The sequence below is a fragment of the Sphaerodactylus townsendi genome, linkage group LG08 (genome assembly GCF_021028975.2).
Source record: "Sphaerodactylus townsendi isolate TG3544 linkage group LG08, MPM_Stown_v2.3, whole genome shotgun sequence".
NCBI lineage: Eukaryota > Metazoa > Chordata > Lepidosauria > Squamata > Sphaerodactylidae > Sphaerodactylus > Sphaerodactylus townsendi.
The window spans coordinates 54,080,259-54,368,616 of record NC_059432.1 but is presented as its reverse complement, the minus strand read 5'-3'; the positions used below and the strand labels follow the sequence as shown (position 1 = coordinate 54,368,616).

The 288,358-nt window shown below is 41.6% G+C and overlaps 4 protein-coding genes across 7 annotated transcripts; 2 read left to right on the top strand and 2 right to left on the bottom strand.

Annotated features, from left to right (window-relative positions):
* Positions 1-32,356: 32,356 nt before the first annotated feature.
* On the bottom strand, positions 32,357-76,557 carry CCDC186 (coiled-coil domain containing 186). The gene is made up of 16 exons (XM_048505858.1): positions 76,380-76,557; positions 63,797-64,428; positions 58,285-58,411; positions 56,893-57,021; positions 54,324-54,536; positions 52,470-52,589; positions 49,965-50,069; positions 47,170-47,268; positions 46,181-46,267; positions 44,813-44,955; positions 41,917-42,172; positions 40,492-40,681; positions 40,320-40,400; positions 39,606-39,816; positions 37,291-37,510; positions 32,357-35,325 (listed from the first exon to the last, which is right to left on the bottom strand). The coding sequence occupies exons 2-16, from the start codon at positions 64,411-64,413 to the stop codon at positions 35,242-35,244; spliced, it is 2,682 nt and encodes an 893-aa protein (XP_048361815.1). The 5' UTR covers positions 64,414-64,428; positions 76,380-76,557; the 3' UTR covers positions 32,357-35,241.
* A 2,733-nt stretch (positions 76,558-79,290) lies between these two features.
* TDRD1 (tudor domain containing 1) lies at positions 79,291-130,420 on the top strand. Its single transcript, XM_048504886.1, has 25 exons — positions 79,291-79,372; positions 82,490-82,783; positions 84,816-84,877; positions 87,388-87,532; positions 89,421-89,526; positions 96,072-96,123; positions 98,335-98,439; positions 100,200-100,376; positions 101,691-101,834; positions 102,619-102,790; positions 103,735-103,812; positions 106,102-106,278; positions 106,734-106,841; positions 107,581-107,751; positions 110,554-110,808; positions 112,024-112,146; positions 114,223-114,333; positions 116,187-116,357; positions 117,049-117,306; positions 118,860-118,979; positions 122,151-122,264; positions 124,127-124,294; positions 125,318-125,527; positions 125,706-125,752; positions 128,918-130,420. Exons 2-25 carry the CDS (start codon positions 82,537-82,539, stop codon positions 129,005-129,007), a joined length of 3,411 nt encoding a protein of 1,136 aa, XP_048360843.1. The 5' UTR covers positions 79,291-79,372; positions 82,490-82,536; the 3' UTR covers positions 129,008-130,420.
* Positions 130,421-134,794: 4,374 nt separating this feature from the next.
* Positions 134,795-173,195, top strand: VWA2 (von Willebrand factor A domain containing 2). Of its 4 annotated transcripts, XM_048506649.1 has the most exons (15): positions 134,795-134,932; positions 135,331-135,369; positions 141,471-141,533; positions 142,513-142,587; positions 147,334-147,467; positions 150,462-150,571; positions 159,454-159,648; positions 160,114-160,247; positions 161,566-161,698; positions 164,506-164,561; positions 165,048-165,155; positions 166,898-167,476; positions 167,911-168,462; positions 169,077-169,199; positions 170,136-173,195. In XM_048506649.1, exons 3-15 carry the CDS (start codon positions 141,482-141,484, stop codon positions 170,303-170,305), a joined length of 2,421 nt encoding a protein of 806 aa, XP_048362606.1. In that variant the 5' UTR covers positions 134,795-134,932; positions 135,331-135,369; positions 141,471-141,481; the 3' UTR covers positions 170,306-173,195. The 4 variants fall into 4 exon arrangements, with proteins under 4 accessions (XP_048362606.1, XP_048362607.1, XP_048362608.1 ...); XM_048506650.1 differs by lacking the exon at positions 147,334-147,467 and adding an exon at positions 147,545-147,674 and having other exon boundaries at positions 134,795-135,369; XM_048506651.1 differs by lacking the exons at positions 134,795-134,932; positions 135,331-135,369; positions 141,471-141,533 and adding an exon at positions 147,545-147,674 and having other exon boundaries at positions 142,517-142,587.
* Positions 173,196-181,523: 8,328 nt separating this feature from the next.
* On the bottom strand, positions 181,524-279,233 carry AFAP1L2 (actin filament associated protein 1 like 2). Its single transcript, XM_048505820.1, has 20 exons — positions 279,021-279,233; positions 221,798-221,926; positions 220,309-220,386; positions 217,751-217,845; positions 208,167-208,257; positions 205,207-205,412; positions 203,735-203,914; positions 201,799-201,888; positions 199,490-199,574; positions 197,783-197,887; positions 196,045-196,256; positions 194,037-194,182; positions 191,996-192,107; positions 190,551-190,790; positions 190,290-190,458; positions 189,743-189,907; positions 188,366-188,559; positions 187,713-187,835; positions 183,523-185,902; positions 181,524-183,395 (listed from the first exon to the last, which is right to left on the bottom strand). The coding sequence occupies exons 1-19, from the start codon at positions 279,034-279,036 to the stop codon at positions 185,876-185,878; spliced, it is 2,463 nt and encodes an 820-aa protein (XP_048361777.1). The 5' UTR covers positions 279,037-279,233; the 3' UTR covers positions 181,524-183,395; positions 183,523-185,875.
* Positions 279,234-288,358: the final 9,125 nt, after the last annotated feature.

The following is a 288,358-nucleotide window of genomic DNA, read 5'->3' as shown; positions in this document are numbered from 1 at the left end:
ATTACAAACTAACTACAGTACAAACTAAGAGTTACACCACTAGCATTTTGCTTAGTAACCTCACCCCTCCCCAAATTGTGCCCAAGGAAAGCATTTAAGTCATGATTTAAACTGTGTTCATGTATGAGGTGGCCTGACCTGAATGGCCCGGGCAAACCTGATCTCATTTGATCTTGGAAATTAAGCAGGGTTGTTCTTGGTTAGTACTTGGATTGGACACCAACAAGGAAGTCTAGATTTTCTATGCAGAAACAGGCAGTGGTAAACCACCTTTGTTCATCTCTTGCATTGAAAACCCCATGGATTGCCATACGACAGCTGTGAGTTGTATGAGTTGTAGTTCTGTGATCTTAAGGCAGAGGAACTTCCTTTCTTTATACTGCAAGACTGATAAAATGGGCTCCTTGGTTTGTCACGGGGAGGGTTGACAACTGCCCTTTTAATAGAGATTTAGTCTATGGAAATGGGAAGTTGACGCTTTTATCATGGCTTGGAGATAAATCCCATTCCATTGAGTCTTTATTACAGGGACATGACATTTTTCTCCACTTGGTAACCTCCAAGAAAGGTGGAATTTACTTAGCTGGCACAAGTCTCTAACTGCTATACTTTAATAAAAAGTATATTATAGCTTTTTTCCTCCTACCCCACCTTATATAAGGGATTTATTTGCACTGTATAAGAGGTAAATATAACACTTTTAAGGGGTCCAGACTTCATGTTTAGGCTCTCTTCAGGTTCTGTTCACCTTTCTCTGCAACTTTGTTTCTGATCATGCGCTCTGACCTATGCCTGTATATCTGTGTATATAAACAGCAGTCTGCTCCCCTGCTACCTAACAGGAAATCACCTGCTAAGAAAAACCTAGAATATTCCTGTTACCTCCCCCCCCCCCCCGGGGCCAAATGTAGGTGCATTTTTTTCCTGGCTCCATCAGCATATGAACTGACAACCTTCCACCTTTGCAGACAAAATTTGGAAGGGGGGGAAACCTTATTTAGTCTTTTGATTACCAGAAAAGATAGTTTTAGCTTAACCTCTGAGCTTTAACAGAATGCAAATTCATCATTCACCTGTCAAAATTCTCCACTTTTACCCAGATTCTGAGCGAAGTATATATTCCTACATGAGGGCAAAGAACATTCCATTATGCTGCTTAAAACATCTTTAAATGACAGTAAGTGAATTTCTTTCTGCTGCTAATGGCATTAGAAATTTCCTGCTCTTTTTAAGGCATGACTGCCAGTTTTCCCCCCTAGAAGCTGTCATATGCAATTAAACTGGTATTACAATTCCAAAAGCCCCTAAGAAACATTAATTTTGGGCAGATAGTGTAATAGATCCCCTTTTCAGAAATATGTTTCCAGTGTTCCTTGGGAAAAGCCATGGCTAATTAACACGTTTGGGCTTGCCTGTAGAGATACTAACCATCTCTTATTTATGTTGAGGGAGTGGTGAGAAGAAGCCTACCTGTGTGGCTTAGTCACTGCAATGCCATCTGCTACTGGCTCAGGCTGAAAACTAGATGGGAGGAACAGTATAATTCCCCCAACGCTTACTCTTCAAGAAGTATATCCTAATAAATATATCAGTGGTTATCTTAGTAAGTTCAAAATGACCCTTGTCAGTACGTAAAGTGTGTACCTCATCTCACTTTAATGTTCATCTGCAGGGAATTACTTGCATACCTATTAGTGATAAGATGTTGTCACGTCTCTGGGCAGCTTAACCATTGCAGTGAAGGGGTCGAACAGATTGGGCACCTCCTTGGGCATTCCAAACCTGTGGCAGAAGGGGGGGAGCAGGGGTGCAGCCCTAAGGAAGGCAGTATGCCACTCACAGAGCACAGGGAAGGACAAATGGAGAAGCAGACGAGGCGAACAAAATTGCTTCTGAGACAGGGACTGCTTAAGAATAAGAACAGGGATGCAGGAACTGGGGGTGGCCAAAAGGTGGAAGATAAATGGCCCCAGCAAAAGGAAGTAAGGGAGAAGCCACACAGCTGGTACCTATAGGAAGATTGAAAGGAGAACAGCTACCAGCCAGACTGGCCCATGCCTCTTGGGATGAAGAAGGAAATATTTCCAGTTGGGGTGTGTGTCAATTAAGCATAATCTCAATCCAGACCTTGATAGGTTAACTGTCTCATGTCTTAACCCTGTCTGAAGAGCAGGAGCAGTAACTAAAGGTACACCTGGAGCCTGGGTTGACTGATAAGGGCACCTGAAGCAAGGCCTCGGAAGATGACCTGAGTGGATATATAGATTGATTTGGGAGAAGATGATCATTCAAGTATGCTGGTCCCAAGTTGTAGAGGGCTTTAAAGGTCAATACCAGTTCCTTGAATTGAGTCTGGAAGTAAGTGTGGATGGAACAGGACTGGAGTGATATGGCCCTGTTACTTACTTCAGTAACAATTCTGGCTGTAGCAGTCTGTACCAAGTGTACCAAGGGCAGCTCCATCTAGAGGGCATTGAAGAAATCTGATCTAGATGTTCCCAGGGCATGCACCACAGTGGCAAGATATTTTCTTCCCAGGATATACTATAGCGGGCTCACCAGCTAAAGCTGTTGAAAGCCACCCCTGGCCACCACTGCCACTTCTTTATCCAACACAAGGCTGGGTTTATGAACATTCTCAGCCTATGAACAGCAACTTACACTAACAATGTTTTCATAAAATGTCCCTCAAAGGCAAAAATCAGAACAAAACTTGGGCAGAACTTTATTGGAGGTAGATTTCAGAAAATGCAAACAGGTTCTAGTAAGTAGGGATGATTGCATAGTTTGTCTGAAGTAGATTCAAGGGACTCTGCAGTTTTACATGAAAAAAGAAAGGAGGAGGGAGGGAAGAGCTGTTTCAGCATTTTGTTTCCCCACAGATATTTTGCTTGGATTCCCCACCACCTGCTGTTGCCTTTCTAGCAGCGGGAGGATAAAGATACAGATATTTGTACTCCTATGCTCTTCCCCCCACAGGTAGAAAAGAGGTTTGGAATCAACTTTGAAAAACATGGCCAGAAAGGCAAAAGGTTATGTGTGTACACACACCTTCCACTTAAGCTTACCTGATGCTGAATATTTTTTGTTCTTAAAAGTGAAGTGAAAGATACATCTCAAAGCTATCTTGGACATTAAGAAAAAATGATAGCTCTCCCAAGTTAGGGAAGGGGTAAAGGTTACTTTTGACAAGGAAAAAGGACTCCAATTCCTTCAAAAGTTTGTGAAGAACTTTCTCAGCAGACATCATCCCTTTCCATCTGCATGAAAAGTTACACTTGCCAGAGTTTCTTTTTATACAAGCCCAAGAGTCCTTATCTTGTTAAGTTCTGATCATCTTATTACACGAGATATCCTACAAATGAGCAATGAAAATAAGCTAAAAAGGCTAGTGACCCTCTTTGTCTCATTAGTTTTTGAATAACAACCACCTTTAGGAAAGATTGAATATTGTGGTTTGTGCCAACTTTAAATCATGTTGAATGGGCGTGTTGCATTCCAGACAGCCCAGATCTCTTGTTGGCATGAAAGGTAACCAGGTGAGTTTTTACATTTGGAGGAATGAAAAACAAAGAATGGAATCTCCATTGTCTTTTTGGAGTCACATACATATGATATTAAAATGCAACCTTCAAATAAGTCTGCTCCTTACTGAACTTTTTACATTCAGGTACAGAGTGGTATGGTAGTTAAGAGCAGCGGATTCTAATCTGGTGAACTGGATTTGTTTCCCCATTCCTCCACATTAAGTTTGCTGGATGACTTTAACAGTCACAGTTCTTTCAGACCTCTCTCAGCCTGAATGTCTCTTCTTGAAAATCCTTCGGGTTTGCTAAAAGTCAGTTGTGCCCTTTCCACCATCTCCACAGATACCATAATATAAAACACACAACTCATCAACCCATATGATTTACTCTACAATTTTATGGACAAATTAAGACTTTTTATGATACTTCTAGTTCTCAGATGCAAAATATGCATAGCTTAGGGTATATATTTTTCCTGAAGAGTAAGTTAAATGTATCTTCACTTTCACAACTGGTATAAACTCTCTCTGTGCATCACATTTTATAGCATTTCTGTGTTTATTATTATATGAACTGGTGCCCATGTGCAACCTTTGTCATAACCACCTCTTAGTCTTTGTTAGTCCCTATGATTTTAAGCCAGCATGGTGTAGTGGTTAACAGCACGTGGACTCTAATCTGGATAATCAGGTTTGATTCCCCACTCCTCCACATTAGTGGCAGACTCTTATCTGGTGAACTGGATTTGTTTCCCTACTCCTGTATTCCTGCTGGGTGACCTTGGGCTACTCACAGTTCTTTCTCTCAGCCCCACCCACCTCACAAGCTATCTGTTGTGGGGAGAAGAAGGGAAAGGAGTTTGTGAGCCCCTTTGAGTCTCTTTATAGGAGAGAAAGGTGGGGTATAAATCCAAACTCCTCCTCCTCTTCTTCTTAATAACCCTAGAGTGAATAATTCTTGCTGAGCCTGTGAACACATTTGGAATTCTAAGAACAGGTAAACATCACCACAAAATGGTTGCCATGGGAGAGGCATGAAGCTGGCCACAAAATATTAGGAGGTTCCAAACCAACACCTTCTTATGAGGCAGCTATTTCTCAAGCAATTTCTTTGGATAAACACAAAGGCAATGTCCCCATAGCTATTGTGAAGCTGCTCCTGCAACTATGAGATGGAGGGAAGTCAGGATTTGCTATTTAGGGAAGAGATGCTTTACAGAAGAAGTGGATACCATTAAATGTATCTTGTTAACTGAGTGACATTGTACAGTGGGGATTATTACAATAACTAGAATAGCTGACAAAATTAATGTGTACCTTAATTTATTTTTCTCCAGATCTGGCAAAATAGTGCCACATTGGCAGTCAGAAATATTTCCCAGAGTAGTCAGTATCTGGAAGATTAGGCAATATCATCACACCATAGGTCACATGGACACCATGCTTGTGGTTTTCTGTCACTGGTAAAACATGGATGAGGAGAGGATTTTCTTAAAGGGAATTAGTGGTGTTTGAGTGTACTAAATAGGTGCGTGTGAGCCCTCATGCTCCCAAATCACTCAAGTGCGATGTATCAGTGCCTTTTCCAGTGGACTCATTTAATAATAGGGTGCCAACAGCATCCTTGGTATCATGCAGAGCCTCTTTTTAAACAGTTTCACAATTGGCATTCCATTAAAAGTAATCTCCAGACTAGCCTGATCTCATCAGAAACTATGTAGGGTTGGTTCTGGCTAGTACTTGGATGGGAGACCACCAAGAAATACCAGAGTCACTAAGTAGAGGAAGGCAATGGCAAAGCACCTCTGCTAGTCTCTTGCCTTGAAAACCTTGTGGGTTGCCGTAAATCAGCTGAGGCTTAATGGCACTTTACACACAGAGAAAGGAGAAGCAAAGCATTTGTGGATTGAGATTGTGTGCCATCTAGTTTTTTGTTTGTTTGTTCTCAACATATAACGTCTCCGCAATAACTCTGTAATTGCAAGCATTTCCATATCACTTTATATCTGCATATCTGTAATTGCGAGCATTTCCGTATCTTAAATTCAAATGCAGAATTCAGACAAAAAATGCAAAGTAAGATTAACAATTAGATGTGACCTTTATATAACTAAGGAAACATTGCTTGCTAAAGCAGTAATGAAGTATGATTAAAAATAGGATTACACAAGGGGGAACCCTCAAGGACTTTCAGGGGTTATCTCATTCTTCTCTCTCCCAATATTTCCCCCACTAATTCCTTTTCCTCTTCCCTTAATCCCCCCCATAGCTTTTTATCTTTTCGTGCTTTCTTCTTTCCTTTCCCACCCACCAGCAAATCTATCCCCCACTCCCTCGGTGGTCTTCAGTTTTCCTACTGCCCTCTACAGGCAGCCTCTATGTGGGAAAACTATAGACCAGTTGCACATTGCTGGTGACCAGTCCAAGCATAATTGCATAGTGGAGAACCTGCAAGAATTTGCAAGTTGAACTTAATTTTTTCCTGTACCTCCTTCTCCACACTGTACTGCTTACTTTCTTACTTAGGTGAGGCATGCAAGGAGCATGCTATCAAGTTACCAGTGATTCTTATCACACCTAGCCCTGATGAGCCTTCTAGCAAAGGCTAGAAGCCATGGAAAGGGCTCTGTTCCCCCACACCTTCTTTTCTTGACAGACTCCCAGGCTGCTGTGATTGCCTAGCAACAGCCATTGACAGCATCCAGTTCTTAAAGCGACATGTGCTCGTTTATCATTTTTTAAAATTTTCACAGGACACAGGAGATAGGTCTGGTGTATGCATGTGTGTAAAAACTATTTTTTGTTTTAGAGGACTCAAAAACCCACAATGTAGTTTTTTTTAGGTTTTCAGATTTGTAGAACTATCTATTTTATGTCAATGTGTCCCCAATCTGCAGATTTAAGTATCCGCAGATAGGTTTACAATTGACTATTAGATATAAGATAATATGTAATGTGACAGCAGGTAGGTATCATAGTGGAAGACAAGACCTACTTTGAGCATTACAATAGAGAGGTCCCAATCCAACAAACATTAAGCACTTTTAAATTACATTGACTTCAACTGGAACATTTTAAATATTTGGTTGTTTGCCCTACTAAATCAGTGTGATTTATACATCCTTATATTTTGTTGGATCATGGCATTGCTACATCTTTTCTTTTATGATGAACACTAACACCTGAGAAGGATGTATGTGAAGCCTTGTTTGTGCAGATTTATAAATCACAAATATGGGTCTGGAAGTTCAGTTAAGTGGAAAGCACTTTAAGAAGCTGACACATGGTTTTTCCAAGGCAATAGGTGATTGTACAAGAGGGATATTTATTTTTATTTGAAGCATTTGAGCTATGTCTCATTTGAGGTAGCTTCCAACATAATACATTAACAATAACAGAAAAACAATAACAAGAAAACACAGTTAAAATATGTCAGCATTGTAGATAGCCCCCAGTTTAATAAAGTGGCAGAACTGCAGGGGGTGGGCACATGGAACAGAGGCTTTTCTGCAGAAAATAGACAGCATTTGGGCTCATTTTGGGAAAGCAGGCTCTGGAAATGCCCAAGCCTCTGGGTGTAGTACACAAATGCTAGTGTGTAATGTGCAGGTGGGGCAGGGGCATTGTGCAGTGGTAGAGCATTTGCTTGGCATGCAGAAAGTCCCAGGTTCAATTTCCAGCTTTTCTAACTAAAAAGATTGTGTAGTTGGTGATGTTAAAGATCTCAGCTTGAGAACCTGGACAGCCACTGCCAATTCTAGTAGACAATACTGACTTTGTATTGTCGAAGGCTTTCATGGCCGGATTCAACTGGTTCTGGTGGGTGTAACAGACTTCCCTCTGTGATACACCTCTGAAGATGCCAGTCACAGATGCAGGTGAAACGTTAGGAACAAGAGCCACCAGACCACGGCCACACAGCCCGGAAAACCCACCAGAACCAATACTGACTTTGATGGCATGAGGGTCTGATTCAGGGCAGCTGAATAATATCTGAAAACACAACCACCTGAAAAGGATGGATCTAGAAATGGTAATACATCTGAACCACTTATAGCCATAATGTGGGCTACAATGACACCAGTGAAACAAACATCTCAAGAAACACAACTAACACAACCTACAAAAGCGCATCAGTCAATTATAATTCCAATTTTGCAGACATCCATTTGTGGATTTGTCTTTATTATGCAAACAGAAACAAGTTGGGAGAGTGAGAAATCTATGCTTTCATTGCCACAGATTACTTTGTTTTTAAGAAGATGGGATGGCCTCTCCCTGCTTGATTTTGCTCTGTCAAGTTTCATATTCAACTAATGGACAGGGGATGTTTGCGTGAGGTGTAGTCGACCCACGTGGTCAGCGCAAGAACGAGACGAGACGCGGAGATAACATCTGGTGGAGATCGCCAGCAGCGGAGACCTGAGGTCTCAGAACCCTAGCGAAGTCTCCCGCATGCCGGGTTCCCTGGCACCTTTTATTGTTATCCATCGGGGTGTAGGAGGGAGGACCGGGGAGTTCCGAGAGCTGGAGGCGGAGGTCGGAGATCATCATGTGATGCATGATCTCACCTGGCTACGGCGGAGAGGGAGCGTGGCGTCTGAGCCTAATCCTCACCTGGGGCAGACCATTGTCCCCGCTCGCGATTGAGCCAGACAGTTCATGAAATCCGTGACTCATGGGGATGAGGGAGGGTGCGTGATGCGACCGGCAAGGCCGTGCGAGGTCCGCGATGCCCAACGCTCTACCACGGTGCTGTTGGAGTGCGGCAGCGCATTACTACATCTCCTCCTTTTTTATATTTTAGAAAAGAGGGGTACGAGGATCTGTCGCTAAGGGCTTTATTTAAAGGGCGGCTTGTCTCCTCCGCCGCCATTGCTCAAGCTGATCAAGCTGCTTGTGTAACATTAGAACTTTGGTTGCGGGGTAAGGGAAATTGAGGGGCTTCTACAATAACGCGTTACAGGCAATATTCGACACATTGAACGTAAACAAGATCCGGATAACGGTGCATACATTGAACCAATGGGAGCAAAATAATGGTATCTAACCATCCCGGCAGCCAACCAGCTCCAGAGGGCTGATGACCACCAATGGGGCAGAACATAATATTTCAGATTAGATAATAACTTCCTGCAGGCCCACGTAATCAATTGGGAATCATCAGGAAGATTAAACAACACATATTATGTACATTCTCACCGCTTTGGTGATGATGCAATCAATGGCGTGCACGATTATCTAAAAATCGCGTAACGAAGTTCTTGTTGCTTTCGGAGGCCAGGGCATCCAGGGCAATGAAAGGTGGAGTTGGTGGACTTCATGCGAAGGGCACAGGCCAGCTGGCCAATAGTACAGGAAATAAGTCCGGGGGCTCCTACAGGGAAGTCAGCGAAGAGGAGGCAGACTCCGCTTTGGAGAGGGCGACCGTGACGTCCCGACAGGAGTGGGATTGAAAGGCAGAGCCGGAGCGAAGGGCGGCGTCCGGAGTTCTGGGTGGAGCCTGGGGTAGGATGATGGCGAGAAGCGGGTAGCAGAAGGAGTCCCGAAGCAGATAGACGATTGCATGGAAATTCGGCAATAACTTAATAACATAACTTCAAAATTTGGAGCATGCAATAGAAATTTAAACAATAAAACATGGCTAAATCGATACATAGGCTGGGTGGATGTAATGGAAAGAAGGGCTAATCGATGGTTGCATAATTGTCCAATGCATGTATTCTTTGCTGTTTGACTACCAAAACTATAGAGGTGATGGCATCTTCGATAATGTTCCAAGTGGGCTGGAAAACAGCGAGGAGAGTTCCAAGGGTTAACCTATCAGGGATGTTCCCGCTGTAGGTTCAAATTCCAGCCGGAGAGCGGCGGGGAGGAAAGGGAGGATGGCGGTTTGTAGATGAAAGATCCTGCAGGGGTGACCGATTGTCACCGCGGGGGGTAGTTGTATGAGTAGCTGCTGATGGCTGTAAAATCCGGTGAGTGATAGCCGCAGAGGCTGCAGCTGGGACTTTGGGCGTCTAGAGGCGAGGTCGGCTGCCGCGGAGTCTTCGCTGAAATGGATCTTCTGGATCTTGGCGGATCGCCCTCGCATGCCATTGTAAGTCTGCTGAGGCTATGGGGCCGAGGTAACTCGGAGGACCTGTTCCATCTTCGTGGTGCGTGGCCTGGTTTCGCTTTGGCATTGTTCCTCGAAGCCGGGTCCCGGACATGTGCGGGCTGGAAATCCATAGAGGACCTGTAGGGGAGAAGGACTGAAGCCATACCCCTTCCCAGGTTATGAGGGGGGCCGGGTCCCCGCCAGGATTCGATCTGGGAGCTTCGGCGGATAGCAGACCTTGGCGCGGGGAGAAGTCTGACTGCCTGGAAGTGTCTTTCTATCGGGTGTGATCTGTTGCTTGCCCTGATGGTAGAGGCGCAGCAGATTTAAATGATTGATGGTGAAGAGTACTTTTGAAACTGTTTGCTGTATGTGTGGCCTAAATGGGGCTACCTCCCCTTTCTGGCTCTTGTCTGGCTCAAAAAATTTCTTTGAAGCCGCGATTTGCTCTCTCAACCATTGCTTCGTCTGGTGCTGGGTTGTGGTGGAATTCCGTGCAGGTTAACCACGATTCCCCAGCGCTGGTGCAGAACTGGAGCATGTCATTGGAAGGAAATATCTTGAGCGTATGTCCGCTTTGCCGAGGCGACCCATGACGGTTATGCTCTACGCAAAGAGGTGCTGATGATGGCGTGATTGGTTGTTTAAGCCGGCCGGAGTGGTGGCTCAGACGCACTCGGCAGGTATCTATAGTTACATGTAGAGTGCTTCCAGGGGCTAGAGGTAAATTCCAGAGGTTACGCCCATTTGCCACAAGTCATTTGCCCAGGTCTCCCCGGCTTTACCCTTCTGGTCTGACGAGGCCATAGGCGTGAGCATTGAGCACAAAGATTTTAACGCTGATGGATTGTACCTGGTTGAGGGGATGCTACAGGATGCGGGTTTAGTGCTTTGCCCCTGGTGGAAAGAAATCGTGGGTGACTGGAAGGGGTCGGAGAAGAGGGTGGAGATGTGTAGGTAGCGCTTTGTTCTAGCGTGCTGGTTCCCCGGGCTGAGGGGCCTGGGAGCGGGCGGTATTGCTGCGCATATGGCCTACCGGCAATTACTGAGAGGTTCTGGATGCTAGTAGGTTCCGTAACGCCAGGAAGAGACTCATGAGGTTTTCAGTGAGTCATCTGGGGCCAATGTAGGGTTCCTCGGGTAGGTGGGCTGCACGTCACGCGCCACGATTGGGAATCGCACCAAAAGGCTGAAGAGAGGTTGGGGAAAGCCGAAAGGCCAGAATGGTCAAGGGCGAAATTCAAGCCTCGCTGGAGGCGTGAGGCTTGGGGCGGCGCGGTGTTGCGGCCCGCCATTGACCATTTTGTTGAAATGCAATGGCGCCAACATCAGCTGGGTTCCCGTCGGCCGGCTAAGGCATGGTGGGGGCTTTGGAGTGGGGGGCAGAGGCCGCCAAAAGGCTTAACGCAGCAGGGGGTAGAGGTGGAGGAGAGTGAGGGCGAGGGTCTGGGGGAGGGGTGAAGAGGATCTCCCCACCAAATCTCTAGGGCCAGCAGGTGAGTGAAGCTGCTCAAGAGATGCTGGAATTCTGTTCTGTTTAGAGGTATGACGATTTTTTCAGTCCCACTCCCACCATTGCCAGAGCGCTGACTTTGGTTGACAGCCGAGATCTACGTAAAGCTGGGTCTGGGTGGAGATTTTATGGCACATGAGGTGTAGAGCCATTCGACCAAGAAGGTTTGTGGCGGCCGTGGTGTACCCCAGGACTCGGTTGGGAGAGGGGGGGTGTCTAAGAGGAAGAGGGAGAGAGGTTGATCCCCCTGAGGGGGGACCCGATCCACCCATCAGCGGCTAGGACCTCCCTTACTGCCCGAAAAGCGTCCTTGTGCTTTTGGTGGAGTTGGATCCTGTCCCCTGATTTTTACAGCCGGGAGAAGCGAGAACAGGGCTGGGAGCATGAGGTGGTGAGGGCAAGAAGGGCCGGACCCAGTTGAGGGTTCCAGCAGCTGCTGCAGCTGGAGGAGTGGGCGTGTCTGGGATTTGTATCTTCTGGTATGACAGGGCGAGTAGAGTGGAGGAGTTTATGCCCCAGATACAAGAATGGCCTCACCGTTCTTCTGCACCTTTCGGGATGCATGTATAGGCCTGACTGTTTTAATCGCAAGCCGGGCCAGCAGCAAGTTACTCCACAAGGGGGGGATGGTCGGTAAGGGCATAGGATATCATCTATGTAATGGATGACTATAGCTCTGCCTTGGCTAAACGCTAGTGATGGACGTAAGAACTGACACAAGGTGGGGCTGTTGAGCATTCTGAAGTACACTTTCCATTGGTATCTGGTCAGGTTGATGATGATTAAGCACCGCACCGTGAGTTAAATGCACTCGGTCTCGAGAGAGGGAATACAAAAGAAACAATCCTTCAGGTCAACAACCAGGACCTGGTAGTCCGAGGGATAAGGTTGGGGTTGGGTAAACCGTGACTGAAGAGGGCCCATGGGTTGGATGGCATTTACTGCTCTGAGATCCCAGGCACCGCCATCGGCCACTCTTTTTTATTACAAGACAGGTGTGTCTCCATGGTGATGTTGAGGTCTCAATGTGGCTCAAGGCCAGCTGGGCAAGGTTCTCCACGCAGCTGGTGCATGGCAGTCAATTTCTCTCTGGGCAGTGGCCACTGTTCTGCCACACTGGGCCTCGTGGTCCACGTGAGGGGAGGGCAGGGCGGGCTTACTCGCTCGAAGCTCTCCCATGGCAATGGGGAGGGCTGCATGAGCTGTCACCGATTTCTGGGGGCTTCCGGCCTGCTCCCTTCCTCCCTCCCAGGTGCCCAAATGTGTCCCAGCCGCCACTGATCAGGCCGCCTCGTCACTTCGCTGATGGTCGTGTCAGCCCCCCCACCCTGGGGTTCACCTGGGCCTCTGAGCGTGTGGGAGTGGGCGGGCGGGATGCTCTTGGGCGTGGAGCCCGCACGGGCGGCTGCCCTCGGGTGAGGTCGTTCCTGCAGGGATGCCCCACAAGTGCACGCGGCCCGAGGCGAGCGAGGCCATGGCCCTGCAATAAGGGGATAGTTCTTGTTTAGGGGTGGAGAAGGCTCGGGACGGGCCTCCCCGAGGGTCCTCCCCTTGGGGAGACCCTCGTAAAGCGGGCTGTAGGCCCCCCCACTGGGCAGCCTGCAATCTACGGAAGTGTCGGACTGCGGCAATTGAAACATCTCGCCCCCGGGCTGTTCCTAGCAATGGAGAGGGCCGGTCCAGGAGGTCCGCTGGCGGGCTTAAGGACCGATATCCTGGCAAGCCTTAAGCATGCCCGCCAGTTCAGGGTTCCTACCTAAGCCTGTGATTGCCGGCGGCACTCCGGAGGCGCGCTCTCTTTGGCAAGGCAGCTTTAAGGAGTTAGCCTGGGCCCTCGTTATCAACCTGCCCTCTTGAGAGCTTCCTGGAGCCTGCTCACAAACTTCGGCATAGGGTTCTGGGTTTCACGGATGCATGGAGAAGCTCTGTATTGCCAGAATTGGGACCCTGACAAGCGCCTTGTAAAGCGACTCAGAGGCTTAATCGTGAAGGGCGGGTTTGCGGCAGGACAATCTGGATTGTTGGGGTTACTGAAGGCATCGAAGCCGTGAAAAGTTGTGCGAAGTGGCGCTACCGGAGGCGCTGCCCTGCTAAGGCATTGCTACGGAACTTGCTCTCCCAGATCACAAATTGTGCAGGGCTCAGGTTACGCGGAAGGTGGTCTTCAGTCAGTCCGAACCATTAGGGTGACTCCCCTCGCGACTGCCTCGGCGCATGCTTCTCACATAGGGGCTGGTGACTTCATTCCGCGACCGGCCATGGAGCTTCGGTGAGATACGTAGCCTGCTGGCGGTAATTTAACAACCCTGCCAACTATGCCATCCCTCCCCGCGGTATTCGTGAAGTGGATGGGCACAATGCAAGGATATCGGCATCGCCCGGCCAGGTTTCTTTCTTCTGCAGATCGTATTACCTATCGCCTAAGCGCAGAGTTTGAAACCAGCTACATTCACGTGGCTGAAGCGGATGCAGCGGCTTCGGAAAAAATGAAGGCGGAGCAGAGGGGCGGCTGACAAAGGAGAGCTTGGGATGCATGGCGAGCAAGGGCAGAAGGAGGACGAGGCCCAATTTAGTGGATAGAGAAATTTCGGGGTTGAAATTGAAGGTGAAAGATCTAAAGCGAGCGACCTACAGCAAAGGAGAGCCATAGGGTCTGGCAGGCTGATGGCGACAAAACATTGTCTCCATCGCCAGTAGCAGCGACATCGGCGGGCTTGTACCTTGCTAAAAGTCGCCCGATGTTTTCCCAGTCCTTAAGATTCAATGTCCCCTCTGGGTACCATGGACACTGAGCTTCAATCTCCTCAACCAATTTGGCGCAGCTCCCTTCTTTACCGGGACCCTGCCCATTTCACACGCTTTCAGTCACAGCGTGGCTTGTCATAAGCTCCTGCTTTTGCAAGCTCCCATACTTCACCGGTGTTCCAGACGAAGAGTGTCCTAGGACGCTATGGTTCTGAATGCTACCGGGATCCAGAGGATGGGCGATACATCAAATGTCCCTCGGATGTTTTGATCCAGCTGACCCTGCACGGCCCTTTCCCAGCGACGGTGAGCAGGGTGGAGGTTCGAGGATTCCCGGTTTTCGCACCAGCTAGGTCGCACTCCGCGTGGTCAGCGCAAGAACCCAGACGAGACGCCGGAGATAACATCTGGTGGAGATGCGCCAGCACCGAGTCCGTGTTCCTAGCGAGTCTCCGCATGCCGGTTCCTGCATCTTTATTGTTATCCCATCGGGGCGCAGGAGGGAGGACCGGGGAGCCCCGGGAGATGGGAGGCGGGAGGTCGGGAGATCATCATGTGATGCATGATCTCACCTGGCTACGTCTTGGAGAGGAGCGTAAGCGTCTGAGCCTAATCCTCACCCAGCACCATTGTCCCTGCTCGGGTGATTGAGCCAGACAGTTCATGACCTTTAACGGGGATGAGGAGCAAAGGTGCGACTGCAAGGTCATAGGTCCGTTGGCGTCCCAACGTTCTACCACGGTGCTGCTGGGTCGGCAGTGCATTACTACAGTGAGGAAAGGTGGTGCAATCCATACTGCTTTCCTTGATCTGCTCCCTTTGTGCTTTCCTCATATTAATAATTGTACCTCATTGAACAAGTACAAGCTTTCATGTGATTAACCTGGGCAGATAGGCTATCTTTCCCTGTTGCCATTTGTCTGACCTCCCTTAATTATCAGGACTTTTGGTAATGTTTTCAGTCAGGCAGATTCATCCTCAATTTCTTTCCTCTTCCTCCTTAACTTGCTTCAGCAATTAAGACAAAGGTGATCAAAAGAGGCAGATCATGCAGCAACAAGATGGCTGCCACAAAATGATTGCCACAGCTTAACATCAGTAACACAGTGTAGAATCTTGTGCTGTGGTGGCAGCTGCTGCCAAGCAACATTTTAAAAAATCTGGACAACCAATCAAATCTCCAGTAATCAATCAGAAGCCTTGTTGGACAAAAATCCTATCTGGCCCCACCCATCTCCTAAAATCACTTAGCAGGTACTACACTCTGTCCCACTGAAAGATATAATGATGAGCTCATCCACTTCCTCCCCCTCCCCCCGGAGTCCCAAACACCAAGCTGGACCTGGCGGGGCAGCAGTGGCCAAGCCAGGCCTGGCACCAGCCCCCCCCCCAAGCCCCCTCCAATCCTCTTCCCATTCCAAACACCAAGGGACCATTTTCTACTGTGGAAGCATGGTACTCTCTCTCTTCTACCAAAGCGTTACTGACCACACTTAGATATTTCGGTGGGAAAGGCTATAGAAGAGTTTGAATTTATATCCTGCTTTCCTGTCCTGTAAGACGTCTCAAAGCAGCTCACAAATTCCTTCCCTTCCTCTCCCCACAACAGACACCTTGTGCGATAGGTGGGGCTAAAAGAGTTCACAGAGAACTGCTACTGGCCCAAGGCTTCATGTGTAGGAGCAGGGAAACAAATGCATTTCATCAGATAGGAGTCCACCGCTCATGCGGAGGAGTGGGGAATCAAACCCGGCTCTCCAGATTACAGTCCACTGCTCTTAACTGCTACACCATACTGGCTCTCAAAAGGTGTCAGCTGGTGCCACAGCACCCACCGGCACCATGTTTGGGGGCCCTGTTCTGTGCTGTAAGCATTATGGCTTCCTGAGCTATGTGTCCCAAACTTGATGTTTCTGAATACAACACATTGTCTAGGAATAAAGATATATGGCTCCCAAGATGGAAAGCACTCCCCACCCCACCCCCACCCCACCCTGCTGCTTTGCTGCACAGCAGAGAAACCCTATAAAACCAATTAAAAATCCCTTCTAGTCTCAATTCTAGGCTGGAAATCTAAATTCTGGTGCTTGTTCAGTGAAGTTTTTGTTTGGCAAGTGAACGCTGCTGCTGTTGTGAATATGTATTCAGGGGAGTTTTTATCTCATTGGTATCTGATTCATGCAGGAGGGCTGTGGTCCTGAGCACAAGGCATATTTACACATAGCTCAGCACTGGTTTAGCAGTAAAAGAAGAAGTTAATTTTATCTTCCCAGCAATTGGCAGTGCAATACCTGTCTGTCAAACATCCCAAGGCATGACAAATTATTTGTTTGGTATATACAAGTCATAGTGTTTGATGAGCCAAGGACAGGTTAATTGACAGCATATTAGAATAATCTTCATTAATTCAAAATGCTTAAGGCTTAGATCCTTCAGACATTTCTGTGGATGGAATGATTTCTGCCTATGGACTATGACTTTCTCTCTTCCCTATTCCTACTGCAGCCTCCCTGAAATGCTGCTCGTAGGAAATGTGGGAGGGCTTATTCTATGAATGGAAATGCTCTGGTGGATCCAAGTCCATACATATTTCTGCACCCTCCCCTCCCTGCAACTAGCAGTGTGCATTTCTTAAATTTAGGTGTAGTACTTGTGAAAATGTATTTGTGGTGCCAGTCCAAAGCATCCCCTCCTTAAATTTCCCCTTTTCAGTGTAAACTAAGTTAATAGCTTATCTGTGTACCCTGCTAAGAGTAAAGTACCATAGTGTAGGGGTGGATATTATATCATGAAGAGTTTGCTAAGTCTGTCCGCCTCTGTTTCCAGACCATTTAGCTATACAACCTATGAACAGCTCTCCTCACACCTATACCAAGGCTAACAACCACTCATGAACTCCAAATTTCCCATTGAAAATGGTCCACAGTGAGGGATCACTACACCAGGTTTCTTTTTTCTACATGAAGAGCCCACACACAATTTATTCTTTATTCTGCTTCTGATCATCGAAGATGGAGCACAGGGGACAAATTCCTGGTTGGCTGTGGGTTTTTCTGGGCTGTGTGGCTGTGGTCCAGTAGTTTTTGCTCCTAACATTTCACTCGCATCTGTGGCTGACTTCTTCAGAGGCATGCCACAGTGAGGTGTGCTTCTCTCTGTGGCACAGTGTTTTTCTCTGAAACGCATCTCAGCATGACATGCCTCTGAAGATCATAATAAAAAAGACAACAGGTAACAGCAAATCAAAATATTACAGCTACAAAGTCTCCAGTACTCATGAGTAACACTTACTGAGTCATGTATGTGGAATTGCAGAATATTAGTTCATGCAACAATACAAATACATCAAAGAAGGCAACAATCCTGGAAAAATATATTCAAAACATCAACATAAATAGTCCAAATATTCTAAGGATATCATTGAACTCTTAGCTATGCACAGAGATACACACTGTAAGAAGGAATGGAGTTTTAACAGAAACTTATTGAGTGTTGTGCTCCCAAGAGATTGTGGGCATGTTATAAACATCAGTGCTGCAGAAATGGATTCATTATATAACCTTCATGAAGTGGGCACAAAATCGAGGGCTTCTTCTTGGACTAACTGGACTATTTAGGTTGATGTTTAGAGTATATTTTTGAAGGATTGTTGCTTCTTTGTTGTATTTGTATTGTTGCATGTACTAATACACTGCAGTTTCTCACACATGGCTCTGTGAGTGTTACTCATGAGTATTGGCGTCTTTGTGGCCTCAATATTTTTATTTAATGCTCAGAACCTTACATATGGGTGAAAACTATCAGACCACTGCCACACAGCTCAGAAAACCCATTAACAGCCAGTTGATTCTGGCCATGAAAACCTTCAGCAATAAAGTCTTGGTTGTTTCACCAGAAATATTCTTAGATGTATAGCTAATGGTTATGCTTCTCTGTTCACCGTCTTGCCTTGGAGATTAGATTTGAGGTTGCTGACTCTTCCATCTACACTTATTCCAAAACCCATACTTTGTATGTAATAGTCACATGAGTGCACTCAGTAAAGTAAGTTGCCTTATCCTGGTGTATGCTGCATGCAGGGGCATAACGAGGCAGCCCTGGGCAAACTGTAGCCCTGGGCAAAACCTGAGTTGGATGCCCCCCCCCCCCCATGGGCGGCCACTCCAGCACGACCAAATTTTTTTTTGCACCAGGACATTGGTGCCTGCAGGGGGTGCATTTTTAGACATATCAGCACCTAAATTTCAGCATATCATCAGGAGACTGTCCTTATGCTACTCCCCAAGTTTGGTGAGGTTTGGTTCAAGGAGTGCAAAGTTATGGACTCCCAAAAGGGGTGCCCCATCCCCCATTGTTTCCAATGGGAGCTAATAGGAGATGGGGGCTACAGTTTTGAGGGTCCATAACTTTGGCCCCCCTGAACCAAACTGTACCAAACCTGGGGGGTATCATGTATTTTTTGATGTATCGGCACCAAAATTTCAGGGTATCATCTGGAAACTGTCCTTACAGTACCCCCCAAGTTTGGTGCAGTTTGGTTTAGGGGGTCCAAAGGTTATGGACCCTCAAAAGGGGTGCCCCATCCCCCATTCTTTGCTAAGGACATAGTGGCTACCCTTTTGAGGATCCATAACTTTGGACCCCCTGAACCAAACTGCACCAAACTTGGAGGGTGCCATCATCTCTTGATGATACCCGGAAATTTTTGTGCCGATACATCCAAAAATGCACCCCCTGCAGGAACATCCTAGAAATTTGCCCAAGAATCTTTGTTCTGCATTGAGTTTTCTGCATTGCTGTCAATGGGAGTTGCATGCTGGGGAGGCACATTTCTGAAGGCACAGTCTCAAAACTTTCATGGTCTCATCAAGAGACTTCCCTAATAATACCCCCCAGGTTTGGTGCAGTTTGGTTCAGGGGGGCCAAAGTTATGGACCCTCAAAACTGTAGCCCCCATTTCCTATTAGCTCCCATTGGAAACAATGGGGGATGGGGCACCCCCTTTGGGAGTCCATAACTTTGGACTCCTTGAACCAAACCTCACCAAACTTGGGGGGTAAGGACAGCCTCCTGATGATACGCTGAAAATTTGGTGCCGCTAGCCTAAAAACTGTGCCCCCTGCAGGCCAAAAATGGAAAACCACTAAAAATACCCAAAAACGAACCCTGCATTTTGATGCCCCCCACAAGGTGATGCCCTGGGCAGCTGCCCACCCTGCCCAATGGGCATTACGCCCCTGGCTGCATGAAGTTAGAGCAGTCAGGTACTCTCTGCAGCAGGTACTTCTGTAGTGACCTGGGATTAATCCTTCTCTCCAGACAGGATAAAGGGTAAAAAGTACAGGAAACTCTCAAAATGAGGGGAAAGAGAGTCTATCAGCTACTATCAGGTACAGAAAGAGTTAATAGAGTCAGTTGTCTGTACTGTCATCTGCTAACCCATTCTAGAACAAAGACTCTTCAAAATAAGGTATTTATTTATTTTTATTTACATTATTTATATCTTTACTTTTTTCACAAGGCCGGAAGATTGATTGCCCTTTTTCTACTGGTTAGCTTTCTGACATGGCTTTCAGGATGAGTGTTAGGGCTGAAAACAGCGATAGCATATTTAACCCAAGGTTTTTTAAAAAGCAAGACTGTCTATTAAGATGCTAGGAAAAGAGATAAGATTAAAAGTAAGATTAAAAGTGAGAACAAAGATGGCCACAGACAGGTCACGTTTTTTACTCTGGACCTCTAAACTTCCGTTTTCCCTACTTAAAATGAGGATGTAAAAACATGCTGTTGAGAGAATGAATGTCATATGGATGTCAGAAAACACTTATAACATAACAGCACCTTTGTACTATTGTTAAGGATAGAAAATAGCTTGAATTTTTTTTTTTAAGAATGACTTTATGAGCAACTTGAAGCAAAGTGGAAGAAAAACAGGTTTTGGGGATAACCTAGATTTGCTTTTGGTCATTAATTCCAAGTTACAAAATGAAATTACAGTCCTATATTTCTGTCTGGTTTTGCTCGTGAGGGATTGTGAATGGTTTTTAGGAATGATGCAGTAATGTGAAACGCGATGTGCTTAAGTAACATTAACTAATATTGTTTCCTTTATTCTCACAAAGGGGAAACTGCTTCTGGGTGTGATCATTTTACATCACTTTTTTCTCTTGCTTTCTTTTTTTCTTGCCTTGTATTATCTAAAGTTCCTTCTCAAGTTTGGGAGTTGGCAGTGACTAGTCAGAAATTACCATCTTGCCATCTTCTCCCCCACCCCACCCCATCCCAGCAATTAGATTTTGTTCTCCCTATGCTAAGTTTTTCCTGTGTTTCTGAAGGGCAGGGGGAAATGGGGAGAGTGGGAAGGAATCAATCAGCTGGGTGTTTACCTGTTAAGTATACATTAACGTTGAGGAGAGGGAATGCCTAAGTCCAGAGCCTAAATGTACCTAACTGCACTAGCAGTGGTGTCATTCAAGGCACCAGCTTTTGCTGAAACCCCAGCCATACAGCAGCCTTTCTTCTGCTACAGTGCAGATTCAGGTGGTATCTAGACACCACTAGAATGCAGCCTTATAAAGAGAGACCACAACTCAAATAGCCAGGGCTGGATCAGAATTGTCTCAGGAATGCTAACTTTAAATGTACAACAGGTAACAGCCTTCGACAATACTTTAAATGTACACATTCTTAGAAAAACAACATGTTGAATCCAGCAGTGACACAGCTATTTTTTCCAGCTCCAAACAAACTGGTGCAAAAGATAAGACTGCACTCACTAGTCTATTACGAACTGTTTTCTTCAGCACACAAGCTGATACTGCTGGTTATGAGGCTCTAGCACGTACACACATGTTCTTTCATGCAAGGATGGGGAAATACATCACGAAGAAGCATTTCTGTATGAAGGTTGTTGCGCTAGTAGTGGTGTCTTTCTTCAGGAACAAACCACCAACGATTGTTCTGTGTGTTTTCTTTGGTTCCTGGTACAGCTTTATATTTTTGCTGGGGAAAGGAAGTGGTTTGACACATTCAAAGAAATTAAGCACACTGGTCTTCCACCACCATATGTCTTTGCATTTAAAATGAAAGCGTGGGGCTGCTAATGTTCAAAAGGATTGTGGCATCAGGCAACGAGAAGGGAACATTCATAGGGCTGGAAGCTGTGCTGGAAGACCTCCACAGATCAATATGGAGTTCAGAACGAGCTTGAAATTCCAGACCTGATGACAGTGATGATGTACATATTAAATATAAACTACTATCATTGCTGTTTTGATCAGCTGTCTTTGAGAGGGAGCCATATATTTTCCAGCACTGTATGACAAAAACAGTTGTCACTCTCGTCATCACAAGAAAGAATATTACTTGAGCCCTTCTTCCATTATTACATAGTGCTGAAGGCTCTATTCTGCCTGCTGCAACCTGTGCAGGGATGCCAGCCTCCAGATGGGACCTGGGAATCCCTTGGAATCACAGCTCACTTCCAGATTACAGTTCCCCTGGAGAAAATGGCAGCTTTGGAGGGTGGACTCTATTCCACTGTACCCCACTGAGGTTCCTGTCCTCCCTAGGCTCCCTCCCCCCAAAATCTCCAGGACTTTCCCACCCTGAACTCTACCCCCCCCCCATCCCCAATTGGAGGTCTAAGGGGCGGGGGGAACCTGGCATCTCTAATTGAGTGTAACTTTACTTTGAAGTACTCTGTCCTTCATGGATTTCAAAGTCAGATTAGTGTGTGAGGGTGTTTTTTTTTTCTTGCTTCATTACCTGACTCTATGCTATTAATAATCCACCCCCACCCCAAGAGTAAAGTTCCAAATGCTCTGGGAGTACAGCTAAAGAACAGTAACCATAGCTTTAAAACTAACTTGTAACAAGACATCGCCCACAGGCAAAAGAGGAACAGCAATTTATCATAGCAGGTGCCAGAAAATAGAGTGATTGTTCCTGGTAAATTGGGTAAATTGGAGAATATGCCACCAGCATTGTAATAACAAATTGTCCACAAGCCATTGGGCAGTCTCCTGGTCAGAGGTAAGTAAAGGAAAATAGACATATGTATTTAACCAAGAGAATATTTGTACCCTTAATTTCTTTTTCAAATGTCCAATCAAGCTGATAAGAGCTTTTCTCAGGAAATTCAACCTTAGGATGGCTGAGAGAGAAAGAGACAGTAATTGGAGTTACCACACTGAGGCTAGGAATATTCATGTTCAAATCCCCATTCTGCCATGAAGGTTACTGGGGGATCTTGGAAATTTTTCCTCTTAGCTTAATTTACTTCAATGGATAGTTGTGATGGTAAAACAGAGAAGAAAATTATGTATGTCATTCTCTTTGTAGGCAAGTTGGATAATGTAATTAATGATGTCGTTAAGGGCATAACCATGTTCAAAGGCTGTGTGTCACTGAACGCTATTTGATAGCAGGGAAGGATATGAGGAATCCAAGGATCCAGTTCTCCACTGACTGATCAGCCAGAAAAGCCAACACAGGTTCTTTCCCCCCTGTGCAGTTAATCAGTGCAATCTCAGTTGAGGAAGTAGTGAGATCAAATAAGAGTTAAAAAGTCCTCTCCAGTTCTTTAGTTCTAATTTTAAATCTCTTTCACATTCACTTGCTCCCACCCCCATCTTCACATGAAATTTTTAATCTTAACGACCCAGTTCACGGATCTCCCATCTGAAATGTAGTTTGATTCGAGCTGTGATACTGCTCATGAAAATGACTATTGACATGTTGCTGCATACTGGTAGGAGAGGAGAGAGCGAAATATATTTCAGGCGGGGTGACTGCAGTGCTCTTTAGAGATCTGGCACAACTTGCATAGCTTTGGAATCGAAACTAGCAGAGAACACATTGTTTTCCAGAGAAAGAGTCAATGTCCACAAAAGATCAGTCAGGACACGGCCATGTACCTGCCCGTTCTTAATACTTTCTAATTTTAGATGAATGATTGTCAGACTTATGATTCAGGCCTGCAATTCGGATGACAGCAGTGCTTTGGCATTCAGCTGAAACACCACCCAGATGCTTAGTCGATCTCTGAGTTTTTGACTCACATTTTGCAATTTCCCCTTCCGTCTAAACAACGTGTGCTGCTTTATTTTGTTTGCCACTTTATGATATTCAATGCCAATTAAAAAAAATAATTCCAGAGAGCATTTTCTGTCCCTGATATTTTAGTCTTCTTTTTCCATTAAAAACTTTTCTTCATAAATATAGACCATGCTACAGAAAAGGTTGTTTGGCGTTCACTGACAATTGTATCATTTAATCTGCAAGCAGTTGCTTCCATACACGTTTGACTGTTGACACATGGAAAATTTTAAACTTAGTTTTAGATTATAAATTGGTGATGATAACACTTAAAATTTATTCAGGCTTACTTTGGAGTATGTAAAACACTTCTAATTATCTTGTAATCCTTACAATGACTGCGTAAAACAGGTCACTGCTTTCCTCTAACTACAGATGAGAGGATGAGGCCCAAAGAGTGGCTTGATCTAACCTAACCTAGTGTAGATCAAGGTGAGATTCCTGATGAACAACCTTTTCGCTGATATCAGCTCTTAAGTAATAGAGAAACTCCATGTCCTCTGATGAGGCTCAGTTTTCACCTAAGCTGGCAATTTCCATTTATGCCAGAAAAGATGCCATCTGTGCATTCATAATGAATGTATGCTTCTTTAGTACAGACAGCTTATAGGTTCATAGATATAAACTCAGTGTGGACATGGACTGAAGACTGTCTAGAATAGAAAGCTTTTCAGCTGAAGCTGGAAAGCTTACAACAACAGAAAGAGACACTCATCTTCTGGAAGAGGTACTTGTTTTAGTACTTGGCATTTGTATACAGAGAAACCAGTCTACCATTTGGACTCCTCCAAGCTCCGGATCAAAAAAAATCAAACTCAGATTTTCATTTCTATCAATCTGTATAAAGGAACCCTTTGGAATAGCCATTTAACATTATCTGTGTTATTTAAGCACATGTCCCTAAAAACAGAGTTCCAATTTACATAAACCTCTGACAAAATATAAACTTCTGTCAAAGCTGGTATTACCTATTACAGTATTGCCTCTCCAGAGTATCAAGCAGAGGTCTTTTCACATCACGTTACCTACTCTCTTTTAAATGGAGCACCCCATGCATGCAAAGTAGGTTCTGTAACAGTTAACCATGCCCAGTCAGTTTGCCTTATTCCCACCTTTCCCCTGGTGGGTCTCTAGTTATTAATGATTCTTTCTCACAGAAGTGCTATTCCCTGTAGGATGCAATTGAATCAGGGGAGGGTGGGATATAAATGTGAAATAATAAAATAAATAAATAAATAATAAAATAAATATGTCCTGGCAATGGGACTTACTGCCAAATAAACACAGTATAGAATTGCAGTTTTAAATAGTTCCAAGAGAGCTAATCACACCTGTCCTACTGAATTAACAGAGCAACTTAGTTGTGGTTGACTTTTTCAACTGATTTCAATAGCATTTAAAACATGAGTAAGTTTATCTGGGTGAGAGGGAGATCATGAATGGATTGCAGTTTAAGTCAAGTCTTCATCCTTATTTTAATACTTATATTTCTTGGTGCCCAGAATTTCAGCTGAATTAGAAGAAAAAGCATCCATGACATAAAAGGTGGGAATTGTACATTACCGGCAGTGAAGATTGGATAGTTCATATCAACAGGTGTAGTTCATATCTCCAGAAAATGGTGCCCAGGGCAAGCAGTGAAACTGCGCCCCCCTCCCACAATATCTGACACCCATTTTTTAGATGGTTGATTGTACCCACCATGTGTAATCTGCCTTTAGGCTCTGTGAGAAAGGCAGACTATAAACAGCACAAACAAACAAAATTGCCAGCAGCATCACTAAGAGTTTCATTCCCCTTTTGACCCTCCAAAAACTTCATGGAGATGTTCAAGAGCAGTGATCCCAGGATTGTCCTTTTTAGGAATGGATTTTAGAAATGGATTTGTCCTTTTTAGAAATGGATTTTGGAAAGGATTGTCTTTTTTAGAAATGCTGGTTTCTTTTGGTCTCAAGATGGACAGCTGGGGCGGGAATCTTTTGGGTCAACCTTTTTCATCTAAATTGTACCCTCAAGCCCAAGATCTCTTGTTGGCCTCTTCTACTTTGAAGGGAAGGTACACATGGCATCCCTGAATGAGTTTGTAGGCTGAATGTGCAGTTTACATCCCGTGGGCAGCAGAGACAGAGAAGAGTTTGTGTTGCTTGTCTGGAGACTAAACAAAATGCCCACTCAGAGCTCCCAAAGGGTCCCACAATAGATCTGCCTGGCTCAGGCCCCACTGCAAGAGGCAGCAAGAGGGGTAACAGGCAGTCTCCTCTGGGATGCCCTGTATAAAGCAAGTTGCAGTAGCCTGGAGACCAGATTCACATCACAAGTCAGTGGGTTCTAGATCAAATCAAACCTGAACTCTCCCTAGAAGCTAAAATGACTAAACTGATGCTATAGTAATGTGGCCACATTAGGAGAAGACAGGAGTCACTAGAAAAGACAATAACACAAGGAAAAGTTGAAAAGAAAGTGGAACAGCAGTAATATATGCTATAAAGCTTGACTTAATTTGACTCAGGAAATCAGATCCATGTAGTAGCATCTTTGGAGATTTAAATGGGCTCCTGTATGAAAACAAAGCTGCTGCTTCCAAGGTGACCAGTACTCCATCTTGCTGATACATACACAATGCTGATATGCTACTTTGAGACAAACAACTGTTCCTTAGTTGCAACCAAGCACATGACCTACCTCCATGATGGTCTGTCTCCCCAGAAGTCGCCTTCCCAATTCTTGGATGTATGAATTACAAACTTAGCATGAAAGGAACATGGCAATCATAGGAGTTCCTGTTTAGCTTTGAAAAATCACACCAAAAACAGACTGAATATGGGATATTAAGTATTGAGAATTCAAACAACCTATTCACTTGGCAGCTGAACTCCTGACAAGAGTGGCCTCCAGTAATTAAGCTATAATGGCATTTAAATGATACCTGCCTGTCAACCACAGCATCTCAATCTGACAAGTCCATCCATCTCCCCCAGATAAATTGGGCTTCACCCAGAAGGGGCAAGCCTGGAGAAGATACCGCTGGAGCGCCTCAGAGACAGAAATTGTTTAACCTCATTCCCCTCTTAAAATGCAATTGTGTCATTCTGTTCTTGCCACTGACTTACTGGCATATTCATCACCCTTCACTGCTATAGCCTTCAACTGCTCCAGTGGAAGCTGTTTTTGTACAAGCTGAATAACTAAAGGTTGGTTTTAGAAGGTGAACTTAAAGGGACATCTCCATTATTCAAAATCCCAAACTGACAGCATTATTTTTATCTACTCCTGCATCATTTCAACCTGTTGGACACTGGATGTTGAGAGGATACCATAGGAGTGGCCTCATGGTATCAGGGAAGAACTTCTTTCCTAGTGAATTAAAGATGTTTGTGTGCTTTCCTCAGCAGAAAAGTGGGGCTAGGAAAGATGTATATAAGTTTTTTTCTCTCTTGTAAACCATAACCAAAATGACACTCTTCCATAAAACACTGAACTACATGTTGTATATCTGCAGCCTGGCAGATGGTCACTCAGTGGAAAAGTAACAGTTTTGGAGGGAAAGCTGAAAGAGTTTCATCCAGCTCAGCAGAGGCAGGAGCTAACTGTTCTGCTATCTCACCCACTGAGAATAAAAAAATCACCACAAGATGAGAGACTGCCAAGCCGCACGAAAATAGAGGCCTGACTTGCCTTCACTGACAGCAGATGTGTTTGGAAATCAGGCCAAATTAAATTTGTTGGAGTAGTATTTAGAGCGAGCCTTTTATTGTGCACTAGGAGACCAATTTCCACTTTGTGCAGTAGAGAAATGCCTCTGTTTTCCTTCCTCGCTTCCACAGAGAATCAGGGCAATGGTCCTCAAGAATTTCATTCCACTCGTAAGGGAGGTAAATAGACCGAGAGACAAGGCTTGTATTGCCTCTTTTAATGTGGATAAACTTTTGCCTACCTGCTTGAAACTGGGGAGGGAGAACAATCCCTGAGAAATTAGTCTTAGTTGGGAGAGGGTGAAAGAGTTATGGGCATGCAATTTTTTCACATTGACATTAATAGAAATGACTACTAAATTGACGAGTGGCCCCCAAAAATGGGACATTAAAGATTCCTAACAAATATGATGAACTACATTCAAATAAAACTGCTGTATGCATCCATAATGTCTGATGTGTTACAATAAAACTTGCTTGAGTAATATAATCCAAATATAGCACAGGATAACATTAATAAGAGACACACACCCTCCCCACCTTTAAAAAACAGTTCCACTGAAATATGCTACTGCACTGTGAGGAAATGCCACTGTAGAAAATTAAGTTTTAAAACGGAGTGTCAAATTTTCTCAGCTGCCTCAGGCAGCATTAAATTAACCTATTTCACTGTTTCAGGATGCTGCACATAAATTCTGACCAAATGGTTCATTTCCCCCTCCCTCAAACCAATTTAGTGCTGTGTGAATTGATAAGCGGTGAATGCCAGTTTCAAGCAGTAAATGAAAGGACACTCAACTGTTTCTTTTGTACAGTGTATAAACCAGAGGAACCTAAAGAGTGTGTTACTGCAAAGTCTCAGAAATTTATAGGAGATACTTTCCCCAGCTGGCTTCTTCCCAGTATGCTTTAGTTACGCTAGGAACTGACTTTGCAAGTCTGCAACAATGTTGAAATGCTTCTTGTGATGGCTAAGCACCTTGCTTGTTCAGACTGGGATAGAAAGATGCTATGATTACTCAATCAAACCAAGATATTTTCACAGATTGCTAATCTGTGTTTGAGGCAACTGAAGCATTAAGCACATGTCAGAAGTCGGAATGAGAGCTAGCAATGGTATAGTAGAACTTTTTAAAAGGGCAGTTCTGTGGAATATACAATCATGGCACGCTGCATTCCAGAAGTTAACTATGCACCCTTGTGGAAGTTACTAATTCATCAGTAATATGTATAATTTATCCAATATGCATCTATTAAAAGGGCATCATTCTGCAAACATTATGCAAAACTGAATTATTCAGGAGGACGTTTTACACTGATAATAGGGTTATTCCATAATGGAATAGTTCAGAAAAATGCTTTAATGAACGCAAAGGGATAGTGGACAATGTATTATTGTGTATAGCACATACTATCTCTTGCTGAATGCATTATTCTATGTAATTTCTACATCTTTTAACTTGTTATGTTAATGTGCTTCGCATAACGTTGAAACAACCACAGTCCTATACCTTAGTTACTGAATGTCCCATCCTGTGGATTTCACACTGAGATGGATGATAAATAATGTAATTTTTTTAAATCCAAATTTTGCTTTGTTTTGCATGTAGTAATTGTGGCTCAACACCACAATGATTGGTGCACAATTATTGATGCACATCCCGACCATGTCCATGAGCCTTATTCATTCACTGAAGATTGTCACTGAAGATTGGATTCATTTTGCAATGCATATCAACATCAGGTGCATGCGTGGCTTCTCACTGCAAATCATGACATAAAATAAGAATTGCCTTTAAACTGAAATATTAAACAGGATAATTTGTACTTTATTCGTGTTGTTTATTTAAAAGTCCAATATATACATCATGTATACCCATGTACTGGAGAAAAAAACTTCATTTATACAGCAATATCTACAGAATATAATTGACACAAGTATAGTTTTTGTCTTAATCCATGTGCATACAATGGAAGATTGGATATGGTGAATGTATTGTTACACAACAGATAAATAAGGGTCCTTCCATTATGAAAAACTGCAAGATTTATCATTAACCAAGAGATCCACATAGATATGGCCAAAAAATTGAATTGATTACACCTTTTTTTGCTAGAAGACATGAAAAGTGTTTTCTAGCACCACCTACTGTTGTTAATGATATATTGAGCTATCTTGTATGTGAAAAAAAAATTATGGGTACAATACAGCATGATAACATTCATAGTGGTTTGTGAATTCTAAATTATGTTATGGAACCACAACAGGAGGAAAAAACACCTGGTCCCTTTGCTTCAGAAACACTTCCAAAGCAAACACAAGCCTGATTCCGTGAACAACCACTTCTCAGCCTAAGCCCTGGCCTTCACAGCATTTTTACACATTAAACTGGAAAGAATGAGTGGCCAGCAAAAACTGCAAGCGATAGCAGAGCACTTTTTGAAGAGTCAGTATCATGAGAAGATTAAGGTGAGTCAAGATTAAGAGAACAGCCGCCTTTCAGACAATATAATTAAATAACAATTATTTCAAGATGAGTGGATTCAGAGGTTCACTTTAAAATTTCCCCTTATTTCTTTTGCACCTGAGCAACCAAAAGAATTTGTTAATTGGACTAACTACTTCGGGGGCAACTTCAACTGATTATCTACATAAATTATTGAGCCACTGCAAATTGAACATTGACAGAACCATCACTGAACTTTATCACAAATGTAATTTGTTTCATTGGGATCAGTTCACACATTCAGCCAGACATCTAGTATAATACGAAGAAATCAAGTGACATACATGCATGTGCGAATCAGTTTTCATTCTTAGACTAAGTGGTATTTCATAGCTATTCATGCACTGTAAATCTGCTAACCTTCTCATCTTCTCACCCCTCACTCCAAGATAACACCAAACATAATGAGGTTCTGGCAAGAAATTCATGGCTAACCTTCCAACAATTTAGATGCGGACGGGACATTAGGACTGACTGGCCAGCTAACATATACCTGGAGACTCAGTGCAAATTCACTTAAAGAGGCTTTTAAAATAATTTCCCTCACAAGAAAACATGATGGAACAAGAGCTAACTGAAAATGCATTTCTCTAGTTTCCTCATGACCTCTTTGGTCCAGAACTGAAAAGCATCCACATTTGTATTATTTCCTGGAGATTGCAGCACATTCATTTCAAATTTATTTTAAGAGGCTCCAAGGCACTCCTCCTTTTGAGGTTAGGATGCTCTAGAAACTTCCAAGGCCTAGTGTGTTGTGACTAAGTACCGTCTTTGGCGGGTTTTGAAATGGAAAAATAACATTTCTCAGTAAACGGGACAAGACAAGATTTCTTGGGCTTGAAACTTGCACTGTTTTCTGGAGCAGATTTCAATGGGCTTGTACTACTGGGTTAAATCAAATCAAACTACCAAAATTCTACAAATACTCCTTGTCCAAAATTTCCTTTTGCTTAGGACGTTGATATCTGCCCCCGCTCCCAGACACTGCATATTTGTTTAATTTCAATGCATTAGACAGTATGGTGGTGTAAACTGGCTAGAAGCCTTCCTTACCTGAAGTAATCTCCAATGCCCATATTAACTCAGACTGTTCTAGCAAGCTCTGTTCATCCAATCAGGAATTAACACTTTAATAATAATGCTAGTTCACTACATAAGACTATTGCAAAGCATTATAAACAATTCTAGACTAGCAATCCCCAATATGATGTCTGTGCATGTCACAGCACCAACACCCGCCTAATTCTTCAATCTTGTGAATTAAAAGGAGCTTCAGGAATTCCAGCCAGGTGATTAGCAACACACTGACCTCTTTCTGGGTAGTGTTTAGAATTAGACTTTCCTGTCTCTGTAAACTGAAGCCATAAATCCATCCCTGTGACGAAATAAGAAAACAGATGCCTCCACCATACTATAACCATTTTGTGGTGATATCCACCACTTCAAAGTGCTTGCAGGTACAATAAAGCTGATGATCCTAGATGAACCTCAAACAGCCCCATCCAAAGAGGAGGGTTAATCTGCTTCTGGGAGTGGTGAGCCAACTGTGCTGGTGGATTTGCCCTCTCTGTGAAACTTACCCCAGCGGAGGGGTGATTTTGCTGCTGCTGCTGCTGCTGCTGCTGCTGCTCCCCCTCCTGGCCCTGGAATGCAGCACTGAACATGGCACCACCATCCCAGTGCCCCCAGGTAGGATGGGACTGGAGAGGAACCGACATAAGTTGGCTCCCTCCTGATCTTTGCCAGCGTTGTGTCTGTGGCCCACAGTCAGACTTAACTCTGCCTTTTTGTTGGCATTGAGTCCACTGTGGCCCATTGGGGCTTCTTAGCAGTGGGAATGTTGCACTTTGTGAGACTTTTCAATCTTTGGGAATGGTGGCCATGGCCATGACACTGTGGCCAGGTGGCCAGTTCGTGGATGGGGCTGTGTGTCTTAAATTTTCTGCATGTAACTAACCATGATCAGTCAAAGGATGGATGCCCATTACCTGAGCTAAGTATCTCCAATGGCAAGGAAATGGTATTAGAAATTCTCATTTCATTTTGGCTGTAATCACATGTGGCTAAGCCATTTCTAAGACAGAAGCATTTATGCACAAATCCTGTTATTGCAAGAAGTCAGTAATAGTGATGTATATTGATGTAACACAAAGATACTGGCAAGTACTGTGCACTCCACTATTTGTACAAGCACAGCCAAAGTACCTAATTTGGTAGCAGGCACAAAACTCAGTGTACTGAAAAGCCTGGCTGTCTATAGAGTTTGTTTAGAGCTGCATGTATGAAATGGTATGTATGTATGTATGAAATGGTGTTTAATGTCGTTCTGTGATATTTTAATAGAATGCAGTTGTTTGGGTTGCAATTTTCAGTGGGAGGCTGATGGGGTAGGGGTACCTTTGAGGTGCAAACTTTTCAAGAGAAAATGATATGGGTCCCCAGCATCCACCCAATGGCTACAATCAGTAAAAAAAACCCTAAAAACTTTAAAATGATGACAGGACTGATAAAAAACCTATTTCGCAAAAATATAGATAAGCCGAACAACTCATTTTTCAAAGCGTTCTCAAGTGCATGGTGGCTACATGAATAAATACTGTGACAGACCTATCAGAAATACCATGAGGTGCATATTCCATACAAACACAAACAAACCCAAACTCTGTTCTCTAATACAGAAAAGGCCAGAACAGAAAGATGCCCCCTAATTAAAGGAGAAGCTGCTGCAAACAATAAAAACACAGAACAATGCCATTGCACATTTCCCCAGTTCCATCAGGCTGCTCGTCACTCCACTGACAATCTGCCTCAGAAGAACAATGCAAGTGTTCAAATTACATAACCATTTCACCTATTTGTCTGCGTTTATACAAAGCAAAACCTACTGGTGGAAGACATCCACTGGAAACATTCAATTTTGCTGTATTTGCAGTGCCTGAGGCCAAGCAGTTACTAGCACACAAGGACACACACAGAGGTGGATGCTGCATTCCTAAGGCTGTTTTCATACGAACAAAGGCAAGCAGCATTAGGTATTTCTGTAGAAGCAATGGAAGATATGCCTTCCTTTTACCATGTGCGTGCACGCTCTCTCTCTCTCTCTCTCTCTCTCTCTCTCTCTCTCTCTCTCACACACACACACACACACACACACACACTATATATATATATATATATAGGAATAGAATTCTTAAAAAGAGCTCACCATGGTCAATGCAAGTCTTTCTAAGCCTTCTCCTCTGCGTCTCTGTCTTTCTATGGAGTTTAGGCAGCAAAAGACTATATCCTGGTATGGTCTCATGAAGTTTTTAGATGTACTTTTAGCTCTAAGGCATGCACCACTTGGCACGCCTTTGCAATGGTGGTTTTGTGACACTATATCACAAGTCAAAACAGATGAGACCCTGGAAGACCTGCAACAGGATCTCAAAAGCGTTTTATTTTTTGTTTTTGGCCTTGGATCCAAACCATGCAACTGAAATGTACTTCTAAAGGACGCCAGGAGATCCAATGTCTCCCGCCTACCTAGTGTGGCCCTACCATTCCACATTTGGGTGCAGCAGCTACTTCACATAAATTGCTCTTCAAAGATCAGACCCCATTCTGAACAGAAGACAAGCCCTGTAAATGCTTCTTAAGTAATGTTCTCAGTAAACATAGCCCAGGGCTCTGCTTTTCTCTAGCACTCTTTTCTCCATCCTTAATATTCTAGTGCAGAAACACAACGCACACTGAACTAGTTCTCTCAGGTGAAAAGGAAGTCCTTTCCCCAAGGTCTATACAGCACAAGAATGGAGGGAAGTTTCACACAAGCTTCAGTGCAACCACAACTTTTGAAGCATGCAGCTAGGATTCAATTACAGATGCTCAATGATACGGAAAATAAATACAAAATAAATACAATGATCCTAAAAATACAAAATAAATACAATCCTATCATACAACTTGACAGACAGGCGTCAAGGTGGGGTCACCTCTGAAGTCCCAGTCCTTTGATTAAATAGAGCTACCCACTTGAATCAAAAGTGGCTCCTTTTTACAGGTTTTTAGAGTTTCAGTAACTCTAGCCCTAATTTATACATGATGAATTAAAACAAAATTTAGGAAAATTTCTAAGCTTATTATATACCACAGGAGGGTTTTTTTAAAAAGAAAATAATATGCACAGGGTGATATTATGCATTGAAAAGTAAATATGCTCTGCTACTGTAATGTTGCTACTGTACACACGTATCACTTCCAGAAAAATATGAAATGAGTGGCTTTTTAAAAAAATACAAACTCTAGCACTATATACATGTTTATACAATGACTGTTTCATTTTGGAGTGCAATTAAAACCATATACATCCAAGGTGCGATGGAATAATCACAGGCAACAATGTAAACTATTCAACTGGCATTTTTGTACCTGGAATAATAAATCAAAAAGAATATCGCAATTGGTAGGAAGGTTGTTGGTTTTTGCAATAGGAGCAGGAAAAGTTAAAGAAAACTGAAACACGCCCCCCCCCCCCCAATCAAAAATTAATCGACAATTGAAATGCAATTTTAAAGCAGTCACATTTGTTTTTGGATTTTTTTTTGCTGCAGAGTGCTTTGGGACAGTTTTTACGTTTTAACAAAGCAAAACACAGAAAAGTTCTTAATGTTTTCATTCACATTCACACTAACCACAGAGTCTTTGAAAAACAGCACTGGGTTTTGTGTGGATGTGAGAGAGTTTGCTCAACCAGCCAGGACAAGCATGAACCTAAATATGCAGGATTTGTGTAGGTAAGTCATACGAATCAACTCGCCACCGAGAAGGAGAGGAACCCTTTTCCTTGGAAACACAGACACATGGTAGTGATTGCCAAGCAAGAGAGAGCAGGCAGTAAGGCTAAGCCAGCAGCACCTCATCTTCTCTCTTCCTAACAGATTAGAGCCTCTCATTAGTTCAGTGCGTTATGTCCACATGCCAGAGTACTCCTATGCTTAACTGCAGCTAATGTTTTAGATATGCACTTTTGAGATTGGGAACATCACATTCAGCATGGATGTTGTGTTCTCATTGTAGTCAATAGTAAAAGAAAACACATGTGCTCACCGCTGCAACAATTGACAGTGAATGACTTTTCTGCCCACTCCATGAAAAGCCTGGACACAGTCATTTGTAGTGTCAGACACACCATGGCGCTCTCTTTTGCAAAAGATTGCCAGCGCCACCCTCCCTTTCCTTCCTCTGCTCCCCCCACCCCCAGAATACAACAATGTCATGTGTTAGTACTTTATCATCCATATTTGTTCCGTAATGATATGTTTGGTCACTGTTTTCATATCAGGTTACAAGCATGCTCCCAAAGTTCAGAGTTATTGTTAGATCTCCAGTTTCACACTTTGTTACAGATTCATGCAGCTGTCCACTTGGAGTCAGCAACCTATTGTGCCCATTAACTGCAGCATTCAATATACTCTATTTTTAAAAAGTCATAAAAGAAGAGTCAAAAGAGATCTCACAAATGCTCCCTTCTCAGCCTGATAAAGTATTTAAGATCATGTTCTAGGAGTCTATGATGAAGCCCTTTCCCTGCATGTTATACATTTTTTAAAAAATTAACAACCAACTTAAACAAGCCTGTGTTTGTGAGAACACATATGCCCTAATAGGCAATAAGTTCAGTACATCCAAGTCCCACCCACCCCAGCAAAAAGACCAACCCCTCCTCACATGTATATTCTTTTCAAACTTCTTTACAGAGTATTTTAATTGCACATAAAAAAAGAAGGGTCTGAAATATTAGGATGATTCTTAGCACAAGGCTGTAAATGCTGATATCTAATTGCAGCCAAAAGTGAAATAGGTGAATATATTGTTCGCAAGTAAGTTTATCAAAGTCTCCACCACTTCGCGCAATGCAGGCCGTTTGGGCCTAGATCTTGCAAACCTGGCTCATGCACATGTGTCCAACTGCATCATTACAGCTACAGCACTCACAGAGGACACTGGCAGACAAACAATTCCGACACCAAGAGGGTCCGGTGCACCTGCTTCTTCTGCCTTCTTGGTCTTGCTCTCAGCTATGTCGCCTTCAGCCTCTGTTCCAGTTCGTGCTGCTGCTTAATTAGTCGCTCTATTTCTGTTCCCAGTGTTTGCAGATTTTCCTTTGAAGAAAGAAAGAAAGAATCAGTGTACTATGCAGTATTAAATATAAAATCACTTACCATGGTAAATCGGTAGAAAAGAAGAAGCCCAGCAGCACCTTAATTAGAGAGGCTGTTGAAATTACTGTTAATAATGAAGCTCAAGGCAATGCATTCTCCTGGACTGTAGAAGAAGAAGAGTTTGGATTTATACCCCACCTTTGTCTCCAGTAACGAGACTCAAGGTGGCCTACAAACTCCTTTCCCTTCCTCTCCTCATAACAGACACCTTGTCAGGGTGGAACTGAGAGTTCTGAAGAACTGTGACTAGCTCAAGGGCATCCAGCAGGAATGTAGGAGTGTGGAAACACATCTGGTTCACCAGATAAGCCTCCACCACTCAGATGGAGGAGTGGGGAATCAAACCCGGTTCTCCATATTAGAATCCACCAGCTGCTAACCACTACACCACGCTGGTTCTGTAGAGACCTAGGATTCCTGTCTCATTACCATTCCTGGCTCCTTGCATATCACACCTAATTTAATCATGCCAGCTTGTTATTGTCATTGGGTGTCTGAATTCACTCTTCTGTACTTAAGAACAGCTGGATTTACATTCTAGCTGTGTCTGAATTTCTGTGTCTGTGTCTGTGTCTAATTAAATTAGGTGTAATATGAAAGCAGTAGTAGGCATGAGGCAACTGGCAATGAGAGAGGAATCCTAGGTCTCTATTCAGTCCAGCAGAATGCATTATCTTGAGCATTACTATCAGTTGTAATTCAGTAGACTCTAATTGTTATTGGATTCTTGCTCTTTTCTACTCCTACAGATAGACTACTCATTGTGACCTGGCTACCCATCGTGAACCATGTCCATGGTAAATCAATTTATGTCTATTTCCAACTAAAGGTAGCATTTATCTATTTTGATTTGTGACCACATTTGCAGACACACGCATTTGTAAGAGAAAAACAACAGATTGAAAAATATTTTATTTTCAGATAATGCAGTTTTGCTCCAAGTATACCTAAAACATTTTATTGTCCATCTGGCATGTTCAGGTATGTAGTCATATGCTGTTACTTGTAAAAAGCCCTTTCAGTAATTATCTGAAATGTTCTATTAGGTTCTTTTGAGGTGGGGAAACCTGAAGAAACCCTTTAAAACCCCCAGAAACAAATACTAATAAGGCAGGGTTATGTGTCGCTTAAGCCAAGGTTGGGGAATTATGTACATTTCAAGAGCATTTCAGTTTCAAATTCTGAAAAACTTTTCCACATATAGGTTTTCTAAGAAGTTCCATGGTACCATAATTTACTTTCCTGGTGTTTCATCAATTAGTTTCAGAACCAAATTTAAAGTCCTTGGCATCGCACATAGGTGATTTTATAGTGCAGCATCTCGGCTGGATTACCTGTCCACTTTAAATTATTTTCCTTTTGAGATTATCGAGCAAGACCATGATCCACACTCTATCTATCCTGGAGATAAGTAGAGGATCAATATCTGGAATGCTCTTCCAAGAATATGTCATACAAAGTTTCAGATGTAGTGGAAAAAACCCCCACAACTTTATATATTTGGATACTGAAAGTTAATTCTTCTATGTCCCACAGAAAGCTACTGGATAAATTAGTCACAATTATTAAGTTAGTCACCACCTGTATATTCTTGGTTATTTATTACTGGTTTCAGTGATAGCAACAGCCAGCCAATTCTATATGGTTACTCAAAGGTAGCAAAATATTCCAGTTATCCGGGTATCTAGTTATGACTAACTTCAAAAAATTTGAGGAATGTGATTTTAGGAAAATCTCAGCTCAATATTTTCATTACTACCTGTATGCATTATGTGCTTTGTTAACTCCTTTTTCACCCTGGAACTGGATGACATAATTATGATAGAAAATATTACAAAGTGAAATAAAATACATCAGGAGATTGTCTCCTGCTGTGAATCCTCCTGTGGGAATAAAGATGCTCACCTTCAGAGTTATGTTCTTCAGTAGCGTATCTTCAAGAACGGCCTGAAGCTTCCTGTTTATCTCCAGAGAGAGTTCTAATGTGAGCCCACTGTCCGCTGGGTGAGATGTGTACAGGGAAGCCATGATCCCACCACGTCTGCTTAAATGCACTTTGTTGAAGTCAGAGGCCTCGGAGGACAAGGTGCCAGCTTCTTCCCTTAATATGTAACTCTGTATTATTCTGTATAAAATAGCATAAAACAGTGGTTTCCTAATTCAGAAAGGATTGAATTACAGAACAGCTTCAACCTTTCAAAAACCTTTTTAGATGGGAGATTCATTGCACCATCTTGTGAAGGAAAAAGCTGTGCTATTTCCCTGACATCGTTATAGCAGGTACAGTGCTACATCAAAACATGGTATTTTGGATTTTAAAATCTCCTCCTCCCATAGGCAGGGGGGGGGGGTGCGGAGGGGCAGGAGCCCTGGGCGCCATTCCCACAGGTCATGTGGAGTGTATTCGGCTGCCTAGGAGTGAGGAGTTGGAGAAGCACTGTACTGCTTGCCACCTTCTCCTCCTGTGATCCATGTCAGTACTCCCCACTTCCCCTCACTGTCCTCCCCACCCTGACTCTGCCATCCCAACATGGCTTCCCCACTGAGAAAGAGCTGCAGAGATCATGCCAGGAAGCAGAGTCCAGGTGAGGGAATCCTCAGACTGAGGATTTCCCGGCCCCCCCTCCACCTCCAATTCCTTGAGGAAGCCACACAGGGGTGGCAGAGTCCATTCAGAGGAATCTACTGACCCTGTGTGGCCTCTGCAACCCTTCCTAAGTGAGGTCACTCTGGGAAGGCAGAGGGTTGCTCGGTTCGGCATCCCACCCCCGTGGACTCTGACACACCACCCTAGGGAAGTGGTGGAGAACCTATGGCACTCCAGATGTTCATGAACTACAATTCCCATCAGCCCCTGCCAGCATGGCCATGCTGGCAATTGGCCATGCTGGCAATGGCTGCTGGGAATCGTAGTCCATGAACATCTGGAGTGCCATAGGTTCGCCACCACGGTCCTAGGGCAACTTCCACAGCCATTCCTCTCTTTCCCTTCCTCCCTGCAGCTATGTAGGTGCAGCCGATCATATTGTGGGATGATCAGCATGGCCGTGAGGGTTCATTTCTGTTCATAGCCTGCGCAGCTACATGTGTTGCAGGAATTTTTTTTAAAGCTTCTCTGTGCAAAGGCACAAAAGCAACCCTGATGGTTTCCATGGGCTCTAATTGCTGCCTGCACGGCACGCACGTGAACAAGAAAAAGAAAAATAGTTTCTTTATAATGACTACATCCTGTTATACATTTGCTGTTCGGAAAAGACCACTGACCGTTTTTGAAAACTGAAAACAGATGCTTGTATTAAACTTGATAAGGCTACAGAAATATCTTCAGATTCTAATGCTTCTTTTTGGTATACACAAAAATATTTTCAAAATAGATAATACAAAACTGTATCAGGTACAAGTCACATCTAGTTAGGGAAAGAATAAGCAACAGCTAGCCACCATCAATTAAACACTAAATTATAAACCAAATGTTTTAATCTGGCATCTGCAGTTTGAAACAGAAAGGGCCAGGGGCATAGTGGAGGGGAAGGAACTTTCATAACTGCAAGGCTACCATAGACCATGCCCTGCCCTTCAGACACCCTTTTCAACTCGTATGTGGCTGTCTATAATAATCATGCGCAAAGGCGTTGTACACACTGACACAGTTAATGCAAACAACTGTTTTTAGGAGTGGAAAAAGGTGAAGACCTTAAACACCTGCCAGCAAAAGCACTGGGAAGAAGTACTTTCAAATTTTCCCAGTAGATAATTTGCTAAGATTCAATTTTCATGAAAGGTAGCAATTAGTAAGAGCTGAAAATTACCATGGAAGTATTTTCAGCAATCACTTCATAGCAGGGGGATGGATTTTTTTGGATTCTTTTAAAAACACCGCAGCCTATTTCACACACACAATCAGATTTGAAATACTGAAGTTTATTAACATCTCTATTTTAGCTTAATTCTACAGTTAAGTTCTATTTACTTGTTGGAGACTTTTTAACAAATTAGTGCTTATGGCTAAGAGACGGCTTTTTCTCATCACAGAATCAACCTTCCCAGCCTCACCACACTAGATAAAGAAACATTTTGGCCTTCCCAAAATGCACAGAATGATTAGGCCTTGAATAAACTTGTTTAGTGCCTCAATATTGCTACTTTTTGTATTGTTTAGTTTATCATTCTTATTACTGTCTATACAGCTGATTAAGACATGAATCAAACTTTACACATACTTAGTTTTTTTCCTGATTTCTTCCACCAGCTGTTTGATATGATCCTCCATGAATTCCATCTTTTCATTTTTACGAGCGTGAGCTTTCTGTAGCCTTACTATTCTCTCAATCAAGATGGTCTTGTCCACTTCTGGGAAGTTATCCACTGCTACTGAAGAGCCAGTGTTTTCTGGCGACCGGTCTTCATTGCTACTTCGAGCATTCAGAGATCCTGTCAAAACCAAGAACATTTTACCGGCAATGCTCAGTTGTACATCTAAATGGTTGGACTTTACAGAGAAACTCACAGAGGGGTTGGTGGAGTGAACTGATCTGGAGAGGCAGCGTATAAATAAAATATGTAAATGTAAAGCTTTTCACAAATCGAGCAGATGAGATAATTTCAGAATTAGTACAACGTAGAGAAGCTAGATTAGAACAAAGGAGGATCAGCAATGAATTTATGGGAAATTCTGGATCAGTCACACTCTCTTGGACAAATCTACGATCACAGAGTTATTGTGAGATAAAATAGAGAAGAAAATAACTATGGATGTTCCCTGAACTCCTGGTTAAATATGTAACAGATTAGCTAACTGGGATGGGGTTCACAAGAAACCTCCACCAAATGTAGATTCAAGGACATTTCCCCACAGGAAATTAACAGCTATTGAAAAACAAAACAAAAACAATACAATATACTTTAGCAATTAAATCAGCAACAAAAGTGCCTACCAGATGAGCTGGAACGACTTCCCATACTGCTGACTTCTTTGTCATAGGTGCCATTTTCAAGCTGATCCAATTTTCTTCGGGCTAAAAAAAAGAACAAAACATCTTTGATGAAACACTAATGTTTAAATCCCATGTTAAAATCCACAACATTTAACATATGAGAAGGTTTAACCTTGCTGAAGTTGCTTGGTAAGGTCTTTAAGATTTGCTGCATGTTTTCGTTTCTGAGTTGTTAATTCGTCTTTCAGCTCATCTGCCAGAGTATTCACTCCTGCTAAGGCTTTCTGTTGAGAACTCAGTTCCATCTGCAGCTTCTCAACATCGTCTTTGTGACGCTGCTCCTCCTCCTGCAATTTATTTGCCTGGATTTATAAAACAAAACACCCCATTACATGTATTTTAAACATACTTAACGGTGCACATTTTGAAAATGCAATTAGTGCAATACATTTAAGACACATTTTAAATTCCTTTTTTTCTAGCAAATTATTATTACTGGTGTGGACTTTGAACGGTCAGAGAATACAGAGGATTAACTGCGAGTCTACTGCAAGTCAGGTGGAAGACTAGCTTAGCTGCTAGCCAAGTCTTAGAGACATAAGCAGCGCCCAACATCATAATCTGCACAAGACAGGCATTTCCTTACAACCAAGGAGACACTTGGGGCTCAGCTTTGAAGTTATGCCATGCTAGACATCCATGCTCTGTTGTGAAATCTCATTTCTAGAATTCCTTCCTGTACCCATTTGCTTGATGCCTCTGTGGCAAAACTTCAGGCATCAGGTGATTTTAAAAAAACAATCTATCCAGGCTTTTATGTGTTCTAAAACCAACTAACTTCTGGCTTGTTGCTGCAGTAGTACTGCACGTCTTAGCTGTGAAATCTTTATTTTAATGTTAACAGTTGCTCCTTTTCATATTGTTTTGTATCTTTTAATTGATGATCTTGGATATTTTTATATATTTTCACAGTCAGGTCAGGAGCAGATCTGTAATCACTGTGCAACTGTATGAACTAAGAGGAAGTTAAACCAGCCTAAAGCAATATCTGAAGCTCAGGTAGCACACAACCATGGTTAACACTGGGTTGCATGTCCCCGTGGGAACAGACCATTTTTGGAATGGGTGTATGGTTATGGCTCATCTCTTGCCATAATCCTTAACTGTTTTGTTTCAGGCAGACTAAAGAGTCAAATCACATGAAGATCATGCAAGTGGCAGATATGGCTGTTCTACACAGTTCACACTACGTTTGTCCTATCTGGATATTTGAAACTCTGTCACAAGAAAACATCTTCCAAGGTTAGGTGAAGCCCTGGACTGAAAAAAAAAGGTTGTGTCAACATGGTGGCAATCCAACACCTGGTTGACCACATGTGGTAAGACTAAGCAAACTGGTCCAAAGACAAAAACAAACTGGTCCAAAGACAAATCACACTTTGCCGTTTCTCCTCAGAGAGAAGGAAACCTTACAAAAATCTGGTCTGGTTGTATCACTTCTGTTAATTTCTGTCCTTTAAGTGCTGATGTATACAAGTCTGCAACCTGAACAAAAATACGCACGCCATCATTAACAATCATCCACATTTCCATTTACCAGCTCATCTCTCGCTTGCCTCACAAGTTCCAGCTGATTTTGTGACTCTCTCTCACTGTAGGTAAGTTTGTCAAGCTGCAGCTGTAAGGAATTGGTCTCTGACTGTAGCTGAGCATTCTTACTGGTCAGTTTCTCAGTGAAGACCAACAACTCAGACTCTCTTTTCCGGCTGCCATTGATATCCTTCTGGAAGTCGATAATCAGAGAGTTGAGACTGTCCACTTCTTCCTTCAAGGAAGTAATATCTTCGCCGTCTCTGTGGAATCATATATAAACATTCAAGATGTGATAAGAGTTTAAATTTGCCATTCAAATGCTCGTTTCTGGTTGTTCTATATTCCAGACAAGCAAACCTTGTAAACCACCAAGCTGAACACAACTTACTTGCTCTGCGTATTGTGGCCTGATAGCTGCTCGACACTTTCCTCTCTACACTTCTGCAGTTCCAGGTAGGCAGAAAAAAAGGTTTAATGAGTGCCTGCTGGGACTACCCTAAATGGTTGATGAGCTGTGTCCAGCCTAGCAGGGCAAAATCTGCAGAAGGCTGCTGTACTACTGTGGGAGATCCACTATTTTCTTAGGAAATCATTACTGCAAAAAACAATGAAGTTTTGTATTTCACTGTCTTGACGGCATACATTTAACTCTAACTTTATCATGAGGATATGTCTCATTTCAGGATTCATTGATTGTTAAAGATGTTACCCATAAATTTCACACTGCAGTCATTGTTATTTCACACTTCCTGGAAAAGGCTAAAGGTGCAGTGATTATTGGCACCAAGTGATATTTAAGGAAATGCAAATTGTGAATCCTGCAAATGCTGGGGGAATTAGACGACTGTTGAAACATTGCTACATCCCAGATAATGATCACTTACAAGTGCCATGGGCTGTGTGGGTGGTTCTCTGTTTATATGACGCTCGCCTATAGTCCATGTGCAACACATAAAATACTGAGAAAGCAGAGAATAGTCCTTAAATGCCAGGTTGCACCCTTTGGGAACAAGACTACACTCAGATATTTGTATTCCTGTTCCCCAGAAGTTAAGACTGTCTTTTAAAATACAAAACAATGTTCATAAAATAAGCTCGCTATAATTCGGTGGGATCAAACTTGGAATGCAATTGCATTTTCTTTCCCTTTCTTTCCTTAAAGGAAAAGCCAACAGAACCAGTCAAGATGTAAATAGAGGCCTGTATCATATGCAGCACAAGCAGAGCACTACATAAATGGCAAATTTCCTGCCTCCTCTATCCCACCAATCATCTGTAACCTGCCCCCCGCCCATCTGATTCTGTTTGGGGCAGTGGACCCACTGGAAACATGACAGAGGGATTGGGGAGGGGGTTGTGGTGAGAGGGAAGCAGCAAAACATGTCCCCTCCTTCTTCCACAAGCAGGAGTGACTACAATGAACATCAAGGCAGCTTAAGTGCTAAGTAAGTGGTATGTATCCACTGAAGTATCCTATCATTCCACTGAGCAAAGCTTGAAGCCTTCCTCCAACTTAAGTGGCTCTTCATCCAATTGAAGAGACACAAGCTGGAGAAGTTCTTCCTACCTAAAGCAGGATACATGGAAGAGTACAATGGTGACAAGGCAGTGGACTTAATATGAGATCAGGGCAATAAGCAATGGCAAATTGTTAGCGAATAACTGACAGGGCAGGAGAAAAAGAACGTACTAAATAAGGTCCTATTTGTTATATTAATTTTTTGTGTAATTGCTCCAAGTAGCTACAGCAGGGTAAATAAAATCATCCCAATTTAATACATGAAAGTTATGATAGGTCAAACTAAAGAAACAGCATATTATTTAAAACTACCACATCAAAGGACCAATACTATAGTTGGCATTTCGCCGTGGTTTTGCTGAACCCTTGCTTTCTTTATGCACAACCTCCTAGATCATCAAAGCAACTTCAAAGTGTGAGCATGTAGCTTTAAATGCTAACATCTTAATTAGCCAGACCAGGAGTCCCCAACCTTTTTCAGCCTGAGAGAATCCTCGTAATTCTGACACAAAGCAGTGGGTGCAACCACAAAACAAGAGCTGCAGGAGTTGAAGCTAACTACACAGATGACACCAAAGTACAGAGGAGAAGGAGGGTAGTTCGAAAAAAATTACAAAGTGAAAGAGGAATGAGAAAGAATAAAAGAAATGCGATGGTGGTAGTTGCTGCTAAAATAACGCTATTTCAATCTGCACAGCCAATCAGATCCTCAATAGGCAACCAGAAGCACTTCTGTGTAACAGCTCTATCTGGCCTTACCCACTGTCTAAAAACATCTGTTGTCTGTGGACACCATGTTGGGGGCTCCTGAGTCAGACTGTACCTTCCCCCTCTCAACTTTCGCACCCTCAGTTTGTCATTACCCTGATATTCAACAACAAATGTTTCCATTGGGTCAAAGTTGGTGCTAATCCTAGAAACACCAACTGGCTAAATATTCTTTACCTCTAAAGTTAAACCATTTTTTTGTTTGCTGTCAAGTCACTGCTGACTTATGGTGACCCTGTGGGGGTTTTCTGGACAAGAAACACTCAGATGTGGTTTGCCGTTGCCTGCTTCTACATCATGACCCTGGTATTCCATGAAGATCTCCCATCCAAATACTTGCCAGGATCAAGGTTGAGAGTCTGTGGTTGGACTAAGGTCACCCAGCAAATTTCTGTGGGAGAGTGGGGATTCTAATCTGTATTTCCCAGATCCTAGTTTAGTATCTTAATCACTATGCTCTGCTGCCTCTCAGTTAGTTACCTCTACAACACATACATCAGTGGTTGGATTGCACCCAGATTCTTTGGCTGCATCAAGGCAAATTATATATGAAAAGAAGGACAAGACATTTTATAGATCCAGTCAGTAAGGCCAACAGAATTTAACTACCCACTTCATATTCTGCTCCTGAAGCTGATCTATGATTTTCACTCTGTCCAGAAGGTTCTGAATCTCAGCCTTCTGGCGATTAATAATTTCTCTATATTTTGATAATTCATCTTCTGTTCTCAATCGTTCATCCTCCAGACACTTGACCTAATAAAGAAAAGAACATATTACAGTAAACATTTATTTTTTCTGGTAGGTTTTGAGAGTGGTTTGCATCAAAGAAATATTATTGGGACAATAAGATCACTGCCAGGTGGCCTATTTTGTGTCTCAGCTTGTTTTGTCAGCTTGTTCTTTATTTTGGTTCGTCCTGTTATAATGTCTTCGGCACAAGAAGACATTCTAGATATCTGAGGAAGTGCTGAGACAAAAGCATAGCTGGTTACATCTTTTACAGCAGTGGGTCCCAAACTTTTCCAGGCTGCCGTCCCCTTGGCTCCCAGGTCATATCCCTAGTGTCCCCTGACACACACTTACAAACACAAACCTTTTTCTTGGAATTAGATCTACTGCAAATTTAAAGTAACTTCTAGCATTGTAAACACACATATATCTTTCACAAATAAAAGATGACCTAGTCAAAGGAAACCAATTTATTGAGCTGATTTAGCAATATGAAAGGGTATGTCTGCATGTCACCTGTTATGTCTTCACAGTTTTGATGGGATGGACGTGCTGGGAGCAGAGATACCAGCTTCTCAAAATCAGGCATTAAGAAGAACTCTTATATTGCTACATTCAATAATTTTCAGCCAGGGTGCTGTGTGGTTTCCGGGCTATATGGCCGTGTTCTAGCAGCATTCTCTCCGGACGTTTCGCCTGCATCTGTGGCTGGCATCTTCAGAGGATCTTCTTCTGAAGATGCCAGCCACAGATGCAGGCGAAACGTCCGGAGAGAATGCTGCTAGAACACGGCCATACAGCCCGGAAACCACACAGCACCCAAGTGATTCCAGCCGTGAAAGCCTTCGACAATACAATTTTCAGCCTGTTTCTCTGCTTGGATAGAAGCTGGGTGACTGCACTGAAGCCCCTCTCTACTAAACATGATGTTGGGAAGAGAATAAAGTACATCTCAATTTTGTCCCACAGTGCAGGATCATTTCAAAAGAACTATGTAAATGGCCACAGAAATTGCTGGCTCTCTGCCTTAGCTCTCCTCTCCCTCCTCCCAGGCAAGTAGCTTCTCAAAACAGTGTCTGGAGATCACTCTTGGTGCCTCACCACCCCCAGCTATGCCCCTATTAGGAGCCTTACAAGTCAATTTTGCAGATGTACAAATAAACTATTCAGATGCATGAATACATGTTACCAGATTAGCTATCCTTGTATTTGATTTTTTTTGTGCCTATCAGGAACATTCCTCCCTCACCTTTGTTCTTAGTGTTCGCAGCTCATCCATACCCTCTTTAAATGTTCGCTTCACATCTTCAAGTTCTTTTATTTTTGCATGATGTACCTTTAAAGGAGACAAAGCAAAACACAGAATTTGGTTTTGAGGAACATTAATCCTGTCCTTTTTTTCGAGACACAGTACCTGTCACCTGAGTCACTCACCAGTGCAGTGGGTAAATGCTTTGTTAACCAGAATATTTTTAATGGGTGATTCTCTATAGATTTTACTTAGAACAGCAGCTTTTAGTTTATTAGTGACTGGACTGTGCTCACTGTTGCAATGATATTTAATCCTTGTTAAAGTACAACCTTGAAGTAATTAACAGTGGAGGACAGTGACAGGTTTCCAACTGGACTGGCCTTGCTTTCCCTATCCCTTTAATTTTCTTTGTATTGGCTGTGTTCATTATTTTGTTTACTCCTCCCCAACTAATTCCCACCTATTAGTTACGGTCAGAGGTGGGAGCCAGCAGGTTCTCACGGGTTCCCGAGAGGAGGTTACTAATTATTTGTGTGTGCTGAGAGGGGGTTACTAATTGGTGATTTTGCTACGTGATTTTTGCATTAGCTATGCCCCTCCTCTCAGCAGTAGCACGCAGCAGTCTAGCAGGAAGTGCACCGGCGTGCGTGGCAAAATCGTTTCCCACCCAAGTACCAGCGCAGCGGCTGCGTCCATGCCACAGCCTTGCCCAGGAATGCCCTGCCCCCAGAATGCCCGACCACGCCCCCGTCGTGCCCTGCCCAGCCCCATTGGCACTACGCCACAGTTTGAATCCCACCACCATGGGAACCTGTTACGAAAATTTTTGGACCCCACCATTGGTTATGGTGCACAAGTACTGGGACGAATGGTATGGAATGTTATGGTTGATTTTGTTATATTTTATAATGTCGTGAGTCACACCAAGCTCGCTGACAGGGAAGGGCAGCATATAAATCAAATCAATCAAATCAAACGGGTTTTACCTCCAAGTGGTCAGACCTTTCCTGCAAATGTTTTTCCAGTTCTCCTTTTGTAAATCGAAGTTTTACATCTAATTCATTTGATTTAATTTCTTCAGCTTCCTAAAAGCATTGGGGTTAAAAAGAAAAAAATAGATCCACTGAATGAACAAGTAACTTAAATAATACACACCAAACTCCTACATAATAATTCAATTTACCTTCTTAAAATAATTTATACATCCAAAGACACACATAACAGACCAACTGGGTGATTTGTTGCAGGCTTAGGAAGCTTTGGCAGGAGAAAGGTCTTGGCAGGGTCCTTGCTCTTTGGTGGCTTGCGCATGGGAACTGATCCTTTGGTGGGGGAAGAACCTGCATGCTCCCTCTCCCCATTTTTGGGGCCTCCATAAGAGGCCTTGGGGGATGGGCTTGTTGCCACATGCCTAGGTGGGCTTGCCAGAAGGCCTAGGTGGCACCCCCAGCAGTTGGGGGGGGGGGGGGTTAGTGGCCAGCACCCTTTTGGCGCCTACTAACCTGCTGCTCCAGGTTCCTCCAGCACTCAGGCTGGGGAAAGGCATGCGCTGGGTTCAGCAAGCGTGCTGCCAAGGGATCAGGATCCCTCCCCTCTGCTACACCTCTGCTTCCTTTACCTGTAATCAATACACAAGTTCTGGCTGATTTTATCACCAAAACAAGTGTCCTGCATCTTCATTGGCGAGCCGGTGGCTGTTCTCCCCTCCTCAGTCAGCGAAAGACAGATATGCATTTTGTGCCTGTCTTTTTCCCCCTGCACTGCTGACAGCAGCTTTTTTTTGGGGGGGGGAGGAGGGAGGGAGGGGAGAGTGACACATTCCACTGAACAAATTAGATGGGAGGAAGAAAGATTAAATCTTCCCGAGTGCTTCAGCCCCAATCTAGATCAGGGAGGGGCACTCCTGTGGCTGTTTTTTGAAAAAGGAAAATATCCAGAAATCTGATTACCCACAACCCACAAAACACATAGTTTGACCCTCAATCAGACCAAAATCTTCTTCCTTGCATAACATCTGACACTGAGGAAACATCCTGGGGATGTCAACCTTCAATGTTATCAGTCGTTCAGCACCTGTACATACACAACCTCACTCTGCCTAAAAGTTAAAATCTGTGGAATTTGCACCATTATATTCATGGATATACAAGAAAAAAAAGTTGCAGCCTTTTCAGATGTCACATTTGTTATGCTGAAGATTACAGACTGTCTGAAAATGGCTCACATGGAAGCAGCCATCTGGGCTAAGAGAGGGGCGGATGGGTAAGTGTTATGGCATAACACACATGTTCAGAAATACACGTGTCTGCGTGTTTGGCCCTATCATCACTATCTGCATGTTTGGCCGTATCAGTGACAGCACACACGCATCCAACATTCAATTTAATTAATTAACTTAAAAGATTTATTAGCTGCTTTTCTATTTTGTTGAATTTTACACAGCTTTCAATACACATAAAACAATTCTAAAACACATATAAAGGAACAAAATTTAAAACCTCCAATTAGGAACATCAATAAGTATAAGCCAAATTAGTCAGGTGTGATCCTAAATAAAATTATCGTCAATGCCTTTTGAAGTCCAGAATTGAGGGGGCCAGATGTATTCCGGGGGTGGGGGTGGGGGTGTTGTTTCATAATCATTGGCCTGCTAGTGAAAAGGCCCTCTGTTGTGTACCCACCAGATGACCTTCACTGATGGGTGGGACTCTCCTTGTGATCTTAATTTGCAGGTAGGAATGTATGGGAGAAGGTGGACCTTCAGATGCCCTCGTCCCAAGCCATGCAGGGCTTTCAAGTACAAAAGCAACAACTTGATTGGGCTTGGGAACAGGGAACAGCTCAGTAGCCCATATAATTACTGTAGCATCAGGGTCAAATACCCTCAGTAGCTGGCATTGACTAATACGCTAGCTGCAGCTCTTCAACGGTAAGCCCTAGCAGAATGAATTGCAATAGTCCAGTTCAAACTACACTAAGGCATGGATCACTGTAGCTAGATCCGACTAAACCACAAACAGTCAGAGCTGACATAGACACTCAAGCTAGGCAAAAGCAAGCCACTTGGTTTTCTATAGTGACTGTCATGTCAAGTGGCGCTCCTAAGCTGTGAACCTGGCTTTTCAACCACATCCAAGACAGGAGAGGTCTCAAGTCCCTGGTCTGATTTTCTATTAACCCAGGGAACCTCAGTCTTGTCAGCATTAAGTTTCAGTTTGTTTACCTTTGCACAGCCCATTACTGACTCCAAACACCAGTTCAGAACATAAACAGCATCACTGAATTAGTTGGAAATGAAAGGTACAGCTGAATGTCATCTACATATTAGTGACACTGTAGCCCAAACCTGATGATCTCTGCCAGTGGTTTCATATAAAAATTAAACATATTGAACCAAGTGAAACTCACAGGCCAATGGCGATGAGACAGAGCAGGAACCCCCAACTCCGCCTTCTGAGACTTGTCTCCCCGGATAAGACCTGAAACACTGTAACAGTGTCACTGTTACACTGGCGCTATCAAGAAATCCTGCCCCTAATGATGGGGGGGAGGGCACAAGGTCTGAATATTTGGACATAGCCTAAGCAGTTGCCAGTCTGAGACCAAATTTGTTCTCATGCCAGAAGAACTGGGATTTTTTATGTTTTTGTTATCTCAATAACTTTTTTGGAAAGTGTGAAGCCATCTCAAATGTACAGCCACACGATAGGTTAGGGTGCAGCTTGCAAGGAAAAAAGAAAACAAAACCAGTCATATTAAGCTCCCAAGATTTTATGCCTACTTGGTACGTTTTAATCATTTCTTGGCAGTTCTTTCGTATCTGCTCAGCTTCTTCTTTTGCTTGAGACAACGCTGTTGTTGCCTCTTTAAGCCGATCTTTGGTTTCCTAGAAGGAAAATAACAGTAGTTAACCATTAGTTAAGTCATCTTAAAAATAAGCTAAGCTCTATTTTTTCTTAAATAATGAAAGACTCACTGGCCAAGACTTCCTTCAGAAGGGAGATGTGAAAGTCCGCTGTCGAATGCATGTGTAATTGGGAGTAAATTGTATTGAATTGGGTGGGTGGGGGATTATTCCTGAGTAAATGTGACAAGACATTCACTACTTTCCTTTCAAGGGACTGAAGGCCAAACTACAAGAGCGGGTAGCCACAGGTCCATCCCATGGCTGCCTAAACCATTTTTAAAAGAGTTATAGTCCTTTAAAAATGATGCAAAGCCCCAATCTGGACAAAGTTTGTGACAATCACAGGAGCTCTTCTCTCCCCTTCCAATGACTTTATAGCTGCAGAACCTGAAAAGGTGAGGAGCACATCCATATAGTCCCCTGCTGAATATCTTATTTGTTGCCATTTTTCTCATGTATAGGACAGTCTGGCTAAGAACAATGCAGTTAGGAACTTCACTGCAGAAAGCACTGCCTACATTTTCATTCCACTAAATGCATTTATGCCTAATTTTTCATCAGCATAAGCTCTGATGCGGTAGGGTACTACTTTTAAAGAGTAGTACTGTCAAGGACCGCTAACAAGAAATTCCTGGGATGCGCCAGGAACACACAAAATTACAAACCGCTGGGGTGAGGCTTCACACCTCAGTCTGAGTAGCTGCCACCAGTCCCTTTTCGCTACCCAAACAGCCAGAAGTCAAGAAAGTCATCCCTGCCAGGTAGACCACTTGCAGTATAAGTTTCACGAAATAATTAACCTGGCAGGCAAAGCCATGTAGGCTATGAAAATTGAGCAACGATAGTTCTAAAAGGACAGTGAGCAGTTAGCATTAAAATAGAAAACTAGATCAAAGAAGGAGAAGAAGAGTTTGGATTTATATCCCCCCTTTCTCTCCCATAGGAGACTCAAAGGGGCTTACAATCTCCTTGCCCTTCCCCACTCACAACAAACACCCTGTGAGGTGGGTAGGGCTGAGAGAGTTCTGAGAAGCTGTGACTAGCTCAAGGTTACCCAGCTGGTGTGTGTGGGAGTGCACAGGCTAATCTGAATTCCCCAGATAAGCCTCCACAGCTCAGGCAGCAGAGCGGGGAATCAAACCTGGTTCCTCCAGATTAGAATGCACCTGCTCTTAATCACAGCGCCACTGTAACTAACTACACAGTAATAATAGTGGTTCAGTGATACCAGATGTTAGCCTTCTAGCTAACAGCATTTAAAGTCCACTCTTACCTAAGAGTCAGCATGGACAGACAGCATGTCTGACTCATAAAGCAAGAACAAAATCCAAAGGTCCAAAGTGCATCAAGGAGCCATGAACAAGGCACCCAACAGCAAAACTAGACTGAAAATGCTAAACTTTATGGCTAAGGGCCTGAGTTAAACTGACCAATCTGATCCATGACTGATGTCTACTAACTACATAACTCTGTTACTAGTCGTCTGATCCACGGGGGTGGGGTGGTCGAGAGTGAGATAGTGCAGTTGAACTTATCTGCAGCTAAGTCTGCCCATTTCACACAGGTTTCAACTTTCATGATCTCGTCTGGGTTAACTGGAAGAAATGTGTCTCCGCTGTTCTTGACCATGGGGACTGGAAGGAGTGTGGGAAGAAGCTAGTCAACTCTCTGCACTTGGACTCTTATCTGGGTTGCAAAAGGTCACAGCTGGCTTGATCTCAAGCAACAGCACATTATTTGCCAACTGGAACTTTCTGTTGGGAGCCTTGAAAGCCTGAATCAATCTTTGAGAGGACAAGAAACTGCACTGGGGACTCACATATAGTTACCAATAATGGCCAGTATTGATGCAAATTCTAATAATCCAAAATAAGTAACAAAGCACTGATGAATGGTTACTGTTTATACTTCTAGAATTTTCTTCACAAAATAAAGCGGAATTGGCATATTATTATAATCTTTCATAGTGTGATTAATCGTGAATCCAATTCCCTTTAAGCCAGTTTATACACATATACAAACAGCATCGATTGCAAAAAAAAATTTTAAATTGGAATTTTTGCATAAATTACTTTTATTTTTAAAATTTTCCACATATCCGCCATATATGGTAAAATGAACCATCTACTTCTTTGCATTTCCAAATTTTAATGTGCAGAATTATACACAGAGAGAAAAAAATAAAGTTAAAACTGCACAGAGAGAACAGTAGAGCTGTCGTGCTTCTGGTCCTATTGTGCTAATCAACTTGACCTACTTTCACCGATTACTTTGAAATCTTGACGAACACCCAACTGAAAAGAGCCAACTGAGTGTATGTCATTTTTTTTAAGGTGACACTGATATGAATTAAGATTGCCAAAACATCAACATACCAACCTTGTGTAAATCCATTTCAACCTTCAATTTGTTCTGGGCCCACTTCACTTTAATCACATGAGAATTGATTTCTTCCTTTAATTTTTCTATTTCTCTTGACATTCTGGTGGCTTCAGCTTCCTTAAAAAGGACAGTCATAGATGATTAGACAGGAAGTTAAGCCTGTTAATGTGACATGGCTAGCGGAACAGAAGCCTTGATCTGAATGGCCAGGCTACCCCCATTTTACCAGATCTTGGCAGCTCATATCTGGATAGGAGACCATAAGGGAGTCCAGGGTCAATATGCAGAGGGAGGCAACAGCTAACCAACCCTGAATACCTCTCGCACTTTCTACCACTAGAGCGACAGAAGCATGTGGCAGATTCTACCTTCCTGTATCTGATATACTACAGAGAAGAAGAAGAAGAAGAAGAAGAAGAAGAAGAAGAAGAAGAAGAGGAGGAGGAGGAGGAGGAGGAGGAGGAGTTTGGATTTATATCCCCCCTTTCTCTCCTGTAGGAGACTCAAAGGGGCTTACAATCTCCTTGCCCTTCCCCCCTCACAACAAACACTCTGTGAGGTAAGTGGGGCTGAGAGAGCTCTGGAAAGCTGTGACTAGCCCAAGGTCACCCAGCTGGCATGTGTGGGAGTGCATAGGCTAATCTGAATTCCCCAGATAAGCCTCCACAACCCAGGCAGCAGAGCTGGGAATCAAACCCGGTTCCTCCAGATCAGAGTGCACCTGCTGTTAGCCACTACGCCACTGCTGCTCTCCTTTGGAAAGTCTTTCTATTGGGCTGACCTGATCATTGTTCATGCAAAAGTAGATGTGATGAAAAAAGGCATTTGGAATACAAGCTGGCATTGCTTTCCATTGTGAAGAAAGCTCTCTCTCTCTCTCTTTCTCTCGCTCTCTCTCCCTCCCTCTCCCCCCTCTTTATTTATTTATTTATTTGTGGGATTTTTATACCGCCCAACCCCCAAAGGGCTCTGGGCGGTGTACAACACAAATTTCACACACAACATATACAGATAAACCCCATTAAATAATTAATTTAAATATAAATCTAAAAGATTTTAAACTACAATTGTTTAAATAGAATACAACTACCAGTTAATCCCATTGTACAAACAAACACAACGGGCTCTAGAAAATTTTTGGTAGGCTAACGGTGCTCACTGAGAGGGCCAACCCCTCCTATCTGTTCTCCCCCTTTGTCCCCACATCACAAGCACCCTCCTCATCTTCCTCCTCTTTCCAGAAGGCTGTATTGGCATGCAAGGGTTAACAGCGCCCACCGAAGAGGGCGGCCTCTCCTGCGTTTCCTCCCCCCCCAACCCTGCATCACCAGCTGCCTCCAGTTCTCAGATACGTGCTCCTCATTCACAAGAACATTCTGGGCCAAACAATATGATGACTACTACAAGTTGGTTCCCTGACCTCACTTTCAGACTGACATGATGCCAGAGAATGGCTTCTCCCATGGGTGCCAGGTTCCAATGTGGTGGGAGAAAAGGACAGTGGGATAAACAGGGGCACCCCATGGCTGCTTCATCTTGGGAAAACAATATGGGAAGAAGTCTAAATCCCCTCCCCTCCTCTATCCCATGTTCCGGAGTCAAATCAGGTCTCAGTGTTCTGGGGAATGTTAGTTTTCCAAAGACACATCTGTCACAAGGTTGGGGTGGGGAGCCACAACATGGCTCATAGCAGAAGTTATCTAAAAGTTTCCACCATCAAGGCTACTACATTTTATATTATATTCCATTTCCTGTTCAAATTTTAAAAAGCAGAACAGTCATTTAAGCACTTAACCATGTTTAGAATTCAAAGTAAAAGACAGGAATACACAGGTACCAAAAGCGCCATACCTTATTTTCAAAGAGCTGATGCAGCCGTCCTTTTTCCTGAGAAATCTGCTTAATTTTATTATTGTGCTTTTCTATTTCTTTATTTGCATCTCTCAGTTTCCTTTCAAGTACTTCCTTCTCCTTTCGGAGGTCCAGGGATTCCTTTTCTCCTCTAACATACTTCATTACCATGGCTTCTTTTTCTTGGCGGGCTTCTTCACATTTCTTGTTTGCCTTTAAACATCAAGCGTTACAAGTTCACTTCTGGCATCAAGAGAGAATGTATACTTTCCCCCCACCAGTGATAAAGCCTAAATATTTGCCTACAGTATACACGACTTCTTAAAAGAAGACTGAAGGAATCTGAAACTACGACTAAGGTGAGTTCACCCATAACATTTTCCTTATCTGACATACTCTGGTGACCTCCCTGCATAAAAGGAAAATTACATCTTAACTGGCAAACTACAGCAATTCTGTTTTAGAAGAAAAGAATGAACAATACTTGGATAGCCTGGGAGTAATGAAGAGCTATGTTCTGCTTACAGAACGTTTCAGTTAACTATCAAACAGATTCAAATATTCGTCTCGAACAAAGCAGTGGCTGGACAACTTCAAGAATTCTTGGATGAAAACTGCATTCTTTCCAGTTCTGGTTTCAGGCCTGTTCATGGGACTGAAACAGCCTTGAGTGCTCAGTTGGTGACCTGCACTGGGACAGGAAGAAAGGGAATGCGAACCTCTTGATTCTACTGGGACCTCTCAGCAGTTTTCAGCGTCATCAGTCATGGAACCTTCTAGACTGCCTTTCTGGGCTGGGATTGACAGGCATGATTTTGTGTGCCTGAACAGCAGATTTCAGAAGGTGGTGACTGGGGACTGCTGCTCAGCTGATTGGTCTTTAGGATCCCCTAAGGCTCCATTTTATCCCTATTCAATATCTAAATGAAACTGTTGGGTGATGTCATCCAGAGATTTGGGCAGGGCTGTCATCAATATGCGGATGTCATTAAGTTCTAACTGACATTTCTGGCTGATTCCAGAGAGGGTGTAAAAACCCCAAACAAGTGCCTGAAGCCAGTAGGGCTAACAAACTGAAGCTTATATCTGGTATCGGTGAAGGTCTGACTTGGAACTTAAGGGGTCACTGATTCAGGATCAGGTTTTGACTTGTTCAATTTTACTGTCCTCAATTTTCCATTTAAAACTTTTCCATCTCTTTGAGAAAACCATTACCTTCGGATTGTCAAAATTAACTGTAAGGTTATGATGACATAATTAGTGAATGCCTGAAGATATCGTTTAAAACCCACTCGTGTGCAAGAAAGAACGGCCACATCATCGGCACAGAGAAGCAGAGGGATGTGACGTTCCCTCATCTTTGGAGGGCGACCAACTATTTTTGTCAGATGTAGAACCGAATCGTTAAGATTGAATAAATGTGGAGCTAAAACACATCCTTGCTTGATTCCATTATTAGTTGTGATCTTAGAAGAAGATCACTTGGGGAATATTTTACTTGGTAAGATGTTCCTAGATGTAGATTACCCAGAATTGTTAGTAGGCAAGGATTCATATCCGTTTTGGCAAGTTTGTTCCATAAAGCTTCTGTAGGAGTCACACTGAATGCACCTTTAAGATCTAAAAAGTCAACATACATTTTTTCTGACCTATATTAAGGTATTTTTTGGCACCGAAAGTCAAAGTAAGACAGTGATCAGTTGTAGATATTCCGCAACAAAAACCAATGTATTTGGCCCCCAGAATCCTTGCTTTTTACACCCAGTTGACCAGTTTCATCTGGAGGTATTTTGCATAAAGTTTACTAAATGTGGAAAGCAGATTTACTAAAAGTTTACTAAATGTGGGAAGTAGAGTTTTGAGGATTGTTAATTGCTCCTTTCTTGAAAATAGAAATGACATGAGAATTGAGACAGCTGTCTGGAACATAACCTGAATGGATCAATATGGTAAATAGATTAGCCAGGGATCAATTTAGGTTGAATTAGGTTGGGGATCAATTTTAATGAATTAACTTGGTAAACTGTCTGGGCCTGAAGCTCTGTTAGGTTTTATACTATTTGGACTTCAACAAGTGGCCAAGGTAGAATATCCTTAAGCAATCTGAAAGAATTATTACCTATTGGTAAACTGGTGTCTGTATACAAAGCTGTATAATGATGAACCCAACGGGGGGCTGAAATCTTGTTTTCTGGCAGACTGTGTTTATTTTGATAGGTGTTAACAAAGTCTCCCTGACTTTCTAGCTTTTGTGGGACACAGAGGAAGAGATCCATTCAATGAACTGGCTCTGTTCATGATTTTTTGGGATCCTACCAACTGTTTTCAAAAACATGGTATAAATACAATGTGTGAAAATGTTTACATCACATTTTCATCCCATTTCATTTTTGTAAAAATGATCTGGAAGGAGTGCAAAATCATTTACCAACATCTGTTCAAGCCGAAACATACTCAGTGTACAGTTAAATAACTGTCCCAATTTCATTTGTATGGTAGCTACGCGTTGCTTCTGCTTTTCCACATATAGCACACTGCAAACAAGGCTGCTACAGCTATATAAAGGTACCTGATCAGAACGAAAGGCCATCTCTTTGTGCAGTTGCTGGATAGCATTTTTTGCAGCAGTATCTTGAGATACAAGTTTATCTTTAGCACCTTTAACTTCTTTTTGGAGGTCCTCTATTCTGGCCTCTAACTAAAAAAAAAGGCAGTTAATAAGAGAAATGTCAGCATATACAAGCCAAAACACCTATTTGCAGTTTGAGCAGGTTTCAGAGCTGTGATATATATTTGACAGTATCACATGTAGTTAGGGAGAAATGAAGCATAAGCTCTCTAAAACTGCAATCCAATGCAGCAGTATTAACATGGAAGACAAACGCATAATGCTATTTCTTCTCCAGCAGCTAAATGTCAAACCTTTATAAATGAACATATGTATAATATAGTTATGTGACTTCCTGTTCTCATAGTACATGAGGATGGAATATTTTTAAGCCAAAAACAGAGTATGCAGGGGAGAGGAAGAACAAGTCTGTCCTCCTTCACCTCACCTTGTGGGGCTCCAATAGTGCTCCTACTTCATCTATGAAAGGTAAGGCACATAAACAAGCATATTTCCCAGCACACCTAATTTGATCTCAGCAGTTCAGGCCAACAAAATTTCAATAAATGGCAGCCCCATCTAGGTGGCCAGATGGCTAGCCTTGGTGACCACACCACTCCCATGAAGGATTCCTGGCAGTGTGGGGAGGCTTGCAAAGCAAAAAAAGTCTTCCCACCGCCGAGAAGTCCCCATGGGTCTTAGTAGACTTCTGCCACCTTTTTGTTAGCCTAAGTCCAAAGTATGGACCAGTGAAAGGTGGCAAATGGCCAGGAGGAAGCTGACTAATAGCAGCTCTTTTCCTGGCCACGTCCCCACTATGCCAGGGATGGCAGAGGTCCGGTCTCCTAAAGCCAGGGAGAGCTATGGTGGTTGTACGGCGGTGAGCTCTCCCCTCCCCCCCAGGCAGATTTGGTCCCCCCCTTTGAATGGAGCCATAACACACTTTCAGTCTCAAATTATGTGTACAAATGTATGTGTCTCAGTCTCAATTTATGTGTAAAAATGTAAATATTCACATGATGTTTGGAAAATGGACCCTCTAGCAGAACATAAAAAAATCATCTGAGGAATTTTCCTGTCTATATATGCAAATAAGGTATGCACTTTCCTCCTCAGATATATTATATTTTTTTTCTGTAAGACAGTACCGCAATTGCTAACGGAAGAAATTCAGCACAATATTATGACTTGGATACCAATGCTTATAACCACAGAAAAAAATTATTGGTCTTCACGGAAAAACAACATAAAATATAATGAAACAAATCCATGATCACCTTAAAAACTTGAACAGGAAATACACATTTTATTTGAATGAATACCAATGAGAAGTTAGTAGACATAATTGCGTACCTGTTTAATAATTCCAAGATGTTGCTTTTCAGTTTCGGTTCTTTTTTTCAATTCATCTTTTAAGTTGTCCTTTTCCGAACAAATGTCCAAAATTAGTTCCTGGTGCTTTTTGTTTTCCTTAATTAATCTGACCATTAAAATAATGAAAAATTTGATCAGTCAAAGCCAAGGATGTGAGATAGCCAAATTCTAGATTCTAACACAACCAAAGAGCTCACCGTTTGGGGAAGTCACCCTTTTAACATTCAGCTGTATTTGTTTTAAAAGTACAGATTCAGTGAAACATCATAATGAACCGTGCCAGTGTTTTCTGGTGAATGAACTGTGCCATAATGAACCGTGCCAGTGTTTTCTGGTGTGGTTTGGCTAGGAGCCTAACTTGCTGAATTGCTTGTCAGTTGCAATCTCATTATAAAAAGTTACTTACATATTGGGAGCAAGGGGTTGTGCTGAGTGATGACCAGAACACTGTGAAGCATAAACTTTCCTCAGCTCAGATGGGTATTTGGGTCTCAGCATCTCAAACCATGAGACTCAAGATGTGAGGCCTGGTAATGTCATATTGAACAGTAGCACTAATGGTACTACTGCCAACATGGTTAGGGTCAGGCAGGCAGACATACACATATTTAGTTATCAAGTATGTGGATTAGATGACAGCCCTGAGAATGAGTCCTGAGTTCCAGAGCCAAAGCCTTTGGTCTGGTCAGAGTAGTTACTACTGCAATCTTTTAGACCGGTAGGTAACACCAGTACAGCACCAGAGGTTGTGACAGAGTTCTGACATTAAACCCCAACTCTCATAAAACAACAACTGAAAAGAGGTTGCATGATAGGAATACCACTCAGTTTTAGAACTGAACATTTGTAAAATGAAAAAAGAGGAACATTTTGAGGCTCAGCTCAAGATTCCCATGAAACAGACAAGCCTCATGAAGTCAAGGAACCTACCAACTAGCTCACCATTTCCCCCACTGTTGGGGCAACTATCAATGCTGCTAGTGGGGCCCTGGTGGAATAGGAAGGCATGTAATGCCCCTGAGTGGCTGGAAGTGTGCAGTGTAGCCCGGGATCCTCCACATGGGCTGTGGGTACAGTTTAATCCAGGGCCAGTTCTGGACCATTCTCTATTGGTGGGAAACCAGACCTCAAGACTGTGAAGGTTTGATTTAAGACCCATAGGAAATAATAGGTGGTAGACCTGGCCTCTAACTTACACTGGAGCGCTGGACCTCATCCCTTTAAATTTTAAATGAGCATTACTTTCTTTCTGACTAGACCTGGCCTCCTTAGTCTGGAGGCCAGGTCCAATCAAGAATGTAACTTCCCTTCAAAATCCAAAGGGAAAAGGCTAGAGTTTCAGCTAGGAAGCAGTCCCTAGACACTGTGGTCTTCCTAAGTGACTTGTGATTCAATACGTTATTGGGAACAACAACATCGGAATCAGGAGTCATATCAAGGAGAGCAGAATTGCTGGATATTTCTGACTTGTCACCTCATCGGGTCAGCAATACCTCACTGCACACCCTAATCCCAAGATCCTGCTACCAACAGTGATGAGCCAAACGCTTCACGGAATCTTTTCAGTAGGGCAGGAAGGCCTTTCCGCATTGCTTATAATCAGCAACTGGTATCACACAATTTCTAGATGTGATGGTAACAGTTTCTTATCGTGGCTAGTAACTAGTGTATCTTCCCTGTGGTGATGCTTACATACTGGGGGAGCTTGGAAGGCACAGCTGCTCACAAACTACATTATAAAAAGCCCCAGGCATATTAAAATGCACATCTCTCACTTGTTTAACCAAAAAACCACACACACTTCCTGCAATACCGTTCTCTGAAACCTAGAATTAAAGTAATGGGCACCATCTTAAGACAAATTAGACTTTTAACCTGAATAAAGCTCTTTGTTTTTGTTCAGGCAATAAGCTAAAAAGATAGAGAATAATTATATATTTAACTTGTTAGCAGTACAAGTGAGTAAAAAGCTCAGAAAATTCAGAAACCCCAGCTGTTTTAATGAAGGTCTTATTCGAAGCTGCCCAAACGTCTTTAACAGTCAAGAGTGCCAGTTGGCTAAACAGAACTAAGGTTAATGTCACAGGCGAATAACCTTCCAAGTTAAACACATGAAAAAGGCCCAAATCGATGCAGAAGACAAAGAGAAAGGCCAATATGCATTCCACATATAAATAAGAGTGAATTGACACAACACATCGGCTTCCACAAGTGAAACTCAAATAACTTGTCCCTAATACAATAGTTCTAAATTTAAGCCAACTCCTACATATCTTGCATTTTCCACAACAATTATAGCCGTTTCACACCTAAAGAACATACAAGTCCTAATTTGTACATGCTGGCAAGGAATGACTCTTCAGAACCTCCAGAGTATCTTCTGGCCAAGTGTATCCACTGGGAATGCGCAGATGTAATAGGAGTGATTCTCAAAACTTGGTGAAGAAACCAGAACCTGATTATGGGATGAGAAGCTCCCTCCTGCCATCCTGCACTGTTGCCCTTAACCATGGCCCACTGTTATATGCTCATCAACATCAATGCAATGGCCCTAATGATAGACTAAAAACAGCACGTTTGTAACAGGTGAGGAGAAAGGGGAAGGGAACTCATAAGCAACAGCAGAGCACACAATCCTGTTCTCCATAGGAAGACTCATTATGCTTTGGCTAAGTCAAAATTAGAAGCCACAGGACAATTACCCTCACTTTCCACATCAAATGTATCCCTCCTTGGAAACTGAAGTTTACCACAGTTACAGTAGTTTAATTACCCAAGACTAACCAACAGTAATCCAAGGCAACCCAAATGTTTTGTAAGATGTGGGGGTTGTTAAGTAGCAGGGTTTTAACTGTTTTACCTTAAAATCACAGCAGACAACACTTCCTGAAACGGTAAGATCCAGCTTTGTTTGAAAATAGCACTTTAAAACCTTAAACAAAGCTGCCTGAGAATTCTCACAGCCCAGCCTGATGATAAACCCTGCTGCAGCTGTAAAGCGTCTGTTATCACAAGGATGCCCTGGGATGAGAAACAGTTCATGGACTTGAATACAAATCACCCCAGGAAACCAATATTTGACTTCTCCTGTCTCAAGAAGGAGGAAAAGAGTTTGGTTTATACCCAGCTTTTCTCAACCGTAAAGACTCTCTAAGCAGCTTACAAACTCCTTCCCATCCTTTCCCCACTACAGACACCCTGTGAGGCAGGGAGAGCTAAGAGAGCTCTTTGAGAGAACTAGGACTAGCCTAAGGTTACCCAGCAGATTTCATGCGTAGAAGCAGGGAAACAAATCCAGTTCACTGACTGAGAGTCCACCGGTCATGTGGAAGAGTGGAGAAACAAACCCGGTTCTTCAGATCAGAGTCCACCATTCTTAACCACTACACCACACTGGCTACTCCAGAGTTCGGCTATTGTTCTGCTGTGAGGGACTTGAGTCTATGTCTCCTGCATTTGTGAATGAAGAAAGGTATATTTTATAACTCGAGAAAGGCCACATCAAGGAGCATCTGTGTTGCAAGGAAGATGAAGAGGTAAAAGAGGGACACAGATACAGGTGGTAGGAAATGAGTGTAATAGCCAGTCTTGCAGTACAAAACTCATGCATCCAAAGAGACCTCCTCACTTGTCAGTGTCTCTGGGAAATAGGGTGAGGCTGGGGCTCAAAGAACTTTACACACAGGAAGCCTCAGGTTCAATCCCTGGCATAATCAGTTAAGACGATGAGATAGCAGGTGATAAGAACAACCTTGGACCTTGGATAGCTGCGCCAGTCAGTGTAGATAACACTGGCCTTCATAAATGATCTGATTCAGTATAAGGCAACTGCATATGCCATCTGTCAGGTTTCTGAGGGGAGAGGGGAGAAACAGATGCTGCAGTGGCAGCTGGGAAGTATCTGCAAAGCAAGTCCAGAAAGCCACCAGAAATACCAAGTGAATATCCACCTTTAAGCCTTTATACCATCTACCTCTTGCTCCAGCTACTTTAGTGACTGATTTCTACAGGTTATTCAACAACCTTTTGCATTTAGTTTTGTGATGCTAAGAGAGAGATTAGCTGCTTTGCTCCTTTGCTTCAATTGCATTACGGTGTATTTTTAAAAGGAATATGAAGGAGAGGAGTTCGGATTTATAACCTGGTTTTTTCAACCACAAGGAATCTCAAAGCAGCTTACAATCTCCTTCCCTTCCTCTCCCCATAATAGACAACCTTGTTAAATAGGTAGGGCTGAGATAGTTCTGAGCGAACTGTGACTGGTCCAAGCAGGTTTCATGTGTAGGAGTGGGGAAACAAAACTGGTTCACCAGATTAAGAGTTTACCGCTCCTACAGAGGAGTGGGGAATCAAACCCAGTTCTCCAGATTAGAGTCCCCATGCTCTTAACCACTGTACCATGCTGACAAAAAAACCACTTATAGCTTCTGGTAAATATTCCAAGTTCTCAGAATTCCTGGTTCTACATCACATTATCTTCAAAGGCAAACAGATGGGCTCAAACCATGGTAATATTTGTGGTACAAGTAGAACCAATATCTTAATTTGAATCTCTTCAGTGGCTCATGATGTACACACTAGTCAGAACCACAATATCCACATTACAGCTGTAACAGATAATCAATTGGCAAAAATTTTACTAGCCTGTATACTTATTATGAATTATCTTTTTGCTTGTTATGTCAAGAAATAAATGGCTATGTTTACTGTATAGTTACTGCAATTCCAGTTTTAAATTGCGGGCTCCACCTTCAAACCTTACAGTTTACAGCTGGACCCAGCCAGAGTTTGGGAATGGGGGCAACAGTTCAGTGGTGGGAGGCAGCGGTTCTGGGATGGGGGGCTCTGGCCTGTCTGGTGCTCTCCCCTCAAACAGTGCTTGGGACATGAGCCGTGGCCTGCCCCATCCTAGATAAGCCTTTAGCCTTGAATGCCTGATGTGTGTGTGTGTGTGTGTGTGTGTGTGTGTGTGTGTGTGTGTGTAAAGTGCCATCCAGTCACAGCTGACTTAAAGCGACGCCAGAAGGACCTTTCACGACAAATGAGAAAACTGAGGTGATTTGCCATTGCCTTCCTCTGCAAAGTCATCCTCGTTGGTCTCACTTCCAAGTACTGACTCTGCTTAGCTGCTGAGATCTGACCAGACTATATCATGCTGCACTTTCCCCTCCCCCAGCCCTGCATGGAGTGCCTGGTACTACCTGTGAAATACTTCAGATCCAGATTTTTGAATGTATAACTTAACATGAACTTGGAAAACAACACACCCATCTGTGTGTTAAACTTGTAACGCTTGCATTGCATGTAAAAATGATCTCCCAGATTTTTAAACTGGAAAGCTTTCAAAAGCCAACAATGCTTTGTCTAAGCTAACAGTTCAGCCACAACATATTACTACAGTTACCCAGCGTACAGAGCTAATACTGTAACACACACAAAAAGAAACGCCCATGTTCAAAGATTTCCACATTGACGGAAACTCAGTACTCACTCCTTTATTGTGTGCTCTTGCTGTAGATATTTATCTTGAATGCATTTTTCAAACACAGCCAATGCAGTCTCGCTCTTGCAGACTCCGTTTGGAGGCTTATGATCTCTCAATAAACCTGTTGATAGCAGTTCAGACTCTATCTCTTCTAGCAAAGCCTCCTGGGAGGAAGCACTTTGTATGGTGGAAATAAGGTGCTTGGTACAGTCTGTGTCATAAGGGCTTTCCGAACAGACCCTGTCAGACCCCTTCATATGATCATGCTCTCTGAGCTCACGTAGTATGTCTTTCAGGGACTGACTTTTGCTATCCATCTTAGAAACCTCTTGCTCACAGTCTGCACCAGGGAAGCAGTCTACTGTCTTGGATCCTTCCATTTGTATTTCACAGGATTCACCATGACAATCTCCTTTTCCACTGGCTTCTGGTGTAACATTTGTTCCAACAGTGCTTCCGTTTCCACTCGCATCAGTAGCTCCTGAAATGGGATTCAATATCTTCTGTTCGTCATCTGTTCTCAAAGTGCTTTGATCAGTTCCAGTGTATTGACAGTCATCAATTCCAACGGCTTTGTCGGCTTCCTCGACGCCTAATGCACCGTCTGGTATGTCCTCTTCCATCTTTCCGCCCAAAATCTGGAAAAGAAAGTGTTAACTTATTTAGTATAAATTGTTAAAAAACCGAGTTACATATATACACCTACCTTTAATAGGCATCAATAAATACAAAATATGGGATCCAAGAACAATATAAAACATCTGAAATCCAAAAAGGATCAACAATCCTAAACCTTTCCCAGGAATTCAGTGACCAACTCCAAGATCTCAGTTGAGCTGTTATTTAACAAAAAGCAAGTCCATCTGTTAGGCGTAGAATTCCTTAGTAGAGGAGGAATGATACCATGGAAATCAGGTCTAAAATCAAAATCCCGGTATTTAGGACCATCAAATAAAATATGCAATATCGTCTCAGGGGTATTGATACAACAAGAGCACACCCTGTCTTGTATAGGAATCCTTGAAAAACGCCCTTGAAGAAGGGTTGATGGAAAGGCGTTGCACCTGGCTCTGGTAAAAGCCCATCTTTGAAAAACAGAGTTCACACTAACCTTTATAAGTTTCTGCAAGTTTGAATGATACGTAATTTTAGCGAGGAGTTAGGTCAGGAAATTCCTGACTCTCAGGGTTTAAGTCCTTAACAATGAGATCCTATAAACAATACTCAAGTGCATCGTCATGCACTGATCCTTTATGTTACTTCCATAGCTTAGAATTAGGTCATACCTCTCACTCTCATACGCTATGGCTTCCTCATGGGCCTATGAATACCCAGTTTAAGGAATGTAAGGTATGAATAACGACAGCTAAAGAATTTTTGGGAACGGAGTAGGTCTCTCAATGTGCATATTACAAGCAAAATGAAAGCTTTAATGGATTAATCAACAAAAGGATTAATTGCAGATTAAAGTTTAGAGTCTGCCCCTCCCATCTGTCCTGATTACACAGTGAGACTGAGATCAAGCAGTCTGACTTGGGATTCTTAAATAACCTGCCTCTGTGCACCTACGATCAGATATGATGAAAATAAAGATACCATTCCCTACAATTTCTAGCTAAAGCAAGTGATCAGTTTGCCTTTCAAGGCATAAATACTACATCTTTTCTTCTAGTTATGAATCACAGGAAATTGGAGCAGACTGTTCTGAACCTGAGATAACTTAATCTTTTGCAGAACTGATGGAAATTGAACTTATTTTTAAAACCATTGAGTTGGACTTCATGTATAGCATGGAACTCTTTTAAAGCACCTCCCTCCTGTCTTCTTCAAACCCCAGATCAAAGAAATGTTTCAGATTTCATCTTAAACTGAAACAAAACTTAAGCAGGGTTAGTGGATTTATTCATATTAATCCCTTTCTCTTTGACCCTCTTTCTATTGGCATATTGGTGCACACCAGCATTGTGATGCGATCCTATGAAGATACTACAAGTTGGAAACATGGCTGAATGTTCCCGCAGCGTGATCAAGGTTGAAGTCTCCACCTGACAAACTTCAGTGACACATGGGAAGTGATAGATTAAGGCAGGGGTAGGGAACCTGCGGCTCGAGAGCCGCATGCGGCTCTTCTGCCCTTGCACTGCGGCTCCACGAGCAGAGCCGCCAGCCCCATCCTTGCCCGCCCTGCAGGCAGCAGGGCGGGCGCACCAACTGCCCACAGTTGGCTGGGCCACACCACGGGCTTCCCCTCTCACCTGCCCTGTTGGAGCGGGGTGGGTGCTTTCCTGGCGGCCGGCGAGGCCGAGCCACCGGCTTCATCCTTGCCCGCCCTGCAGGCAGCAGGGCGGATGCATCCATGCGCTTCTCAGAATGAGCGGAGTAAAAGGTAGACAAAACCCCAATATATACAGTGTTATCTTTATTTTAAATGTCAAAAATTATTTGCGGCTCAAGGGTTTTCTTTTCCCGTGGAAAACGGGTCCAAATGGCTCTTTGAGTGTTAAAGGTTCCCTACCCCTGGATTAAGGAGTTCGGAAAAACAAACAAAAATCCCTGTTTATATATCTCCTGCCACTGTTTGTGGCCTACTTCCCTTTTTAAAAGACCTGCACAGTAAATGACACACTCCTTTGATTTTAAACATTAAATGCTAATCCATGGAGGACAAGGGGGAAACAGAGGGAAGAAGAAGCCAGGTGAAGAGCAAGAATTACTTCTTCCTTTTGACAGTCTATTTTACCATTCACCTATATTTCTTAGCCCCTATTCAAAAAGGAGATCCACCTGCAAAAGCAGCCTCCTGATTCAGGAAATTCTGAGATCTAGGGGAGCTCATCAAAATACATATCCCCCAGATTGTAATGGAGCCAAGAGAGATCACATCCACTCTCATACACAGACCTATCCCCTGTTCCTGATGCAGCAAGCAGTCTGCAGAGGACGACGTTCTTCCTTGTATCAGGCTGTCTTGCTCCATGGAGCTAGTGGTGAAAACAGCTCACATAGCTAAGCAGCTGTGGCAGATTTTCTCAGGGAGAGGGCTTAAGGTTCAGCTGCTACTTCAAGGGCTCCTTTGTTGCAGGAAGTTCCTGACTAGCTCTAGAAGAGAGCAAAGGTGTCAGAGGACAGGGGAAAGGGACTTGAGCCCTCTCTTTCAGCTCTGAAGTCATAACAAACAAGTGTTTTGATCTCAGCCAAAGATCCACTTATCCCTGAGCTAAGGATGCTTAAACCCCTGTAGTAGGCAGGGGCGCAGCTACAGAAAATGGCACCTGGGGCAAGCACTGAAATTGCATCCCCCTCGCCCGGACTCTGCTGTAGTGGGGCAGTAGATGGGGGGGGGGGGGGCACTGAGCAACCCTAGATGTGTTACCTAGAAGGAAGGAAGGCAAAAACACGCACGCACAGTGTGGGAAGAATGGAAAGAAGGAAGACGGAAAGAAAGCAAGGAAGAGGAAAAAAGAGAAAAGGAGGGTGGCAGAGGTGGGGTGGGTTAGGGCAGGGAGAAACGTCACCCATGTTCCCCGTTCCTGCCACCTCGGCAAAAGCCTTTGTGGTTACTGGGGTGGCAATTCCAGGCAGTGGATTATGGTTGGGGGAATTCTCAGGAGCCTGAGGATTCCCCTGGCCAGAATCCAACACCCCAGCATGTCTTCTATGGTCCTTCCTCACTGAGGAACAGGCATGGAGGCCACACTGAGGCTACAATTTCAGATTTTGAGAAGGGGAATCCTCAGTAGCCTGCACACCAGCAAGGTCTCTACAGCCTTTCTTAACTGAGTGAAGAAGGACTATGGAAGCATTGCTAAGGAGGCAGAGTCAGGGTGTGTGTTGGGGGGGGGGAGTGCTAAGGGGAAGACTGGTAGGGGGCACAGGAGAAGAAGGCACAGACAGCACAATGCTCCTCCGGCTCCTTGGTCCTGGGGGGGGAGGGATGGAACAGCCAGGCGGGCAGCTGAATGCACCTCCACATGACCTGAAGAAGTGGCACCCAGGGCTCCTACTCCCACCCCTCACTACACCTATTGCAATAGGGCCAGCCTATACTCTTAAAACTATGGCGGTATCACCCAGCTCACACTTCAAAGGACTCTTTGTGAAGCGTATGAACTGGGCCACAAGCTTCCCCTACAGCATAACACCCAGTCCTCACTGGAGGAGAACAGGTTAACATGCCCTAGAAGTAGGAGCAGCTACCATTCCCTGGCTACTTTTGGAACAGGAGTCTTTTTTTCAAATCTAGATATCAACAAAGAAGTGGGTTCAACTTCTGTCTTCTCCCTTGGCCCTTTCTGGCACTTAACACATCCTTTCCTTTGAAGGTTTTTACCCTGCCCTTCTGCCAAACAGTTCAGAACTGTTCTCACTGCTTCCATTTTAACCTCACCACAAGCCTGGGTGATAGGTTAGACAGCATAAATAACCCCAAAGCTCACTAAGACAGATGTGAATCTATAGTCCTAACCCATCTTTCCAACAACTGTACTGTAAAGGAGTATTAAATAGAAGAAAGTAACATTTTCCTCCTAGATGTTAGGGATACTGCTTTAAAACGAATTTCTGACCTGCTGCTATTTAACTAACATAAAAATATATACCAACATAAGTTAATTCCACTGACTACAATTAGTAGAACGAAGTTTATTTCTTTATTTTTACTGATGCTCACTGATGGAGATTTTCTCAGGTTTGTACAGTATTTTAAAGATCCATCGCATTGCACAAAAAAAGGAAGATTTATTTTGCCTCCTCAAAAAAGCTTGTAGGTGAGTGATCATATTTTCACAGAGAAAAATTCCCCTATAAAGTCAGCATGTGATTATTATGAATTCCGACAGTAGAATGATGGAAAGTGTTGTCATCTCATTATGAAGCTCTTTTGCATGGCAAACAATACCTTAGTGAGATCAAAGCTCGTTTAAACCAAAACTTTCAGGGACACTCAGCACCCAACAAAGAGATCCTCTCTGCTGGGGTGGCTTGAGGTCTAGACAGAAAACAGGATGTTCCACAGCCAGCCCAACTTTTTTATAAGGCAAAAAGAGAATCGTTGCATTCTTGACTAAGGACAACACTGTCTGGCTTTCCTGGAAGCAAATAAAAGTATATACATAAAATGCTCTGTATTACATTTAAACAGCAGGAAATTAATCCTTTTTCAATAGCAAACCAGTGCTTCACAATAGATCACAGTTATATAGCACTAAAACAGAGTACAAGGCAGTTAAAGAAGCCACGCTATATGACGTAGCAGTATCCTTAATTATAAGCCAAATGTGGAAGATTCCTACTTTTGGTAGATGCAGGAGCCACACTGTGTCATTAGTGGGACAAACTTGTATTGTTCAATAAAGTTCAACATAGTAATCACATATAGTGGTTGAAAACACAGAAGCTGCACTGGAAGGCCTGTATTGCACGTTTAAGCCTTACGACCTTTAAAGACAAATATTTCCTTTCAAATTAGACAGCAATAGACAATATTCCGAAGCTGATTGTTAAAACTATTACGATACAAATACTGCTTCCTTTTAAATTCACTGGGAATGTTTCCTTAAAATTTACTGTAGATTTTTAATAGTACTGCTCACTCTGAGTGTTTATTAGATTAAGTTTTTAAAAAGCATGAATAAGATCTAAAGCACAGATGGAAGAAAGAAGTTACGGAGTAATGTATTAACAAAAGGAGAAACTTCAAACTGTGAAGTTGGGACATCACTGCATCATTCTGCTGATGTTTCATCAGGTATTAAATAAGGTTAGACACAGTTTTCAAACATCTACAACATCTGAGCAAGATGTCTTGAGATTTCATATTCCTAGGAATCTCAGCACATTATCTGTCTATGGCGGGAAGGTTCGGAAGAAGTTAAAAGAAAAACCAAGACTATACTTCTCAGAAAAAGGACCCCTTGTCTCCACAAATGAACACGTTATTGTCGGATTGTTAAGTTAATGCTAAGGTAACCTGAACTGGTGAAAAGCTGTAAAGGTTATCCTAGGCTTTCAGGGTAAGAGAATAAAGCTGGCAGAAAAGCAAACATAAACTATCTTCCAAGAGAGAACATCATGTTAATACACGACAGGATCCCTATTTGCAGGCTTACTATTGCCCCCTTTCATTGCTAAGGAATTGCTCTGCCTTTTTTAAAAAAAAGTAATTCCCAGCTTATTTGCTAGTTTTGAAGGTCTTTTCTTGTGGCTCCACTTTTCCTGCAGAGATGTTACATTTCTCAAACACTTGGTTCTCAATATTTTGACAAGAAAATGGATTATTCTCTCCTCTCCCATAACAACGGCACAATAACAAAGAGTTGCAGAGCCTGGCTGTGGGACACAACCAGCATTTTATTGGCTGAATGCCTGCAACATTAATAATATAATTTACATTCTCAGAGATCCTATATCTCCTTCCCAAACCTATGACAAGAGTATCCTAGGATTAAGGGAAATGAAGGGGTTCAAGTTCCTTCTCTGCCAGAAAGCCTTTGGTCAGCCACTGTCCCTCCACCTAGCAGACTTTACAAGGTGGTTGTGAGAATAAGATGGGGAGGAAAGAACCACATCTGCCACCCAGAACTCTTAATATTTATGACAAGATAAAAATGCATGGTACAAAATCCTAACAAGTTTGCCCTGCTGTGTTCTTGCCACTGAGATGTATGCCCTGGTAACATGACCTTAGATGTCTCTACCCTAATGTAGAGCATGGAAAATAAACAAGACGAACTTGAACTCTTAACACAGCAAAGCTAATATGCTATAATAGACTTCACTGAAACCTGGCAGGATGAGTCTCATGCTTGGAATGTAATAATTGAGGGGTATAATATATTACACAGAAATAAGCCGACTAGGAAAGGTGAAGTAGCATTATATATCAGGGATGATTACACTTGTGAGTAGGTACATGACTTAAATCCTGGAAGCTACGTTGAGAGCATCTGGGTAAAAATTAAGGGGGAGAGAAACAACAGTGGTCTCATCGTAGGAGTCTATCACAGATTCCCAAGCCAGACTGAGGAGTTACATGATGCCTTCCTGAAAAAGATGACCAAACTTTCAGAATGGAAAGAAATAGTAGTAATGGTAGATTTCAATTATCCTGATATTTGTTGCAAGACAAACTCTACCAAAAGTATAAGGTCCAACAAATTTCATGGTCCAGAAGATGGAAGACAGAATGACAAGCTTGGTAAATGAAGGAAATGCTGTGGACATAGCATATCTTGAATTTAGTAAGGCCTCTGACAAGGAGCCCCATGATATACTTGCAAAAAAAGAGATAAATGTACAATACTACACTTAGACAGAAAAAATGAAATATGCAGATATAGGATGGGTGACACTTGGCTTGACAACAGTACATGTGAAAGGGATCTGGGACTACAAAACTAAACAAGAGGGACTACAAACATGAATCAGCAGTGTGATGCGGGAGCCAAGGAAGCTAATGCAATTCTGGGCTGCATCAATAGGAGTATAGTGTCTAGATTGAGGGATGTAATAGTACCTCTTTATTCTGCACTGGTCAGACCTCACCTGGAATACTGTGTCCAGTTCAGGGCACCGCAATTCAAGAAGGATACTGACAAGCTGGAATGGGTCCAGAGGAGGGCGACCAAAATGCTAAAAGGTCTGGAATCCATGCCCTATGAGCAGAGACTTAGGGAGCTGGATATGTTTAGTCTGGAGAAGAGAAGGTCAAGGGGTGACATGACAGCCATGTTTAAATATTTGAAGGGACGTCATGATGACGGGGGAGCAAGCTTGTTTTCTGCTGCTTCAGAGACTAGGACAGGATGTCATGGATTCAAGGTACAGGAAAACAGATTCCACCTAAACATTGGGAAGAACTTTCTTGACAGTAAGGGCTATTTGACAGTGGAATACACTCTTGAAATGTGACAGAGTCTCCTTCTTTAGAGGGTTTTAAACAGAGGCTGGATGGCCAACTGTCAGGAGTGCTTTGATTGTGTATTTCTGCGTGGCATGGGGTTGGTTTTGATGGGTTTTGTGGTCTCTTCCAACTCTTCTAAAATATATAGAACCATGATCATTAATAACCGAAATAGAACCCTTAGAAAATGTCCTCGCTCCGTTAACAGAAATCCTTCAAGACAACTTGTGAACAGGTTCATTTATGGTTTAAGATGAAAAACTTGAAACTACATGTTACAAAGATTGAATAATTTATAACAAATGGTATGGCAGTTTCATGATTCCAATACCCTTTCCACTTTTTCATGACAGAATTCCTTATTTGTCTTTCCTTTTACCAGAGACTCATAAAGAACTGCCTTGACCTGCACTTTGGTCAGGATTCAACTACAGATCACCTCCAAGGTAAAGTTCAGCACAGTATGCTGCTTAATTACCTTTCTGAGTCTAACAGAAGGTAATGGTTAACAAAAGAGATTAACACCACGAGCAAGCTAGTCGAGAGTATTGTGACAAATGGCTTATTTTTAAAGGGGAGGGGGAATTTCACGCAACCAAGCACAAATGCAAATATTTAGCAAAAATGCCAAAAAAATGCAAAAAAGTTTCCTATTGAAAAACTCATTAAAAAATTAAATACAAAACATTCAAGTCATAACAGTCCTAAAGAAGAAGTACTAAGAAGCCCCAGGGACACGCAATTGGCTACAACCAGAACAAGGGCTTTCTGTCAGCTGACACCAGGACCCTGCAGTTATTCTGCATTGTCCCTTCTTGGACTTGGCCCATGCTCAGATAGTTTTAAGAAGAGTTACATCTGAGCTGGGCCAGATGGTTTTCATAGGCTTAAATTGTTTCCATCTTGTGTTTTAGTATGCTTTAATTATGGGTATAGTCTATTAGTAAGATTGTTTTAATTGCTTACACACCGCCCGGAGCCCAACTTCGGTCAGCGAGGGTGGGATCTAAATTTAAATTTTAAAAAAGAGAATAGAAGTACTGCTGAGTTGGCACTCTGAACATCCTCACAGTCAATTTTAGTACTGGAAACCAGGACAAATCACTTCTCCACAGCATCTTATAGAGATCTGAAAGGACAACACAGAACAGGGCCCTCTCCTACTAGAGCAGGGGTCCCCAAACTACGGCCTGGGGGCCAAATGTGGCCCCCTGAAGGCATTTATCCGGCCCGCCAGGCATGGCGGCGATGGCTCCATTCATGTGCAGTGGGGGCTCGAGGGAGAGGAGGAACCGGCCCCAACGGCTGTTGATTGCAATTACATGATGGCACCCCCAAATCTCCATGAATTTTCTGACCCAGAGTTGGAAACCTTACACGTGGCAACTCCTGCTCCGCCCTTCCCTCTTGGCTACTCCATGTGTTGCTCTCAGGCTTTCTGTTCCGCCTCACTCCCACTGGCATCAGCCAGGCTGGTGAATCGCTCGCTGGCTGCTAGGGAGGAAGAACCCAGGAAGATACCTAATCCTGGGTTAGATGGAATGCTTTATTGGGAAAGTTCTGCTTTCTTTTTTACAGGGGAAGGTATTCCACAGCCTCCCCAACAATATTTGGAGCCCACCCTGTACTTGACATACTTTGGTCACTGTTCTAAAAATAGACCATGACAGAAAGGCTGAAAGGTGAAATCAAACATTTTACAATCATTTGTGCATAGGAATTTGTTCATAGTTTTTTTTAGTCCGGCCCTCCAACAGTCTGAGGGACAGTGTACTGGCCCCCTGTTTAAAAAGTTTGGGGACCCCTGTACTAGAGGGTGATGACAACACATCACTATTCAGAAGAACTAAGCATTTTTTGCAGGTTACTGTAAATAGAAGGGGTTCTCAGTGTGTCACCTGCTGATATCTTTCTTGGCACCCACCAGCTATATTTAGAAAGTGGGTAGGTTCAGGTGAGAGCTTTCACCCAACAGTGCTTCTGATTGACTGCAGATTTTTTTTAAAAGGCATTTCAATAGCAGCTCCCACCATGGCACAAGGATCTTGATTGTGTGAGTTGCAAAAATGCAAGAAAATATTTCAAAATAATATGCTCATTTTAAAAGACATCCAGTTAAATAGCACTTCTGCCTGAAATGTTGATGTTACTATTAGAGTTAAGACCTTTCTAAGCACATGTAGAATATTTAAAGAGCTCTCCACTGGAAAAGAATTACTTTGGGCAAGCCACCTTGAATAGTCTGTAGACATAATAAACAGCTGTTCTTAGGTGAAGTAATTTCTTCCCTAACAAGCACAGAAAACGAGATTCTCCCTTTTTCACATAATACATTATAGTACAAACAATGGGTGCTATCAACTGATATGTTAATGACTGTTAACTCTGATGATGTCACAGCCATGACTACAGTCATCTAATAATGACAGGAATGGAACATATGAGAGAAAACAATAGCAAACTACCTACTCCCTCCCCTCACCAAAAAAAGAAAAAGAAAAAAAGGGAATTTAATTATCCCAGACTTTTCAACCAATCTCACTTGAAATGGTTTGGAATAAGAAATCATTTGTATACATTTACTGTATATACCGATCATCACAATCTGAATACATCTGTATCATGATCATCACAATTTCAGCCATTATTATCAATGTACTTGGTTTTCTCTACAATTTGGCACTGTCTGCGAAGGTCTCCACAAGTCCAGTCCTATATAGAGTTATTTCAGTCCAAACCCATTGAAATGAATGAGTAATCCGTCACAGGACTGTACTGTAATGAATTGTCACCTCCTGTGATATAAATCAACACAAGAATATCTACATCTTCATGGAATGTATCCGATTCTTCATTTCACTTCCACTTTCAAAAGGAAAACTTCTAAGGAAAGTTAACTTTGAATACATCGAAGTTAAAACAGTAATTGATCAGAAAAAACAGTATTAGAAGAAGAAGAGTTTGGATTTCCTCTCCCCACAACAGATGCCACTTTGTGAGGTAGGTGGGGCTGAGAGAGTTCTGAAGAATTGTGACTAGCCAAGGTCACCCAGCAGGAATGTAGGAGTGCAGACACACATCTGTTTCACCAGATAAGCCTCTGCCACTCAGGGGCAACCAGATCCAAAGCCCAAGGTGCCCAGGGATGGTGCCACTATGATGCTGCCACTTCCAGAGGGCTTTCACCTTTTGGGTTACGTAAGTCTGGGGCCTGGGCCACCACATTCCTGGCCCTAAATCCTGGGTAGAAGCCGACTAATGTCTGCTCCATCCCCAGCCTGGCTCTGCCCCCCCCCCCCGCAACAGTGGTCACTTCCTGGTAGTTTCTCCACAACAGTGGTCACTTCCTGGTTTTGCCGCCTTCTCCGTTGGCAGTGTTGCCCAGCACCCATCCTTATGTTTCATCATGACCTTCAGGTCTTACGTTCTTATTTATACCATCTATGCAGTAAGTCAGAACTGCATAGATATATCAAAGGTGGTTACTGTCGCTACCCCTCATTTGTGGAATTTTCTCTCCTAAGAAATTTGTTATAAGTTTAGTCTCAGCATCTTCCATAAGCTGTATGTTATTTTTGTTCATTCACTTTTGGTGGTCAGGGATAGGGGTGAGATATGGATTTATTAACTGCAATGAGGTTTTTATGATGAACCAAGATGGGTCAAAATCAATAATTTTCTTAAAATAAAAATATCAGATTTTTTTATTTAAATTGTTTTTTAATTCAAATCAGTTTTTTTAAAACCAAAAACATTTTTGAGGAAAAATCTATCTAAAGATAGTTCAAATAGTTTTCTGTAGATCTTGGCAGGGTATACAAAAACTATTTGCTGTGCAGTATCCTATTGGTAATACTATTTGCTGTGCAGCTACCTATTGGTAATACAGTAATGCCCCTTTACAGAGCAGGAAAAGCATTTCCACTCTGTATGCTTTTGAGGCATTACACATTGTAATTAACATTTTCCATTCAGAAAAAAAACCCATCAGAAGAGAAAATAGAACATGGAGAACAGGAGCAGCACATAAGACATCTAGCTGAGCCAGAAAAGGGGTAGAAAACCGCTCAGTTAGGCCTTTAACCTTGGCAGGAAATCATTACTAACAACGCAAGATTTGCAATAACACTGATAACTACACACCTTTACAAAGGCATTCCTAAAATGCTAACCAGCAGGAGAGGTGAGATTATATTGAGTCATTTTGCATATGACCTTGAGTGCAAGGCACTCACTGCTGTTCGTTGTACCTGTTTTACCAGGAAGTAAATTATACTCACCTAAATTTTCACAGAGACCTCACTTTTTTGTGACAATCGGGTGGGGAGAGTTGTGTGTCAGGGTGGATTAAGACATCTCACCATTTAGGCACAGCGCACCTTACAAAATAATAAACTTGACAGCGAGAGGTGAAAGAAATTTGGAAGAGGAGCAGAAACCCGTTTAGAACTTACCGCATCTGGCATTCGAAATATAGCAAGACTTTTAACAATGTATGGATAACAAGAGATGTAGCAAAAAAAGAGAGAAGAGAAGCCATTAAAACAAAATGCGCTGAGCACAATCAGCATTTTCTGCCTAGTAACAGGTTCCCCTCACGTCTCTTTCAGCCCACTCTATATCTGAATCAACATTCCTCGAGGTTAAAATCACCCGACCGGCACCTTTCCCCAGTCAGGAAGCTCTTACCAGTTTATTAGGAAGCTGGAAACCAGAGTATCAGTTGCGGTACTAGCTAGTCCCCATAGCTTACAGTGGGAAGAGCGAGCAAGAGACATCGCTCTCTTTCTCTCTCTCTCTCTCTCTCCTGCTCCTGCAGCAATCCCCTAAGAGGAACTGAAAGCTGACACATCAACAAAGATGGCTGCCGTAGACACCACAGCAATTTCGACTCGAAGGAGGAGCAGAGGCGGAGCTAGACCTTACTATCAGCCTACAAGAAAGTGGCAAGAGTAGGCTGGGAGAGTCGCCAATGCGTGAGGAAGGTCGCTCCCTCGCTCACCTTAACAGCGCCTTACCCAATAGTTCGAGGCATCTGCCCAAATCGTGTGACTCATAAAAGCCGCAGTAAACCAGAAGTAGGGAATGCCTCCTTCGGGTACTGACTTGGTATGGAAACTCAGGATTTTTATTACCCAGATTTCAGGAGATTAGAGCCTCTGGTCAGGAGTTCAGTGGCAAGCTTTCACCTCACCTTCACAAGCAACGAGAGTTTTGTTTCAAAGCGAAAATGAAGTGAAAGTGCGATTTAAAAAAATTGCTGCCCCTCTCCGCGGCATAGCCCACAAAGTGCACAATATAATACGGGGAGGATTAGGGTGGTTAAACAACAGGTATGCGGTGGCTTTCTGTCTAAAGGCATTAAATATGTTCCATCGGTTTTTTCCATCCTAAGTCACTTGAAACAGCTATTGGTAAAAGCCAGAACTGGCACTAAACAAATAATTGTATCACCAAAAATAGTGTGTGTGTGTGTTAAAGACACCCCAGAACAATATTTTGGAAACCAGAGCGTAGAAATAGTGCATATTTATTAACCCTTTCCAGGCCAAAGAGACTTTTGGCGTTGCTGTGGGCTTGGACTGGCCCATTAGACCAGTTGGGGTCCGCAGTTAGATGAAATTGTGGGGTTTGGAAGAGGGGTGGGGCCTTTCGGGGGTGGGGAGGAACCTTTCCCCATGGCTATTTTGGCCATTCTGTCTACCCTTGTTTCTAAGACACTGAGTGTTTTACAGGTCCCAAAAGTTTATGGCTTGGGAACTAATGCCCTAGGAATAAGATGGCAAACATGGCTGGGAACCACAGGATGAAAGGCATCGAATGTTGTTAGAGAGAAATGAATTATGTGGGCAGTGCAGTTGTCAAGTGTGGGCACCACCATGATGCATGATGTGCATCTGTTAAACTAGCAAGTTCACCAACTTTAGTGATGCAGGACACAGTGCTAAAAGACATTCCTGGAAGTAAGACCCACTGAATAAAATGGGACTTATTCTGAGTAGATCTGCTTAGTATTTCTCCCAGACATGTCTAAACAGTAAACTAATACAGAAGTGATAAAAGCAGGGGAAACAGATCTGCTTTTGTTATCAGAGCAGCCAAAATCACACATGCCTTGTAAACCACAGGAAGGCACAGATTCTAACCTAAACCAAGTATTCTGTATTGCCATTGGTTGATTATGAAAGCACATTTCCAATTGTTGTTTGTTTTTTCACAGGTTTCTATTACTCTTTTGAAAACAAATCAGCGAAGTGTTCTCTGCTTTGCACTGTTTTTTTTTGGGGGGGGGGGATAGTCTTGGAATAATCTCACCTTAATATTTCAGTGTTGTTGTAATGACCAGCTGCTGCTCTAAACTGTGTAGAGGATACAAGCTAAGGAGACCAAATAAGAACATAAGAAAATAAGAACAAGCCAGCTGGATCAAACCAGAGTCCATCTAGTCCATCTCTCTGCTACTCGCAGTGGCCCACCAGGTGCCTTTGGGATCTCACATGCAGGATGTGAAAGCAATGGCCTTCTGTGGCTGTTGCTCCTGAGCACTGGTCTGTTAAGGCATTTGCAATCTCAGATAATCTTCCATATTTCATCCACTATCTCAAAACGCTTCCATGTTTTGAAAGGAATACATTGGCATGGTCTCAAACTAAATAAAGCATGGGCGAAAAACAGCAAATTACATCTGAGGCCCCGCACAAGCAGAATAATGCACTTTCATTCCACTTTCACAATTGTTTGCAAGCAGATTTTGCTATTCCGCACAGCTGCAAAGTGAATTGGAAGTGGATTAAAAGTGAAAGGGGCCTGTTACATCTGGTGGTGAAAATGTTGCGACTGGGATCTGGGAGGCCCGGATTAAAAACCCCACTGTTTGAGTCAAGAAGTTAACTGTGTGATTTTAGGGCAGTCCTTCCCATTTAAAAATCCTAACCTACTTCACAAGATTGTAGTGATGGTAAAATGGAGGGAAACGCGATCCCTGAGAAAGAATGGGATCAAAAAGGACTTAAAAATTGCAATGAAATGCATTAGGGATTTCCAGGTTTTCCTGCGTATCTCGATGCTTTTGCATTCTATGCGAACGTGCTACGGCTAACATGCTTTCAACGCAGCACGTTTTGGCTATTACAATACGCTGAAAGTGTAGACTCTGCCACAACGCATTACAAGCTTGTCTATGCAGTTGTAGTATATTCCGTTCATTCACTTGAAAGCAGCATCTATTGCAATATAGCGTCGGGCGTTCAGGAATGCTGTGCCGGAGCCTACAACGCACATATCAGCGTCCACTCAGTCGGATAACCGACCACCGCAGACCTATCAGGAAATTAGAATAGGCTACTAAGAGGGTGTGCGGGCCCATATGTATGTGTGGGTGTAGGTGGCAACAAGCCACATGCCATCCTCGCTGCAGGGCACTGCCAGTACCGTATGCCGCTAATTATTTCTACTCGTCCAGCATATCAGAACAGCCCACGCGGACATGAACACCAGCGGGCTCGTTCACGCTTGCAGATACGCGGCGGCGGCGGCGGCGGCGGGGGGGGGGCGGAAGGGAGGAGGGAATAAATGAGCCACAGGGAGCGCCTGCGCAGGACGCGGAGATGGCGCGGGAGGCGCGCGGACAGAGTCGGTGAAGGCAGTCGCGTGGCTTTCGTTCTTTGAGGGAAGTGGAGAAAGTGAGTTTTCGGTTAAACCGCCGGAGGGTGAGAAGTGCAGTTATAAAGTGCCCGGCACTCATTACGTTTTCCTTTGGTGCACCCGTGCTCTTGATTCTCTTTCTGATATCTCCCCGCATGAGGTATTTAGGTTGCGTATGTAGGAAATGGGGGGGGGGGGCTAGTCAAGCGCTCTCCCGCGAGGAAGTGGGATGGGTTGGTCTACTATACCCTAGGTTACCAGGGTATGTACGGGGCTGGGCCTTCGGGTCTATGTAAACCTGTGTTTGTTTACTTGAAAGGAAGTCCCATGCTGGATCTGGTAAACTGCTCTTCGGATCAGGCTGAAGCATCTTTTAGAGTAGTTTTTCGTAGCATAGAAGGGAAAGGTCAGTTTAAACTGGATTTTCTAACTGGCCGGAAAGGTTTTGTGGCTTCTACAATAACTTGATGTGGCAGGTAAATAATGTGGAGCCAGAGACGAAAGGGGGGGGGGGGGGGGGCGCGTTGCACCGTCCGCCCCCTTGTGGCGGGTTCAAAAATTGCAGGTTCGTTTGTGTTTTTTAGTGTTTTTTCAGTTTTTGGCCTACAGGGGGCACAGTTTTTAGCACCAAATTTTCAGAGATTTTTCGGGAGACTCTCTTAATGATACCACCAAAGTTAGGTGAGGTTTGATTCAGGGAGTTCAAAGTTATGGACTCCCAAAGGGGGTGTCCCCATCCTCCATTGTTTCCAATAGGAGCTAATAGAAGATGGGGGCTTCACCTTTCAGGGTCCATAACTTTGGACCCCCTGAACCAAACGTCACCAAATCTGGGTGGTATCATCAGGAGAGTCTCCTAAAGATACCCTGAAATTTTGGTGCTGCTGGCTTAACAATTGCATGCCTGACATCAGGCACCCTCCAAATTTCCCCAGATTCTCCTTTTAAATCCACCCTTTTCAGCATGGATTTAAAGGGAGAATCTGAGGTCTCCAGTTTAAACATTGAAAGTGATGCTGTTTCAGGGTGGGGGATAATCCACCCCCAAACAGCAGCATTTTCAATGTTGTTTTAATTGGGGACCCCAGATTCTCTCTTTAAGGTGGATTTAAAAGGAGAATCTGGGCTCCCATTGAAAGTGATGCTGTTTGGGGGTGGATTCCAGCATCACAGCAGCTGTCGGGGTGGGGGCAAAACTCAGATTTTGCACCGGGCTTCATTTTCTTTACCCACGCCTCTCTGTGGAGTAAACCATTATTACCCATTGATTGTTACATGTAACAAGAACTAGTTAAATTTATGGAGGGGAGATGTATCAATAACCAGCAGCTACCAGAACAAAATTAAATCATCCGGTTGGTGGTTTGGTAGTTACCTTGTGGTCTTCTGGGTCGACTGGTTGGTTGCTGTGGGAACAAGAATGCTGAACTGGATACACTGTTGGGCAGATCCAGTAGGATTTTTCTTTGACTTTTTAAGGTGTTGCTGTAGGGACTATGTCAAGGTTGGTAGTTTTAGTTTCTACTCAGCTGATCAATTTCAAACCAGACTAATTCGCCTGTTTGCTGAAGAGCTATCTGTTGTGTTTCCACTTGTCATGCAATTGTTTCAAGAAAAACAAGTGGCTCCTGTCAGGTCTTTAATATATTGAATCAGTGCAACCCACCTCCTGGAATCTACACAGCTATCTTATTGGCCCCTCCTTAGTCCATGTGGTAAGATAAAATCCAAAGTGTTTTCGTAGGTGAGATAGTGTTAACACACTTAAGTACCCTCTGTTCAGATTTTGTTTCTTGTGCTTAGCTGAGCTAATAGAATTGTAAACTTGGAAGAGACCACAGGGACCATCAAGTCCAATGCCATCCTTGCAGGAATACACAATCAAAGCAGTTCTGGCGGATGGCCATCCAGTCTATATTTAAAAACCTCCACTGTCGACAACCCTTATTGTCAGGAAGTTCTCCCTAATATTTAGATGGAATCTGTTTTCCTGTACCTTGAATCCATGTCACTTGTCATAGCCTCTGAAGCAGCAGAAAACCAGCTTGCTCCCTCTTCAACATGACATCCCTTCATATATTTAAATATGGCTGTCATGTCACCCCTTAACCTTCTCTTCTCCAGACTAAACATATCCAGCTCCCTAAATCTCTGCTCTTGGGCACGGATTCCAGACTTTGTACCATTTTGGTCTCCCTCCTCTGGACCCATTCCAGCTTGTCAATATCCTTTTGGAACTGTGGTGCCCTGAATTAGACACGGTATTCCAGGTGAGGTCTGACCAGTGCAGAATGAAGAGGTACTATTACATCCCTCAATCTAGACACTATACTCCTATTGATGCAGCCCAGAATTGCATTAGCTTCTTTGGCTCCCGCATCACGCTGCTGATTCATGTTTGTAGAGTGTTGCTGTCTTATAATAATGATATTCTTGTGTACTATATAATTTGTCTTTTAGCTTCAGTTTTAATTTTTCAATCCCTCAAATGGCAAAAATCAAGGTACGTGCTGAGTTAACATACTCTGCAACTTTATCCAACTCTTGAAATTTCTCTTACAGAAAATGAAAATATTTATACTCTTAAATTCCATAAATATCCTAGATAGTATAATTTTATAATCTAACCAAGTTATTAGAGATCCACTGTATGTTGTTAAAGAAGTTTAGGTTTGATGGGATAGTAAATATTACATATATTTCAGTCTCTCCCCCCCCCCCTTTCCATTTTTAAAAAGCTGTGGGGCGAAAATGGCCTTTTCCATGGCTTCAGAATTTTAGGAAATGTTACAGCTTTGACTAAAACTGGTGTGCTGTAGTTTTTCTGGGTTGTATGGCTGTGTTCCAGTAGCATTTTCAGAGAATGAAGATGCTAGCCATTCAACCCGGAAAATCCACAACACCCTAGTGATTCCAGCCTTGAAAGCCTTCGACAATACTTTGACTAAAACTGTCCAAATTCTTTGTTTGCTTAACGAACAATTAAAATGAAACTGTTACAACTATAAAAAATGGTTGTATTAATAAAATCTTATGTGAAATAATAGTAATGTATAGAGTCTAGTTAGTTCACTGATGTTTTGTGGTCTGACACTGAATAAGTTTTTTTCCAGTCTTTTTTAACTTGCTTTTTTCTTTTTATACTTGGGGAACAGTAGCCTTAAAAGTGGAAGGAAATGATTCTGATGTGAATATTTACAAGATGGCACAAAAATTTCATGTAAAGTTTAATGAATCATTGAGAAGCCCATGCACAATTCCCAAGTTAAGAAGCTCTTTACTTGAAAATAAGACATCAGCACCATCCAGGAACTTCTTATTTTGTGACCAGACTAAAGAATTCTTTGGAGGTCTTGAAAGTGATTCAAATGGAAGTATCCACGTTGGGAACTGTGATGCCTTTACCAAGCAAGTGATTGGATTAAATGTGAATACACAGGAGTTGACAGGTGAGGAAAGGGCATCTCATTTTAAAATACTTTGTATTATTGTAATGTGGCTGTGTCAGAAATACAGATATGTGGGTTTTAGATCAAATCAAGCCTGAACTGTTCCTTGAAGCTACAATGACAAAACAAGGAGGCTGTCACTGAAAAAGGCAATGCTAGGAAAGGTTGAATGCAGCAGGAAAAGAGGAAAACCCAGCATGAGATGAATTGTTTCTATAGAGGAAGTCACAGCCCTCAGTTTGCAAGACCTGAGGAAGGTGTTAATGATAGGACGTTTTGATACCACAACCAAGAATGCCCTTTCTGTGAATACTACCCATCTAGTCTCAGATTGCGGATAAACCTGAACACCTCTGATAACTGGGAAGTTGGTAGGTTCACATAGGAGTAGGTACTCCTTAAGGTATGCTGTCCCTAGGTTGTATATGGCTTTAAAGCAGCGCAAATTGTGGTCTAGTGTGAACAGAACAAGACTGGAGCGATATAGTTCCTACAACTCACTCTAGTTCAGGGGTAGGGAACCTGTGGCTCGAGAGCCGCATGCGGCTCTTCTGCCCTTGCACTGTGGCTCCACGAGCCGAGCCACCGGCCCCATCCTTGCCCGCCCTGCAGGCAGCAGGGCAGGCTCACCAACTGCCCATGGTCGGCTGGGCCGCGCTGCGGGCTTCCCCTCTCGCCTGCCCCGTTGGAGCGGGGCGGGCACTTTCCCGGCGGCTGGCAAGACCGAGCCGCCGGCTTCATCCTTGCCTGCCCTGCAGGCAGCAGGGTGGGCGCATTCATGCGCTTCTCAGAATGAGCGGAGTAAAAGGTAACAAAACCCCCAAATATATAGTGTTATCTTTATTTTAAATGTCAAACATTATTTGCGGCTCCAAGTGTTTTCTTTTCCCGTGGAAAACGGGTCCAAATGGCTCTTTGAGTGTTAAAGGTTCCCTACCCCTGCTCTAGTTAGAGTTCTAGCTGCATCATTCTTTACTGTCCACAGCCTCTGGACAACCTTCAAGAGCAATTATACATTGCTATAATCCAGTCTAGAAGTTAGTATGACATACAGCACAGTGGCAAGATGTTTCCTGCCTAGAAAGGGTGCAGCTTCCTCACCAGCTGAAGTTGGTAAAAGGCACCCTGGTCACTGTTTCCATCTGTTTATCAAGCAGGAGATCTGGACCCACAAGCGTTGATTTTAGAGGTGCAGTCCCATTTAGAACAGGAAACAATTCCAGTTCCTAGCTCAGATCTTCCCCCAACCTCCATCTTGTCAGGATTAAGTTCAGCTTATTAGCTTTCATCCATCCCAAAAATGCCTGTAAGCATCTTCCCCAGCCTCCCTAGATTCTGCTAGCAGCACAACATAGAGCTAAGTGTTGTCTGCAGTGTCATTTATGGCAGTTCAGTGCAGATCTCCAGATGTTTTCTGGTAACTTCACATAGTTTTAAAACTCACGTTGAAAGAATAGGAAAGCGTAGTTTTTGGAAAGTACATCGTTATGTATGACTGAGCGCTACTGTAGGAGAATGACACATTGGACTTATCATGAAGGCACCTTCTCTTCCAGAGGGGCGAAGTCATCCACTTCCCACCCTGCAAAAGATAATATTGATTGAATGTTGTAGGGATGGAGCCAACTAACTTATAAAGCCAGACAAAAGGGCTTTTGTATGTCTGGAAGAGGACAGCCCCCTACAGTCAAGGAGAGCTTGCAGAAAATTTGCATAGCCCTGCCTGAATGGTTGGAGGCTTGACTTAACCAGCCTGGATGACTTTGCCTCGCTGGAAGAGAAGATGCTTCACAGTAAGTCCAGTGTGTCGTTCTGTGTTTTACAAACAATTTGTTTAGAATCTTAGATTTATATTTTAATTCTAAACAAACCCCTTTGATTTCAGTGGTATTTACTCACAAGTAAGTGCACGTAAGGTTTTAGCTTTAGTTTGTTATCCAGAGCCAAAGATAATAAATTGTGTTCATGATTAGAAACATATTACAGTTTTTTAATAAATTAGATATTTAAATATTTCTGTTTTGTGTTCTAGGGAATTTGGAGCATTTGAAAGGAACATGCAACTTATCACCCTCAGTAAAGGAAACCAAAACTGTGAGTTACAGAGATCCCTCCTCCCCTTCCCTAATAAAAACAATGGTGATTTTTCCCCACTTTCTGTTAGTGGCTTTACTTAATAACTTGCTTTAAAAATAAAATTAGAGTTTAGAAGTTTAACATGGAAATTTTTCATTTTTTAGCTCCTTATTTATTATATGAAATTGCCATACAGTTATCTCTTAAAACTACAATAAAGAACTCTTCTAATATTCATTGGGCAGAATTTAATAAAGCACTCTGAATACCACTAGTTTAAGGGCAAGAAGCTTAAGCATATTGCTGATGCCTGGTCTTAATTCAGCACTAGAACCTTAAGCACACTAATTCCTACACTGAATTCAGTGGGATTTAAAGTGCTCTATTTTGACTAGATTGTACTCATAGTATTCCCCATGGTTCTTTCTTGAGATCAAGCCTTAAAAGATTTCAATATATCATTAGTTATATGTATTATGGGCAAATATTTAATCTTACAAGGGGGATAGGGAGCATTGAATATTGACAAATTATCGTGCAACTCTTTCCCATGATTCTGGGAAATTTTATTGTGTGCTCTACCTAGAGATGCGTGGAACTGCCCAGTTCTGTTCTGTGAGATATTGGTGGAGTGGGACAGCAGGAGCTAAAATGGCTTTTGCAATTCACGCGAACATGTGCAAAGTTGCTTTCTTTTGCCTGTTACAGTGAAGGCTAGTTAGAAAATGCTCTCCTCTCTGCATCAGAGTGTCATCAGGATGTGTGGAGAGGAGGGATCCAGCTTTACCTGGAGACTACCCCAGAATGGGGCAGGTTTCCTGTTCATCAAAGGGACACTAAAGCTTCTGTGGTAGAGGGAAGGCAAAGCTATTTTCCCCTGTCTTTCTGTATAGAATGCCTTTATTTTTGAAGCAGCCCAAGAATCCAGTGGAAAACTGGATGTCCTGGCCTGTTGTGGAAATGGCCTCATTGGAAACTTTGCTTCCATTGTAGGGAAGATGCCATCTTGTTTTCAAGTGTTGTCAGGATCATTCACAGTCTATCAAAGTGGTCCTTTCCCCCCATATTTTATGTCTTATTAATATTGGACCTCTAGACGTGTTCATTTTTAGATTAGTATTTATCTCTATTCAATGAATTGGTTGTTAGTTACATCCATCTAATATGAACCTACATTTAGAAGATTTGGCCCACAAATGTGGGAAAAATTAAATTAACTCAGTCTTATTGTATATTGAGTGTTTTTGCACCAGTTGTTTCTTCAAGGGTATGATGCAGTGTACATGACACTGAACGTGTTGATGTCCCTAGTTAAGATACCACTTTTGTAACTCGTTGCTAGGAAGTGAGTTCTTTAATGTGTGAGTTCTTTAAGTAGTGATTATCTCTGCAGTGTTCACGTTTTGAACAAACATTGCCTTCAGTAACTTTCTCTTTAAAGTGTGCACTGGGGGAGTAATAAGAAATCTCTTTGATCTGTAGTCTGGCCCCTTCTGCACATGCAGAATAATGCATTCAATCCACTTGCAAATAATTGTGAAAGTGGATTGACCATGCATTATACTGCATGTGTGGAAGACTCTGTTTCATGGCTGGAGCTCCTTTAAGAGTGGATTTTCTGGCGCATGTATTCTTGATTACTGTATGTTGGAATTATGAAATCAAAATCAGTCACAGCTTTCATTAGAGTTTGATGGAATTGGCTCCCAGTGGAATTCCAAATCATCCACAAGGTATGGGTGTTAACCTTTAAGGCCTTGCGCGGCCTGGGGCCCTCGTACCTTCGGGACCGCCTTACCCCATATGTCCCTACACGGCCTCTGCGTTCGGCAGAGGCCAATTTACTGGTGGTTCCCGGCCCCTCAATGACACGGCTGGCCTCCACCCGGGCCAGGGGTTTTACGGCCCTGGCCCCTGCCTGGTGCAACACTCTTCCTCCAACTGTCCGGGCCCTGCGGGATCTTGGAGAGTTCCGCAGGGCCTGTAAGACCGAGTTGTTCCACCAGGCTTTTGGGAAGGCCAGCTGTTGAGGGTGAGCGCCCTCTTTGTCACTCCCTTTTTAACATCTTGGGAGTTGTGACACCTAGACCTGCCGTCTCCTTTTTGGGAGGGGTTTTATTTATAGTTTAATATTGGACGCCAAGTGGAATGTTATAATTTTATGTTTTATGTTTTAATGATGCCTGTATTTTTATATTACTTACTTATTGTTACGATTATTTATGTAACACTATTCTGTTGTTCACCGCCCAGAGCCCTCAGGGGATGGGGCGGTATATAAATACTATAATTAATTAATTGATAGATAGATAGATAGATAGATAGATAGATAGATAGATAGATAGATAGATAGATAGATAGATAGATAGATAGATAGATAGATAGATAGATAGATAGATAGATAGATAGATAGATAGATAGATTGGCAGTGTTCTAAGCTGTTCCCCCTTCCCCTCACTATTGTCCAATCTATAGTATGTATTTTAAGATACACAAATGTTTAAACCTGTTAAAATAATGTATTGTAGGTGTCCGATGCAGCCTTGGTCCATGTAAAGGAAAAAAAGTTCCAGAGTTCTCTTGAACATGCTTTACCTATGGGTTGTGATCCACAATTGTTGAATTCAGTAAATACTTTACATCAGCCCACATGCCATTTCTGTGGATCATTTGGTAAGCTTCTTTTACCCCTTCCATGGCGTGTGTATGTGTTACGTGCTGTCAATTGACTTCTGACTCATGGTGACCATATGAACCAGTGTCTTCCAAAATGTCCTATAGGTGACAGTCTTGCTCAGGTCTTGCAAACTGAGGGGTGTGGCTTCTGTCATAGAGTCCATCCATTTCATATCCATCCATTGGGTCTTCCTTTTTCCCTGCTGCTTTCAACTTTTCCTAGCATTTTGTTTTTTCCAGTGACTCTTGACTTCTCATAATGTCACCAATGACAGCCTCAGTTAGCATCTAAGGACAGTTCAAGCTTGATTTTATCTAGAACCCACTTATTGGTCTTTTTGGTGCTTCAAAGTATCTGTAACATTGGTTCTGGAGAGTTTTCCGGGGTGTGTGGCCGTGGTCTGGTGGATTTTGTTCCTAACGTTTCGCCTGCATCTGTGGCTGGCATCTTCAGAGGTGTATCACAGAGAAAAGTCTGTTTCTCATTGTTTCCCTTTCCCTTCTCCCTTTCCCTTCTCATAGACACAGTGAGGAACAGACTTTTCTCTGTGATATACCTCTGAAGATGCCAGCCACAGATGCAGGCGAAACGTTAGGAACAAAATCCACCAGACCACGGCCACACACCCCGGAAAACCCTCCAGAACCAGTTGAATCTGGCCGCAAAAGCCTTTGACAATATCTGTAACATTCTCCTCCAACACAATATTTCAAAGGAATCTACTTTCTTCCTGCCAGCTTCTTTATTTTCCAGCTTTCACAGGGAATACCATGGCCTGAATTAACTTAATCTTGGCTGTCAGTAACACATCCTTACACAGACAAATCCAAGTAATGGAAAGTCTTGAACAATTCCAGTTTCTTCACTGACCACCTTTAAATTGAGTCATTTCCCAGTGACTACTTTCTGTGCTAGAACAACATAAATCTTAAATTGTAGCTGAAGAAAATCAGTTCACATGCGTTGTACAGTGGAACCTTGGTAATCGTTTCCTTTGGTTTTCGTCCATTTCAGTTTTCGCCGGTTGCCCCTGGCCGTTTTTTTGCCTTGGTTTTTTCTGGGTGACTCAGTTTTCGGCTACGCCATTTGCGTAAATTTACGCTTTTTGCGTAAATTTGCTACTCCATTTGCGTAGCACATGCGCAAACGGCGTAGCTTTGGTTTTCGCCGGTTTCAGTTTTTGCAAGCGTCGCCAGATGGATTACTGGCGAAAACCGAGGTTCCACTGTATTGTTGATCTGTTAAGGTTGATATCATCTGCTCTGACTAGCAGCATCTTTTCAGGATCTTAGGTGGAGATTTTTCACATCCCCTGCAACCTGATCCTAATCAGAAGTGACCGGGATCACACTTGAGACCTTTTTTATGGAAAGTTGGTACTCTACTTCTGAACTATGATCCATCCTCAAAAGATCAAAGTATTTCTTGCCTCACTTTCTGAAGGAAATTATTACAGTGAGAGCCAGGAAGCTTCTGAAACATATCTTACCTGGATTAAGAATTGAAGGTCTCAGGCAAGAGACTTTTGACTTCCACCTCATCACAACATGAAGAGAAGGAACTACTGGTGTATCTGTTTGAGTGCTTTCATCTTGAGCCACAGGAATGCTTAGGTTACTTACATTTGCTTTCCGATAAAACATTTTATCATGTACAAGCATGTCTTTATAGACAGGCCTCAATGTAAGGCTGCCTCCATTTTGAATAAATGTTTGTGAATGACAAAGGTTTTCAGGTCTTTTGAATCTTGCTATAGGATTATAAGAGGTATTTAAAACTGGAGGTTCTAGGTAATGTTAAAAGGTGGCAATATATGATTCTTATAGTCAGAAAATAAAATGCTGAGCAATACTGTACATTAATAATACTTTTTAAAATCTTCAGGGTTCTTGAGATGTACACAGTGTAAGCATGTATATTATTGTTCTGTGGACTGTCAGAAGAAACAATGGGAAGAACATAGTTTTGAGTGCAAACCATTTAAATGCAAGTAAGTTAATACAGTTAATTTTTTGAATCCACATTCAGAAAAGGTCTTTTGAATTTAGTCTCTTTGCCTTAATTAATGATTAATTGATGTGCTGGAATATATCATGGAGATACTTTTTGGTTTGGCAGTTCCTAGGCCTTTGTAGAATGTGTATAATACCTAATGATCATTAAGGGATCTATGTAATCCATCTGAAGAGCCTTCCATTAGTTAGATGCACATCTAACTGTAACTTGATGTGGTTGAGCATGCACATAAATTCTGAGCAGAAAGAGATGGTTATTATTTTTGAAGATTAAGGACTGTAAAAATAAGAACCTGCAGCGAAAAGTGAGACTTTTATCAATAATTATGCAAAATATTTAATTTGATCTATCTGGTTAATGACCAAATGTAAAAAAAACTTGTTTTTAGGGTTAGTATTTGGTGCAGAAGAAACTAGAGACCTTATGGAAAGTACTTTATAATTTGGTGATTTTTTTTCCCCTTCATGTGTGTGTTTTTTGTGTTGGAAAGATTTTGAAGTACTAATAAAAATGTAATCCAAAAAATTACAAGCAGAAAGGTACCAACTGGATATTAGGATTTTTCTTTTTATATTAAAAGTTAGTTCACCATTGGAATTGGCTACCTAGGGAGATTGTGAGCTCCCCCTCACTAGCAGTCTTCAAGAAGCTTTTGAACAAACAATTGTCAGAGATTGTTTAGACTGATTCTACACTGAGCAGACCTGTTTAGTACCTTCCAACTCTGATTCTATATATCAAGCAGTATGATCAGTTGTCTATGACCACAAGACCAGTCTGTGTGATAGGTTAGTGTGTAAGGGGGAAAACAAGAATTCTTGTTTATACCATCTTTATTTATTTAAAAAATTTCTATGCTGCCTCTAATAAGGTCCCGAAACAACACCACAACCATGAAAGAGGGTTAATAACAGTTGTTTGGGGTATCTCAAATAAAACAAAACAAAAGTCTTAATCAGCTGGAAGACTACAGTAGAGGTAGTTTCTTGTGGAGGCAGTTGCAAAGTTGTTGGCACCAAAACCAAGAACACCCTTTCTTGGGTTGCCACCTGCATAGCATCAAATAGCAGGGGAATCCAAAGCAGGACCTTCAAAGATGACCAGAGTGGACAAGTAGGTCCATATGAGAGAAGGCGACCCTTCGGGTATATTGGCTGCAATGCCTATAGTGCTTTAAAGGTCAGTCCCTGCACCTTGAATTAGGCTTCAAAGCAAATTAGGAGCCAGTATCAATGGAACAAGACCGGAGTGACATGCTCAGGATGACCAATTCTAGTCTACAGTCTGGATGTAGCATTCTGTATCAACTGTAGTTTTTGGACAGTCTTCAACAGCAGTTCCCTGTAGAAAGCATTTCTCTTTTATCTTTGTAAAACTAATGTTTCCTTTATTGCAACCAACTCCATTCTAGACTGGACAAGGTACAAATATGTCTCTAAGCTGGATATGACCCAGCATGTGCCTTAGTGGAAAGATCTCTCTCTCCTGCCTGCCCAGGAAGGCCAAAGCTTGTGAAAGCACTGCTGCCACCTATTTGTCCACTGTTGCCTGGATTCATCAGCACCCTTGAGCTACAGACCTACTTGTTTAGGAGGATTGCAGATCCATCCAGAACAAGAGGCATCACACCCCCCCCCCCCCCCCGGCCACCAGTAGTACCTCCATTTTGTTGAGATTAATTTTTCGTTTGCTAGCACTCATCCATTCCTAAATTGCCTCCAAGTGTATGTTGATGGCCATTCAGCCCAGATCTCTAAATGCTCACTTCCGGCAGCTTTATATAGATGTTGAAAAGCATTGGGACAAGATAGAGACTTTCTTGATTCTCTAGCTGAGAATCAAAGGGGCAGAGCAGCAGTCTTCAGTACCACACTTTGAAGCCTGGGTTCAAGATAGGACTGAAACCACTGCAGAACAGTGCCTTCTAGTCCCAACCCCAAAAGATTGTTCAGAAGGATACAATCATTGATGGTATCAAAAGCCATCAGAAGACAAATTACCAGGGTTGCACACACTCTGCCCATTACCAAGTTTTCCAATAGAGTAAGCAAGACTTTTTAAGTCTCATAATCAAGGCTAAAACAAGACTAGGACAGATCTGAACAACTTGGTTCATTTTGGAATCCCTGAAGTTGTCCAGCTACCACTTGTTCAGTCAGCTTGCTCAAGAATGGTTCATTTAACATTAGATAGTAGTTACCCAACTCTCCTGGGTTCTGAAGAGGCTTCTTTGGGAATGGACACACAGCTGCTTGCTTCAAGGCAAGTGTGACTACCCCCTGTCCCTGGAAGGCATTTACAGTCTCCTGAATGCAATTCACCACCTGTTTGAGCAGATTTAAGTAGCCATGAGGGCAAGGATTGTACAAACAAGTGGTAGGTCTCAAACTTCCACACATCCAGTCCATATCCTTAATTAGGACAAGCTGAAAGGGTCTCCACAGCAGTAGACAGATCAACAGCTTGGGACTATTCAGCTCTGTCACTGCTAATGTAGAGTTAAGTCAGAACAGATGTAAAAGATTTTATCCACAGATTGCTTAACAGAATTATTGTAGAGAGCTGTAGGCAGGAACCCAATAGACTCATGACCAATTAGGAAAGTACTATAGGTCAATCCTGTGTAGATGCAATGGTGATAGAGAAATGTTGTTTCTTCACACCATAGAGTATGCTTTCAAATAAGCTCTAATCCCTGTCTTGCTGGATTCATCCTGAAACTTTCTTCACAATTGCTGTAGGCGTCTCCCTTGTTTTTTCATAATCTACACAGACACCTCAATAAACCAAGGGGCTGTATAGGTTCTTAAAGCTGAGGTAGAGCACCTAGGTGCAATTGTGTCAATTTCCTGGATAGTTTTTGCATTTTAGAGGCCAACCAGAGCATCAACAGGAATACTAACCATGTGAACAGAAAGATCCCCTCATGCCATCTGAAAATGTTGAATCCATTAGGCTATGGGGGTGTTCATGCCCCTGTGGAGTTTTGGTATCCATGAAAGTCTAAACCCTTAAAAGTAGGGACCGTTTTCTGTCCCCCTAACTTCAGACCGCCTTCTTTCTGCCCAGAGCCGAATACCAGATCAGGAGAGTGACCTGAGCAGCGTGTGAGTCCTGTTATTTATTGAGACAGACCCAAGTTAGTCATGAAGACCGTGAAATCCTGAGCCTCTCCCAACAAGGTGGCCTTGGCATGAATGTTGAAGACTCCTAGGCTGGCTGGTATGGGGCACTGCAACCCCATCTCCAAGAACCAGTAGAAGCATGGAGAAAGGGTCTGCAGCAGGCTGGATGGTACACTAGTTGAATCCCAATCTTATTTTTGTACTTCCAACATTAGATACCCTCAAAACCAGTAGCGTCTTATACAGGGACAATTTTGTAAGCTTTTTAGAAGAAGGGTGGAATACATGCAAGAAGTCAAATGAAATGGATATTTTAATGGTATACAAACTAGAATATTATCTATATCTAATAGCAGCTCCATCTGCAGGTATCTACATCCAGAGATCAGGGCCTCACTCAAACTAAACAGATTTTCTGCAAACTTGGGGGATCCACAAGTGCACTGAAAAATCTGAAATTACAAAATTACACAAGGGGGGTTTAAATTACACAAGGGGGGTTTAAATTACACAAGGGGGGGGCGTTACATAGTAATTTTTGTGCATGCTCAGAAAACACACTTATCTGTAGAACTAGCAGCAGTGCCAACCAGGAGCTGCTCCCAGGTGCCATAGCCTTGGCCAGGCTCAAAGGCATCTGGTGGGGTCTGGAGATATGCCATACTTGGCAGTTGGGGAAATGGGATTCCTCCCCACATGTCTTGTGAATCTACCATGGGAAATAGGATTGCCAACCTGCAGGTGTGATCTGACTATCTCCTAAGAGGAAGATGGGAGGCAGATAAAAAATTAGTGGGTGAATAGCTGAGGAGAGAATGAGGCAGTGAAAGGTAAGAGTGAGTGTGGCTATCAGTGTTGGGTTTGTTATCCCTTATAATAGCAGAGAGCTCACACATGCAGCAAAGCATTTTCTGGTTTGTGTACTGCTACTAAACCAAGTTACACACAGAGCCTCTTTATCTTTGCAAAACTAATATGCTTCCTTTATTGTAATGAACTCACTGGACTGGATGGGGTAGAAATAGGTTTCTACGCTAGTACAACTAACTATGATGGCGAGAGATGCAGGAGGCATCTCCTGCCCTCATGATGCCAAGATGGAAGAAAGTGGTGGAGAGAGAAGGTGTGAAAAGAGAAGGAAGTTTTCCCTGAGAATCAAAGGACTGGCATCAGAGCAGTAGAAAAGAGGATGTTCTGTGTCCTGATCTGTATCTCTTACTCTCTTATAGTCCCCACACCTTGAAGTCTGGGTTAAGATCCAGTTCAAAGTCATTCACTTCCAACAGCCAGAAGGAGGGAAAGGGAAAATAATGTGGGGAAGGGAATAGAGAACTTCAGGGTTCCCTACCATGTAAGTGAGGCTAGCCCAGTAACCAGCAGCTGCCCATAGATTTCCTAGGTAGAGTCTGCTGAAGATGGGGCTGAAAACAGATAAAGGTAAGTTGCGTGGAAAGGAGAGAAGAAAGCAGGAAGAGAGGCTTTGCGGGCTTTCAGGGAGGGAAATTGGAAATTTCGGAGAATAGGAAATAAGATGCCCCTCTGCAAATCCTTGCACATTCCCACATATCAATATCTAGTTGTGAACATGATCCCTCACTACAATTTGAAATATCTGCAGATGATACAACAGTGATTGGTCTCATTCGAGACAACGATGAAACCGCATACAGACGGGAGGTTGAACAACTAACCTCGTGGTGCCACTGGAACAATCTAGAACTGAACACACTTAAAACCGTAGAAATGGTGGTAGATTTCAGGAGAAACCCTCCCATCCTACCTCCTCTCACAATACTAGACAACACAGTATCAATAGTAGAGACCTTTAAATTTCTAGGCTCCATCATATCTCATGACCTAAAATGGTCACCTAATATCAAAAATGTCATCAAAAAAGCACAACAAAGAATGTTCTTTCTGCGCCAACTCAGGAAGCTCAAACTGCCCAAGGAGCTGCTGATACAGTTCTACAGAGGAATCATTGAGTCTGTCGTCTGCACCTCTATAACTGTGTGGTTTGGTTCTGCAACCCAACAAGATCGACACAGACTTCAGAGAATAATCAGAACTGCAGAAAAAACAATTGCTGCTAACCTGCCTTCCATTGAGGACCTGTATACTGCACGGGTCAAAAAAAGGGCTGTGAAAATATTTACTGACCCCTCGCATCCTGGACATAAACTGTTTCAACTCTTACCCTCTAAACGTCGCTACAGAGCACTGCACACCAAGACAACTAGACATAAGAACAGTTTTTCCCCGAATGCCATCACTCTGTTAAACAAATAATTCCCTCGATAATGTTAAACTATTTATTATATACTTATTATATAATTACTGCACTACTTTTTTCATCATTCCTATTACCCATCTCCTCCCACTTATGACTGTATGACTATAGCCTGTGCTGACATTTTATTTTATTTTATTTTATGATTTTACATTTTATGTTTTCATTACTACTGATTGTTTCCTGATTGCTTACTAGACCTATATGACAATCATTAAGTGCTGTACCTTATGATTCTTGACAAATGTATTTTTCTTTTATGTACACTGAGAGCATATGCACCGGAGACAAATTCCTTGTGTGTCCAATCACACTTGGCCAATAAAGATTCTATTCAATTCTATTCTATTCTATTGGGCTATATATGCCTGTGGGGACATTAAAAATCTGAAAAAGAAAAATATGCTAGGGGGGTGGGGGGGAGATGCCACTATAGTACTGTGAAATTTCTGCTGCTATGTTAGAGTTGCTTAGCAGCCTCAATAAATATTACTTCAGCAAAGAAGAGAATGGAGTTGGCAGGAGATAAGTGGTTGGAAAGAGAATGAAGAAGAGTTTGGATTCCCCCCCACACACACACACATTTCTTTCCTGTAAGGAGTGTCAAAGGGGCTTGCAAACTCCCTTTCCCTTCCTCTCCCCACAACAGACACCTTGTGGTGGCTGGGAAGAAAGGAAAGAAAAGAGACCATGAGAAAAGAAGGCAGCATTGTGGGTGGGAAAGGAAGGGAGAAGAGAGGGGGGAGGGCGGCCTGTGGTAGGGCCAGCAGGGGGTGCCATTTTACCTTCTTTGTAAATTTCCCACTTGTATGTTCTGTTTTCCATAGCAGGTTGATATCTCCAGTTCTAATTATATATGCTGTATTGAATTTAAAATGTATAGATTTCATTAGATCTCTGAATTAGATTTTCCAGTAAGGATGAGTAGTCTTTCTATTTTTTGACCAATAATTAGAAAAGGATTAAAAATCAGTATTGTTTTAAGCTATTTCTTAAAGGATGTAAATATTTGCTGTTCAGAGGTCAGATGTTCAGCTTTGAATATGTGTTCGAAACATAAGCTTTACAGACTTGTCATGCTAATAGCTAACCATTGCTTTTTAGTACAGACATAGCAGAAGATAAAGAAAAATCACTGGATAAAATCATGACAAAGGTATGGTTATAATTTAATGGAAAAATAAATTCTCACAATACTAGAACCAGGGGGCATACATTGAAAATGCTGGGGGGAAGAATTAGAACTAATAAAAGGAAACACTTCTTCACGCAAGGTGTGATTGGTGTTTGGAATATTCTGCCACAGGAGGTGGTGATGGCCACTAACCTGGATAGCTTTAAAAGGGGCTTAAACAGATTTATGGAGGAGAAGTCGATTTATGGCTACCAATCTTGATCCTCCTTGATCTGAGATTGCAAATGCCTTAACAGACCAGGTGATCGGGAGCAACAGCCGCAGAAGGCCATTGCGTTCACATCCTACATGTGAGCTCCCAAAGGCACCTGGTGGACCACTGTGAGTAGCAGAGAGCTGGACTAGATGGACTTTGGTCTGATCCAGCTGGCTTGTTCTTATGTTCTAAATTATTATGTGTAAATGGTAGTACTGTTTATCATAGGATCTGTTCATTAGTATGTACAGTGAATTATTGGATGATACTATAGCACTGAAAAATATTCAAAGTGTTCAGCATCCTGTGACGACAAGCTGAGATCCAAAAGCCCATTGCCACTGCATGTTAGGGTTGTTTCAGCGTTCAGAACAACATTTGTGGAGGTGCATGGGAATGAATGAGAAAGCAAAAACTGCAACATTTTGTTTTCAGTGTTCACTTATTCTTCATGTTGACTATTTTTTGTTCTTGATCTGCTTTGTTTGCCACAACTGCAGAGCAATATAGCCAGTACATTTTAATGTCCTTTGTCCATATACTGCCAGGCAGTCCAATGCAGAGCCCTAGGCATTTGGGGATGGCTTCAGAGGGCTTTCCAGTAGCACAGGAAAAGGGTGGGGGAGAGAAAACAAACGAAAAAACACCCCAGCACTGGAAAGTTCTCCATAGGACTCAATTGACTTGTTCAGGCTCCACGCACCAAGGTCTAAACACCAGTGGAAGTCAACTAAGGTTGGTTCAACCCCTGGGAACGCCCCTGTTTTACCTATGGAATTGGTGATGGCATGGGAGCACCAGAGGGATGCCAGGGGTGCCATGGCTGTCCACCAAAGTATTTGCCCCTCTACCCTGGGGTAAGTGCCTTGGGCAGGGCAGATCGGGCCACCTTCACAGCATTATTTGACCCCTGGATTGGACCATTAGCATAATATTATTTTATGTATTTCAAACTCTGTACTTCAAAGATCACTTAATCCTCTTCAGATCTAAAATTCTGTGACACAGTGTGGCTGGCTTATTCAGCAAAAGCAAATTGTTACCTTCAGTGACCAACAAATACCTTATATACTCGCGTATGTCTACTTTTTCAGCACACTTTTTGTGCTGAAAAAAGCCCCCCTCGACTTATACGCAAGTGAACGGCTGAGCTTGCAGACCTGCAAAAAAAGACTTGCTTTGGGGCAGCGGCTGCCATCACCACGCAAGCATCTTGTTGAGCATCTTCCCTATGAAACTCTGAAGAGATACTGTCTGTGAGAGTTATATATTCCACTTCAGAACTTTTAAAGTTATTGTTGATACCATACTGTTTTTCTTTGAAATAAATATTCAAAAACATTTTTATTGGTATCTATTTTTATTTTTGAAATTTAGCAGTAGCTGCTGCATTTCCCACCCTAGTCTTAGACTCGAGTCAATAAGTTTTCCCATTTTTTTGTGGTAAAATTAGGTGCCTCGACTTATATTCGGGTCGACTTATAGGCGAGTATATACGGTACCACTTATGTTGTTGCAACTTAGTTCCATTTTCTTGTTTGGTAATAGTTCTATGTTTCTGATTTTGTTTTTCTTATGGTGGTCTACTATGCCATAAAAGTTAGTGATGGCTCTGGCCATTTTCTAAAAACATAACCTTCAGGGCACACAGAGGTTTACAGTATTACTTAGCTCTCAGCCTACCCTAATGTGAATCTTTCATTTAGCACAAGAGTATTTTGAACAGCACTGTGTATTGAAATTATGAATCAATAAATATTAGGTTGATGATGGTACATGTAAATCTTGAAATCACGTTGGAGTATTTAAAGGCTGCACTTCTAGTATGTTTCAGCTAATATAGTGGTTCTTCTAAGTAAACATACTTATGCTGTTGTGTCTTTTGGAGCCTTTTGAAAAATTTACCATGTTTGATCACTTAAACAATTGATAAATTTGGATTGATAAACTAGCTTTAACCATCTACCTTCTTATAGGCCAATTTATTACCTATGGTTAATAGTTCAGCACAAGATGAAGGCAAGAAAATAATGTTCCTTGAGTTAAATACATTGCGGCTCAAGAGAAACATGATAATAGAGGTTAGTTCTGCTTTCAGCATGTTCATTTTTCAATTTTTTAATTCACCATGTTAATTAATGCTGTGGGATTTGCTTATTTTCTTGGTTACCACATTTTTCTGATTTGTGATATCTTTGTTTCCTTCCCTGCCTAATCAGAATAGTAATGTAATCTATATATATAAACACAATATACCACTCACTCACTGACTGACTCATCAAAAGAACTTAAAAACCACCAAAACTACAAAGTTGAAATTTGGCACACCGGTTCGTTATGTGCTTTAGGTGCTTGCTAAGAAAGGATTTTCCAAAATATTCACTTCCACTCGACTTATTAGATATTTACTGTTCAACTCTTTACTGGCCATCTGCACAAACATTTTAAGAGTGACAGTTAACACCACGAGTTTCATAACCTTCAACATGGTATTTTCGATGGTTTTTTAGTTCTTTTGATCAGTCAGTCAGTGAGTTGTATTTCACGTTTATATGTATAGCTTCGTCTCACAGGACATTTCAATGAAGGGCACTTTGAAGCTCTTCCTCCATTTGTCGCATCAACAAGTTCTGCTAATGCCCATCAAACAACAAGCACGATTGATCCACTGGTGCGCCAACTTCATTCTAACACCGCCCTCTTCAACGCATACAAACCTGTTCCTTCTGCTGAAACCGCTTAAGGGAGAAGAGGAATTAAACGCAGAAAGCGATTTACATATTGCATTAGAAAAAGACAACTACAGGAAGCTGCTGCAAAATATGCGAAAACCAACCCATCAGTCCACAGACAGGCTGTGAGGAAATATGCTGCATGTCACCCCAAAGTTCACAAACAGGCTGTAAAGAAGTATGCTGAATGTCACCCAGAAATTCATAGAGAGGCTAGGATGAAGTATGCGTAGTGAAGCACGGGTAGCCTGCTAGTTATATATAAACATAAGGGAGCTCTGTTGTAGTTACTGTTCGCTTAGCAATATCAAAGTTTATTGTTGCCATAAATAACCTGTATCTGGTTCTATAAATAAAAAAGTTTACAATAATGTCTTATACACACAATAAATCTTTATTGGCATAACTATGAGGAGTTATACATTCCAGCGTCAAAGTTCATTTATGAAAAGGATAACGTGGATTAAAAAATTTAAGTTAGTTCAATTATAAAACTAAAAGTTTATAAAACAAAAGGTATAATTCAGTTAAGATTAAAAGCCAAGTTTAACAAATTTCTAGTAGATCCCAAGTCTCAACATGTTTACTAAAAAGGCATAACTTTCCCCATGATCTATCTAAGGTAGTATATAAAAATTAATAATACAGAGTAATTGCATTTTGATATAGAAATTACGATGGATAACAGTGAACTCCTGAAATCCACATTCTGCAATGTAACAATAATGTCTTATACACTAACCCAGGAGTCCCCAACATTTTCGAGCCAGGGGGCATCATTGGAATTCACCACAGCATAATGGGGGCATCTACAAAATGGCTGCATCAAGTAGTGGAGCAAGCCATAAAATGGCTCCTGCAGCTTACTTTCAGTCACACAGTGAAGATGTTTGCTGTCGTGGCAAAGTTTTTAAAAATCTGCACAACTAATGAAATCTCCAGTGGCCAATCAGAAGCCATCCCTACTTGGCTCTGGCCGTTTTCTAAAAACACTTGAAAGACACCAGGAAATGTCTCAGCGGGCATTATGTTGGGGACCTCTGCACTAAGTGGAACTAATTGCATCTGTCATTTGAGACAAACCTATTCCAGTATGACTTCCTTTCTAGGGGACAGTAACTGTCTTCAACAATCCTTATGATTTCTACGTGCAAATAAACTCGCCTGAGGTTCTAAATAATATCAACAAACTTAGTGTGAAGTTGAAAGACTATGATGGAGTCACTCAAGAGGAATATATTCCTTCCAAAGGAGAAGTTTGTGTTGCAAAATATTCCTTAGATCAGGTGACTTGTTTTCTATTTGTGAGTTCAAAAAAATTCTAATGCTAGTTTTTCTTGGTAGTATGTCAAGAATATGTTAGTATGATAGAGAAAGGGATTAGAATAATAAAGTGGTCAGAAATATTTGGCACAATGCTTTTTGAAATACAACTTAAAATCAGTGGCGTATCTGCCTAGGGACAAGGGGTACCCCTTGTCCCCGGGCGCCACTCTTCTGGTCACATGGGGGCGCAAAATCAGCCCCCCACGTGACCAGGAAGTCCTGCTATCTCCTTGTTTTCGGGTGCCTCGACTCCGTCCAAGGCACACAAAAACGATGAGGCAGCAGGACTTGCCTCCAAGCACCCTCAATCCCACCCTGGACACCCCCCTCCCTTCCTCCCCCCCTGCCAGCTGGGCTCCCAGCTGGCAGGGGGAGTCTGGGGGGGAGGTGGGCACCCTAGACCTTTCCCATGTCCATGGTGACATGGGCGGGGTCGAGGGCAGTGGGGGTGGAGCCTGGGGGCATCAGGGGCAGAGGGGGGCCAGAGGCTGGGGGCGTCCTGGAGACAATTTGTCTCCGGGCGCCATTTACCCCTGGAACGCCTCTGCTTAAAATAGTTTTATTTGTCACTTTTTGTGGGATTTAAAAAATCAGGTTAGCAATTCTTCATAACAGGAATATAGACTGTAACAAAATAATAGAATTGAGAAGTTTGAGATGGTTACGTTTGAATATTATATTGTACTTCCAGATATATCAAGGAGGTCATTTGCAAGTGTTTAAACTTTTATTTTCTACTGGGAGTGATTTCGCTTTGCAGTCATTGCTTTGGTTCTTAAACGTAAGCTTCTGGCTTTTACATAATGGTTTTGTAGTTGTAGAAGTTAGGAACATTAACACACTTCCCCTATTTCTCTCTCAAACTGGCCTGGGATCACTCATGTGAGTATTTTCCATTTAACTCTTAGAAATTACTTTATAAATCTTCGAGCTATTTTCCCTAGAAAACTGGTTATGAATCCTGTCCTGATCCCAAACCTCAAAATATGTTCCTTCCTGTGGAGAATATGTTCCTTCCAGAGGAGAATCCTCCACCAGACAGCTTAAATCTCACATAGCTTTTCCAAGCTCTGCCTGTTAACTTCTTTCCTAGTTAACCCTCAGTTTTTATTGTCCATTTTATAATTGCCACTCTCAGAGTTCTTATGCCAATCATGCCCGATTCTGCTATGGCAAAATCTTAGGATGCCTCAGTCATAGGGAATTCTTTAGTCTGGAACAAGTTACAATTTGTGTTTACAAAAATTAAACTAAAATCATTTGTTCACATCCAGACCTGGCACAGAGTGCTAATAAAAGATGTCGATATCATTAAGAAGAGAGCTCAGGTGCTATACATCGACTACGGAAACGGAGAAAATACATCACTTTGTAGAATCAAACGCTTGCGCAAAGATATTGCTATCTTTCCACCCTGCGTAAGTATACACTTTAATGTCTAACGAACTAGTAAATAAGTTTACTGTGACAGAGTAGGAAGGAATGTACAAATATGCCTTTTTATTTATTTACTTTCTGTCCAATGGGGAAGGTGTTATGGCCAGTCCTCCGTTCTTGCTAGCTACAACCTGCCTCCTTAGCTTCCTTGGCAGCCAGCCCATGACAGTAAGACCCAAATGGGCTTGCATCATTTTCCTTTCCTCCATTGTATCCTCACAATAGCTCTGTGAGGTAGGTTAGGCTAAAAACACGTGACTGACCCAAGGTTACCCCAACAAACTTCCATAGCAGAGTAGAAAGTTGAACCTCGGTCTCTCAGATCATAATTCATCACTCTGACCACTAAACCAGTTGGATAGTCTCTAATATACAGAGAGGTAGCCGTGCCAGTGATAACTCATCATTCTAACCCCTGAACCAGTTGGATAGTCTCTAATGTATCTAGAGTAGCAATGCCAGTGGGAAAGTCAGAAATCGTGCCTTGTGGAATTGTACCTGCTCTTCGGGGTGAAATACTTCCTTTTATACATTGTGTTTTTAAAAGAACATATTTGATTAAGTACACGAAATGTTTAAATGATGTCACATAGCAGTCATACTTCTGATGTTATTACCAGTGCACTCCTATTTAGATTTCATTGGACTTAGACTGGAGTATCATTAACTTGGCCATTTGAAAGCTTTTTACTATTAACGTTTTAAGCATCCTTAACAGCTGGTAAACAGCTGGTAATTAAGAAATGTACTTTGATTTGATTTTAGGCTGTTAAGTGCTGTGTGGCTTATGTTACCACAGCTAAAAAAGAATGGGATGCAAATTGCAGCAGTGCTGTTGCTCCACTTCTTATGGGAAAGTGTTGTTCATTGACCATTGTTGATGTTCTGATGGATGAGATGACAACCTTTGCTGTAGATATTGTCCTGCCTGATTGTGGTAAGTTTGGTTGTTCAGTCTTAATAATTTTCTAGAGGGTTTCGTTGGAAACTTTTTCTGTTCAATTAACATAGGCATCAAACCTAGTAAAATTACTACAACGAATATAGTAAATTCACAGCTAGTGAGATATGAAACTTGTTAGACAGCTTTGTGATGGAGTTTCATGTAGAAGGTGCTAAATCATTTTTGAATAAGGTTGTTCACCATTTCTTTCTCCTTGGCTTTTTGTCAAATTGATAGCTATTTTATTACTTTGAGTGTCTTGTAATTCCTGCCCCAACCAGGTGGATGCACAGAATTATTGCACACAGTCATGTGTTCAGGCTGTTTCTGCTTGTTAGAATCTGTGGCCTATGTATTAATTCAACATTGGTATTAGAAGAAACTGAGGGAAATCGGTTTCAAGTAGCCAGCTCAAGGTTGACTCAGCCTTCCAGCCTTCCGAGGCTTGTAAAATAATCACCAGCTTGCTGTTGCTAAAGTTTAGATGACTGGAGAAGGCAATGGCAAACCACCCTGCAAACAAACTTCCTAGCAAATGTTGTGATGTGACGTTGCCCCATGGGTTGGTGCTTGCAGGTCAGTTGAACACTGAACACTGGTGCTTGCAGATCAGTTAAACACTAGCTGTCATGACTCATGCCAAACAAATAGGTTGTTTTTAAAATTTTTGACTCCAGTAGTGTTTTTGCATAGAGATGTGTTTCGATTTAATCACAAGTCCTGGAATCCTATGTCTAATGCTCAGGATTCAATTATTCACTGTAATTTTTAAAACATATTTCAAATAGCGCTGATCTGGAGAAAATAAAAACCGTAATTTAAAATTAATTATATTGTAGCTGTCCATATATGAATGTTCATGGATATAACTTTTAGGTAAGCATTTGAATGACCTACTGCTGAGTATTTATAAATATATTCATAAATATATATTTTAGGTAAGCGTTTAAATGACTTACTGTTGAAAACGGGACAAAATTTAAAGGATATGAATAACAAAGAAAATTCAGATGCTGGTGAGTGTTTAAGTTGTTGCTGTTGTTCTTTTTGATTTTATTAGGGCTTATATGAAGGCAGGTAGTTATGCCCAGAGGCGTATTTGCCCGGGTGCCCCCATTTAGTCACGGGGGGCGGGGTGCAAAAATTTCAGGTTCGTGTGTGTGTGTTTTTTGTATTTTTTTAGTATCTTTTTCAGTTTTTGGCCTACCAGGGGCACAGTTTTTAGACTAGCATCACCAACATTTCAGGGATTTTTCAGGAGACCCTCCTGATGATACCACCCAGGTTTGTTGAGGTTTGGTTCATGGGGTCCAAAATTATGGACTCCCAAAAGGGGTGCCCCTATCCCCCATTGTTTCCAATGGGAGCTAATAGGAGATGGGGGCTATACCTTTCATAACTTTGGACCCCCTGAACCAAACGTCACCAAACCTGGGTGGTATCATCAGGAGAGCCTCCTAAAGATACCCTGAAATTTTGGTGCTGCTAGCTTAACAATTGCACCTCTGACATCAGGCACCCTCCAAATTTCCCCAGATTCTCCTTTTAAATCCACCCCCTTCAGGATGGACTTAAAGGGAGAATGTGAGGCCCCCAGTTTAAACATTGAAAGTGATGCTGTTTAAGGGTGGTGTATAATCCACCCCAAAACAGCATCACTTTGAATGTTGTGTTAACTGGGGACCCTAGATTCTCCCTTTAAGGTGGATTTAAAAGAAGAATCTGGGCTCCCTAGTTTAAGCACCATTGAAAGTGATGCTGTTTGGGGGTGGATTCCACTCGAGGTGTTTTGTGAGAGATAATGCTGATATTCGTTTGGTAAATGTTTTGCTGGGAGTGATTTGTGAGACATTCACATGCTTAATACCAACTTGCACTGGCTTGGAGCTGTTCTCAGGCTAACAGCCTACCTCATAGGGTTGGTGTGAGGACAAAATTAGGAAAGAGAGTTGGTGGGGAGAGAACCTTGTTGCTGGGGGTGGGAGGTGTTTTGTGAGCTGGTGCAAAAAATAATTGGTTGTGGTGGGGGAGGGTGGCTGCCCATGGGGGGCACCAAACTCAGGTTTTGTCCCCAGGCTCCAGTTTGCCTAGATATGCCTCTGATTATGCCCCTGCAATAGATTTAATTATTGATGCAGTCTTAACTGGAGTTGCAGGAATAACCATGCAAATGCCAGAACAAGTTGTAATGCACAGGGAGTTGAGTTGCTGGAATCTTGGTTGCACACTGGCGTAACTGTTCAGGGAACTGTCTTTTCTTGCTTAATAGAGATGTGACCACTGAGTGGTTTGGAAGAAGTAACTAGTCTATATAAACTACCGTAAGTTATGAGTTTCTAGTGTTAACTCGGAATGAGAATCTTGTAAGGTTGACTATACTTGTGAAACCATAATCTACTCATTCCCATTTTTATCTTAAAATCTGCATTCTCATTTTCTCCACTTTTCTTTATACTGTCCTGGGCACCGGTGTCATAGCTCAGTTGCCTCAAGGAGGATTGATGGTTCTGGGCTCTGTTTTACTTGTCAGCTATTGCTGTGTGAATTCTATTGAGCATTGTGTTCTAATACAATTGTATCAAGTGGGAGTGTGTAAGGACTTGCATGAGACATCTCATTTCCCCCCTCCTCCATTATTTCCTCCTTAGACTTAGAAAGAGCCCAGAAAGTGCAGCTCAACCAAATTTCATTTCAGAAGTGGAAATGTAGGGAAACGATGGGATTGGTCAAATGGAACCTGTTAGGGAAGGTTAAATGGGTCAGATGATCTCAGCATGCTTGGAAATGGCGACTAGGTAAGGTGACACCAGATCTAAGAGGATCTCAACATGATTAACCAGCAAAACCAGAGAATAAAGTGCCCAAGCAAGTGAACAAGGAGGAGCCCAGCCTCTGTCAAGCCAAATGTTAGTTGACAGTAAGGTGAATAAAGAAAATAAGAAGATTATATTGCTAACAACATTATGATAAATCAGAAATTCTTTAAATACATCCGAGTCAGGACACTCACCAGGAAGGTGGTGGGGCTTGTATAAAAGAAAAGTTTGCTGAAGATGGCTCACAAAAAAACAGAATAACTGATCTAATCTAGCATGGCTACTCCTCACATTTTATGAGGTTGTGCAATGAGTTCTTCAAGACAGTACACTACCAACTTGATTATTAGTATGTTTCACCTTTAATTGCCCTTAAAAACCAATACAAGTCACTAATTGAATTTATTACATATTCATTTTTTATGCCTAATAAAGGTTTTTGGATTGGATTGGATACATGTTCATTTGTTATCTTTTGTTTTTAATTAGGTCCAACCATGGAGAAAAGCTCCACACAGGAAAAGACAATAGAGGGTAGAGATGTGGTTCATAGTGGTTGTCTAATCCCAGAGATTAATACAGTGTCTGTAGGAGATGCATTTTTGGGTGTGGTTGCCCACATACAGACACCCGAATATTTTTTCTGTCAACTCCTAGATAATGGCCGTAAGTCCTCATTTATTTATTTGAGATGTAAACATTTGAATGTGATTTGATCTAACAAATGGAAAGTATGTATGAGTTTTGAATGTAGACAGAGTGAAGGAACGAATATGTAGCCATGTGGTTCCTACATGCTTAACCACCCAGCTACTTACCACATAGGCTGTAAGGGCTTTTTTGTGCACTAAAGGTCTGAAATTGCTTTCAGACAAAACTTTGAATCTTGATCAGTGTAATAAGCATTGGAATTTCAAGTAACTTACTGTAATCACTTCATATCGCTTGTCTGTTCTCTGAAACAGATTGTTCTTGTTCCTGTTGTAACAATGATAATAGAACTAAGACGCAAGTCTTTCTTGATATAGAAATAAATGTATGGTAAAATCTTAGCTGATACATGAACAGTACTATGCATTTAATATATGACATTTTCATATAAATACCTGTGTTGTAAGCAGGTAAACTTACTGAGCTTCAGACATCCCTAAGTGAATACTGTGACAAAATTTCTGCTGTCCCTAACTTCTGTCCATCAGTAGGAGACACATGCTGTGCTCAGTTCACAGGTAAGGAGTAGAAAGAAAATGTCTGTCTTGTAGATATAGACAAGTGCCTGAATAAAATTAATTTATCAAATACTAAAACAGATATCACTGGCCTTCGATTATATGTGTATGTGTGATTTTTATAGCCACAACTTTCATGAAGTTCAAATAGACAATATTGATGATGGTTTTGCATATATTATTGACTATATAATTAATTACTTTGTCTTAATGTGCATCATATAATTTTGTGCCATAGCATTTTTGAACGAGCAACACGTTTTAAATATACTGGATAAACTTAATAAATCAAATTTTGTTTTTCCTTTCATAGACATGCTTCTCTTTTTTTCTTTCATTACATTAAATGTCATTATGTTAGAGAAGATTTTGGAGGCCTATTAACTTATTCTATGATGCTTAAAACCTAAGTTGCATGGCCACTGCTCCTGTTGATCTGCCCTTCCTGCTGTGAAATTGGTCATCCTAGGACAGTTGAAAAAATTGTAAGGAAGCCCTCTAGTCCTGAAGCAGATCTAGCCATGGTTCCAAAGTGGCCAGTGAAGATCAACATTGATGGCACAGTTTGGATTTTTTGTGTTGTGTAGCTGTATAAAATGTATCTAGCTCTATTCTGTAATAGTGGCTCAGACTTGATGGAAATAGCTTGTGTTATTCTAATAAAAGGTAGTTTATACAATTGAAATTTTAATAAGAATAATTGCTAAACTACATGCCTTACTGTATTTTTGTTTTCTAGAAGACAATCAGTGGTATCGTGCATCTGTTTTGTCTTATGCAACTGACAAAACTGTTCTAGTGGGCTATATAGATTTTGGAAATTTTGAAGCTCTTCATTTAAGTAGACTTCGTCCAATAATCCCTAAATTATTGGAGTTACCAATGCAGGCTATGAAGTGTACACTAGCAGGTATGAGACAGAATGAATATCGACAAAAATAAATTGCTTTCCTGCATATCACATTTGGATTTGTAATTCATTTTTAATTGTATGAAGCATAAGTAGTCTCAGTCATTGGGGAACTGCCTACTCTTTGCCTTAGATAACAAGAATGAAACCTCTCTATGGCCTTCTATGCAGACCCATATCAGTCTGAACATGCGCAGACCTGCTGCAGAAGGGATTAGTTAGCTTCTCTGAAGAACTGTCGAGAACTCTCCCAAGCATTCTTTCCCCCTCCTTTGGGAAGAAAGGGGGAATTTTTCCTGCTGGAATGCTCATGTGGAAGGTGAAGAGAATGCTCCTTTCAGTTCTCTTTTTGCTGCTATGTGCAGAGAATAAGTGTTTTGCTTCTCAGTGTCTTCTGTGCCATTTCTGACAGTAATTTTTTGATGAAATGGAGCATAGTAGGACACTTTTCCGGAAATGTTTAAAATGTGGAGCCAATAGCAAAAAATGATGGCTACAAGGAATGTTTCTGTGTTTGGATAAAGGGCACATTCTGGCCCCTTGTCCGTCCTGTTCTCTTCTTACTCCAAGAGCTTGTAGTGTTCGCACTTCTCATCTGAAGGCAGCACTTTATGAACAATCATTGGCTCCAGACACTTCAAGCAAGGTTAGTAAGCCTTCCAAAATCCCATCTGTTCTACTGATTCTGGCTGGCAGGGCCCTTTATTGAGCCAGGAAAGGGCATCTTCCCTCCTCCTCTTCTGAAAAAAGGGGACAAGAAGTTGAGACCCATGGAGTGGGTTTCCTCTTCAAGGGATTTTGAGGGAAACTGTCACAGGTATAAGAGATGGTGCAGATCTCCCCGTTTGTTCATCTGCATCGTCTATCAGAGGTCAAAGTCCACTGAGGGGATATTGGCGTAGCCGTACCCTGTTGCCTCTGAATATTACTGGGGAAAGGGAAAAGTGTGGCACTGGATTAATCTCAGGGTCAGAGATCTCCACCAGAGTGCCGATGCTGGTCAAGGTCATCCGCCCAGCTTTAACGTAGGGAAACCATGTTAGCTGAGTGAAGAGAGAAATCTTCACGTAGCAGCAGCTCGTATTTGGTTTGGAGTCAAAGCTTTCAAAGTTGGTCATCTACTCATCATCTGCCAATTCTGCTGCCAGTGTCTTGGTGCACCTCATCCCATGCATTGTCAGTAGCTAGCAGGTGTTGGCACCATTTATTCCTGTCACTGCTACCTCACCAGTGACACATTTTCCATCATTGCCCGATGATCAGAGAAAGTCTTCTGATAATTATATAGTTTTTGTGTCAGAGAAACCAGTTCAGGGACCTTCAGCACCAAAGGACCTGCCTTCAGTCTCCATGGAGAAGACCAAGTCTTCTCATCTCTGCTGTGGCATCTAGGAATCACGATTTTGCAACCAACTATAGCAGTCTTGTACACTTGGGTCTGTTTGGTCCATGGCAGTACCTGCCTTTCTAACTAATCCCTTCAGTAGCAGGCCTGCCCTTGCACAGACTCATGTGTGCCTGCACAATGAACAACAGCTACAGGTAAGTGCAACATTGTTCTTCTGCTTGTTAATTATGTGTGTTTTTATTTCACCCTTGAGACAAATTTGACTTTCTAAATCACAGAAATAAAAAAACCCTTATAGATTACAATTAAAATTCAGTAAAAATGTTTTTTGGGTAGTAGATTGATTTCTATGAATAATGGAGGTATGTTTGCCCTTTGAGTTCCTTCCACATGATGTTCCCATTGAGGAGGCAGTGTTTTACTGCATAAGTGACCTATTACCAGCAAAGGAAGAGCCAGAAAAACCCCTTCATAATTAAGGCTTCATTGTCAAACTATGTTTGTTTCTAGGGGGAGGTAAAAATTGTTTGGTTATATTTTTGTGATTTGTGTACTTGTCATTTGCTTTTCTAAACATATCATGGAAAGTGACTTGTAAAATAAACTAAACAGACAATAATATAGCCTTGTCAAAGGCTTTCACAGTTGGAATCTTGTGGGTTTTTCGGGCTGTGTGGCCGTGGCCTGGTAGTTTTAGCTCTTACTGTTTTGCCTGCTGTTTTACAGAGACAGAAACACGTCTTACTGTGACATACCTCTGGAGATGCCAGCTACAGAAGTGGGTGGAACCAATTAAGTTCACCAATTAAGTCAGTTAGGAGCTAAAACAGCCATTCCATTGCCACACAGCCCAGAAGAGCCAGACAATAATATTCTTAATAGAATAAGGCCTTTAAGTAATAATTAAAATAAAAGCAGCAGCAAAAATTCGCTGCTTTGGATTCCCATTGGGGAGAAAGGAGGAGAGTATAGATGAAGGAAATAAATAAATTACTGGATGAACTTTCTAACCTACAGTGAACAAAATCATGTGTTTTTTTTAGGGCAAAATAGGGCAATACATTTCTCTGCACTCAAATCCCTGTCTCAGGTCTTTATTAGATGAAACAACTGATAAAGCATCTATGAACTTCAAAGGACAGAAAACAATATATGGAGAATACTGAAGTATATAGGGCCCAATTGTCAAGGGCTTCATATGTAATCAGCTACATCTTCATTTGGGGCCCAGAAACCAATGGGAAGCTAAGCCAAAGTGGCGATTAGTTACCAACTTTGAATCCTATGGCTTGAGTTGTAACATCCAGACTTCAACACTTGTTTATATAAAAGTTTATATGTTATCTAAATGTTGGGAAAATACTGTGTAGATTTGTATAAGGATAATGTCCACCATGTACCATTTGGCTGTAGAAAAGCATGAGAGGAGGAATGTTGTTGTCCTTTTTTTCCAGGTGTAAATCCAATATCTGGAACCTGGTCCACGGAAGCAACTTCTTTAATGAAAGCACTGGTACAAAATAAAGTGGTCACCGTAACAATAGTGGATAAAAATGAAAATACTTTTGTCGTGGAGATTACAGATGCATCGGTGACTCCAACAGTAAATGTGCATGAGAGCCTTTTAGAGTCTGGATGTGCACGGAAAGTTGATGCTGCCGTCTTGACAGTGCTTGAAAGGAGCACTGGAATACTGCAAGAGGTGAAGGGTAAGTGAAAAATGGCTGTGCAGCATGCTACATACGTACACCAATTATGTCAGTTGTAAAAATATAAGAAGAGTTTGGATTTATATCCCCCCCTTTCTCTCCTGTAGGAGACTCAAGGGGGCTGACAATCTCCTTGCCCTCTCCCCCTCACAACAAACACCCTGTGAGGTGGGTGGGGCTGAGAGAGCTCCGAAAAACTGTGACTAGCCCAAGGTCACCCAGCTGGCAGGAGTGGGAGTTCATAGGCTAATCTGAATTCCCCAGATAAGCCTCCACAGCTCAGGCGGCAGAGCGGGGAATCAAACCCGGTTCCTCCAGATTAGAATGCACCTGCTCTTAACCACTACACCACTGCTGCTAATTTGAATATACTTTTAGAGTCAGTAGTGCCCTACATTATGAACTTTGTAATTTTAACAGGTTCAGCTTCCAGAAAGTTTGCAGTCATCAGAGAGCGAAAATGCTGTCTGTTCACTGGGTACTAGCTCTAGCCATGTGTTCTGTTAAATGAGAAGTAGAGTGTATTTGGGGATGTTATTGAGGAAGTTTAAGGATATTTTGATTAGAAATATATTGTGTGGTTTATAGCTGTAAAAAAAGTTTTTAAAGACACACTACAATGAAGCTCACTCAGTGAGCTCAAGCCATTCCTCCCAGATGTAGTTGCTGAGCGTCTTCTGCACCTAGAGAGCCATAATGAGAGGTTGTAATGAGGCTTCTCTGGAAGCAGGTGAGCATCACTGTCTGTCAGCATCCTGCTGCATTATCATAAATATGAAAACATTCCTCCTTCTACCTCCAAATGATCCTCAGTTAACATTAGTAAGATCTTGCAAGATCATTTTGACTGTAAGAATTTGCAGTGTGCAAACAGTTTAACACATTCAGTAACTGCCTATTGTAGTGACCAGTAGACACCTTTGAAAATGTCCGCTTCAACCAAATGGGTTGTTATAATATCTGAAATTCTTCATATGGGTTCTGCGCTGAAGTAGCTTTGACACATTCTAGGGCAGTTTTATTTATTTTTTTGCTTGTCATTTGAGTAGAATGCTATCTTACAGCTTCCTTTTGAAATTTGGATTTTGAAACTTGGTTTAAAGATTTCAAATACTTTAATCAAATGGATCTGTGATTCAGATACAGGCTGATCAGTGTAGCACTAGAATAATGTACCATGAACATAATAGTGGACTTTTTTGTCTTTACCTATAGATCAAAAGCCGGACAAAGTTGATTGGTCTTGGGTCACATTAACACCCAAGCAGGTGGTGAATGTCATGGTGTGTATGCTCTACAGCCCTAGAGAATTCTATTGCCAGATATTAAACAACCACGGTACATTTTATTTCTCAGTTTTTAGGGTGATTTTGGGCGTGGTGATTCTTTTCTGTATGCTGGTATCACCTTAAAAAATTATACCATCACTTCAGGCATGCATTTAACTGAAGCCTGTCATTTTTCTTGCCGAGCCAGCTGACTCAGTTATAATTGAGCCTGAAACCTAACAGGTATTCAGTATTTGCTTTTTAGTCACACATCTATACATGCAAATAACAGACTTATACCAGAATGCTTCTGACTTGTGGAGTATATACTTTTCTGCAGAAGAGAATTGAAAGATTGTTTGCATTCTTCTGTTCGTTGCATTAAAAATTAGGGATTATTTATTTAGCAAATATTTGCAGCTGTCTGAAGCAGCTTGCAATTAAAACATTAAAGCAAAACCATTAAAACCAAGCCATTAAGAAACAAGGCAGGCCATTAACCCAGCATGATGCACACACTGAGAAGCCTAAAATGATATAAATAACCATTCTCTGCATGGAAGCAGACCCTGAGAAAGATAAAAGGTTGACCCAGAGTCCACATTTCTGCACTCCTCAGCAATTTGGCCAGTGTTCAGAAGCGTGGCTTAGTACTTCACTAAATGTGGCATCTACACATAACCACCATGGGGATTGACAGTCACACTGAAGTCCATTTCCTGGTTAGACTAGCATAGGGCTGCCCTTGAAGATGTCCGGAAGCTGGAGCTGGTGCAGGACATGACAGCTCAGGTGCTAGTGCACATCATCACATAACACTTGTCCCATCATTTTAAGATTGTTTTATGATGCTTTATTTATGTGCCCTGTCAAGGGACTTCCATGTCAGGCAGGAAATAAGTGCAGAGAGAGAGAGAGAGAGCCCTACGGATAGGGACCGTGGTGTGAAACAGAGGTTCTTCAGTCTCCCCACTCTTGCCATTTTCTTGAGCTGAAAATAACCCTTGGGGCAGTTTCCTCACTTGAGTAACTCACTAGGGGGCTGCACAGATTACCCAGTGGGGTAGGAAATGCACTCCACATACCTTTATTTTCAGGGGAAGAGCTATAGCCACAGTGAATCAAAATCTTGGATGCTTTGGAGTGGCATGTTGAAAGTAACAATGTATAGTGCGCAAACGGACTGCAAAGAAGATCCAGCAGAGCGCGGGCAGGTGGTCAGCTAGATAGGGCTGTAAGATTGGAGACCCTTTTGTGTCACCTCTTGTCTGTCCTTACACTGATAATCTCAGATCTGTTTCCTCCTTCTTGGAAATCTTTTCTCCCTCATTACTTAGCTAGCTAAAAACTATTCTTGTCTCAGCTTTCCTATCTGAAATGTAGTTCCCTGATAAACATTTAACTTTACCATCAATCAGTGAGTCTGCTGCTTCTCTGCACAACTCGCAGTCTGTCAACATGGAGTTCCTAGAAGGATTTTGCAGAGACGATGTGGCTGCCAGTCCATATGACAGTAACACAGTAGATGTCATGTCTTATTCAGCACTCAGTTCTGGCATTTAATGAGGGTACTTCTTTCTCAGAAGTGATCTAAGCTGTTGGAGAACAATGCTTTACTTCTGAGAGCTCAGAAACTTAATTGTATCTGAAGAAGTATTGCTGACAGTTACAGAACCAGGATGGCCTGGTGGGGAGGGCAGGAGGGCCTTGCTAGGGCAGCAGGCACCAAGATTCCCCTGCTCCTCACCCAAAATGGCCTGCTGGGGGTGGGGGGAAAACGGGAAGACTTTGGCGAGTTTGTTTGTGGGGCAGGAGGAAGGTGGTTGGAGGCCCTTTTGAATGCAACCACGCACCCTCAGCCAGTGGGTGCACAGAGACTCCCCAACGCACCCATTGGCTGCGGGTTTGTCATCATAACAGAAGGCAATTAAATAGGTAAGATTGTTACCCTTTCAACTTTCTGTGGTTATTGCAATAATGCTGTGACATTGCTACTTCTAAATGTTCTTCATACTAGCCTTTTAAGAGGGGTTCTGTTTTAAACTGGAATAACTGAGGAGCACTATTGTTCTGTTGAAATTTTTTATCCCACATACTACCACAAATGAGGGGTGAAGAATTTTGTGTTGTAATCTTATTATTACAGACCTGAAGGTTCTAAAAGAACTCAATGTATCCTTAGAAGAATATTGTCAGAAAACAGCTCCTAGTGTTTCTAAAATAGCAAAGGGAGAACCATGCTGTGCTTATTTTTCAGGTGAGTGATCTTGTTTCCTGTTCTTTCCTGTATTCACTATAACCACCTGTTAGACTTGGGGGTGCAGGTACAGCATGCAGCTGTGAATCAGCTCTGTAAGAAGTCACACAATTTTTCCTCGATTGTGAATGCAAAAAGGGCATGTTAGCAGGGAAGTTTGAAGAGAAGCAAGAGAGAACTTCAGAAACAAACTGAAAAAGGACATCCAAATACAGATTCTGGTTTGATTCCACACCTGGGAAGAGAAGTTGGAGTGCTTTGCATTGTTCTCACTATAGGAATCTGAATGTTTTCAGGTACAAACATACCTTTAGTGTTAACAGCCTTAAACAGCAAAAGTAGTCATAAAGATGGAAAAAATCAGGAAGGAGTTGCTATCCAGTGTTGTATAGAGTCACATGTATATTTATCTTCCAGTAGGACAGTGGTTGTGAGTTTTTCATTTTTTTAACTCATGACTCTTAAAGAGAAGATTCATTATCTCAAGGTTGTGGTTGCTTGTGAAGTTGGAAGAGACAGAGAGTTATCTGGATGAGACTATCAGTCTTTGTGTTGATGGCTACTTTGCTATTGTTCAGATTGAAGCTCTTGAGCTAGGAGGCATCAGGTTGAAAGAGGAAAATGATGCCTTAGAAGGGATTATTAGGAAAGGGATTAAAAATACAATGGCAGACGCTGTAACGCTGTTGCATATATCTGTAGTGTGGTTTGAAATACTGTGTACAGTTCTCATTTCTGTATCTCAGAACAGGTATTGTAGAACTGACAAAAGAGATTACCAAGATGATTAAGGGGTTGAAGCATCTTTTCTGTGAGGTAGTACAAATGTTTGGGCCTTTTCAGTTTACAAAAAAGGCTAAGGAGGGGACATAATAAACATTTATAAAATTATGAATGGCGTGGAGGAAAGGGGTAGCACTAGAACTTGGAGATACCCAATGAAGCTGAAGGAGAAAATGAAGCAGGAAGGAGAAAAAGGACTGCTTTACTTACCTACTTGGTAGAAAGAGTTCTGACTGCGAATTCTAGATTGCAGTATATAGCTGAAAATTAACACTTCCTTCCTGAATCCAAATAGCTTCATTAACACAACAGTAAAATAGTCCCATAATAATTGCTTCTACAATACTGTCCAGATGGCAGGGTGACCAACCGTGCTTAGGGAGCAGTTCGTGGCTGTGCTGGCGTTTTTGCCCCCCTTCCCCTGCATAAGGGGCAGCCCTGGCAGCACAGGGAACAAATGCACCAGTGGCCAACTGCCCCTTAGCTCCATGGCAGGTGAATCTGGAAATTTGGGCCACTGCGGGGCTGTACTAGTGTCTGGAATGGACCCTGATGTATATGTGTGTGTGTGGAAGGGGGGTTCCAAGAGGTGGAGCAGATGTTAATCAGCTTCTACCATGGGTTTGCAGCCAGTTGTGCCATGGCTTTGGCCATGGACTTAAGTCTATTAGACCCTATGGAAGGCTTTCTGGCAGTGGAGAGGGCTTTTGTGTTTTTCTTCCTCCCTATGTCACCAGAAAGTCTGTTGGAGGTAGTGCAGCACTGCCTTCAACACACCACCTTCAGCCAACGTAGCACACCCTCAGAAATTGGATTGCACTCTGTTTCACCATTCGCTGTAGGATATTAGTATGTTACTTGCATTACTACAGTTTAATTTTAATTTCTTTTTTAAATGCTTTCGCTGAGAAATGGAATAGCATGCATTTAATTACATTGTTTAGTTTGTCTTAAGAAACATGCAACAGTAATGTATCAATGTTACGTACACGTAACACAGATGAAGCAAAAGTATAATTCTTATTTGCACACTGAATATATAAGAAGTTTGTGTGTGTATGTGCGTTTAGGTGATGGTCGATGGTATCGTGCTTTGATGGAAGAGTCCATTTCAGATGAAGCCTTTAAAGTTCAGTTTGTGGATTATGGAAACATTGAAGTGGTTACTCAGGATAAACTCAGACAGATTTCATCTACATTTTTGAAACTTCCATTTCAAGCAATCAGATGTTGGTTATCAGGTGAAACTTTTCCTTTTTCAATAATTACAGGATCAAGTGACAAATAAGATAGGGAACCAAAGTGTAAATAACAATCTCTGGTCTGCATATTGAATTAGAATTTTATGAGGAAAAAGCTGAAACTATGAACTTAACTGTAAAGTTTAACTTTGTTAAATCATATTTCCAAACCAAAACTACAATATATTTCTGTGTTTCATTCTACATTACCCTTCAAGAGAACAGTTGTTGGGAAACAAGCTGGTCTCTGCAGACTGCTAGATTGGTATAGAACAGGGGTAGGGAACCTGCGGCTCTCCAGATGTTCAGGAACTACAATTCCCATCAGCCTCTGTCAGCATGGCCAATTGGCCATGCTGGTAGGGGCTGATGGGAATTGTAGTTCCTGAACATCTGGAGAGCAGCAGGTTCCCTACCCCTGGTATAGAATAAAGATCAGTGACTGAGGGAAAAGACTGAAAACCAGACTAGATGTTCCCCTTTTCACATGTTTGCCTCAGAGACTTGAAGTCCAATTGTTACTGCAAGTCCCCACAACAACTCCTTCCTTCCTGCCACCCAATGTGTGCGGCTTCAGCTGCTGAAAGTGGTATGGGGAGAAAGACAGAAACCCCTCTATCCCCATTGCTGCTGTCTTGATCAGAATTAGACAGATGACTAAAGGTTTCTTAAATGTTGGGTTTTTTTGTAGGTGTAAGACCCATAAACAAGGAGTGGACCACAGAAGCTGCAGTGGCATTTCAAATGTGCACAGCTGGGAAGAAGCTTCAAGCCAAAGTAGTTTCTCTAACCACAGAGGGTACTGAAGTGGAGCTTATTGACAATTCTGCTGGCAGTCCCCTAATGATCAGTGAAATTTTAATTAATAAATGTTTGACTTTAATAAAGGAAGGATCATCAAATCAGAATGTTCTGCTGGCTGATTTCCAAGAAGCTGCTGATTTCCAAGGTGATTAATACTTTAACATGAAAACCACATAAGGTTTGTCTGTTCTTTAGGCTTATATGTTGGGTTGTACTTGTGAAATGGCTTGAAAATTCTTGGGATTTAGTAATAAAAACAGGACATACTGCTTCATGGATATGCCTTGGTAAATGATGGAAATAAGAATGTAGTTAGGTATTTCTTGATAAGCTGAAGACATGAGACCAGTAATGCATTTTAATAATAACACAAGTTCAGAATGGAAAATAAATGTTACAGAACTCCTTAAGTTGCCACACTGTTAAGACTATATTGCTTTGTACAAAGTTATACTGAATTTTGGTTAAAGCAGCTACAAGTTTAGAAAGTAATTTTTATTTCTGCAGCACTTACTAACATCAAACGTGACAGCTAAAAAAAATTCCTCGGCTTCTTAAAAGTAGTATTGCAGAGCATAAATGTTTAACATGATTGGCTCCACAAATTGCCTGAATGTGGTTTAGAATTGGAAGGGGCCATCCAGGCTGTCCATTCTAACGTATGCAGTATAGGAATTTCTAAACTGAATTTCTAAACTGAATAATTCCTGACAATGGCTACTAAGCCTTCGATTAAAGACCGTTAGCAAGGAAGACCTTCCTCTGTTGGTTCCATTGTTGAACTGTACTTTCCAAATTTTCTTTTAACACAAACCTATCTGATCTAATCTTAATCTCTCGTAGGGCAGAGAACAAGTCTTTGTCTCCTTTCATGTGACAGCCCTTAAAGTAGCTGAAGAGCACCATCCTGGGTCCCATTAGGTTTCTTTGATCCAGGTCAACGATACCTAGTTCTCCCAGCCCTGTATCATAATTTGCTTTCCAGACTCCTTGTCATCTTCATTGCCCTCTTCTGAATATTTTTTCCATTTGTCTACATCTTCAAGTATGAAGCCCAGTGCTGGTCACTGTACTCCACTTGAGGTCTAACTAGTACAGAATAAAAGTGGAACTATTAGATGCTTCTGCAGCTCCTCCAGGTTATCTTGTAGCACCCAAGGCCCTCTCTTTATGTCACTTTAGGTATTTTATCTGCTGGATCACATGAACAATTTGTCATACATTTTTAATTTTAAGTGTTAAAATATTTTAATTCTGCTTCATGATAGAGAAAATAACATTTGCAACATAAATTAAGAAACACACTGAAGATTTAGAATATTGTTATGCATGAAAGATCCAATTTAGTACTGCTGTAGTGCCCATTTGCAGAACATTTTTGTGTCCCATATATGTCCTAGCAGCATGAAGGGCCATCGCAGGAAAGTGGATGTTCATACATGACTCGCGTAAACCTGTCTTTTCACCTTGCAGATTACTTGTTCTCTCTCCATTCCTTGTAGTAGCTTCTCATGCTGTCTACTAATGTAGAGGATGCTGAGCCATGTATGAGGTTTGTTGTATTATTCAGATTAGAACAGCCCATTTTTCTCCATCACTGACTGATTGCTTCAATAAATTGTATTTTTAAGTGAAAGCTTGCTACGCATATAACCATGACATCTTTTTAAACTGTCTTATATTTGTCTTATATTTCAGAAATGTCTTTATACACACAGTGGACAACAGAAGACATTCCAGTTAATAAAGCTGTGTCTGTCCGTGTGTTAGAAGTGATAAACCCTGGCTTAATATATGTAGTACCAACAGAAGCCAAAGGTATGATCCCAAGTATGCTATTCTGACAAAAGTATTATTTTCATAATATGATTGCCTTAAGTTTAAAAATCCAAGCAGTTCTGCATCTAAACTAAATTGAAACAAATCTGTGCCCCAAATGTCTTCCTGGGTATTTTGTAAGCTTTTGATATGTCAACTCCTAAGTTGGTTGGTTGAAATGTGCGTTTGACTACATGCTTTGGTTCAGATCCTGTCTGGCTACCTAGAAGGTGGTTCTAGAAGACTGTTTCTTAAGTCTTGTGACATTTATCAAAGTTTTCTACTGGGTTCTGCCTTGTTGTCTGTGCTGTTTAACTTTTATGTGAAACTGGCAGAGGGCTTATCTGGAGCACTGAAGTGATCTACCACTATTATGCAGAGAATCATCCAACTCTTATTCTCAGTTTCAGAAGAGTGGAGTGAACTAAGAGACATGGTAATGGGTTGGATTAACACCAACAAACTGAAGATGGGTGTAGTTGAGACTGTGATACTATTGGTTGATAATGGCAGTTTTCCTTCATTTTCTTTCTCCATAGTAAATTGGATTTTCAGGGCTTGTTTCTCAAAATGTTCCATATAAAAATTAGCTATTCTTTGTATTGGTCTGTTTCCATGATAACCGTGGCATTACCTTTATCTGCTGGTAGAATGATGATTTCTGAATCAGAATTGAGATCTTTGACTGAGAGGCAACTCAGTCTTTGACTCAGATCTTTGACTGAGAGGCAACTCTCTGAGGCTGAAGTATCCAGGAAAACTGCCATTTTTAGATGTTTTAGTCATCCGCAAACCAAACCAGCAATTGGGACACACAGTATACAGAAAACCTACGCACACAGACAGATATCTACACAGAAATTCCAATCACCATCCAGGGCAAAAAAGGAGCACTACAAAAACTTTGGTACATCGCGCAAACAGAATCTGTGAACCTCACCTCCTACAAGATGAATTGAATCACCTAAACAGGGCTCTACAGGCTAATGGTTACTCTAATACAGAAATCAGAAGGGCTGCAAGACCAAGAACAAGCCACATGAACAAAGATAAAGAGCCATCTAGAGGGAAAGTGTTCTTACAATACATCAAGGGAACCACTGATCGCATAGGAAAACTGATGAAGAAGCACAACCTACAAACAATCTACAGACCCACTAAGAAAATTCAACAGATGCTACGTTCAGCAAAGGATAAGAGGGATCCTTTAGCTACTGCAGGAGTCTATCGCATACCATGCAGCTGTGGACAAGTCTACATAGGAACCACCAAACGCAGCGCGCAGACATGTATCAAAGAACACAAAAGGCACTGCAGACTATTTCAGCCAGAAAAATCAGCAATAGCAGAACACATGATAAACCAACCTGGACATAGAATATTATTTGAAAAAAACAGAAATTCTGGACCACTCTGAAAGCCACTACGTCAGACTACACAGAGAAGCAATTGAAATCCATAAGCACATGGACAATTTTAACAGGAAGGAAGAAACTATGAAAATGAACAGAACTTGGCTGCCAGTGTTGAAAAATACTAGAGTCAAGACAGTGTCTAACCAGCTCCACACAAACACAGGATGACCATAGACAAAAGAAACAAAGGCCAGGATACTTCTATTCAGATGCTCCCACCAGTGACCTTGCTAGCTCCAGTGTTACGCCCATGCTATAGTCTTCATTGTTACTTATACTTCTATTCAGATGCCCTCAACTATTGACCTGGCTGCCTTCTTTGTTACTCACAGACAAGGTTTCTCCACCCACCCTGGACACTCCAACAGATATATATACTCCACTTGCTTTCCCAACATCAGATCCTCTGAAGATGCCAGCCACAGATGCAGGCGAAACGTCAGGAGAGAATGCTGCTAGAACACGGCCATACAGCCCGGAAACCACACAGCACCCAAGTGATTCCGGCCGTGAAAGCCTTCGACAATACAGTGCATGATTTGTCCGCAGCTATCCCTGCCTTCATTATATCCACTTTAGGTAATTGTCCTTGAAATAATTTGGAAATTTCAGTTGGTGCTAAATATCACAGCAAGACAACTAACTGGCACTAATGATGGGGAACACAGCCTACTAATGTTAAAAGAACTCCAGTGGTTCATTTAAAGTGATATTCTCTGCTTGACAGTTAAGATATGCTTTGTTCTGTATTCTGTGGTCTTAGAAACAGGGAGGATCACTACTAAAGAGAAATGCCTCCTCTGTTGTTACACTTTGCTCATGCAGTAGCTTCCTCATCATTATCTCCTCCTCCTCCTCCTCCCCCCGAACTGGTTTCCTGCACATGCAGGGTCAGTTTTGTAACTGTCTCTTCCAAGGGTCACGATATTGAGTGTTTTCTTGGGTAAGGTTCTTTGCTTGCAGGTCTTCATTGACTGTGTCCATCCACCATTTTTTGGTCTGCCACGTGGGCGGCATCCACCAGGTTCAAGGTGCAGGGCTGTCTTTGCTACTGATGTTTCCTCACAGCGTATGACGTGGTCATACCACCTTAGCCATGCCTGCCTCATGTACTGGTCAATTGGTGTTATTTTAAGTCTTTGCTGGATGTCATCATTCGACACATGGTCAAACAGCGTCAGGTTTAGCATCCATTGAAGCATCCTCATTTCCATGACATGAAGGGCTTGTTCATGTTCTCTTGTTGCTGGCCAGCATTCGGCTCCGTACAGTGCTACTGGGCAAACAACTGTTTTGTAGATTTTGGCCTTGAAGTGTTCAGGCATTTTCTTGTCACACAAGATGCCAGTGGTTTGCCACCATTTAAGCCACTCAAAGGGGGTGGGGATGGGACAAGGTTTTCTGTTGATTTTTTTTTACAGTAACAACTTCTTTACTGGGCTTTGTTTTTTGCTTTCTAGCTTTGAAGCTGTCTATAGCTTTTAATTTTTTCATTCTGCTACTTTTATTCTGTTTCATTATAGCTGATGTTTTAAAATGTAATATACTGCTGATCACCTCAGAAATGTCTTGGCAGTATACAGATGTATTAAAATCTTTCTGGAATAATGTACTGCTCTGTTATGTATGTGTTTTCAAAGCAATAAGGTTTGTTGCTTCTGAATGTTATAAATGTATATTTTCTAGTAGAAGGCTTTGATTTTTTGGGCAAGGTGCAGTGGAATGTATAAAATTTCAAACTTTTATTCCATTTTAGTGGACCCACAGAAGCTGCATAAATTAATGGTTCAACTTGCAGATTACTCCACCTCTCAAGACAATCACGTCTTCCAACCAAAAGCTGGTGAAGCCTGTTGTGCCAGATTCTCAGGTAAAAAAAAAAGAAACTGGTTGGTGTGGGCTTCCAGTGGCTGTGTGGCTATGGTCTGGTAGATCTTGTTCCTAACGTTTTGCCTGCGTCTGTAGCTGGCATCAGAGGTGTATCACAGAGAGAAGGAAGTTATATCACATGTGTTCATTGTCGGGGTTTCTGTGCAGACCCACAGAATGTAACTCAGAAATTCAGTCTGCCCACTTAGTCATAACATAGGTTTATCGGAACCCCACAAATCTTTTCCCCCACATCTACTAGAACTCTTGGACTTCCCAGAATTATTCTTTTTAGAATATTGCTGATAGCTCCCACCTTAATGACGATGCTTATGTGTATTGGTAAGGCCTCTGATCATGCTTTGGTTTCCTCTGGCAGTAATAATGTTGATGAGGGATATGTCCTGACATACCCATTGACATCGATGGTTGCACATCCAAAGACCTAACAGCTATGGTTGCACATCCTTCATATTTTGACAAGATCTCATCTGAAAACAAATTAAGTCCTTAAAATGGGAGTTCCTCAACTTTATGCTGCAACTCCCTTGACAGCATAGTCGGCCTCAGCCAAGAGTACCTTCTCCTGACCATAATGGTCACAATAGTCTGACAAGACATCTTGGCTGCATACTTACTCGCATGAATTTGTTGCTTTGATAACTTCATCACCTCAGCCTGCAGTTGACGAACACGTCTTTAGGTTCTTCCAGCAACACCCCAATTTTTTGCCCCACAACTTCTGCCAAAATTGTATCTGGTAATCTGCCAGATAGCTATAAGTTAGCAATTCTCAGGTTCATGGCAGATGCAGTATACACCTCCACCCAAATGCATCAATCCTTTCCCCATCTTTAACCACAGGGGCTGAGTGCATCTGCCCAAGCTTGTTTCACAAACACGGTTACCAGTGTGCTTCTAGGATCAATTCAAGATGCTGGTATGGATCCTGTATGGCCTGGGACCTGTATGCCTTAAGGACCACCTTATCCATAAATACTCACTGCAGTTATTTTAAGAGACCTTTCTTTGGATGCAACTGCCATTTGCGGCAGTGGTAACCTGAGAAAGACTTTCTCAATAGTGGCACCAAACCTTTGGAATTCCCTCCCCACGAAGATTTGTCTGTCTCCCCCATCACTTTTTTCCACCAGTTGGTGAAGATATTTGGTTTCATTTGACATACTTCCAGTAATGGTTATTAACCTTCCTTGACTAGTGTTTATGTGTTTTTATTGAATTACTTTGTAATTTTAAATGTTTTTAATTGTTCTGAATTTTTTTATGTGCACCACCTGGACTCTATTCCCACACAAGTAGGGTCTCTTCCAATAACTTATAGGGCATCTGTTTCATCCCAGTGGTGTCAGCACAGAAGTACAACCAATAAGAAGAATGACCACTTCTTCCTCATTATGATCTCACTTGACAGCTCCTGTCTTTTTAAAATCTGAATATCAGTTCCCACAGATATTGCAGTCTGATTTTGGGTCAATGGCTGTAACCGTTCTGTATTCCAGAGATGTTTACCTGCTTATGACTGGGTCTGGGAAAATGGGCTTTGCATTCAGCAGTTTCTTCATTTTGCTTCAGTCAAGTAGTGTAAAATTCTGTAGATAAGATTGACAGATGTATCAACTAAAACAGTTGCCAAATGATAGGATATAATACCTAAAGAAAATTTTATTGAGCTACTAAATTTGTGAATGTTGTTTGTTAGGGAAAATACTGGTTTATCACGTACTCATTTGAAGATGTTTAAAAGAAACTTTTGAACAATAGGGAAAAGCAATTGGGTGATTTTATGTATATCATGGCAAGCTGTTCAAACCAAACATTGACAGTTTTTTAACTCCTTTTCAGGTGATGACCGTTGGTACCGCGCTATTGTTCTGGAAGTTTTTGTGTCAGAAGTGAAAGTGGCATATGCAGATTATGGAAATATGGAGATTTTACCGCTTTCTAGGCTGATACCTATAACTGCCCCCTACTTGGAACTGCCTTTTCAAATACTTAAGTGCTCCCTTGCAGGTAGTAAACTACCCAGTGCAATTCTTTAAATAACAAGATTCTATATTTACATGCCTCTATGGTTTTCTAGGGATATGAGTATAAAGCCTTTGTGTGCTAATAGGCAGTGTTATCCATATCTCTTGAACTAAAGTAATTGTTAGGAATATGGTTGAATACATGTGGACAATCTTGCAGAAATATTAAATTTTCCTAGTCTGCTAAAATAAATTGAATTACTTTTGAGAACTTTCTCCAGATTGTTTTGATTTCAGAGACTTTGTAATATCTTTCTACTAAGGTTTCCACAGAGGGGAGGATAGTCTGCAAAACTGCAGTGTGACTGTTCCTCCTGGGCTGGAACCTGAGTCTCCCTCCAGTTTCAAGTTGTTACCTCAGGGACAACTTAGTGTACTTGCACACTCTGGGGTTTAGTGATCTTACCATCCACCTCCTTTCCCCAGCACTCTTTTAGTAACATGATTGAGTAGAGCTTAATGTAATTAAAGAGAACAAACTATCAATATATTTAAAGTAATAAGAAATAATGTCCTCACACACACTGTACGCAGCAGTGTATTGAGCAAGGAAACAAAATAAAGATGAATACACACAATACTCTGTATCTTTGCTATCCATACCTTGACTGTTGTTGTTCTGAGACCGGCTATTCACACTTAATGTTAACAGAAGAACATGCACACACCGTTTCTACAGTTGAAATGGCATGGGAGGAACAATCCAAAAAATCCTGGGGCCACCACTTGCCTGATCCCGATTAGGATCTTGTAGCAATTTATAAAAAAACCACAGAGGCTTTTAAAATGTCATCAGTGGTCATGGGATGGACCTGTGTCCCTTGTATTTTGACCCTCCATCAATTTCAGATAGGATGCGTTAGAAACAACTTCTGAAGAAAAATCTTGAACGGACATAGTCACTACTTTAGTCCATCTTGCACATTTTCCTTGTAGTTTTAAATTAAGGGCATGGTGAACAGTTCCAATAATTCAGTAAGCCAAAGTGGAATTATTTGTTTTCTAGGAATTATGGAACTGGATGGAAAGTGGTCTGCATCTGCAACAGAGAGGCTAAAGGCTCTCTTACTGAATGAGCGTGTGACTATCATGGTGAAAAAAGTTAGTGAAAATACTCGTGCAGTAATAATGAATAAAATTTGTGAAAATAATATTCTGAATGTAGCTGACCAGCTGGTAATCGAAAATCTGGCAAAATACAGCAACAGTGAGAATCGTAAGTATTTGTGGAATGTTATTTATTATCACTTATTTACTGTTTAGTTTGGAATGTTACCTGTCAGAGAACAAACACATGATTTATAGAACTGGCCACTTCTCACAGTGTTTGTCTTCAGACCTGCTCATAGTATGTATCTAGATATATTTAAGTAATTATATTTGTTTCTTTGTAGAGTGTGCAAAGAAGACTAGCTGTTGTTGTACAGAGTTACAGAAGCAAGTAAGTTTCAGTCCAGAATAAGCCCAGTTTGTTTTTAATACTGATTGCTTGTTTAGCCAGTGAACATGGTTTAACAGTGCACATGTCTGCAAAATGGACAAAAAGCAATCAGACCATTCATTTATATACTTAATAAGATAATTATTGCTGTAAAATGAGACATTGCAGTAAATAAGTTAACTGTCTTGTCCATTTACTGAAGTGAAGCTTTAATTTTTCATTGATTCTTTGAATACATAATTGCTGTGGGAGGCTGAAAGGGAACACCTACTTACGAGCTTTCTGGGTGCATCTTGTTGGCCACTGTGAAGGATCAAGGTCCTGAACCATTAGTCGGATTCAACTGGGCTCGGAAGTCCTTAATATTGCTTCTAGCTGAGAGCTGAGTAGGAACAAAATAACCTCTTAGTGATCTCTGCAGGCATACAGCTGAATCCTGTGCTTGTACAGAGCTACATTCAGAATCCTCTGTAGCTAAACCAGAAACATTTTAAGGTGCCTTAAGGTGCCACTCCGTATGCTTCAGTAAATAGAGCCATGCCTTCACTCTTACTTCTTGATGATAGAAGGTGAAATACTTCTTTTCTGCTGCATCTGGCGTTGCGGTCTGCTATCAATATTTACTGTGGAAAAAGATTTTCTATTGGATCATATCTGAAACAGGAAGGACCTTGCTGCTGTTTCCTAAAGTAAGGCTATTTGGCACAGAAAACAATGCCACAATTCATCACTGACTATGCCTTAAAGGTCCTGTATAGGCATACCTAGTTCTGCTTTACTGTTTTAACCTTCAAGAGGAACAATGATGAGAGTTTATTTAACATTAAGATGGATGACATTCTTGAACAAAGCCATTAATTAATCTGATGCTTATTCTGTGGGAATGACTCCAGACAGTGGTTGTATTAGGACCATATTTAAAAGCTTGCATCAGCCATTTTGTACGCCAATACCATCTGTTAGCATATTCTGTATTTCCTGTTTTTGCAAACCAATTTATCCATTTTTGAACATGGCCTCAGAGTATATATTTTAAAGTCAACATGATAGGGACAATGTGCAAAGAAGGAATTTTCAGCAAACTCAAGGGAACCCCCAGGTTTGCACAAAAATCTAAAAGCCAAAAGTTAAGGGGATGTATAAAAGGAGAAAAAAATGTTGTGACAATGTCATGAGATCTCAGCCATCATACTGTAAAGCAGTGTGGCAACATGCTGCAGTAGTAGCTGGATGGTACTGAAGCAAGACAAGGGAGAAGAAGAGAGACACTGATGGCAAGGAGTCAGGTAGTAATGGGGAGGGTTTGAGTAGAAAGAAGGTTATTATTCCCTTCTCAGTTCCTGCCTTCTCTCTCTGCCTGGTCCCCTCCAAGTTCCAACATCCCAGCCTCTTTCCACCACCACCCACCCCCACTTCTTGGGTGTCTGGAACTGAGGATCTTTCCTTCTCAATCACAACCTACAACAGTGGCAGCCTGGAGCACAGAACACCCAGAACAACCTGTTTACACTGTGTCTTGTGCCCTCTCTGTCCCAAACCTTTCACTGCTAAGAAAGTGAGAAAGCAGCAACAAGGAAGGAGAAACAGAGAAAGAAGAAGAGAAGAGTTTGGATGTATATCGTGCTTTTTTCAGGGTAGGGAAGGAGAGAAATAAGAATGGAATGGTGTATTCCTGTCCTCTGCAAGTTTTTCAGATTTCTCTGTTATCCTCTTCTAAAGACAGGTTCACTTTGCAGCATTCTGAATTCTCCACATCCTAAAAGTATAGCCTTTGACTCTCCAATCAGTCCTTTATTTGTCCAGCCTCAGAGTGCATGACTCTGGATGGCTAGGTTTCACTGTCAATGTGTGTAAGCTACGCCACTGAATTTATTTTGCTTACATTTTCAGTCATCCTTAAGATCACGCGCCCAAGCCCAATCCTGCTTTCAAAAATCAATTCTGTTCAAAGCTCCACAGGTGGTTATTTTCATTACTTTATCAACATAGACTGGGATGGAAGCCTTTGTCCCATGTTATATCTGAAGGACATCAACAGCATTTATAACTCTATAGGTTCATAGACTTACACCATTCTGTGAGATGGAGGGTCCACATTAAAGGATGAGGGAGTGATTTTTCTCTGAGAATTGGAGGCTTCCATCTCTCTGCTGGAATTTTTAGCAGATGTCAAAGCTTATTGGACTTTACCAATGAGTCCATTTGGCCCAAACAATATGTCTACAAAATGCTACAGAAACAAACATGGAGGAAAGGATTCACAGGTACATGCACTCATACTGTTGTTTGTATGTGAGAGTGATGCATATAACACCATACAGGTGTTTCTTTGGACAGCTGTGTTCTAGGGTTTACGAAGTATGAAGTCATGGCTCTGCCTATTGAGATGTGAACTGTGGCACTCTCTGCCTCAAAACAGGTGAAGCAACTATAAATATTTTTAGCTTAGATATAGAAGGTTCTGAACAGTACTCTAATGTGGAACCAGTAGCGTGCCTGAACAAATAACTACTTTCATAACACCCAACCTCACTCTGGGTGCCATCAACTGATTAGAAAATAGCAAGGACTAAAAAAATTAGCAGGATGTCTATGATGAATGATTAAAGTAAACTGAGCTTAGCTTATCCTAAACTTCAAACCTAAACTTAGCTTAAAATAATAAGCCTCAAAAATGAAATAGAAATAGAAGATAGCACTGGGAGAAGTGGTTGGCACTCAAGGTGGGGGGGCTGCCACAGCAGGCTCGTCAGCCCAGATGAGCACTGGGGGGTGGGTAGCTCTGCAGGACAAGTCGGGAGCGGGTAGGTGCCTTGTATTGGGAGAGGGAGGGTGCCTGGACTAGCCAGCCCACAGCAGGCTTACCAGGCCAGATTGGAGTGGATCGTGGGTGGGTGCGAGGCCTTAGCAGGCTTGCCAGGCTGGAGTGAGGGCAGCGAGGGGGGTTGCCTTGTCTGGCTCACAAGCCTAATAAGCCCTCTCAAGGTGGCGCATCCAGCCCCGGGCCTCAGGTTGTATACTCTTGGTGTATATAGTAATAAAACAAAACATGAACTTGGTCACGACCACATGTGACTTTTCTGTAGTGAAAAGGGTGAAAAACTGTTGATCTGAGTGTATCTTAAAGTCCCATTATAACTGCTAGAATTCTTTGTCCTCCCCTAGGTTGCAACACTTGAAGCAATTCTCTCTTTTCTTCTGAAAGATCGTTTTGGTGAAGATAAAGTTCCTGAGATCACTCTGTTAAAGAACTAGAACTCTGCTGCAAAGCATGGCATTATAGACTACTTAGTATTCATAGTATCACAGAGTATCACTGGCTTAAGCCATTTCAGAATAATCATTGCAGTCAATAAGGCATTTTTTAATTGTTATGAATACACTTGATTTTATTCATACATGGTTTATTTTCAGACTTATGCACTCCACTCTGTTTTGGCAGTGCTGATACTGAAGATTACTTGGTTGAAGGGGGCTTGGAGCTAACCAGATTTTGTGAGTTCTGGATTCAGACAGTTCAACAAATTCAGGTTTTCTGGCCCGTGAAAAGTAATTTTGAACTACGATTTAATGCTTGAGTTCAGTCCCAGTTGTTGAGCTAACAACAACAAAGTCTTTATTATTGGCATATAATAAAAATGTTTAAAATAAAATAATTAAAATATTTTAGAATGTTGCAATCAGTTCTGTTCAAGTTGGGTTCTGATTTACCAAAAGAAATAATATCTTATCTTCGTCAGTGTGCTGGTAGGTGAACCAGAAAACTTTGTTTTGTTGAAGTGTTCTACTTAGATGTCACCACAAACTGATTTCGTCAGTTTCCCTAACGCAGAGGTCTGCAACCTGCAGCTCTCCAGATGTTCATGGCCTACAATTCCCATCAGCCAATTGGCCATGGTGGCAGGGGCTGATGGGAATTGTAGACCAATTGGCCATGGTGGCAGGGGCTGATGGGAATTGTAGTCCATGAACATCTGGAGAGCCGCAGGTTGCAGACCCCTGCCCCAATACATAAACTCATCTATCAGCATTTGATGCATGAAGGTTATGGGAAGGAAATGTCTAGCCAGCTAAACAAAATAGGGTTTTTTTCTTACAGTGAACGAACTTTAGTTTGTTTATGGCCATTAAAGTCAGCCTCCAAATAAATGTCAGACATACCAGAGCCACTGAAATATAAGCAGTTTATCATTGACTTCAATAGAATATTTAAGGCTGTTATTCAATTGGAGTGTTTAACGTTTTAGTTTCCACAAAAGAAGAACTATACAAACATGATGACTTCTTGATTTTTACTATCTGTCAATGTAGGTGATTTTTCCTCATTTCTTATTGTATCCTTCCAACAGTTTATTACAAAATCAGCTGTGTCAGTGTTCATATGCTGAGTAAAATTGAGAGAATACAAAGCATTGTATTCTGTACTGTTCCAAAATAGTAGTTAATGCAAAGCTGCTGTTTCTGTTTGTTGGTTTCTAATTCATGAAGGCCATAAAGATTTTATTTCAGATTCTGTATTTAAGTCCTGTAGTGTATCTGTCTAATTTGGAATTTGGAAAACTTTTTTTCTGTATAGCGGTAGGTCATTGAAAGCAGTACTTTAATTTGATCACCAAAGCTAATAAAACAATAATTTTCTGCAAAATTGCCTTTTTGGGGAACTGCAAATTAAACCTGATTTGATTTACTCTTAAATCTGCTTTATAAGTTTTATTGTTGAAATAGTTTACACCTATTCTGTGGTCACAACTAGAATTTTGCACTTGGATACAGCGCTTGTGTGAATATTATGCAGATGTTAATAAATACTAGACTTGAAACAAAATTAATAGAGGTATATTTCTCAATTGATAAACTAGAGATCCAAAGGATAAGATTACCATGCTAGCTGCTAAAATGCCACTGAAGCACAAATTTAGACTTGTTGGCTAGAGAAGATTTATTGTGATACGAGCTTTCATCGGCCATTTATGCATGTCCTAAATACCCCATGAGTTTTTGCTTTGCAATGGGGTTTTCTCATGTCTTTTGTCTGCACAGGGATTTTCTTCCTGCAAAGTATCCCTGGCCAAGCCCATTCACCATTTTGCCCATGTGCCCCTTGTTGTTTCTGTGCAGCTTCCATTGGAGGAGCTGCTTGCTGCCCCCCCCCCCCCCCGCTTTTTTTGAAGTCTTGTCTAGTGTTAGTTTGCTAGGCCATTTAAATTTATTATCAATTTCACCTTCAGTGTAAATTTCTTTAAGCCCTTCTGATCCTTGCAAAAACAGAGAGGTAAGGGGGAGGTGCAGTGGATACTCATGCAAACCAAGCACGGCTCCTCTTGTGCCCTCAGCCAGATGACCCATCTTCCTCCCTTTTTTCCTTTTCCCTGACATAATTCCTCCCAATCCTCTTCAGCTGCTACATATTCTTAATGTCACAGTTGGCCTGACAGTGTGCTTATTGGCCAGTTCCCATTTTGCAGCACGGTGACTGGAGAGAAAACCTGAAGAAAGCTAAACACATGCTGATCTCCTTAACTTCCCCTGAGAAGGAAGAGGAAAAGTCGCACTTTCAGAGCTTTCAGAAACTGCAAGGATTCTCTGATCTGAAGGTGAGGTGACTGCTAAAGAAGGGGAAATAAATGAATAACCATGAATCAAACCCGAAGGGAATACATGCTCCATGCAAAGGAGATAGATGCATAAAAGCCCAGAGACTAGAGACCACTTTGTCCAATGCATAGTTAGCATGTTTGTCAGCATAAAGGAAAAGGTTTTTAATAGATCAGACTAAAAGACATTGTAATCCAATAGATAGGAGAAATTTAGACTCCTATATAGAGTTTCAAACGAGCACAAAAAAGAATACAATGACAGTTTGCAACCTAGTGTTACTGGTGTTAATATTGGCTTTCTGTGCAAATTTATCACCTCTAGTGAGGAAGAAACTGGGCCTGGATGAAATCTAAAGTAAATATAATATGCTTTCTGCTATGCATTAGTTACCAAGCTTAGCATATTGCAAGTGGCAAGTTTTAATAGCAGAGTCCACCCCTTCAAATGAACATGACAGAGACAGTAGAGAAGAAGAGATTAAATAAAGGGTTCTAGTTATTGCTAATGGTGTCATCTCTCCCAAGAGGAGAGACCCCCCCCCTTGATTTATTTTGCCTGAAATGTGACCCTGGGGTGAGACCAGCTTTGTAGAATATATGAGTTGGAAAAGGAAATGCTTTTGCTGCATCAAGGTGCGTAGAAGGATGAGTGAGGGCACTGGAAATTTGCCAGCAGCCCCATCTACTTCTACTGGAGCCTGTTTCATGTCTTCTTAACAGAAGGAGGCAGCACCAGCTGTCAAAAACCTCAGTGATGCAGTATTACCTGTGAATCATGATGGATTGAAAGAAAAATAAAAGGGTTATTTTGCAATTCACCTTGTGTTTTTAACCAGCAAGTGCTTTGGATCTTCTGAAAGAGAAGTACTATCTGTATGCTGGCTAAATGAATGTCATAGATTGCCATTTTTTAATCGAAAATTATAGTGTGAAACTGGAAAACTCCTAAAATTGTTTTCCTGAAAGAGATGATGAGAAAGTAGTTAATATCTGGAGGAGAAACGAATGTAACTACAACTCATCTTTAAAAAGAAAGTTTATCCTACTGACTGATTTTTGGACATAGGGTTGCACAGAAATTGGATTTAATAAAACTGAGTGGATTAAGAAGGATATTTGGTGAGGCAAGAAGGACATCTAGTGGCAAGAGTGAAGGTGGCAGAAAAGAAGAGGCACACTATATCTGAGGAGGACCTTATACAAAAATAGAAGTTGCTTTCATGCCAAATATGTCAGTTATGAAGGACAAGATGATGGGAGAAATATCTGAAATAAAAATGGAAATTAAAGGGCTAGCTGCTGACTAAAACGATTTCAGATCGTAAAGTGGAGAAATTACTTGGTTGGATTTAAAGCAAAAGGAATGTGCAGTCAGAATATGCAATGCCAGAAAAGGAGGAAAGAAACCTTAGAAAAGATTTTCTTCCAAAGTTCAGATCTCTTTCTGTTGCAGTATTAGTCTATGGTGGATAAAATTTCTTGTGTATGATCTTTAGTACCTAAGAATAAGAATCTCCCACAGGACTGTGTCATTGTACAGGACACGAAGATTATATAAAGAAGAGATCGTTTGTATGTGTTACCAAGAAAAATGAAGTTTCAAGGTTGCGACCTAATCATCATGAAAAAACTACCACATGAAATGTAGCTGGAACGTAAGGAAGTATAAATTCCTTACAAATGCTTTGAAAAAGAGGAAAACTCAATTTAGATGGATGTTGATCGAAGGGTTGGGCTTTACCTTCAATGGAGCCTAGCAGAATATCAGAGATATTCAAGATGTGAGAAAGTTCTTCAATAAGAACAAAAAAGATCTTCAGATAATCTGAATGGGCTTTCTATTGCCTTTTTTATAGTTCTTTTTAATAGAGAGTAATATAACGCTAGGGGGTCAGGGAAAGATAGATATTTTACATTTAAGATGAGTTTAAATTAAAGAGGATAAAGTAATTATAATTTGAAAGTGGTTGTACATAACGGGCATGCAACAGGTAGAATGAGGGATGAAATACAGAAAGTTAAAAGTGAAGGATTATATATTTTGCTTGATCTATATTGGTTATGTACAAATAAGTTGATATTAGAACTAAAAAGGTGGGAACAATAATAACAAGCTGGCATAGAATCTAATACGGGTTTGGTTAGAAAGATTATACATAAAGTGAGGGTAGAATGGGAACCAGTTAGAGGGTTGTTGTTGTTTTTTATCCGTGTTTTCTTTATTAAATGTCACTGCAGGGGTTAATGGTTATTTTTCGCGAGATAGAGGTTGATGCTTTGTATGTCATATCTGTTTTTATTTTTCTATGTATGGTGGCTAGTATGGTGTCTACCCGCTTTTTGCTGATGTGGTATAAAAAAAATTAAAACGAGAGGAATAAGCAGCCACTAAGCAAGCCCAAACACATTGCAGGGTCTGTCTGTTTTTCACCATTGACAAAGAAATAACACGTAGTGTTCTTGTCACTGAAACAAATAGCCACCCTGGACATCAGTATGCCAGAATACATGGTAAACAGTTTAGATCAGCAATAGCAAAATGGCTTTAGATCTGTCGTCCTGTAGTGGTACAACAGTCTTATTAAATAGAAATAGGTTGAAAGAGTTCCTGTGGAAAGTGGTATGATGGTGATCAGCACTTTGTGCACAGGCTAAGCATGTGGGAGTGCACAAAAAACAAAGCTTCCTGAAATAGGATTTGCATTCCTATTCTGTGTGTTAAGTTACGGATACCAATAGATGAGGCTATTAGGAGCTGGGAAGCTTTACTAGCCGCTGTTGACTCTCTTAACGCAGCAAGTGCATTGTACTGTACCTTGGGGCTTTCTCATTCATATAGAGAAGTGGGGGGCGGGGGGGGGGCTAGTTGAAAATGGCAACAGACAATGTGAAAGTAAGGATGGGAAGGAATAGCTATACGAGGTGTGCAGAAGTCATTATTTCTGTGATCCGAGTGGTAATGGTCAGCAGCAAATATGAATGATCAAATAAGTCTTTAGGTTTTGTCCTAGTTAGTTACGTGTGTGATATTCCAAATCCAAATCATTTATTTACGGTCAACGACCAGAACAACAAAACCAAAATACACAATTCAGCAACAAGTGTGTGATATTCACACTGTGCAGAGCTATAACAGTGGTGTAGTTGTGACAGCTCTGATCAGTGCTTAAAATGTGTTCTATGAAACAATGCATCAGTTACATCCAAGACTATCAGCAACAAGCTCTATATGGGCACAGGTGATAAATGAGGTCTGTTAAACAAAGGCAAACTTAAAGGTATAAACTTTTTTTGGGGAGAAATACCTAAATACCTTGCTGAATAGTGAGAGAAGGATGGTTTTGTCACAAAAGCAGCCTCCTTTGCCCTTCCCTCTGACCCCAGTGTGTAATTGCTTGTTGACATTCCACTCTTGCATTCCACACTTTAAAGGTACATACCTCTGAGCTGAAAAGCTCCCTTCCTGCTTGGGAGGGTCTCCTGAATTTAATTGGAATTGTTTGCATTTCCAAATAGTAGTTTAAGTTCTGTCTTGCAGATAGAGAAGGCCGGCTGGGAGGATCAAATCGTTTTGATGGGCAAGGTACCAACTTCTCTGGCACCTTCTCAGATGTTTATATTAAGGAGGAGGTGAAGCGCTGCTTAGTTTGGGAAGTGATTTATTTGTGGGGGCTAAGCTTCACTATCCAGATTCGGGATTGGTTGCAACCCTGTGATGAGAAGGGTTAAAAGTTATGGGGGCAACTAACCGAATGCCTCATGGGAGGAGGCAATGTTCCTCACCGGCTCTGTTCTGGGGAAACCCGGCAGTTTAGGAGTTGTCTATGCTACCGCTCCTTTTGTGACTTAGAAAGAAAATGGGATAGGCAAAGGGAGCAGAAGGAAACTATTGCCACTGCCTTCCTGCTTTCCCTCACTCTCTCTTCCTTCTCCTCCTCCTGGAAACATCGTTCTACATATCACTTGCTTTCGACCATTTAGCTAGCAAGAGTCTGGGGATCTTCAAAAGAATTGGACTTGGTAAGTCACAAATGCTTCACTTGTAATTTTCTCTCTTAAGCCAAAGCAGCAGCATGACTTGTTTCAAAGCAGGAAAAGTGTTGTGAGCGAGAGAAGAGCCTGAAGAAAACTAGAAACAGCAGGTCTGGCTAATAGCTGACTGCAAGATCAGAGCAACTTCACTGTGTGTTTTGGTTTACTGCATTTTTATCACCAAGCAGAGGATCTCTGCTGTATATTGTACAGTTCGTAGGAGCTGTAATTTTTGCTAGAAATACAGCGGGCAGGGCTTTATGCCAAAGATAAAATTTCAAAACCCATTTTATGTTCAGGATTAACAATCTTCTAGTGTGTTTCTGTGCACCAACTATATTCTTCAGACTGTTCTCCTTATGGTGCCCCTCTTAAGACTATGCCGCAGCACTTTGGGTCATCAACTTTGTGGTAAAATGGTCTTCCAGGGTGGGTGAGGTAGGTGCTTTCGGTCACTGCATTTAAAAAGACTATTTCTGCAGATTTGGCGCTCTGTTTGGGTGTTTTTAATCTGCAGTTTTTAAATCATGTTAATGCACTGTTATGTTTGAGTCTTTGCAACTTTGTGCTATACAAGTGAGGAAATAGCTTGGATATAACTTTTAAATAAGCAAACCTGGGAACAAGAGGGTTTTTTTAAATTACCAAAGAGCTTTCTTTGGGGTTAGAAAACACATTTTCTATCAGGGTTTCATATTTGAATTGTGGTATTTTGCATTTTAATTCATTTGGATATGGACCATTTTGGAGCACAGAATGACTTTTTGAAATAAAGATGTCTAGTGTTTCTGAATTTCACAGTAATGAAAACAGCAATTCCAGAAAATGTTAACTTTTGGAATAAATAATGGGAGATGTTGTGTGTTGTAATTTTCAGTCTGCTGGATATCTGACACTGAATTAATGACTTGTCCCTTCCACCCCCATGCTTCTGTAGCCTTGGGGGATCTCAAAGCACACACACACATATTAATGGTATATTCCATTGCATTGCCACATTTCATTAACTAGTATTTTTCAGTACTGAATAAACTGTCAATGATTACAATTCCTTAGTTACTTTCTTGTGCAATTTCTGAAAGAAAGCAAGTGCAGTGTGTAAAAATCATCAAGGGATTTATTTGCACTTGCAGGATTGCTTGAAAACAGTCTTCATTCAGTGCTGCAGGACTAAGAGATAGCCGCCTCTTTGTCTACGTATGTTTGGAACCGTGTCAGCTTCCTGGAAACATACATGTATACTTGAGAGACGAAATAAAATGAATAGTTCAGCTGTTGCCATATGTAGACAGACTTACTTGCACTCATCTGCTTTGCTGAGAATTACAGAAGCGGTTTCCCTGATACACTAAAGAACTCCGTCCTCGTAATTGCAGTCCCCGTCCAACTTGTTTCTTGCAACAGATTATTTCAACACGTTTAATGTAATTGGATCGCCATTCATGGAGCTGTAATGCCTTGTCTAGCATAACCTATTATAGACTTGGGGTGGGGGGCTACCTTCCTTGATGTAGCTGGCAGTATCTCCAAGAGATTACCAGGCTCAAGATGATAGGGATGGGGGATCTGCAGTGGGAAGAAAATCAGTGACCTCCCTCCCTTGCAGTAGCAACATTCTAAATTTGGACCAAGTCTCTGTATGTTGCAGCTTTGCTGTGCAATTAGTTGAGAAATAAGCAGCAGTTAAAGTGGCATCATTTAAAACATCCTCAGCAGATAAATGGCAACTTATGTAAACTATATAGGAATTTTTAGAATAATTTGCTTTGGCATTGTATTTGTCTCAATAAGGATTTAATATGTCTTTAAAATGTGCATCAAAGTAGGATCTCAAATATTTCATGTGGCACATGGTGTGTGGGATGATTTCACAGAAAAAAAGTCCAAGACACAAGTTCTGACTAGTGGGAAAATCTGTGGAAGCTGTGCATGTAGAAAAAAGTTGAGGGATGCCTTCCAACTGTGTTGGTCTCATTGCCTCTTGTATGCCTTCCCTCCCTTCTCTCTGATCCACCAGCAATTGCAAAGATATTCTAAGATTAGTCAACAGAGATTCCATAGTCCCCTATTGACTGAAGAGGTTTTGGTTTTCCACAGAGGCGTAGCAAGGAGGGAAAGTGCCCAGTGCACTGGTGCGTCCTCTGCCCCCACCCTGGAACGACCCCCGCCATGCCCCCGGAACGTCCTCGCCACACCTCCACAGGGGCGCGCGCCCAGTGTGTCATGCAACCCCCCCCCCCCGTCTCCTTGGAGCTACACCTCTGGTTTTCCACTCTGTTGAAGCTGTCTCCGGGAAACATCAGGGTCCTTCCAATGGAAATCGGCCTTCTCATGATAGCGTTCCTATTCAATCACATTGCTCTTCTCTACACTTAATAGCATGGCTAGTCCAATCTTAGGTCTGGCCCTAGATAAAATGTCACAGGTTCTAATAACATCACACAAACATAGGTCTTATGCTTCCAAAAGTCTACATCTTGACCTGACATATTCCATTTATTATGGTTTAAAGAAAATTGACTAGCCACTAGTTCTGTCAAAGTATACCTGGCTGCTATCTCTGCATACCATGTTCCTGCTGGTTTTCACACTGTGTTCTCAGCCCCTGACTTGAAGAGATTTTTGAGAGGTGTGGCAAGCCTCCTCTTGGGTTTAAACCTTCTCATCACAAATGATGCATAAATCCTTCAAGCTACTGGCAACATCTGATTGGCTTTTTTATCTCTTTGCTTTTCTATCACTACCTCCTTGGTCAGGGAAGTACGAGAGTTGTCCAGTCTATGGGTTGACTCCCCTTTCACCAGGTTCCTCCCTGATAAGGTAGTATTATGCCGTAGTGTGGAATTTAGGCCCAAAGTGATAGCCCAGTTTCATATGCCACAGGACATTACCTATTTCCCCCCCAAAATCCTTAGTTATCACCACTGGCGTAATGCCTATTGGGCAAGGTGGGCAGCTGCCCAGGGCATCACCTTGTGGGGGGCATCAAAATGCTGGGTTCGTTTTTGGGTATTTTAGTGGTTTTCCATTTTTGGCCTGCAGGGGGCGCAGTTTTTAGGCTAGCGGCACCAAAATTTCAGCGTATCATCAGGAGACTGTCCTTATGCTACCCCCCAAGTTTGGTGAGGTTTGGTTCAGGGAGTCCAAAGTTATGGACTCCCAAAGGGGGTGCCCCTATCCCCCATTGTTTCCAATGGGAGCTAATAGTAGATGGGGGCTACAGTTTTGAGGGTCCATAACTTTGGCCCCCCTGAACCAAACTGCACCAAACTTGGGGGGTATCATTAGGGCAGTCTCATGATGAGACCCTGAAAGTTTTGAGACTGTGCCTTCAGAAATGTGCCCCCCACAGCCTGCAACCCCCATTGACAGCAATGCAGAAAACTCAATGCAGAACAAAGATTCTTGGGCAAATTTCTAGGATGTTCCTGCAGGGGGTGCATTTTTGGATGTTTCAGGGTATCCTGAAATTTCAGGGTATCCTCTGGAGATGATGGCACCCCCCAAGTTTGGTGCAGTTTGGTTCAGGGAGTCCAAAGTTATGGACCCTCAAAGGGTAGCCCCCATCTCCTTAGCAAAGAATGGGGGATGGGGCACCCCCTTTGAGGGTCCATAACTTTGGACCCCCTAAACCAAACTGCACCAAACTTTGGAGGTACCATAAGGACAGATTCCAGATGATACCCTAAAATTTTGGTGCCGATACATCCAAAAATGCGCCCCCTGCAGGAACATCCCAGAAATTTGCCCAAGAATCTTTGTTCTGCATTGAGTTTTCTGCATTTTGGTGCTGATATGTCTAAAAATGCACCCCCTGCAGGCACCAATGTCCTGGTGCAAAAAAAATTGGTCGTGGTGGAGTGGCCGCCCATGGGGGGGGCATCCAACTCAGGTTTTGCCCAGGGCTACAGTTTGCCCAGGGCTGCCTCGTTACGCCCCTGGTTATCACCTGAGCAATCACTCCACACATTGGATGTCAGAAAGGCACCTATTTTTTAAATTTAAGTAATACAAGTTCATTTTGACATTTATTTGTTTTAAGGCTCATAAAAAAGCAAAGCTGCTTCACAAACCATTTCTAGATGAGTTGTTTCTGCAATTAGCATAGCATACAGTAATATTAAGGTGGACTGTCCACTTCAAGTTAAGACTCATTCCACAAGGGTTCAGCTCTCTTCAGCTGCTTTCCTTGCCAGGGTCGATCTGAATGGAACCAGCTTGATCACGTTCACGTTCCTCCACTATTACTCAATTGATGTTGATTCCAGGAGAGAGCAGTTTTACAGTCATTACAGTGCTGACAAGCCCACACCTGCCTCCATGGTAAGTGCGCTTGCTACTGTCCTATGTGGGACCGCACTGAAGACAAAATAATGAAAGCAAAGTTGCACATACCTGTAACTTTTGTTCATCGCATGTCTTCTGTGGAGGCACTATCCTTCCTTCCTTTCCCGGCTGTGGGCTGCTGTTTGCCTCATTATTGCTCTTCCGTGGCAGCAAAGGGAGAACTGGGGAAGAAATGCTCTCCCTACCTCCATCACATGACTGGATGGAAAACCAGCCCTCTCTCAGCTCTAAAGCTTTTGGAAGCCTTCTAGTTAGTTCAACAGGGCCAGCCTGCACCTGCACTGTCCCATTCGTACTTGTGCAGAAGACACTCAATGAACATCAGTTATAGGTAAGTGCAACCTTTTTATTGATCAGTAAGTTATTTTCTGTTTTTCTTTCTTTTGCAAGACCAAAGATGGACAGCCAGTTGAAAAAAATTCCATAAATCAATTCTTGTTATATCTTGTTATATCTTGAGATTAGACACGTTCATGAAAATATCTTCATCGCCCAATGCTTTGTACTATCGCATCATGATTTCCTATGATGAATTTTTCTTGACAGCAGGAAATCTGACAATTGAGGTCTTGCTGAGGATTTTTGCATTTTTGAAAGTATGCTTCAAGTAGTTGCAAAGAGGAATAACTCTACTTCCCAAGATTTACTTGGAGTAGAGGAGGTATCAAAAGATATTGAGAAGGTTCTTTAATAAAGTGTTTTCATGGACCAGTGGTTTGATTTAACATAGAATGATCTGGCTGAGAATGCTTTAGAGGTAAGTATTATCACTCTAACTGCTATATTACAGAAATATAAGAAACTGTGAATGTGTTTACGCTAATGAAAGTACAGTACTCACCTAATAAAGGGTAAAATGGTGACACTGAAACTTTCCTAGACCCCATATCCTCTGGCCTGAAATGAGACAGGGGAAACACTTAATTGTGGTTGGGATAAGGAGGACTATGCTTTCTAAAAAGCCATGTGTATGAAAAGGCAAAGATGTCTTACATGTTGTACAGTTTGAGAGGATAAGATTCCAGGCCTTCCTGATAACTTCTGAAAGAGTTATGGTAGCAAATGCTCATAAGCTCTGGCTTAAAATCGTAGTTTGCTCATTCATTGCTGTAGCTCTGAAGGTAGCCTGCCCAAATAAACTTACCTGGAGATTCATCATTTGTTATATCTGTATCTTTGCCTTTCTCCAATGAGCTCAGTGCATTGAGGTCACACGTGGCCTGCCATCCAGATACTAGCTAGGCTCAGACCTGCTTGCAGTCCAGGATGGAACTACATTTCCTATAATGCATAGAGATGCAGCTCTATATCTACCCATTATGGCCCCATGTAGCAGTGGCAGTAGCTCATGGAACAGCAATTAGCAGGAACTTGTCAGCTGGTAGACAACAGTCATAGTCTTTAAATATACCATTCCTCAAGATTCCAAGCAAAAGGTTACAGTGACTCAAACCTGAAACACTCAGTATAGAATGCAGTTCTAAGATGGTAGTAAAGGAATGTGAATGTATTCCATTGTATGAGTTTCAGTGGAACATCGCTAAAATTTTACTTGGATCTTAAATGAAAAACCTGAATTCTGATTACACTGATGTTAATAAGAAACATAAATTCTTCAGCTCACAGTGCTTTATGAGTAGAAAGTTAAAGAACACATTTTAATTAACTGACTAATTAAATTCATTTGCCAAAATATGTTTATGTAGGACTTCTTCAGTAATATTTCTCTTTTTCTCCCTCAGTACTGTCAAGCATGAACCTCTTGCTGTTGTTTGACTCAATTTGCATTTTTGTGATTTCCACAGGTAAGGATTTATTTGCAGCTGTTAAATATCAGAAGGTGAAATTTTACTGGGCTATTGATTGCAGAATGATGTGACACATGAGGCACATAATAAGGAAAACCACAGAATCCACATGAGTATGAAATTTGGATGTCACTTGTACATCATCCTTTTCCACAGACATCTTGCCAAGTACTGTGATAGCTTGTTGATGTGCATCAAACCACTCTATCCAGCCACTAACAAGGTCACTCTATTCAGGGGGACCCCTTCTAAGCCCATTGACTTGAAATCTATTGAGGGTTGTGCTGTTGTGTTCATGCCTCAACAACTCTTTCTCCTGCTATGTCACAGCGGTGATGATCCAATCCGATCTTGGTTTATCAAGAAGTGCCTAGATGGCTCAAGGGAACCCTGCCATGATTGGCAAGAGCAACAGAACCCTGCAAAGAATGCCCACAAAGAGAATTCTCTAATGCTCTCTACTAATCTTAGGAAACACAGCCTCCTAACGCTTTAAAATCTTGTAAAATACATTGGAACTGCAGTGGGAAAACTCATAAAGACTCTTATGGTCATATGTTACAGAGTAAGGCATATTTTGGTTCCATTTCATCACTAACATTATTGATTGTAGGAAGATATTTTTAACCTTGAAACTCTGCAGTTTGCTGGTATTCTGCTGTGATTGTATGGCTTCTACAGAATTAAAATTTGATTTTCTGCAGTACAGAATGTTTAGGATGGTAGTACTCATTTGTATTGCCATTTAAATTGACACATTTTATTTTTAAAAAGCAAGCAAACCATTCCTTGTTTTTATTTGATGTTTTCTAACAATTATCTGTCACAACAGTGCTTTTGAAGGTTTGCCTTGCCATTGGTGTGTGGAGCACCACCTTAACCTTGTACAGACATGCTGTCTAAAATACACAGCCGTTTTCTTAAAATGCTGTGGTAGCAATTGACTAATAATGTTGAAAACAATTTGATCCTGCAGCATTTGTGTCATGGAGTATACAAGAACTACATGTCAGTCAGGAAATGGTGGAGAAGATTTCAGCAGCTGGCCAGTGTAAGTTTTGTTTTTTGCAGTAAAATGGTTCTAATGCCTCATTCTTATAGCCTGCAGGATGGTATGAATGTGTATAACTCAGTTCCCTCTTCTCTTTTCTGAAATATCTTATTCTGGTTCTGTACACAGGTGAAGTCTGGATTTTAATTAGAATTTGATTTGTCTCTTGTTCAGGGTCTCTGCTTTGTAATGAGGTAGGAAGGAGTAAAATATATGGCTCCTCATGAATAGCATAGATATGCTATTTTCCAGGCAGCACTCCTGAGTAGTTGTGCACATCATTATGTCTTGATTTGGCTTTGGAGTTGCTGGAGTGAACATTATAACATAAGTTCTAAATTCACTGGAGCCTAAAGGAAGAATGGTACAGATTAAAACAAAGGCAAAAACCTGGCTTCTAATGAAGAAGAATTTGGATTTATACCCCACTTTTCTCTTCTGTAAGACGTCTCATGGGGGCATGAACTCCTTTCCCTTTCTCTCCTCACAACAGACACCTTATGAGGGAGGTGGGGCTGAGAGAGTTCCAAAGAACTGTGACTAGCCCAAGACAACTCAGCAAACTTCATATGTAGGAGCAAGGAAACAAATCCAATTCACCAGATTGGAGTCCACCGCTCAAATGGAGGAGTGTGGAATCAAACGCTTTCTCCAGATTAGAGACCACCTGCTCTTTAACCACTACACCTTGCTGGCTGTCAGCCTTAGCCTACTGGAAATATACATCTATCCTTACCATTTCATGCCTGTGCAGATTTTGCAAGACCAGCCAGCTTTCATTCAATAATCAAGAAGGGTACCTTTGAGGCTGCAATTTTGAGTCTGATGTTGTTTTCTCCTCAGTTTGTGTAGTAAGAATAGCTTCAAGGACACACAGTTTTTGTTGCAATTGAAACTTGGCTATCCACATTTCTAAAGGCAAGTTTATGTTCTGCGCGTTTTCACAAGACCCTCCCCATATAGAGAGAGGACAAGCTTAGCTTAATCTAACTCGATGAAAACATGAAGGCTCCACTTTGGCACATGTGCGGTCATGACAGCTTGTAATTATTATGCAGGCAAGTCTGAGCGTGCTCAGGTAACGCCAGGACATAGTCCCAGGAAAACCTGATGCTAGTATGAAACTGGCTATGTGAAACTTGTTTCAGTCAAACCGCAAAAGTCTTTGATCTTATTACTTTAATAGAATCTTGGGGCTTTGTGATACATGAATGGGTGTACTGCTCCTAACTTATACCCAAAGGTGAATGAGGCTTTGCAACATTGCTTGTCTGTCTCTTTTTAAAAATAGCATGTGTTAGGAGATTTTCTTTTCTGCGCATGTTGTAATGGAATAATGTCTGCGGACTTAAACACGAAGGAACTTTGGGGGAAGCCATTGTTACAGTATGGAGGTTAACTGATACATCTTTGAATTATCCATTCCTTAGAGCCTGTTCCTGAAACATTTTAACTGCCCTAGAGAGGCTCATGGTAAGAACATAAGAACATAAGAACAAGCCAGCTGGATCAGACCAGAGTCCATCTAGTCCAGCTCTCTGCTACTCGCAGTGGCCCACCAGGTGCCTTTGGGAGTTCACATGTAGGATGTGAAAGCAATGGCCTTCTGCGGCTGTTGCTCCCGAGCACCTGGACTGTTAAGGCATTTGCAATCTCAGATCAAAGAGGATCAAGATTGGTAGCCATAAATTGACTTCTCCTCCATAAATCTGTCCAAGCCCCTTTTAAAGCTATCCAGGTTAGTGGCCATCACCACCTCCTGTGGCAGCATATTCCAAACACCAATCACACGTTGCGTGAAGAAGTGTTTCCTTTTATTAGTTCTAATTCTTCCCCCCAGCATTTTCAATGAATGCCCCCTGGTTCTAGTATTGTGAGAAAGAGAGAAAAATTTCTCTCTGTCAACATTTTCTACCCCATGCATAATTTTATAGACTTCAATCATATCCCCCCTCAGACGTCTCCTCTCCAAACTAAAGAGTCCCAAATGCTGCAGCCTTTCCTCATAAGGAAGGTGCTCCAGTCCCTCAATCATCTTCGTTGCCCTTCTCTGCACTTTTTCTATCTCTTCAATATCCTTTTTGAGATGTGGCGACCAGAACTGAACACAGTACTCCAAGTGCGGTCGCATCATGGCTTTATATAAGGGCATGACAATCTTTGCAGTTTTATTATCAATTCCTTTCCTAATTATCCCCAGCATAGAGTTTGCCTTTTTCACAGCTGCCATACATTGAGTTGACATTCCCATGGAACTATCAACTAAGACTTAAATCCTTTTCCTGGTCTGTGACTGATAGCACTGGACCCCTGTAGGCGTGTATGTGAAGTTTGGATTTTTTGCCCCTATGTGCATCACTTTTGCATTTTGCTACATTGAACTGCATTTGCCATTTCTTAGCCCACTCACCTAATTTATCAAGGTCCGGCTTGGAGCTCCCTCAATCCTTTGTGGTTCTCACCACCCTACATAATTTGGTATCATCTGCAAACTTGGCCACCACGCTACCCACCCCTACTTCCAGGTCATTTATGAATAGGTTAAAGAGCACTGGTCCCAGTTCGGATCCCTGGGACACCCACTCCCCACATCTCTCCATTGTGAGAATTTCCCATTTACACCCACTCTTTGCTTCCTGTTTCTCAACCAGTTTTTAATCCATAGGAGGACTTCCCCTCTTATTCCTTCATTGCTGAGTTTTCTCAATAGTCTCTGGTGAGGAACTTTGTCAAAAGCCTTTTGGAAGTCCAAGTAGACAATGTCCAATGGTTCCCCCTTATCCACATGCCTATTTACATCCTCAAAGAACTCTAGTAAGTTTGTAAGACAGGATTTGCCTCTGCAAAAGCCATGCTGACTCTTTCTCAGCAGGTCTTGCTTTTGTACATGTTTTATAATTTTATCTTTAATGACAGATTCTACTAATTTACCAGGAACAGATGTCAAACTGACTGGCCTGTAATTTCGGGTCCCCTAGATCCTTTCTTAAAGATTGGTGTGACATTGGCCATCTTCCAGTCTTCAGGGATGGAGCCTGATTTCAAGGATAAGTTGCATATTAAAGTGAGAACATCAGCAATTTCATGCTTGAGCTCTTTAAGAACTCTTGGGTGAATGCAATCTGGGCCAGGGGATTTGGTAGCATTTAGTTTATCAATGGCTGCCAGAACTTCTTCCTTGTCTACCACTATCTTCGTTAGTTCCTCGGATTCGCCTCCTAAGAAGCTTGGTTCAGGTGCAGGAATTTTCCTCACCTCCTCTTGGGTGAAGACAGATGCAAGAATTCATTCAGCTTTTCTGCAATCTCCTGTCATCTTTAGCACACCCTTTGTTCCTTTGTCATCTAACTTGGGCCTACCGCCTCCCTTGCTGGCTTCCTGCTTTTGATGTACTTGAAGAACTGTTTGTTGCTGGTTTTGATGTTCACAGCCATGCGTTCCTCATAATCCTTTTTTGCCCCCCTTACAGCTAACTTGCTTCTCTTTTGCCACCATTTGTGTTCTCTCTGGTATTCTTTATCAGTTAAGTTGGACTTCCATTTTCTAAAAGACATCTTTTTTTCCCTAATAATTTCCTCAACGTCCCTTGTTAACCATGGTGGCTTTCTTTTGGACTGGGCGCTGCCTTTCCTAACCTGTGGAACACATTCCAGCTGAGCTTTTAAGACTGTGTTTTTAAATAACCTCCAAGCATCTTGGACATTTTTGACTCTCTTGATTTTCCCTTTCAGCTTCCTGCGCACTATCCCCCTCATCTTTGAGAAATTTCCCTTTCTGAAGGTGAATGTAACTACATTAGTAGTTGTCACTTGTTCGCATGCAGAGATACTGAATCTGACAGCATTGTGGTCGCTGTTCCCTATCAGCTCAACAACACTGACTTCCCGCACCAGGTGGTAGCTTAAGATACCATCTCTAACTGCATAGAGAAAAAAAAAGTTTATTGCCTCCTATGGCCACATCGTTCTGAATTAGAATATTTACCAGTTTATAGAATCATGCTGTAATTGATCTACTTTTGTGGATTTGGGTGGTAGTAATACTGGGTAGAACCATATGGCTAAAGTTATGATAAATTTGCTTGGTGAGCACTACCCTTTTTTTTACGCTGCTATTGTACAGCTCCTAGTCTTTTGAATTTCCTCATTAATCATTTATATCATTTATTTAGAAGATTTATATCCTTTTTTCATCATATAAATGATACACAAGGTGGCACCTGACAAGAAATTAAAACATTGTTCAATCATGCAGGTATTTAAATTCTAAAAGATCTGACAGCCCCTACTAGCAGAAGAATAAAAGGAAGAACAGTAATACAATTTTCAAAGCCCAAAGGGAAAGGGGTATATCAAACTTGTTGGGGCAAAGAATTCCACAGGCTGTGGCTGAAAAAGCTCAGATTTTCAAACCCAGTAATCTTATCTCTGTCAGCACAGGCAGGCAGAGCACAAATAGCTCTTCTTAGATCAAAAGGCGGCTCATATGTTGAAAATGAATATTAACTATCAGGGGAAAAAACTTTTTTGTTTAATGGATGAAGTATATTTGTAAGATGTGAATTTCAGTTATTGCAGTTATTGCCTCTGGATCTTAATTAATTAATTATAACAGTTGTACAAATTTAAGCATCTGTTTATGTTCGGCCTGCCTGCTGCTTCTTTCTCTCCCTATTCACCAGTGCCATCTGGCTGCTTAACATTTCTGCTTTTTAAGTGTGACAGAAATGCCTCTGTCTTTCCCCAGTGATGAATTGCTCTGCCCCAGTGGATATCTTGATTCTGTTAGATGGATCCTATAGTATTGGCAAAGGAAGCTTTGAAAGGTCTAAGTACTTCGCAATGAAGCTTTGCGATGCCTTGGACATCAGTTCAGAAAAGGTGAGTCCACATCTTAGGTACCTCAAGAATGACTTGACCAAAAGCAATCAATTCTCCTTTCTCTCTTTCTCTTTCAGTGCATACAAGCCTTCCATATTTATAACGATGGCACAGAATTGTTGCAACAAACATGCAACAGTTACATCTTTGATATATTACTGTGTGTGTGTAGTTGAAAGAATACATCAAAAAGGGGAAGGGACAGAGGTCAGTTGTTCCTGTTGCTACTTCTAGATCTTTCAGTGGCCTTTGATACTGTTTGATACTGTCAGTATCCTTCTGGAGCAGCTGCAGGGGTTAGGACTGGGGTCCACTGTACCACAGTGATTCCTGTCCTACTTCAGTAGCAGGCTCCAGAACATAGAGATGAATGCAAGTGCTTAGGTCCTTGGGAGCTCTCTTGAAGAGTTTCTCAGGCCTCGGTTTTGTCTCCTATGTTAGTCAACATCTATACGAAGCCTCTGGGGGAGGTCATCAGAGGATATGGTGTGGGGTGTGTCACCAATATACTAATTACACCCAGATTCCTCTCAGTTCCATCTATATCAGGTGATCGCCAGCAGCCCTCCTTAGGGCAGAACTCGGTTTGCCTTCTATTAAAGCTCGAGCTGAATTGGCAAGTACCTTGGAAAATACTGCTAAAAAGAGAGTTCACTTCAAAACCGACTCTCAAGGCTTTGGGGAACTCAAAGTCTGCAGTATTATTTACTAAAGTTGGGCCTCAAAATTACATAATACCTCCCTAAATAATATATTGCTCAGTTATTCTGTTCCAGATCATTTATTCTCTTCACCAATTTTAAATCACGACCTTCGGGATTGGATATTCAAAGGAGATAACTGTATGGACAGAGATATAATTTTACATTCCAAGTTTGCTCCCTGGTATAGTCACCTTTTAAAAAGGATCATCATAGAGCCTCCTATCTTGCTGGTGAGGATTACTTCAGTTTAAGATAAGGAAGGCTATGACAGCAATTACGATTTCAAAACAATGCCAAACAAATTATTTATAGGAAGGCAGATATGCCAAAAAGTCACCTGAAGTTAGAACAACGAATTTGTATCTGCAGAAAAACAGGAAGTAGAGGATTTACCTCATTATGGTTCCCTTTGAATCTGCCTCTGTAACGCAGAGCCTACAGGGCTAAGTTTCTGAATAGTTTCATATCCCTGTCCCAGGTATATTATGAGTCAGACAAATTATACCTTCTCTCATGCGGATTTGGATCCCTATATGTATCCTATAGGAGGTTGGCCTATTCACCTTGGCTATAGCCAAGCAAAGATTCATGGCTCCCAAAACAAGCGTGAATAGTAAGTAAAATGATCAAACCTAAATTGGTATAAGTTAGGTGGGAATACAATCTAGACATACTGTAGGGGGGAAAGTGAAAGACTTAGTGTTCACATGATGGATTTTTAGTGAATTTTTTTTTCTTTTTCTTACCTGTTGGAATAACAAGTTGGCTCAGAAGTTTTAATGTAATAATATTGTAATATTGTAATGGCCTATGGCTTTCAATAAAATTGATTGATTGATTGACTATATCAGGTGAGACTGCCCAAGTGCTGGACTGCTGCCTGGCAGCTTTCATGAATTGAATGAGGGCCAATAAATTGAAATTGAATTCCGATAAGATGGAGATGTTCTGTGTGTCGAGCTTCCAAGACTGGGGAATCGAGGGTTGCCTGGTGTTGGAAGGTGTGGTTCCTCTACCCCAGAAAGGCCAGGTGTGGGATCTTGGGATCATCTTGGATGGAGCGCTGTGTCTGGAAACCCAGTTGGCAGCAATGACCTGTAGGGCCCATCAACATCTTCAGCTGGTGCTCCAGATCTGATTTTTTTTTTCTGGATCAGGATGACTTGACCACAGTTATCCACGCTCTGGTAACCACCAGATTGGATTATTATAATGCACTATATGTGGGGCTGCTTTTGAGGACAGTCTGAAAGTTCGAGCTGGTGCAGAATACAGCAGCTCGTCTGCTGGCCAATGCTTTGTACCAGGATCACATCACCCTCTTTTCTGAAGAGTCTCCACTAGCTTCTGATGTGCTACTGGGCTCAATTCAAAGTAATGGGGTTAACCTGTATGGCTGCAGTTCTGGAAACCTGAAAAGACTGCCCATATATTCTTGCTCTGGTGCTGGGATCAAAGGGGGAGGCCCACTTGGCTGTCCCGCTCCCAACAAAGGTAAGCCCAGAGGACCTTCTCCATAGTGGCCCACTGCACTGTGGAATGCCCTCCCTCCAGAGGTTTGCTAGGAGCCTACTCGGAGTTTCAGCACTTAGTGAAGACTATCCTCTTCACCTGAACATTTGACTTACCTTCCTTTTGGAAGCAACCTACATTCCTTCTGAAAGGAACCTACCTTCAAGACTTCCTTGCACGCCTCCTTTTTGTGGGTGTGCTGGTGTGGGGCATTTTAGATTGTATTTTGGGTTTTTAGAATGGGGTTTTATTGTGTTTTTAGAATGGAGTTCTTAGAATGGGTATAGGGTGGGTAATAAATGTGAATAGAATAGGCTGGGGCCAGGTAATACTATATTGAACAGAAATATTAATGGTAGTAATTATATAGGCATCCTCTGTGAGTGTGTGTAGCCCTAAATGTAAAACATTATTTAGCAGTTAGTGCCAGATTATTTCCTCCTATCTCCAGTGTATATGTCAATAGGTATTACAGGTAGCTGTGCACAGACATCTTAGAAGAAGCCACAAGGGTTTCAGCAAGCTAATAGCCCTGATATTTCAATCTGCTGACCTGAGGAACTGAATGAAATCAAAATTTAAGTAATTGTGACCCAGCTGAAATGTTGTGTAAAAATGGGAAAAGTCTTGTTCATGCCTATTCTATAGACATGTGAAAATGTAGAAAACCTGAGTAATTACTAGAAGGGTTTAACTAGTTCCATTTCCATTTTGTCAATTTACATCTGTAAAAGTGTACAGTTGAATTAGCTTTAAGGATCTTCTTCTGTGCTTTCAGGTCAGAGTGGGAGCCTTACAGTTCAGCAATACTCCTCATTCAGAATTTCCCCTGGATGCGTATTTCACCAAGCAGGAGATAAAAGACAGACTTAAGAAGATTATGTTCAAGTAAGATTATTATGCCCTGACCTGGACAGCCAAGGCTAGCCCAATCTTTCAGAAAATTGAAATTAAGCAGGGTAAGTCCTGGTTCGTACTTGGATGGGAGACCACCAAGGATGTCCATGGATGCTGTGCAGCGGCAAGGCAATGTCAAACTACCCTGCTCATCTCTTGCCTTGAAAACCCCATGGGGTTGCCATAAGACAATATAAGGATTGCAGTGCTATCCTCTAGAACCCAGGTCCTAAAAGCACAAGCTTAGAAGTTCCATCAAAACCAACAGGACTTGTTTCAGTGGATGCATTCATGACCAGAGGAAGAAAATATTTGTAATTTATGTAATGTTGTACAAGTGAAATTTTGGATATTCAAATGTTATTAGTACTTACAAATGTTATTAGTACATAGATGCTTACAAAACACAAAGAAAAGAGATAAAAACATTTGGTTTTTTTGCTAAAAATAAACTTAAATTTCATCTACATCGAGAGTGAACAGTAAAAATTAATACCACTTGCTCTTTAACCACGTACTTAAAATTCCAACTTAAGAACTACTACTGACAGAATACTTTTCTCTGTTAAGTCTTATTATAATAATCCACTAATCTTCAAAACCTCTAATCATCATTTTACTTTTTCTGTTTTACCCAAGAAATCCATCAACATTTCCAATTGTCCAAAATTTTTACTAAACTCCTTTCATTAAGTAATGAAGTGAGTTTGGCCATCTCTGCCAACTCCAAAACCTTCACCGACTATTATTCTACTGCAGGTATATTGGAAGTTTTCCATTTTTATGCTTAAAGTATCCTATAATCCAACTCTGTAGAAGAAGAAAAATACAATTTACTGGCTGGTGAAGACCTCAGGTTGCCAGGTCTCCTGCTATGGTGGGAGATCTCTTGGTGGCAAACCCTGCTACCATTCCTTCAGTCAGAGAGAGAGAAATTGCCATTGGTGTGACAGTGGCCCAATATACATGTTTAAGGTCTGGAGTTCTCTCAGAATTACAGCTGATCGTCAGACTCCAGAGATCAGTTTCCCTGAGGAAATGGCTTCAAGAGGGCAGACACTGTGGTATCACATCTCTGTTGAGTTCCCTAAACTCCACCCTAACCAGGCTCAGCTCCCAAATTTCCATGAATTTCCCAGCCCGAAATCGATAATGCCACTCCTAGCAATGATATTCAGAGGTCTGCTACTTCTAAATGTGAAGGTTTTCTTTAGTCATGGCTAGAAGCCATTGATGGGCCAATGCTACATGAATCTCTCTTACCCCCTCTTAAATCAACCTGTGCCATCCCTAGTATGACTGGCTGCAAATTCCAGAATTTAAATGAGCAAAGGAATGCTTCCTTTTGTTCATCCTGAATCCATTGCCCATAAAAGTAATTGTGTTGCCCCAAATTCTAGTATTTGGGGTGAGGGGAAAAATTCTTTCTATCCATTCTCCATGCCCTGTGCATTATTTTATCAATCTCTATCATGCCCTTTCTCAGTTCTCTTTATTCTAAACTGAAAAATCCCAGTCTCTTTAGTCTTTCCTCAAAAGAAAGTTGCTCCAACCCCATTAATCTTCTTTTATGTGATATTGTACTGTACTTGAAGGACAGGGTTCTTATCATTTAGGCCAATTATTCATTTTAATTTCAATGGAATCTACGTGTAGCAGACTGTTTTACCTGAAGTCATAAATGCTACCAACTGGTCTTTGCAACTACCTGTTTTACAATCAGTATCCTACCAGCTAGGACCATTTAAAGCTAATTTCTTAGCAGCAGAATTCAATTTCAACTTGTCTCCACCACAGTTAATTTTATACAGGGTACCTGTGCAACGACATCTTAATTCACCAGGATCCCTATGGAGATCTGACTATATGCAGATACTAAGCCTATGTCTGAACTGGGTGATTTTTGATCTTCCAAGAGAAATAAGGCTATGAAAAGAATAGTATTGACTGTTGTTGAAATGTAACTGAAAGTAGGGTATCAAACAATAGTGAATAACTGGAACCTAGATATGTGCTGAAATTCCTTTAATGTTGAGAAGAGAACGCTGACAGCTCCAAAAATGATAACATCCATCATTTTAGCCATTTATCTTGGTTTTAGATGAAAACCATAACATAAGATGCCAGCTAGCACTGAAAGAAAAGCAAATGCTCTGAATGGCAGTTTCTGACAACTTAGGCACATTACTTCACTGCTCATTTTATCTTTCTTTGCTGAAAGCAGATTTTGATCCTTGCAAAAGGTATTTGTCTATGAACTGAAGGTGCACTTATGCATCCTACTGCAAGCCATCTAAAACGTGGGTTGAGTCGTACCTTGCAAAATTGCTCATAACAAATGAGTCAGGGATCCGTTGGCCATGAGTTAAAATGTATACACACAATCCAAATAGCTATCTTACAACAACTCTAACCCCCCCCCCCCTCTTTATTTCATTTTAACACTTGTCAGTGTCATTCTTTGTGGAGTTATGCCCATCTGAGAATGGACTGGGGTGCAACTGAACGTGTATAATAATAACTGTATAATAATATTTTGGGTGCTGTGTAGTTTCCGGGCTGTAAGGGCTGTATAATAATAGTCAAATATGTTCTTGTGGTGTTGTGGCTAAGAGCAGGTAAACTCTAATCTGGAGAACCAGATTTGATTCCCCACTCCTCCATCTGAGCAGTGAACTCTTATCTGGTGAACTGGATTTGTTTTCCCAGTCCTACACACAAAGCCTTCTGGGTGACCTTGGGCTAGTCACATTTCTCACAGAACTCTCTCAGCCCCACCTATATCACAAGGTATCTGTTGTAGGGAGAGAAGGGAAGGGGGTTGTTAGCCCCTTGAGTCTCATTACTAGAGACAAGGGGGTGGGATATAAAAACAAACTCTTCTTTTGAATTTTTCAGTATAATATTTTGCAGTCTTCTTCTCACTGGCGGTCTGCAACAAATATTTTGCAATCATTAGATCCAGAACTGAGTTATTGACATTCTTAAGATCATCCAACGAGGCTAAGGCTAGAAGACAATTTGAAATTAAGTCTTCCAAATCTGTAGTGCTAGCCATACAATCATTGTGGATCTTGGAGAATCCTGATTTTGTATTCATTGGGCTAGATGCCACACCATTGTTTTTTTGTTTTTGTTTAAAAAGTGCCAGTACTAATATATAAAATTGTGTCATTTCCTACTAATGCCCCCTTCCCTCCACAGATTTCCCACTACGCTATTCTTCAGGGTCCGTTAATCTTGAACAATATTTCTGTGAGGTCAGTAAGCTGCAGAAGGGGGGAGGGGATTGCAGCTGCCTCTTAAGAAAAGAGTACTTACATTTTCAGTATTATGTGGTTGGATACAGCCTTTTTTTTGGTAATCTTTCCAACAATCTTATAAAGTAGATCAAAATCATTATCTCCAGGGTATACACAATAGTCTGAGACTAAGGTTTCCCTAACCTAAGGCAGAGGTGAGATCCAACCAGTTCTCACCACTTCTCTAGAAGTGGTTACTAATTTTTTCTGAGTGCCGAGAAGGGGTTACTAAAGCAACCTCCCTGCCCAATAGGGACTGGAGATGCGTGTGTGTGGCGACACCACTGTTTGAATCCCACCACCATCGGATCTTGTTATTAAAATTTTTGGATCCCACCACTGACCTAAGGCTACCATTAAGTTCAAAACAGTGATGAAAGTTGATAGTGATTCTATTTTTACTTGTCTTTCCAACGTGCACTAAACTGTTCTATTGTTAATTTACTAGCAGAGCTGCCAACTGACAAGGAAAATCCCTGACCTATTAAAAGGTCGATCCACAGAAAGCAGAAATGTCTTTTTACAGTGTGGAAACCAGCATTATTGCCTGCAGAGCAAGCTGCTCTTAAAGACATAAGAGCAAAGGGGACTGGTGCACCAAAGAATATTATATGTACCACACTGCACCTAATAGCTTTAGGTCACCCAAGACAAAACTCTTCAACATGCTCTATAAACTAATAATTCTTATTCTATTTCTTCACAGGAAAAGATATTCAAGCAACTCTTATATATATGCATTGTACAAATAAATCAATTTATTTGTGTGCCAGTATGTGCCTGAGCACTGTTATAAACTCACACAAAGCAGCTTCCCAGGAAGTTATGCTGTGATGCTCAAGCTGTGCAATTTGGGAGCAGTGCTAAATGGGGCAAGAAGAAACTCTGTGATATTGAAACCAAAACTGGTGGTTCAGTTGCCCACTAATTACTGTATGGATTTCATAAGCATTGTCACTTTTTGTATTATAAATTGATTTATTTGTACATTGTATATGTATAAGAGATGCTTGAATATCTTTTCCTGCAATGAAACAGAATGTGAATTATCAGTTTATAGAGCATATTGAAGAGTTTTGAAATTTATTTGGTCTTGGGTGACCTAAAGCTATTAGGTACAGTGTGGTACGTCTTGTATTACTTAAAGACATAGGCTGACTGGTTAAAAACATTAGCAGTTCTGTTTGCAAAGGGTACCTTGAGAAATTTTTTGCTTTAGGAAGAAGAAATCTTCCTTTTCCTACCCAGCACGAGCATGTGGGAGGGAGGGAGGGGACCAGCCTGTTCCTCCTTCTCAACCTGGACTCTTCACTTGCCACCTCACTTGGCCCAGTCTTTTCTCCTGCCAGCTCTGCTCCTGGGCTCTGTGTTCGCTCAGTTTGTGGGGCAGCTGCACCCTGACTGCCTGGAGCTATTGTCCTTTTCCCACTTGCTTTTTCCCACTTTCCCACTTGCCTTTTCCCACTTGCCCACTAGGCTTTCTCATTCCATCTTCCCCCACTAGGGAGAATGAGCTAGTAACGGCCTTGCTATGGTATAATTCTCTATTTTTCTGAGGTGGCTGTCAGGGGCCTTTCACACTGGTGATTCCACCCTTTCCTCACCATCTAGTTTCTGAAGATGCTACTGAAGGAGTATTGCTTGGATTGGTAGCATCTGAAATATGGGTCCTGCAAGATTCTTTTCTACTTCCTCTGCTGTTTCACAACTACATGAAGCTCCAAGTGTACCCCTCTGAGCTCCTTGAGGAGCAGCGGAATAAATTAGATTTAATCAATGCTACCAAGTTCAAACCCATGCCCTAAGAGAAGTTCTACCTCTTAAATCCATAAGCAGCTGTAAATCCATAAATCCCAGCTGTATATGTCATGATGTTCAATATCAGAAAGTATAGATTTTAAAAAGGAAACTTGCAGCTAGTTTTGAGTCATTTGAGGTACAAACAAATCAATGGCAAAATGCAGCTGTCCATGGAAGATATGACTGCTACTGGCAAATTGTTGATATATTCCTGACATTTAGATTGAGATAGAGAACATTGGAGGGTAGAAATGAAGAGGCGCCTAAAAAAGATCAAAGCAAGTCTGACAGGAATTTAGAGTACTGAGAATTATAGGGTGGAACAAAGTGAAGTATATAGATAAAAGAACTAAGGAGCACAAAGCATGGGTATGATCAAATACTTAATGCAGCAGGAACTAAAGAAATTACTATGGGGGTCATTTTAGAACTGAATGGGTCCCAGAAGTGTAGTATGTGACAATAAGTAACACTTGCTCTAAATACAAAGCAAACTTGACAAGTTTGTCTTTCCCTGGTGACTAGTCCCTTGGATTGTTTTTACGCCATCTTTGTACTTGTTTTTAAATGAATGTATTTATACTTTTAAAATGTTCATATTTACAATATATTTATTGTATTTTTGATTGTTTTTATTGTAAGCCACCTTGAATTGTAGAGATATGGTGGGGTATAAATGTAATAAATACATCTTAATATAAATACATAGGCAGAATTTGGAAATGGGATGTATTAAGAATTCCCAGGATAGAATTAGGAAAACAGTCTCTTCTCAGTCCAAAGGCAAATTGTGGAACTGTTTAGGACCACGTAAGCAAACTTTTACCTTTGTTCTGCAATAAACTATAAAACCAAGGATAATTGTCCCAGTTCCAAACCTACCACTTTAAGTAGTCCACAGGAAGAAGTAGCAGAAGATGTTAGGAAGCAAAACATACAACTCAAGGTCTTATGAGAAAATGTTAGAGATACTGGCCTCTGGGGGTATTCTGTATGAATAAGAATACAGTTTGGCGTATAACTGTAAAGTTTACTCTTTTCCAGGAAGACGTCAATTGTCTGCTATATCAAACAAGGCTCCAGGCCAATAATGCTATGGGCAGCCAAACCTATTATTTACTGAGTTGCTAGAACTGCTAGAAAACCTAATTTTCTGCTCATATAGATGTTAGTATATTTTACATTTTATTTCTTCTGATCTTTATCAATTGTTCTCTGCCTTCTTTATGGTAACATAACAAGGTAACATGAAGAATTTTAGCACTTCCAGACTTTTTTTCTTCAGCTTATATTTAACTTAACCAACATTTAGTTTTTTATTGTTATTTCTTGCTGTAAAAATTTTCTGTGCAGCAACTATGTGTTTCCATACTGCAATCAAACTGTGCGACGGCCAAAATTAATAGTCCCAAAGATGTGCAAATTAAATGTGTGCGTTTCCAAGAACAGCAGTTAGCATCTTTTTTAGCAGATGTTAGTGTAGGAGTATGGGGGCAGAGAGGAAATTGTTCCTGAGGTGGATTCTTGATCTTTTAAAATTTCTTCTCGCAACAATTCTTACAGGCAAGAGGCCCATATCTAACTGGATGTTTGATTACTTGGTGACTTAATGAATACGTGAACCTCTTTCAATGAAAAATATTGTCTCTGGTATTTCATCTGTTTTTACCCATATACAAACCATACCTTGATTTTGTGGTCACCAACAGATGATGACCATTTATTCATTTATTTACTTCGTGCATGGGCCACCTTTTTCACTGGTATTCACTGGGGATTATAGAAGAAGAAGAAAATGCAATAAAACAGTGAAATTCATACTATAAACAATGCAAACAAAAAATCTTCAGATACAAGTTTAAAAATCAATGCAGTATAAATGGCATACATGCAGTAAACAAAATCGAAAAGAAAATGCCTAAAATTTCCAGACATTATTGTCAGAATCCTATTCTCTTTATAAAAAATGTTTCAGTATTTCTCAATTCTCATTATTAAAAATTACATTCTGAACAGTTATGTTTTGCTACAACCTTCTTCTCTTTATAAAAAGGCTCTCCTGAATAAATGTTTTCCACACATTTTGTGGAATGATAAAAGAGTGTGGAGGTTCTACTGACTCTATCTGATAGGCTAGTCCACCAGGTGAGAACAATAACAGAGATTGCTCAGGTACAGAAATCAGCTTGCCTATTTTCAGAGTGGCACTCAGAAGGATCGGTGAAGTTGCCGTAATAGATCTGATCAGAAGAGGTGGTTTTATATATATGCGGGTCCTGGGCCACAAAGAACTTGGGGAGTAATAAGCAGCACCTTGAACTGAACCCAGAAACTAGCTGGTAACTGATGGAGTGATGCAGTGGGTGTAATATGCATAATCCCATCTATCTCTGGATAGCAATTGAGGAGAGGCTTCCTGTACCATTTGGGGTTTCTGAGTTGTGTTCAAAGACAGATCCATGTAGAGCACATTCCAATAGTCCATCCACCACCCTCAAAATTTGCCAGGCTATAAATGAGATTTCCACTGTTCCTTTAAGGTGTATCTATTGGCTTGGGAGATAGAGCAGCAGCAACTGGCCCTGTCTACTCCCTGCCTCAATGTTTTTGTCTGCTTTCCTGACAGCTGCTATGTACTATACCTGGTGTCTGGTTCACTATGGCAAAAAAGCAAGTGGAGAACGGATCAGGGGAACTGGGAAGAAAAAACTGCTGCAAAATGTTTATTTGAAACCCAGTGAATGGAAGGGGGAGACAAAGTTAGGTACCTGCTTTCAAAGTGGCTTTTCAAGGGTGGAAGGAAGTCCTTGTAGTTTGGTTTGAATGTAATGGGTAGCTGGACCCTAAATTAGGGGTAAGAAACCCCAGCATGCATGCCAAATACTGGTGCATCAGGCTACTTGACAAATTGGGCCAATTCTCTGCTCAAGAATATGAGGCGAGATACTGGAGCTCGTCTTATTTCCAGGACACAATCTTTGCCTTTCCTCAGCTTCTTTTGTTTCCAAGTACATCAGCTTCTTCAAAAGGTGACATTGCAGGGTTTTTTGGCTATCAGGGCAACAAGGTTGCTTGTCCTTATTGGCTAAATGGTGGTAATGGCTTGTTGGATAGGGCCATTGAATTATTCCTGTGCTTCTGTGCTTTATGTATTCAGCATACATTGGATGGAAATTTGTTATGTCTGTAACTGAGCAAGGGGGTAGAAAAAAAGGAAGCAACATAAATTATGTTGACGAGAAAAATCTATATCACCTCCAGGGTGTTTTTGCTGCCTCTTCTGCATCCTTGCTCATACTGGTCAAGTATGATAAGTCTTTCCATATTGCCACTAAATTATAGTTGTAGATTAAGGCAGAACTGTGAAGTATAGGCCCCTTCCGCACACGCAAAATAATGCGTTTTCAAACCACTTTCACAACTTTTTGCAAGTGGATTTTGCTATTCCGCACAGCTTCAAAGAGCACTGAAAGCAGATTGAAAGTGCATTATTCTGCATGTGCGGAATGAGCCATAGTTTATCCTACACTAATTTCATATAAGGTCTCCCCTCTCTCTTTCCACATGCACTACAATGCTTATTTATTTTCACCCATGAAGTGCGTAAAACAAAATCCTTGCTTCTCTCAGTATTGGTCTTCACCACTTCTTAACTTTTCAAATGAATTATCTTCTCAGTTCATCTCTGGGAAAGAGATATGCTTGTGGAAACTAAGTGGAGCAATATTAATACTTTTATCTTTCCCTGTTCTTTTCCTGTTTGTGTTCCAGAGGTGGGAGAACAGAAACTAGCCTGGCTCTGAAGTTTATACTTCACAAGGGATTCCGTGGGGGCAGGGATTTGTCAGTGCCCCAAATCCTTCTCATCCTGACTGATGGGAAGTCTCAGGGCAGTGTGGCAATACCAGCCAAGCAGCTGAAAGAAAAGGGGATTGTTGTCTTTGCAGTGGGAATCAGCTTCCCAAGGTAAATTATTTTCTAGCGTGAGAAGATCTATTAAATGTTCCATTGCTATTGTCACTGAACCAATGACTAAAGAACAACCTTACAATATGGGTGAGATTTGGATTGCTTTCCTGCGATGATGATAAGATTGTGTGTAATGTCTGTGTGACGGGGGAGCTGAGTGCTGGCTGGGGATAATTTTAAGCACTTCAGCAGGAAAGAAAAGCTGGAGAAAGATGTGTGAGTAGGTGTGTGTGTGTTTGGGAGTGAAGATCAGACAATGGTTGTTAGAAACAACATTGTAAGCAGATTTTAACAGGAAAGTAGTGCCTATGTTAAGTTGTAGTGTGCATTGCTTCAGTTCTGTACATGTAGAATAAATGCTCTTTTAAATGGCTCCCAAATATTTACTAATTATGAAATTAGTTACTATTGCAATACTGTGCTTCTGTGCTTTATGTATTTTTCTGACATATTTTTGTGTAGATGGGAAGAACTGCACACACTCGCCAGTGAGCCAACAGACTTGCATGTGCTCTTTGCCGAAGATACTGAAGATAGTGCCAATGGTCTCTATACCACCCTTACTAGTTCTGCAATTTGCAGTGCCTCATCTCCAGGTAAGCCTGTTAGGATTCTTTGCACAGTCGCGTTGGCCTCTTTCCACATTCAAGTCTTAGTTTTTCTTTGCACTTCTCCTTTTAATGTGGCCCTTTTCTCTCTCTATCTTATAAGGCAGAAAGAAAAAGTTTTTGAGAATGGAATGGAAAAGTCTAGACCTTTAAGGACAGAGCTGCACTTCCTCAAAAGGTGTAGGTTCTGTTTAAGGGTTGTCTGTAGTGTTACGTGTTAAATCAAAGACTTCAGCTGTCTCTTCAGGAGCTTATAGGCAGGAAGAGAGTGATGCTTCATACGCTGCTGACTTCAACAGAACATTCACCCACCTTTTTGCTTTATGTTACAGCTGTTCAGTTTACAGGCTATATTATGTAGTATGGAAGGTTGGACTAAGATTTCACTGGAGTTGCAAGGTAGATAGACAACATCAGTGTTACATGCTGTCACTGCTTTTCTCTGACCTTTCACAAGACTCCAGGATAGCACTTGATCCTAGCAACGTCCACATATTTCCCAATTTGCATTCTTAATCCATGAAGAGAAATTTTTAAAATGCTTCTTTGTAATGTTAGAATCATCAGATGTAAATTCCTGAAATACTTACTGGGTTGCGAGCTTAGTATCTAAATCACAATAGAGATAGTAATTTATCAGTTCTAGCACCTTCCTAAGAACTTTGCAACATGTGGAGCTTGTATGTCTATACTTACATACTTATATTTGCCACTTACTGGCTACTTCTGTAGATACAAAACACAGACTGGAAATGCACTACATCTGGCTGCATAGAAGAAGAAGAATCCTGCAGAGAAGGCAGGAGTTTTCTAATAACAGCTAGACTTTTCTGAGGTTTTTCCAATAGGTTTATGATTGTAGCATGATGGCAGAGGAGACCATAAGGAATCTGATTCTAATAATACATTCCCAACTGTTTAACAGTCAGCTAAACCATCTTCAAGTAGCTGTTCTGGGTTCTACAGTTTCCCTTGGGAGCCAAGAGGGCAGGATCTCCTTGGCCATTAAACAGAAACTATTCCACCAGAAGATGTAAAACAGTAGTATTGCTAGAAGTAATACTGTCCTGTATTTTGTAAGTTGCACTGAGAACTTATAACACTGAAAAGCAATTGGTTGATAACTATAAGCCCACACACTTGTGTCTTCTATCAATAAGTAATTTCTTCATTTGCTGCTGTTTTTTGAAGGTTTCCCAGTGATCTTGTTTGAGTTAAAAGATTGAAACGTCACTTGTTAGTATAGTAATGAATTTAATGTAAGGCAATAAATGCTGCTTATGAGATTATTCTCTTCTGGCAACAGGCTGCAGGATTGAATCTCATTCTTGTGAACGCAAAACACTTGACAGAGAAAAGGTGCTGATTGGAAACTATTTCTGTTGGAAGGGATCAAAGAATGGCAATACAGTGCATGCATCACTCTGCCCTTTTTACAAGTGAGTCAACAGCTTTAGCCCATAAAACTTTAGTGGGTCTAGGGGGGAGGTGGACAGCAAGAAAATATCATACAGATTAATAGTTCATCAAATTAATGCACATAATTGCCATAAGCACATCCAGATTCCTTGCCAGGAAAAAGTGAGTAAATATGTTTGAACTATGTGGGAGTATACTAGGTAGCAATGACTGCAGGGCTATCAAGTTTAATATACAGTAAAGTTCCTGGAAAGTCCAGCACCACCACAGTCAACTTTAGAAGAGGCAAGTTTTCAAAGATGGAGACATTACTTAAAAGGAAACTGAAAAGAAAGCAAAAATCAGGAGAGTCAAATTTCTTGGAGATTATTTACGCCGATGATGATGATGATGATAATAATAATAATAATAATAAATTATTGGATTTAACCAGAACTTGGACTGATTTATGGAGGATAGACCTATTTCTGGCCATTGGCCATGGTATTTGAATAGAACCTCTGGGTTCAGAGTGCCTTTGATGGATGTCTGCGGGGGGGCAGGGCAGTTAGCAGCTGAGGGCCCTGTTAATGGCCTTCCTAGTGACAGGCCACTGTTCTAAACAGGGTACTGAACTTGATGGAAAATGGTCTAATTTAGCATATCTACTCTTAAGTTCTTCCTCTGACCATTGTGAAACACACGTTTTCAACTATTTTTGGTGCATGAATTTGGTTTAAATCTGCATGAATATGCAGAAGATACCAGACCTCCCAATATAACAAAGGGTTCTGTGTGTAAACCCCAAGAAATAGGTGTTAGTTATTGGTTTGGATTGAGAAGTGGGGTGAGAACACACTGTTCAGCATCATTGGGCCTGGGGCATTTTTGCTGCATTTCTTAGGATAGGTAGGCAGCATAAATCTTTCTGTCCAGAAAGGTACTCAAATATTCAGCATAGGGAAAATATTCAGACCCTATTCACACTGCTGCCACTAGCTTGGAAGTCTCTTCAGATTTTTTTTCATGACTTTTGGATGGAAAAAATACTTCCTCTCCATCTTGCTTATTTTGACAGTGCTATAAGATTGTCACTGATATGGGGCAAAGCCTCAATCATTGGCAGGAAATAGTCCCTGCTCATATTGCAGTCAGTGTTCAGCCTGAAAACTGCAAACACTGAGTTGTATTGTCAGCTCAATGACTGCAGGTTAGGCAAGAAACTTCCCCTGAGATAAGGATATATTTGAATAATGGGAAAATGTCAAAGGCCTTTAAAATAATTGGAGACATGTCAAAATTTATGTAATGGAGACTTGTATAATGAGTAAAATATTTTTGAGAAGGACACAGAAAGGAAAACAGATCGTTGTATCTGTTTTATTTTGGACTTGTTTCTGCAATTAAAGAAGGTCTGAAAGGATCTAGTATTTCCTTTCATGTTTTCTGTCAGTTTTGTGTCTTGAAGGACCAGCTCAGACTGGCAACTAGGATAGGACACACCAGGAAAAAGCCTAGTCGACAATTGGTGTAAAGTGATCAGATGTGAAGAAGAAAAAAAGTGTTCTGCCCAGGCCAACTAAATTCTGAAGTTACAATAAGCTGCATCAACAAAATTGGTGTACACGTCTAATAGTGTTGGGGACGAAAAATATGTTTAGTGTTTAGTCTGAAAATTTGTTTCTTTTGGAGTTGTGGCAAAATTATAATTTTTTTATCAGGGATTACTGGAAAGAAGGGGTGAAAGTGATTTATGAAATATGTTTTGCCTTTGCAAGCATATATTTGAAATCCTACAGGGGAAAGCTGCAATGGGAAAGAAACAGGCAGAAAAAGGGTCTCGGCTTCCTCTTCCTTCTGCCATTTCTCTATGCCAAAGCAAAAATCTTCTTTCAAGTTACTAATTTGACTAGGGAAGCACCATGTTTCCCCACAGCTGTATCCTTATGCATCTTTTCCCCTAATGCCCCCACCCCTGGCTGCTGCCATTTCCATGTGAAACAACTGTCAAGATACCCAGATCAGTATTTGCTTCCCTTATTGAACAAATAGCTGCTTGGGGCAATTTAAAGAATCTTCATGGGGGAAAGTGCAGTACATGCCATTCTCCTCCCTCAATCAAATTAGCTGCCCTTGGCCTGTGTTTAGTGTTTTTTAAAAATCAAAAATTGGGAAATTAGTCATGGATTCCTTTGTAGTAATTTGAAGTTTACTCCAATAGTAAGTATCAGAACTAGATTATAAGCATTATTTTTCACATTTAGATTGCTGTTTTGCTCTTATTGCCTCTGGGGATACAGAGGTGAATGCAAAGGTATTCACAGTTGCAGCAAAAGCTTGGCAAGGCATGTGGATTTTGAATGTGCGTTCCCCCTGCACCAATCATTTCCTTTTCTCTTTTTTCTGGTGGTTTTAAAAAACTTTTTAAATGACATAATTAAGAGGTATATTGCTAAGCTGACTCTTAAAACTGTCTACAGTCTGCCTGGGGTTGTGGGGAGACAGGTGGACACAAGGAAAAACAGTTCTGAATCTGGGCAGGGAACTGTGGAAATTTGTTCTTTCCCATCTGCATGGATTCCAAACTTGCTTTTCTGTACAATTGTCCCCAAAAGGGTGTACCAAGACAGGACACACACACACACACAAACACACAAATCCACTGCTGGTGCAGAGATATTGAACAAAATTTCTGTGTAGAGACACCCTTGGTCAGGTCCTAACTCCCAAGCAAATAACTGCAGAATTCCACCTATAATATTTATCTGAATTATTGAGTTCTGCTTGTATTGTACAAACAATTTAAATGTCATTTTATCTCATGTTTATACTGTGTTTTCTTTTTAAGGTGGAGGAACATTTTTATTACACATCCGTCTAGATGTTATCGTACCATGTGCCCAGGTAAGATATGGTAATTGTAAATCTTAATAAGATGCACAAGTTTCTCAAAACAAAAAATAACTGTGAAATTAAAGTAATGTACCACTAATGGAGCATTCTTTTTCTCCACAGGATGAGACAGGACAATCTCAATTCAGTAGGGTCAAACTAGTTGAAATGAGTGGGACACCAATGGGGGCAAACAGGAGTTTGTGGTGGGAAGGGGCACCTATGGAAATTGCCATGCCTTCTTCTGCAAATGGAAGTACTATTCCATCAAAGGAACTGCAGTGTTTTATATGTGCCAGTATAATTAGGCAAGTTGTTCCCGTTGCATACCTATATGGCAAAATAAGCTCTTGCTGGATACAAATCAAATTAAGTAATCTGAGGACATGTGGCACGAAGTGCTGCTGGGTTCTCCTAGAGCTCAGTCCTGCTTACACCTCAAATACTGGCAGAATGCTTATCTCATATTCACTTTGTTTTTTGTTTCCTGGTTACTAGATCCTTGTGGTTCCCATCCTTGCCAGAATGGAGGCACATGCATTCCACAAGGGTTAGAAGACTACCAGTGTGTTTGCCCAACCGGATTTGGTGGAGATGTCAATTGTGGTATGTGTGGTCTTATATACCAGCACTTCAGTCCTATAGCTCTGGCTATCTGCGTCATATTTGCTTTGTGATGGGAAAGAAAAGAGTAAGGCGAAGGTTGAGAATGGAGAAATGTTATTTTGTACTTCTTGTTTTAGAGCAGGTTACCGATATGTTAAACTTACAGAGACACATTTCTCAATAAATATTGCTAGGAAGTAAATGCTTGCTGAGAAGTGACATCATGTTGTGTCAGATGAACTTACTTCTGGGTCAATACAGTTAGGAACAAGGTTTGAAGATTTCTGGAAAAGTTATTAATTTCAAGACATGATTGTTGCCTATTGTGAAAATCACTGGTGCTTTATTATCCATGCCAAAAAATGAGCAACAAAAAGGAAATAATTTTGAAGGCTTTTGAACAAGGGCTGTTTCCGCACAGGTGGAATACAGCGTCCAAGGAAAGCGAAAAACAGTGTCCCTGGGGAGAGGTTTGCACGGCCGCCGCCGCATTGCAGCAGCGGCGGCCTCGCAACCCCCGAGCAGCACGAAGCTGCTGTTTCTGGCTTCCAACCGCTGCCGTGTGAACGGCAGTGGCTGGAAGGTGCCATTTCCCCCCCTTTCCCAAATGCCTTACCATTCCTCCGACGTTCCGGCGCATCGCCCAGGCCAGGGGACACTCCCCCTGCCCTGCAACTCCAGAGCTGTCGCACAGGGCAGGGGGCGTGTCCCCTGGCCTGGGCGATGCATCGGAAGGTCGGAGGGATGGTAAGGCGTTCGGGAGACGGCGCAGCCTCTGCGCAGGCTGCACTGTCTTCCACGCCCCTACTGGGACTGTCCATGTGAACAGTCCCGGGGGGTGCGTTGGCGACGTTTATGCCGACGCACCCCCGCAGTGTAGCCGTGCAGAAACAGCCAAGGAGTGCTAAAACAATTGTAACCAAACTTACAGGTCTCTTCTGAACAGTCTTAACCTTCCATATAAAAGGGACAGAGGACAAAGATGGCTTTTGCTTGGAATTTCTATCAAGACATGTATCAAGCAATTAATTTCTAATTATACATCTTGTGGCCTGACCTGCTTATTACTTAGCCCCCAGGTTCTATTCATAGCAAGACAGCAGTAGTGTAGATGCCACGGGGACATGTTGTAACAAATGGCGTGGGCACCCACATGGGAGTCACATGGGGGGCAAAAATTGCCCCCACACTCCCGGGAAGTGTTTCACACTGAAGCCCAGCCACACCCCTCCTCCTTTCCAGAATGCATTGGGCCTCGGCACGACAGGAGGCCCAACCCCTCTCCCTTCCCCCGTCGTCTATCCCAGCCAGGCTACTTCTTCAGCTGGGAAAGCTTTTTTTCAGCCAGCTGCTTTGCCGGCAGAAAAGGGTAGGACAGAGGAAGCCGCAGGAGGGGCAGGGCCACCCCTGACCCCTCCCCCTTCTCCCACCCCATGCTCCTTTTTTTCAGCCAGCTGCTTTGCTGGCAGAAAAAGGTAAGGGAGAGGGGCCGTAAGAGTGGGGTGGGGGCGGGGCCCATGGGGGGAGGCATTTTGCCCCAGGTGGTATTTTCTCACCCTATGCCTCTGCAAGACAGTCAGCAGACTTTGGCTGGCATTCCTCCTTCTCTTTTGATCATAAATAGAAGTGAACAACTGAACCTGAGAGATGCCGTGTTTATATGAATTGGGGCAAGGGTCACTGAAGATATAATTTCACTATCAGTTTTCATTTGGACTTCTTGGATTCTTTTATTTTTCCAGCCCCCAAGCTGAGTCTAGAATGCAACGTGGATCTTCTTTTTCTGGTGGACAGTTCATCCAGCATCACTCTTGAAGGATTCTTGCGCTATAAAGCTTTCCTGAAAAGGTTTCTCCAAGCAGTGTGGAATAAAGAGACTCCAGGAAATGTAGTTGTGGCCCAGTACAGCAGTGATGTCATGGTGGCTGTTGGAGTTGGAGACAACACAGACATTCTCAATCTTGTGAAGGGCATTGATTCCATGCAGTTCAGAGGAGGGAGCACTTTGACTGGCAAAGCTTTATGGTATATTGCGCAACATGGCTTTAAGAATGCACCAGTCTTTGCTGATGTTCCTGATGACCTCCACCGTGTGGTCGTCTTGCTCACGGATTCAAATGCACAGGATTCAGTGGTGGAGGCAGCTGAGTATGCCAGAGGGCAGGTGACTTCTCTCATTGCAATTGGCAGTGAATTTCTGAGAGCAGAGCTAGATGAAGTAACAGGGAATCCAAAACAGACTATTGTCTATACAACTCCACAAGATCTGTTCAACAAGATTCCTGATCTCCAGAAAAAAATCTGCAGCACAGATAGTCAAGGTAAGATTGTACTACTAATGAGTATTTCTGCAGAAGCTGTTGGCTGGCAGTATTATTTGAATAGGCTATTGCTAATGTACATTCCTGTTATGCTGTTGGAGATGTGTAATAGAACTCTGGAGCAAAAACACTACCTTACAACAAGGTTCATGACATCTAGTAGTTTGCAGTGAAACATTTGCTAAACAGTCCATGATGTTTGTTTGATCTATTGGTCAGGGAAAAATCTATTGAAGTAATGCTAGAACTGTCTTTGACAAGCTGTTGCCAGTCTGCAGTCTAGACTTATTCAGAACTAAATCTGACTAGAATTCCATAGCTTTTTAAAAATCTCTGGGCCAAAGTGTAGAGATATAAAATTATTTTCCATTTCATTTGAAATTTTTAGGAACCTACTGTCCCCATCAGCTTAATGTCTGCTCCTCCCTCCTTAGGTTGCTCATCTCGGTCTCTGGATTTGGTATTTACTTTAGATTCCTCAGCATTTGTTGGAAGAGAGAACTTTGTACTGCTAAAAAACTTTGTGAGTAACCTCTCACTCCAGTTTGATATCAATCGGGATCTGACACAGGTAGGCCTTGTTGTCTATGGAAAAAAAACCCACACCGTATTCGGCCTGGATACCCACACGACTAATACAGCTCTTTTTGAAGCCATCAACCAAGCTACTTTTGTGGGTGGCTCTGCCTCTGTTGGAACCTCTTTGCTACTTATTTATGAAGATGTCATGACCATCCAAAAAGGAGCAAGGCCTGGAGTAAAAAAGATTGTGGTATTGATCTCCAGTGGGACTGGCATAGAGGATGCCATAGTCCCAGCCCAGCAGCTGCGTAACAATGATATATCGCTACTTGTCATTGGGATAGGATATGTCCAAAGGAGCTCACTTCTGAGGATTGCAGGTTCTCGCAATAATCTGCTACAGATTGCATCTTATGAAAATCTAATGAAGAATAAGGACATTATCACTGAAAGGCTATGTGATGGTAAGATTTTTTTCTTTTAAGCTCTCTCTCTCTCTCTCTCTCTCTCTCTCTCTCTGTGTGTGTGTGTGTGTGTGTGTGTGTGTTGGTATTTAATTATTACAGTAAATGTTATGGGTAATCAGTGCAGTCTCACTTTATCCTCAGTTCTGTCTTAATCAGTAACTTTGTAACTTTAGTAACTTTTCCTAGTCAGTTGCCAACTCCAAAAAATTTGAGTCGGGTGTTCGAATGCAAAAGGGAGCAGGTGCCGTTAATAGCTGTGTGGAAGAGTGTGTGCTACTTGAAGTACAGGGCGGGAAAAAGCTGAATCTATGATCATTTCTCTGTACATCAAGTGGTGTCAGGGGCTCCAGTTTCCTCATGTCCCCCCCTAATTACACCACTGACTAAAAACTGACTGGACAGCCATGGAAGACTTTGGTGGGCCTCATTAAACATAGCTGTTTGAATTAAAGTTTTTCCTAATAAAATCAGACTTCGCCCTAAATGCTTCCCCACAACTATAAAATGGCCATCCCTGTAGCATTAGGAAGAATTCGTTTTTGATTAGTTTTTGATTTGTGGCATGACCATCAGTGTGGGCTACTGAGCTGTTATTGTTCTGTCTCTTTCAGAGGCTAAAAGGCCAGTGAGCCTCTGCAAGCCCAACCCCTGCATGAATGATGGAGAATGCATTCCTGGAAATGGCAGCTACCAATGTCAGTGCCGAGGCTGGGAAGGACCTCACTGTGAAAAGAGTAGGACTCCTTACAGCTTTCTTCCACTAGGGTGTTTTCTCCATTTTGGGTCTCAAACTGGAGTGATGGTTTTCAGAAAATCCACACAATATGTCCTCTAGTTGTTCTACAATTGTTCCCTTCCATGTTTCCCCCTCCCACTTCATTCCATTTCTTCCAACCGCTGCTTTGATTCTATCTTTCCAAAAAGATCATAGTCAACACCGGTTTCTCTGTCTTGCAACAAGGAGATGGGGCGAGGGCGGGGTGTGTGCGGTTGAAGCTCTCCATCCACATTACTACCTCTACCAACCATGTCACTGGCAGGCTTTTTGCTGGGTTTTTTTGTTATTATTTTAAGCCACTAGTAGCTCTTTATAAAATGATGCTGATTCTTTTAAAGCTCTCCCACAATGGGGACTTGGGTAAAATGGTGGGTACAAGAGGAAAGAGAGGGTTAGGCACAAAGGATTTTATCATATAGAAGCTGAAATTTTCCCAGCAGTTTTTCCTTGCCATGCTAACTTTTTGAGGCTTTTTGAGGCTTATTACCATTTTTCTGTTTTAAATATTAATAGAAATGTTATGTGTGAAGAAAAGAACAAAAGGGGAAGCACAAGTCACCTGGAGTCACCACAGAAAATATGTGGAAGGGGAATTTTTTTAAATGGAGGAAAGTACACAGAAAACTGTGCATTCAGAAAACTGTGCATTAAAGCAACAAAGAGAATCCTAACCATGACGACACAGCTTAATACTAACACATCCCCCCCCCCAAAAAAACATCAGCAGCATAGGTACAAAATATTATTCTGATCTGTACAAAGTTCTAAGTAGACTAGAGATAACATGAAGCAATATACAATTTGCTCTGACAACAAGATATTTCATTGTTAAGAAAGACCAAGCGTTGATTATTGCTTTGATAACCAATAATTCCCTTCATGTTTTTTATAGGAATTCAGAGGGGTGACACTTATCCAACATGGCTGCATTCAGGAAGTCTCCATGCTCAGCAAAGACATTATGGTGGGCAGCCATTATATAGAACTCACCAACATTCAAAAAGGCACATACAGCGGACTCACTGGGGAGGACAGAGAAGGACTCCAACCTTCAGCTACTGAATACATTTGTATGAAGGCACTAAAATCTAGGAAATCCTTACACAATAATGTTGATTCAAAGCACAAGAAGTTTGCACGGAATCACTTCTGGTATACCAGATGAGATTTGCAATAGCTAGCTAAAATTATATGGCAAATATTTATTATTGATCTACTGGCTGTCAGAATAAGATCAGTGTCTGTCTTACACATTGAGCTTTATAGCCCTGAACATTTTGTTTTTCATATTTGACTGAAAATTTTAGAGGACTTTAAGTTGGATCAAACCACCAAAAGTGATGCATAATAATACGGAATTGATACAGCATGTTCTGTGTTTAAAGTGATTCAGACAGTGTGAGACCATGGTTTATTTTAGTTTGCATGCAAGCTGAATTCTAGTTTTATAGCCATTTAAATGCCAGTTTTCTTCCACAAATGCTAGTTTTATAACCTGCACTTTTCCCACCTATGCAGAGATCTGGCTGCTATCCTGGCCTACATTGTGGTGAGAATAGTGCTGGGCAACATGCTAGATCATCCATATTTGTAGATCTCACAAAACAATAGTTAGGACTAACTGGGGTTACCAAATCAACTTCTCAAACCACAGTTTTACATCCTGGTTAGACAGTCAATCCATTGGGAAAATGGGGTTGGTGTTAGAGACTGTTCACTAGCTGCATTTTTTCTTGTCAGATCAGACACAAAGAGTTTCTCCCAGACAAGTGAAATCAGCTGGTTGGGATATGTCTTGGAGAATGCCTCAAGATTTCATTGCTCTTCAATATTTACATGAGATTGCTGAATGGCAATGCATGGAGCTTGAAGCATATGCAGATGACACCTAGCTCTGTGTCTCATTATCAAAGCTTCCAAATGCCTCTGTCTCAACTCTGAACCAGACCTTCAAGTTCTGGTAAAGTGCCTAAGACAGCACAAGTTGCCCCTGAATCTAGACAAGATAGAGCTGATTCTGGCTGGGAAGGCTGATGGTTTAGAGGGACTGAATCCGCTTCCACTGGATGGAGTGGAATTGGCACTTGCAAAGCAGGTTAAGAGCTTGCGGGTGCTCATGGACCTATCTTGCTGTTTGAAAAGCAAGTCAATGTAGTGGGCAAGAGTGACGTGCATTTGACTAACCATGTGTTACCTTTCAGCTGATCTGGCCCCATTAATCCATGGTAATCTTGCTATTGTTTTACTGTAATGTGGTCTACATTGGGTTGACCATAAAAACAACCCAGAAACTGCAGCTGGTTTAGAATGCAGCAGCCAATTGTTGTCTGGGGCTAGCAAATAAAGACATACATTGCCCATCTTAAAAAAAACCTACTGGTCCCATTCAAAGGGGGGGACTGAATCCACCTGTGGAAGTGGTATGTGGCCACCGTAGCAGATTTGCCCTCACTGGGGCACCTGCTCTGACGGAGAGGCAATTCAGCCTGCATGTAGCTGCTGCTACCCTTCCAGGCACTGGAACACAGTGCCAGATACAGCACCCCTGGCAGCATAGTGGGGGCAAGCCAGGGATGTATCCAGGGGAGGAGTTGACAAGTCAGTTTCCTGCCAACCATTTGCTGCCTTAAAAACCCTTCATGGCTAGTTCATGGCAGAGGCCAAATTTGAACCAGCAGCCCAATGATCATCCTCTGTAGTGCAAAATGTATTCACTTAGCCGCTGTGCAATGCCAATTATTAATTAAGGTTGCACTTACCCATTATGTGTGCTAACATTTTTAACTTTGCCATGGACTCTGTGCAGTTGCTTCTGTTGGATTTGTGTCTGTGCGGAGCTGGTTCAATCCCTTCACTCCCCAAGGTGCTGGTGCTGATGTGCACTTTCTCCTATTCAGGAGGGGAAGGGCCCTGGACTGAAGATTTAGAATATTCTGAAACTAGATCTGTATAAGCATATATCCTATATGAGTGACTTCATATCACTTGTAACTGATATTTACCAGGTTAACAGGTGATTTTTTGCAGTTATTCCATGACCTTGTTTCCACCTTATACAAGCACCTACCCTTATATTTCAATGGAAGAGGCAACACCAGATATGCACATGTTTTGCTTCCTGCTTCTGCTCTGGCATCACCTCTAGATATAACTCAAGGGACCAAATGTCTGCATTTCATCCTCATTTTAAACTTCTGGCTTTCACAGAATCCCTGAACCGGCAGAGCAATAACTTTGTGTCTTGGTCACCAAAATGCCTAAAATTTGGGGCTGGACTCTGACCTATGATATACCTTGTGTTCCAAAAACAGCAGAGAGGATGATTGATTACCACAGTAGTCAGATTTGAATGGATGAACTGCAGACCACCTCTCAGCAAACTAGCGTGGCTTTTTGGATCTTATTTTCATTCTTTCTTGAGATCGTTCAGACAGTGCAAACAAACCACAATTTGTTCTTGACTGAACAAGCTGGAAATCCTCTGACTTAGGCACCTCCTGCTCTCTCGTTCCTTTACATCCTTCTCACAGATTAAAAACTTTCTGGTCTAGGAAAGTCTTCTAGCCAATCTCCAGTTCACTGTGCCATCTAAATTTTGGTGTTCTAACTTTAGTTTGCCCCTTATGCTACTGCTTCTCATAATATTCTGAGACAAGATATTGTATAAGCTTATGGTTCATTGTGTGAGGAATCAGGAGGCAAAACAGACACAATCCCTTCATTTCAGACATTGCTTCAACTTATGGTTCTGCAAGCAACTTGTTGACTTCTGTTGTGTATTTTTGATAACATCATAATAATGATCTCATTCCATGTTCATTTTTCTCTCTTGTATCCGTTTCTAGTTCTGCACATGTTGAGTTTCTTTTTAATTACATCCTCTGTGTGTGAGAAAGCAGGTGTTATTTAAAATGGGTAAGTGGTGCAACATTTAATAAACTAACTGTATCAATTGGCTTGTCGTTTAGCTGTGCAGCAATAACACACACAAAGACAAAATTACTTATTTGGAGCATGCTAATAAATAACAATAACTCTAGGAGTGAGTCTGAGGAACTAATGGGTAAGAAAAAGGTACTTAGGTCTGAGTATCAAACAGTTGAGTAAGCGGCCTATTGCTTTTCTTATAAAATCACCCTTTTCTGCCAGGCCTCCCTGAGACTGTGCTTTCTCCTTTGTCAAATAAGACTGTGTTATTTTTAGCTGCACAGCAGCTATAACCACAACAATTCTGTTCAGTAAGTTAAACATAAAGATAGCTCTGTTACGTAGCATGTATTAGGCTGTTGCTATGTTTAAGGTATCTTGGCAACAAAAAACTCATGAAGCAGCTTGCTTACACTAAATGAAGAAAGGTGGAAGGAGAGGGGGCATGCATTAAGGCAAATACATTTTGTTCTTGATGTATGAATGACATTCCCAAAGTCCAAGACTCCTCTCAGAATGGTGGTTCTACAGAAAACTTGCAAGTTCCTCTTTATTGCCCCAGAAATCTGGGAGTTTAGTTCAATCCATTATTGTGATAACAAGTACACTTATCTTTTCTGCTTTCTACTGTGCTGTTTGCTTTTTTTAACTGCCAGTTAGTTTCTGCTACTACCATGATCCAAGGCACCCTGTGTCATCATGTTTGTCTCTCTGCTCTTATCTTCAAAGCATCTTGAAAGTTACCTTTTCTTCCAAAGGTGGAGACTGGATTACGGCTAGTTTACATGCCCCTGGAGAGGGGGTTCTTAGGCCTTAGGCAAAACTGCTAGTATATGATCTCATTGTTGATCGGTGTAGAATAACAGGCATAGCTGCAGCCTCTATATCTAGAGCGTGACTGGGCAATGATTGCATTCTGATCTTGTGAGCTAACCCCCCACCCCCCAACTCTGCTTAAATGGCCCCTTTGCTACTATTGGCAATAAATTGTGGTTGACAGAGTCACCATCTTGCTTTGAGAGATACCTAGGGTGCAAATAGACTAGAAGGCTGCTTTTATTTTCTGCAAAGTACTCCCTCAAGCTTCAATTTCGCAACAATGGTATTTAATGTCCACAAGCAACTAAGGATGAGCAGAAAGCTGGTGTTTGCAATACAGTGCAGGAGAGAGGCAGAACAGAGATTCAAAATGAAAAAATAGGGCAGACAGGCCTCAGTGTTTTCAATCCTTTTTAAATTACTCCATTGCTGCATTTACACAGGAAGAACACAGGGAATGGTTGATTTTATTCAATTAAACATAAAAGGGCAAAATAAAACTGAAGTACATAAAAGGGCACAGCATGTGGAAGTGGATGTTAGTATTATTCTATACTAATAGCTTCAATAGATTGTCCAGAGAATACTTGTGACAGTTGTGAAACTACATCCCATATAACTAGCACCAAAAATTGGGAAGGGCGCTACTGGGGGGGTGGGGGGGTGGAGGTGTTTTGCCTGTGCACTTGAGTGCTTCAATTGCTTTAAAATGTGATATTCTATCATTAGAAGTACATAATAAACCAACTATGTAGAAGTATATGAAGTCAGAAGAGCTGACAAAACAGTATACGGAGTCAGAAGAACTTGTTGTGAAAGACCTTGATCTGATGCACTAAACAATTACTGCCAGTCTGAGTAGACCAGGGGTAGGGAACCTGCGGCTCTCCAGATGTTCAGGAACTACAATTCCCATCATCCCCTACCAGCATGGCCAATTGGCCATGCTGACAGAGGCTGATGGGAATTGTAGTTCCTGAACATCTGGAGAGCCGCAGGTTCCCTACCCCTGGAGTAGACAGTATTGACCTTGATGAATCAGAGGTTTGGTTTAGATTTGTGTGAGGGTGTGTATTGCCCTAGACAATGAAATTGTTCACTTTCTGTGAACAATAGTTCACTTTCTGTTAGAGGTGTAGCTCCAAGGGGACCGGGGAGGGGCTGCGCAGTGCACCGGGCGCGCACCCCTGTGGGGGTTTGGCGAGAGCATTCCAGGGGCCATTCCCTGACCAGATTTTAATAGTAAAAGTATAGGTATGTCAGCTAGAACCATGCTGGGTGTTTATTTTTTCCATGTTAAGGCCTGTTTAGAGGAAAATGGGTTAATCCTGCAACATGTTTTGTATATGAATCTTTTGTGGCATTAATTCAATTTCCAGCCAAACTTGTCTGTAGTCATTTTTCTCTTCCTCCTTGTGGCCTGCATGATGTTCTTGTTAACAAAGATACTCTGATATTTACAGTTCTTCTGGACCCTCCTATGTAATTTATCTAACATCTGCAAAATGTATTATTGATACCTGCAGTCTTCAATGAAATGCTGAGTTGAACAGAAGTAATTCTCACACATTTTGGAAAAAGCAGTATTTTTATTGGCAAGCATGAATCCATTTAAACGTTTTTAATGCACTTATGTTGTTGTAGTGACTGAACAGAAAGAAACCTGTCTTTCGCATCTGTTGTCTCACAACCTTTTCCAGAAGCATGTTGCATAGCATCCTTACAATGGCGTTGCAGCACATTTTGGTTGACAAGAGAAGGCATGTTACCAGGGGTAACCACTTGCTGCTTATCATGTTAAGGAGGAGCTTGATCCCTGGATTGTTCAGATGACATTTCCAGATAGCTCTTTAGTGAAACATAAATGTATTTTTCTGCTATTCACTTTCTGTGAACAATAGTGCAGCTGCTGGAACACAGTGTGATCAATTTTGTGGGATGATTTTCAGTTATGCTGTGAGTGTGCATTGAATTTTTTTCTGGTAATTTTTCGTTTAGGTATAATAGACTCAAACCTTTTCAGAAAATCTGAAAGAATATAGGAATTTCTCTACCTTTTTTCAAATATCAAAAAAATTGTGGGCCTGTTAACCCTATGGGAAATTTTTGTGGGGCTCTGTGGGCAGTTTTTTTTTAATTAGAGGCAACAGATTTACTTTCTGTGAACAGTAGTAGCTTCAGGTGGCTCTCCTTACACGAACCCCCAAGTTTGGTGAAAATTGGATCATGGAGACCATTTTTATGGGTCTGCATTTTTTCTCCATTTGGAGACTCATAAAATTGGATCCCCTGTCCCAATGCTCACTGTATTATGCTGCAGTTTTGGTGCCCCTATCTTGAAAAACAGCCCCACAAATATCCCCCACTGACATAACATTATGTTAGAACTGAGAATGAACGAGAAAAAAAAATTCAGGATAAGGGGGAAAAATTGCAGGCTCGGGGTAGGGGCTGTTTTTTTGAGGCAGAGGCACCAAATTTGCAACGTAGCTCCTGGGGACTCTCCTGACAAGAACCCCTAAGTTTGGTGAAGATAGAGTCAGGAGATTCAACTTTATGGGCCCTATTTTTGCTCAGTTGGAAACAATGGAGACTGAATGGAGGCACCTTCTTTTTAGACACCCTTCCTTAAACCTGGACACCCTTCCCCATACCTAGGTGTTATTGTAAGAAGAGTCAACTGCAAATTTGGTGCCTATACCTCAAACCATAGCCTCCTTAGAGCCCCTCAAGGTTTTCCTAAGGTAAAATGGACTTGAGAAAGTTGAAGGAAACCCCCTGCCCCACATTTCTTTTCCAGATTTGCCTTTGGACTCAATTGAAATGGTGCCTCTTCCTCTATTTTTTTTTTTGCTTAACGCATCTGAGTGCCAAAAAAATTAATAAAATAAATAATTTTATTTTACCCTAGTCAATGCATTTTACAACATTACTCAGCCTCTGCTGTTCTTGGTTTGTGCTTGTGAGAGGTGTGTGGTCAGATGGATCATGGAAGTGATCAGTGTCTTCTTGATAGCAGGAGTGCTGTTTATAGTACCTAGCTAGCATAGTGTAGTGCAGGGGTCAGCAATCTTTAACACCCAAAGAGCCATTTAGACCTGTTTTCCATTGAAAAGAAAACACTGGAAGCCGCAAATACTTTTTGACATTTAAAATGAAGATAACACTGTACGCTTTGTATAAACAATTACCTTTACGCTTTGTATAAACAATTATAGTGTGTTGCTTATGAAATCCATGAAGTGCTATAGAGAAAATTATATTTTATTTATGAAAAGAACACATTTTGAACATTTTGAACGCTTAAAAAATAATAACAGACCTCTAAGGACCCAGGGGAGGGGGAAATGAGGCCACCCAAAGCAGGGTCGACCCCTGACCCCCCCATTCAAGGGGGGGTGGACTGAGGTTAGGATTGCACTGAAAATTTGCGCTCCTGCAACTCCCTCCTGTTTCCCGCCCTTCGCTGCTCACCTGTTCAAGAGGATCCACCAGCGGTGCTCCATCCCTAACCCGCACCGTCACCACCGGCATCAGCCAACCAGGCAGCTGGGACAGTGAAGCTGGAAGGGGCTTCGGATAGCCGTCTTGGGACGGGGACTCTCTAGGAACGGGGACTCTTTCCCATTAACCCTTAGGGCAACTCTCTGAAGGAGGCTGAGAGGACCCAAGCCATGCAGAGCCACAGTACAAGGACGAAAGAGCCGCATGCCGTCCGGCGCCATGGGTTGCAGACCCTGGGTGTAGTGGTTAAAAGCAGGTAGATTCTAATACTTTGATTCCTCACTCTTCCACCTGAGTGGCAGAGGCTTATCTGGTGAAATCAGATATATTTCTACACTCCTACATTCCTGCTGGGTGACCTTGAACTAGTCACAGTTCTTCAGAACTCTATCAGCCCCACCTAACTCACAAGGTCTGTTGTGGGGAGAGGAAGAGTTGGCCCTCTCAGTGACATTCAGTGTTGTCAACCATGGCATGCTTCTGGACCATTACATCAAATGCATACATCTGAGGGGGCTTGGCCCATTTGGAAATGATCTAAGTTTCAACAGTCCTTCTGTGACTATTAGAATATTTCATTTTTCAGCATATGTTGCATTCACTCTCAGTATAAACTGGATATCTTTCTGCCCTCACTATTGGATCTTAAATTTTGCATCTTGGCTGGAGTTTTTATAGCCAGAAGGAATCATGTGCACACAAGTTTCTGTTGCTCAAGACCTGACTATCTCCCAGATCTGATTTATTCAACCATTTAATGTAGAAGGGACGAGAATGGTTTTATCATGTGGGAATTCCTATGAAAGATAATAATTACTTAAAATGGTGACACATCAGGTCTCCAGTTTATACTTAATTTCAATGAATCATACATATATTGCAGACTCAACTACCAGGCTAGATGGTCCAAGGAATGATTAACAGCAACAATTGATCTTTTCTTTGAATAGACAGTAACCATTTAATCACTATAGTTACCTAAATGGAACTGAACTGCATATCTTGTATATGTTGTTATGATCCTGGTACTTATAGTATGGTTCTACAGATTTGAATGAAATCCCATGTTTCTGAAAATCCCAAACTTTTTTTAAAAGGGGGAAGGTTACACAGACAACTTAAAAGCTAAGTTGTCCATCAATTCTGGCAGCTCAGTAGGAAAGAGACAAGGGAACTGAAGGGCCAAGAAAAGAAAGAAGGCAGCAGCAGAGGGGAGGGAAGAGGAGATAGTGGCAGGGAAGGAAGAGGTGGGAATGGGAGAAACAATGATAGCGGAGAGTGAGAGGAGAAATGTGGTATAAAAAAGGAAGTTGTTTGGACAGGATTTTCCATCCCCACAAATATTGGGGTGGGTGGGTTGTTCTTCTTTTGTTTTGTTAAAACTATTTTAAAAAGTGGTTTTTAATCCAGGCTCTGATATATCCTCAGTTTCCTTGGAAGCTTTTTAATAAGTAAGTAAGTTTCATAAGTAAGAAGATAAGCCTTGAGCAACAAGGAAAGACTGGATATAAATAATTTTTCACTAAATATTTCACTAGAGGAATCCTTAAAATATTCATTATTGCCTAGGAATTTATTTTTTGTTATAATGTAATGGCCCTTGGCCTCACAGAATGAATGTTTACCTACCAACCTAGTAGATTCCTTAAAATGCAGCTGATTTCAGGCATGGTCAATGCTTGAAGACTAAAAAAAAAAAAAACCAACCCAGCTCAACCTGTGATTGACCCCATGATGCTTTTCTAAACAGGCAGTCACAGTTAACTGTGAGTCATCAAGCAACAATAGTTCAAGTGATGAATGTGCAATTCAAGGTCTGATCGAGTTAAAAATAGAATCAGTAATCAATTAAGTAACCCAGTTTCAAAGCCACTTGCAATCTTCATAAGGAGCAGCAGTGGAGTAGGAGGTTAAGAGCAGGTGCACTCTGATCTGGAGGAACCGGGTTTGATTCCCAGCTCTGCCGCCTGAGCTGTGGAGGCTTATCTGGGGAATTCAGATTAGCCTGTACACTCCCACACACACCAGCTGGGTGACCTTGGGCTAGTCACAGCTTCTTGGAGCTCTCTCAGTCCCACCTACCTCACAGGGTGTTTGTTGTGAGGGGGGAAGGGCAAGGAGATTGTAAGCCCCTTTGAGTCTCCTGCAGGAGAGAAAGGGGGGATATAAAGCCAAACTCTTCTCTTCTTCTTCTGGGAATAAAATCAGAAAGGGATAACTATGGCCCCTTCCGCACATGCAGAATAGTTCACTTTCAATGCACTTTGCAGCTGAATTTTACTGTGTGAAATAGCAAAATTCACTTGCAAACAATTGTGAAAGTGGATTGAAAGTGCATTATTCTGCATGTAAGCAAAGCAAAACCTTTATTGGCATGAACAACAAAAACAAAACACAGTAAACAATAAGGTTTGTAAGGCAAAAAAAAGGTAACCTCAGATAAATACAACATATTGTTACTGAATTATTTCCATAACAAACATTGCAACCTCTTCACAAAAAACAGAATCAGAGTTATTTAGCAGGAGAAATAATCTAATCAAATCTGTTAACTCAAGTTGGAAGACAGGATGTAGAGATATTTAGATATTTAGATCTAATTTTGGCAAATCTGGTGCAATGTAATAGCTGGTGAGCCAGTGTTTCAACTACGTTGGTATTACAGCTACATAACCTTTTAGAGTTTTCTAGGTTATTAAACCTGCCATTTAGTAGGGCAGACGGCATGCCATTAAATCTAGCAATTGTGAAAGCTCTCCTTGAGCGGGGGTTATAAGTAATGGGCCATGCTACCCTGCTCAAATGGAATTAGAAATTGTGTAGGAGAGCAAGTTTGTTTAGCTGCTAGATATAATTCTGCAAATTTCCAATCTAAGAGCTGGCCTTTGAGTAGTTTGTACTCTTCAGAACAGGAAAGAGAGTGGTTCAAGAGACAATCCAATATATACAATTTTCTTTTCAATCAGAGAAAACCAGGGATTAACCTGTGTGTCCGAAAATATTAAGGAAACAAGGGAATGATCAGATGGAAGATAGTGAAGATGCAGCCAAAATCTAAAGGCTCTAAACCAAGATTTAAGTTCCAAGGAATTTTATCCAAGTTCCAAACATAGGGCTGCGTAAGAGACACAGTTTGGTAATTCCATGATTTTGCGAAAAAATATGGATTGGGGAGAACTGAGTGAATGGTTAACAGCCTGTATCCAGATTGGAGCCCCATAGAATAATTGGGATTCAATCTTCGCATTAAAAATCTTTAATGCGGCAGGAATGAAAAAATGCCCTCTGCTATAGAAAAAGCAGAGGATTCCAGAAATTCTAGATTAAGACTGAGTAAGTACTGCCTTTTTATGGGGGATCCATGATAGACTGTGTGAAAAAAAAGGCCAAGGTATTTAAAACGATTGACTTGTTCAAGAAGAAAGTTGTTTATTTTCCAATAATATATATTGGAGGATCTAGCAAAAAACATTATCTTGGTTTTCTCATAATTGACTGTTAGTCTATTGGAGTCACAGTACTCTGTAAAGCGCTTCATAAACCACCTCAATCCAACTTTGGACCGAGAGAGCAGAACGGAATCATCTGCGTAAAGCAGAATTGATATATGATGTGAGGACATCTTGGGAGCATGAAAATTAGAACCTACCAGGGTTGAAGGGAGATCACTCTAATAAACATTAAAAAGAGTATGGGCCAGCCCTGCTTAACCCCTTTGGTGGAGTAAATTCAGCACGCCACCCTAGTTTTCTTGGGAAAAAAGGAAGGATTAAAAAAGAATGACTTTTGTGGACATACATTATTGCCAGTTCATGTGATATGTTGCAAGGGTGCCCTCTAGTGAACACAAAAGGAGCCTTATTCCTTAATCAACTATATATAAATGGAGGATTCATTATAAAAATTAGTTTTTGATTATAGTAATAATTTTTCATTGCTCAAAGTACAAACTCTTGCCCTGAAAAGCTAAAGGCACAGAGACATTTCCTTATTTTGATAGTGTCAATAATTTTGTATAAGACACTTAAAATACAGCTAACATTTTAATTTTTATTTTGAAAACTTGCTAAAATAACAATGGATTGATGAAGGACACTTCTACAAAAGAAAATAATAATTTTATACTGAGAACACAGTGATCATAGAAGCATGCTGTTTCTTTAAAAAGTAACACTTGATTTGCAATCAACTGCTCATGTACTGAATTCATGGGTCTTGACTTGGTGATTTTCAGTAGGTAGAAACAAAGAATTATGTGGCAGGAAAAACCCTTTAGCAAAGTACATGGTGTAAAAGAGTTCATTGCTACACCAAAGATACTCTCCCCCATGCTTCCAGTTGACAGGCATCTGAGCACCACAAACTGTATTATTCTCTGTCCTAATGCCCCCAGCTTAAAATTTGCATTGCTAACAATTAATAGCAAATAATGGTAATGCAATATAGACAAAACATCTTACAATGGCATTGAAAACATATACACTGGCACAAAATGTTTAGGATCTGAAGATGGCTGTAAAGGCCTCACACTTCAAACACAACTGCAGGCATGCATGTTTTAAAACTACCAAACAGTAGCACAGTGTACCTCTTTCACATAGACCTTAGAACCTGAGGACTTTGTGCTTTTATGGATGTTTAGTTTACAAAAGCCTATTTAACATGCTAATAATTAATATAGTTGTATTTAGAGAACCTCCCTCCCTGAAAAATAGGCGGATTCCGCATGGGCCAAAAACAGCGGTGTGGAAACAGTGTAAACCTTTTTACACCGTTTTCAACCATTTTCACACCGTTTTCACACCGCTGTTTTTGGCCCATGCAGAATCCACCATAATGTTCAGGATTGTACAAGCAAACCTTTAGAGGTGATGTTGCCCCTTAAAGATATCAAAGAATGATCTGGACTTGAATCGATGTCCAGTTCATACCTATCTTCTTTCTAGAGTTCTCAAACTCTGCCCTTTTAAAGCACGATCAAACCAAAGTTAAACACTTCTTAACCATAATGTAGATCAAGTGAATAAACCAGATTCAGGTCAGGTGTCCAATCCAATTTTCAGAAAAGTGTTTTAAGTGTACACTTTACTATTCCCAGGAAATCAGTAGCACTGAGAAGTTACTACCTTTGACCCTTTCTCTCTTATAAAAGGAACAAAAAAAACTGGTTTAGAAAAATACTACATAGTTGTGGGATACAATGGCTTAGATTTTGTGATGCCCAAGTGAAAACAAACAATGCTAGAGCAGTTTCCATTTGTGCAAGATCTTGAACAACATTATCCAAAAATGGTTGGAATATATCTGGGAACAAGTGACACTGGACATTTTCGATATAACAAAAAATAAACTGTGGCAAGATAAACAGTGTGAAATTTTGAGGATATGGTCAATATATGCGGACTGGATGAAAGAAGCTGGAGTCAATGAGGAGATATGGGAGAAGAGGTTACAAAGAATGAACTTACTGCTGGCTGTTTGATAAAATTATGAAGAAAATACAGGGGGGAGGGGAAAAGGGGGAAAATGTATTGTTTGAAAACGAATGAAGAATATTAATATAAAATGGAATATTCAAATGATACAATAATTTTTTTAAAAAAAGATCTTGTACAACCTTGAACACTTTCTCCCCCAGATATCATAGTGGCCAGGAATTGTTGCTCAGCATCTTCAGCAACGGGCAATGCAAGTGCAGATGCAGTCACCTTGACTTAGTGCAAGCAGCTTCCATGGACTTTTCTTTGCATTTCTGCACAACTGGAATTTTATGCTTGTCCCAACCCAATAGCTTTTCAAGTGGGTCAGTTTTTCCCCCACTTTAAATTTAGAGACCGCTATGCACCATTAGTGCAGCGGAGGAAATTCATTCTCTAAAACATCTAGGACCGTGGTGGCGAACCTTTGGCACTCCAGATGTTATGGACTACAATTCCCAACAGCCCCTTCCAACATGGCCAATTGGCCATGCTGGAAGGGGCTGATGGGAATTGTAGTCCATAACATCTGGAGTGCCAAAGGTTCGCCACCACTGATCTAGGAGATAACCAATCACTAGGCACATGCAACTATTGCAAGAATGCTTTGGACTCCATGTGTTTTGCTGGGTTGCAGTGTAGCAGAGGAATGCCTCATGTACTTGAAAATGTTCTAAAATGGTGAATGTATAACTGCTGTTGTCTCAGGAACTAGTCAATAGGTGCTTGTAATGCCCATGCAGTTACAGTACACAAAGCACTACAAAATAGCCATTGCCTAGAGAAATCGCATTCCCCCACTTACAAAACGAGAAATTTAATTTCTCCACAACTGAATTGCTAATCATGAGTGGTTTGAATTTTCTGGAACAACTGATGAACACAAATATACACAAATATACTGATGAATACAACTGTATTGCTCAGTAGGATGATAGTCTAGAAAGGTCCATGGATAGCAAACTTGCTAAATTCTCAGCTGCAGTCTTTAAAGCCATGAGCATTTTGTTTGTACTAAACAAACATTGAAAATCTGGAATGTTTGATGTTGAATCTAAACCTAACTCAGTCCCATATGCTGATGCGTATGCTGCTCTTTGTCTTCCCCTGATGAAAGACTGCTCTAGTCCTACCTTGCTCTAATTACATTTCTGTTGATTGGAAGAGAAGAGGAGGCATTCAAAGGAGGACATTTCCAGTTCTCCTTCAGAGAAGGAAGACATTCTGCTGTGGGGTAGCTTTTCCCATCTGACCATAGAGACCGTTCTAAACTTCTTGCAGTCTTGCCTACTGTGGTGGGAAGGTCAGGGGTGGGGCCTATTTGGGCTAGGAAAAGTGCTTTATTTCTTTGAGGTTGTGCTGTTGTGGAGGTATTTCTGCTTTGGTTCCTTCTTTTTCACCAAAAGACAAAACAACTCAATAACACTGGGGTAGGTTGGGCCCTGCTCACTGCAGCAAAGAGGCAGCCTAGTCTTTCTTCTTAGAGTCAAGGTTCTTTTGGCATTTGCCTGGGAAGTCTTTTCAGGGGCTCTGGTCCAGAATGGAATTTTAACATGACAACAGCTAAATCTGTGGGTACATTCAATTGGCAATTCTGGCACCTGTGCCACACATCCATATGTGTTGATATTAACAGTCACTGCTACAAAGGGATATAAACAAACAGCAACAATCAGACTCTGGTTTGTTGCAGCTTCTCCTTGTGGAGTAGGCAAGAACTGCACAACTGTCTTCTTTATCTTCCAGAAAGAAGTAACACGCAGAGTTCCATTTTTCACAATCATTTGGATGTGATTATGCTCCAAATTCAGTGGTAATGTTTAAAGTTGCTTTTACATCCATTTATCATTTATACCATCTAATCTCTCTATTGACTAATGTACATAATACAGAAGTGATGGGCATCTGCTCCAGTGAGCTTATAACCTAGCATTATTTGTATATGGAGCATTACTGAGTTTCTAAAGTGCATTAGAATTATTCAGCAGTGCCTTGAACATGTTTTGAAAGATGGGAATGAAATCCCACCTCTTTATCATTTAGTTTTTACTGAGCTTTTGTTTCCCCATCTTCCAGCTGAACTCCCATTCATACATTACACTTCAGTGTTAAGGAAAGTTCCTTGCACAGTGGGATGCTTCACAGCACTGGCCCTGGCCCTGGCCCTGGCCCTAACATACATTAGTTCTCTGTGTGCACAGAGTCCCTTGGAGCTCACCATCCAGGATGCATCTCTGCAAACTCCAAAGGCCCAGCAGAGAGGTTTTCTGGGTGCTCTGAAACTTCCATCCTTGTATGCTTTGAATTCCAGATTTTTAAAAAGGGAAATTCTGCACACAATTCTTAATTCTTAGCTGTGTTTCCCATGAGCTTCTCTCAAATTTTCTTCATGGCTTAGAAAACCTCACCCAAAGGAACACATGGATGCATGAAGCAGTAGCTAGCTTCTCAGTTGTATTTACCTCCCTCGCCTATCCTGCAACCCTGGTGTAACAAAATAAAAAAAGGGCATTAAACAGATCCCGTTTGAAGTTATAACTCCATGTTCTATTATTAATGACAAATCTTGGATTGTACAGTGATAAAACACCAATGTAGAAATACTCAAAAGCATCCTTATGTACAGCAACATTTTTATGATATCAATAGGGTTAGAAGCAATGCTGACATTTGTGTTAATTCTCTTAGCTACACAGCCCAACTCTGCTACAAGGAGAAACATCCTTTTTCTGAAGAAGACTGTGTTGATATAGTCCCAGGTCCATCAGTTCTTCTAGACAGATGACACGAAACGCTGACAGCTGTGCTTTGTCTGAACTGGACCTTTTTACCTACTGGCAACAAAGTCCTTTGGTCTACGCAGAGCCAGTTCTAGTCTTAAGTCCATCCTGGATGCTGTGGTTTTCTAACTAACACCTTTTTTCTCCCATTCCTGCAAAAGAACACACAAAAACTTGTCTTGCAATTTCAAAAGCATCCAGTAGTTATGAAAAATGTGTACTGGCTGCCATTCTGTAGGACTCAAAGGGGCTGCGTAGACATTGTTTTTATTGTATGGGTGTTTTTTAACAAAATACAAAAAACTAGATAAATTTTAAAAAAGATGATGTTCTGAGGAAGAATTCTGGTTTGTCACTCAAGCAATGGCCACTAATCAAAAAGGTTAAAAGCCTTCATTTTTTTAAAAAAGTCTGCTCATAGAATTAATAGATATTGGATATGAACATAATGGTTTAAGTATATTAGGTTAAGTACTCATATATTCCAAAATTTCCAAATTGAAATTCTATTTAAATCCTGTTGTTCCACACACTTAGCATATCCTTTGCATCTCATGAAATGAGCTTTAGTCCAAGAAAGTTAATGCCACAATAGGAAGTGTGTTGGTATTTAAAAGGAGTCACTGAACTGATGCAACAAACATGACAATCCACCTGGACTCCAAAACTCTGAGATTCAAATAAAGACATTTTCTTTAGATAAGTATATAATGTAACCCACCAACACTCTGCATCAGAAAGCTGCCACCTCTAGTCTGAATGGCAGACAGCAAGAGAAAGAATATGAGGAATCTAAGTAACAAGTGGGTATCCACAAGATGTTTCAGGAGGCATCTCATTTTCCACTACCCAACTATTTCTGCTTTCCCTTTCCTGAAAGCCCTCATAAACCCTAACAATTTCCTGCTTCCTTCTTTAGAGTTGCCAGCTCTAAGTTGGGAAATTCCTGAAACTCTGGGAGTGAGTCTAGAGAGGCAAGGTTTGGGGAAGGAAGCAACGTTAGAAGATGATAATGCCATGGACTCCACCAGTGGTGGGATTCAGCAGAACCACTTCATCAGAACCAGTTGTTAAAATGGCGCTTGTAAACAACCAGTTGTTAAATTTGTTGAATCCCACCACTGGACTCCACCCTCCAAAGTAGTCAATTTTCTCCAGGAAAATTAATCTGTGTCATCTGGAGATCAGTTGTAATTCTGGATGTTGGCCATCTTAGCACCCAAGAACAAAATGGCTGCTTTGGAGGATGCAGTCTACAGAATAATACCACACTGAAGTTCCTCCCTTACTCACACCTCACCTTCCCAGGCGCTACCTCCACATCTCTAGGAATTTCTGCTGCAGCCAGGACCAGAGCAGCTCCTACAGTCTGCCACTATCACAGCCAGGCCCAGAGTAGCTCCACCATGGCCAGGCCAGCTGCTGGCTCCCAGGCTTTCCTGCTGCTATAGTGTTCTGTTCCTGCTACTATTGGGCTCTTTCCCTGTTTACCAATAGAAAGTACATTGTCTGTACGTGTGTAGAGAACACTTTTTCTAAATTTGGGGAAGATTTAAATCCTGTCATGTATTTCTAAAAACATTTTTAGATTATTCTGTTAAACCCCAGCTAAGTACGGCTACAGATTTAGATATATGCAGATTTAGATATATGCAGATGGGGGCTACACTTGAGAAACAGATATATAAAGGATGATAATGGCTGTATGGCATCTCCCAAGCAGGTAGGTTTCTTCCAATGCAAATATGTCCCAGATAATGAAGGTGAATAGTGCATTTGTGGTCTGTCCCAACCCTAACTGCTATACTATGCATTAGTATTGCCACAGGGAAAGCTGTGGTAGTAATTTCAGATCAGCATAATTAACCAATGCCACTAGGACCTAATGCAACACCATTGAATATCTGGATAGTATTTCATGTCATTGTACAACATATTGGGTTATATCATTGTGGGGCTTACCTTTGCTTTCTGTAGAACTGTTCCTTTCCCTGTGACCATTACAGATAATGGCCGGTTCTTCAAAGCCATTGCCGAATTCACTGGTGAGTTCTCTGTGCCATTCACAGGGTAGGCAATTTTTATCTGCATATACAGGACAAAGTAATAGATGTGGTTATTCAGCAGTCATACATTTCCCCAGCCACCTGTTGGAAATCAGAAAGCATTCCTTGCCCATCGTTCTGCACCTCTTATTGATAAATATGGCTTTACGGCATGCTTTCTTGACCGATCTGATTGGCCAGCGTTGGAACAAAAAAACCTCTGTTGGTACAATAACCACCTATAATGGCAAACGTGCTGGATAGTTTCATATCTGAGTAACAGAGATGTGTAAAGCATGAAGTCTAAATACAGCTGGAAAAAGTTGGAGTCTGATCATTAATGTGTTAAAGTAGCAGGGCAGTGTCAGAAATTTGCAGTTCTAGTATTTGATGAAATCTAAAAACAAGCTGTAGCCTCTGGTTTCTTATCTTTGTTAAGAATGGCTATGATCCAAGCTACAGACTGAGAAGTTGCATTTTTAAGATAACTCTGTGTAAGCAACTACAGAGAAAATGATAACGACCAGTCCCAGTTCCTTCTGCTGCTGCTTGACAAAGCCTGGCACCTACTTTGGAGCTTGCATTTTCCAGATGTGTGGTATCCACAGCTGTGCCTAGCGTGACAGGACCAGATTCTGCTTTCCTGAGGTTCTCCTTCACTTCAACAAGGCTCAGCTCCAAGTCTACACGCTGATCTTCTTTCTTTTTGCACTCCTCCTCAACTTCCTTCAGTTTTTGCTCCTTTATAGACAAAAGGCTCTTATCTGCCAAGGGAAGCACAAATGGAGGTTAAAGCCTTTTCAGTGACAGTCCATAGTATCCTCTGTTTTCCTGTCATCTGTTTTCCTGTCATCAGTTGTGTGTTTATGGGTGGGAGTGACATGACAAGGACAGAAGTTGAACTGTGCTCCTAGTGAGGAGCTAATACAACCAGAGATCAGTTCCCACTTCCCCCTTCTATCTTGTCTCACAGGTAAGGAACGGAGTAGACCTGCCATCCTTGGGGATGAGAAAAATAGAGATTCACTAACAGTTCTCTTTTCCACTATTAGATTAGTTTTCTAAACAGCTGTTCTCTGAACGGTTCTACTTACACTACCCCATTTCTATCCTCTTTAATGCCGCTATCCCTTTTGGAGTGTATGCCTTTCGTCAAGGCACTCCATCATTTTCACACACACAGAGAGAGTTTTTAAATCCCTCTCTCAAAAACTGTTTGCCAGTTGGTTCAAAACTGAGGTAGGAAGCACCTTGTACAGTGTGTGATTTAAGAAACTGATTACCACAGGCAATGTTTCTCTGGTGCTCATCATTTGCTTTAATGGATTTTGAAAGAATTAAGACAAATCCATAGAGGGTCACTCAATTGCAAAATGGATATTCCATGAACAGAGGTCACATACCTCTAAATACCAGGTACACAATACCATCAGGCCCTCATCATCATGGTTTGCTTATCAGTTCCCAGGGACATCTGGCTGGTCTCTTTTGGAAACAGAATGCTGACTAGCTGGAGATATTCCTAATTTAGCAAGGCAATGCTTGTATTGTCATGTACATCCCCCCACTGTACTGTGGATTTCTTAGTCTTCCCTTTGGAAAGGAGGTAACAAAACAAAGGAGGGTATCTGAGCTTGTCTACGAAATAAGCAGGGAAGCCCAAAGAAACTGCCTCATTTCACAGGCCAGTAGTAGGACTCAGAGAGAACTTTCACACATGCTGAATAATGCACTTTCAATGCACTTTAATGATCATTTGCAAGTATATATTGTCAGTTCACACAGTAAAATCATTTGATAGTGCCTAGAGAGTCACTCTTTTACTGATACTGCGAAAGCTCTGCACTGAGACCTCCATTACCTCTCAATCCTCAGTATTGGCATATCAGGCTAAACATTGGCTCTTGGGGCAACACGCTGAACAGAAGTGAGGGGCAATGAGCTTACCTGTGCAGCTTATCAGCATCTCTTTCAGCTCCCTTTTCTCTTTCCGAAGCTGTGCCAGCTGAGAGCGGATATCTTCTTTCTCCTTCTCCAGGCGCTCTTTTTCTTCTGAGTACCGCTTCACCTCAGCCTCTGTCCTGTTCTTGCCTAGTTTGGTTTCTACAGGTGCTACAAATATAATCACAAATCCAGAATCTGGTAATTCAGTCAAATATGTACACAGTATGCTGTTGTATACTAAAATCAGTCTATTAGCCCATCTTAGTACCATCTATTCTAGCTGGCAGCTACTAGTTGAGTCTCAGGCAGAAATAGGTATTTAGCAGCACCAGATAGCGGAAATCCTTTAACTGGAGATGCTAGGAATTAAACCTCTAAAATGTAGCCTTCAAGCATGGAGCTTCTTCCCACTTGATGGTAGCCAAAATACACTGCCACTTTATTTTAGGATGTGTTATACATGTAGTGATAAGAGACACAGTCTGTTCCATAAATTCCATCCTCATACAGTCCTTGGATAAATACATCTTCTAGTAGTGAGCAGACCCACCTGTATTAATGACCTTGGACTGGTCCATTTTCTCTTTGGGGACAGTCACAATGGTCGTGCTGTCCTTAATCTCAGGGCCACTCTGAGGAAAGGCAATTTGCTGCTGCTGTGTCTGGATTTTTACCATGGTTGTCCTTGGAGGCAGTAGCTCATCAATGTCTTGATGTCTCTATTAGGTGAGATAGCAAGAGAAAAGAATGCTTAACAGGTCACAAACATGGGGAATGGCTCAAAGGTAGTCTGTAGCCCTCTGGGCAGTACCTGATCTGGGATTTCCATTGACCTTCTGCTAAAATCTGCTTCTTTATGCATTGTGGATAAATCTTTGGCAGAGTCTGTTTGGTTCTTCATGAAAGCTCTTTGCAAGGAAGGAGAAATTGGAGGGGACATCTGAACATGCTTCTTGCCAGCACAATGAAGGAAGGATTTAACAGGAGTGAGGTCTAGGTAGACTCTGTCTTGTTCCCCTTCCCCTTTGCTTTCATTTGGGGTTGCTTCCTCCTGTGCAAGATTAAATGCATCCTCTTATAAGTAATTGCTCCACCAAGGAAGGAAAAAAGCACTCATCTGACAGTCAAGCAGGTGAAAATAAAACACTGTTGTATTAGGAATTAATATTTATATTACAAAAAGGCACTTATTGACAAAAGGCACTTGGTGACAAATGGATGGCTTCTACTACTGATTGAAATCCTTTCATTGTTACCTAAATAGAAACATTTCTGACACTTAAAAAAACCCAAAAAAGTAAACTCTTCTCTGGAAGGAAAACTAGCTTTCCCCAACACAAACTCCATTTTAATTGTAAGGGACATCATGAACTCTTTCCGCCAGGCCTAAGCAAGTCTTTTGCATAAGGATCCCTTCTCCCTATTATTTTGCACTTCCTTCCTTGTTGCAACATCATCTTTGATCATTTGTCATTTTGTCCATAGGAGTAATAATATTTTAGAAAGCGGCAAAGTACTTTGGTACTTGCCAGCACAAGGACCAAATCTCTACAATGGGTAATTATTCTGCTGAAAAGTCACAAGTAAGTCCTCCTGAATTCAGGGGCAGTCCTGGTGATTCTGGGACCCAGGGCAAAAGTCCAGGATGGGACCCCAGAATCACTGCCACACCCTGCTGCCCCCCCCCCCTCGCACTGGCTGCCCAAGTCAAGATGCGGAAGATGCAAGCAGTGGCAGGAGCCTGTTCTTCTCTATTTTGAGGGGAGAATGGGCAGTTGACAACTCCAGCACGGGGCCCAGGGGTAGCTACTCCTGTTACCCATTGGCAATGGCCATCACTGCATGAATTAAAGGAAACTTACTTCTCAGTAAGTGTGCAAAAGATCACAGATGCTATCAAAATATGAATAACCCAAATAACTGTGATGTGTTTGCAGCTGTTTTTAAAGTTGAACCTAGACCAGACTGTGGGTGAAGTGTACCAGTGGCCTTTAGTATTTATAGCGGGAGTGCTTTTTACTGTAAACTGCCCAAACCAGTTGATCAGACACTTTTTCTTAATTCAGCCCAAGGAAGGAGGCCATGTAATATTGAATCCAAAGGAATTCTCTGGCTACTGCATCTCTCCATCTCAATTAGGATATATTATAATCTCAGGAGGTTGATCTGATCTATATTACCAGAAGCATTAGGATAACTTATTCTTTCAACCACGATGCACTGGAAAACAGAACATCTTTCATTTCTACTACTTACCACTGATACCTCTGGAACATCCACATCATCATAGAGCTCCTCTTGTTCTCCTTTTCCCTTTGGCAGGTTATCAATATAGGTGTTGGGCTCGGAGTACTTCCTCTGCATTAAACTGGAAAGAATGACAGCAGATATGCCTTCAACGATGCTAGATGCCGAATGAGATAATAGCATAGTCTGAGGCCACACACCTCAGGCACCCTCTGCCACTGGAAGGTATAAGGCAGGATGGATCACTTAGTAGTGACCAGTCGCTCTCCTAGCAATTAAACGTATTCTAGCAATTAAACATAGCTCTTTCTCCTCTTCCACTGTGGATCTAATCACTTTCTTATTCTTTCCTTTCAAGCAACCACAGCAAGTTCTTTCCTCCTCCTCTTTCATATGAAGGAAGATGCATCACAAGATATTGCTCTAGACAGGAAAACAAAGCACCAGCACCCTGTCCCATCCATCTCTCATCCTCCCTATTAGTCATGCTCTATTGCAAAGGAATGGTATTGACACTTTCCCCCACATCGAATCTATTGTTTGCCTCTTCCAGGGAAAACATCCAAATAACTGCAGCAGGGCAAGTTATAATTTGGGGCAGTTGTCTGCTTCACAAAAAGAGCAGATGAAAGGTTTCCCCATATGAACACGCTGGTCCTGCTCAACACTGTCATTTTTGCACCAGCAACTATTTTGTGACTAGTAGCTGAAGGCTCTTAATAAAAATATTAAGTCATTCCCAGAACTATTGTCTGTTCACCCTTGGGCTAACTTAGAAGAACCTATTACACATTAACCAAACACCATAGGTATGCTGTGTGATGGAACAGGGACACTGGTAAGCCATACTCCTTCAAACTGAAGAAAGTACTTCCTTTGCCATATAATCATTCCCTGTAGAAGGCAAGACATTAACTGCTAAGTGGTCTTTAGCTTTTGTCAGCCATGAATAGGGTTACATATGCTCTGGATATCTAATTTTGAACTTAAGAAAAGAATCCAAACTCTGTTGAAAACAATTTAAGCCCTACTTTAATTCTTACAGAAATGCATGGGTTTTTCAAGTAAGTTTCATGAACACGTGAGAACATTATCTACTGAAAGCTTAGCCAGCCAAGGGAAGCTTTATGAGAAGTGTCCAGTGGTCAGATGATATAGTGTAATTTCCTATCACTGCCCCTTGAGTCTGATGCCACATTCTCCAAGCTCTGCCTACAATCATTACTAAAATATTCAAAATTCTGTGAAACTCCATACATAACAACCCAAACCACATGAGCTCTTAAAGCAAGCTTATTTTAGTATTTATTGATCTCCTCCATGGCTTAAAACAAAAGGAAACCATTTATAGAGAAATGCTTGGAATGGCTCTCCTGAATTATGTTCCCCTCCTTGAAGACCACCAAAACTACAAGTTGCATTTATTTCTGTATGAATTTTGATGGATAGCTTTCATTGCAATGTCTTTGAATTTGGCAGCTTTTAACATGCTTGGTTTATTTTTAAGGTTGATTATGTGCATTGGCTTTTAAAAAATTATGATCAACTTTGAGACAGCATAAATCATACAGTTTTTTAAAATATACAAAAATGAGCCTACCTTTGTAAGGTAAGTAATAATCATATCATGTAAGCTGGGGAGAATTTGGGACAGGGGGTGTTGAAACAAATGCTTCACAATAAAAGATTTCATACTGGTGAAGAAATTGCAAAACACAAAGCAAGCCTTCATATTTTTTTCACAATGCTCTTCTCCAGCCAACAATGGTCAAAAGAACACATGTATATATTGGCTGGACCCAATTCCTCCATGAAAATGTAATGCAAGAGGGTCTACATCCTGTTGATTTTGATTACTGCAGTTTCTTATGGTGCATTTTCATTCACATGGCCCTAATGTGGGGAGAGCTGCTGTTTATATATGAGCCATCCTGCTGTGTCTTTTTACTAGCAGTGGTAATCTTGCCATTCATCTTGTTTCCAACAAAAACTCTCATTTGTAGAAACAACAGAACTACTCAAAGTTCAACCTGCCACCACCATAACTTACAGGAATGAATTCTTTGCAGCGCTTACAATGCTGGACACCCTGTCAGCATCAACATAGTCATAGGTCAGTTCTTCAGGGTCTGTTTTCGAGCCAGATTCTGATAAAAGGAGGCCCAGCCAGTGGCCCATTTCTTCAGAAGACTTGGCCTGTGAAGCAACCAAAGAAGAAACCCATTGTTATAGCCACAGCTCGAATTTCCATGAGTCCTCAGATCTAGAAAACATGTTCCAGGATTTGTTGGAGCTCACCGGGATAACAACAACATGCGCAAAGGAAATCAAATTTAAGAAGTAATTAAGATCCCATGTGACAAAACATCTAAAAACAATTCATTCTTTTAAAGAGGTTTATATTAATGGCTGAATTTATTCCATGGCAATAGGTAGCTATTTGGTTGCCTGAAAAGATACACTTGTATCTTTTGTACCCTGCCTTGAAGTTCAGTTATACAATTCAATCAAAGGCTTGAGGTTTCATTTTTCACCAGTAGATGGAACCAGTTTAACTTCCTATTAATATTATACATGAAAAGAATTGTGATTAAAATGGTCAGAGTTGAAGAACTGCCCTGGAAGCAGTGGTGGGATTCAGCAGGTTCGCACCACTTCGGCAGAACCGGTTGTTAAAATGGTGCTTGTAAACAACCAGTTGTTTAATTATTTGAATCCCACCGGCAAAACCGGTTAATAAGTTATTTGAATCCCATCACTGCCTGTAAGTACCCTAAAAGATGCAAGAAAAACTACTAATCAGTTGCCTGGCCAACAATGGCAGAGTGACACTGTTTTGTGAATGGGAATTGTGCTTTTTGAAGCAGCTCTTCTGGTTCCATCAAACCTCAGCAATCTGCTAAACAAAACAGCCTTCAGAATGCCAGGCGGTCACTGCAAACCCATTGTTGGCTGCAAAAATTCCTCCTACTACAAAATGCAGGAAGTTTGCCACATTTTCCTCTTCCTACTCAGAGGAGCCAAGATTAGAGATAAAACAGAGAAAGTAAACAACAAGGCGAGGGAAAGTAATAGACATGAATGAGTCAGTTTTACATGGTCAGCTGCTGTAAAGCAAAGTTACACTGATATGTGCACCAGTTTTCAGTTTATGCGCCATTGTACTTGACTTGCTGAATCCAAATTTCAGGAAATACTTCATTTTCTAAGATTCTTATCAGAGAGTAAAGTCTCAGGCCCTTTCCGCACGGGCCAGTTAACTCATGATAATACCGGTAAAAAAACCATTTCAGGGGTGGGGTGGGGGACTTCGCATGGCTCCTACCCCTAAAGCAAGGCAGCCTCACATTTTCCCCCAAAATGGGTTATTTGAGAATCACGCTATTCGCGATTCTTTCATTTTAACACGTTTGGTAGCTGCTCATGAGTAAAAGGCTGTCCTGGGAAGCGCTTTTCTCAGATGCGCTTCCCGGTTTTTAAAGTCCCCACCTAGTGGCTGAATAGCCGTGTGGCATTGCAGGGATGACTTGCGGCAATGTGAGACATCAGCATGGCTGTGGGGGCCATGCCTGCCCTCCCTCGTGGCTGTGTTGAGTCCGTTCGGCATGGCTGCAATGAGTCCCTTTGAAAATCTTGCACCTCTGTGTGAAGGCCCACCGGCACCCCACATTGCCTCCGCAAGCTCCAGTCGCTGTCTGCATGGAGGCATGTGAACAGTGTAGGAGGGAGAGCGGGTTCCTTTATCCTGCCTGCAACCTGCTCTCTCTGTACCTCAGTTTACACAACCCTGATTACAACAGAACTAATTATTTCTGGCCCTGCTGAGCACCTAACCTGACTACTAAGATGGTAGTTATCATTATCAAGCACACTTGAACATTGAGGAGTGAAGTAGGGTAACTGACTTAGAAGGGAGTCTAAAGCCACCCAGATAGGTTCCAGACGCTACAATTCAGGATTGACCCTTCCAGTCTTGTGTGCTCTGGTATGGCACCCTGAGGAATGCTGTTGCTAACAATAAAATATAATGCTGTTTTTCAACCAAACATAAGTCAAACCTCTAATGTGGCCAGTTCTTCCCCGTTATGCAGGATACGAAAAGAGTAGAGATGGTCCGGGCTTGGCTCAGGGATAACGTTGCAGCCTATCAGGTTTAGAGGCTGTTGAACAGATTTGCTTCTGTTCTTGTCCTGGTAGAAATGCAGCTGCCCATCTTTAATGTAACACCACCGAGATCGCCACTGGCTGTTCACAAGTACATTCATGTATGCTGCAAACAAATATGGATTCTCTTAGATAACATATTCATTTCTAGTGGAACCTGAGCACAGATATAATGGCACTTTGTGTCATAGGGGCAGCTGACCTACACTAGCTGTTCTTAATGCAAAGACAGTTCCATGGACATAAGCATTTCTAGCACATGGTAGGTCGTGTCGCATACAAGATGTGACACGAGGCAGCCCCGGTTCAAATCTCACTTCTGCAACAAACTTTTTAGATAATGTCTGTCACAAACTATCCCCTCCCAGCCTCCGAATCTCATTTGCTTTATAGGGAGAACAAGTGCAAAACCTCAAGAAACTTGTGGGGAAGAGGTATTCCCTCCCCCACCCCCTATTTCTTTGCCTGTTATATTTTCTCCATGCTGCTACCTCTTCCTATCACTCTCTTCTCTTCCTACCCCCTACTTATGCCTGCCTACCCCATCACCTACCCCTTTCTGCCTGCCTACCCATCACTTTCTTTCTGCCCTCTACCTATCACTCTCTTTCAGTTCCCTACTATAGCACTCTCTCTTTCTGCCCATATATGGTCTCTCTCTCTCTCTCTCTCTCTCTCTCTCTCTCTCTCTCTCTCTCTGCCTCCTACTATAGCACTCTCATTTTTCTCTCTCTGTTCTCCTTCCCTAGGCTTCCCTCACATTACTGTTCTTGGCAGATTCGGCAGGCCTGTCAAGCCCCCCCTCCCCAGGGCAGGCACAAGGCCCCCCCAGGGCAGATTCGGCAGGCTTGTCAAGCCCCCCCCCCCCCCAGGGCAGGCACAAGCCCTCCCGGGCAGATTCAGCAGGCCTGTCAAGCCCCCCCCCCCCCCCACAACTGCCACTCTTAGCGGATTGTCTGGAGCAGCTTTGGGCCTGCCAAGGTTTCCACCCTGTTGCTGAAGCAACCACCAGACTCTGCCGCTGCCAGGAAACTCAAAGGTAATGTGTTGTCTACACATACAGACAATAATTTGGGGAAAATTTTGTAACATCTAATTTTTTTCTGCAAATCTAAGGAGTCCCCCAAGTTTGTAGAAAAATCTGTTTTCGGTAAGTGTACCCTGACCTTTGGATACCCACAGCTAGGAGCCACAGTATATAGATAATACTTGTCTACCCTACACGTCTCCTATAAGGATTACAGGGGGGTGTATGGAAAGCAGTTTGTACACTGGAAGTGCTGTAAGCAAACCCTTCTGTCACTTAAGTAACATTCTATGAAGACATTGAAGACATAAAAATAAATCATGGTTGTCTGAATAAATTTTGACTTCTAAACAGATTGAGAAAGAAACAGATTCTGGGCTCTTGTTAAAGCTTTTCATTGTCCTTATTAGAACCCTTCTCATTCAAAGTCAGAGTCCCTGACCTTTCATGCTTAGGAAAGGCAAGCAGAACAATCTTCTTCCCAGCACTCTGGACATCCCTTCATGATGGGCTGCCTCCTAGATCAACCACTCAGCCAGCCTCTTCTGCTGGTTGCTGGGATTATCACAAATAGTGGCATAAGGATTTTTTCCTGGATTACTTACTACAAGTATCCAATGATCTTTCTGGACCATCCAATGAGGATGATTTCTTTCTCCCAAGGTTCATCAAGTTGCTCAGCTTTAATCCAGATGTGCCTTTCTTCTTCACTAAACAAAATAAAGAAGAACCCTGAGTCATATACCTAATCATTCAAATGAACATCCAACACAACCTTCATTGTGTATGGAACACCCTATTTGTGCCAGAGTCCACTATGCATGGTGAGTTGTAAAAGCCACAGATCACCTACAAGTTTATAGTGCAGTATAAGAATATATAAAGTCAGGAACTTTTTCATGGCTGGAATAAATTCTAAAAAAAGGTGACATCCTGAAAAATATCCCACATGCAGGTACTTGTTGAATGAAAACTGGCTACCTGCATGTTCTAAGACAAGTTATGTTATGAGCACCCCTGTAATTACCTCAGGAATTAAGAATATGAATGAATGCCTCAGCTTATCTGGTCCAGTGCCATTAGATGTACCACAGACAACACTTTTAAGGGGCAGCCATGTGATAGGTGGATGGCTTTCAGCTCGTTCCCTAGAACTAAATTCAGGCGGAATCAGAGGTGGGATTCAGGGGGTTCCGAAGGTTCTGTAGAACCTGTTGTTAAAATTTAAAATATCACCTTTTTAATACTTAAAATATTTTAATACTTAAAATAAAAAAGTGATATTAAAAATATTTTTAAAATACTTCTTAACAGTCATTATTTGAATCCTACAACCATCGGTACCTGTTGTTAAAATGTTTGAATCCCACCGCTGGGCGGAATAACTGCTAATATGTTTTTCTTTCATTCTCAGGGTAAAATCATCTGCTTGTATGACCCTTGCCCGTCTTGTCTGCTTAAATCTGGGGTGGGGGTGGGTGTCTAGCAGAAGGATGTGCGAGAGATTAAATATGCCTTTCTGAGAGAGGGGGTGGTCATTTCTGCTTTGAAGTGGTCAGTGGTGCATCCACTTCTAAAAAAGCCTACACTGGACCAAGGAGATTTGAATAACTGCCATTCAGTCTCTTTGATGAAAATCATTGAACACATGGGGGTGGGCCAACTTCAGGGATTCTTGAATGAAGCAGATTGTTATATGTTAGTCATAGGGCTGGGGGTTTATTTTGAAGTTAACTGCATGGTTGGAGTGCCTTATGATTTTAAATTTGGATTTTTTTAATATGTCATAATTTATTGCACTTGTAATTTTGTAATTTTATTATATGTTGGAAACTGCTCTGAGCACATTGTGCTGGGGGGAGAACAGGGTAAAAATCAATCAAACCAATAAACACATTAAAAAGATAAACAAAAAGATAAATTGTTGGGATCCATTCCATTGTGATTTCAGGCTTCGTTAAGGGACTGAAATGATGTTGATTGCCCAAGTGGATGACATGTGCTGGAGGATGGACACAAGGAATGAGATCCTGTTAATTCTTACAGACCTCTCAGCAACTTTCAATGCTACTGATCATGGTATCCTTCCGGACAGCCTGTAAGGGTTGGAACTGGGAGGCTTCATATGTGGCTAAATAGTTTCACTATATATTATTTCAAAATAGTTGCAAAAGAAAATGAACACAGTGCAGAAGCACTAGCCAGCTCAGTACTATCTATGTAAACTGTAAAATTAAATATGATTAGACAGACGTTTTCTACTTCCTCCTCCCTCTTCTCCTAATTCAATTATCATGTAAGCATGTTGTTACCATCTTTAGTTTCTTGCAGCTCTGGATGACTATCAATGCTGCCTCCATTTTCTGATGTTACTGAATATCTCTCGGATGACTCCACCTGCAGGCAGGAAGCAGGAATAAAATCCACAGCACCAAAGATGCATTAGCAACAAACTATTGGCAGAAATACAGATCTCCACAACACAAGCTACATTTTACATTTGCCAAGATTAGTGCAGGAGAAGTTGGAAGGGGACCTGTATGAATGCTGGCTGAAATGACGGTACAGAAGAAAGTGGGGAAATCAAACACATATCCTTAATACAAGAAACCAATTAAAAAACCAATCTCACAGAAACTGTGCTTGACCTGTGAATATAGATGGTCAGCCTCATCCAAACGGGAGGCGATGGGCCATGAGCCAATGTAGCGCCGCCCTGCCACTCCTATAGAGGCTTCCCGGTGGTGTGGGGAGGCTCACAAAGTGCAAAAGTCTTCCTGCCACTGAGAAGCCTCTATGGGCCACAATGGACATACGCCACATAAAAGGGTGATTTAAGCCTGATCTGTGGCCCACCATGTAACACCGGCAAAGGCTGGAAAAAAACCAACTAACATTGGCTCCTCTCCTGACTACATCCCCGGCCCGCCCAAGCTATGCCAATGACAGGGACCCTGGGACACTGACTGGTGTGATATTCAGCATGGCATTCCAGCACTAGGGAAGGGGTGTGGTGGTCACACCCTTTTGCCAGGGTAACGGTCCTAGGAAAGGCGAATCCATCCGCACAGTGACACACCACTCCCAAGAGTGGATTTGCATTAATTTGCATATTTAATTAATGTGCATATGAAATGCTCACCATAACTTGAAAACATAGACCTTGGAGATCAGGAACGTAGCCCCTTCCCCCTGCTTTTAGCAGACCTAGTCCTGCCTTGGACTATCTTTTCAAGTTATTGTTGAAATGCTCACCATAACTTGAATAGATAGTTCAAAGCAGGATAGGGTTTGCTAAAAGCAGCCAGATGTCCCTGATCTGCAGGGAGGCCCAACTTTGCACGCTCTGCAGGTGGTCCCCCTGCAGCAGAAATGGGCGGGTTCCTGGGGGGCGCCCGGAGGAGGCTTTGTCTCTGGGCACCATTTGGACCCGGTATTCCTCTGGTCCAGTGAAACTTTCTTTTGACTGATGCAATGAGCAACATTTACTGTGGGCAGAGAAAGATTCCTGAACTCCTGAAGTGATTTAATTCATTTTATGAAATTGACAGGAAAAAGTCTTAACATTATGACTTTCCTGTATAAACCTTGCTCACAAGTTACAGACAATGTATTTACAATTCAGGTATAGTGTACACTTGATTTTTTGTCCTATACATGTGCAGAGTAATTTTCATGTGACATTAACAAGTGATTTAAATCCCACAATTATCCAAATATTGGTTCCTGGTTCATCTGTAAAGTGAACATGCATTGGCTCTTTCTTACAAGTAGGTATACAAACATACATGAAGGTTGTACACAGTGGTGGGATTCAAATAATTATCAACCCGTTTTGGTGGTGGGATTCAAATAATTTAACAACTGGTTGTTTACAAGCACCATTTTAACAACCAGTTCTGCTGAAGTGATGCGAATCTGCTGAATTCCACCATTGGTTGTACATAAATTCACTATAACACGTGAATGGGGTTTACACTAAATGGGAATGTACAGATTGGATCCTAATCTCACATCCTCTTAATTTCAATCTGAATCAAAAACTATTCAATGTGTATCAAGAAAGAGTGATATATTCCTTATTACAATTTATATTTTGAATTATGAAGAATTAAATATTTGGAACAGGCCTGTGTGGATTTCCCCCCTCCCCCCGCCGACCCAGATTCTACTTCTACACCCAGAAATCTGCCAATCTGTCAACAAAGAGGCTTCCATTTCACTTGTTAGTGTGTTTTTATATTACATCAAAAAAGGATATTCTAAACTCTTCCCTTTCAATAATCTTTTTCATATAAATCTTCCATTTGTATTTTAATAGTTAAATCTGCCTGTTTTGTCAAAAATCCAAATTTTAATTTCAAACAAACTGTCTGGAAAACGAAGCAGTTCCAAAAGAAATGTTGATAACAAAGAATGCAGAGGCAGCTTGTCACTGATCCAGTTGTACTTCTTTCAACAAACAAGGGTTGGGTTCTCTTCACATGCAAGTTTCAACCATTTTCCTGTTTTCCTTGTATAATCAGATGGGTTTTCAAACATTAAAATAATGTGAGGCAACAAAAGATTGCAGAAGAAACTGTTTCTCTTTCAAAATCATCTCTTAACAGATTAGACATACCTTGGGATAACTAAGTCGCTGGGAGTCTGGAATATATTGGTTCCCATCGCATAGCCCATCAGGATAGAGACCGCTTGTCTCTTGGATTACCTGTGCAGAAAACAAATAATTAACTTGTAAGCAGAGACTTGGAGGTTTGTTCTATGTTGTAAGGGCTGCAGATAACTGAAATGCAGCTCAGTTCCTGTAAAACCTCTTTTAAATTGACATGCAAAGAAGCTGAGTGCTTGCCAAAGACCTGGTTGATCAAGGACCCAGGATGACCATATAAACAAAGGCATTAGTTTGTAGGTACAAAAGATTTGCTCATTTTAACCCCAACAAAGAGAAGAAACTTTTGCCCTCATTAAAGAGAGGCTGTTAGCAATGGACTATCAACAACTGCAGAGCCTGGCAAATAAATCTTGTTCACCAACAAATATGTCAATTCCTTTCACGCAGGGATACCCAGCCTATTATATTACAGCGCTCACAAATCCCATACACAGGAAAGCCTATATGCTGGCTAGATTTAACATCATGCCATCTCCGCTACATAGAGGAAGACTTAAAGGTCTTCCCAGCGATAAGAGGTTCTGTACCTGTAGCATAGGACAGCTGGATTCCATCCCACACATCCTCCTGAACTGCGTATTATACCAAGAACTCCGATCCAGCCTGCTATCCCAAGCTATAGACCCTATGACTGATTATACTGAATCAGATAAAGTAGTTATGCTTTTAAATTGTCAGGATTTTCATTGTTGCCTTATAGTGGCAAAGTTTTTGTCAGAAGTTTGTAAACTGAATGTATGACAAACGCGAAGTTTTTTACTATTCACTTTTAACTGGAACTGTGTTTTTTATATTATCGTGTATATGCCAATAAAGGCTTATTGAATTGACCCCAACAAAGAGCAAAGTAGAGGCTGCAGTTTTTCACATCTCTAAATCCAGACTGGAATTGCCTGTGAAAATGGGACATGTACTTTTTTTTTTGCATGAGGTTGCAGCATAATTTATGGCAGCCCTGTAGGGTCTTCAAGGCAAGAGACTTTCAGAGGTTTGCCTTCTTCTGTGTAATAATCCCCAACTTCCCAGGTGATTTCTCATCTAAGTACTAACCAGGGGCTACCCTGCTTAGCTTCTGAGATTTGATGAGATCCTGAACTCTCCTAGGTGATGTTATCTACCTCTATGCCTCAACTCCCCATATCCACACATTAAGCCTCTACTGACGGGGGATGACATTTTTTCTCCAGGCCGTTGGCAACCCTACTTGGTGGTCTGGGAGATTTACCCATTCCAATCCCATTTTTGCACAGAGAAATCCATTGCTTCAGAGTTTCCAAGCACAGGCCTTCAACTGCTATCTAGGATTATCTTTCCAACAACATTAACTACTTGTTTTTAAACTTAGTAAAAACATGCAAATTTAAAATCAGAAACACAGCTGCTGTGCTTTGGTACTACTTACAAAATTCAAGTGAGCAAAAAAGCATTTGCTCTAAAGAACCTGTGAAGATGAAACAAAACTCCACCAAAAGGAGGATAAGAAGAGGCTTTTATGGTGCTGCTCAAAGAAAGTTCCAGAGAGTGAAAATCTATAGCTAAGAGACACTCCCAGCACACAGTCTTATATTATTTCCAAGTACTATATGTCTCCCACAAGGCTTGCTCCTGCGAAGGGGGATCTGGGGACTAAGAGCACAGAGAGCACATTCCTTGCTCATTTCTAGTCCTGCTCATTCACTTTTCCCTGGGCTTCTCAAGTTTTATCATGAACAGCCCATAAGGACTAAAAACATACTTATATGAAAAATTTCTGAACAATGGGAGAGTGAATACTGAGCCAGATGCCAAATTGTGGGCTGGCATGGAGTAACAGTACACATATGACATTCAGACAGCACTGAAGACAAATGACAGAAATTGTCCATGAGACCTCTCCACTCACCTTAAGCCACTGTTCTGCCTGATCCTTACTTTGCAAGCCCAACACAATGACATCTGTATTTGTTGGGATAATCTTCAGCTTGTGTTCCTGCTTCCTCACATTCTTCTCCTTATGGATGACACTACAGCCCACCAGACTAACATCCAGCTGGGGGTTGTGGTCCTTGGATGTCTTGTAGCACTGGCAGAGGAAGGAATAAGGTAATTTTATGAAGACCAAGAATTAACAGAATTTCAAAACAGATGACCTCCAATGAAGTTCTTGTTTTATTTGATACTGCTGGTGGTTCTTTTTCATTCTTTTTTGCTGGCTATTTTAGCATTGTAGTTTCTAACTGCTGTATATGGTATGTTTTAAAAGACCTTTACCGCAGCTCACTTTGAGAACCACCTATTGGCAAAATTCAGAGTCTAGCCATCTCTAAAAGAAATATATACATAAATCTGAAAAAGACGTCCAGCATGAAGAAGGCAAACTCACTAAACCAAGAATTGTATTCTTTATTCAAAGAAAACAAAATCTCTTTTAAAAAATGTATTGCAATGGCCAAAGGAACATTAGTTATTATTTATATGCTTTAAATAATGTGTTCAGAATTTTGAATGGTTGTGAAATTAAAACCAGTCCCTTATGGCTAAGGAAGATACCACTGGTCATTTTCACATTCAGTGCAGATGGTTTATAAAGGTAAAAAGGTAAAGTTTTCCCTTCAGTCGTGTTCGACCCTGGGTACCACTGCAAGCAGTGATTTCATAGGCAAACCGTTTTTGTGGGGTAGTTTGCCATTGCTTTCCCTGGTTATTCTTTACCCCCTAGCTATGTGCTAGGTTTATATGGATGACCAAACATTATTTATTAGCATCAGTACAGAAAAACAAAAGATTCTGCAGTTTATTGCTTAATGAAAGAACTGCTGGGTTAAATTCTTTGAACAAAGTAGGCCATTTCCAGAACCGAGTCCTTTCACATGACCAAATTCCGACAGCAGCAAGATCACCAAGTTTCACAGAATAGATACTTTGTGTGACAACAGGCAGTAAGTCTCTCTGCAGATGGTAACAGTACTTATGGAAAATGGGCAGATGTGCCCTTAGACATTGCAAAACTGTGGTCTCAAGACACAATCCTTTCCTATAGAGGCACAACACCCATCCATATCTTCATTCATTTACACAGACAACCCACAGTCAGAAGATGCATTCCACAGAAACAGGCTGAGGTACCAGTTTCAATGGCACCTTTCTATTATTGATTATGAAGTACTCTAAGTAGCAGCACAAATCCTAATTATCACCATACAAATTCCTCTACGCCAATGCTTGGACCCTGCAACACTTTCAAGATACAGGAGCTGTTCTTTAGTGCTGCTAAATGCCACTTGGTCATGTTAACATTTAGAGTTTTCAGAGGTTTTGATATTCTATCGAAATACCTTATTTCAGGCTACTCCAAGCCATCAAGCACTTACATACCAACAACCTGTTGTCTTTAATGACACACAGCTGCTTGGCCCATTGCCCCAGCCATTTCTTCCGCCATAGGAAAGCACAGATCCGGGCATCTTTCATGAGTTCAATGGAAGCTTCAGTGGAGGGCCACTGGTGTGGAGCTGACTTGCCCTTACTGCTCTCTTCCTCGTCATAGGATTCATAGGAGCTGCTGACCACTTCTCCATCATCTGCAATTAAAATTGGATAATAGGTGGATAGTTCAGTTCTCTCAGTGAAGTAAACTTATGTATTTTTTTCTTGGCAACTACTATGCCCCAAGTTCATAACATTCTCATAGAACAAAGACTCTTAAAAGGTCCAAGTCTGTATACTGGGAAAGTCCCTAACCTATAAGCAATTCTTGAAAGAAGAAACTGCCAACCTGCATAGTGTGATCATTGTACAATTCCTGTTTGTTGTTTTTGGGGAAATATCTGCTTGTTTCATCTCCAGGAACAGACCTGAGCTCATTCAGGTTCTTATCCAAATTGTTGTTTGAATAGGCCCATCAAAGATGTTCAGTCCGTAGACACACCCTGCTTAGCCTCTTCCTTTGAACACATTCTTGAGATAATATCAAATGTTTTCTATAGGTTTTAAATACCCGGGTAGAAAAGCAAAAACCTGCAGAAGGGAGTACAAGCTGTTATCTGCCAAAAACCACTCATGAATCAGTCTCTGTTGCCTGAATGCAAAATGGCAAAGATAACTGCTAACCCATGAATCAGCCAAGAAACATCAGTCTTAATCAATCCTTCTCTTCTCCTTCTGGATAAACTGCTAGGTCTTCCCACAGTATCATCCAGGTATTAGCGTGGAGGTAGAAAATCGAGAATTAAAGAGAAAAGAGAGAGTTGGTTGAACTGGCAGGAGTGTGGAGATTGCACAAATCAGTGACATGCAACAATTATTTAAATTGTGCAGAACTTTTCAAGCCCAAACAAGCACAGTGGGAGACTCCTGGTTTACTAACAAGGGGTTTGCTTCCCTTCCCTACCAAAGTATTAAGATTTCATTCTAATCTGTTTACAAAACAAGGGAACAGTCTCTCTCTCTCTCTCTCTCTCTCTCTCTCTCTCTCTCTGAATCAACATGAGAACGTTAGTGGATGAAGCATTTTAAAACTTTAATACCCAGCAGTAATATTATGGATCCATAAGAAACTTGCGGAAATGTTGGAGAAATAAGGCTGCCAACTTGTTTGGGTCATGTCTGGAGACCTGGGGAAGGGCAGAGTCTGGGGAGGAGGCAGAGCTTCATAAATATGCGGTGTAACAGATTCCTTCTAAAGCTGTCATTTTCTCCAAGGACAATCTCTGAATTTGGAAATCAGTTTTAATTACAGGAGAACAGGTCCCATCTTGAGGTTGGTACTCTATGAGGTGTCTCCATTTTTTGTCAACAGGCTGAAGAAGGATGTTTGAGATTCTCTAAGCCATTGTCACCTGTGATGTCTAGATGTGTTGCTTATATTGATGCAGCTAACGGTTAGAACTGTGGACTTTCTCAGTTTTTGTAGAATAGACTCCTTAGAGCTATCTGCCTCTCCCTTATCTCTGTCTCTGTTTGCACAGATTACACCAGCACAGGGAGCCTTTGATAGAACTACACTGTGGCTAACAAATTAATCCAAAGGGACCCTTCTAAAGTATTCTGGATTCTTTATTCACATGAGTTTTCCACATGTTTTTACATGCTGCACCTCTTAATTGAGCAGTTATATTTATTTCCAGGTGTACGCAAAACCAAAAATAATGTAACATCTGCCCTGGCGAACACACATACATCTGAGTAACTTAAAGAAGAGTTACACACTTTTCAAGCCAGTAGTCTAAACATAGACGGGTGTAACTCTGATGAGAATTGCCCTATAAGGAGTCACCTGGTCTGTTCTATAGCATGCTACAGACTGCTTGGCTCAACAGGCAAGCACATGTCAAAAAATGTAGATCTACTAGAGGCTAGAATGGAACAACAGACACTCCTTTGATCCAGCTGTTGCTTCTAATTGGTAAAGGGGAAACATGGAGCTGGTGGTCATATGTACTCCATAATCTCCTCCAGGTGATGCCATCACAGCTAGGCCAGATTCACATATGTCTTTGAAGAGAGACAATGATCTGCACAGAGCATTTTTCATCATATGGGGAGGAGAAATTTACCTGAAACACTCAGAACATAAGAACATAATGAGACCCTGCTGAATCAGACCAGTGGTCCATCTAGTCCAGCATCCTGTTTCACACAGCAGTTGATCATTTGTCCTGGAAGTTATCAAGTTAAGAGAAAACACAACCTTTCAAGCATTTTCTCTCAAATCTCTGGAGTTCTTCGGATCCTGGCCTTCACCTTTATAATGAGCTGGCCAAGACTTCACATACAGGGTGAGATACCTCAAAAACAAATGACTCTGTAGAATTCCATTCAAATGTGCAACACGTGCAAGCAAAGATAAAGAATAGATGGAAAAGTGAGCATTGCAGGGTCTATATAGGAAAGAACAGAGAGAAGGAATCTAATGCACTTCCGCCTCTGCACAGGATCATGATTTGCAGAGCAAGGCCAAAAGCTCATCCATATAGGCATGTCAAAATGATTTTGTGAAAGGAAACAAAAGAGATGGCAGCAAAGATATATTGGTTTGACAGCAGAATCACTATACCTTTCTCTTTTCCTAGTAAACAGTCTATAATTATGGTGTCCACGAAAAGAAAAGATTGGACTGAACAAATAACATAATATTTGTGTAATGTTACATTCAGCTTTGAAGGAACTATGCATCTACCCATTTATCAATCTAATATTTTATGTAATGCAGATATTTGCGCTTTCAATTGTGTCTTTGTAGGGGTTTGTTTCAGGAATTTAAAATCATTTGTTCAAGTAATTAAATTCTGTGTAACATTCAGGTAAACAACAGCAGGTAATAAATTATTCTGTACCATTCGCTGAGATACCATAGGGCTCTGCTTCTTCATAGTACCCCTCTGGAGACTCAGTTTTGGTGCATGAATGCTGCTTTGTTTCTGGAATCTGTGAAATGAATAAACAACGAATTTTTAAAAAGCAAGGATATCTGTTGATAATCCCCTGGAGAAATTTTAAAATTGGTCTGTATTACAGCTTTTTCCTCCTACGTTAAATGAAGATTCTGTTACAGGCAAGGTATACATCATTATAATAGCTTTTTATCATAATTGAGTGTAAAAAGCAGCTAAAGCATAGGCCAAATGCAATACAACAGAACACCCATAATTGTATGTGATTTCTGAATCCCTGTCCTCAGAGCTTTTTGACAGCTAAACCTTACAGACTTGACTCCAAGCTACTCTACATATGGATGTGTCTCCATTTGAAAATAATGCAGCCCCTTTGGGTAGATCACAGGTCTAATTGCAGAAAATTGGCTCTGGCAACTTTTCCCACCCACTTCCCACCCCCATAGATGGCTTAATGCAGATAAAGCATAAATACAACTGTTGAAAATTTGATGATATGCAGATGTGGTGATTGGAAATTGCTGGATTTCTCCAAACTAAAGACACAGCAGCCTTGACAGCAAACAAGACAATAATAATAGGTGACATTTATTTGCACTCCACTATTTCAGATTGAAAATAGATACATGATTTTGTATGCTTCCTATGCTAGTGCTCTGAAGATCACTGTGTGACACACTCTGTCCTTGACAATTCTGATCTATGTGGTATTGATTTTCTGTGCAGAAGCTGATCTTGCAATGAATACTTCAAAGAGGTGCTAGTAAACTGATCATCATGGTTTCTTATAGTTAAAAATTCAGAATGTTTAACCTCATAGATAACCTGTGCTTTACTATAGCTACAGCTTAAACACATTCCCCAAACGTTTCATTTCTACAGGGAACCAATGTGCTACGGTGGTAATGTGATGCACTTCAGACTGAAGAGATTCAAATATCTGTTCAGCTCACTGTGTGATCTTGGGCCAGGTACTAGTTCACATTCCAACCTGCTGCACAGAGTGGTGGTGAAGATTAAGAGGAGGGGGGAGGGAACACCTACAAGTGCTGCCTTTGGAGGAAATGTGGAGTAAAAATGAGATAAATATAGTTATGTGGAAATGGTAGATGCACAGACTACCAAAATCTCCCGTGACTGAGCAGATTCTCAGGGTTCAGTTATATAATATATGTGACATGAACTGGGTTGTTGGCCCTGACTAATATAATATTAGGGTACTAATATTCCCAAGTGTTGCAGGGACATATTTGCCTTGTAAATGCTAAAAGGGAGAGGAGCTTTTCCTCCTGTGTAATTTTCCTAAGCCAAAAAGGTTATGCGGGGGCCTGTTTGCCCCACATGCTTCAATAAGTTCATGGAGCCCTGCAGCAAGGCAGACAACCACCCAAAGACAAACTGCCACACCACATCTCAGGAACACTATGCCGGAAGGAAAGTTAAAGCCCCTCCTCCCCCTGCACCACACTAAAGATCCATATTCAGCCCCACAGAGATTGAAAATGATAGTCCCCTTATGTTAATAGTGACAAACGAGAAGTCAGTGACTCTCCCTCCAAACCCAACTCATGTCATACATATTATCTAACTGAACCCTTTGTTTCAGCTAGTTTGCTGCAAAATTCTGAAGGAACTTAGGAGATCTAGAAAACATAAAAAGAAAACAGTCAACATTTTTACACATATCTTACAAATATGGACAGTTGGACTATTTGCTCAGGCCAACCACTTTTCATTTGGTTAAACCATAGCATATTATACCAATAGTGGCCTCAATTCCAAAGATATGTAGTTCATGTGGTGCAGCCCCTAAAGCAAATAATTGTGGAACTTTCAATTTTCTTGCAAATCGAACTATCCTGCAAACTCACTGTTCAATAGAAACCAGTGATTATAATAAGCATTTTAATAAAAATGTCAATGGGTTGTATACGGTCAGAACACAGGCATACTTTATTTCCGACAATAACTTTATGCTTGTACAATTCAAGTGTCCTACATTAAAAGAATAATTATCATTAAAAGGAAAAAAATTGGGAAATACACTGAATGTCTTCAAAGCCATAGCGCTGAATCACTTCAAGACTTTCAGAAGATTCCAAGTACTGGAAAATCCCTGGATGGCTGCCAAATTGTCTCCACAGTAAAAGAGTTGGCAGAGAAAACCAGACACCATGAATCCTTTGAAAAGATTCACACACTAGAACCAAGAAACTGCCATGACTTCTTCAAAGATCTCTTCTCTAGGAATCTGAATAAATATGTTTTCTGTTCCTCCACAGCAATTCAAAAATCTTCCAGTTCTCTCAGTCTCTATGCAGACAACAGGGTCATATCCACTCTACCTGACTAGGCAGCTCTGAAGCAATCCATCCAAGGGATTCCCAAAATTCCTTTGTCTACAGCTGTGGCTTCTCTGTGATAACAACTTTAATTTTTTTCTGTGGTATACCAAAATGAAAGGCAACAAGTAAAGCATCTAGAATTATGTGCTGAGACTAGAAATTCAAATGGGAAACACCTCCTCAATAACCAAATATGCATATTTATTACACCATTTTGTTGCACATGAATTATATTTTTTCAAAATCAGTCATTAGACATCAGTGGTCATAAGCCCACATGTGATCAAATCAGACCAAGATCAAAGCAGTTTTTAAAGTCCCCAATACAATAAGGCAGCTTCCAAAGTGAGTTCGTAGTAACTGCAAAAATATCAAAATCTGCATATTGTTTGTTAATAATATGCAATGTTTTAAGCCTATAGTACAAAATCTTCTTGATTATTAACAATATGCAATGTGCAATATTTTTATGCAATATGCAATATTTTTAAACCTATTGCAGCAACAATTGTACAAAGGAGAATTATTCTGCTCCTAGTAATTAGAGGCAAGCAATGCTTTTAAGGCTATTGTAGCACAATTTGTTCAGGCATGAAGATCATAGCCTAACAGAATCCCAGTTGTTGTCTCCTTTTTAAAAGAATCTTCTTCAGTACCTTGATCTACAAAAATTTCACAACTCATAATAAAGAATATTACACAACAATCCTCAACATACCAGGCCCCATAAAAAGCTTACCCCATGAACTTACACACACTTACACACTTAAAGATACCAAAAATCAACTTTCTTTTTTATTATATTTGTAGAGCTGGCCTCCAGAAATACTCTATGCACCAGTGCACTTAAAATGGGGTCCTAGAAGCCTTGCTAACTTGAGCAATATAAAAAGACAGGAGACTCAACAGATGTATCCAATGAACAACTTAACAGTATGAGGGCTTCAAAGAATGACATGGACTGGCAACAGAAGTCTCCTAAAATATCTGATAGTTTTACAACTGAGTCTGTTGGCCTTGATACTGCTAACATTAATAGCGTTTAAAGCTAGCAAAGTAATGAGATTACTATATCATATTATACCATAAAAACCGGTGGTCAAAACCCTACTAGAACTGCTATGAAGTAGAGATACTATCAAGACTGGCATTTTCCCCATGGCCAAAACATCCTGGGGGAAAACCGGATGCCTCCCTCCACACAGCAGCCCGTCAGCGCATTCAGGCCGGGAGGAAAATCTCCAGGTGATTACGCACGACCCCCAGGTTACTTTCATATTCCTTGCCAGCGATGCCGCGCATGCGTGAACTGTCCCATTTTTCCAGCGTTCTGATTGGCTGCAGTTGGCGAGGCGGGAAAAAGAACCGCCAATTTTATCTTTTTTTGAAAGGTGCAGGATAAGGGAACTCTCGCGGGACGGGGCTGAGTTAGAACAGGAAGCCATGCGGAAGTCATGGCTGAACCGGGATGGTTCACTTCCTTATCCTAAGTTATGTTGGCCATGGGGAAAACGCCTATGTACAGAGCAACAGATGTTTGTTTTGATTTAACCACAGATATCTCAATAACTGGTCTCAGTTTGTCCCTTGGCAAACTATTTACTCTCCTTTGCAAAAATGTCCTGCAGACATTTTTAAAAGATCAGTTTTGGCATTTTTTAGTTCACACACAGCTCGCCAAAAACAGCCAGGCAACAGCGTTGCCAGCCAAAATGTTTTTTTTCCTGCCTGCTGCACAGAGCTCTTGTCAGTTTCACAGTTGTGCCCACCATTTTCTGTGCTGCTGCAGAGATTCTCCGTGCCTATGCCATTTGATGAAGGTTTTTCATTGAGGTTTCCTCTGCTTGAAGCTCATCTGTGCACTACTTCTAGCGATCCCGTTCATTGTATCGTTTTTCCTTTTTTCGTTTGTTTTGAGGGTGATGTCTGAAAATCTACAAAAACACAAACATGCTCATATTGCAGCTTCTCTAATTGTGTTGCTGTAGCTTTACAGACTTCCCTTCAAAACAAACAAACAAAAAAGACATGTGCATGGGATCGCTAAGCAAAACAAACTTTATTCATCTACCTTTTTTTACACAGAAATCACAAGCGAATGAACTGCAAGCACAAGAAACCTCCATGGGGAATCTTCAGGGAATCTCCGCAGCAGCAAACAAAATGGTGGGCACGAGTGGTGAAAACGAAAGGGAGAAATAAAGCGAGAGAAATAAAGTGTGTTCCTGCCTGCTTTTGTTTGCTCAGCAGGCAGGAAATGTCTTCAACCTGAGTTGGGGAGAAAAGATCACTAGTTTTGTGATTTTTGAAAAACCCAGTTGAGAGAAATAAAATGCTTTGAAGATGTTTGGGGGAAGAGAGATGTGCAAAAATTTTATTCAAAACACTTTTTGAAATGTCCCCAAGACATTTTATTTCTGTTGTTCAGAAACCACCAATGTGAAATGAAATAATGAGTCGGTATGTGAAGTTTATTCTATGATGGTTGCTTATTTATATCATTTGTCTCTTGAAAGCTTATACCCTGGAAATTTTGTTGGCATCTGTCCACATACAAAGGGTATAACAAGAGCTTCCAGAAATGGTTGGCCACTCAGACTGTTCTTTATTCATTAGGGTGATCCCAAAAAAATAGAAACCAGAGATTTGATTGGTAAGGAAGAAAAACAAAAAGAAACTGAAGAATTATGATGTATGCCTACATCAAAGAAAAATGCCTTGTACCATTTGCTCTATTCAAATCCCAGAGAAAACTTTGCACAGCCTGAAGTACAGAGAGAATCCATACTGATACTAAACCAGCCAATAACAACCAGGCGATGTGCAACCAAGAGGCCAATGCACAAGAAAACAGTCCAGTTCCCATAGGAACTACGGCTCAACATAATCGAGACTGTTTTCTGTGAACCTCCAAAGCTCCAAACAACATAATTAATTACCAGTATTTGAAGAAAAATAATTAAAAACTCCAGACCACTCAGGAGTATCCCTGGCAATAACATGTCCGGAAACCTAATCAAATCCTTGATCAGTCAGGATAACTGTCAACACCAATCATGAGATAACATGATTACACAACCAGAGCCTCAGCACTTTGCATTGTCAGCCATCCAAGGTCCCACATGACAGGTCTCAACCAAAGGTTGAGAACCTCCAAAGATGTTAGCACCTCCACAGATCACTTATTCCCATGAGTAAGTAAAAAGGGTATAACAAAAGCTTCCAAAGCCCCACTCCACCCCACTTTGGGTTGGTTTCCATTCTTGAAGCTTCTTCTACCACTGACACAAGATGACAAGATCCCTTCTTCTGGACAGGCAGAGTATGACCTAATTTCCACTCTTCTACTTGCTTTCTCTAAACAGTCATTCTATATTCTTCCTCTCATTTCTGCTTCTTAGCCTCAGTCTTACCTATTCTCATAGTGAAATCCAACCAGATGGAGTTGCTCTCCACTGGTACTCATAGCCTTTTCCTCACTATTCTGCGCTCCAATATGGACTTCTTCAAACCAAACCTCTTCCTGAACCTACCTTCCACATTTCAGCACCGCTGACAGAAGAGCCTTATACTTTTCTCTGCTTCTAGGTGGATAGTTTCCTTGGACTGAGTATGAAGGATGAATACATTATTTGGGGTTAAATAACTACAACTGGGCTCTAGGACCTTGCGAAATGAATGACTTGGATTTCCACAAGTAAAATGCTATTGTATTTTATCACTGGCTTGCCTAGCCATGCTGACATATTTTGCTACATGGGGAAGCGATCATATTACTGTTATTTGTTGCTCTGTATCTGAGTTAGGATAATAAAGTTACCCTCTGTTTAAGAATCTGTCTCTTTCATTCTTCTTTGGAGACATAGGGCATTTTCCCACTTACCTTTTGCTGCGCGCAAGTAGCGTGGGGTCCCCCACGCCTCCCCACTACAGAGGCGACTACGCAGCCGCCCCAACGCTGCTGCTGTTGCGCCCCCTCAGCGCGTGTCATTCCAGGCGCTCATGGCAACGGCGCAGAGCGCGGGGTCATGGGGAAGCCGGGGCGCGCACCTGGAATGACGCGCGCCGAGAGAAGCACGCAGCAAAGCGGAGGGGAGGTAAGTGGGAAAACGCCCATAGTGAATCTTGCCAGGAGCTGTGAATACACAGAATTAAAAGTCTCCAGGGAATCAGGGTCCAGATTCTACATGCTAAAAAGTGCATTCCCTGACATGGGTGTTCTTTTGGTAACAGAATAATATTTTGCATTATAGCCCACTTCTCAAAAGAACCAATAGATTAAATAGAAAAAAGGGCTTCCACAAAATCTACCGTCTGCTATACTCAGCCTTAGAGATTAGTTAAAAAACCTCAAATGATGGACTGTATTCATTATACTCTTTGACTGCAATTCACAGAACCAGTTCCTCACTGGGCCATCCACAGCCCTTCCATGCCCTCCCTCCCACCCACACACACATGTATACAAATTCTCTTAAGCCTTTTGCATTCTGTAGCACCTCACAGTTGTGATTCCAATGCTTATGTCTAATATTTAAATGATTACATCTATTCTTACTGTATTTGAAATGAAAAGGGATGGTTTGGGAACAAAAGATGAGGGGGAAAATATCTCAAAAACTTCACAAAAAATTGGAAGCTAAATTAAATGCAAAATAGTAATAATTTGGTTTTTGAAAATGTATTTGTAATACTTCCACTGAATATGACCTGTGACTACTGTACATTTTGTAGAAGCATTTATGTTGAGAACAATTCTAGTTACAAGAAAGCATTAGAAGCACAATAAACAAATGATTAGCAGAAATCCCTGCTATTGGATGTCTTGGGGTAGTCTCTTAAAATTTTGCACGAAATGTGAAACACTGTCAGGAAGACCTAAGAGAAGAAAATTAAATCCTATTTAAAACATCCTTACACAAAAGCACGACCTCCCCATCCCTTTTAGCTGCAGCCCAAAATGCCTTTTTATGCTACACTGGTGGGTAGGGAACCCTTAGGAGCAGCATGAAGGGAGAGTTGGAGGGTTGCTGTGAGAATGAAGTCATCCCGTATTGTTCATGCAGATCTTTTCAATGGAAGCAAATCCAGAATAAGAAGTCAGTATTTACAGAACCCCTCCTCCAAGATCTCTCTTTATTCCACAATCACAATCTTCCACAATATAATCTTTTCTCACTCTTATGCTCCAAGGTTGCACTCAAGAAACTGTTATAAAATTTACTAGGGATTAAGCTGCACTGACTTTTATTTATTTATTTATTTATTTATTTATATTTTAAATTTCTAGGCCGCCTCTTCCCCAGAGGGCTCGAGGCGGCTCACAACATGGCTGTTGTCCAACAGCAACTCAAGCAACATAACTTAAACATATTAAAACTCCAGCAGCAATTACCTACAGTTTAAAACAATTCAAACAGTTTAAAACAGTACAAACAGTTCAAACAGGCGCCCGTTCCTAAGGCTAAAAAGCAAGGAAAAGGAGACTTCAACTTTTCTTAAAAGTGAATTCAGCCTAGTTTAATATTTCTGACTGTTAATATTTCTAGGTTCTTTTCAGAACTGGAATAAGTGAAAACAATGGTTTAAAAATTGAATAAACACGCTCTGAAAACATGTTTTGTCAGGTTCCCACAGCTAGTTGTTATAGCCACACATACTGCCTATCCAATAGAAACTGCCTTTTGGAAAAAGATTTCAATTGAACAAAAAAAAAAGACAGAACAGATGAGGCAACAGAAGCAGAACAATGAGGAAGACAAGAGTCGAACATGGTGGTGATGCTGAGATTAGTTAGTTGTGACTAGAGCATTCCATGAGTCACAAAACGGTGTTCCAATTTCCCAGATATATTGTGTTATGCTATTGCATTTATGAGTAATGCTCACCTCTTTGTCTCATTGAGCTTAAGGATAGAGATTCAGCAAAGCCAAAATGAAAATCCCCCCCCCCATTTTATTGGTATTTGGGCGGGGGGGGGGGTGTCCCAAAAATGGCAGTGACTTAAGGAAGCCAATAAGCAGATTCTGAAAAATGTTGGTTTTTTTTCAGCATTTTATGGGGAGGAAATTTTTTAAATGGTAGAGCCCATCTCCCCCTTACTTACCTGCTGACCGCTGCTGCCTGTAAAGTCCACATGGACTCAAAGGCAACAGCAGTGCAGAGTTAAACACTGGGCCCAGCAAACTGAGCCCAGGGTTCAGCTATGACCCACTGACTCTGAAGTCCAAGTGGGTATAAAAGGCAGCAGGCAGTGAAGAGTTAATGCTGGCCTCCAAAGCCCATGTCAGAGGTGCACAGTTGAACACAAGCCCAGTATTCAGCTCTGGGCCACCACCTCTGGAGTCTACATGGGTTTTGGAGATGAAAGAGCTGAACACTGGGTTCAGCCATGGACAGCGAGTAGTTCTGCACCGTTTTGCCACCACTGAGATGCACGTGGCCTTTAGAAGCAGCTTGGAATCTTTTGGGATCAAGTTTAATAGACCTGAAAAATCCTGAATCTCTGAAAACACCAGGAAAAAGCCCCATACTGGTATGGGAATTCAGGTTTTTTTTATGTGCTAAAAATATTTCTGAGTTTTCATACCCAAACCTGAAAATACCAAAAAAAGTATTAAGTTATTCTATCTTTGTTTTTTGAAATACATGCTACATTAACTACCTAAACAACTATAGTCAGAATTTGGTAGATTATATCCAGAACTAAGTTTTACCCATCATTTGATGTTTCTGAACCAGAAAAAAAATCTTGAATATTTAATACTAGCATTCAGACAAATTACGTAACATGGAGTAAACAAAATGTATAATAGAAAAGTTGGTATTTGTAAGAAAACAGTTGCCATTGTCTACCATACCATTATGAACTTCATTATTATTATTTGCCCTGTCTATGAGTTGAAAAAACATTGAGAATTTTTCTTGAATTCTATATTATTAGAGTTCATCCTTCTTCCAAGTTGCACACAGCACAAATCTGTTAGGCAGCTCTGACTAATAGTAACTAAGCCAAGGTCATTCCTATGAGGCTCATGACAGAATGGGTATCTGTACCCAAGTCTTCTTAGTCCTAATCTAACCATCACATTGTACAGTTTGCTTTGAAGGGAATTCAACTCCATTCTATCACAGAATGCACATTATGTTTGTTATACAGCAAAGGAATAAATAGGGGCTTACTATTTTTGGTGGTGGGAGGTCAGGCAAGTTCTTCTGAGGAGGAGACAAATGCTGTTCCACTTCTTTATTGGCCAAGGAGTCTTTCTGACCCAGCACTGCAGCCCAAACAGAAACAACAATGTGTGGTTCTTCCTTGCAAACTGTCCATTACACACAGCAAGCTCTGAAACAATCTTAGATGCTAACATTTTGTTTTGCAGGAAGCAGAGAGGTAATTAGAGAGAACATTACAGACCTCAAAAATGGCATTTGATATCACCCCCAATAATTTTTTTAAAGTACAGCTAAGGGCCCATTCTTTTGTGTTTACTGGCACATTTTCACTTGTCATTGAAAACTTACAGAAGGCCAAGATATGTTAAAAATAATCCAACTGCTTGCAAGGCCAGGCTGTCTATATTGAGCAAACCTAAGTGTTCACCCTGTCATTACTTCTGTGGATGTTTGCTGCGATTTTCAAGCAATTCAGTCTTTTCCACAGTTTAACGAAGTACATAGAATAGACTACTGGCTGAGCAGGTGGTAAAAGCCTTCTAGTCAAATCATCTAGTCTGCAGACAAAATGTGGTTTTTTCATCATAATGCTGGAAACCACATTAGACATCAAACTAAGGAAGGGAAGGAGAAGAGAGCTCCAGGGCTCTGGTCATTCTGACAGCAAATGGAAGGCCCCTTCTCTCAGATTGGAAACACAGCAAACCACATGGCAGCCATTAAAACCACATGGAAGATATTTAAAATTTCACCACACAAGAGACTGTAGTCATGCATCAACACACTTGTCAACAGTTTCCATTCAGGTAAGCCCAGTATTCACATTTCTGAATAATTACAATGGGGCATTGAAACATAATCATAAGCAAAATAAAAGTTCATGCCATCTTTGCACATGATGGTAACTGGAGATACTGTTCACACAGGGGGGGAAAGTCATGTCTGAAGTGCTACTGTGATTGTCTCGCAAAACAGCTGTTCAAAATAGGGGCAGCCTAAGCTTGAATAAGCTTACTATGTCTCTGGAAAAAAATCTACGGTTAGCTCTGCTGCCTGCTTCTATGGTTTAAAAATAAAAGTTAGCAGCACATCAGTCCTTTTCAGCCTGTATCTGGAAAGCCACAATAACAGTCCTGCACTTACATCCTGTAATGGCCTAGTGGTGCAAAAAAAAAGAAGCAGCAGAGCAGAATCCAGAATATGCAGTGATGTTATTAGTCTAACAAATTCGACATCTGCTGCTTCTCTGCTTTGCTGATCTTCACTACTTCACATCCTAATTGAGGGGCATGAGGAAACAACATCATGCCATGAATTGCTCAGTCTGTTGAACTAAAAAACAATTCAAATGCCAAAGCCAGCAAAGGTTGCTGCAAAAGATTAAATGAGTAAATGAATATGTTTAGAGTTTACCATGCCGACTATCCAGTAGAAGATAAATATGCAGAATTAATCAACAAAGGTCATGCTATATGGACCTGTGTGCACTGATTGTGCATATTTTGACCTTTTTTTGCACATGATACTTTTTTCCAGCATGGTGTTCTATGCATAGAAGAAAGCATCATTTCACAAATATTTACTGTCATTCCTGAAGATGGGTTTCCGTGGGAGAGAAAAGGATCTTCTCCTGCTCCCCAGCACCCACACAGACAATTGCCTGTTTGGAAACAGTGCATTCTGGGCCACAGCTTCACAGTTCCCTCACCCCCCTTTGCATTGGGCTGCCTATAGCAGACTGGATTACCTGTCATTAGTTCTTTGATGCACAATCGTTAGAGGGACTTAAACAGATGAACGATCTTACGGTTTTGAATATTATATGATTGAATTTGAGTTAGAATTGTATACAAATAATGATCATATAATTGCCAAAATCTTGTGGAAATTTGAAACAGAAGATGTAAAAGATTGTTTGACAAAATGGGCCATTAAATTTGGGCACAATATATAAATGGAATAATGGGAGAATATGTAGTTACAGGGTTCTAAATTTACTTTAAGTTTCAGCCTTAAAGAGAATTTTTATAAAACGATGTATCATTGGTATTTGTCACCAGAGAAATTGGTAAATATGAATATAAATATTTCAAATGCGTGCTGGAAATGTGACATCACGAAGGGACTTTCTATCATGGTGGACTTGTAATAATGGTTTGTGAAGATACTGGTATTGGTGGAGGTGGCTAAATTCATTGGAAACCCGACAGACTTTTTTGTAAAACAAAAAAAAATGGACTGATGATTTGTGGATTTGAAGAACAGAAGAACAAGAAAATAGACATAATAGAGAAAAATGTGAATCTTACTAGTAGTAATGATAAATAATTAAGTTAATTCTTTATTGTAACCAGAGAGCAAATGGTAAATTTTCAATTGTGTTTTTATTTGGTACAGAAGCCATCTTTTTCCCTTCTCCTCTGTATGGTTTTTGGTTTTGTTATTAATACTTTTTTTCTGCCTTGAAAAAGTCTTACCAATAAAACTTAGTATTAAAAAAGAGCGCATTTGTGTCCCTGGTCTGAGAAATGGAATCACAGAAACTGAAACCATTAAATCCTTACCATTTTCTGGTTTCTCTGGTTGACATTGTTGTTTATTAATGGTGACTTTGTTCATGTAAATGTATTCCTCATCACCACCTACAAACAAAGAATAAATTGGCAAACAGCAAACATGTAGAGCAAAGCAACTGTAGGAGAAATTGTTGTACAATGTTCCACCTGGATCCTAGGGCCTACTTAACCCTGCTCCCCATCCAAGTTTGATTATAGTTGTCCAATAAACTATAAATGCTCCCGTATCAAAGTACCATGTTCAATAATGCACAAATAATGGTTTTGACAAAGGCAGCATGTAAAAATGAATGATAATTTTCACATTCATTTGGGGCTATATTTTAATGCAGAAGTATACAATTTTCTCAACCATTGCATCTCAACTGACTGTGGTAACATCTTTATCTAAAACAGAGCATAGTTGTTTATATATTAATCTAGCCTCAGTGATCTCAGTAATTTTCTTGTACACCATAAAACTTACCTCAGAACAGCGAATTCAAAGATTATACACTCACTATCTATGTAGAACACCTGGAAATTGAGGGGAAGGTTTATGGTTCAAAACGAACCTAGATCCCAAAAATCTTAGGGGGCTGTGCACAACCCCTGAGTTGGAGAAAAAAGGCTTGTCATTGACAGTTTTTGAGTGAGTTATCCAGATCTCTTCCTCATGTTACAAATTTTAAAAAAGCATTGGGGGAAGATAAAAAGAGATGTCTCAGGCCATGATTCTGAAGGTCTTTTGCTGCCAGCATTGCTGTGCTCTGGAGAACTTGAAAGGCCAGCCCATAAGCCTGAAGTTTGGTTTGGGATTTGGATTTCTGACCAGCACAGCTGTAAACAATTTTTGTAGGCTAAAATAAGGACATTTCTATTTTTAAAATCAACACTTGTCATTGCAAAGTTGGTATTATTACCACAGTTACCAACTACAAGATGCAGGAAAACTCAATGAACAAGCACAGTGCTCAAGATCAAATGTGGCAGAACTATTGCTACCCTTTCAAAATCACAGCCTTCAGGCAATGTTTACAAACTCTCTTCTGGATATATGCAGGACACTTCAGGGTACTACTTCATGCACCTTATAAAGCAGGCCCTAGTCTCCAAAAACTTCTATCACCATAAATGAGTTAGTGTTCAGGTGTGACAAGACTCTCCGGTTGGACCTAAAGAACTGTGAGCGGAGTTCCACATCAGATCTGAGATTTCCTGCTTTTCCATATCTTCTGCAAATTCTTGCATCACCCAAAAGGCTGTTCCTGAGGAGCTGGAGATTGTCAAGAACAGCATATAGGGGGCAGCAGATATAGCTTGAGGGGGAGAATATACTGGTGAGGTGTTGGCAACTTTGGAACTTAAGCTTGGTTGTTATTATATAAAGTCTTCGACACTGTAGATTTAGAAAGTGATAGAGATACAGCTTAATACAGCTACCAGAAATGGATGAATTCAGCTCAGATGAAGTCAGTGTTTATAAAAACATGCTTACCACTTGATTTTGTGCAAAGCCGAAGGAGATCAGAGAGAAAACTCTTCTTCACTATGGCAGTACTGCTGAGGTTTTCCTTGTCCAATATCTTTAGAAAATCTTCAAGTTCTGTAAATAGTTGCTCTAGAGCTGAAGTAGATACAAAAATATTTTTGATGTTTATATATTGTGCCCATTTGTTGGACATAATTAAGAGGTTCACATTCACTGTTTTATAGTTTAATCTTTTTGCATTTATAGAGCCTATAGTATCTATGCTTTTAGCATCATCTAGGGTCCTGATTTCAGCTCAACTAAGATTTCATGCAAGAATAATTTTGATTCAAGAGTCTAGACAGTGGAAATGTCACAGGAGACAATTCAAACTTTCCTGTGGAATGCTAAAATCTCAGCCAACATTAACAGGCCTTTTCAAAAACAAACACAATAAAAGTGTCATATTTGTGACAAAGTAATTTGAATTGTGACTCAAGATATTTCTTTAAGTCTCATACAGGTTTTGATTTGACTCCAGTTCTAGTTTATAACATCTCAGCAATTTAGCTCAATATAATTTGTCCCCTACTGATCTATCTGTTTCTGTTTCTCATTTCAGTTTTCATCATCATTATCATTATGTTCAAACACAGATACTAGGAAAAGGAAGGAATAGTGATTTTATTGGACAGCTCTATCTGGAAAAGACTTCTTTGAAGCAAAATTTGATCCACCAAAGACACCATTTTATCTTCCGTGCATCTCTTTTCGCAAACAGGATCAAAGCAGCATTTGAAGAAGAAACATATACAAAGAATTGACCCAGGACATATTATGTTCATATCCAAAAGATAGGTGGAGTTTCTCTGGATATTTTAACTAAAAGTGTTTTGGAAGGGCCATTTTTTTCTCATTATTACTTCCTTCCTTGTTACTGTATTGATGCAGTATTCATGCAGATCGCATGCAGCAGGGCTGCCTTTTGAATTTCACAGATGTTGTGGATGATGAGGATGAAGAAGAAGAAGAGTTGGATTTATATCCCACCTTTCTCAAGTGATGATGATTAATACTATGATGGTGAAACACATTCCCTCACCTTTCTAACTTCCTGAGGCAAACTAATCACACTCTCTGACATGAGCTGGTCAGATTTCCTGCCTTTTCTCAGCTTGGTATGGTAGCATGAGGTGATTTGAAGCACTGCAGATCAGTCCTCTAACTCCCCCAGACAATGAAAGAAGCCCGTTATTGGTCACCCTCTTTGGGGATCCATAACTTTGCTGCCCCTGAACCAAACATCACCAAATTTGGGTGGTATCATCAGGACAGCATCTGGATGGTACCCTGAAATTTTGGTGTCGCTAGCCTTAAAAATGCGCCCCCTGCATGGCGAAACGTGAAAAACCACTTAAAACATTTAAAAACACAAAACGACTCTAAAATGTTGGCGCCCCCCCACGTGACCAAATGGGGGGCGCCCGGGGACATAGGGTACCCCCTGTCCCTAGGCAGGAACGCCACTGCTCCCCAGACAATGAAAGAAGCCCGTTATTTTACTTTTGGCAAATCCCCTTCCGAGACACTCAAGAATACTGAAGCAGTTTCAAAAAGTTAAAATTTATTAACAGATGAGATTGAATAGGAGAAACTTAGATGGAACAGGCAGAAGATAAATATATACAACTTCAGGTACTTTTCAGTTTTCAGGCACTGGCACAGATCTTATTTAGGCTTTATATGTTTTAATTTCAATAGCTGTTTTACTACTTCCACATCACTTATTACTCAGCATATAATGTTAGCGTTTGGCCTATTTGTTCCATTTTAAAGTATAGGTTCCTTATTATTTTAGAAGGAAAAGTGTGATCATACCCAACACTAGAGAGGCAACTGAAAACTCCAGCATACTCTGCTCCAGTTTTTGTTATCAGACAAAGAAGAAAATAGAAAACAAGAAACACAAAGTATATTATTTAGACAGAAAAGTCTCACAGAACGGCTCATACAGTATACTAATTGTCATTTAGCCATATTTATACAATTAGCCATATTTACACAATAAATACATTCTTCATATGCTGCAAGTTTCTACCTATGCTGTCTACAGGAATTATCGTTCACTACTGCTATGTGAAATAAAAGTCTTTATACTGAACATTTTCAGTGGATAAAGCTCCATCGTATTTTTACCTCTACTATTCAGCAAAATTTCAGTTTTTTTCTGATGGAAAAAAAATTCCTTAGGAGAAAGTGGACTTCTTCCTCCCCCACAACTCCTTACTGGCTGTCACATTTCTAAACCCTTTCCCTTTTTTTTCAGAACATCTGTCTGAAACTTTCTAACTGTTCTCTTCCCTGACAGACTGCCTTGCCAGAAAGCATACAAGCTAGGACTTGATTCTGTGTCTTGTATGGAAAAATCCATAGACCACCTTTATCATTGGATAATGATTTAGAGTAAGCATTCAAGTTCTTGAATGGTGGGTGCTGCTGGCCTGTGGTTGATTTCCCATCCTATCCTGCCAGGCACATTCCTCACCTTACAAGGGTCAGCTGTGTAAGGTACGAAAAGTAGATTGTGATGACAGAAGAATGCTATTCTCTATGTGAAAAGGAACAGATGTGTTGACAGTGGCAGCTGAAACAGCTGGATGACTTTTACAGAAGACTGATCTTCCCAAGGAACAAAACAGGTCATTATTCAAACAGACTTCTATGCTGCTCACTCACAATTGCAATGAACTAAAACCATGGTTGGGCATGTGCAATAGAATAGCAGGTTCTTTCTTGGTCTCTTTCAGTTGCCGTACAGGCTCATTTGTTTGTTTGTTAATTTGAAAAAAATGATCCGTGGACCACCCTTCCCTTTGTGGGCTCAGGGTAGCTTCCAACATACGATAAATACATTAAAATTAAATTTGTTAAAACCAACAATCTACTCTAACCTTAAAATAGATCTAGATGGTACCTGTAACGTAAGCATACTGTGGAATGGTGTTCAGGTGGTTTTTTAAAAACAAAATGTGGATATTACCGATTGGCCATAAACTTTTCCCATTTTGCCTTCACCTGCCTTCCCACCTGCCTTCAAAAAATTATGGAAATGGAAAAACTGCTTTTCTGAGTCAGTACAGTGAAGGAACTCCTAATGGCCTTTACCTATAGAGTTTGTCTTTCCTTAGGCTACTCTGTTTCATTCTGTGTATCCTTAAGGTAGAGCGCTATCAAGGTGTTTTGCTAGGTTTTGGATAATAAGAATGGGTAGTCTGCCTGTTTAAAGCACTTGCAATCAGATTCAGGTACTTTGATACTTTCCTCCTGTTCAGCTTCAGAAAGAAATTCACTTTCCTCCTTAGAATCTGCATCACTATCAGAGAAATAGTAGATATCTCTGGGAGGATTTATCTACCTGTGTTTTAATGCTGCTTTAGTAAGCCATCTGAAGTGTTCCCCCTTCCTCTTCCTTTGGAAGGTAATATTGTACAATTAGGTTTCCAGGTTCTACCCCAATCCCCTTTTGTCTGCAGAACTTTTCCATTTTCTCTGTCATAGTATTTTTTATAAAATCAATAAAGTCTGGGGGAAAGCTAAATGACCCACTTGCAGCAATGTTACCAATCTGATGGTGCCAGCACCCTATTCCTTCTGTTGGGCTTGGTAGCTGCCCCTTTCATCCACCACTGGAGAGCTGCGCCTGTCAAAAATGGTGGCCAGGGCTCCATTTCATTGGCTAAAATAGCCCTTTGGGTCATGGCCTCTGGAATTAATAAAGAGATCCTCTCTGGGACCAGAGAAGCCTCTAATTCTTCCTCTGAGAGGAGTTTGTCTGTTGTAAATGATGCCTCCTTCTCCCTCTCCTTTGTTTCTTGACAGACAGCAGGAAAGCATAGATTGAGCAGGTAGAGGAGAAGCGTTGGCAAATAAACAAGAACAATGGCTAACAGAGAAAAAGAAGGCTAAGAATATAGAAATTAAGACAGACAGCACAAGCACAAGATGTCTGCTCTCCCTGAAGGCATGAAAAAAACTGAGTAAGAGGAGGACAATCTCCACAAGAAACAGGAAGTAGAATTCTAGGCCCTGCCTCCCCAATAAGTGGTAGAAATCACCCAAAGATGTCCTCAGAGCTCAGGGTGAGAATTAGAACTTGCACTTTGGTGCAAGTTCGGAAAAGAAATTCAAACTGTCAATAATAAATGAGAAATGAATATGTCTTCATTGCACAAATGATAGTAAAAGTACACCACCTCCTAGGTGACCAACATCCTCAAATGTCAGTGGAGGTGGAAATTTCTCTTCATCACAATGAGTATTCGGGATTCCAAATGCAGCACTCTCTGTAACTTTAATGTTTTATGCCAATAAAGATGTTGTTGTTGTAAAAGTAGTTTCAATAACTCAAATCACACCTTGGATAAATGTATGGATTTACAAACTCTGGCCCCTTCCGCACATGCAAAATAATGCATTTTCAAACCACTTTCACAACTGTTTGCAAGTGGATTTTGCTATTCCACGCAGCTTCAAAGAGCACTGAAAGCAGTTTGAAAGTGCATTATTCTGTATGTGCGGAATGAGCCTCTGTTTGAACAGTTGGCTTTTCCTTTCCATAAGATATGGGATATGTAGGATAAGTAGCAGACAATGGTCCCTGTTGCTTCTGGGCTGAAATCCTAATTGCTGAACCGAACCAAGACACTATGAGTCATTCTGGAAGTCTAGACAATAGTCCTATTGATGGGCTGTCATCCAGGAACTCTGAACTTTAATTCATTGACAACAGAAACACCATAGAAGGCACTCCTGTTTTCAGAACAAATTTTGGACTTACTCTTCCAATGAAGAGGGTTGTGGGAGGATTCAGGCAAAGCAGGGTTGGAGAGTATTAAACACATTCAGAGGAGTCAATAAAATAAGGATTTTCATGCACTCTGAACAAGGACATGGTTTTTGGTGCCTTATTAGATGTTCTAAAACAAATACAGTGAGACCTTTGTAAGTAAAATGTATTACTGGTATTAGAAATCTTGACTTGGTATTGCTCCAACAATGGGATGGTCACTTATAAGAAAACTAATTGCCTGAAGTTTTAATCCAATACTGCATCTTTCATAGTCTGCCAAGTGATCTATCACCCCCCAAATCACTCAAAGCCTTAAAATGTCCAATAGACCCCACAGTCTCCAGAGGCTTTCTGGTCCAGCAAATCACGCCCCAGGCTTCAGCCTGGAGGCGCCGTTGCGTGGGGGGAGGGACGACTGGAGGCTTCTCCTTCCCGCCGGCCGATGGGGCGGTCACGTGACCGGGTGCCGGCACGTGACATGGCCTCTGGCAGCCTATAAAAGGCTGCATCGGCGGGGGCCGGGCCTCTTTCAAGGCCGGCTAGTGCAAAGGCCCTCCCTCCCTTCCCAATTTGAAAGGTTTTTTGGGGGTTGTGCATATTGTTATGTTTGTCACAGTTCACTGGGCGGTAGGGCATAAGAGCACATCCTATTTGGGGAAGGCAGTAGCTTGCATGCTGGAGCTTCCCACCTCGGGGGCCTCCATATGAGGTCCGTGGTGGCGATAGAGCTCTCAAAAGCCAAGCCTGGGGGCTGCGCTGAGAGCTCGCTGCCCGGCAGGGAGGGGTGTCACAAATTGGGTTTGCGTCCATGTGGCACCTAGTAACTTCCTGTTCCATTTCCTCGGGGGATGTGCCGGACAGGGATTCTGTCCGAAGGGCCTAAGGGGTCAGCTTGGGCTGCTTTATAACCAGGTCAGCGGTTTGCTACCTGGGGGCCAGGATGTGCTCTGGTATGCGCGCCCAGCTTCAAAGTTTCTTGGTTATGTATTAAATAAATTTTGGGCTGCGGCCGATTTCTATTCCAACAAGTTGTGTTAGTGTTCTTTTGACGAAATGAGTCTCCACATATCCCCATGCAAATCTAACCCTAGAGTATTGTGTCAATTTTTAATAAACGTTAAAATAATCCCTGACAAATGAAGTTACATTCATATGATGAAGATCATTATTCTGCTCACCTCCTAACAAAATAAATATGATATTGATTTTTTTAATAATGCCTAAGAATAGGAGGTTATTTTAAGATACTTGTTACCTCTTCCAGATATGTAGTATGACAAGCCAGGAGGAAACAGATATAGAAGCTTTAAAGAGGTATGGAATACAAGGAAGTTTTATAAGAGAGTGGGATGCCAGAGGAGGAGGTTGAGCTTGCAGGTGAGAAATTACTATAACAATCCTTGAAAATGGGAATTTAAGTCACATTGAGCCGGCTTTCTAGAGAGCCAGCATAGGCTCATGTTGTATAAAAATTTTAAAGATATAATTCTGGAGATCTCATGTTTATTCCTTTTGCACCACAGCATAATCACATGATCTGCAATTCTATCCAACACATTTGATATCATTCTAATCAGAAGAAATACAGAAAGCTGAACATGATCAGTTGTTGCAATTAAAACATGAATCATAGAACACAGTTTAAAATAATAAAAACGATTATCTTGCTGGGGAAAGAAACATTTCTCAAGGGAAGTCAACTGCCAGTACATACTCATTTTACAATATAGTTCATACTGTGATACTGCCTTTTAAAAAATTAACTAATTAATTCAAATTAAGTCTTGCCTTCCACTACTGCAGATTCTGGGCAGGTTTTCTCCTTGTCAGCTTTCCAAAAGAACAAAACAAATCCCTGGAGTTCGAGTCAATGAGACAGAAATCCTAAGTACTCTTCCCATGGAGCAAGGTTTATATCGAGTACTATATTTCAGTAAGGAATCTTCGATAAGTAAAGCTATCAGCTATTTAAAAATTCAGTATAATCTGGAAAAATTATTTTACCGTCATGAAATGTGACAGATATATATAGATAACCCTGGAAGCGACAATATTTGAATAGCTATTTCTTGCAACAATGGCTATATTATCACACAAAGATAGCAATGCTATTTTACACATCACCTGCCATTATAATAAACATAACTGAGCCAAGCATCATTTGTGTCAATACAGCCTTGTAACCCCACACGCATATTATTCATACAATCCTCAAGAAACCAAGAGATTTTATTTCTAAAATATCATGAAGACACCATGCGCATGAAATCACCTAGTGCTGAACCCCTCAGGATTGAGGTGAGTGTACCATGTCTCCTCCCTCACCCACCTTCTCACCACTTTGTACTTGGGCATTGACAATGGCAGTGAGAACATTTGGCACGCAATAAAAAATCTCTTGGTATCTCAGCTTCATCACTGGGAGGTACTCCCTTGGAATGCTAGTGCTTTCCCTGGGTCCACTCACAATGCAAAAAAAAAACCTAAGAGATTTTTGGATACAGAATGAGTTGTTCACCCCATTTTTTCTAGAAGCACAGTCCCTAAGTTTACCTATTCTACAATATTTTCTACTTCAGTTATTGATGTACCATAGTGCAAATTAAAAAGACAGGTGGATATCTGTGACAACTATTAGACTAGCTACTTGGAAAGGGTTTGAATTAAATCCATCCTGAAGTCTGTGCAAACCAAGGACATCTGAGAAACTCTATGGCAGGGGTCCCCAAACTTTTTAAACAGGGGGCCAGTTCATGCATGGCCAGAGCCCAGCCGGGGGCCGGACCAACTGCCGCCCGCGGGGGGAGCACCATCCATCCGCCCTCAACCCGCCCCTGGCCAAGCCCCCCACCCCCACGGTCCCCTTCTAATCCGGCCCTGAAGCTCTGCCGCCTTTCTCTCTCCCCCCTTTGCCGCATTGGTACGGTCCCCTCCGGCCGCTTGGAATGAGCAGCGATGCGCCTAAGCTTTGAGGCTGTTTGTAAACCTGGGGTCGGGTGCCAAGTTCAGGGCAGCGCCTGGGTTTGGCACCCCGACCCCCAGGTTTACAAACAGCCTCAGCCTTGCATGCTCATTCCAAGCGGCCGGAGGGGACCGTACTCAGCTCGGCAAGAGGGGGGAGGAGGAGAAAGGCAGCTCTGCCGCCTTTCTCTCTCCCCCCCTTGCTGCATTGGTACGGTCCCCTCCAGCCGCTTGGAATGAGCAGCGAGTCGCCCGCGCTTAATGCTGTTTGTAAACCTGGGGAAAAGGAGATAGAGAAGGGGGAGATCCGCTTCTGCCCAGCGGGCTGGATAAATGTATTCCGGGGGCCTGATTTGGCCCCCGGGCCGTAGTTTGGTGACCCCTGCTCTATGGAAATATATTCACGTGACCAAGCTACCAAAATATCAAGTTTTTCTTCCACCTAATACAATGCTGAGATGTAAGGAGAGTATGCAAGGAAACACCATTAAATAGTAGAAAATTTACTTCTGCTTAATCAGTTTCTAACATTACTAAACATACAGGAAGGATCACACTCATATCTTAAGATCTGTGCAAACAAAGAAAAACACTATACACTAATTTCTTAAGGAAAACATATTTGGTGAAAGGTTCAATGGTTCCCCAAATGAATGTATTCTAGAGAAAACACATCTGTGCCTTTAAAATGTTACACTGAAGGTGGCCTTTAACTGCTTGGGAGTGCCAGACTTAGCAAAACAGCCATTTACAGGATAAAAGAGATTTTGTTACACAGCCCATCCCAGACTCTGTTTTATGTAAACATGAGCCTATTATCCAGACAGTGATAAATTGCTACAAACCTCTAAAGCCCATTAGATAAAGCACATTGAAGGTATCACTAATCCTATCACAGATTTAAAAGTCATTATTATTTAATGTTTCAGTAGAAAATCATTAAGCAACCTGCTGATGAATGAATCTGTGCTTTTCTAGCAACTTTAGTCCTTCTTGGAATGTTTAAGCTCACCGTTTGCTCTTTAATTCTCCCTTGCACTAACAGACTTCCCAGAGATTACTGCAGCTTGGCTGTAATTTAGTGTTTTCTCTTTTCTCTATCACCACTGCTTGATTATTACTTATACCATACACTGTAATTAAAGGGCTGCCTCCACAGACAGCATCTAAAGCACTTTTAACCTCCAAATAATAGTTTAAAATTGGCATGATCTGTAGAATTTGGTTTCAAATTCTCTGGAATGTCATCTAAAGGTCATTGCTAACAAGATCAGGACATATACAGGTAAAAGAGACATCTCACTTAACTTCCATATCCCATTTAGATGGGTGAATCAGCATAAAAAATTATTCTCTACTAAAGTGATGTGTTTGGCCCATGTTCACCAAGGAGTCTATATCATGTGGCTATTAAATGGACAGAACACAAATAGTGAGTTTTATTCAAACATTTGAATAATTCTTTAATTAAACAGCCAATTTTTACTTCATCTTCCCGACAGAAAAAAATGTGAAATTATTACTACAAGGGTGATTTACAAAAAATCTGTACTTTTTTCATAGTTTAACACAGGCCTTTTCAGCATGCATAGCTTATCATAGATTTTCCTAGCGAAAAATCCTTGTGTCTTGGAAACAGTTTCTGTGAAATCATTCCCTCCCTCTCCCCGCCCCCCCCACCGATCATTTTCCTCCTTGTCTCTTGAGGTACATTTATTCCACATGCTACTGTGAAAACCTATTATTCCTAATGGTGGTGGAACGTGGGCCATGATGCAGAAGAATACCCCCCTTCAGTCATTTCTCCTCCCCCTCCTCCTCTGTTTTCAAAATGATTTTTTATAAATTCTTTTTATCCTATTGCATTAGTGAAATAACATTAGGGCACAGACACAAATCAGCACTGACAATTTCATCTGGGATCAGCAATGTAATGTGGATGTGAAGATATAACATATTCGCAGTTAGGAACCAGTGAAATTGCTTTAGCAAGAGGAAACTGGCAGTGGACTGTCACACTGCAGTGGAGAAAATGGCTAAAGGGGAGGTTGGGCAACTACACAGGGATAAGTGTTTGGTGGGGCACAGAAATAAAGAATGTTTCAACATGTTCAAGGGAAACTGGCTCAGAAACAGAACAAAAATCATAATAATATTGCTTGGAAAAACAATGGATGAAAAATGATGGGAAAACATCTCCAGAACTAATGTGGGAAAAACATGCAGAATTCAACAACAAAAAAGCCCTATAGCATTTGGTGCCAAGATATGTTGTAAAAAATTTGTGCAAAACAGGCCACAATTTCAGAAGTCAGTGTAATCTTTGAGATTCCTACAATACGGAAGTTACTGCACAGTCCACTTGGCTACACAGCAATCTCCTAGGCTAGTGGCTGTCAAACATTCTCAATCATGTAATCTAGATTCTTCCAAATTCTACACTCTTCCAGTTATTTAACTGACTTGTTTTTGATTTCTTCATATGGAGTGCAACCTCCTGAACCTTGTCATAACAGAGCTTGACACTGCATTGTGTCACAAACCAATGATTTCCCTGTTCACCAAGGCAGCTAAACACAGTCCTTAAAAGATAGAAGCTCTTGACATGAAAACTAACTATCCCCATTATACTAATGGAATGGTTTGTAGGGTCTCCATATTTACAGTCATCGTAGAGAAATTATTCAGTCACGCTGGTAGCTCAGCAAAGTTGAATGTTTATCTCACAAATATTCCATAATTAGAAGGAGGTGATGGCAAGTAACTAAATACCTCCATTATCAACATATTTGTTGAATTAGGTATGAATGTCTCTTGGCCAAAACTATTAATTTCTAGAAAGTTCAAGAGTATCTAGATATTGTTATAAAATAACCTACTTTAGCCTTTAGGAGAACTACATATCTTCGAAGTTTCACACACTTCTGTTTTACTATCTCAGCTGCAGAAAAAGTGTAACAATCTGAGACCAATTCAACTTACTATCCCAGTCATAACCTGAACTAATTCCTTTCAGCCTGAAAGTTAATTCAAACCATATTATGCTTATTATTTTATAAAACAGGAAATATGCTTAATCATTATATATTAGGAAACTTAAATAAATCTCTGTCCCCATCTTAAATGTGCTTGAGAAACACCAGTGACTAAATTAAAACCTAGAAGATGGGCAACATCAGTTTCCGGTTTAGGAATGGAGCTGTAGCGAAGTTTTTTTTAATGGCTCATCCAAAATCACAAACCAAATTAAAAGGTAAGATTGAGGTCATAGTTGTAAAGTCCAGAAAGGCTTGGTTAACAGAGCAGCAAAAGTATATGTGATAGATACAATACAATGAAAATAGGAAGGTTACTATATCTGAATAGGGTATACACAGGGATAATAGAGATGCATTTTTCTTCATATTATTTTTCTTGGCTTGGTGCATTTTAAGTAGTTTTTTGTTCATTTATATACATTTTAATAATTTATTTATTTAGTCAACCCCTGCACTAGACTATAATTACAAAGTTATGCTAATATCTCTGAAGTTATACTTCAGGGATAAGGGAACAGAAAACTCAAGTAGCGGTAATAACTTGACAGAGGAAACTCCAGATTCAAATAATTGTTCACCAAATATCTTTGGGAAAGTTGCTATTTCTTAGCTTAAGGCCAGCAAAGTAAGCTTAAGTAGTCTGGAAGCATTAAAAATACTACTATGGTCTCTGCAAGGAAATTTCAATGTATCTATAACCTGCTGTAGTGTCTTCTGACTACTAGAGTTTGGTGGAACATCTGTTTCACTAGCCAGGATTAGGACTGTCATGGTTTGATGTTATGGACCTTCCATTTTAGGAAGGTCTGATATTTATACAGCAATGGATTAATATTCATAGCAACAGGGAGGCTTGGAAACTCATATTTCTCGTGGAGCTAGATGTCTTCATCTGTGGGGTAGATAAGAAATTGTTCTGATGTCCAAACACCCACCCACCCACCCATTTACCTACCTACCTTTCCATTTAAATTATATATAATAAACAAGATCAAAATAAAACAAAATAAAATAAAACAAGATAAAAATAAAAACTCACAGTAGTCTACTTACTAGTTTTCTAGCTTTAACACTAAACACTTGTATATTGGCTGGTTGGTTCTGGCAGAACCTAGCCTGGTTATGACCTTACTACACATCAGGAGGGGGCGGGGACAGAATTAAAAAGGAGCTGTCATTTCCAAGATAGGTTAGAAATCTTTCTATGTTTCATTTTCTTTATTAGCATCTGCCAATTACTGGGGCCTGAATATACACCAGAAACATGCTAGTAGAATAAAGCTTGGATTTGTTAAAGATATAGAGTCGGACTGGATTCCTACCTGTGCAACCTTGCCTTGGCCAGTGTTACTGAAACAGCCTTTTCAGTTTTACAAAAATGGAAGTATTGATAATTGTCTCCTTTTTCATCTGTGATATAATAAACCAGTTTTTGTGCTCCTGGAATCTTTAGTGAACAAACAATTTTTACCTCAGAACATCTTTAGAGTATACATTTGTCACCCTCAGTTTGAGTGGGCATGCAGTTGCGAGGGGGTGATACAACCTCCAACAATAGCTCAATTGCTGCATTTTGGATTAGTCAAAGTCTCCAGACAGTTTTCAAATGCAGCCCCATATAGATCAAGATCAAGTTTATGGTTTTGACCATTGGCCTTCACAATCATTACATGACATATTAAAACTGTAACTCAATGGCTACATGCACATAAAAAGCATAAGATAAAATTAGACCTTTACTATGTTGTTTGGTCTCTGAACTTTCTAGCTGCCAGTGCAAATAGCTATGCTCTTTCAGAAACACAATTGCAGCCCCACATAGAGTGCATTACAGTAATAAAGCCTGGCTGTGATCACAGCATGGATCCCTGTGACCAGGTTACTTTTTTACAAGGAATAATTGAAGCAACTGAATAGCAATTCCAAGCCACTGACTGGCATCCATGGGAGGATTTGGAAGTGGTGGGGACAGGCAAGCCAGTGTGCAGTGTCATTTCTGGAAAAGAAAGAAGTTATGCCATGATGTTGGAGTTGATGCTGTAGAAGTCACCAAAACTCTTATTGTGGGGTTGTTGTTGTTTTTTTGCAAATTCTAGAACATCACCCCAAAATCATAGCATCACTTCCAGTTTTCACTGGCATTAATATTGCACAACAACAAGCCTACTTCACTTCTTTTTCACCCCGCCCTGACTTTGAGGCACAAGAAGGCAATAGAGGGAATTGCTGGGAGACCTGGCAACTTTACAGCTGAAATGTTAGGAGACCTGACACCTTTACATTTAACATAGATAAAGGGTGGTATGTGTCATGGAGGAGAAGTGAACTGCCAAACACAGACTATGATTCAGCAGCACCCCAAAGATGCTCATAAAAGCTGTCTTTTCAAATATAGCTTGATGGTCAACCATACATAATATTAAACATGCAGTAATAATCTGATGATGGAAACAATTTTTGAGAATGATACTTTATGTTTTTGCTACTTATTAGCTGACTGTAGTTAAATCACACATTACATTTTTAGCTTATGTGCAGACATAGGAGCAGACACCATTCATAGTGTGGTTCCCAGAATACAGGTGGTTCAAACTATAAAGGGAGAAGGGTATACTTGACAAACTCAGTAACATAAAAGGATGGTAATCAAAATGCCCTCTTTTTAGTTACCGGTACTTGAGATTTTGAACATTGCTTTTGAACATTGCTTTTTATTTAAGTTGAAATAAAAGATCCAATTCTGTCCTCAAGAATTTGGGAACAATGGCAAATAATGGATACATGATACAAGCAAATGCAAAAAAAGACAGATGATCACGATAGGCATTGACTTTATGAGTTGTAGGGTTTTCAGCAAAATACAAAAAAGCACACACATTTCAGCAGGAAAAAAGTTTAAGCTGCTTAATTATGTGCATTGGAGGAAATGGACTTTAAGTTCTCTAACTTCTTTGAGCACAGGCAAACACATCATACATTCAAAGCTGTAACTACAGATTTGGAGCCCTTCTACGTAAAATAATTTAGGAGAGGAGTTGGTCACAAAAACACAATAGCTTAATTTCCTTCCATTATTGTAAGCTCAATTTAGAACTAAAAAGTCAGTCTTCAATCCCTGTACTTTTAATGTAGTCAGATAGACAAGTCTTTACAAATAAATACATGTCAAAGAATCCATGATTTAAATCTTTACTTTCCTGATTTTTAAAAATGTCTGTCTCTGTAAGAGTAACTGTAAGAATAAGAAAATAAAGTGATCAACATCCACTTTTACATAATTCATTGAAAATAGACTGAGTTGAGGTTTCCAGAAAGCCCCCATTGTCCAAGCTGCATTCAGAGTTTTATATAACATGCATGAGGAAAACAGGAGAAATATGAAAACTGGGAGTTATATAATGGCAAACAGCTGAAAATGGAGGATTAAAACATGAGTCTTATTTGGGTTTTTATGGTTGGGCAGAAGTCAGTGGATGTTGTATAAATTTAGCCATAGTAACAACAGTAGACATTTTCAGTGGCACTGTCCTCTCCAGCCAGACTGCCTGTAGACTGAAAAAGACCACTGATTGAAAAAGATCATCTTGTAACTAATACCTAGGGCCATGGTGGCGAACCTATGGCACTCCAGATGTTCGTGGACTACAATTCCCATCAACCCCTGCCAGAATGGTAGGGTTACCAGCTCCAGATTGGGAAATACCAAGGGATTTTGAGGGTAGAGATCGAGGAGGGTGGGGTTTGGGAAGTGGAGGGACTTCAGTGGGGTATAGTGCCATAGAATCCACCTTCTAAAAGTGACCATTTTCTCCGGGTGAACTAATTTCTGTCATCTGGAGGTCAGGTATAATAGCGGGAGATCTCCAGTTACCACAGGCGATTGGCAACCCTACTGACACCTGATCTGAGAAACTATTTTCCAAGATCAATGCAGTCAGACATGCAGAGAGGGAAAAGGAAGAAAGTGGTGGGGGAAATGCCAGTTTTATAATTCTTTGACATGATTATTAGGGTGGGGCCTGATGGCAACATGGGACAGGCCATTTAGTTCCAGTCAAAGCCCATGTAACACACTTGTGCACACTTTTTCAGCAAAATTCCCAGTGCCTATGTATTTCTTACTTTATAAGATCTGGCGACTGAAGCCTAATGCTGAAATCCTACTTTGTAATCTTTGGTTCAATTTAAAACTTTGCTGGGCAGATTTAAAGCCCAGGCTATTAGATAATTTAGAAATAAGGATAGAACTAAAGAGTTGTCCTGAACTAAACAGAGCTTGATTTGGGAGTTGGGCTGTGTGTGATGGATCTAACTGGGAGAGGCAAAAATGAACCCATATGTGTACACAAATATCCCACAAGCATATTTACAGGCGAGAAGGCAGGAACCTATTCATTGTAATTTTAATCACGCAAACCAAGACAACAATAATCACAGTTTGACATACTTCCAAGTGCTTTCCATAATCTAAGCACATCAGACAAAAGGCAAGAAGGCAAAACACAGCGCTCAAGGGACATGGAAACACCCAGTCCTTCCCAGAATAGGAATAGATCAGATAATCACAGCTGGAATATGCATGGGATCCTACTCCCCCTGCATACTGTGACTTAACAATGTGGACCTCTCACAGGCAGTGCTACAAACAACAAGGTCAGGAAGGCCATTCCTCCTCTAAAACTACGATGAGAAAAATTCTGAAAGCAGACAGAGCTCATTCTACACACCACACATTTTCTCAGGGCAACACTTGAAGTAACAGGAAGAGAAGAGTATACAAGCCCCTCTTTAAAAACCATCTGAAATCTACTCCAAGTTGGAAAATGAGCTTATTAAATAGGATCGGGGTTAGAAGGCCCCTCCCCTCAGGATTCTCAAATTGAACAGCCTTTTAGTAATCTTTCAGTTATCAGAAGTGAGAAACAGCACTAGGATAGAATGGTGGCAGCTTGGTTTTTCCTGCAAAATATAATTTGTGCTTTAAAATATCCTCACCAATGCAAAAGCAAATTCTTACCAAGAAAGCTTAATTCTGTAACTTGGTTATATTGTATAAATTGAATATATCTGTTTAAATGGTGTAATTTACTATATCCTGCAAAGCCTTTTGGAGAAGCAAAGTGGCTCTTAGAGCACTGGTTTCTTAGGTGAGTTTGAATGTATGACAGCGATGTCTTGACAAATACAAAGAAAGGTTTAACTTCTTAAGAGGAATGGCTCACACATACTTTCGATTGTACATTTGTGGCTAATGATGAATGCTCAACCCTTTTAAAAAAGAAAGTACAATCTTGGAATACAGGTAAGTATCGTCCTCTGAGAAGCTGGATTAGGATTCACTGGTTTTAGAGACAAAAACGGGAGTCTGGTGGTACCTTAAAGACCAACACAGTTTTATCCCAGTATAAACTTTTCATGGACTAGAATCCATCATGTTTATTTTTGCTGCAACAGACTAGCAAAACTACTTCTCTAGAGCAGGGGTAGGGAACCTGCGGCTCGAGAGCCGCATGCGGCTCTTCTGCCCTTGCACTGTGGCTCCAAGAGCCGAGCCGCCGGTCCCATCCTTGCCCGCCCACGCACCAACTGCCCACGGTCGGCTGGGTCGCGCCGCGGGCTTCCCCTTTCGCCCGCCCCATTGGAGCAGGGCGGGTGCTTTCCCAGCGGCCGGCAAGGCCGAGCCGCCGGCTTCATCCTTGCCCGCCCTGCAGGCAGCAGGGCGGGCACATCCATGCACTTCTCAGAATGAGCGGAGTAAAAGGTTAAAAAACCCCTATATATATAGTGTTATCTTTATTTTAAATGTCAAAAATTATTTGCGGCTCCAAGTGTTTTCTTTTCCCGTGGAAAACGGGTCAAAATGGCTCTTTGAGTGTTAAAGGTTCCCTACCCCTGCTCTAGAGCTTTCAAGAAAGAAAGTTATCTTCTGTTATGCTGGATCTGCTTTTAATATCCAATTTTTGAGCTTTGGGAACTTTAACTATGACAGACAAGCAGTTGAAAGCAGTGAAATTCCACTTAATATCATGATAAATAACGTGATTTTCCTTACACAGAATCTAGCTATTGAACATCAAGAAGGAATACTTCCCATGACTCTGAGGCTGATTCCGCATGGGCCAAAAACAGCAGTGTGAAAACGGTGTGAAAATGGTGTAAAGGGGTTTAAAACGGTGTAAAAGGGTTTATACTGTTTTCACACCGTTTTCACACCGCTGTTTTTGGCCCATGCCGAATCAGCCTGAGAGTTATCTACCTGTAAACTGTAGCTCACCCTTGTGAGTCATCCAAAATTGGTTGATCAGAAGGCACTTTTTTGAGAATCACCTGAACCACCGTAACAGCATCCACCCAAATATACAATTTACCATGGAAACTGAAAAAGAAGGGAAACTGCCTTTTTTAGATGTCTTGGTCTTTCGCAGACCCAACCACCAATTGGGCCACAGAGTATACAGAAAACTGACACACAGAGACCGGTATCTACACAAAAATTCCAATCATCATCCACAACAGAAAAGGGGCATAATCAAAACTCTGACAGATCGTGCAAAACGAATCTGTGAACCTCATCTCCTCCCTGATGAAATCAACCATCTAGACTGGGCTCTGCAGGCTAATGGCTACTCCACAACAGAAATCAGAAGAGCTTTAAGACCAAGAGAAACCCAGAGGACTGAGGAGAAACAGCCTACCACAGGAAAAATATTTCTACCATACATCAAGGGAATCACAGATCAAATAGGGAAACTGATGAAAAAGTATTACCTACAAACCATTTTCAAAACCACCAGGAAAATACAGCAGATGCTACGCTCAGCAAAGGACAAGAGAGACCCCCTCTCTTCTGCAGGAGTATATCGCATACCCTGTAGCTGTGGAAAGGTCTACGTAGGAACCACAAAACGCAGCATTCAGACCCGTATTAGGGAACACGAAAGACACTGCTTAACCATCCTGAAAAATCTGCAGTTGCAGAACATGTGTTAAACAAAACTGGACATAACATTTTATTTGAGAACACTGAAATTTTGGACAATTCAGAAGCCTACTATGTCAGGGAGGCCATTGAAATTCACAAATACCAGGACAACTTCAATAAGAAAGAAGAGACTTTAAAGATTAGCAGGGCCTGGCTCCCAGTACTTAAAAAAATGGACTGATAATCCCACCCGCAATACAATGCACTCAACCACACCTTTGCATAGCAAGTTCCACCCAAACAGTTAATGATTGTTTCCCCACCCTTGGACATGGACAATATACCACACTAAACTTTCCTTCTCACTTAGACGTGGACAATATACCACACTATACTAAACCTTCTCACTTAGACACAGTGAGAAACAGACTTTTCTCTGTGATACACCTCTGAAGATGCCAGCCACAGATGCAGGCAAAACGTTAGGAACAAAATCCACCAGACCAGGGCCACGCAGCCCGGAAAACCCTCCAGAACCAGTTGCTCTCTCTTTGCTCAGAGACTCTGAAAAATGATTTGTGGAATGCAAGGAATTATCACTGAGGGCTTTATGGTTCCTTCCCAATCCTGTGATTATAGGAGAGTGAGTCTAGTGGTTTCTTTTAACAGCATCTCTTACCAAAAAACAATTCTCTATTTTCTCACTACTTTTTGCACTGAAGCCTTCACGCAGTAATACAATGTGGGGTACAATATATAAAAATAATAGGATGAATATAATTAATATGGTGAAAATTAAATATATAGGCATTTGATAAACAAATGTTAAGAGTTCTCTGGCAGTCTTATTGTCTAGTTTAGACCTTATGCTCCATTTACTCCAGGACCTACTGATAGAAATCTGTGCACCATCCACAGAGTTTCCACAAATCTATTTTGGAACTAATGGACTTGGTCTTTCTTTAAATAAAAAAGTAAGCTAGCAAACAAATATCCCAAATTCCATTGTTGACTGTTTCCATTGCAAGGCCATGCATGTATCATGAAAACAGCACCATTCAAAGGCCCAAGTTAATTTCCCTAACGCTCACATAAAATGCAAGACCAGGAACAAAGAATGTGACGTTAGTACCAGGGGGTGTTCTTAAATTCAGAGACTATCAGGGCAATCCTATGTAGGGAGGGACAGAATGGGTTTGTGGATATGGCACAGGACCATGCTGGCACCCCACTGGCGTAAGTGGCAATCTGGGAGATGGGTGGGTGCCGTGGACCTCAATGGCATCCAACCTGGAAGAGAGCCCAGCACACCAAGCCACACTAGCAACCAGAAGGACTCAGGCATGGCAGGGCGTTCTGGAGGTATTCCTGTGTGGAGCTGAGTTAGTTGACTTTCACTGGACTTGCAGCCCAGGAACGCCCTTGGCATCCCAAAAGGGAAGCGTAAGTCCATTGTGGTCTTGGAGAGTTTTAAGGAAGCTGCCGTTTTGCAGATCTTTGCTGTCCCCTTGTGCCGCCTGGCAGTCCTCTGGAAATGGTGTGGTGGCAGAGCCATCCCCAGCTGCAGCATCCTCTGGATTGGGCTGCCCATCCCCCACCCTTTAATCACACATGGTAAGATGAAACAATGGACATTCTAATCTATAAATTACATAAAACATAATGGCTTTGGCCAGTTAGAGGCCTCTCCTCCCTGCAAGTACCAAGAACGTTTGATCCAGCAGACAAGGAGGCAATACTATTTTAAAAAAACTTGTGAAGGTTTTTGAACAAATAAGATCTAAAAGGTACTTTATTGATTGATCTTGTTCATGTTCTTTTTCTCTCATGCTGTTCACTGCATGATGGGAAAGAAAGAATATTAGCGTAGGCTTTTGAATCAGGGGTGGATGGGTTTTTTTCTGAATTGCTTAAAGTTTTGTAAATGCCTCTGTTCTATCAGGAGACTGCAAAGAACACTACTGCTGCTGTTCTTCTAGCTTCCTACAGCCTTCTGCACAGCAGTTCCCCATTTTTCCACATGCCCTTTTGAAGCCCCCTGCACCCCCGCCCCAGCTTTCCTCTTGATGAGCCAAAAAGTTTTCTCCCTGGAGTGACTCAGCCTATTATTTCCCACTGAAATCTGCAACAACCAGCTTGGGGGTGGGGTGAGGGAAAGTGAAGTCCCAATGGTACAGTGTTGTATTTGTTCAGTGAACATTACTTTGCTGAGCAGCATCCCATCACCTCCTAAAGGCAACCATGGAGTGAAAACAGAAAAATGGAAAAGGAAAGACTGAATCTGCAGTGATCAATTTCACACACAATACAAGGCAGTCAATTCAGGAAACAAGCACTGTGGAAGAAACAACAAGATTCTGCCCAAAACAATCCTCCACCCCTTGTTCCTTCAAACGCAGCTGCAGATATTGCAGACTTTGAACTGCAGCCTATTACAACAGTTTATATCAAATTCATCTACCAGTTTTTTCTTAACCAATTCTATAAAAAAAATTCTACATTCCAGTTCAAACATCTGAGGTGTTGGAGCCTTTGGCACAATGCTACTATGCTGGAGGGATGGAAATCATGACAGTGGACACACTTAAAGAGCAACAGATGTTTGCTTATGCTAGGAATCGAATCTGCCCAGCTGACTTTCACATCGCCTGTATGAAACCTCCTACTGCCAGATCTTTTGGCCTGAAATATAACACGAAGGCTTCCAAAATAAAGGACAGCCAGTGAATAACCACATCTTCAGAAAGAATCAGGCTGCTTTCACACATGCAGAATAATGCACTTTCAATCCACTTCCAATGCCCTTTGCAGCTAGATTTTACTGTGTGAAACAGCAAAATCCATTTGCAAACAATTGTGAAAGTGGATTGAAAGTGAATGTGCGAAAGTATCCGCAGTCTTCCCGCAGTCTTTGCCTAGATGAACTCGACTAAATATCCAAAGAAATAACCACCATCAACCCACCATCAACACACAAGGAACTAGGGAGAAAGGCAACAGACCTGTGGATTTTTAACATACCGGTATCTGGCATTTTTCCTAGTGGAGCTATAAGGAACTGCATTGTAAAACATTAATGCATTCTTACCCAACAATTAATTCATTCTTACCATGACCAATGCAGTGGACAGCACTCTGAGTATATATTCAGAGCATATACTCTGAATATATGCTGCTAGTATTTACATGCCATTCTGTCCCAGTCAAGATCCAGAATTTAAATTACAGATGCAAAGGTACCAGTTGGATATCAGTCATTTTTTTTCACAGTAAGAGTAGAGCAGCAGTCAAATTGGCTCCCTACAGAGGCAGTGAGTTCCCCTTCATCAGCAGTTCTCAAACAGTAGCTGGACAAACATGTGTCAGGGATGCGTTAGGATTATTCTGAATCGAAAAGGGAGTTGGACTAATAGGTTATTTGGCCCCTTCCAACTTTATGATTCTATGGTTCTATATGGACAAAATGTATATCCATTATTACACCTGTTATCCTGAGGCAAATGTTACATAGATTGTGATATCCAGAACCAACCCATGCAGATTCAATGTGCAACATCCAGTTTGTGAAGTGGTTCTGTTATGGCTCTTGGTGCTGATCATGTTTCTCCCTATTGACATTCATACAGCATGAAGATAAATACATGCTGAGTGTCAGTGGGAAATGGCAGACTAGGGTCGGGGAGTCCTGGATTCAAATTTCCAATCAGATATAAAGCTTACTAGTGATCTAGTACCAGTCACTCGGTCTCCGTCTAGCCAACCTCACAGAGGTTGTGAAAGATAAAATTGAGTTGGTAAAGTTTCTTGCCAACTGTATCAGTCAGATATATTTATTTGGCCTGCTTTACCACCAGATCATTTTTAGAGAAATAGCAGTTGGCTAGCATAGGGCTATTTCTGGAAATTATGAATTCAAAACCTGTTTGGTCTTCCATTGCGCACTGTTACCTGTTTCACTGAGTTACAGAAATCAAAACTGGCTGGATAAAGTTCTGACTTTCTTTTTTCCCCACAAAGATAAGCTTGCTTTGTTCATCTCTTCTGCTATATCCATAATTTGTTGCCTTCTAGAACTCCAAATATGAAAGATTTGGAAGCATATGGTTATCTACTGGCACAAGTATGATTACTCACAATAATTGGATAATTACTGGATCAGTTATTCATGTCATAACTGTTGCTATACTAGGTCTCAAATAAAAATTGAAAGAGAATGGCTCCATCTTTAAGTTTCTAATTCAGTAGAGCAAGAGATTGGCTTTGAGGGAATATATACCAATTTCCCAGTATTCAGAGCAATTTCAACTGAAACTGGAGAGGCATTATGAGCTCCCTGGCTCCTGAGTTCTGAATGGTTGTGACTTACTGTAGATTTTGACCATCAGATTAGAAATTGGCAAATATTTGCAAACAGCTGGGTTGGAGTGAGATTTTGTAGAATAGAAGGAAATATAAGTTTTCTTTCCAGATTTTCAGCAGCTGTTTCTAAGGGAAGACATATGCTTCTCATAGCCAATCCACACAGCACTCATAAATTACAATTTTCCTTCAGGAAAATAACCACCATTTATGAAAAAAAAGTTATTTACTATAATGCCTGATTATTAAACATGCTCCAAGTGGGTTGCCACTAAATGGATCAGTATAATGTAATACACAGACAAGGTGATACAATCAGGGACGAAGGTATAGATTTTTTATGGGGAGGGGTTCAGGGGACGGGGCCAAGCCCCCACCCATGCCTCCCCAAACCCCGCCCCTAGCCTCAGTGCTTATAAACGCAGCTCTCTGAGGCCAGGGGCAGCAGACTGCCCTCCCTCTCCCCCGCCCCCACTGGCTGGGCTTCCAGCCAGCAGTCCCTTCTGCCTTCCACTCCGGGCAGAGGGGTAGCTAGGGAAAATGGAGTCAGGTGCAAAATCTGAGTTTTGTGCCCCCACCCCCCAATGGGCGGCCGCTGTGATGCTGGAATCCTCAAACAGCATCACTTTCAATGGTGTTTAAACTAGGGAGCCCAGATTCTCCTTTTAAATACATCTTAAAGGGAGAATCTGGGGTCCCCAGTTAAAACAAAATTTAAAGTGATGCTATTTGGGGGTGGATTATTCCCCATACTGAAACAGCATCACTTTCAATGTTTAAACTGCAACCTCAGATTCTCCCTTTAAATCCATGCCAAAGGGGTGGATTTAAAAGGAGAATCTGGGGAAATTTGGGGAGTGCCTACTGTCAGGGTTGCAATTGTTAAGCTAGCAACAAGACACTTTCAGGGTATCTTTAGAAGACCCTCCTGATGATACCACCCAGGTTTGGTGAAGTTTGGTACATGGGGACCAAAGTTATGGACCCTCAAATGTATAGCCCTCATCTCTTATTAGCTCCCATTGGAAACAATGGGAAATGAGCTTTGGACCCCTTGACAAATCTTCACAAAACCTGGGTGGAATCAGTAGGAGACTCTCCTGATGAATCCACCCAGGTTTGGAGAAGTTTGGTTCATGGGAACCAAAGTTATGGACCCTCAAATGTGTAGCCCCCCATCTCATATTAGCTCCTCTTGGAAACAATGGGGGATGGGGCACCCCCTTTGGGAGTCCATAACTTTGGACCCCCTTGACCAAACCTCACCAAACCTGGGTGATATCATCAGAAGAGTCTATCAACAAATTCCTGAAATTTTGGGCTGCTAGCCTAAAACTAGCACCCCCTGCCGGCCAAAAACCAAAAACACTAAAAGAATACAAAAAACCCACAAGCGGGGGGGGGGGGGCAGAGCTTCAGACATGTAATGCGGGGGGTTGAACCCGAGAACCCCCCCCTTACCTACGTCCTTGGATACAATACTGGTGTAGCAGATTCTGTGTATTTGAGCAATAGTTTGTCAAGGAGATTTTGAAAACTTGCACATTTACTAGAAAAATCTCTGATTTTGCTCACAGGAGGTGCCGCCAGAGACCATATCTCACCTGTGCTGTGCCGCCTGCACTGGTTACCGATTGAATTCCGAATCGTTTTCAAGGTGTTGGTTTTGACCTTTAAGGCCTTGCGCGGCCTGGGACCTCCGTACCTACGGGACCCTCTTGCCCCATATGTCCCGAATCGGCCTCTGCGCTCAGCAGAGGCAAATTTGCTGGTGATCCCTAGCCCCTCAATGATGCGGCTGACCTCCACTCGGGCCAGAGCTTTTACAGCTCTGGCCCCTGCCTGGTGGAACGCTCTACCTCCAGCTACGCGGGCCCTGCGGGATCTTAAAGAATTTCGCAGGGCCTGCAAGACGGAGCTGTTCCACCGGGCTTTCGGGGGGTCCGGCCGCTGATGCCCCCCCTCCCCTCCCCTCTCTTATAACATCTGTGGACCCTGCCGTTCCCCCCTCCCTCTCCTCCCCTTTTTCTTTTTAGGGGATTGCTAGTAGGTCGCCATCGTTAATTTTGATATTAGGATGCTGCATTTTAATGGGGTTAATTTTAGCATATAGAGCTATATTTAACTTTGATTTTATTTGTGCTCTATTTGTTTGTTCTGTTCGCCGCCCTGAGCCATTCGGGGGAGGGCGGTTTATAAATACAATAAATCAAATCAAATCAAATCAATCTCATGAAGAATAAATCTTTACCAATTTTCATTCTATATCTCAGGCCAATTTTATGAAGGATTTCCAAGAAAGTAGAAAAATAAAACCCTAAAGACCTGCATTTTAAATACAGAAAAAGAAGAGAAAGCAAAAGTTAGCTTTGCTTGTAATCTTATTTACCCCAACAATGCTTTGTGCCATCTGTCTTCAGCATTCGACCCCCTCTAAACCTCTCACACATTCCATTTCAGAATGTGATGGTTCCCTCCAATTATGTTTAAGGACTGGTATTTATACATGCCCCATTTTCAGAATCAATAGCATCCTTTCTTGCCTACAAACGAAGCTCTAAGGCAGGCACCAATTTCATATTATGAAAGCTTCTCAGAAGGACCATTGTTTTCTCTCAGGAGGAACTCCCTACACAGTTTCTACAGAACAGATACAGGCAGCAGCTACAGAACTTTTGAACAAAATGCCTGTGGATGTCATACAGCAGTCCAGTTGTTCTCATACTGTTCAAGGGTGAGGATTTTGCCCTAAGTTCATTATTCATTCATTTTTTCTTCCATTCTAATTTACGTCAAACATGTCTAGCATTCTGCAGGCTAACTGCTGACGTGTGTCTGAGGTGAAATCCTCAGGTCACAATGCATCTTGACTCTTTGAACAGACACATTTCATCTTAAACAAAAGATTAATTGATCTTGATCCAAAAGGTGGTGAAATAATCTCTTAAAGAAAATAATTAACTTGTAGAAGAAGAAAATGAGTTTGGATTTATACTTCCCTTGCCTTTAGTGTAAGGAGTTTCAAGGCACTTCACAAATGTCTGGTAACGCTCTAGAGCCTATTTTATATGCCTAATAAAGGTTGTTGTTGTTTCGAGTTTCAAGGCAGCTTATAAATTCCTTTTCCCTTCCTTTCCACACAACAGACATCTTGTAAGGTAGGTAGGACTGAGAGAGTTTCAAAGAACTGTCACTACCCCAAGGTTATCCAGCAGGCTTAATGTGTAGGAGCAGGAAAACAAATTCAGTTCACCAGGTAAAAGTCCAGTGCTCATCTAGAAGAGTGGGGAATTCAACCCTGTTTCCAGATTATAATTCACCTGCTCTTAGCCACTACACTATGCTAGCTTTTGTTTGTCTGCAAGCACTTGAACTATGGATGATAACAGAAAGTCCCCAGATTTAGCCCACCAAATGTATCTTCACCAAAACAAAACAATGTTCACCACTTGTTTTGAACATTTTTTAATGTTCTTGTGCAATTTGACATCAGCGACTAAGACCATGGCCCCTTCCGCACACGCAAAATAATGCGTTTTCAAAACATTTTCACAACTGTTTGCAAGTGGATTTTGCCATTCCGCACAGCGTCAAAGAGCACTGAAAGCAGTTTGAAAGTGCACTATTCTGCATGTGTGGAATGCGCCCATGTTTCCATTGTATCCAATTGCAAATAGGACTTAATTATCCTCAAATTTAAAGCTGGGTTGAAGACGTCTCCTGCTTGCATTTGCAACACAAGCAGGCAGGAGACACTTTATTTTTCCCTTTCCTCGACTCACAGGGCATCGATAGAGCTGGCCCAAGCCAAGAGCTGGAAGTCAGAGTGCTTGCAGAAGCACCTCCAGCTACTGAGACCCGAACGAGCAATCCATCCAGCTCACCTGAGTCTGTGAAGCAGATGAGAGCCTGCATCCTGCAGGAACTACACTCCAAAAGGCACAGTGTATGCTAGGAAGCCCTAAGGCATGGCAGAGAATGCTGTGAGTCAGCTCAGGATCAAAACTTAGCCACAGCACAGACATATAAGAGACAGCTCAGGGAAGTGGAAATTGTAAGAGTAATGTTGTTGAAAACCTGACAGCTTTCTGCTACACCTGCTCACAGATTGATCACTCAGACCAAATTGCCTGACCTACCTTCAGCACTTGACTGCTTCTTCCCAGATCTGCTTGGAACTTGTTCCTCTGGACTCTGAGTAAAGATGCTCTCTCCTTGTCTCACCTCTGTGCCTGCTAGCAGCTGTAACCTGACTCCCTGTGAGCCCAGCAGGCCAAGACTATTACACTGTAAAATAGGTGGTAATAGGGTTGCCAAGATTCAGGTGGTGACTGCAGATCTTGTAAAATTACAACTGATCTCCTGAAGAAAGTGGCTGATCTGGGTGGACTCAATGGCATATCTGAGGTCCTTTCCCAAACCCACCAGCCCCAAGTTCCACTCCCAAATCTCCAGAAATTTCCCAACTAGAATTGGCAATCACACCATATTAGCAAGTTTGTATGGGCAACAGTTTTCCTTCGTTCCCCTTGGACACACATCATTTAGTGCATTACAGGTCAAACCCAGTATTTTGAATTGAACTTAGAAATAAACTGGAAGGCCATGTGAATCTTGAAATGGCAGGCAATGGGGTGCAGGGGATATGTTCATTGCAACCCTTTCTTTGTCACCAACCGTGCTACAGTATTTTGAAGATTCTATGAACATTTCAAAAGCAGCCTTATACTAAAAGGGAGATAACATGCATAACAGCTGTAGGAGGTATTTCCACAGCTTAAACCACTGGGTGATCCAAATACCACCAGATTTACAAGCACATCCAAGGACTGCACCTTTCAAGGGGAGTGCTTCCCTTTCCAGAACAATACAGGTGATAATTACCAGTCTGGTCTACTCCCCACTAGCATTAACCTTTTTAAAACTGTGTTTCAATATAACTGAACTGTCACTTAACTGCATGCCACCCCTAGATGTCATCAAACTCTGATGAAAGGGATTGACCAGGCTCATGTCAGTACACTACTAACACAGTGCTACAAATCCCCTTACAACTTCAGCCAACAGGTCCATTTAAATTAGCTGGACTTAAATTACTGCTCTCATGGAACACCTTCTGGGATTTAACTTCCAAATATGGAGCGAAACCACTGGGGTTGGTGTCCTGACCACACAATCTGATGAGTGATGTAATGGGTGTATTCTTGCACAAATCTCATTTATCTAACTAAAGCTTGTTCAGAAAATCATGTTGGGTTGCCTCTAGAATTTTTAAAACTTTCTTCCACAGCTATGATGTTTCAAGACCATGAATGCAGCATCTATTTTTTAAATCAAGCATCATTCCCCCACCCCCTGGTTTCTATTATAGTGTTTCAATATGAAAGAACTATATCCACAGGGTTGCTAAACCACTTGCTATGATCAGCCTGGGTTTAATTAGCCGACTCTGTGCTACTGAAGATAACTGTCTTTTTCAACACGGATTTATATTGCTGGATTCTCCCACTAGGGTGCTTGTTATTCACTGGCCCTGCAGAATATGGTGGTGGTTTTGATCCAGAAATGGGATTTTTCAACCCTGCTAAGAAAAGAGGTTATTTTAATCTTTTGCACTGCACAGATATATGGCTGCCATTAACCATTGCTTTAAAAGGGGAACTTTCAAAGGGAGCAAACAGCATTTAGAAACCACGAGAAGCTACTTTACAATATAGGCTCCAAATAATTGCTTGAACATATGAATGCCTCCTACTATATGTGACTAACGAATGAGATTAGACAGTACAGTAATCTTCTAAAGGAAAAGGTGTAAAAGTCACATTACTTGGGGCATTTAGGACTGAAATAAGGTAGTTCAGGCAATGAAACTACCAATCAATGCATTCTAGCTACTTTTACTCCAAAGTACTGGGCATTTCTTTGAGTGCAAATTCTATCTCAGATCCACTGAAAGTATGCATTACTCTCAATGGCAGGGACATGTAAGTAAAATTGATTATTCAGAATTGTGTTTGTATATGTTCATGCAGTTTCCTTTTTGTGTAACACCCAATTGTCTCTCATATTCTTTGCAAAAGATTAATAGATGCCCCAAGAACATCTAAGAATTCTATTGGAGGGTGCTCAAGGAGTCCATACATTTATGTAATATCTATTACTGGCCTTAATTAAATCCTTAAGCATTACAATTGAGAATATCAAATATATAAAATAATTCTGACCAGTTATCAGCCTAACAATACAATTATAGAATGATTCAAAGATCATATATGCATCATATTCACCAAAAAATAAATGATCCTAAATAAGTCAAAATAGGGCTCTGATGAGAATCCCCAAACAGAAAACAGTAGCTTACTTTAAAATGTATATGGTTGCAACAAAGACTGGTGTACAAATAATCTCCTTATACCAACTTAGACAATTAGTTATATATTATTGGATCAATTAATATAGACTTTGCAATATTTCCAGTTTCAAAGAACTCTTAGCATTCAAACTATTAGGAGCAGAAATAAAAAGGACAACATTTTTCATGTCTATTTTGTTATGTGTTTAAACTGTACGTACACCACAAAGTATTTATCAGCAGCAGCGTCTTTGCAAAAAAATGAACGAAAGCTGCACGGATTTGAACTCATCAATTTCTACTCTTTGCCACACAAGCTTCAATTCAGAAGAACTATATTATTTGTACTTTGATGTGTACAATAGTCCAGTGACCAACTGGAAGAACCAGAACAGAACAAAGCAAAAACATCTGGGAAAACAGTGACATTTTAAAGTAGAAATTTTTTTGTAGCACTTCATAAAAATAAACACAGACATTGTATTTCATTGTATTTCATTTTTATTGGAAGCTTTAACTTAATAATTGCCTTATGTCAACCAGAAATCTGTTAGCAAGTTAGCTACTTAACAGCTAAAGTTTTGTGTACTGTTAAAAGTATTAACCTATTGTTTTGTCAAAGACTTTCATGGCCGGATTCAACTGGTTCTGGTGGGTTTTCCGGGCTGTGTGGCCATGGTCTCGTGGATCTTGTTCCTAACATTTCGCCTGCATCTGTGACTGGCATCTTCAGAGGTGTATCACAGAAGTCTGTTACACACTGTGTCCAGAGAGAAGTAAATGTTTTGGGTATGTATTGGAACTTGTTATGCAAAGATGTGGTTGATAGTATTGTATTGTGGGTGGGACTTATCAGTCCAGGGGCATGCTAAATTCATGAACAATGGACTCCACCCAAACACAGGATTTTCATTCACCGATACTACTGCTGCTGCAGGGCATGAAAATGTGAATCACTCCCTGGATTGATAAGCCCCACCCGCAATACAATACTATCAACCACATCTTTGTATAACAACGCTTACTGATTGGTTCCCCATCCCGGGACATGGACAATATATACCCCAACCATTTCCTTCACTCTGGACAGTGTGTAACAGACTTCCCTCTGTGATACCCCTCTGAAGATGCCAGTCACAGATGCAGGCGAAACATTAGGAACAAAATCCACCAGAACCAACTAACCAGTTGTTCATTAAAACTGTTTTTGTCGCTCAGAATTCATATTAGGGGGCTTTTTGAAACAGGATTTTGCCTCATTAATCGTGAAGTGATTCTTAGGGCATTTCTATATATATCACCTTCCTTAACAGTAATCATTGCAGACTCCCCAAGTGAAGTAGGAGATACCATTTGGAAGAGATACCCTTTCCGGAATCTGCAGTTATTACAACCAGTTTTGTGAGATGATTGCTGCAGCCCTCCCACCAGCTCAAACACCTGCTGATTCTGCATTTGGACTACTAACCATTAAATGATACTGGTTCACTGGACAAAGCGTGGAAGTGACTTTAGGTTGCAATCCTAAACTCAGTGAAACTAATAGCTTGGTAATATTGCAAGGATCAAGCTGATATAAATGCCTCTGGTAGAGGTCATGTGAGCTCAAGAATTTACAGTAATTTCTATTTTGTATTCTTTCACATTCTCCCACTTGCATATTTAAGGTCAGAATTCAACTCCTTTAAAAAAAGAGGAAATTCTGCACTATTGGAACAGAGTCTACAGAGGGGCCTTTCATAAACATGACCCAGGAGCACTACAAGAATTGGGATGAGTCATAGTGAGCCAGGAAGTAAGTTTCTTGTCTCTTAATAGTTTGATAATTACACATCCATCACAGAAAACCTCCTGTCCCCCTTTTCTGCTAATGAGGAATGTAGCATTAAAAGGATGGTCCCTAGTATAGTGTCTGTGTGTGTGTGTGTGTGTGTGTGTGTGTGTGTGTGTGTGTGTGTGTGAGGGAGAGAGAGAGAGAGAGAGAGAGAGAGTTTGTACTGGATGAGGCTAGGATGCCAAAAATTATATTGTCTCATATAGGAGCAGTACTATTCTTTTTTTAATCACACTGATAAAAATATCATAATAATATAGATTACAGATTTACAAGCTGACTTCATGAAAACTGGCAAACTTTGAGAATAATTATGAAGAATTTAAGGATGCTTCAGATTATTAACATTAAAGACAACTGCATGGTTGCGGCTTCTTTTCTTCCTTTCCCACACATCTTTCTACATATACATGAAAAGAGAAGCCAAGTTTTTATTTTACTTTTCTTCATTTATACCAGTGGTGGGATCCAAAAAATTTAATAACAGGTTCCGATGGTGGTGGGATTCAAACAGTGGCGCCGCCGCACAAACGCACCTCCAGTCCCTATTGGGCAGGGAGGTTGCTTTAGTGCTTTCTGCTAATGCTTTCTGAGTGCTTCTTGGCACTCAGAAAAAGTTCTAGAGAAGTGGTGGGAACTGGTTGGATCCCACCTCTGATTTATACCCTGCCCATATCCCCAATGGGAATGCAAAACATTTTATATCTTCCTGCTCTCCAACATTTTATCCTTACAACAGCCCTTTGAAGTAGGCTAGGCTGAGTGTGGCTGATACATGGTTACCCAGATCCCAGTCTGGTATTTTAACTGTAACACTATACACTACACCAGTGGCATAGTTGCATAGGAACAAGGGGTATCCCTTGTCCCTGAGTGCCACTCTTGTCCCTAGGTACAAAATCACCCCCATGTGACCAGGAAGAGGGCAGTGGGGGGGACAAAGCCAGGCACCCTCAACCCTGCCCATGTCAATGACACATGGGCGTGGTCGAGGGCGCTCAAAGACTCCCCTGTTCCCCCACCCGCCGGCAGTGCCTTCTGCCCTCTCCTCTGGGCAGAGGGGTAGCTAGAGAAAATGGAGCCTGGTGCAAAATCTGAGTATTACACCCTGCCCCCCAAATGGGTGGACACTGGGCTGCTGGAATCCACCCTCAAACAGCATCACTTTCAATGGTGATTAAACTAGGGAGCCCAGATTCTCCTTTTAAGTCCATCTCAAAGGGAGAATCTGGGATCCTCAATTAAAGCAACATTGAAAGTGAAGTTGTTTGGGGGTGGGTTATTTCACACCCTGAAACAGCATCACTTTCAATGTTTAAACTGGGGACCTCAGATTCTCCCTTTTAAATCCATGCCGAAGGGGGTGGATTTAAAAGGAGAATCTGGGAAAATTGGGGGGGGTGCCTGCTGTCAGGGGTGCAATTGTTAAGCTAGCAGCACCACACTTTCAGGATATCTTTAGTAGACTCTTCTGATGATATCACCCAGGTTTGGTGAAGTTTGGTTCAGGGAGTCCAAAGTTATGGACCCTCAAAGTTGTAGCCCCCATTGGAAACAATGGGAGATGGGGGTACTCCCTTTGAGAGTCCATAACTTTGGATCCCATGAACCAAACCTCACCAAACCTGGGTGGTATCATCAGGAGAGTCTCCCAACAAATCCCTGAAATTTTTGTTTTGCCAGCCTAAAAAGTTCGCCCCCTGCAGGCCAAAAAAAACAAAAAAACAAAAAAAACAAAAAACATAAATGGGGAGGGGGCGGAGCTTCAGACATGTAATGGGGGGGTTGAACCTGAGAACCCCCCTTACCTACGTAGTTGCCTTCAGGCATCTTAATAAATAGCATCTGTTTTGACCCAGAGCCATCGAACACTTGCAGAGACATATTTTAGATTGGGGAATGACCAAAGCACTTGAAAATCGAAGAAAGCAAATCAACCCCTCAAAAAAAATACAAGTGGTGTGGAAATACTTCTTCTCATTAAAAAAATAATAGATACAGTTTCTAAGTCCTACTTTGAAGGTAATGAGGGAAATGGGGCAGGACAACACAAAAGGATCCAACAACTTCCAACTGTCACCCACATAATGAGGTTTAGACTGCGCTTTCTGATGCAGTTAGTCTGAAGGTAGCTCATTTCAGGCCAGGGTTTCCCATCATTCAAAAGCTGCCAAAGCAAAGCCATCCTGTAACTAGCAGCTTTCATATCTTTCTATTTTGCAACCAGACATTCCCAACAGCCCTTTTTTCATGGATAATTGGAAGGCATCTTTCCCCATCACCACAGTGCAGAAAAGAAGAACAGGACAGGACTATTCACAAAGAGAATGTCCTGCTTCCCACTACACTCTGAATCCCTCCCACTGATCAGTAACTGAGAGACCATTCCAAAGTGAAAAAACACAATGCAAAAACAAGCTGGCATAATATAGTGTCATGGCAAGTCTAACATCCTATATACATAATAGACGAAGACAGTAATTTCAGGAAAAATGAAATGTATTTTATACATATTTGGCTGGAGGCTCACATGAGAATTCAAGAAAAAAGGAAAAGATTTATGAAGGAAATGTTTTTAAAGAAGCTTTTCTGATAAGCAAATGTAGATAAAAACAAGACTAAGAGTTATTGTGAAAGCACTGTAATAAAACCTAGTAGCAGTGGCGTAGGAGGTTAAGAGCTCGTGTATCTAATCTGGAGGAACTGGGTTTGATTCCCAGCTCTGCCGCCTGAGCTGTGGAGACTTATCTGGGGAATTCAGATTAGCCTGTGCACTCCCACACACGCCAGCTGGGTGACCTTGGGCTAGTCACAGCTTCTCAGAGCTCTCTCAGCCCCACCTACCTCACAGGGTGTTTGTTGTGAGGGGGGAAGGGCAAGGAGATTGTAAGCCCCTTTGAGTCTCCTGCAGGAGAGAAAGGGGGGATATAAATCCAAACTCTTATTCTTCTTCTAGTATCAAAACAAATCATTAGAAATGTATGAGATAAATTCTATACATAGAATTTCCTGTGTGTTGTTCCTGTGTGTTGTTAATAGGTCTTTTTTAAAAAACCAAAGTGACAAATAGTACATGGTTTTGGCCTTCCTTGGGTGTATAACTTAAAATTGTTGATGAGGTCCCACATACAGTGAGGGGGAAATCCTTGCACATGTAAAACTAGCACATCAGATAAAAAGGGTTTTCATGTGTGATCTCCCCACTTGAAGGATGACGTTGAATTATTCAGAAAGTATTAGATCACATGGTATGTCTGCATGTTTTCATTGCATCTTAGCCTAATTGGAAGGTACTCTGAGGCCGTTTCTGCATGGCCTCCAAGAATTCTGCCGGCGTGGGGGTGGAGGGTCTGCTCGCATCGCGAAGCGTGCGAAGGCCCAGCAGAGGCTGCCGCAGGAGAGGCGGCTCAAGACGGAGCCTCCTTCTTCTTTCTTCCCTCTCCCATTTCCCTCGTTGCTGCTAGCCGTCCAGCCTTATTGGTTTCCTAAGTCGCTTCCATGCTGCCCTCCGAATTCTCCAGGGGTCGGAGGACAGCGAGGGAGGGACTTAGGAGGCCAGCAGGATGACGACAGCGAGAGGTAAGTGGGAGAGGGGAGGGGAAACAGCGTGTTCCCGGCGGTGCTGTTCGCACCGCGCCGCTGGGAAGACGCTGTTTCCTCAAAAACAACCCTTTAAAGGGTTATTTTATATGGCGGCCTGGACGCTTCCCTGAGGGGAGGGAAGGGTATTAGGTCGGAGTTGCTATGCTTCAGCAGCGCCGCTTCGTGTGAACGGTGGCCTCGGGCAAGCATCACTTCAAGCCGCCGTTTTTGGCCCATGCGGAAACAGCCTAATAATTTTTCCAAAAGAAACCCTGCCTTCCAAATTATTAACACTGTATTATGAGAACCAGGGATATTATTCCTTCTTATTGTTTTTCTATGCAAAGCAGAAGCTGGGGTGCTTTTCACAAATAGAATGAAACCATAACAAATTGTTTTAATTTGGGGATGGGTTACACCAGATTGTTGTTGTTTTTAAATCTAAATAATGAAACATAACATAATCCTAGCTATTTAATACTACTACTTGATGCTACTTGCTAGTCAAAGAGCTAGGCAATGCACAGAAGTTCTATTCCCTCCCTCTTGAAAGCCCTCAGCTTCCGCTGGTCTGGTTTCTGAGTCTGATCAGCCAACAATATACTGTTTTTAAATGAAAACTAAAATTCTCAGGGTGCTTAATAAAATTCTGCATCCAATACTGATTTCTGCATTTGCATAGTGTGCTCATGGAATCAAGGGATTCACTCAGTTCTAAGTATATCTCAAACATGAATAATGTATGTGGCTTACTATCATTTGTTAGTTTTTCAGGAAATACTCGCAGTAAATCTGAAGCAAATCAAAGGACCATCTTGGCACCAATTTTAAAAAAAGCTTGTGGTTGTGCGCTATGACTGGCATTTGGCATCTATTATAATTGATTTTGTTAATCCACTCACAGATAATTCTATTTTTTCTGGAGAATCAGGAGTTGTATATGTTTTTGGGGTAAGACTGAGCTTCTTGCTCACTTAATAGTGACTTAAGGAAGCTACCAGCCAGCTGGCATGGAGCCAGTGCAAGTTCTGGTAGGCCAGCAGCAATAAAACCACCAGATCAGATAAGAAAATTATAATGTAATTCACTTAATCATCATATATCCTTTGTTCCTATACCAGAAACTTTTATTTTTATATGTTTTTAAAGATACCACTTCTAAGTTATATTTCAAAACAAAACTGGTTGTTAAAAAAATATCAGATCAGGAAAAATATCCACATGGGATGAACTTGGCAACAGACTGTGAATATATTTAAGAGGCCTTCTGAGGCCCCAAGGATCTGAAGTTTTTTTCAATTAACAAGAGAATGCCAGCAATTCAAACTTTAATATTCTAATGGTAGAAATTTTCAAACATTCATTTTAAAATGGATACATATTTGGCATTTGAACAATTACAAGTAGCCCAATTCTGTACAATCAATACACAGAGGCAGGATAGCGGCTCTTACAATAAGTAATGTGCCATCAGCCTGACTAGTGGGGGAAGCTCCATAGGTTTCCTTCCATTCTCCATCCCTCTTGAGCTGTTCTTCCTCCTTATCCATTTACTCTCACCTTCCATAGGTTCAGGACATTCTGAGAATCATTGCCTTGGGCAGGTCAGGCAACTCGGCATAGTGCATAGAGGCACCTCACCTACATCGCCCAGGCACGGACCTTATAATAATAGGAAAGGCAATTGCATGCAGTGTATTCACAATGCCACCTAACACCTCCCTCTTTGGTTGTGGTGGGTTTTCCATGGTCTGGTAGATCTTGTTCTTAACGTTTCACCTGCATCGGTGGCTGGCATCTTCATAGGTATATCACAGAGAAAAGTCTGTTTAACTTTTAAAAGTCTGTTTAACTTAAACTTTCTGTTTAACTGAGCAAGTTTCTCTGTGATACACCTCTGAAGATGCCAGCCACAAATGCAGGCAAAACATTAGGAACAAGATCTACCAGACCACGGCCACAGAGCCTGGAAAACCCACCACAACCAGTTGAATCCGGCCGTGAAAACCTTCAACAATACCTCCCTCTTTGTTTTTCATCTCTGCCACACTGAAGCTCTGCACAACAAAGATGCGGAAACAAAGACTCATCTTACATACAAATATATATACTAGATAAATATATATATTGAGATTGCAAATGCCTTAGCAGACCAGGTGCTCGGAAGCAGCAGCAGCAGCAGCAGCAGCAGCAGGCCATTGCTTTCACATCCTGCATGTGAGCTACCAAAGGCATCTGGTGGGCCACTGCGAGTAGCAGAGTGCTGGACTAGATGGACTCTGGTCTGATCCAGCAGGATCTTTCTTATGTTCTTATCAATCATCATCTAGCTTATCAGACCTAGGACCCACTTCTAACTTTCTTACAACAGAATGGGGTCCACTGAGCTGTCAACTTGTAACAGTAAGTCACATGACAGGAAAAGGGAAGATCACCTCACTACTGTCATGACAATGACCATGACCACGAGCAGTAACTCAAGGAACTGGGAACAGGAAACACAACCGCAGCACTAGGAGGTGTAACATAGCATGGAATGAGGCCCTTTAGAATTAAGATCTGGAGGTGGAGACTTGGGATCTCCACATGAGACAGCAAGGTCCTAGAGAGCAAGGACCTCCTTGTCAGTAGGGAGATGTTCAGGCTGCAGGACAGCCTGATGTTCTAGCGACATTGAATTGGAGTCAATAGCAGAGTTATAGAAGGAATAATAGCTCTACTCTTTCCATAGTCAGAGTAGAAGCCCTGATCTTGCCAGGCTTTAGAGTGTTGTGCTCTCATCCTGAAAAACAGGAATGTATGAGATTTCAAACTACTAGGTGTGCACTCTTCCCTCCTGGTCCAAGCTTCAGCTCTGACCTTCACCTCCTGGGGGAGACTGAAGACAGTGCCTGAGGTGGATGGGTCCTCTCAGGGAGGGTTTTGATCTATCAGTTCCATGGGATCTTGAATGAAAGACTGTCAAGTCTCCCCATGGAGCTCTTATGGTACATGGAACCTGAGGTTTAGTGGGAACCATGAAAGAGACTTCTCCTCTTGAGGACTCTTTCCTCTCCTGAGAAGACTTCTCGCCACACTGAGGCCAGGATAGGTCTTGGCATGACAGCAAAAGGGCACACCACATCAGGATGATGAGCAGCTGTTCCCAAATACAGTCGTCTCTCCCTGTTTCGGCTTGACTCTTGGTGAACAATCTGAAATTAACTTTGTGGAAAGAGGAAATGACACAAAACTATTCCCTTGGGAAAGGTGTTCCTTAATGTGTTTCTCTTTCATCCTTCAGGTTGGTAGTATTCCAGTTTTAATTAAAAAAACGATGAACAGTGAAGTGGTTGTTACAAATCTAACAACATGCCAGTTGTTATGATGCACAGGCTGTGTAAAAGAATCCTGAGCTTTTAAGTGCTTGATAGAGAAAGACGTTGCAATTATACATCAATTACATGTACTAAGTAAAATGTTTCCACAATAAGCAAATGAGTGCAAACCATCACACTAAAAGCCTCTTATATCTTTACAAACATCTGATGAATACCAAATAAGATGGCTCAGTCATGCTCCTCACGGAATTAAGTTTGAAAACTGCAGATGGCTCCATGAAATCCTCCAAGAAACAAAAGTTCCAAGTTATAAGCATGCTTGTTTCAAATGGGTAGCAAAGTCTTGTGCCCTATCAGCCAAAAATCCAGCTGTTTTATTCTGAATGTGCTAGGTTTTTGGCCTCAGTATTAAAACACTTGCAGAATGATGCCAGAATCTGTTTGGAGCTTTTAATTTTTTTTTATTTAGACCCAGGTTGGTTGAGGGAAGTTCATAATTGTCAGTGGCAACAGAAAAGGAAGGTCCCATTGGTGTTGTGGTAGCTGCATCATACCGTGTTTCCCCGAAAATAAGACAGTGTCTTATATTAATTTTTGCTCCCAAAGATGCACTATGTCTTATTTTCATGGGATGTCTTATTTTTCTGTGTTCTGTTCGTCGGGCATGCTTCCAAACAAAAACTTTGCTACGTCTTACTTTCCGGGGATGCCTTATATTTCGCACTTCAGCAAAACCTCTACTACATCTTATTTTCAGGGGATGTCTTATATTTGGGGAAACAGAGTACCGTATATACTCATGTATAAGTCGAATTTTTCAGCACATTTTTGGGGCTTTCCCCACTCCCTTCCATCCCCCCTATGCCGCGCGCTGCTCTCAGCGCGCGGCATCCCAGGCGACCAGGCAGCCCCCCACTCCACCCCCCGACCCCCCGCTCTGTGCTGGGTCGCCAAAAGGCACCGCTTGGAAGAGCGCCCGGGATGTCAAAGCACGCTTAAGGGGGCGGGCCAGCGACAGCGTCGGGGCGGCTGCGCTGTGGCCGCCCCTGCCATGGGGAGGGAGGAGGAACCCCGCGCTACTCTCCTCAAGTAGCGCGGGGCTTACGGTAAGTGGGGAAAGGCCCTTTAATGCTGAAAAAGCTCCCCTCTACTTATATGCGGGTCATTAAAATTTTTTTGTGTTTTTACTTTGCCGTACAGCAGGGGGCGCAGTTTTTATGCTAGTGACACCAAAATTTCAGGGTACCCTCAGAAGACACTCCTGATGATACCAGCCAAGTTTGGTAATGTTTGGTTCAGGGGGTCCAAAGTTATGGACCCCCAAAGGAGGTGCCCCCATTCCCCATTGTTTTCAATGGGAGCTATTAGTAGATGAGGCTACCCTTTTGAGGGTCCATAACTTTGGATCCTCTGAACCGAATTATACTGAAACCTGGCTGGTCTCATCAGGAGTGTCTCTTTATGATACCAGCCAGTTTTGGTGAAGTTTGGGTCAGGGGATCCAAAGCTATTGATCCCCAAAAGGGTGCCCGATCCCCCATTGCTTACAATGGAAGCTATTAGTAGATTTTCCATTTCTGATAATATCTCTTAAAAAAATCTAAGTTAAGCTACATTTGGACATACAGATGATGATGAGGAATCCATGGAGTGTCTCTTTATGATACCAGCCAGTTTTGGTGAAGTTTGGGTCAGGGGATCCAAAGCCATTGATCCCTCAAAAGGGTGCTCCGGATCCCCCATTAAGCTATAATGGAAGCTAATAGTAGATTTTCCATTTCTGATAATATCTCTCTTAAAATCTAAGTTGGGTTACATTTGGACATACAGATGATGATGAGGAATCCATGGAGTGTCTCTTTATGATACCAGCCAGTTTTGGTGAAGTTTGGGTCAGGGGATCCAAAGCTATTGATCCCCAAAAGGGTGCCCGATCCCCCATTGCTTACAATGGAAGCTAATAGTAGATTTTCCATTTCTGATAATATCTCTCTTAAAATCTAAGTTGGGTTACATTTGGACATACAGATGATGATGAGGAATCCATTTTTGAAGGATTTTAACTCCTGTGTTTTAGCTTGGTTGCTGATTGAGCTAAGGTTTTTGTACTTTTAAAGTTACTGCTGAGACCATATTGTTCTTGTTGACCCTCTTTTCCACTTACAGAGCCAGTTTACTGTTTTTCTTTGAAATAAATATTCAAAAACATTTAACCTACTGATGCCTCAATTGATGTAATTTTATTGGTATCTATTTTTATTTTTGAAATTTACCAGCAGCTGCTGCATTTCCCACCCTCGACTTATACGTGAGTCAATAAGTTTTCCCAGTTTTTTGTGGTAAAATTAAGTGCCTCGACTTATATCTTGAGATCTAGAGCTGCTTTATACACGAGTATATATGGGTAATATTAAATAGCCTTTGGCTTTCCCTGCCCATTAGATCAGGCTTCTGTTTAGATTTGGTTGGACTGATAGCAAGAAACAATTTAGCCAACCTGTATAAGACACAAATACTGGTTGCTATATGGTAATATGGTACTATTTGTTCCAATACAAACTCCATTTGTAATACATGCCTTAAAAATATATGCATTAACATAAGAGACAATTACATGAGCTCTGTAAAAAACAGAAGAACAGGTCAGCAAACTCCCTTATGTGCTCTTCATAAACGTTTGCTTGAACAAAGTTCTGAGCATATGAACTTGAAGCAAATAAATCTGTTTGGTGTTCATTTGTGTCTCTTGCATATGATAAATCTATAGCCTGCCCTTAATGTGTAGCAGAATAAGGATGAAAAGTTCTTACATGGTAGAACAGACTGGACACATTCACACTGCCGGGTAGGGATTATATTTTTCAGAGTTCCCCTACATTAAGTGGGAAACTAGCACAGCATGCAGAGAATTTATTACTCTGATGAGTTAATCTGTAGAAAGTTTTTATAAGAAAGAACACTCAAAATAAGACCCCCTTCCATCTGTACTACCTCATTGTGCTGCATCTGTAGGCCAGGATTACATTCTGTTTAAGTTATCTGCAAGAGTTCAAGATTTAAAGTTACATCCTCAAAAACAATTTTACCAGTAAGGAGAGGATCTGAACCAAAGTCTACATATAAGAAAACCCTGTCCCCCTAGATATGAGCATCACTTTAGGTGGCTTAGTGCACTCTACATATGTTCACTTAAATTCTTATATTTCAGACTGAGCAAAAGTTTTCTGCACAGATTCTGAGTGCCTGCTCAGAATGGCTAAGCTCCCTCCACAAAAAAATATTCCCCTTAACCTCCAATAGGCCTCAGGCCAGGAAGGCATTCTGGCCAGATGCTAAGGCTGAATTCCAGTTTCTCATATTTTAAATCCATCTCTTGCTACAAGTTCAAATAATTCTAGTTCAAAGGACAAATTCCTTCCCTTAATAATCCAGGGACATTTGAGGCATGGTTGAAACAGGAAGAACAATAGTTGTGTGCTTTGTCTGTAATGTTTTAAAATAAAACTTTTGTCTCCCAATTTTGGAAAGTATCCCCACATAAGAAGCACACACCGTTTCCTGTAGGAAAGATGTGCGAGTTCCCTCTTTGAATACTGCAGGCGGTATGTCTCAAGCACATTTCTTGTTTCAGTTTTTGTTGTGACCTGTAAAAAACACTCTCCTATTGAATTTGTATCTCTTTCCTTTAACAAATGGAAGAAGGTTTCACTTCTTCCCATGACAGGTAAAGTTAATTGCTCTGGTATTGCCTAGAGTTGAGCAGCTTACAGACCTTTGCATAATGCTTGCTGAACTGTCTGCCTACAAAAACATACATAATGGACAAAGGCACTCTGAGAGAGCAGCAAATGTTTTAATGTGACCTCTCTCTTCCATAAAATAACTTGATTAAGTGCAAGTGACCTCGTATGTTTCCTTCATGGGAATCTCAGTCTGATCCCATAATAGGGGAATATTTGTCTTTAGGCTGAGTTGTTTGGAATGAATAGTGTTATCATGTTGTCATACATCAAACCACCATCAGATGTGCTTTCAGTGGAATCCTGCCCATGATGGCAAAAGGTCAATGGGGAAAAGAGCTATTTTAGTAGTTACTGACCCTTCACGTTTGGAATATCTGAGCAAACGCTCAAGAGTTTTCCCATACTTTCCTTCAGTGACTTCAAACACAACCACAAATGCAGGTACCCAACAGGGCCTTCCACAGCTAACATTCCATTAAAAACTACCACAAAAGTTTAAACCTAGAGAGGAAGGCAGATTCTCAAAAACTACCATGGATATCATGTGCCCAGATTTTCTTTAGAACAGAACTAAAAAGAGGTCAATCAGTTATGTCATTTTGATTACAAGGGCTGAGCATCCCAATCTAAAAAAGTCAAAGAGCAGCCTGAATTGGGTTGTCATAGCTCTTGGATCTAATGCTTTGAAAGGATATTTTAGGGAGGTTTGGAGCATTTAAGTCCTCCTCTACTTGCTGCTCACATGATTGGTGTCTAGTGAGGATTGACATTAATTTCCAAATTAGTGAAAAACAGTTATCCGTATATACTTGTGTATAAGTCGACCCGCATATAAGTCAAGGCACCTAATTTTACCACCAAAAACTGGGAAAACTTATTGACTCGCATATAAGTAGAGGGTGGGAAATGCAGCAGCTACTGGTAAATTTCAAAAATAAAAATTGATACCAATAAAATTACATTAATTGAGGCATCAGTAGGTTAAATGTTTTTGAATATTTTCAAAGTAAAACAGTAAACTAGCTCTGTAAGCCCTGATTCTTCCTTTAAATCCACTCAGAAGGGGGGGAGGGTAATTTAAAGGGAGAATCTGGGGAAAATGTGAGGATGCCTGTCAGGGGAGGAATGTTTATGCTAGCAGTACCAACATTTCAGAGTATCTTTAGGAGCCCCTCCTGATGATACCACCCAGGTTTGGTGAAGTATGGTTCAGGGGGTCCAAAGTTATGGGTCCTCAAAAGAGTAGCCCCATCCATCTACTATTAGCTTCCATTTGAAACAATGGGGGAAGGGAGCACCCACTTTGGGGATCCATAACTTTGGATCCCCTGAACCAAGCATCACCAAACCTGGCTGGTATTAGCAAAAGATTATCCTGATGATACCACCCAGGTTTAGTGAAGTTTGGTTGAAGGGGTCCAAAGTTATGGCCCTCAAAATGTAGCCCCATCTACTATTAGCTCCCATTAGAAACAATGGGGATGGGGGCACCCACATTGGGGGTCCATAAGTTTGGCTGGTATCATCAGGAGTGTCACATGATGATTCCTCGAAATTCTGGTGCTGCTAGCCTAAAAACTGCGCCCCCTGGCGGCCTACAAAGTAAAAACCCTAAAATATTTTTTTTTAATATATGGTAGGTTAAAAACACAACATGGGATATATGGTAGGTTAAAAACACAAGTATATATGGTAGGTTAAAAACACAACATGGGAATAACAACAAATGAACAAATCCTGTTTCTTGCATTGACTTCCCTTGTTTTGCTTTTAATAAGTGCATGTTTTGCCTCTAGAATGACTCCTGTCTCCAATCTGTATGACATGTGAGTAGCTCCCTTCAGTTTTTTTCTGCAGTGGATGAAAAAACAAAGATGTTAGAGCCAAAATATTTCCTACTGAAACTAATGGAAGTTAAATCACAGTAACAAATGTGAATGAGGCTTTTGAAACAAAAGAAAGGAAAAGACATGCACATTCCTAGCATCTGAGTATACTGAGCTGTAAAATGGTTATGGGTTTTCTCCAAACTCAAGAGCCCCAAAATTTGCATAAAATATGAAATCGTTAAAAAATTACATTGGGGATTTCAGTCCCCCTAAACCAGGGGTCTTCAAACTACAGTCCTCCAGATGTTCACGGACTACAATTCCCATCAGCCCTGTCATTGGGCCATGCTGGAGGGGGCTGATGGGAATTGTAGTCCGTGAACATCTGGAGGACTGTAGTTTGAAGACCCCTGCCCTAAACAAAAGCACTGTTTGAAAATGGCAGACAGTGCACTTACCTCTGTTGCCATAGATTTGGTGGTGACTTGGAGGCAGGAACCCTGGGGGCTAGGCAAGAGAGGTTGGAAGCCCCACTGGCTGAAACTGCAATGATGGGGGGGATTTGGGAGCTTCAGTGGGCCCAGTGCCGCAGGCCAGGAGCTACGCTGGGGTCTACACCATTAATGTCAGGGGAGGTTGCGGAGTGGGAGTCACAGTGGCCTTGCTGGAGCCAGCTGCAAGAGTTGGGGGGTTTAGGAGACACATTGGCCTTGACATCATCAATTTTGGTGCGAGGGTTTGGGGACAAGCATGCAGTGATGGTGGAGCCTCAGGGACATGGGGCGGGGCAATAATACTGGGCTCATCAGCATCTATGTGGAGGGGTGGGAGGGAGCACATGGCAACAGGTAGGAACCACAAAGGGTTCAACAATGACAGCTGTAATGGAAGGAGCCACAATACTCACAGTGGGATCCCTACCCCATCCTAGCTTTATTTTACTTTAAATTTAATTTAAAGCTGGAGCCACAACAGGTTGTTGGAAGAAAAAAATGGAAGGGATTAAAGCAAAGAGGGGGAAAGGATCCCCTGTGAGTACTGAGGTCCCCAGTTATAAATTCCACTGTGTTCAGTAACACATACTTTCTGTTATGTGATTGAATCATCATATCAACACTAAGCGGTGCAGAAGTGTAGATTCCTGGGAACATCATGGAAACTTTTTTAGCAATATAGTACTATAAGATGCTTTCAGTCCATTCATGTTTGCCTTTTCCACAGTGACTCATGACATGAGCATTAGTGAGTTCATTAGTAAGACTACTGCCTAGTAATCTAGTTCTAAAAGAAGAGATCACTCTTATGGACTATTTTGTTTACACAGTTTCAAAGCAGTGAGTATAACAGCTGTGTTGAATATTACCATGTCGCAAGGGACTCACTCACAACTGGGATAAGCATTCATATACTGAACAGGCTCCACTACTATCAATGCATGCACAGAGATCAAAATGGACAATTCCAAAGAGAGCCAGCGTAGTGTAGTGGCTAAGAGCAGGTGGAATTCTAATCTGGAGAACCAGGTTTGATTCCCCACTCCTCCACCTGAGTGGCAGAGGCTTATCTGATTAACCAGATGTGCTTCCGCACTCCTGTATTCCTGCTGGGAGACCTTGAGCTAGTCACAGTTCTTCGGAACTCTCACAGCCCCATCTACCTCACAAGGTGTCTGTTGTGGGGAGAGGAAGGGAAAGCAGCTTGTAAACTACCTTGAGTCTCCTTACAGGAGAGAAAGATGGGGTATAAATCCAAACTCTTCTTCTTCTTTTTCAAAGCATCTCAAGAAGCACTGCTCATAATAGCATATTATTAACATTAACATGGTATATATAATGCTTTGTCTAACATCAACATGTCTTTGGCAGTGAACTGGAAGTCTGTTTTTTAAGATCGTATGTATGTGTTAGTCTGAAACTACATTGCATACTTGCATCAAATGTTTTCCACAATTCCCCATCACAGGGAATACTTACAGGGAGAGGGAAAGTTCAATTAGCATTTGAATTAGTAATTTTCTTTGGCCTCAGAGCTTTGGTCAGGTGTATTTCTTCATCATCCACATCACACTTTGGCATACAAGCTCACATGAGGGAACCCCAAGCCATGTTCCTGCCTTGTCAGTACAGCAGTATCTTAGGTCTGGTTTTGTATCTCCATCTCTAGCGCCCCTCCCCCCACTTGAGTTTGCACATCTGTGACAGGGGAGTAGAGATGGAGGAAGAAGCCTGAACTAGCAAGTAGGAATTCTAACATGGAAAATAGTTGGGATTAAATGCGTTCACTCACAGACTGAAATGTGTTGCTTTTATCTTTTATATTAATTTTATTATATTTGGTAGGGTTGCCAATTCTGAATTGGGAAATTCTTGGATGTTTGGGATCAGAGCCAGGGAAGGGTAGAGTCTGAGGAAGGCCCTTTCCCCCACTTACCTTAAGCCCCGCACTACTCTCCTCAAGTAGAACGGGGTCCCGGGGCACTCCCCACTACAGGGGTGGCGACAGCACAGCTGCCCCGACGCTGCCACTCTCGCGCCCCCTCAGCATGCGGCATCCCTGGCACTCCTCAAAACAGCGCTTTTTGATGACCCCACGGATGCCCGGGTGCACGCCACAGATGCCACACGCTGAGAGCAGCACGCAGCAAAGGGTGGTCAAAGGTAAGTGGGGAAAGGGCCGAAGAGAGGGACCTCTCCTGTGGATAATAATGCCACAGTGTCCACCTTTCAAACAGCCATTTCCTCCAGGTCTCTATAGTCTGGAGATCAGATGAAATTCTGGGAGAATTCCAGCACAAGCAGTAACAGGATGCTAGCTGGCCAAGCAACAGCTCCTGTTTAAGGTTTCTGGACTGTGCCTTTACCCCTCTGGATTAGATTCCTATTTAATTTTCCTTACTGTGCCTAGTTTCTCTCTGAATTTGCCTTCCATCATTCTTAATCCAGCTGAACTTCCCATGTCCCATTCATCCCCAACAATGTTTTGTGCAGTTATAAGCAACCCATCAAGTAATTACTCAATGGAGACAATTAGTTTGCTTGTCACACTGTTCTAATGCCATTCCTTAGCCCTGCAGCTTTTCTTAACTGGCCCATCTCGTCTGTGCATCAGAAATCTGAAAGATGATCATTCAGCATTCCAAACTGGGCAGGCTAAATGCTACTTGCATGAGCCTCTACTGAATTAATAGCCTTGCTCCCTCCTTGGGTAGGACCGCACCCTTGTTTTGTTTTCTTTTCCAGCACACGTTCAGGATTGGAGGTGTTTCCCTGATTTCCCAATTCATCCCTTTCTCTGTCAGGCACTCTTCTTTCAGTTTACAATCTGCCACAAACTCAGGGAAGCTCAGCAAAAAACATAACTTTATAATGCAAAGGAGAGGAGTTTCATTTTGGTTGTGACAGAAGTAAATCAAACTAGAAATTACCAGTCACCACACACACACAAATTGGTAGTATCCCCCCTTCTGAGTTGCAGTGGGTGATTCATCCATTTCCCTGCTTCTGTGCTGATTTTTAGCTAGGATGTGCAGCTCTGCCTGCATTCGAATTAAAAAAAATCAGAAATGTTTATTATACCTTCAAATGCTTTGGTCCTCAATCATCTGTTTTGAATTTTGCTTTTCTTGAAGTCAATTTTTTGCTTTAAGAGACAGATGTAATTGCCAGACATGTATATTTATTGATTTGTGCACCCATTCCTATGTAAACCAGGAGCTGGAAAAATGATATTTGTTTTGGGATTGTTGTTGTTTTTACAGAAAGCAGAGCCAGCTTGCTGCACTCTGATGCACTTTCCTTCCACCTGGTTTGCATACTGGAAGCCAGCCATGCTAAAAAAAAGATTTAAAGAAATGGAGTACAGCAAGATAAGGAGAAGGAAGAGAAGGAGTCTGCTGCCCCTTGGTCTACTTTAAATGCAACTTGCCTTGGGCAAGTCAATGGCCCATTACTCATGGAACACTTACCTTGGGGCTGGTAGCAGCACAGTGGGCTGAAGTGTGGTCTCCTCACGTTTCTCTGCTTATATGCGAGGAGGCAGCCCAGTGCCTGCCTCACAGCTGCCTGCTAGTCTTAACCGGCCTTTCCTGTTGCCACTTCTCTTAACTCTGCTGATATTCTGTCTACCTCCCTTCCCTTCCCCTCCACTCTCTCTCTCTCTCTCTCTCTCTTGCTGCTGCTGCAAGAGAGAAAGAGAGGCTTGTTTTTAAAAAGAGGATTGTTTCAAATAAAGTTTTAAAAAGTTCTCCCAATTATTGGGGAGGGCGGAAGCAGAGTGGAGGAGTTCAGCTGGAGCCAGAAAGATATTGGCTTAAATCAAAATCTTGATAGATATAAAGCACTTAGAGAAGCAGGAAGGAGCTGGCAGCATGGAACAAGGGCAAGAGGGAAGGTGTGAACAGCAGTGTGGAGGACTGGGGAGGGTGGAGATAGGAGACTGGCCATGGGCAGAGGAAAGAGGTCCAGGGCAAAGCTGTGCTCACTGGCACATCTGCCAGCTCTGGCAGTGAAATAAAATTAAATTTGTGCTAGAAGTGCTCTCACTTGCTGCAGGGAGGATAGAAAGTGAAAGCAGAGCTTGAAGAAATAAGTCTAAACAAGAAATCTTGTGCAACAGACATCTGCCCCCATAGCACAGCAGACACATTGTGCGTAATTAACCAATATGTCTTAAACTGCATCCTAAGCAATGAAACCAGAGTTGCTTCCACACAGAGCTTTTGCTCCTTTTTTGTAAACAAAATCAAGCCTTTGGGGAGGGGGTTAAAATGGGTTACTGTGTGAATTCATAAGACAAGAAGTGAAACAGTAGCAAATTCTCAGAAATTGGTTCCACATTTCCAGACACTTATTTCTGTCCAATGAAAAGTGCCTTAGAAACCTTAGGTTTTCCAGCCTTGCCAGTAACTTCTCTATTTTTAGAGTTACAAAATTTAAATGTTAAGGCATGGAACCTAGCCAACACTACTTACCCCACCCTGTATTTTAAGGAATATTTTAAAATTTCACAGGCATATAATCTGCAAATTTAATTCTTGCAGCCCTTATTCCAAATTTGTAGCTGGCCAACATTTGCAATTCTGAGCTCAATTTCATCTTGTGAGTTCCAATTCAGCCCTAATTTTAAGACTTTAATATGAAACATGAAACTCAGAGCTATAGCCAGTCATACAGCATTATTCTGGTTATTTCAACAGAATCCTGTATTTTTAGGAAATTTAGAAGTGGCTGCAAGAGAAGCAATAATTAATGGGTCTGACCTGTTTACAAAACTGACAGGCAAACACACACATACATATACTCCTCTATTTTCAGTCTATAATCTTTTAAGATCAATGTAACTCTTTTTTCCCTTTCAAATTTACAATAAAGGCATCATTCTGTCTTGCACCCTGGAACGCCAATGATGGTACAGAAAGCATCATTCCAACAAGATGCCTGTGCCCATTGACTTAATATATTCCAGGGCTTGTGGGCCTTCCATGAAAGGAATCAGTGAAAACTCCACAACAATAAAGCTATTCACACACTATCTCCCTTCTCTGGCAAGAATTCCGTATGGTCAATGAACAAGTCTTGTTGAGAGTGGATCAAGGGAAATAAGGAAGGGGCAAGGCAGGAATGGTGTAACAGCCACATTGTCATTGCCAAGTCTAGACATGTGACAAATAAAGAAACATGGTAAAGCAAACAGGCATATGAATTGAAAGCCTGCTGATAGTCCTGCTGATTGCTTCATATTTTTCCTGTAAGTAAATTACAGCACTGTGGTGACCTGGATTATGTGGAAGAAGGATTAAAATACAGTTCAAGAACAAAAATAAAACAATTTAAGAATGTCAAAGCATGCAAAAATGTAGTCCACTGACAGAATTCTGCATTTGCGACCATTACTGAACATTTAGATTATGTAACTGGGAACAAGATGCCCTACAGTCCCTGTCCAGAAAGATTACCCAAGATGTTGGGTAAATAAGACAGGAAAAAAAGGCAAAATAGGAACAGGTGAGATCAGTGGTGGGATTCAAACAATTTAACAACTGGTTCCGGTGGTGGGATCAAATAGTTTAACAATTGGTTGTTTACAAGCCCCATTTTAACAACCGGTTCTGCCGAAGTGGTGCGAACCTGCTGAATCCCACCACTGGGTGAGAGACTCCAAGCAATGGCTGTGCTAGACTGTCTAAGATCCACAGCCCACAGAACGAACCAGAAGGACTGAGAAGCAGCTACTAACTTATGCAATTTTGTGATGAGTCAGTATGAAGGAATTGTTAGAGTGATCGATTATGATCTGGGAGATTCACTCTGGTTTTAATTCCCACTCTGCAATGGAAACCCACGGCGTGGTCTTGGACTAGTTACACACACTGCCAGTCTAATACATCTCACTGGGCTGTTGTAAGAATAAAATGGAGGAAAGGAGAATTGTGTATGCTGCTTTAGCTCCCCATTGGGGAGAAAGCTGAGATATAAATGAAGTAAATAAATAAACTTGTTACATATCTGTCTTTCTCAACAAAAACTCCTAATGCGGCTAACCAAAAAAAATTATTCAGGGGTGAGTGAAAGCCACCCCATGGAGGGGGCTCCGTGTTTCTCCTCACCACCATTCTACAGCACAGCTGGTGGAGCAGGTAAAAACTGGGCAAACTGATGGAAAAAGCCTCATTCTCCATCTCTTCTGCTAAAGTGCAGACTAGCCACTAATGCAGATACCAGTGACAACTGAACTGCTCCAGACAGGCTAATAGGAAGTACTTTACCCTCTTGCCTTCTTTCTTCTGTTAAGTGCAAGTGAAGGTGACTTATGGGGTCAAGTAAGCCCTAACAAAGTAAGGTGGGAAAGAAAGGGGTGTGCCACACAGCCTTTGATGGCAGGAGGATCTATCTAAAACTAGACATTACTAAGTAGTGGGGAGTCCGCTGCTTTCTCTATCTTTACCTATCGATAAAACAGAAGAATTGTTTTAACAGGCCAGAAGAACAGCAACAGAGGATGAAATTCCCTTTTTCCATTTACGACTACAAGTACACACATATATCATCTTCCAGCCTGATAACAGACTGCTAATTGGGAAAAAATTAAATACAATAAATCTAATAATTTATCTACTCAGCCTTGTGGGTACGATTTCATTTTTGCCTCACGTAAGTGAGACAGCAGCTGTCTCAATGGACTGCAGTAGAACAGGTGGTAGTAGACATCCACTCATCATTCCCTAAAGTTCTTTCCCAGTTCAAAGTTTTTAAGGCAACAGCAATAATTTCCCAGTAGGGTAACAGAGTTATTCACAAACTCTAACATTCTAAAGTTTGTGGGTTCATTTAATGGTTAATCAGACAGAACCACAACAGAAAAATTTTAAATAATGGTTGGCTGGGCCCTGAAGAGGACATGGGGTGCATGGGGTGAACGTATCTATAGTAGCTCTATTATGGAGCAGCGTTGCAGCTTATCAACAAACCATCTGCCCTTGGATTCCAGTGGAGCAAATTACATTGCATAGTTTCTGTCACCAAGTCACAGAAAAGCTCTTTTAGACTGTTATAACAAGCATTCATCTGAAGCTTCTGTTTGTATTAATCTGGGCAGTGGGTAACGCCAAGGGGGTGCATGATGCACTGGGCATGCGCCGATGCAGAGTGTGGTGGGGCGCAGAGGCATATCAAGGGGGGAAACGCCCAGTGCACCCTCTGCCCCATGCCACGCCCCTGCACCCCCTTACAGGAGCGTGCACCGGGTGCATCGTGCTATGCCTCTGGGGGTGTTCCGGGGGCATGGCAGGGGCACAGGGCACATGTGTGCCCTGGGCACAGTTCCCCCTCGCTACGGCTTTGAACCTGGGAATACCTACCTGAAAAGGATTTGCATGCACATAAATGATCTTTAGAACCACAACCTAGTGTTTGCAAACATAGCAAAGTTACATGGGACCAGTTCAGATGCTTGAAATTCTTCCATGCCAAACAGCTCCATCATCAGAGCTGCACGAAGGCAGCATTTTTTATCTCGCACAATTACAGGGTGTCCTTGGTAGCAATATATGCACAGGACCAGTTCACTGCTGAAGCAGCCACTTGAGGTACCAACCTTGGTAGCAATACATACACAGGACTTCTTCACCACTCACCAACCACTTGAGGTGCCAATCTTAAAGAGGGTGGTGGCAAGTGGTAGGAGATGAGCCATGTGGCTTGGACCTGGGATCACCTTTCAAGGTTGGTTCCAAAAGTCCCTTTTGCTCAGAGGTGGAGCAAGGGGGAAAAGCACTGGTACATCCTCTGCCCCCGCCCCACTTTGGAATGTCCCCACCATGCCCCCAACACCCCCCACAAGGGCAAGCCCCTGGTGCTTCACATCCCCCCCTTTCCCCTTGGAGCTATGCCTCTGCTTTTGCTGATTTCAGGAACATGTGAGTGAATAGTCCTTCAGGCACTGTACATCAAAGCTACTAATGGCTTCGATTAGTTAGTCTAAGGAACTTAGTTAGTTTTAGTTTTTTAAAAACTTGATATCTCAGAAGTTCTTCTTGGTTCTCCATTCCATCCTCAAAAAATTTTTTTCACTACAGTACTATCAAACCTGGTCAGATATTCTATACAGAAAATTTTGTGCATTTGTTCTATAAATGCTGTATAAATAATTATTTAGAGTTTGTCTAGTCAGTGAGCAGCTGTCTGAATATGAAGCTGGCTGCAAGTTAGTTCACCTGTTTATGGCCATGGAACTGTAGTCTAGAACAAGAAGCTATAATAGTCATTATTCTCCCAGCATGGAATGTTTGTTGAGTGTCTAGACTCACATTGATAATGTTCACTAATTTACTTTAATTTGAAGTTTGCTTGCATCCTGACACAGCAAGTGCACACTGAAGACTAGTGTCTAGCATAAGAAATCAAGAACATGACAACTGGGGCTGCACACATGATCCATACTGGATTGGTACTGGAAGTGTATCCTAAGAAATTATCTGCTTAGATCAAACAGCTGTCAGCAAGAAGAAAATAAACAAAAAACAGCATTTCTTCTGTGTAACCTTGGGGCTAAAAGGAACTCTGCAGTGTCAAGAGAAAGAAAGGTCATCAAATTCACTATGAACCCAAGAACAACGAGCTCGCTCACTATTATACAATGTGTCAACTATATTTACCAGGAATTCCTGTTTTCATCTGTAAGAAACTGAAGGCTAAGACATGAGCTTGCAGCAGGCAAAAGGTACCTCTCAGAAAGCCCATGAGATGATACCATTAGATGGTTCTTGGCAGAAAGCATAGTTTTTAGGAGATTGGTGCGTACATTAATGTGCAAGCTTTGCATCAGAATTGCAAATTGTGAAGCAGGCACAAACTCAGCCAAAATTCACAGATTACTCATGTGAGAAAAATGCATGAAGAATCCATGGGAATCAACCATAAAGTCATCCCATGCATGGTAAATAATACAATATTCCTAAGCTGTTGGAAATATCATATGTATGAATTTGAATTCATAATATGTCCCATGAAAGTTCAAGGTGAGTAAAAACAGATTAACACAAAAAATTAACATAAAATATCTTTAAAACAGGCAACAAACACAGTTCAACAGATCAAAAACAAACCAAAGCTAAAATCTTCAGCCTGCAATCAGTTTAACCTTGGCCTTGACAACCTATGCCCAACAGAACAGTATTGCCTGCAAGGTTTTGGGAATATCCAGTTTAATCCAGTTGTTGCTATATATTGAAAGATATGAAATAAGTAAGAGTTACGTGTTTCTCAAATGGAGGTATAGGCTTGATTTGGAAAAACGCATGAATACAGGTCTATTGTTATCAGGTATTCTTTTTATCTTACAGGACTTCCTGGAAATGCCTCATTTCTCCTCTCTCACTATTTCCTCTTTCCCTTTATGGAAAGCCCCATAGTTGTCTCCCCTTTTCCTGCTTCCTTCATTCCTTTTAGGTTTGCCAGTCTCCAGCTGGGGCTTGGAAATCTCCTGGAATCACAACAGATTTTAGTTCCCCCTCAGGGTCGCCGGTCCTAAGTTAACACATTTCTGGAAATTTGGGGATGGAGTATTGGGAAGGTGAGGTTTAAGGAGGGAAGCAACCTCAGCGTGGTATAACGCCATACAGCCCACTCTCCAAAGCAGCCATTCTCTCCCAGGAAAGTGATCATTGTCATCTGCAGAGAAGTTGTAGTTCTGGGTGATTGCTAGCTCCCAGCTGGAAGCTGGTAACTTTAAGTCCTATGGAATAAATGGCTACTTTGGAGGGTGGAGTCTATTGCATTATATCCCTCTGAGGTCCCTCCTCTAACCCCACCCTCTCTAGATTCTACCCCCCCCCCCAAATCTCCAGGAATTTCCTAATGTGGAGTTGGCAACCCAGCATCCTCTGCCACAGCAGCTGGGCCCAGAATGGGTCCTTGTGAAAGTGGCTATCATGAGCTCACCTGATGACGGAATGTAAATCCTCCAATGTATTTTTAATTAGATTTTTCTAGTTCTCCAATTCTCAGATTTGGATATCCACAGATGGGAGCCACACATCACTATTAAACATTGTTATGTTAGGGAGAAAGTGCCAATGCAGCTGTACCTCAAGATGACAAAATTAGTAACCACTGAGGAATTACACTACTTTACGGAAGATAACAAAGAACTGTAATTTGTTAAAGATTTTTTATTCATTGGCTCAATTATCAGCCAAAAGGAGACTGCAACTAATAAGCTGTTGTAACCTGCCCTGGGCCCTCTGAGATAGGGCGGGCTAAAATTATGAAAAATAAATAAATAAGTCATAAGGAGACTGAAGGGAAGCCATGCAGAAATTAGAAAAGAACCTTAAACATAAAGGAGTGCCACTGGAGACCAAGATCAAGATAATTCACACTAGGGTATTTCCTAATACTACATATGGTTGTGACAGTTGGACAATGCAGGAAGATGACAGGAAGAAAACTGAACAGAAAACAATAGACAAACCTACTACACCAAGGCTGAGGCAAAAAATATGCAGAAAGTACAAATGTTTAATGTGAAAAAGGAACAGGTATAAATACCAAAACACATCAGCAAAGGAAGCACATGCAAATATGAAAAGTAAGGCAAGCTACACTAACAAATGGACAGCAAAATACAAAGAAGTCACACTTGGTAAGAGAAAAGTCCAGAGGGTCCAATCTGTGTCCCAAAAGTAAGGCAAGTAATGGTGACCAGTAAGTCACATCCAATAAAAGATGGTCCTGGAATCAGTCACAGAATCAGGAGAAGACGGGGAATGTCGGATAAGCAACCCATTTCACCCACTACATGTCGGGCTTGATCACTTCTACAGTGACTACTGCATGTCCAATCTTGGGAATCGGTTTATGAGCTTGAGAAGAACACATAGTTTTCTGTTCATAGAGCATCTCTACAAATCAGGGTAGCAATGATTTCTGATTCAGTCTGGCACTGTAAACAATTTTCTCCAGGTGATGAACACAGTCTCCTTCCAAGAAGAATGCCAGAATCCCTCTTAACACCCTGCAACAAACTCAGATGCCAACTCAGTCCTCAATCTCAGGCAATACTACTGTAGGAGCTAATAAAACAAGCCATATTCTCCAGTTGTTCAGTTACTTATCCCCTTAATGCAAAAAACAAAACAAAACCCTTCTATCTGCAAAAAACAAACAGGCCAGTTTCTATGGAAAAGGACACAAATCTGACTTCAAAATCAGCAGAATTCAGAAACTAGTGGGAGAACATCAGCCTCCTGAGACCTAAAAGTCACTATTATTGAACGAAAGAACTTCAAAGAGATACTTCAGCATGAAACTGAAGTTATCAAGGGATTTGATTCTATTGTTTAGGGCCACAATCAGGACAATGGTTTCTTTTCACAGGACAGCTGATAAAACTACAGTCTTCATAGGCTTGCTGAGCTAATTTATCTTCAACTACTATGGGTGCAAATGGGTTACTGCTTATCTTACATTCCAAGAACTTTCAACCAGATAGTACCTTTTACATTTCACTGCCTTTTAATCCCACTATTTACATTTTTTCCTATACACTAACATACTTACACACATATATAATCTATAGTAGAGGTTACTCTACATGCCCTCCATGTAGCAAAAATGCTCATCACATCATAACATTATTTGTCTTCAAGGTGCCATAAAGCTTGTTTCACTGTAACTAGCATGCTTTAGAAGTAGGGCAGACTGATTGTCTTGATCCTATCACTTGCCTGGGGTGTTTCCAGACTTTGATATATATCTTTACTGAACAGGATACCTGCAAGATACATATGATGCCTTCCCCTTCTATGCAAATTTCAAAGGAAAGAAAGATTGTCACTAGCACTATCCCCATTTGTTGGGTAAAATGCCAACAGCCTGAGCAAGAGGAAGCCCAGGGAAGGGAAGGAACTCCCATCTTAGCTCTCTTCACAAGACAAATAAGCACAAATGGCAGATGAAAAAATAATATGAATGGTATTTGGCATCAAAATGGGTATTTAGCCATACTTAGGGCTGTAAAATTTACGATGTACTTAAACTAACCCATGTGCTGCATGATATAAATAGCCAGCATAATTTAGGGGTTGCAGAGTTGAACTAAGATCAACCATGCCTAGGTTTGAATCCTCTGTCTGCAATGGAAACTCGCCGGTGACCTTTGACCAGTCACATGCTCTCAGCCCAACCTACCTCGCAGAGGTGTTGTGAATCCCCACTAAAAAAAAGGTGGAATATAAATTAAGTAAATAAGTAAACAGTGACACTTGGGGATTGAGAAATGTTAAAACATTTTTAAAGTGAAAGTTATAAATGCAGGGATCAAGATTTTCAGGTATAGCTGCAAACTGGTTCAGTCAGGTAGTCCAACAACCCCTAAACAAGCATAGCAGGTAAGCACTTCTGTATTATTTCAGATGGTTTCCCTGCCCTGGCTTTAGGGTTGCATGCTGACTAGATATAATCCTTATCTCCTTTTATCATCTCCATGTATCTGCAAGATAAAGACTACTATATGGACATTGTAAAAATGCAAAGAAGCTGGACTGCAGTTGCCAGTTAAATTTCTGACATGAAATCTGACAGTTGTACTGTCCCTTTCTGTTTTAATTTGCCAAAATGTATTCCGCAGACATCATAAATGAGCCAAATACAAACATTTAAAGTCACCTCGGTAGAATGAAAAGGCAGACAGAATCCTTCCTAAAGGTAACATTAAAAATCCAGGCAAAACAACAAATATTGACTTGCTTGTCAGTTTTGAACATGTCATTACCTCTAATATAACAAAGCAATGCTTCCAGGGCTCAAAATGTGACAGTATTCAACCTCAGAACTGAGTGCAATACTATGGTTGAATTCCTGAATACTCAAAGTAACCACAGCCAGAATGGCTTCTGTGAGGGTGCAGCATCGCCTCATGTGCCCCCATCCACTAAACAGCAGCACTCTCAGAGCACACAGAAACTGACACCTCTCTGTTTAGAAACCAGGCTCCGTGTAGCAATTCCCTCCATGATCAGAATGGCTTAAAACCATTAAAAATAATAATAAACCGGACACACTCAGAGCCCCACCCAGCCGCCTCCAAGACATCATCAGACTCCTCAGCACGATCTTGCTGACTGAGGAGGATTCGGCCCCAACCTGGGCAGTCTGCAAAGACTTCAGCTTACTTATATCCAGTGCAAAAGAAATTCGCCTGCGATCCTGGGGTGGAGCAATCCCTGGAGGAGAAGCGAGGCTGGGGGGCAGCCCTTGGCTTCGTCCAGATTGCTTATGCCAGGAAGAGTCCACTGCTTCCTGTCAGTCTGGTTCTATCCTAACCTTTCTCTTACATTGACTGTTTGACCCATGTTGAAACGCCACAGGAAGGTTTTAGGGCAGCAGAATTGTTCTGTGGAGGGGTAACTAGGTCACCAACAAGGAGGGGGGGGGGAGAGAAAAGCCCAACATTCACTGTCTTCTTTAGTCCCCTCATTTCACGTCCGTTGAATTCGTGATCGGAATTAAAATCCCCACCCCAAAAATATAATCCAAATCCCCAGTCCAGTCTTTATTCCAGTCACCCCAAATCAGGGAGAAGAGCTTGGATCCTCAAGCCAGTTTCGAGCCCCCGATGAGCCACTCTCCCTACCGGCTTGGTTGCAAGCAAACGGAAAAGGGCACCGCTCCAACCTTTCCCGAGTTGTCAACCACCAAACGCCGGCCGCATCATTCCAGCTCAGTCCCACTTCCGAGGAAGCGAACTGCGTCCAAAACCACAAACCCATCCAGCGCCAAACGACCCAAGTCTTGGGGTCCTTCGAGTGCCCATCACCTGCCACAAGCGCCCCACGTCGCATCTGGCCAGGGAGTCCCCAGAAAGGGCTTGGGAAACTGCGAGCCTTCTGTCGTGGGAAACTCTCCTGGAAGCATCGAAACTTTCCCACGCCGTGGGAGAAAGCGAGCGCGCCACCTGGCCTTACCTTTGTATTTGTCCATCCTGAGACTCTTTGCTGTCCTCGGAGGAGCTGGAGGGTCCTGAATCCGTGCAACAGCTGGGCTTTCTCGGGGGCTGGCCAAACCTCTGAAGGGGGACGCGGCTCCTGCCTCTTCCAATGAGGGCTACATTTGTGTCCTCCTAACCCCTCTGGTTCGGCTCCCTCGGGCCGGCTTCTCGTTCCCACGGCTCCGCCCCCTGCGTGAGGTCACAGACAAGCTGCTGGAGCGATGGGGCTGAGCTCGCTCGTTTGGGGAGAGGCTCGCTTGGGAGTGGGACGCGATGGCCCTTCGGAATGTTGCATTGTCCATCCGCTTGCAACTTCATCGGACTTCATCTAAGACTCATAGGAGCATACCTCCCCACTTTCCTTTCCTGTTTTTAAAGGAGGAGGGAGTGAAAAAACCAAAATGCAGACAGAAGCCAGCTCCTGGAGAACACAAACACAAGCTGATAGAGAATCATCAGATTCCTCTGCGCTAGATAAGAAACAGCATCAAACCGCAGGAAGAAGGCGGGAGGATTTATTTGCAGATATTGTTCCTGTGGCTAAAGATGCTGGAAACGGTTTGGTGGACGAGGGAGGGAGGGTGGGTCAGAGAAAAGCAATGAAATCTGCCAAGGATTTCATGAAAGGATGCAAGTTAGGGCATGCGTTGAGACAGCTGACTGGAGCATGGGCTAGAAATATCTCCAGTCTTGTGTGAGACGCTTTCCTGTCCTTCTCAGCATCTGCTTCGCCCCCTCCCCATTTATTTGCAAAATTATATGAATCAACCAGTTTGAATCAAGAGCATTGAATATTTTAGAGCAGTCTTTCTAGGTTTGGGACCTCCCAAGCAATATAATGGGACCCACAAAGCAGCAGGCACATGACAGGGAGTTGTTGAACATCAGATTCTCTAGACAAACCAGTGGAGGGTGCCATGTTGAAAGCACATGTGGAGCATTGCATTACTGGCTGACAGTGGCTGGCTAGGTTGTGTCAGGAAGGAAGAGCAAGAAGGCATGTGAGAACTTTTGTGGCCACCTGCTCTGAAAAAGGAGCTCCGGCAATTCCCAGCAATCTTGCCTCACTGTCTGGTTGCACCTCTGAGCATGTGTGTGTAACCTCAGCTTGTGGGTTCTGTGGGGCAGTACTTGGAAGGAGTTGCAAAGAACCAAATTTAAACAAAACAGTTTACTTCTCTTTACAAATAACATTAAACATCAACATTTAACATTACAATTCAAGGTCCTGTTCAGGTTGCATTTCAAGTCCTTCTAGTTACAGTCTACTGATACTGCCAAGTCCAATTCTTCTTTGCAAGTGGGTTGGCTCCTGAAGACTCCAAGGGCTTGATGAACAGGATGCAACATGATGAAGGTTTCCAGGAGAACTCTCACCCATTACAACCACAAAAAGAAACCCTGAAACAATAAACTCCAATATTTACAACATAGCAAAAATAAACTACCTTCCCAGTAGTTCCCAACAATATTGCAGTTTACCTTAACAAGGTGTCAAGGGCTTATACAACCAAGGTCCGAGTCTGGTAGCCTTGTCTTCTCCAAAGAGCTCTGCAGCCTTTCTGCTGCTCTGAGTCTCCACCCCCTTATTGGTTCAACCCATTCTGGGCATGGGGGTTACATGTGCAAAAAGAGACAGGGTGTTTTGCATTCATGCTGGCTTTGAATGCATACTAGAATCAGGTCCTCTCACAAACCAACAAAAAGTAGCAGAACTAGAGCGGCTCACAACCCAGCATAGGGGATACTACAACCTGGGTGTTCCAACCTATCAGCTGAAGGCTACTGGACAAGAAAAGACTTTCTGCACATGACAGGGGACAAGAAAGAACCATTTTATGTTCATTTTAGTTTTAACCTCAATGAGATGCATGGGCAGTAAGTTAGCTCTATAGTTTTTCCAAGTGTTCTCTAATAAGCAAGTAAAGTTTGAATGTCACCCTCAGCAAATTACCCTCCCCCCGTTTTTTAAACAAATCAAACAGTATAAGCAAGTACCTCTAAACATATAAAGGTATCTTTCCTTGCTGCCAGCCTCTGTTCACTTAGTTAAGGAACCTGGCTTTATTCCAGTCACCCTTAACAAAAATGACTACCCTAAGATTTCAATGACAATGTTCAAAAATATTTTTTTCAAAAAATAAAAATGTTAGTTATGTTGTAGAGTTTCCTTTGGAGTTAGGAGGGATAGTGAATAGCAGTATGCTTATCAGAACGTTTCGCCAGTATACTAGGGTTGAGGCTTCAGAGGATCTGATGTTGGGAAAGCAAGTGGAGTATATATATCTGTTGGAGTGTCCAGGGTGGGTGGAGAAACATTGTCTGTGAGTAACAAAGAAGGCAACCAGGTCAATAGTTGAGGGCATCTGAATAGAAGTCAGATGTTCTCATACTTCTATTCAGATGCCCCTTTCTCATACTTCTATTCAGAACACTCCAACATATATATATACTCCACTTGCTTTCCCAACATCAGATCCTCTGAAGATGCCAGCCACAGATGCAGGCGAAACATCAGAAAAGAATGCTGCTAGAACACGGCCATACAGCCCGGAAACCACACAGCACCCAAGTGATTCCAGCCGTGAAAGCCTTCGGCAATACAAAAATGTTAGTGTTTATATCTTGTCATGCTACTCTCACATCACAACTAAAGTTTATGTCACTATTTTGTTGTTGACCATATACACTCTTTTACCACTGGAAGACTTTAAGGATTTGTATGCTAATACTTTAATAAATTGGTGTCAAAGTAGGCCTAGTCTAGGCATACAGCAAAATAAGATGCAAAAGTGCTAAGGTGAAGCAGTAGAATGGAATGTACTACTTCAGACTGCAGTTGAGGATTACATTTTTCCAAGTTATCCTACATTAATAATTCCTTGTGAATGGGAAACTTTCACAGCGTATGATTAAGATAGATTTTTTTTTACTGATGTGCTGTTTTGGGGAAGGGGTGCAAGGAATTTTTACATGTCAGACCATTATAAATGTGTCCTCTCCTAATTGCAATCTGAACTGAACTGGAACTGCCTATTCTACACCTCCAAATTCTACTACCTCATTCTACTACATATAAAGAAGCAATACCTCAGAAATATGACTGAGTGCATGTATGCTGTTTTAGCGATAATGTGGAGTTTAGCAGGACAGCTCTAATGAAAAATTCCTCAGAGATAGCCATATTAATCTGTGGCAGAATATTAATCTGTGGCAGAAAAAAGTGTCCCTTTAAGGTTTACCAGGATTTCTTTCTGTTTTTACTCTGAGGTAAACTTGGTTATGAATATCTATAAGGAAATCCTTGTGTTAGATGTGGATTAAGCTCTTGGAAGACATTTCCATTCTGTGATGCTTTAAAAGAATTGACTCCTGGTGGTTATCTGAAGACCTGCTGATTATTTATTTATTTATTTATTTATTGGTTCCACTTTTATACCGCCCTCCCCCAAAGGGCTCAGGGCGGTTTACATCACAATAAAAGCGGATAACAGGATAAAATACTAAAAATTCATAACAGTTAAAAGCAGCGTTCCTAATTCATACTCAGTTAAAACAGATGGCGTTCAGCCATTAACTCCTCAGCTCCCTTAAGAGGGGAACAGCGGATCAGAAGGTTAATGTGGTACCTATCAGCAGCCGCCTCCCAAAAGCCCGGGCGGAATAACTCAGTCTTACAGGTCCTGCGAACTCATGTAGACCCGCAGGGCCTGACAGTTTGAGGGAGCATTCCACCAGGCAGGCCAGGGTCAGAAAGCTCCTGGTCCTGGTGGAGGCCAGCCGCATCATAGAGGGGCAGGGATCTCCAGTAAATTGGCCTCTCGTCAACGAGACCCGACCGTAGACATAAGGGGCCAGACGGTCCCTGAGGTACGAGGGTCCCAGACCGTGAAGGTCTTTAAAGGTTACCACCAATACCTTGGAAGACGCATTCGAATTCAACCGGAAGCCAGGTGTAGACGGTGCAGCACGGGCTGATAGATCTCTAGAGTATAATCACTGGAGCAAACGAAATACGATGCTGGACCAGTTTCAATTCCGATCAGCCTGCGGGCAGGGCCCGCTGTAGAGCGAAGGGTAAAGGTCTAATCTGGAGGTGACCGCTGTACGAATCACCGTGGCCAGGTCTGCCCGAGGAGTAGCCAGCCACTGGCCTGGCGAAGATGGGAAAAACGCGAACTCCGAAAGTTAAGGGCCACCTGTCTCCATAGAAAGAGACTAATCCAGGTGGACCCCAGGCTGGCGAACCCAGGGGGCCGGGTGCTACCGAGACCCTCCACACCGGGCGGTTGGAAACCTCCGCCTTCGGCTTACCTAGCTAAAGGATTTCCGCCTTTGCTGGATCTGCTTTAACTCGTTTGCATCAACTAACCAGCAACCGCTTCCAAACAATGCTGTAGAGCTGTGAAGGCGCCTGTTCCCCTCCATCGACAGAATGAGTTGGGTATCATCAGCATACTGATGGTACTCCAGCCCAAAGCTCCCGCAATTCAGCTGAGCAGGTCGCATATAGATGTTAAATAACAGCGGACAATAGCTACCCCTGAGGCACACCGCAATGAAGCGGCACCCTCCGGAAGCTGGTCCTCGCGACCACACTCCTTGCTGACTCCGTCCCGGAGAAACGAGGCAATCCATTGAAGGACTGCACCGCACTCGAAACGGCCAGGGCGGTGGGTCAAAGATCGCATCGACTGACATCAAACGCCAAGCGTGAGATCTAACAACACCAGCAGCCGCATCCACCGGGTCAAGCTGTACAATGGATGCATTCGTGACGGGCTTAATTTGCAGAACAGTCTCCGCCCCATGCCCAGCACGGAAGCCGGACTGAAGGGATCAAAGGCCTATGCGCCCTCCAGAAAACCCTTCGAAGCTGCTCCAACATCACTCTCTCACTACCTTCCCAGAAACTAAAGATCCAAACGGGCGGTAATTGGCCGGGATCACCAGGGATCTAACGACGGTCTTTAAGATATGGACCACTGTTCTCCTTCGCCAACCCAATTCGACAAACTCTGCTCAAGGGTGCAATTGATAATGGTCAACAGGTGGGGTCGTAACTCCTCCCACATGCTTTAATAAGCCAGAGGGCAACGATCCAGAGGACAGGTGTAGGTCTAATAGCAGTTGTATTCTGTCAACATCACTGGAGAGCAGGGAAAACTGGGCCAAACAAGGGCCCAAAGACGGCAAGGGAGCCTCCAGTTCACTAATTGTCTCCAAGGTGGCAGGGAGGTCCTGGCGGAGCGACGCGATTTTATCTGCAAAATAGCTCATAAATGCCTCACAGCTAATAGCCAATTGATCATTTTTTGAACCCTCTGATAAAGAGGGTTATCTGGTAAGACTCCATGCATTTCAGAGCCAGAGGCTGATAGATAAGTTCCTGCTGTTTATTATTCAACTTAAATGGAAATGGTGAGATAGTGGCTTAATAATACTGAGAATCCTGTTCTTGTAGTAAAGGGCAGGTCCTAACTGTACATATACTGTAAACACTCCATGAATCATTCCCCAAGTATATTGGGGGGGGGGACTCCTTTCTGTGGGTCATGGTAGGAACAATTTCTTTTTTAATAATAAAAAAATGACTAATCATCGTTATTAGCAGGAAAAGTGGTCTTTTAATGTTTTCATGTAATCCAGTTGGACAGTGTGGAATTATAAATACTAGAGTCAAGATAAGACCGACTAACATTAGCTATACTACCAGGAGGCCACTGACTTGAATATTCTTCAGTGCCCTTTAACATGTGTCAACAGCGCTCTTCTGTCTTCTACATAGAACAGCAGTCTACATGCTGTTGGGCACAAATAAATAGACACAAATCTTGCCTAAAATGGCAATATTCAGAAATCTAAGGGAGAATATTTCAGTCACCCAGTCACTATGCTATTATTGATCTAAAATGCTACATTCTTCAACAAAAAGAATTTGAAACTGCTAAATTAGAATTAAGGAAGCTGAATACATTTTCCATAGCTAGAACAACCACCAGAAATTCCTCAATAACTATAGGTGTTAATCAGTGTAGTAAAATTAGGAACTAGGAGTAACTTTGTCAACACTAATTACTGCTAGTGCAAATGGTCACTTTCTTCTGTTAACCATGTTGTTCACAACTTGTTTCTCCTTACCTGCCAGCTGAGGATTCACATCACATATCTGATGAAGTAGACTCTAGTCCGTGAATGTGTGTGCTCAAATAGAAATGTGTTAGTTTTTACAGTGTCACAAGGATCCTGTATGTTTTTATTTATTTATTTATCAAACTTTTATTGCTAAAGACTCAAACAGGCTGCACCTCTAAACTGTGTAGCCAATTGACTTTTGGAAAATAAAGAAGTTCAGAATTCATCAATTTTCTGGAAGCTCCAAAAATATATACTAATACCGATTCCACATGAGGGCTGTCACACTGCAGTTCTCATTATTAGAACAAAAGTAAGGGTAGTTTTCCTCTGCAGACTTTGGTAGCATTTCAGTAACTACCAATTATTGGGATTACAGTTTCTAAGTGGTTATTAGAATTATCTGTTAGAATGGGTAAAGTTCCTAATGTCTGCCTGGGAACCTTCCTTATCTCAAAGCCATAAACCAAAGAAAATAAAATTTAATCTGTGAACAAAATAAAAAGATTATATATACATGAATACATATATATGAAGAGCAGAGATAATCTTTGGATCACAACATTTTTTCTTCCTTAAAAACGGTAGTCAAAACATAATCAAAACATAGCCCTAAGGTTTATATGCAGTCAGTAGTACTATATACAATACCACTATCCAGCTGTAGACTTACACAGTAACCCTGAACATATGAAGACAGTTTTATGTGGGTAGTCACTTTGGTTCACAGTTCAAGAGAAAGATTCAGGTCCAGGGATGCCTTAAAGACCAACAAAATTCCCAGGGTAGAAGCTTTTGGGAGTCAAAGCTCCCTTTGAAATCCATTTTGCACATTAATCCAGATGGAACAACTGCACTCTCACCAAAGGTAATCCTGACACCAAATAGTGTACAAGGAAAAGGCACCTTTTGTGTGGCACATAGGAGACATGAGCTTGCTTCCCAGTAAGGGGGGATGCTGGCCAGAAGGCAAATCTTACTTCAGCAGCAGCAAAGCAGGAGGCAGAGGCTGAACTAGAACGTATATCACCCTCACTTGGGAGCAGTTACTTAAATCACTCATCAAATGGAGCACAAATGAATGAGACACACCAAAGCCAGAAGATGAGCTGTCCACACTAGCCTTATGCAGACAGGCAAGGAAGCTGCAGACACACAGATAGCATATCAAAGCACTCTCATTTAATCTCATGGGGATAGTTCTGAAGCAGCCCAATTGCACTACCAAGCACAGGTACCCCATCAAGTATCACCATGGGATATGGACCACTCATGCTGACTGGCTGCCCTATGCCCCCCCACCCCGTTTCGGCCTTGAAACTCTCACACACGATTTCCTTTTGTACTCAGGGATTCATTATGGTTGTTCACTTCCATTCACTCCAGTGGCTTTTGTGTTCCCTTCATCCCCACCATACCCTGTTATGCAAGCGGTATGGCTTATCAGATGCCCCCCTTGCAAGAGCCTGCGTTTTGTGGCTTCTCCTGCTACAAAGTAGATGCTGATGACAACTGGAGTAAGGGACAATCATCTGCCAAATCCCATGCATTTATTGCCCAACATCAGGGAAGCCAGAACCAAGTCAGATGAAGGGGATTGTCTCTTATTCAAGTTAGCCTTCTATGCTTTTACAAGCTGCATTAACAGACTGCAGGAAGAGCCATCCATATCACTGAGTGCTCATTAGAGGGATAATTGTACCAGCCAATTAATCGTGTCAGCACCTTATGGTGGTATGGGACCTTGGCTGGAACAACAGAGTCGTCAGATCCTCAGCCAAACATCAGAATCCATGCTAGTCACTGCAACAGATTCAGTGGCTACAGATTCAGTGGATACTTGGTACCATACTGGGAATGGGGCCTCTTTTGGAAGGCTACCCTGTACAGAGACCGAAGTGATGCAAGCACAGTAATGAATCATATTCCAGACTGCCACCAAAGAGTAAGTGACTACCAGAGTTTTGTGTGTGGCACACAGGTAGAGTCTGCAGTTTCCCTGTGTTGAGGGACACAGCATACCATAATACTTATCCATTTTGTTTTGCTTTTATACTAAAAAGTGAGAAAGGAATGAACACTTTTACTCATAACAACTATTAAAGGGGTCAGGCACATTAAGCTTTCCAGTGTGCATTCACCCTGGAATAACTTGAATGGAATGTGTTAGGTTCTGGAACTTTAAGCCAATAAATAGACTCTGAAGTATCAATCAGCAGCATTTATTGATGAGGTATACAAGCATGATACTCGGTGAAAGCCAGTTCTAACAAAGCTGGCATTTTCAGTCCCATTTATTCCTCACAGCAACCCTCCTCCCCACCGCATAGGATCAGGAATGTATCTTATTCAGCCAGATAAGCATCCCCCTGACAGAATGCAAACCTCTAGCACCATTTTGGAAGTTCTTCACATGCATATACATACACCATCCCCATCAGCAACATTTATCCAGACTTTTTCAAAAGGGGTCAAAATCTTCTGTCCTCAAGATCATCATCTAAGATAAACAATCCACCTTCCTTCACATTAAGGTCATCCCTGCTAAGAACACAAGCTCTCTCATTATCATTTCACATGAGACAAATAAGATTTTGTATTACACCAGCTGCCAATCACTCAATCATTCCAGGAAGCAACTGGGAGACTGCCAGGGAAGAGCTGAGGAGGGTAGTGCCAAAAAATGAAATAGGGAGAGGAGAACCAGTCCTAAGTTAATATAATAATTGTGCGCAGTCCTAAGTTAATGAGATTTTCAATGCAAGAGATGAGAAGGTGGTAGTTTGCCATTGCCTCCATCTTCACACAGCAACTCCTGACTTCCTTGGTGGTCTCCCACATATTACCCAGCTTAACAGTGTACAAACTTATTTTTATAGAGCAATGGGGAATTACGCGGCTTGGCAATGTGAGAGGCAGGCTGGAAGGGGATCTTTTTAGACAACTATACCAGAAACGGCTTGAAACGTATCTGCAGAGAATTTACAAAAGACCAAATTGCAGTTTAAATATTTTTATATAAGTTTTGGTTGCAAACAATCACACAGTGAGACGTTAGGCACATACACACAGTTCCTAAGTATATAAACAGGGAGGAAAAGATAGGTTGGATGATGGAATGGGAGTTGGGGAAGCAGGGGACTTATATGTTACCTAAATCTGCAGAGAAGTTCCAGAAGA

What these genes read in the sequence shown, in the direction of transcription:
- AFAP1L2 (XM_048505820.1), bottom strand. An exon ending in ACCAGAGAAACCAGAAAATG is followed by an intron (nt 217,846 to 220,308) that starts GTAAGGATTTAA and finishes TTTGGGCTGCAG; the next exon opens with TGCTGGGTCAGAAAGACTCC. An exon ending in ACCTCCCACCACCAAAAATA is followed by an intron (nt 208,258 to 217,750) that starts GTAAGCCCCTAT and finishes TTCATTTCACAG; the next exon opens with ATTCCAGAAACAAAGCAGCA.
- VWA2 (XM_048506649.1), top strand. Translation starts at nt 141,482, where the DNA reads ATGAACCTCTTGCTGTTGTTTGACTCAATTTGCATTTTTGTGATTTCC. An exon ending in CTTAAGAAGATTATGTTCAA is followed by an intron (nt 150,572 to 159,453) that starts GTAAGATTATTA and finishes TTTGTGTTCCAG; the next exon opens with AGGTGGGAGAACAGAAACTA. An exon ending in CACTGAAAGGCTATGTGATG is followed by an intron (nt 168,463 to 169,076) that starts GTAAGATTTTTT and finishes TGTCTCTTTCAG; the next exon opens with AGGCTAAAAGGCCAGTGAGC.
- CCDC186 (XM_048505858.1), bottom strand. Translation starts at nt 64,413, where the DNA reads ATGGAAGAGGACATACCAGACGGTGCATTAGGCGTCGAGGAAGCCGAC. An exon ending in CAAGAGCACACAATAAAGGA is followed by an intron (nt 58,412 to 63,796) that starts GTGAGTACTGAG and finishes TTTAATGGTCAG; the next exon opens with ATTAATTAAGGAAAACAAAA. An exon ending in TACCAAGCAACTTCAGCAAG is followed by an intron (nt 40,401 to 40,491) that starts GTTAAACCTTCT and finishes TCTTTTTTTTAG; the next exon opens with CCCGAAGAAAATTGGATCAG.
- TDRD1 (XM_048504886.1), top strand. Translation starts at nt 82,537, where the DNA reads ATGGCACAAAAATTTCATGTAAAGTTTAATGAATCATTGAGAAGCCCA. An exon ending in CAGTAAAGGAAACCAAAACT is followed by an intron (nt 84,878 to 87,387) that starts GTGAGTTACAGA and finishes AATGTATTGTAG; the next exon opens with GTGTCCGATGCAGCCTTGGT. An exon ending in AGAAGCTGCTGATTTCCAAG is followed by an intron (nt 117,307 to 118,859) that starts GTGATTAATACT and finishes CTTATATTTCAG; the next exon opens with AAATGTCTTTATACACACAG.